This window comes from Thermobia domestica, chromosome 7, assembly GCF_964235325.1.
Source record: "Thermobia domestica chromosome 7, izTheDome1.hap1.1, whole genome shotgun sequence".
Classification (NCBI taxonomy): domain Eukaryota; kingdom Metazoa; phylum Arthropoda; class Insecta; order Zygentoma; family Lepismatidae; genus Thermobia; species Thermobia domestica.
Genome location: NC_137460.1, coordinates 124,529,139 through 124,817,496, shown reverse-complemented (window position 1 = coordinate 124,817,496; position 288,358 = coordinate 124,529,139). Strand labels below are relative to the sequence as shown.

Below are 288,358 nucleotides of genomic sequence, written 5' to 3'. Positions count from 1 at the left end.
GAAGAGGATGTGCAAGGTAGATTTTACGAACCAGAACTATTAAAGACAAAACATAAAGATGAATACTTGGTGGAAAAGGTGTTAAGAAAGAAAGGTGACAAAGTATATGTTAAATGGCTAGATTTTGATGATTCACATAATAGTTGGATAGATAAAAGTAATGTTGTAGTGTAAATATAAATGTTTGTCTTTTATGGTTATTATTCCATAAAAGGCTAGTTTGACAAACTTCGAAGTTCCTCGGATTCTATTAACTTCAGAAACTCATCTCACACAGTAAAAACTTGCTGGCAACGAAATAAACAATCTAATCTCAGGAACATATATGTATAAAAAGATATTTCTCGCTATTGCTTTATGGGTATCACAATACTTCCCAAGAACCTGATCAAGGTAGGAATTTTAACGAGCCTGTTTATGTTTATGGACAAGGGGGAGTTTTACTCCCCTTTACAGAACGTTTATGGGGACGATTCTACCAACAGCTCTATGTACACAATCAAAGGTGGAGAAAGGCTTGATAACTGGTTGAGAAATAAAGAATCAAAAGAACTAATAAATTATATTTCAAGGGCTCACATGCGAGCCGATCAAATTTTTCAAAAAATAACAGGTGGTAAAGGAGAATTAAAAAATCAAAAGAACTAATAGAATATTATGATAGAAAAAGCGCTTCCTCTAATCATAAAAGTCGCTCTACGTACTTCTGATGCCATTCAAAACAACGTCAAAGAAAAATATCAAAAAGAATTCATGGATCTGGGGGTCCACCAGCACTGGCCCCCTTTCAAACATACAAACTTCGGTTGTTATCCATCTCTTAAACTATTTGTCTTTGGATAGTTTTGAATGTAGAACCAAAGAGTACAGCCCATATTCGTTAATGAAGATTGTATGTGGTTGTGGATTAACGAGGGGCGGTGAATTGTCGCTCCTAACTTCTGAAAATTTTTTCTTATCTTCTTTGTCTACATGATCTTGGATGGCGTTTGCGGTATTCTCATAACCAAGTATGTCAGCAACGTCTTAAGGGTGTAACAATTTCGAAAGAGGTAATACTTGATATGATAAGATGGTGATAAGAATTTATTTGTGTGGGTAAAAACTCAGGAAATGATAAAATTAACATTTTTATATAATATATATGAGTACTATGGATAATTCTCTTAGTTTAAACGATATATGTTACGAACAAATTAAAGATGATTATTGGTACGGTTTGTTTGGCGACTTTAAAGTAATTATTGATAAGAAGACTGGTTACTTCAATGCTACTAAACTGTGTCAAGATGGAGGAAAGAGGTTTGATCATTGGTTAAGGAACAAAGAATCAAAGGAATTCATAAGATACTATGATCAAAAAATAAGCAACTCCTCATATATGGGGAATTGCTCTACATATCTAATTAAAAAAGGAGACCAAGAAACAACATCAATCATCTCAGGAACATATGTGTACAAAAGAATTTTCCTAGCTACTGCTTTTCGGATATCACATGACTTTTAGGAAAAATGTTCTGTAATCATCGAGGACTATTTCGTTTCTAATTTTAAGCAGATTCAAGAAGACAAAGAAGAGCTTCAAACAAGACTACAAGAAATAGAACAACAAATGAATCAGTTACGTATAAACAATGAGAAACAAGAAAAGGAAATAAATCGTCTTAAAACAATCCCAGCAGAACATACAGAAGATCCACAAAAAGTACATAAAATTATTATCATTAAAATGAATCTATCTCCTACTCAAATACAAAAGATATTAGAAAACTATGATACAGACAAAAGAGAGCAAGTAAAGATCTATGAGAGTTACAGATATTGGATTGGAAGAATTCAAGAGTGTAGTATAAAGACAAGATTACAATGTCTTCAAGAAAAATACCCCCATATGACTGTATTATCTAAAACCAAAGACCCAAACTCAATCAACCTTCTAAATAAAGTAAAAGAAAAGTATGATTGTATAATTTCGCATGGTTGCCATGTAGACCTAAAAAATGTTGATGGAGAAGAAGATGATGAGTTTATTATTGATTTGTTTTTAAGTATAAGATACAATTAACAACAAGTTGTGTGTTTAGATATTTGTAAAGGTTACGACTTTTGTGATATAATAATCATAAAAGTTAATTAAACAAAACCATCTGCTGTAACACCGAATGCTAAATTCAACATATCACCTAAATCAGGATTATTATGATATTTTCTTATTATAACTCTCCAATCTACGTAATGTCTAAATAAATATATAAACTCTGCAGAGAGGTGTTGATAAATTGAAATGTTTTGCCAATGAACTCTGTCTTTGAATTCTGCAATAAATCCTTCTGTTAAATTTTGAAACAATGAAATTGCTTCCCAATCTACTTTGTCAGCGTAATCTCTTATAAGGTTTTCTGATAATTGTTGAGTTCCAGATAAGCACCCCCAAGAAACTTTATCTGCATGTTCTCGTATAAAGGCTTCAGAGAGTGTGTTTCTATAAGATATACCATCAAAATCAACTTTATCAGCTAATTCTCTTATAAACTCTTCTGATAACTTTTTCCATAAACATATTTCACTCAAATTAACTTTCTCCTGATATTTGCGTATGAAGTCTTCTGTAATGTGATCATAGTTATATTCCTCCACGTAATTATCATAACCTATAGATAACCATTGTTCATCAGTCAGTGAATCTAATATCTCATCGGACAAATTCATAACGTTTGCATAGAGAATGTTTTGTATGAGAAATGAGTCCTTTTCTTTAGTGGCTTTCTTGAACAAATGATCTAACATACCTATGGACACGCCAAAAATTTATTTTGTCTTCATCATTATAACCACCAATATCTAAATGTTTACATACACAATCAAATATAGATTTATAAAATAATATTTCCTTAGCACTAGTCATGTTTGTTTTTATTCTTAGATTTTTTAAATTTATTTCATTTTTGTTGGTTTTCTATATATTAAATATGGAGAAAGATTTTGATTTATTACATGATAGACTTAAACTAATTCATCATGATCTTAAACTCTTAGCAGCACTATTAGAGAAGCAAATACTGTTAAAGGAAAAAGGATTATTAATAATGCAACAAAAAACATCTGATTTGAGTAGTGATGATGAATATAAATATGGTAGTGATGATTATGATGATGATGATGATGAGTAAGTTTACAAAAATGATTTAATTTTAATATGTGTATATGTAACTTTGATGGGTTATTCCCATGAAAGTCCTGTTCTAATACAACGCGTAATAATGTAAACAATGGCAGGAGTGTACAATGTTAGGTGTATGTTTGAAAGAGGTCCAGTGCCGGTGAACCTCAGATCCAGGATATATAGAGGTAAAAAATAGTACAAAAATGAATAGAAATAACCCGGCGAAGATAAAAATTGAGTTATAATAAGATTTTCTATAGAATAAATGATGAGTAATTATAATAGATTTACCGTAATAGAGTTAAGAAGACAATGTAAGGAGAAGGGAATCAGAAGATATTCCCGATTAAGAAAAGCAGAACTGATAGACCTTCTTAAACAGTATGATGATGAACAAAACAGAAGACAGAATAGGGATATATTCCCATTTATACAAGAAGTAATTGAAGAACCAAGAATCAAAGTTGAATCAATGCCAATCAATGTAAAACGTCAGAACATTGCATTAAAATCAAGATTAGAAACATGGAGATTTACAACAGATTACAAACCACAAGATCCACTTGAACAATATATTACTGCAACATCTAAAGCTATAATAAACAGATTACAAATTAGCTTAAGTAAACATAGCTAATTGAAAGTTAATCTTTATATAAGTTTTACATATAAAAAGGTGATGAAACTCAAAACTTCTATTTTAACACTGAAAATCAAGAAATATATCAATCAAGTAATTTAAAGGAAGGAATAGCTAAGATAAAATATAGATTAAGAACAAGAATGGATGAGTTCCAAGCTGGAGGTTCTGGCTGGGCTCTTATAAACATTAACTTTTTACAACTACCAATCGTCAAATATACACCATATAGGGGATCAACATACATAGAGTTACCTAAACAAATTCAAAACAAAAAAGCAGTAATTAATGTAAAGAATGAAGATGAGAAATGTTTCTTATATTCAATTTGTTCTGCACTATACCCAGTTAATAAAGATCCACAACGACCTTCCAAGTACAAGCAAGCTGCCAAATACTTAGAAGAAAAATTAAAAAATATTCATTTTCCTGTAAAACTATGCGATATTCCAAGAGCTGAAAAATTACTTAATATTTCTATAAATGTTTATGCATATGATAAAGAGTATTCAATCTATATACTACATCACACACAAAACAAGCAAGAAAATTATGTCAATTTATTATATATAAAAGAACAAAATGAAGATCAAGTTAAAAGGCACAATTGTTGGATTAAAGACCTAAGTAGATTAGTTGGTACTCAAATAACAAAAAAGAGAGCTTGAAAATATTTATGTGACAGGTGTTTGTTATACTTTTACTCTCAAAACGCTTTAAATAAACATGAGCAAGATTGTTCGTTAAATGAACCAGTAAAAATAATAATGCCTGAAGAAGGTAAATGTGTTGAATTTAAAAACTCTCAATACATAATGAAAATGCCATTTGTGATTTATGCTGATTTTGAACGCTTGTTACATAAAGTTATGGGTTGTAAAGAATGTTATCCAGATAACGAGCCATATACGAAAAAATATCAACAGCATAAGCCATCTGGATTTTGTTATTATGTAGTAAAGAGCGATGGAAGTAAAACTAATCCTGTTTTGTATAGAGGTAAGAACGCTGCTAAGAAATTTATAAGACTGTTAACAAAAGAAGCTAAACACATATCGAACATATACAAACAAAATAACGAATTACCATTAACAAAAAGTCAGAGAAAAGAGTTCAATGAATCTAAATGTTGTTATTACTGTAAGCAGGAGTATACTAAAGAAAATTATAAAGTTAAGCACCACGATCATATAACAGGAAAATTTGTAGCACCTCTATGTAATAACTGCAATTTAAAAGTCAAAGTATCAAAGTTTGTACCAGTGATCATACATAACTTGACAGGATATGACTCACACTTGTTTATAAAAGAGCTTGGATGTAATAAAGAAGAAATAGATCTAATACCCAATAACGAGGAAAGATGCATATCATTCAGTAAAAAGATTGGAACTATTAAATTGAAATTTGTAGATTCATTTAGATTTATGGCTTCTATTTTAGACAAATTGTCATCGAACTTGAAACGCGAACAAATGATACAAACCCAACACTTTTATCCTAATCAAGAACAGTTTCGACTTGTAATAAGAAAAGGTGTTTACCCATACGATTATATTAACAATTTGGATAAGTTTAGGGAAAGAAAATTACCGCTAAAGGAAGCATTCTCCAACAAGCTTATGAACACACATATAAGCGATGAAGATTATGAACATGCGAAGAAAGTATGGGAAACATTTGATATTAAGAATCTCGGACAATACCATGATTTATATTTGAAAACAGATGTATTATTGTTAGCAGATGTGTTTGAGAAATGTAGAGAAACATGTCTTAAAGCTTATGATCTTGATCCAGCTTGGTATATGACAGCACCAGGTTTAGCTTGGGATGCAATGTTAAAGATGACGAATATAAAATTAGAATTGTTGTGGGATGATGATATGGTATTAATGGTAGAGAAAGGTATAAGAGGTGGGATTAGTCAATGCTCAAAAAGATATGTAAAAGCAAACAATAAGGATATGGAAGATTATGATAAGAACAAAGAAGATTCTTACTTAATGTATCTAGATGCCAATAACTTGTATGGGTGGGCATTGAGTCAATATCTACCTTATAAAGGATTTAGATGGTTAAGTGAAAATGAGATTGAAGAAATAGATTTCACAAATATATCTGATGATTCGGATACTGGTTACATATTAGAAGTTGATCTTGAATATCCTAAAGAATTGCATGACTATCACAAAGACTATCCATTAGCTCCTCAAAACATATGCCCGCCTGTTTCAAAACAATCAAAGCTATTAACAACCCTATATGACAAAGAAAAATATGTAATTCATTATCGAAACCTAAAACAATGTCTTTCACTTGGATGAAAACTTAACAAGATACTCGAGTAATAGAGTTCGAACAATCAGATTGGTTAAAGAAATATATTGATTTAAACATACAGATGAGAACGAAAGCAGCAAATGATTTTGAAAAAGACTTCTATAAGCTCATGAATAATTCAGTATTTGGGAAAACTATGGAAAATATTAGGAAGAGAGTTAATATTAAACTTGTAAGTGATGAGAAAAAATACGAGAAGCTTGTAGCAAAACCAAATTATAAGAGTACTACAGTTTTTACAGAAAATTTAGTAGCAATTCACATGAACAAAATTAAAGTGCAATTAAACAAACCGATTTATGTTGGTATGTAGATTTGTCAAAATATTTAATGTACGATTTCCATTATAATGTGATGAAACCAAAATATCAAGACAAAATAGAAGTATGTTACACAGATACCGATAGTTATATATACCATATCCAAAGAGAAGATGTGTACGAGGACATGAAAAATTACATTGATTACTTCGACACGAGTGATTACCCTAAAGATAACAAATATAAAATACCACAAATCAATAAGAAAAAACTTGGTAAGATGAAGGATGAAATTAAAGGCACAATCATAGAAGAGTTTGTGGGTTTAAGAAGTAAGATGTGCAGTATAAAAGCACCTCAAATAGATTTAACAGATAAAGAATTTAAAGGTAAGTTCGATAAAGAAAAGTGTTGTAAGAAAGCTAAAGGTGTTAAGAAGAGTGTTGTGTATAAAGAACTTACATTTAACGAACATAAGGACTGTTTGATTAGCCAAAGGGAATATTATAAAAAGATGAATTTAATTAGAAGTTATAAGCACGATTTGTACAGTATAGAAGTGAATAAGTTAGCTTTAAGTTGTGTAGATGATAAGAGATGTGTTTTATAGGATGGGATCAATACCCTACCATGGGGACGTTATAAGTTAGAAGAGATGTACGTAGTTTTAGATGTAAGATTTTAGATTGTAAGTTTTTAGATGTAAGTTTTTATGATTTTAGATGTCATATTCAATCTCACTTTAGCATTATAATTATGGGAATACTTTGCGCCATGTAACTGAATAATTAGTTGGTTCCTTCTGCGCTGATCAAAAATATTGGGAGGAGGGAAATGTGCCAGAAGTAACCACCCCAAACTACTTACACAAACCAGTACATCGTCGTTTTAAAAGAGATTTCTATGTAGTGAGTAATATTGATGATCAGTAGGAAAGTGATATTAATGATCTTCAATCTCTTCATAAATTTAATAGTGGATGTCGTTATATTCTTACAGTGATAGGTGTGTTCAGTCGATATGGCTGGGCTGCGTCATTAAAATCTAAAAGTACAAATGATGTTCAAAAGCATTAAAAATTGTTTTGAAAGTGAAAAACAATTACACAACGAACAGATAAAGGGAGCGCGTTTACTAATATATCAATACAGAAGTATTTAGAGGAAAACAAAATAAAACATATTACAATTAAAAATCCTGATATAGAGACTAGTATTGTAGAGCGTTTTAACAGAAATTTAAATGAAAAAAAATGTGGAAGTATTTCACAAACTGTCAAACGTATAATTATTTTAATGTATTACCTCTTCTTGTGAAATCATACAAGAATTTTATGATTCAAGCATTAAGACGTTTTACATAGATAAAATCATACGTACAAGAAAAGTTAAGCATAAAAAAATATGCTTTTCATTATAAAGGATATCCTTCTTTCAATTTCTGGATACCTGCATCATCCGTAGAGAAGATTGAGAAGTACAATGGACCCTCACGAAGATTATTACGTTACGCTTCCCAGTAATAGAGTTATAGAATATTTTCCTGACAACACCTTAACATCATACACTACAAAACTTCATCAAATAATGCAATTCCGTGAAAAGTGGGAAGTGGCTATTGTTGAGATTAATTATCCTCATTCTATATTAAATATTAATGAAGAAAATAATAATTTTTTTTAGAAAACTGCAGAAAATGGTGAATGGAAATTTTTAACTAATCCTGTACTTTATTACACTGACATTTCAGAATTGATAATGTTAATTAATACGCACAACTGATTCACAAATTTACATATTTCCTACAGTCGTGAGAGTAATACCTGTTTTATACGACGTCTTCATAAAGACATAGATGTAGACGTTGCATTATCACCAAGTGTTAGTGCGATGTTGGGATTTCATCCAAACGTTGATTTAAAAGATAGCAAGAAGGACAAAGAAATCCAAATTTACGTTTAGGACTTCCATCTACAATGTATGTATATTGTGACATAATTCAATCCGTATTTGTTGGATATACAGTAGCACCAATATTGCGTATCATAAATATGAACCCTGTGAATCATACGTTGGGAAGTAGTGTTACAGAAAATTTTAATCCTCCACATTATGTGCCTATAGAGAAAATGCATTTTGAACATAGCAAAATAGATATAAGAGATAGTGATAAATATGAGATAAATTCAATATCAACAAATATGAATAATCCATATTGACAATATTATCAAAAACATGCTCTTTCCGGAACTGAAAAAGTTTATGTTGGATCACCTTATCAAGTTGGACATGGTATTGGAAATTTCCTTGGAGGATTATTTCGCAATGTCATGCCATCAGTAAAACAAGGAGCTAAACCAATAGAAAAGGAATTATTAAAATCTGGAGCAAATGTTATTAATGATGTCGTGACGGATAAACAATCTATTAACGTTTCTTTTTCATCAACGAATGGAAAAATCGAAAACCATAATAAAAGAAAAAAACTAAAAATAAAGAATAGAAAGAATAGTCAGAAGAAAACAAAGAATAGTCAGTCGTATAAGAAGAGGAAATTATCACACGATACATTTGATTAGATCATCACCATAATGGCTTTCTTACATCACAGCCCTGCGAGTGTGTACGTGAACTAGATATTTTTTCTACAAAACCAACGCATACCAGTATGTTGGATAATCATGTTGTTACGTACAAACTAATCAGTTTACTAGCTGATAATGCACCTATAGAATTTGTCTTGCCAGGAACAAGGGATGAATATATTGATCTACCACATAATCTTGTTTACATTGAAGCTCAAATCGTTAAGCGTGATGGATCAGCATTTCATGAAAGCGTTAAAGCTATGGGTCCTATTAATGGCTTTTTAAATTCTATGTTCAGTGAAGTGGAAGTGTATTTAAATAAAAAAAAATGATTTCATTTCCATCTCATAATCATCCATATCGATCATACATCGATAAACTGATCAATTATGATGATTCTGCTAAAAATACTAATCTTCAATGTGCATTCTGGTTTCAAGATACTGCTGGACATAAGTATGTAACATCTAGTGGTAATAGATGATTTAAACAACGTTATAAATTAACAAAAAATAGTGCAAAATTCGACATGCTTGGACATCTTCGTTGTGATATTTGAATCAGGATCAATTTTTAATCAAAGGAGTAGAGTTACGCATCAAGTTAATTGCTGCAAAGCCAAACTTTTGTCTCATCGTTTGCGATTCGTCTCTTGAGGCTAAACTGAATATTTTAGACACTGCTTTATATATAAAAATGATTAATGTTAGTACTGCAATAAAACTAGCAGATAACAAGCTTCTACAATCAACAAACGCCAAATATCCTCTCACAAGAGTACAAATGAAGTCATTCGTCATTCCAAAGGATCTTCAATCAAAAACAATTGATTATTTATTTATGGGAGTATTACCAACTCTATTGATTGTGGTGTTTACTCAAAATGATGCCTATAGACGAACGATAACTTCAAATCCATTTCATTTCAAACATTTTGGCATCAATTTCTTCTCATTATACATTGATGGAAAACCTCTACCTTCAAAAATTTTACTACTAAATTTCGAAAAGAACCTCCATGTTTCTTAATATCATACCATATTCTGTGGATCAGGTATTCACTTTTCCAATCATGACAACAATATTCCTCGCCTTGCCTTTTCTCAAGGATACACGATTTTTGTTTTCGACATTACGCAAGATGAAGAAGCCAGAGCTGTGTATCATTGAAATCTCATCAAACATGGATGTGTTCGTCTGGAAGTTCATTTTAAGAACCCTCTGCCAGCACCTGTCTCATGCATCACATATGGCGAGTTCCAATCTCTCTTAGAAGTGGATCATCAGAGGAACATCATCATAGACTTTTAAAGGTACCTTAATTAAACACTGTAACATATATGTTCATGTCTACATTTTTTGTACGTGATATCCTCTACACTAGGTTTATTGCATGAACTTCAAACAAGTTCTTTATTTCATAATCATTTCATACGTGTATATGCTTCGAATGAGTTAACAATGCATGTTCCACTACCTGCATTAGATCTCGGTAATAAAATCGGTACCCATTGGATTTCCGTAAATATTAATACTCATGGACGTGCCTGCTACTTCGATACAATTGGATTTCCTGCATATGTACTGCAACATATTCAATTTCTACGTAGAAATGTATTTTCTTATACAATTAATAATAAACAAAATCAAAGTATGAAATCGTTCCTATGTGGATATAATTCATACCTATTTCTTTTTTTAAAGCCAAAGGAAAGTCCTTGAATGTCATTATACCTTCTCATCAACTCCAGAGAAAAATGACCATAGACTGTTGTATTTACTACTACAGGTAATCATTTTCCTCTATACATATTCTCATGTCTTCATTATTATTATTATTATTATTATTATTATTATTATTATTATTATTATTATTATTATTATTATTATTATTAAGGGTGTTATTTCTTCTTCTTCGTTTGTTTTGGAACATTTTATTATAGTTAAAATAAACCTTAAATTCTTTGTATTACTGCAGGTAGTCATTTCTCCTTCTTTATTATTATTATAACGTGTTTTGTATACATATCATATCTTGTTTTATTTTTCATTATTATAGATAAAATAAATTTTAAGTTATGTTTTCATTTTTTTTCATTTCGGAGAGTGAAAAATCGTCACCGGGTGTATGGCAGCATCATTGTACAGTATGACTTCTATCTATGTTGCATCATCATCACCAGCGGCAGCGTCATATATGCGATCTGTGGAGTCATCAGCAAGTGGCAAACAGACCTCAAGAACTGTTTGTATTGTGTAAAAAAATTGTTTGTGCGAAAGTTAACAATCATTTCAAGTATTTGAGTTCATTATTATTATTATACGTAACACTTGAGGTATACAGGAAAAATATATTAGGATTTTCTTATCACAAAAAATTAGTACAATAATAAAAAAATCCTATCATAATGAAGTATATGAAATGAGCACAAAACAAATAAAACATTTCACTTTCACTATATTTTTTTATTTTTGAATTTAAAACTTCACTGTTCAGTATATATAATTTTTCTTATTCTTCTTTATGATCAGACGTCCACTTCGTTGATACCCTCAGAAGGTGAAGCATCGGATTTTCCCCACCATGGTTGTCTCTGTACACTACCAAATAAATCTGCATAATTGAATCTATGAGCTTTTGTCTGCAAAAAAAAAAAAACTTTCATTTCCAATTTTAATCTTTCACTGTCAATGTTCATATCACTGTTCTTGTTAAGAGATACACTTGGAAAACTGTTGTTTATGCCGTTAATAATACTCTGTTCATTTACACATTTATGGATTCCGGAAAGTCCTCAGGATGTAAGACACTTCGATTGTACATGATTGGGAATAGTATCTGTACACAAGTCAAAATAATCACGTAACACAACACTGCAAACTTCACTCTTTTTCACTGCATGTTCAATACACGGTAATATTTCCAAGAAATAAAGCCAACCACTTGAAGTTAAGTACACAGTGTTTCGGTGAGCATGAAGTGTTACTTTGTTCTCTAACATCTTAAATTTTCACCTACTAATTTTCGCACCACCAGTTCGTTTTTTTCTGCCAAGAGATTTTATAAATATAATTTCCACTTGGGAATTAAATAGTCCGAATAAACGGGATCAAATTTACCAGTTTAGCCCACTCTGCCAAATTTAACTCAACTCCAAACACAAGTCCTTTACCAACACGAATCACTGGCTCAAATCTATCACTATCCAGTCCAATACAAATTAATTTGGTTTTCATTGAATTAAGTCCATGTTCTACTTTTAACCAGTATTCTTTCATGGTATCCATAGTTGATGCACAAGCACACAAAGACATGTTACTCCAGTAGCTGGTCAACACAGAATAACGACACTATGCATACAGATGACTGCGCATGCATGAAGAGGAGGGGGTGAAGAAGGAAATTCACGTTTCATCTTGTTTCTACATGCCAGCATACACTTACGATGAATATACCAACTCAGTAAATTCAACATCCTGCATTTTACGTCCAGATACATTAACCTTCATTCCTTATATGTTAAACATATTTTACATTTCCACATTGTAAATACGTTAATAATGCACCATTTCAGTACAGCGTCCTGGTAAAATCACTTTCTCGTCTCCTACAAATGTTACACATGCCTCCCTACCATGTTGTAATTTTCTCACAGTTTACAATACGAAATGATACGCCAATCACCAAATCTCTCATTTTTGTAAAGGGTACCGTTGATTGCATATTAAGTTTATCTAATAAATTCAGTGAAGATGCCATCTTTAATTTGACGTTTCTTCCTTTGCAACAACTGCTAACGGAATGATCTAATCAAACACATATGATCTTATGATCTTAAGATCTTCCACTTATGGTCTTCGCAGGAGGGATGAGGTTTGGGGATTCAAGTCACTAGCCAATACACGACAAGAACACGAAAAAGGCAAGTTTTATCTTCATTCTACAGCCAGTAGACATCCAAGAGTATGATCATACGTATTCCAGCTTAGCAACAGTGCCCAGGGAACGTTCCGGTGGGAAAAAATTAGGTCAAGTTCAAATTTGCCGAAGTGAATTATTACTACTACAGGTCAGGGAACGTTGCCGGATTTTACCCCAGTGAGGTGAAAAGGAAAATGTAACCGTTTGTTTTATGTCCAATGGTTATACTTTGTAGGTTAAAGCAGTCACATTATTTAATGATAATGAATAGTTCTGAATTGATTTGTGGAAAGCTAATTTGAGAAAGTACAGAAATACACCCAACAGGAACACGATTCTGTAGGCCACAAATTCTTACAGATTTGGATCAAATCAAAATCCATTTGCAGTTTGATAAATGTATAGCCAGTGATTAGCGTAGTGAAAATATATTTGTTGCCGGCTGTTAAAACGTGAACCCATTAGTATAATGCTATTATGTGTTTTAATTTGTAGCTCACTCTCTGTCTCAGCTCTCTGACATGAGAAAAGTGTTAGATAATATGTAAAGCCGAATCTGTTCTCACGTCAGTACTACAAAAATTCTGAAGGTGATAAGCGAATATGTGACGTGTAGTATTGACTCAGTGTGTTTTTCGAAATAGAGGACGAAATAGAAGAACACCATAACAATACTATATTTAGGGAAAAACGAGTAATTTTGCGGATTAATTTGGAAGCGGCACGTAGGTGCAGTGTACAGCAATGTTTTCAGGGACTTTTTGACAACCTTATCACCAAAACGTAGGAACCACTTCTTCGGATGCACTACAACACAAGAAAAGCCATCACCGTACCATAAAGCGGTCCTTGGAGGACATTGACTAAGATTGACTCCTTCCACACAGATTGACAAATAGTGATAGAGATGGGATCTATTACATTGAAAAAATGCAAGAAGTGTTCTTTTGTGCTTAATGACAGAAACAAATTAGAACAATGTTACCTATATCTTCTATCTAGCGTCTCTCTATATAATTAATTGCTTTTGTGCATAACACTTTTAACTTGGAAGTTGGCATACATTTGCATTATAGTTCAGGAACATTATTTTTTCTTCAAATGAGCAAAATGTTTGAGTATTCCGATAGAAAGCATCTAGCCGTATTTTGATTTTTTACTAATGGAATAAATTAGAAATGGCTACTATTTTTCAGCTGGCAATATTCAGTGATCCGCATCTATATTTACAGCATAAATGCCTGCCAAGCTGGACCTCTATCACCTCAATCAGTCATTTCAGTCAGGTAAGGAAAAAACTGAATATAAAACCAAAACCAAAAACATGTGAATTTTTAGAACATCTTAGTTCGAGGAAAATATTGTAATATATATACAATATACACTAATATCAAAACCGCGACCGTAGCTCGAGTGGTACTCATTCCATGTTCGTGTCTCATATAACTTCGCAGTTGAAAGGGATTGTTAACTAAACTAAAATTTAATCAAATCAAACTAATACCAAAAGAAAGTAAACTCATTCTATTACTCAAATAGAGTTGGAATTTATTAGAAAATTCAATAAACTTACATGTTAATGGTGTTAGGTCCAACAAGACAAACCATAATTGCAAGTGGAGATGACACATTCCACGTAGAATCATCTGCTTCCATTTCGTATGTCGTTAAACTGTAATAGTACTTCTCCCACAGACTTTGCGTTGATGATATTGCAAGAACAAATACTCCAATAAACAAACACAACCAGAGAAATCTAGGAAAGAATCACAATTCAACGTAAGATAAATAAAATGTATATCGGTGATTCAGTGCATAAGGGAATGAAGTCCATTTTTTGGTCATTAAGACATATTTCATCTTTAAGGTGTCTATCTGAGGCTCTTTTCATGGATTAAAAGATTCATCACAATATATTGTAGTTGACTCTTGTAATGTAAAAAACAAGTGTTTACTCTGTATTCTATGTACTTAAAAGTCTTAACTAATATTATCTCCACGTCTTTAAATATTAGTGAATATCTAATTGACAGCGAAGAATATCAAAACCAAAGAAAGTGAGAGAGGTAGTATCTAAGAATTGCTTTTCTACAGGTGTGGAATAACAGTTCAATTAACTCAGAATTTGACCCATAAATTACTCGCAAATTACCATAAAACTACCCAAACAAATTAATGTAAATGGACTTGAGAACCGCAGATTCAAACGCAACTAGAATTATGGAGGTTAATGCTCCAATGCATAAAAGAAACTGTACAATTTCACAGGATGAAATAGCAGTTAATTAAGTGAATGGCAAAAGAGAGGAGAAAAGAGAAGAGATTTGACTACTAGAATATGAAATGAGCACTTTCCTTAATTATTCTTAGTTCACGGCGATACTGAAATTGTTTCAATTGGTGAGATAACTCTTTAAAGTTTTTGTGTAACTACCAGGCCGGATTCAATAGAGTCAACTCTGAACTTGACAATTGGCTATCTTATCCTATTATAGATGAATTAAATCAACTTAAAGAAATATTTTAATGGTGAAATAGGCTTCCATGTATGGGCGCCTTTTGTAATGAAGCTTTAGGTACACTACGCATCAAAAAATGGCGACAGTTAATTCCGTGCAGTTAGGCCACCCGATATGAACCTTCATATCCCATAATCGTGTCAGGTAAAGAGACCTCCTCTCTCTCCTCCTTTCTTCCCTCCTATATCGAAATTAGCTAACAACATGACCGCAATTCTAATTTCAAACTACACATGTACTACTTTCGATAAAATGAAATAACAAAATCGAGACAAAACAAGATTCATAAGTTCATGTTGGGAGAAATATAAACACACACAATGAAAAATTGAAAATGTATATAACACAGAGATTCAGAAATGAGGCAGAGAGAGAGAGAGAGAGAGAGAGAGAGAATAGGAGAGAAGAAAAAGAAATAGAAAAGGGAGAACAGATAAAACTGTGGAATTCAAACGTAGTAAGTGTTGGACATACAGACTTCTTTTATGTATGTGCAGTTTTTTTTATCAAGTTTTAGTTTAGTGTCGTCAGAGTAAGTGACATGTATTACCTTATGCCCTCTAGTGACAATACGTAAGTACAGTTGTAGTAGCGAGCGGGAGACTACGAATAGTCACAGACACACTCTGTTACAGTTCGTGTGACTGTTTAGTGTGAGTGCTGTGTGCTGGAAGTTGCTGTTCTGTAGGAAGCAGTCGTATGCAAATATCGTCGAGTGCGGTCAACATAGATCTTGTATTATCTGTCAGAAAAGTAAATGTACATCTATTTTTCGAGTGTGGCATTCCTGCGCTCCATCCGTGGAGACTATGAGAATTAAATCAATCAAATGTTTACTGAGGGACAAGAAGAAAAGTCTAATCTGAATAAGACATTGCAGAGGGGCACAAGCTGTGAATACAAATAGTGCATAGTGTAAATAAAGGGAAAACCGAAAGAGAAAGCCAGAAACAGGTGCTAAACGGAGAAAATAGAGCAAAAATTGTCGAAGTGGGAACATAGAACACAAATACAAAAAATATGCCGACAACTAAACCTTTACCACGCCATGATCTTGGTGTAGTGGTTAAGGTGCTGTCTTACAAATGCAAATGACGCCAGTTCGAATACCCGGCCAGGACATTTCTGAAAATTTCTGTTAATAATACATACAGCTCATGAGAGAAGGTAAAAGAGGTCGTATATAGTCTTTGGTAGCAATTATTATTGGTAATATTTAGTACTGATAATACTTTTTGTCTTTGCGTATTGCTTTTATTCTTGTCTTCATTTCAAAGGAGAAGAATATCCGAACAAATGCCACGAAAATTCCGCTTATTTTTAATGTAAATGCAATTTGCTGTTAGTAAAGAATAAAAAATTGAACGTTCCGACGTAGCTGCAAAAAGTAAAATATAACATGGAAGTGGAGGGGTTCGAACCCACACTCATGTTTATTAAAAATATTATCTCGAAATGCATTCCACCTCTCGACCACGTTTCTACGTTAGCAAATTAGAGGCTTGTGTTTAGGTTAGGCTGATCAATACGTTTTGCAAAGAGACCCGGTTTAGCTTTGACGCAGCACAGGTGCAAGAAGGGAGCAAAACACTTTTTCTCTCTCCCTCTGTGTGTCTATCTATCTATCTATCTATCTATCTATCTATATATATATAATGCAATTTGCAATTGCTATATATATAATGCAATTTGAGAATGCTATAACTACCCTAATTTTCAGCTGATTGAAACGAAACATGGCACAAGCATTAACTGTTGAAATATCTTGATGAGTTCGTTAACCAGAATAATCAGATGAAAATCTTCAAAATGGCGGCACTTCAAACTCATAAAAAGTTTCAAGGGATCCAAATTTCGCCCATGAATAGGTATTCAAAAAGTTTCAGTAACTTCTTCTCTTTTACTGAAATATTTGTGTGCAGGGACTTATCCTCTTTTATTGAAATATTGGACCTGATTAATCGCCTAAAGAAGGTTCACGCCTTTTGCTACTGTCAGGCTGTTTTTGGCAGGACGGGGGATATTTTCCTATCGGAACAAGATGATTATTAGTGATGATATGAAATTACACCTTGAAAGTGAAGTAAATTGTGAAACTTGACATTTGAAAGAATAATATAATAAATGTGCTTCCCCCTAACACGGAGAACTGTAAATCATGTATTTGTAGTTCGGGAGCGTTAAGGCGAGAAAAGTTATTTGATTTGCTTTTAGTAACACATTGCATTGCAAATAAAGGTAGGCAACATTAGTGGTAAGTAAAACAACAACAATAATAATAATAATAATAATAATAATAATAATAATAATAATAATAATAATAATAACAATAGGTGTTGTTAGTGGCAAGGCCAGATCTTCCTCAATTCTTCTTCAAACGTAATGATTGTAACGCCATATCTCCCTTACAATCAAAATATTAGCAATTTATATCGACAGAACGGGAAATTGTATAGTGATGGAAGCAATGTTGGACAGTATGTACTCATAGTACTCAGAAAAATAAGCGATTTCAATGCAAAATGAACGAAGATTCACTGTCATGGGGAGTCATGGAACCACGGCAGAGCCCTCTTTAGGCAAAATGTCGATAACTTATATCGAGAGAACAGGAGATAGTAGTGGGATGGGACCAACGTTGGAAACCGTGGACCCTTAAGCCGCATCGAAAAATATGGGGGGGCGCTAGCCAGCCTTACTTAATTCCACATAATAATATAAAATTATATTGTCGAAATACACACACGAGTTAGCTAGTAATATTTCATATTATTATTACCATTATTATTATTATTATTATTATTATTATTATTATTATTATTATTATTATTATTATTATTATTATTATTATTATTAATATCAACAGCGTCTTTTCATTACGTGTGCATTTCTGACATGAAACCAAAGAGATAGTCCATCATTCATAGAAAGAATAAGAATAGCCAGTTACTTGAACTGTGAAGGACGGCGAAAGAAAACGAAAAGAGTGATTAACTGTAGCGAAAAGAAACAATACTTACTCTCAAATGGATAAAAAATCAAGCCGATAGATTCGAACTCGCATGGACGGCGCAAAGAGCCAATGCTTTGTCCATTTTTTTTAGCTGACTCACCGAACGTGTTTCAGTAACTTACTTATTGCTAATTTTACTTGCTTCACTCGTTTAACTTGCTTTTTCTAATAACTTATAACAAATGGACACGAACACAGAAAAATCGAGGACAGTTAAAAATCATAAATGCTCTCTCGTCGGGAATCGAACTCGGAGCACCAGACACCAAAGGCACACTTGCTAGACATAAGACCAGGGAGGGAGCACCGGTCTCCCCCTATGTCATTAGGGATTTCTACCACTGTATTGCCAGCAATCGCTTCTGTGGGTTCTATATTATGATCACATGTTCCTTCTTTGCTGGTAAAGTAAACCTACATTCTATATAATACATGACATATTTAGACCTATATGCTCTACATATAATGTAATAAAAGGGCTTAGCTGGGAATAAAAAAGAAGAACATTCCTTGGACAAAACGGAAACTATTGGCATCAGAAATATTTATCTATGAGGCACGCGCAGTAGTATAATTCAGAATAGTTACTGCTTAGTTCAGTAAACGAAGAAAGGGGTATAAAAAGCAAATATGTCGCGATCAACGAGATCGACCAGAGTTGACAGAGGTGGTAGCAGGTGTGTAGTACTACAACAACTTGGTTTAATTGATAATTCGTTCATCATGCAGGTATCATGCAGTAGATCCTATCACAACTTTACGGCAGAGCAGCGAAAGACTTACTAACGCAATCATATAATAAGCTGTAGTAACATGATCATATAGACACAAATGGATGAAACTGTGAGTACTACAACTTGGATTTAACGAAAACCATTTAGACATTCAGTGGTTTGCAGGGTTGTATAAGACACAAAAGATAAGACACAAAACAATTCTTCGTACCTGAGCTCCAGTAGCTAGATACATGCAATTTCTGGTTAGATACGGAAACTCCTGTGGGATTTTAATACATGACGTATTGCAGAATACAAAATGATTTGCATTACTTGCTTGTTTGTAGACAGCTACATGCCAAGTCTTCTGAAAGGTTGTGTATAAACTAGGAATGGCCAATTCCGGAATTTCTACTTTCCGGATTCCCGAAAGTAAAACCGGACAAATTCCTGAATTCGGAAAATTTCGACTTTGGATTAATTCCGGAATTCGAAAAAATCTAGAATTTAGAAATTTCTGATTACGTTAACATTCCGGAATTCGAAAAAATCCGGATTTTTTTCGAAATTCGGAGTATTTCTTAATTCCGGAATTTTCTAAATTCCTGATTCTTTCCGAGTTCCGGAATTCTTCTGATGTCCGAAGTTTAACTAAATTCCATAATTTTCCGAAATCTGGAAAGTGAAAATTTGGCTTCCGAAAAATGAATTTATTTTGTTTAACCCATTAGTGCATAAAATTTTTCAGCTATGTTATTCCAGATTATTTGGTTGTTTTTCATGCAAGGGACTGCTTTGAATAGATTTTGATCAATATATATTTTTGTTACATCATAATAGGGTAGTTACATAATGTCCGATAAATCGGACGCTGTGCACGATATTCGCTTAAATTGTTAGGACTCGTTTTATAATGACTCTGTATTTCCTTAAAATGTTCTTACAACGAAAGACGGTAATATACATAATTTTGAATAACTAAGAGCGCATTAATATTATATATATATATATATATATATATATATATATATATATGGGCGGAACCAGTATATGATCAAGAGAGAGGCTCAACCATATTTTGCCGTTTTATCCAGTAAAGCACGATTGAAGCTAATTTTATCCAATGTATACCTGGGCGTCGAGGGGGGGGGCAATAGCCCCTATAGACCATCTTAAATCCCCCACATTATATATATATATATATATATATATATATATATATATATATATCAGCTAATAATTGTGACATCAAACACTATTCGAAGCTTTCTTGCACCCACTGGAAAACGTGAAGAATATCAATATTTATTTGCATATATTGTAATTGTAGACTGTTCCCATAATGCCCACCGACATCGATTTTACAAATTTTGAGAAATAACTTTCACTTTGAAAGTTTCATTTACAACTTTTTTTCCTTTTTCTTTTTTAATTGATTTTGGGAGTAATGGTGCATTCAATATAAATGTTCAACAAGATTCTCTCTCTCTCTCTCTCTGTCTGACTGTCTGTGTGTGTTTCTACTTTCCGGCGTTAACATGTGGATACTACCAGGTATACTTTCGTGTGTACATATGCTAGTGTGTGTATGTGTGTGGCGGGGGTATATGAAGTATTAATTGTGATCGCGTAGTGAAACTAATCGATATTAATACGTACATACGAGCGGCTGTTACTTCACACGATAACTTTGGACGAATGCGAATGATTCCTCTCGAGGGAGCTCCCCTAAATGGTAGACCCTCGCCATGTCCAATTCAATCACAAATTATCTCAATCGTTTGTACATCGATTGTACAGAAGTGTGCAGGCTAAATTTCGTTTTACACAATTAGGGGAACCGCCAGAACGAAAACAAAGTGGGGGCTATCTAATTGGTAGCTCCCCACCAACATGTCCAATTCAATTACAAATTGTCGCAATCGTTTGTACATCGCTTGTACAGAAATGTGAAGGCAAAAGTTTCGTTTGTACACAATTTGGGGCGCCGCCAGAACGAAATCAAAGTGGGGGCTGCCTAAGTGGTAGCCTTCTACCAACATGTCCAATTCAATCACACATTGTCGCAATCGTTTGTACATTGTTTGTACAGAAATGTGCAGGCCAAATTTCGGTTTACACAATTAGGGACGCCGACGAGGTATTGTTTCAACTCTGCTACGTAGTGGCTCCGTATTGACACTCCGCATGCAAATAAGTATGTAAGGCTACCATACGTCCCGGATTCTTGAAATTTGTCCCGATGTGCAGAAATTTTCCTTCTTGTTCTGTTTTTTTTTATTAATTACATATCAAAATTTCTGAAAAGATAATAAAATCATCTTATTCCTTTTTCTTTCGATTCCGACAATACTATAGGAACAATTTCGTTCTAATCTTTATTATTATTCCAATCGGTGCTTAACCGGATATAACATGCAATGTTTAAATCCTCCTAACTCGCAGTCTTATCACTAAAAGTAAGAATGTATACCTCGAGGTGGCAACAAATTCTTGTAACGTTGCAGACCAGCCCCGAAAACACAATCTTTTTCTGCTTCAGAAAAACAATTAGGCAAATTGCTTTCTTTTTGTTCGCATTTTAGGTTAATCAGACCATTGAAATTTGAAAACAACTTCGTAAATCTGGATCTTTTTCTTTATAGACATGTAGAGCATGTGAGGTGGTATGTGTAATAATATTGAAAATATAATTTTGCCTAAATATTGTATCTTCACTGATTGCGTTTATATTGTATAACAGCTTCTAGCTTCTATAATAATTTTTAGAACTATTGATTAAGTATGGACTATATTAATACATTATTTTAAGTTGTGTAATTAGTGCGATGCTGTAGTAAAATTTGAAAGATAAAATTAATACAAAATGCAATATTTACTACTAATTTGTAAGATGTTCCGTTTTTTTTGTTTTCAAAAAATATGGTTGCCTTAAAGTATGCTAAACCATACAAAATAAATTGTACTGTAAATTGTACCCCTCTGATAGTGCTCTCAAACGGGTAGGGTTACGGGTCGGGTCAGCTCGGGTCGAGTCGTCACATTTTTTACTTATTTTGAAATACTATAAGGAGCTTTGTTGTAGAATTCAATTCGATGTTGGTGAATGAATGATAATTGTGACTAATTGTAGGTGATATAGTAATAAAAATTTAATTTAACCCTATATTAATTAATTGGCATGGTAATTGTAATTAATATTTACTACAGACTTTTTTCTTTCTGCGTTTTTATGTCAAGTTAAATGTCACATTAAGTGAAATTGAAAAGAAATATCTAGTTAACGTTCCACGTTATGCACCAACGCTAAGAGAGACAGTGATGATGATAAATAATTGAAGTGGTTGAATGAAGAAAGTGGGAGGAAATGGGAGAACACCGAGAAAACCCATGCACACGGTGTTTGTCCACCAGAAAACTTAGTTGGTACGAGCTTGAATCAATACCCATGGACCTTCGAGTCAAACATCTGCCTTTGGGCAGGACACATTATTATTATTATTATTATTATTATTATTATTATTATTATTATTATTATTATTATTATTATTATTATTATTATTACTTTAAGAGTGACCAAGAAAGTTCCACCGCCTTTTCACCAACACCTTCGAACATTGATATGTAACCTAAGACGTACCAGGAATATGAAAAATAGTCTCCATCACCCTAGACGACCTTCTGCCAACGTTCTGGAAAGCTATGGATTCCATCGCAATCGAACTTGGTGGGTCGGAAGTGAAGAAGGTATCAAGTGCATATTGAACCTCTACTAGCGATTTGTACTGGCGATCTCTAAGGTGATTGTCCAAGGAATGAAACAGGTCATAATCTTACGGTACAATGTCCGTGGAGTATGGCGGATCCAATATTGTTTCGCATCCAAGGTGTAGAATGGTGTCTTGGGTCATCTTAGCCACGTGGGGCTTAGCGTTGCCTTGTAACAGGAGGACCTTTTTGGGATACAGAAGTGCTGGATCCAGAGAGTGACAGTACACAGTTGCATTGATGATCTGACCAGCTGGTAGCAGTTCCCGATGGACGATGCCGCGAGGAGTCCACAAAATGCACAGGAAAATTTTATTCTGGTGTAGTGCTGGCTTGGGTTGTTTTTGAAACGGATCATCGGATGCTAACCAACGATGACGGCGCCGTGGAGCTTCGTACAGGACCCACTTCCCATCACATGTCAACACCCTCTTCAGAAATTGCTCCTTCCTCAGACGAGACACCAAAGAAACACAGGTGTCTACTCGTGTTGCTTTCTGGCCCCAAGTCAAATCATGTAGGACCCATCAACCCAACTTGGAGTGCTTCCCAAGTTGATGTTGGTGGTGCAGAATGGTTTCTCCACTCACACTGGATTGCAGTACCACTTCCTCACATGTCTGTATTCTCCTCAATTGCTGCCTGAAGATCTTTATATTTAACATCTCTTTGTCTTCCGTCACGTGGTGCGTCTTGGAGTGTTTCGTCACCGTCCTTAAACCGTCCAACCGCTGCACTCTCCGCGTAGTCACGACACCCTCATCAAAGGTCTGTCATATCTTCCGCCCCGCGGAGCAGCAATTTGAGCTCGTACAGCTAACAAGCCCTTATGACGCTCTGTGAAGGTCCCATGTTCACTCTGTCCTTACGCACGTTATTGTGTATTTGAACAGGTAGTATGTTGGATATACTTATTAGTGTTGCTCACGAGACCAGGTTTGGGGCATTCTCGTCTCGAAAATGTCTCGTGAAGGTAGTCTCGTCTCGAAAAGTGCATATGTTTCTATTGAAAGAGCACTGTCTCATCTGGTACACCATCATGAAAATTCTGTCTCGTCTCGTCTCGTCCAACATCTGACCGTCGCCTTATCTCCATTCGCATTCAACTCACGGTTGCATCCAATTGAACACACACCTCCACAAAAAAGACAGAACTTTCTTGGTCACCTTCAGATTATTATTATTACTATTATTATTATTATTATTATTATTATTATTATTATTATTATTATTATTATTATTATTATTATTATTATTATTATTGCGGTAGTGATTTGACTTTCGAAGTTGATTTCCTAAATTTTAACCTTGGAAATTTGGATGTGGAGGAAAATAAAGAAGGTTAGCAGGGTACAGAGGAAAACGAGTCAGGAAATGCTGAAAAAATGCAAGAAACCAGAGCAATATTGGACGATATAAGGAAGCGAAAAAATGGGCGAATCACAAGTTTCGATCTTGCTAGGAATTGCATTCAGAGAAATGTAGTAAAGGGGGTGATATCAGGAGAGCAAGAGTGTGTAAGAAGGTTGCAATTGATAGATTGTAATAAGGAGGGTGGAACATTATGTTGTGTTATGAAGATATTAGCGGGAAATCGCAAAAATGGATGCCTCTTACATAGTTCCCGGAAACTGGCCTGTCATTAATGGCAGAACACTGAGGAGGAGCAGGAAGAGGAGGATAATTATACTACAAATAGAAAAGCCGAAACAATGGTTTATGCATACGAATTGGCCACCATTTCTTTCTGATGGCAGTTTTGTAAGATTCTAGTTCTCTCAAACTGGTTAGATGGAGTAGGTGGGGGGCACCTGACACCCGGTAGCTGAAAAATCGCCTTTTTTTCCATGGTCTCCTGAGAGCAAGGACTCAATTTTCCACTGTCTCACGATACGCTATGACCCACGCCCCGTCAACTCATGGTCTTTTACGACCTCCATGTTAGGGGTGAATTTGTTCCCTTTTATGAGCACTTTTAAGGGGGTGTACTCGTTCCCTTTTATGAGCACATTTTAGGGGGTGTACTCGTTCTCTTTTATGATCACTTTTCCAACCCCTACGAACATCAGACTACGTAACACACAGCAGAGCAGATAACAGATAAGAGTACGTAACATAACAAGGGTGTACTCGTTCCCTTTTATGAGCATATTTTTGAACCCCTATTTTAACATAGCAGATAATACATAACATAACAAGGGTGTACTCGTTCCCTTTTATGAGCATATTTTCCAACCCCTATTTTAACACATAGCAAAGCAGATAACACATAAGAGTACGTAACACACAGCAGAACAGATAACACAAAAGAGTACGTAACATAACAAGGGTGTACTCGTTCTCTTTTATGAGCATATTTTTCAACCCCTATAACACATAAGGCTACGTAACACACAACAGAACAGATAACACATAAGAGTACGTAACATAACAAGGATGTACTCGTTCTCTTTTATGAGCATATTTTCCAACCCTTATTATAACATAGCACAGATTACATAGCAGATCTAATACAAGAGTATGGCTTATTTTCCAACCCCTATTTTAACATAGCAGGAATTACACTGAGACTATGAACACACAGCAGAACAGATAATACATAGCACAGCTAATAAAAGAGCATGGCTTATTTTCCAACTCCTATTTTAACATAGCAGGAATTACACTGAGACTATGAACACACAGCATTTTAGGGGTGTACTCGTTCTCTTTTATGAGCATATTTTCCAACCCTTATTATAACATAGCACAGATTACATAGCAGATCTAATACAAGAGTATGGTTTATTTTCCAACCCTTATTTTACCATAACAGAGATTACGAAACATAGCGGACATAGCACAGGGGGTGTATTCATTTTCTCCACCCCTAATTGAACGTAGCAGAAATTACACTGAGACTACGAACACACAGCAGACCAGAGAATACATCAAATTCATTCCCTTTTATGAGTGCATTTTAAGGGGTGTACTCGTTCTCTTTTATAATTACTTTTGCAACCCCTATTTTAAGACAATGAATACCTATGTAACATAGCGATTCGATACGCTCTTTGAACCGATTTGGATGAAACTCAGCATATGGGGGATTTCGACCATGCTGAGTACGAATATTATACTTATTTTTACCTGGGTCCTATAGTTTATGTGGCATACGCCCTTTCTATGACAATTTGAACCGATTTGGATGAAACTCGGCATATGGGGGTTTTCAACCATGCTGATTACGAATATCATATTTATTTTTACCTAGGTTTATAGTTTATGTGGGATACGCCCTTTCTATGACAATTTTAACCGATTTGGATGAAACTCGGTACAGGGGAGTTTTCGGACATGCGGATTACGAATATCATACCTATTTCTACCTAGGTCTTATAGTTTATGTGGGATACGCCCTTCCTATGACAATTTTATCCAATTTGGATGAAACTCGGTATATGGGGGTTTTCGACCATGCTGAGTACGAATATCATACTTATTTTTACCTGAGTCCTATTGTTTATGTGGGATACGCCCTTTGTATGACAATTTTAACCGATTTGGATAAAACTCGGCATATGGGGGTTTTCGCACATGTTAATTACAAATATCATACCTATTTTTACTTGGGTCTTATAGTTTAAGTGGCATACGCCCTTTGTATGACAATTTTAACCGATTTGGATGAAACTCGGTATAAGGGGGTTTTCGGACATGCTGATTACGAATATCATACCTATTTTTACCTTGGTGTTATAGTTTGGGGGATACGCCCTTTGTATGACACTTAAAGCCCAATCACTCGTAAACGAAGCAACATATTGTGGTGGTGATTCCACATTTAGCAATTGGTCATCAACTACTGCAAGTTCCAAAATAATGATCATCGAGGTCAAAGGTCAACATACTTAAAACCTAATAACTCAAAACCAGAGCCACATATTGAGGTGGTGTTTCCACATTTATTAATCGGTCACCAACTACTACAAGTTCCAAAATACTGATCATCGAGGTCAAAGGTCAACATACTTAAAACCTAATAACACGAAAACTGAGCCATATATTGAGATGGTGTTTCCAAATCTAGTAATAGGTCATCAGGTACTACAAGTTCCAAAATACCGATCATCGAGGTCAAAGGTCAACATACTTAAAACCTAATAACACGAAAACTGAGCCACATATTGAGGTGCTGTTTCCACATTTAGTAATTGGTCATCAGGTACTACATGTTCCCAAAATACTGATCATCGAGGTCAAAGGTCAACATACTTAAAACCTAATAACACGAAAACAGGGCCACATATTGAGATGGTGTTTCCAAATCTAGTAATCGGTCATCAGGTACTACAAGTTCCATAATAATGACCATCGAGGTCAAAGGTCAACATACTTAAAACCTAATAACACGAAAACGGGGCCACATATTGAGATGGTGTTTCCAAGTCTGGTAATTGGTCATCAGGTACTACAAGTTCCATAATAATGACCATCGAGGTCAAAGGTCAACATACTTAAAGCCTAATAACACGAAAACGGAGCCACATATTGAGATGGTGTTTCCTAATCTAGTAATCGATCATCAGGTACTACATGTTCCAAAATACTGATCATCGAGGTCAAAGGTCAACATACTTAAAACCTAATAACACGAAAACAGGGCCACATATTGAGATGGTGTTTCCAAATCTAGTAACGGGTCACCATCAACCACAAGTTCCAAAATAATGACCATCGAGGTCAAAGGTCAACCTACTTAAAACCTAATAACACGAAAACGGACCCACATATTGAGATGGTGTTGCCACATTTAGTAATTGGTCATCAACTACTACAAGTTCCAAAATAATGACCATCGTGGTCAAAAGGTTAAAGTACTTAAAACCAAATCACTCGAAAACGGAGGCACATATTGAGGTGCGGTTTCCAAATCTAGTAATAGGTCATCAACTAGTACACGTTAAAAAACGTACTGATTTTCGAGGTCAAAGGTCAAACTCGAAAACGAAGCAACATATTGATGGGCGGTTTCCACATTTAGTAATCGGCCACCAACTACTACATGTCCTAAAGGTACTTACCACGGAGGTCAAAAATCAGACTAGTAAACGAAGCAACATATTGAGGTGGTGTTTCCACATTTAGTAATTGGTTACCAGCAACTACATGCCCCAAAAAGGTCAAATATTTAAACCAGAATAACTCGTAGATTGAGCGTCGGAAAATTTTTGTACCAAGGAGAAAATGTGAAGGAGGAATAAATTTGAGTGCCCTATTGAATTTTGTACAAACGAGAAATCTCATTTGCAACTAGCTTAGAATTTCTGTACCTGTTTGGGTTATTCAAAATAATGTGGATAGACTAAGAAAGCAAGATATGCCATTTTAACCAGCTGAGAATTTAAAGAAACAAAGCTGAACCTACTCAATTTTCTATCGACGAGAAATGCCATTTCAACTACCTCAGAATTTATGTGCCTTTTTGTGCTAAGGTCTATTTTAACTCTTCTTGACTAATTAGATAAACGAAGGAATATTGTACCAATGATAAATGCCATTTTTTCTAGACCATGTTCTAATATTTAAACAAACGAAGGGGTGAATTTGATTGAGCTATTCAATTTTGCACCAATGAGAAATAGCAGCGTATTTTAAATAAACAAACAATCGGATAAATTTAACCGGCTCAGAAGTGTACTATTTAAACAAACGAAGGTCTCTTGAGTGAGATTTCTAACTAACTCAGAATTTCATTTCATTTGAAATACTCAAATTTGGATGGAGTGTTTAGTTTTGTTCGAACCAGAAAAATTTGATTGGATTATTTCCTTATGTACCAACTGGAAAAAGGGAAGGGCCATTAATCAAATAAATGAAGGAATAAATTTGGGTAGAATATTTAGTTTTGTACCTAGCAAAATTAGAAAAAGAAGTGAAGAACGAATAAAATCTGGATGGACTATTTTCTTATGTACCAACAAACAAAATGGAGCACCAGCGACAAAAAAGAAACCGAAGAAGGAATAAATTTGGGTGACCTATTCAGTTTGCAGAATCAGCATTCTATACTTTTTTCTGCCATTCATTGGGGGTGTCCTATTTCTTTTCGTGCCAACGAGACCATTTTTAACCGACTTAGAATTTGTACCAAACAGAAAAGAGGAGCTACACGATTAAACAAAGCAATCAATTTTAACTAGCTCAGAATTTCTAGACCATGTTGTACTATTTAAACAAACGAAGAGATAAATGTGTGTGACCTATTCACTTTTGTACCAAGCAAAATAAGAAAAAGAAGTGAAGAACGAATAAAATTTGGATGGCCTATTTTTCATGTAACGACAAAAAGGAAACCGAAGGAGGAATAAATTTGGGTGACCTAATCAGTTTTGTACTAATCAGAAAAAAAGCGAAGAAGGTAAAATTTAAATAGCTCAGTATTTATGTACATTTTTGTACTACTAAAATAAACGAAGGAATAAATTTGGGTGTTCTACAGAAGAAAACGGGGAAGGGGCATTTTATTTAATTTTGTAGTACTCAAAATATACAAAGATATAAATTTGTGTGACCCATTCGGTTTTGTTGGCTTTTTTAGAAAGACTATTTTATCTTTTTGTGCTCTACAAATAAACGGAGGAAAAGCAAAGAGAGACCATTTTATGTGCCTTTTGTAACGAAGAAACAAATTTGAAGGAGGTTCATTTTAACTAATCCTGCTGCGAGTAGATCAATTAGTACATAGTAAAAAAATAAAACAATATGGCATTATTGCGCCTTTCATTTTCGAATACATACGGATTAAGCCACTATGGCAAAAAATACTACTCTCTCCTTATGCTTATTTGGAGCAGACTTAAGAGGACCAAGCATTAGAAACCCGCTAGTAGAGCGGCGATTCAGTAAACTCTACATCTAGTAAAAGAAAACGAACCGATAATTTTGAGACAGTTCCATATGGGTAAATACAGTATTAGTAGAAACGATAGTTTTTAATTAAGTAGAGATAAGGAGAGAGTGAAAAAAAATGGAAAATTAAAATTTAAATCATTCATTATTATTATTATTTTAGAGGTCAAAAGGAAGAATAAATGAATTTGAGTGGCATATGTACGGAATTTAGTTTTGTAAAGGGCAAAAAAATTTGAATGGAATATTTTATTTTGTACCAGCTGGGAATTTAGTGTTGTACCATTGTATCAATTTAAGTATTTTGTACTATTTATTACCACCGAGAAGGTGTAGAATATTTAGTTTTGTTGGCTTCTTTATTTTGTATTAACGACTAAAACCTTTTTGTGTGCATCACAATGGCCGAAGTTTTTCATTTCCCTGTGGTACAACGTAATGGTCGCCCCGCTTATTCTAGGTCTACAGTTAGATATTTTCGGTTGGATAATGGAATAAAGCCGTGTTTTGTTGAGCACAATGCCCACTATAACGATGTGGTAGACAATTATTTGATGGATAGATATTTGTTTAATAGTCGCTATAACAAATGGTATATGGTAGAATTTGTTAAGCATTTATCGCAGGTAGATATTAAGATAGACTTTTTGTCGTTGGTTACTCGTTTAACCGCGCACAGTTCTCTTTTCCAATCAGCTACCTTTTTTGCCATGAAAACTAAGGGTAATAGTTATACTGTGATAGCTTTCTTTCGCTATTGGGGGAACGCAGGACACTTTGGATGAGTTATTAAAGTTTTGGAATCATGTGTGCGAGTTCAGGCCAAGTATCCAGATTGCGGATTTACTTGGTTGCTTTACACGATGTGGTAAAACTGGACTTTTTGCGGTATCTCCTGATACCTATCTGTTGGACCTCGCGGTATTTGGAAGCATGGTGAAAAAGAATAACAAATGGTTTTTCTCACAATAAAGCTATACATACAGAATAATCCATTATGGCAAAAAAATACTACTTTCTCCTTATGCTTAGTTGGAGTAGACTTCGATAACAAGAACGATACATTGTGTAAGAATTTCCAATTAATAGCGGTATTGCACTGTCTGTAATAGTGCAGTTTATTTTTCGAGGGAGAGTAGGTTTTAAAGGTGTATTGTAGTCTACCAGCAATAATGATCTCTAAGAGAGTTATTAGGTAAAGATAACCATTACACAGCCATTCTGCGAACACATTTATAAGACCATATTCTGCTACTCAAACAAACGAAGGAATAAGCTCAGAATTTCTATACCTTTTTGTGTTATTCAAGTAAACGAAGGAATAAACCTATTCACTTTTATACCATTATAACACGCTCACTATTTTTATACCATTCTGTATTACTTTATTTCATTTTTGTAACAATCAGAAGAAAACAGCTCAGAATTTTATACCTTTGTGGAGTTACATTTTGTATATTTTTGTGTCATCCAGAGAACATTTTAAATTGCCTCTCCCGTCACTAAATGGGTATTGACGTGTGTTTAGCGAATTAGGTTTACAAAATACTATCGGCGACGCTAAAGTCCAAAGTTTCCCGGTCACTAACTAAATATTTGAGCATGAGATTTAACAAACCGGAGTTGCGTAATAATTGTGTAAAACAGACTACATAGCAATTAGCGTAATATCATGCATGGCCATTTTTGATCACCGCAGAAGAAGAGATTATATCAAAGTAAGAAAAGTTTTCAAAGTTCCATGTTGCTGCAGATATTTAAACAACGTTATGAATGGGTTACCTAACAGGTGTATTGCCTATTGCTCAACGATTCAATTATTTTTAAACTTTCTTTCCTCGTCTAAGTCCAAAAAGACAAATATATATTTTTGCATTTATGTATTTTATTATAACGGAATATAAGATTATGGAGTATATTTGGAAATAATAGAACATACATCATGACGTTATATTAACGAATTATTTTGCATTGCCTTGAAACATATTATTAAACACGGCGAATGCATAGAATGCTTTTATTGTAGGTATATAAGTAGATGTGTCACACTTGATTTGTTTTTGCGGAGAGTAGAAAAAATGACTAGCATGGAAATTGCTTATGTTTCACCTAGAGAAAAAGAAATTCAGCGTGAAAACGAGAAACCAATACTGTTAATACAGCCGTCTGACCCTGATTTGCCAGATGAATTACGTGATAAAGTGAGAATCATATATCCAACACAAGAAATAGAAGATGTGTATTATTTTAGACGCTATAATAGGTATAATGATGAAATACTCCCGGAAAGTGATGATGACAGTGTTTCAAATATTACCTGTTTTGAACTGGAAGCTAATGAGTGCGGATGTACTAGTGGAAGTATTAGTCATACATGTGTTATACAATTATTTAATGAGTATACACCAAATTCAGTATTATTATGTGAAGCATGTTCTAAACATAATGAGAATGAAAAAGATCACAACTGTTTGCTGCAGTATGATTACGAATTATTGCAAAAGGTGTGGACGATCATAATTAAATGAGAGAGAAAATCTATAAACTTTATTTAAAGAAGCATTTTAAAGGTTGTAATATTAAGAACACTTATACTGTGGAGAAAAAATTTAATCTGGTATATGAATACATTACAGAGTGTGATTATTATATTAACAAAATAGTAGAAATGTTTTTAGAGAAAGATAAACAATTATTTAATTCTGTAAATGAACACTGAGCCCACTGTAGCATATGCATTTGATTGTGTAAGAATAGAAGAACTTGAACTGTTAACTGGATCAATTTGTAGTACAGTAATATTAACAATTTAATAGATAACTAACATTGGACTCTGGCAACTGAATTGTCAGGGAGAGTCAATTTAATTTGTTCTCTGGATGACACAAAAATATACAAAATGTAACTCCACAAAGGTATAAAATTCTGAGCTGTTTTCTTCTGATTGTTACAAAAATCAAAATAGACCACCCAAATTGATTAGAGTAATACAAAAGCTATAAAAATAGTGAGCTTGTTATAATGGTATAAAAGTGAATAGGTTTATTCCTTCGTTTACTTGAATAACACAAAAAGGTATAGAAATTCTGAGCTTATTCCTTCGTTTGTTTGAGTAGCAGAATATGGTCTTATAAATGTGTTCGCAGAATGGCTGTGTAATGGTTATCTTTACCTAATAACTCTCTTAGAGATCATTATTGCTGGTAGACTACAATACACCTTTAAAACCTACTCTCCCTCGAAAAATAAACTGCACTATTACAGACAGTGCAATACCGCTATTAATTGGAAATTCTTACACAATGTATCGAAGTCTACTCCAACTAAGCATAAGGAGAAAGTAGTATTTTTTTGCCATAATGGGTTATTCTGTATGTATAGCTTTATTGTGAGAAAAAACATTTGTTATTCTTTTTCACCATGCTTCCAAATACCGCGAGGTCCAACAGATAGGTATCAGGAGATACCGCAAAAAGTCCAGTTTTACCACATCGTGTAAAGCAACCGAGTAAATCCGCAATCTGGATACTTGGCCTGAACTCGCACACATGATTCCAAAACTTTAATAACTCATCCAAAGTGTCCTGCGTTCCCCCATAGCGAAAGAAAGCTATCACAGTATAACTATTACCCTTAGTTTTCATGGCAAAAAAGGTAGCTGATTGGAAAAGAGAACTGTGCGCGGTTAAACGAGTAACCAACGACAAAAAGTCTATCTTAATATCTACCTGCGATAAATGCTTAACAAATTCTACCATATACCATTTGTTATAGCGACTATTAAACAAATATCTATCCATCAAATAATTGTCTACCACATCGTTATAGTGGGCATTGTGCTCAACAAAACACGGCTTTATTCCATTATCCAACCGAAAATATCTAACTGTAGACCTAGAATAAGCGGGGCGACCATTACGTTGTACCACAGGGAAATGAAAAACTTCGGCCATTGTGATGCACACAAAAAGGTTTTAGTCGTTAATACAAAATAAAGAAGCCAACAAAACTAAATATTCTACACCTTCTCGGTGGTAATAAATAGTACAAAATACTTAAATTGATACAATGGTACAACACTAAATTCCCAGCTGGTACAAAATAAAATATTCCATTCAAATTTTTTTGCCCTTTACAAAACTAAATTCCGTACATATGCCACTCAAATTCATTTATTCTTCCTTTTGACCTCTAAAATAATAATAATAATGAATGATTTAAATTTTAATTTTCCATTTTTTTTCACTCTCTCCTTATCTCTACTTAATTAAAAACTATCGTTTCTACTAATACTGTATTTACCCATATGGAACTGTCTCAAAATTATCGGTTCGTTTTCTTTTACTAGATGTAGAGTTTACTGAATCGCCGCTCTACTAGCGGGTTTCTAATGCTTGGTCCTCTTAAGTCTGCTCCAAATAAGCATAAGGAGAGAGTAGTATTTTTTGCCATAGTGGCTTAATCCGTATGTATTCGAAAATGAAAGGCGCAATAATGCCATATTGTTTTATTTTTTTACTATGTACTAATTGATCTACTCGCAGCAGGATTAGTTAAAATGAACCTCCTTCAAATTTGTTTCTTCGTTACAAAAGGCACATAAAATGGTCTCTCTTTGCTTTTCCTCCGTTTATTTGTAGAGCACAAAAAGATAAAATAGTCTTTCTAAAAAAGCCAACAAAACCGAATGGGTCACACAAATTTATATCTTTGTATATTTTGAGTACTACAAAATTAAATAAAATGCCCCTTCCCCGTTTTCTTCTGTAGAACACCCAAATTTATTCCTTCGTTTATTTTAGTAGTACAAAAATGTACATAAATACTGAGCTATTTAAATTTTACCTTCTTCGCTTTTTTTCTGATTAGTACAAAACTGATTAGGTCACCCAAATTTATTCCTCCTTCGGTTTCCTTTTTGTCGTTACATGAAAAATAGGCCATCCAAATTTTATTCGTTCTTCACTTCTTTTTCTTATTTTGCTTGGTACAAAAGTGAATAGGTCACACACATTTATCTCTTCGTTTGTTTAAATAGTACAACATGGTCTAGAAATTCTGAGCTAGTTAAAATTGATTGCTTTGTTTAATCGTGTAGCTCCTCTTTTCTGTTTGGTACAAATTCTAAGTCGGTTAAAAATGGTCTCGTTGGCACGAAAAGAAATAGGACACCCCCAATGAATGGCAGAAAAAAGTATAGAATGCTGATTCTGCAAACTGAATAGGTCACCCAAATTTATTCCTTCTTCGGTTTCTTTTTTGTCGCTGGTGCTCCATTTTGTTTGTTGGTACATAAGAAAATAGTCCATCCAGATTTTATTCGTTCTTCACTTCTTTTTCTAATTTTGCTAGGTACAAAACTAAATATTCTACCCAAATTTATTCCTTCATTTATTTGATTAATGGCCCTTCCCTTTTTCCAGTTGGTACATAAGGAAATAATCCAATCAAATTTTTCTGGTTCGAACAAAACTAAACACTCCATCCAAATTTGAGTATTTCAAATGAAATGAAATTCTGAGTTAGTTAGAAATCTCACTCAAGAGACCTTCGTTTGTTTAAATAGTACACTTCTGAGCCGGTTAAATTTATCCGATTGTTTGTTTATTTAAAATACGCTGCTATTTCTCATTGGTGCAAAATTGAATAGCTCAATCAAATTCACCCCTTCGTTTGTTTAAATATTAGAACATGGTCTAGAAAAAATGGCATTTATCATTGGTACAATATTCCTTCGTTTATCTAATTAGTCAAGAAGAGTTAAAATAGACCTTAGCACAAAAAGGCACATAAATTCTGAGGTAGTTGAAATGGCATTTCTCGTCGATAGAAAATTGAGTAGGTTCAGCTTTGTTTCTTTAAATTCTCAGCTGGTTAAAATGGCATATCTTGCTTTCTTAGTCTATCCACATTATTTTGAATAACCCAAACAGGTACAGAAATTCTAAGCTAGTTGCAAATGAGATTTCTCGTTTGTACAAAATTCAATAGGGCACTCAAATTTATTCCTCCTTCACATTTTCTCCTTGGTACAAAAATTTTCCGACGCTCAATCTACGAGTTATTCTGGTTTAAATATTTGACCTTTTTGGGGCATGTAGTTGCTGGTAACCAATTACTAAATGTGGAAACACCACCTCAATATGTTGCTTCGTTTACTAGTCTGATTTTTGACCTCCGTGGTAAGTACCTTTAGGACATGTAGTAGTTGGTGGCCGATTACTAAATGTGGAAACCGCCCATCAATATGTTGCTTCGTTTTCGAGTTTGACCTTTGACCTCGAAAGTCAGTACGTTTTTTAACGTGTACTAGTTGATGACCTATTACTAGATTTGGAAACCGCACCTCAATATGTGCCTCCGTTTTCGAGTGATTTGGTTTTAAGTACTTTAACCTATTGACCACGATGGTCATTATTTTGGAACTTGTAGTAGTTGATGACCAATTACTAAATGTGGCAACACCATCTCAATATGTGGGTCCGTTTTCGTGTTATTAGGTTTTAAGTAGGTTGACCTTTGACCTCGATGGTCATTATTTTGGAACTTGTGGTTGCTGGTGACCCGTTACTAGATTTGGAAACACCATCTCAATATGTGGCCCTGTTTTCGTGTTATTAGGTTTTAAGTATGTTGACCTTTGACCTCGATGATCAGTATTTTGGAACATGTAGTACCTGATGATCGATTACTAGATTAGGAAACACCATCTCAATATGTGGCTCCGTTTTCGTGTTATTAGGCTTTAAGTATGTTGACCTTTGACCTCGATGGTCATTATTATGGAACTTGTAGTACCTGATGACCAATTACCAGACTTGGAAACACCATCTCAATATGTGGCCCCGTTTTCGTGTTATTAGGTTTTAAGTATGTTGACCTTTGACCTCGATGGTCATTATTATGGAACTTGTAGTACCTGATGACCGATTACTAGATTTGGAAACACCATCTCAATATGTGGCCCTGTTTTCGTGTTATTAGGTTTTAAGTATGTTGACCTTTGACCTCGATGATCAGTATTTTGGGAACATGTAGTACCTGATGACCAATTACTAAATGTGGAAACAGCACCTCAATATGTGGCTCAGTTTTCGTGTTATTAGGTTTTAAGTATGTTGACCTTTGACCTCGATGATCGGTATTTTGGAACTTGTAGTACCTGATGACCTATTACTAGATTTGGAAACACCATCTCAATATATGGCTCAGTTTTCGTGTTATTAGGTTTTAAGTATGTTGACCTTTGACCTCGATGATCAGTATTTTGGAACTTGTAGTAGTTGGTGACCGATTAATAAATGTGGAAACACCACCTCAATATGTGGCTCTGGTTTTGAGTTATTAGGTTTTAAGTATGTTGACCTTTGACCTCGATGATCATTATTTTGGAACTTGCAGTAGTTGATGACCAATTGCTAAATGTGGAATCACCACCACAATATGTTGCTTCGTTTACGAGTGATTGGGCTTTAAGTGTCATACAAAGGGCGTATCCCCCAAACTATAACACCAAGGTAAAAATAGGTATGATATTCGTAATCAGCATGTCCGAAAACCCCCTTATACCGAGTTTCATCCAAATCGGTTAAAATTGTCATACAAAGGGCGTATGCCACTTAAACTATAAGACCCAAGTAAAAATAGGTATGATATTTGTAATTAACATGTGCGAAAACCCCCATATGCCGAGTTTTATCCAAATCGGTTAAAATTGTCATACAAAGGGCGTATCCCACATAAACAATAGGACTCAGGTAAAAATAAGTATGATATTCGTACTCAGCATGGTCGAAAACCCCCATATACCGAGTTTCATCCAAATTGGATAAAATTGTCATAGGAAGGGCGTATCCCACATAAACTATAAGACCTAGGTAAAAATAGGTATGATATTCGTAATCCGCATGTCCGAAAACTCCCCTGTACCGAGTTTCATCCAAATCGGTTAAAATTGTCATAGAAAGGGCGTATCCCACATAAACTATAAACCTAGGTAAAAATAAATATGATATTCGTAATCAGCATGGTTGAAAACCCCCATATGCCGAGTTTCATCCAAATCGGTTCAAATTGTCATAGAAAGGGCGTATGCCACATAAACTATAGGACCCAGGTAAAAATAAGTATAATATTCGTACTCAGCATGGTCGAAATCCCCCATATGCTGAGTTTCATCCAAATCGGTTCAAAGAGCGTATCGAATCGCTATGTTACATAGGTATTCATTGTCTTAAAATAGGGGTTGCAAAAGTAATTATAAAAGAGAACGAGTACACCCCTTAAAATGCACTCATAAAAGGGAATGAATTTGATGTATTCTCTGGTCTGCTGTGTGTTCGTAGTCTCAGTGTAATTTCTGCTACGTTCAATTAGGGGTGGAGAAAATGAATACACCCCCTGTGCTATGTCCGCTATGTTTCGTAATCTCTGTTATGGTAAAATAAGGGTTGGAAAATAAACCATACTCTTGTATTAGATCTGCTATGTAATCTGTGCTATGTTATAATAAGGGTTGGAAAATATGCTCATAAAAGAGAACGAGTACACCCCTAAAATGCTGTGTGTTCATAGTCTCAGTGTAATTCCTGCTATGTTAAAATAGGAGTTGGAAAATAAGCCATGCTCTTTTATTAGCTGTGCTATGTATTATCTGTTCTGCTGTGTGTTCATAGTCTCAGTGTAATTCCTGCTATGTTAAAATAGGGGTTGGAAAATAAGCCATACTCTTGTATTAGATCTGCTATGTAATCTGTGCTATGTTATAATAAGGGTTGGAAAATATGCTCATAAAAGAGAACGAGTACATCCTTGTTATGTTACGTACTCTTATGTGTTATCTGTTCTGTTGTGTGTTACGTAGCCTTATGTGTTATAGGGGTTGAAAAATATGCTCATAAAAGAGAACGAGTACACCCTTGTTATGTTACGTACTCTTTTGTGTTATCTGTTCTGCTGTGTGTTACGTACTCTTATGTGTTATCTGCTTTGCTATGTGTTAAAATAGGGGTTGGAAAATATGCTCATAAAAGGGAACGAGTACACCCTTGTTATGTTATGTATTATCTGCTATGTTAAAATAGGGGTTCAAAAATATGCTCATAAAAGGGAACGAGTACACCCTTGTTATGTTACGTACTCTTATCTGTTATCTGCTCTGCTGTGTGTTACGTAGTCTGATGTTCGTAGGGGTTGGAAAAGTGATCATAAAAGAGAACGAGTACACCCCCTAAAATGTGCTCATAAAAGGGAACGAGTACACCCCCTTAAAAGTGCTCATAAAAGGGAACAAATTCACCCCTAACATGGAGGTCGTAAAAGACCATGAGTTGACGGGGCGTGGGTCATAGCGTATCGTGAGACAGTGGAAAATTGAGTCCTTGCTCTCAGGAGACCATGGAAAAAAAGGCGATTTTTCAGCTACCGGGTGTCAGGTGCCCCCCACCTACTGATGGTAAGGTCAGGTCACTCGGGTCGGTTGTCGGGTTCGGTCACCTCGGGTCGGGTCACTCGGGTAACTTCGGGTCGGTCACTCAGGTCGAGTTGTCGGGTCGAGTCAGCTCGGGTAGAGTTGTCGGTTTGGGCCAATCGGGCCAGCTCGGGTCTGGTTGTCGGGTCGAGTCAATCGAGTCGCATTGTCGGGTCGGGTTATTCGGGTCGGGTCAGCCAACTCGGATCACGGGTCGGGTCGGGTCGGTATTCAACACATAATTTACACGAAAATTACAATATATCACGGTGTATATCTCATTGGACTTCCAATAAAACATTTTCAATGATGTATACACCATGTCGCCATTTTTGTATTTGGGAATTTCTAGAATGATTTTGGGGGAATTTGGTGGAGTCTAGATTCCTTTGCTTATGTGTGTGTGATACCTTACAGGATACAAGATACCGGGGAAGTGTGTAAATAAACCGGAAAATTTCATTTATGGATGTGGGAAGCTGACATTTAAATCGCAACGTCGATGTTTTACTCCACTTGTGAGGAAGTGTTATCAGTTATATTTTGGTTGCTGTGTAGGAGACCAAGATAAGAATTTCGTTCCTCACTACATTTGTTATACTTGCGTGAAACGTCTGACTCGGTGGGCAAATGGTGAATGAAACATGAACTTCGCAGCACAACGATCTGGAGGGAGCCAAAAGATCATTCTTTACACTGCTACGTTTGTATGACACAGATAAAAGAAATAACCAGTAAATTTAACCACACACTACAGTGCCCTAATTTGCCATCAGCAATTGGCCAGTTCCACACAGTGCAGAATTACCTGTACCAGTACCTCCTCCTCATCTTGCGGTAAATGAGGATTACGTACTTGAGGCAACTACTCAAGTTCCAAATGAATAAGATGAACCTAGTTATGTAGGAAGCACATTTACATTGGATTCCCATCTCACAACTCAGGGTGAACTAATTGACCTCGTACGGGATTTAAGACTCTCCAAGATACAGACATAACTTCTTGCTTCTATACTTAAAGGCAGGAATCTGCTCCATCGTGACACTAAAGTTTGTATTTTTCGAAATCTTCATACAGAGTTTCAAAACTATTATTCTCAAGACAATGACTAAGTGTATTGTAATAATGTCTGTGCTGTGATAGATACACATGGACATGCACATATAAGTACAGAGTGGAGATTGTTTATTGACTCTTCCAAAACTAGTTTTAAGGCTGTCCTTTTGCACAATGGCTACAAATTTCTTTTAGTGCCTTTGGCTTATGCAACTAATATAACAACTTTCCGAGTTCACAACCATTAACTGTTTGTGTATAGAGTACGTTTTCAGTTCTTGAAATGACTGTGCGCGCGAAGAACAAGGGTGATGATCGGACTACCGAATACGGCAGTCAGAAACACCCGGTTGCAATAATAAATGTAAAAAACAAATATTGAGCCTGGACAATGCCGTGATGATATATATATATATATATATATATATATATATATATATATATATATACAGATGGTAATCAGAAAAATGGAAACACCTGTAGTTGGCAACACGTCAGATATATGGGTTGGCAGTGGTGTCGTGGCGGACCGCTGGTAGTGGTGTGTGAGGTCGGTATCCATACTACATCAAGCACAATGGACAAGCAGTGTCCAGTGGCTGCAGCAGACCGAGGTAGTGTAAAGTGGGAGAAGTCTCAGATTTTCAAAGAGGGCAAATTGTTGGTGCGCGGTTATGTGGAGTGAGTGTGACGGCAGTGGCTACTATGTTAGGTGTGTCGCGTGGGACAGTATCGAAGGTGATGATGGCCTACACAACAAACGGGAAAACCACGTCGGGGAAGCGGATCAATGGGCAGAAGAAAATCATGAGTGACATGTCACACCGGGTATTAAAGCGCATTGTCACGCAGAACCGTCGTGCCACTGCGGAGCAAATGATGGAGGAACTCAATCAACACCTCCCCCACCCTGTTTCGACAATCACAGTCCGCCGCGAATTACATGACATGAACTTACGGGGTCGTGTTTCACGGACCAAACCGCTCATCAGGGACCATAACGCTTTCGCACTCCGCAAATGGTGCCACGACCATGCAATTTGGAGCGTTGAGGATTGGAAACGTGTGATATAGTCAGATGACTCATCCTTCACCCTATTCCCAACCACGGGCCGTGTTTATGTGTGGAGAGGGCCCAAAGAAGCTTATGATCTGTAGTGTCTCCGCCCAACTGTAAAACATGGCGGCGGCTCGATGATGCTGCTTGCCGCTATATCATGGTTTTCATTGGGTCCTGTGGTCACATTTAGCGGACGAATCACTGCCAACGATTATGTCGCAATTTTAGGACATCACTTGCATCCAATGGTCCTGATGTTGTTCCCGGACAATGATGCCATCTTCCAGGATGATAATGCATCCATTTACACAGCTGGCGTTGTTGCAGCGTGGTTTGAGGAACATCGGGATGAAGTTCAACACCTCCCCTGGCCCGACCAATCCCCAGATCTCAACATAATTGAACATCTGTGGTCCGTCTTGGAAACACAACTCCGGCGACGATTTCCACCTCCATCCTCTCTCACAGAACTGGCCGATGCTCTGCACGAGGAATGGTATAAAATTGCACTTTCTACCATTCACGACCTCTATACCTCCATCCCACGTCGCATCAAGGGTGTTCTGAAGGCGAAAGATGACCCGACACCACATTAATCTGGTAGGTTGGAATTTCGTTCAGGTGTTTCCATTTTTCTGATCACTATCTGTATATATATATTTACAGTTTGTATATTACGGGATTGTTCTCAAATCGTATACATTGTTTAATCTTGTATTACATTCTCATTTTACTGATAATACGCATGATTCAGGATGAACTAGTCTAAGGCACTTACGAACTTAGACTTTTCTGAACATTCATTATGAGCACATTTTCGTTCAGGTTTGCTTACTATTGGCCAATGATCATAACGATCATTGCGCTCATCTTGAAGGGCCTTGTTTATTGACTTTCCTTGTCAAAACACTGCTTCGTACTTGGTCAATAATGAAAGGGCCTTCTAAAACTGAGAAGTGAAACAATGCATTTCTTTGAATCAAGCTTATTTGCCAATAACCAAGAATTCACAACTGAAACAAGTAGGAAATATGCAAATATTGAACAGTGTCATTTTCGCTTCCTTGTTCTTGTTCAGTACGATATCACACTGATCTAGTAAATATACTCCTTCAATTCCTTTATTGTATATTGGTAGGCTGCTCCACGCTTATCCTTGACATCTTTTAGTAAGACCACCGAATTGTAGAACCAAACGATTTTTTTTCATAGCTCGTTCCCACCATAACTACATTGCTGTCGTTCAATTTAACTAGGATTTCCTTTTCTTTGCTACGATAGTCATATGCAACTCCTGGTTCTTTCTTCATTTCTTTGGTGTCCCATAGTTGGCGGTTGCGGATTCGTCCTTTCTGAATTGTACCTTGTGCACGAATACCCATATTACTCAAATGATTCATGATATCTATGGAAATAAAGTAATTAACAAAGAATATTTTATACCTAGCATTACGTGGAATGCTTGCTGAAGTTAGCAAAGATAATACGACACTCCCATCCAGTTCACACAGACAGTCTCTTTCTTTTTCTTTTCCTGTATTCAGTTGGTAACACATCATATAACCTGAACTTTTAAAAATGATCCAGTTTTTTGTATAATAAGCGAATGGGCTTTCCTCTTATAAATTTTTTTGCATAACTATCATACTTTTGTAAATTGAAATTATTTTCTCAAGACAACGTTTTTGTAACCAAGAAGAAAAGTTCCTTACATATGGTTTCAGCTTGTGTAAAGGATCCGCATTAGCGACTCGTTGTTCAAATGAAGTTACACTGTATATTACATTACATAAACATTTAATAATTAGAAGTAATTGGATTGTTCCTACACAATACTAGATATTCATTAAAAAATACAACACATTTAATATAAAGTGGTTCTGAAATTAACCATAGACTCAATACAAGCAAAATTCAAAATAAACAAATATATTACCTAGTCAAAAATTTAGCTTGTAGTTATTGCGAAATGCCACTCATGTACAGCGTTTGATAAATCGGACGCTTAAAATTTACATCTCATCTATCTCGTCCTAATGGAAATCATAACTAAATATATAGTTAGTAATAAATGTTGATATCTATACTTTAATTTTTATACAAAATTTAAAGCTTTATGATCACCTTTATGTTTATTTATATGTAAATCAAAGCCATACGTGAAACAGCATACTGAAGCCCGCCATGTTTTAGTCTTCTACAAATGAAGTACAGACAATCAATGTTATCGAGTCAACCACAGAAAACATAAGAAGAATAGATTGTAGAATCACGAACTACAAAGAATTAAATTCCTGAAGACATACAGTTTCTTCGAAAAATGAATAAAAGCACGCGTCCGATTTATCGGACGCTGTGCACTAATGGGTTAATATGAATCATGGCGGAAATAAGTCTTTGACCAGGTAATGGCGACTGCTTTCAAAGAAATGGAGAGTATGAGATCTCAATCTGTCATATCGGTAGTTTCGTGTGGAGAAAAAACAAACTTGTGAACCAACGGTTTAAGAAAACCTCAAGTTGTTAATGTAAACTTTGCCAACATCATAAAAGAAATACGAAAGCCATTTTGAATCGAAGAAATTTAAGATACAAGTTTGCAAGCGGAGACAAAGAACCCTAACGTAACCAGAATAAAGACGAATCGTTTACCGCGTAGTGATCTCGGTTGAGTGCTCAAGGTGCTTCTGCGAATCCACGTCTCATTTTTTTTTACTTTAGGATTTTTGATGGCGATTGATCGGCGATGACATACATTTTATGACATTCAGATATTTGAATACTCGGATGTTTCAATACTTGAACTATCAAATCTTCAATAAAAATAATAGTAATAATAATAAACAATAATAAAAGCGAGGAGCTAATTATCGCTCAAATCATACTATTACAAGCAGAAACGTTACATTTGGAAAGAATATTTTGGTTTGGTTTAATATTGCCCACGAGAAGAGGAATTTCTCATCTAGTTTCTAAAACAAACAAAATAACATGAGAATTAACATTTTACATTCGAGACGGGACAAGGCTAATTCAAAATTTTCGTCTCGCTTTGGAGATGAGAATCAAGACGAGACGAAAAACATCGTAAACATTTCACGTCTTGTATCGATTCCCGAAATGGTGTATGTCCGTAATTAATGTAACAATTGCTCTGTAGACTGAATCTCATAGGCTATTTCGTTACATTGTATTTCAAGGTTCATTGAATTATGGTATGTGTAGGTATTTTTGTAGCAAAGCTTTTATATTTACCTCTGCATATCCTAACAACTAGTATATTATATGCCTTACTGTTGCGTGATATTAAGTTATTTTATTACAGTTATTTTCCTTAAAACATACAGTAGAATACTTTCTATATGAAACTTCATTGGAACGCACTAGTTTACAATTTAGGTAGTTGCAGAGCTGTCTCGTGAAGGTACGGAACCCTTTTCCCAAAATCTCTACTTTTGCCAATTTTAGTTCTATTATTATTATTATTATTATTATTATTATTATTATTATTATTATTATTATTATTATTATTATTATTATTATTTTATCAACACCGTGTATAATCTTTAAAAGATATGCCGTTTGTATCTCAACACTAAAACCTAATTGACTGTCGATCCCGGTCATCGAGTAGTCTTCAGGAGGCAAGGACATAGGTCACGTTCTGGGTTTGAGTTCCGAAAGGGCAAGTAATTCGGACTCGAGCCAAAAATTGTTAAAAGTTATAGGCTTCAGCCAAACATGTTCAAAACAGCTGGGACCGGGTTCAGGTTCCTCAGCGGCTGGAGCGGCTCGGCTTATAGCTCATTCACTACCGAACCGAACCGAGAAGTGAGCCCAGCCAACAGCTCATCCAACCGAGCCGATTTGAGACATCGGCTTAGTTGAACTGAGTCGAACCGTGCCGATAGACTAGTTTCAACTTAGCTGGCCCGAACCGGTTCACATGAGCTGAGTAGGTGACCCATCTCAACCGAGAAAGCTCGAGCCATCGGCTCAATTGAGCCGAATCGATGGCTCGTTTCAACTGAGCCGACTCGAGCTGTTCGTTCAGTTGATACGAGCCGAGCTGGTCGATATCACTACCCGAGTTGGTCTTCTGCTTGGGCTCAAGAATTCGACCATGCAGATCTCAGCCTTGATTTTAAGAACTACAGTATATACTTATATTCGTGATTACGACATTTCAGGCTGACTCGTAATATTTAAAAAAAAACTTCTCCTCTCGTAATCTATACGAGACGAGATACACTAAAATTGCCCCACGAGATGCACTAAAATTACGAGACGAGATGAACCCCTGTCGTGAGCAACACTAAAAGTATTCCACATTATTTCTCATGGCTTTTGCTTTCCAGTTTAATCAGGCCATTATTTCAAAACAAGTTAAAACGAGCTGAACAAGCGAGCGAGCCATTATCAAACTCGACTCAACTTGAAACTCGACCTCGAAAAAAGCGACTTGGCTTGGAACTCAACTCAAGAAAATTACCTTTGACTCGACTCGAATTGAACTCGAGTCGAGTCGAATTTTGGCTCGACTCCTGCTCATCCTTATTCTTATTTGTATTTTATGTTTCCACTTCAACAATTTCTACTCTTTTTTCTCCGTTTACCTGCTGTTTATGGATTTCTCTGTCCGTGTCGTCCTTTATTTACACCATGCACTATTCTTATTCTCAGCTTGTGATCCGCTTGAATGTCTTATTCATTTTAGGCTTTTCTCCTTACCTTGACTACACGTGTGATTGATTTAATTCTCACCTTCCGCGCAGAACTGATGAAAAATTATTATTATTATTATTATTATTATTATTATTATTATTATTATTATTATTATTATTATTATTATTATTATTATTATTATACTATTGAAATTGCACGGCGAAATTACTGTATTATTCGATATCATTTCTGTAATTTCACTCCACTGTATGTTATTTAGTTTATTAAAGGGCCATAAATTGTCTCCAGATCATCGAATAAATTACTTTGGCATGCACTTTGGTGGCAATATCATTACAGGAACATTGCCGGTTCGTTCCAAACGTCAGGGCTGAACTTAGCAATATTTAGCTTATGATGTTGCACGAAAAGATAATGTAGGGGTGAAGTGCTGGACTTGTGAGTAATACAGCTAATCAATATAGCTTCAAATCCTTTTCAAGTTATTTTATTGTCAAAGCAATCGTAAAGATTCAAAGAGTGACTTCTCATACTAAATGAGCAATCCTTAAGAAAGTGGACGCAAACACTTGTATCATGATAGAGACGATTTACGCATGTTAATTGGGAAAGAGCAAGGAAATTAGTAGGACATTCAAAACACTTCGTTCATCTGGAGTATGCACTTTTTAATTTATCATTCTAAGGAAAAAAAACACTACACCATTTGTCATTGTTAACCTAACTTTGGCTAGCGCAATCGATGGAATATATTTTGAAGAAGTTTGTCTATTGTAAAGATTCACATGTGTGAAATTCGTAACATTTCGTTTTATCGATCACCGCCCTCTGATTCATACCCCTGATTAGATATACTTGCTTCCTCATTTTCATTGTGTCACTTCCCTAACAGATGTCAGTGGAATTTTTACCAAGTTTTCACTTAACATCTCAAACGGGTAATACGCTCTCTTTTAGTACCTCTCACGTGCTGTATGCATTATTTAAAAAATCACCTTACTTGTAGCGGATTCGAACTTACGTCCTTTATATTTTCAATCTAGCGTCTTAGCCACAACATTCCTGCGTTCTAACCATCTAGAATATGATAATTAAATAAATACAGAAAAAGAAAGTAGAAATTGTAGAAGTGGGAACATAAAATACAAAAGAGAACATATATTCCAACAACTAACATTTACCAAGCAACGATCTTCGTGTAGTGGTTAAGGCGCTAGGTTACATATCCTATTAACAGCGGTTCGAATTGCTTCAAGTAGTATATATTTTTTAGGTTTTAAAAATAATGCATAGAGCACATGAGAGGTGGTGAAAGAGGACTATTATCCATTTAATACGTTAAGTGAAAAAGAGTTTAAAATTTCGGTGAAATTTATTAGAGAAATAAAAAATTAAAACGAGGAAGCAGGTATATTTAATCAGGGGTAAGAATCAGAGTGTGGTAATCCCCAAAACTGTAATTTTTTTTCCGAATTTCGTACATGTGAGTCGCTACGATAGGCAAATTTCTTCAGAAATGTGCCCTTGCAGACAACATCTTCCCAGAAATGCCGTAAAATTTTTATGCAATTTTGCCCTTATGTCTATCATCACCTCTGAAACGGAAGAATGTTCCCGGAACTGAGAATGAGGTGCTTCCATTTAAACCAACGACTTGACAAATAGACTTTTACATAATGAGGATGAGGAATACAAACAAATATAAAACATCAAAGTGATAATTGCAAGCATTATCACCTAAAGTTCCGGAACCGTGACGCTCAGTGAAACATGAACCGATGTCGGGCGTCGAGAAATGATTTGATAATGAAATGAAAAAATAACAGAAAAGAAATTATTGTGATGCACTGGACACAACATGATTGTCTGTTTCTTCTCCTCATGTTAAAATGTCTCATTTTAATGATGCGAGACGAAGACTGTGTCTCGTCTCGTGGCTATCCCAGTGTTATCTCGTGCTTCCGAAACGAGACAAATTGTTATCAAGTCTCCTTTCCTCTAATTTTCTTTCTTAAACCTCATAATAATAGAAGTAAAATTGGAAGCCATGCGACTTCGAAATGTAACGAAGATTACAAGTTAGAATTGATAATCGGACAAGAGAGGGCTATTGAATGCTTTCGAGACGTTTGAAACGCGATGAGTCCAGACAAGGACATGTCACGTCTCGTGTTGGAAAACGAGACGAGACAGACGCTTTATCTCGTCTCGTCTCGGAAATAACAAAGCCTATATTGTCTCTCCCATGCTGAATTGGAAACCTCTCACCAGAACTGAAGTGGGTCTTGTGTCAAGTGAGACATGTGGGTCAAGATGTGTAAGCCGGTTAGTAGGTCGTAGGTCAACAGGATGTAACCCACTGCAATCCACCAACCACCGTGACCCACCATAAACCAGCAATCCACCATAACCTACAGACTCACTGCGACCCACCGACACACTCTGCTTAGGTCGTTGTATATAGCAACCTCTGAACAGTGGTGAGTATGTCTATATTTTACTTTTAGGGTCTCTACTTTTTTTCTTTTTTGGCATTTGTTTCTATTTACTTACCTGAGATAACTATATCTTACAAGGAAAAAGCAGACTTTGTTAAATGAACTTTCGCGAGGTAGTAGTGCATATTTAAAGTGTTATTATTACAAGCTGGGAGAACGAAATAGCCAGAAATAGCCTAGAAAATGCGTCGTAAAGTTTCGACTTGCCGTATATATGATACGACGCGCAAAAATTCCCAAGTGACGGTGTGGCAGAGTGTGGAGCATTCACGATTTACGCGAAAAAGATCGCTTATTTGATTTCCGCTCGAGTCACCTTGTTTTTGCTTTTACCAATAAACTAGTCATTTATAACTACAAGTAAAATATTAATTCACCATATGTGTATAATGCATGAAACAATAGGAATTTTTAAATCAGTTGTAATACTTTTCAATATTTCATGTGAACTTGATAAAAATATCACCTATTTTGTAATGTCGTTAAATGAAAAATTTTCTTGACGATTCGTGTCTATATCTGTGGACAGATTGCGAATTGCAAGCGGGATTGTTCGGAAATCCCCTTTGGCTATGGCATACAACCAGTATTCACTAGCGGATTTCCTTCTCATCCCCCTTGAATTTCGCACACTGTCCACAGATATAGACACAAAACTTCGGACACAACGACTGTGGTAACCACAATACAGGTAGTGATACCAATATATTTATGAAATAGGTTATAATTTGTATCTAGTTCACATAAAACATTGAAAAGTTTTAGAACTGATTTGAAAATTCCTATCGTTTAGAATATATGAACATATAGTAAATTAATATTTCACTTGTAGTTATAAATGACTACTTTATGGTGTAAAGCGAAAACAAATTGACTTGAGGGGGAATCGAACGCTGGACCCTTTACACGAGAGTCGTGAATGCTCCACACTCTGCCACACCGCGACTTGATCGTTTTAGGCATCGTACCATATATACGGCGAGTCGAAACTTTGAGATGCTTTTTCTAAGCTATTTCTGGCTATTGCGCTCTCCCAGTTTAAATGTGCACTACTACCTCGCGAAAGATGGCCAAAAAGTTGATTTAACAAAGTCTGCTTTGTCCTTGTTAGATACACTGAGGTAAAAAAATAGACACAAATGCAAAAGAAGAAGAAGAAGAAGAAGAAAATGGAGATCCTAAAAGTAAAATTTAGACAAATTCACCACTATTCAGAGGATGCTATAAGCAATGCACTAAGCAGACTGTGTCGGTGGGTCGTAGTGGGTATGTAGGTTATGGTGGGTCACGGCGGATGGCGGGTTGCAGTGGGTCACGTCCTGATGACCCACGGCCCACGATCTACTTCATCTCTGGTGAGAATCCAGCATGGGCGAGACAATATACGTTTTGTTAAATCCGAGACGAGATGAGAAAAGTGTCTGTCTCGTCTCGTTTTCCTAGACGAGACGTGACAGGTCATTGTCTGGACTCGTCGCGTTTTAAATTCTTAAAAACATTCCATAGCCCTCTCTTGTCCGATTATCAATACTAACTTGTAAACTTCGTTACATTTCAAAGCCGCATGGCTTTCAATGTTCCTTCTATTATTATGAGGTATACGAAAGAAAATTAGAGGAAAAGAGGCTAGATAGCAATTTGCCTCGTTTCGGAAACACGAGATGACACCGGGATAGCCACAAAACCAGTGGCGGATCTAGAAGGTAAAAACTGGGGGCTGCCTGAATATAGACTATGATAAGTATATCATGACCTTACTATAAATTTTCAAATCTATATAAAATAGCTTAAATAATTTTCGTCAATCTGAAAGTGGGGGGCCTAGGCCCCCCTCCCCAGAGCTAGATCCGCCACTGCACAAGACGAAACACAGGCTTTTTCTCGCCTCTCTGAAACGAGACATTTTCACATGACGAGACGAAACATGCAACCATGTTGTGTCTAGTGCATCGTAACCATTCCTTTTATAAAATTCTGTTTTCATCTCATTATCAAGTTATTTCTTTAAATCTGACCTCGGATCATCTTCCTTTCATTGACTGTCATTGTTTCCTTCCCTAACTTGTGTTCATAATTGTATTTTTTCTAAAAAATAAATCATTCTACTTTCTACGGTTTTCATACCACGGTCAGTCTACGGTTTTCCTTCTACAATTTGTGAAGTGGAATTAACATATGATAGATAATAATGGTGTTGTGAATGTTAGTTATGTGTCTAATTGTTTGAAACTAGTGTCTATTAAGACAATCGATATTATGTGGGGTTAATTGCATTCATCTATTACTACTTAACTGTCTATGTATGGTATATCTATAAGTGTATTGTTCTTTGTTTTCCTTCGTAGAACAAAGATGTTTGATGGCCCTGGATTAAGTGTAATGGAACTGTATAATAGTCTAGGCATGTAACTTTGATGGGGAAAAGGAAGTTAAAACTACAGCATGAAGTGTGGAAAGAGGGATCTTTCTTTTTTCTCTTGAAATGTCTGTAATGCATTGCTTGTTGTGTTCACTATAACATTATCTGTCCTTGCTGCTTCCTTCAGGCGTTATTCAGCGTGCTTCGGTGGGTAGCCTCTGCATAGCAAAACTCACGAGTGTAATATGCATAACTCACTGTGCAATAACTTCGCTTTGTCGTTAACAAATATAGTGCTTTTGCTGTGTTGAATATAAATAAAACTGGTTGTGGAAAAAATAACTGAATACGAATTCGCTAAAAGTCTACTTATATAATTTAATATTGTAGTCTCAATATGGTAACTCATCCAAAAGGTTGCAATTGTTTTCACAGGACACATTTGGGGAGAGGGGGAGTTGTGTAAGTCACAATATTTTGGCATTCGGGATATTAGTGATATGTTGTTCGGATCTTGGAACCTTAGGTGATAACGCTTGGAATTATTACTTTGCTGCTTTATGGCTGTTTGTATTCGGCATTCTGATTATGTAAGCATCTATTTGTCATCTCTTTGATTTGAATGGAAGCAGCACATACTCAGTTCCGGGAGCATCTCTCTCTCTCTCTCTCTCTCTCTCTCTCCCTCTCTCTCTCTCTCTCTGTAATAGGCACATTTCTGAAGAAGTTTTCCTATCGTAGAGACTCACATGTGCGAAATTCGGAAAAATTTCCAATTTTTCCGGTCAACACCCTCTGATGCAACCCCTGATTAAATATACTTGCTTCCTCATTTTCATTGTCTCACTTCTCTAATAACTTTTACCGAAACTTTTCACTCGTTTTCACTAAACATATTAAACGGGTAATTCGCTCTCTTTTACCAACTTTCGTGTGCAATATGCATTACTTAAAAAAAGGAAATACTTGGAGCAGATTCGAACCTCCGTTCTTTGGATTTGTAATCTAGCGTTTTAACCACTACACCAAGATCGTTGCTTGTTAAACGCTTAGTTGTTGGCATATTTGTTGTATTTGAATTTTATGTTCCCACTTCGACAATTTTTATTCTATTGTCTCTGTTTAGCAGCTGTTTCTGGCTTTCTCTTTCGGTATCGCCCTTTATTTATACCATGCACTATTCATATTCACAGCTTTTGCCTCTCTGCAATGTCTTATTCAGATTAGACTTTTCTTCTTGTCCCTCAGTAAACATTTGATTGATTTAATTCTCATACTCTCCATGGTTGGAAGCGCAGGAAACCCAGACTCAAAAAACAGGTGTACATTTACTTTTCTGACAGATAATACATAATACCTAACATTTATAAAAGTAATTTGTTTGTTGCGTGTTTGGAACAGTTTCCTTGAATTAAAATAAATAAATATTTGCATATTCAATTGTCACCATATTACATGAATACAGCGATAAAGTAAAGACATATTTATCATTGCTGTGTGTCTTTCGTAGTATCCCTAAAGATTACCACGAGAAAGCTATTTGCAAATGTACTAAAACACACACAACAAAGTTAGATTGAACGAACTGGGAGCTGGAAAAGTTTTATTATTTTAAACTTCTTCCCTTTAAGCAGATCATGTGAAAAAAGACTTGCTACAGTCATTTACTAAAGGCAGAACTATTTATGGAACAAATTTAATATATTATAGTTTCAGAAAAATTGGAAAAGAATTTGAATACCGGTCAAAATATTTTATAGAGAGGAAAACTCATGAACCTGAACATTACTATAAACAATTGTTAAATTTATTAAAATTGAGAATTATTAAATTAATACTCATCTTACACTAAATATTTCTGTTACCGATACTAGAGACTGTACATAAAATATATCAGGCAGAGGAATATTGCTGTCACGTTAGTTTTCCTTATATTTACTACAACCAAAGTACTATGAGATTTGGGATACTATGATTGATTAGAATATTATTCGAAAATATGTTCAGTAAATCTTTCTCACTCGCTTCACAATATATGTACCCCATATTAACTGAATCAAACACAAAGAATTCACTTTAAAATTCTACTCAAATTATTTTCGCACACATTTAGCTTATAAAAGAAATCAATTTTAACTATACGCCTTAATATTATTCAACAACAATTCAACCCCTATTTTTTCATTATTATAAATACTACCCCTGGCGTAATTGTGAGAATAGCGATTATATCAACAACAAATCCTACTGATCTTCTGACATAGTTTAGTGTTCGTAAGTAGTGTTGTCCACTAGCGTAAAAATAAGGTGTTCTCGCCTCGGTCCCAATTTTTCTTGACTCGTTTTGAAAATTTATGTACAAAATTTATACTCTGAGTTTATTTTAAAATTTCTTTCAGATGTTATCAGAAACTTTCGGTGTTAGAGGTCAGCGAGCAGTGCGATATAACAACATTTAAACCTAATTCGTTATCAAAGTATTTAGATAATGACTTTCATATACTTTGAACTGAATTTTAATCTTTGATAAGTCATCTCCATATGGTATGAGACTTGTGGGAACTAGTGTCGCCCACGGGAACGAATATTTTTTTCTTTTCATGAGCAACCTGATGCAGTTCAAAAGCTGATACCTAAAAGTGTCTGAAATCATTAAATACTATATACACCATGGTAATTGGAAATGGAATTCAAACTCATCTCCAATATACGATCATACACAACACAAAATGGAAAACTTTTTTAAAGATTGAGAAGTTGAAAGAACTTAACGAATTAGGTTTTGTATAGAATTTGTCCACACCTATTCTCTCTGAAACACAGGATGGTTATACTTAAAGTCTCATTTTCAAAAGACAGTAAAATAGAACCACTGGTCAGGATGACTTTGATTTGATTGAATTTGATGTGAATATACATTGGTAAATGGGAAACTGTATGATATATGAAAGAAACAAGTTCTATCACGATCGAAAAATCACGGTTGGGGAACGAGTTGCACATTGAACCAAATGTACTGTTCAATGTGCATGATTGTTTAGGTTTTGTGACGTATAGAAATGACTTGTAAGTCTTTCAACAAGACGCCCTAGCCGTGGCGGATGGAATTTCCACTAATGACTGTTCATTGACTTGAATATCGTTTTAATTAGCCAGCGACCAAAGGTTCTTTTCTTTACAACCTTTCGAAGGTGAGACTTCACATGTAATTCCCATGTATGATCACACTACAAGTAAAAATTCTCCTTAGGAAGTACTTATGATTCTCATGTTACTTTATCTTTGCCGTTCAGAAAGTTGTTTTATCTGCTTGAGTATTATGAAAGTATAATAAATATATATTAGTCATTTTATGCAGCAAAATATTACAAGAAAGATGTTAAAAGAATTCAATTTTTAACACTGGATGGTACTCCTAGCATGATTACCACTTTAACATGTTTTCAACAGCCTGAATTTCAACAGCAAGGCCACAGGAAAAATGGGCAGTGTTATTCTATTTTTAAATATATGAGGCTGGATAGTGTGAAAATCACACCATGGCTGTGTTACACAAGTGATTGAATGAGCGAAAGGAACGGCGCGGTGGTGGGCATTCTTTAGGAAATACATATTTACTATGAGCTGTCAGTAACATCTCAACTAGCTTGGTCAATGCACGCCATTATAATGATATTAATAAATATATTGGTCGTCAGTGGTCAACGAATTATTTCATTTGTTAAGAATAATGACCTCGCAAAGGTTGAAAACAACCTTAAAATCCTAAATATCAAATAGATACACACATACTGTAATTTCAAACTTGTTCATTTCCTTCAAAGGATATCAAAAATATATAGTAACTGACATTAAGATTTACTGTTAGTTTTTATTACTTCTGATGAGCAAAGTTTTAGGTGGTAACGGACAGAGTATTACCTTTTCTGCAATATTTTATGAAAGACTTCAAGCGCGTATGAATTTTCGGACATTTGCATGAATAGAAGGGCTGCCACTTGTTGTTTCTATGCTGACTATATTCCTCTTTCTTCCTTCATAACCACTTACGAATAATGTATGTCACTTTGTTATTGTTCATAGGACTAATGTTAATTTTAATTAACAAGGAATATTAAAAAGTTACTCTGAAAACACTTTTTCGCACGTGTATAGATAACAACAGCAATGAAATGTTACTAAAATGACTCCTGATCATGCAAACATAGTTGATATTACGACTACCATTTCAACACTTCTGCAAAGTGCGACGGAGTTAAATAGCACCAGATGTTTGTTAAAATTTAACACGCCGTGAATAATACAGAGCCATTGTGTTGTATTGTTAGCTATTTTTTCTTTGAGTGTTTCTTCATTTTAGAACTGACAAGAATCGCAGCGATACTTAGATTTATGGAAAGTATATTAGGAAAATACCAGGACTGGTCTGATGTGATACACATTAATTGGCATGTGTGTACAATGACTTGAAGCCCCATGGGCTTCAAAATTCCTTGGGGATCACTACACCACTCCCACCTCTTATACACTTTCATAGATCGCCTGAAGGTCGCCAACAGGAACACTGTAGAGGTATCTCTTCTAATCTGCTTGCACTGCCTCAATCGTAGCGAAACGCTGTTCTTCCAGGGCCCTGTTCATGAGGGGAACAGTAAGAGGTCATATGGAGGCTACTTCGACACTGTAAGGTAGCCTTGTCAGGCTGTTTCTGGCAAACATTTCGGATACAATAAACGACGTGTGACTGGAAGCATTGTCATGATGGAGTGTCCATTGATAGGCAATCTCCAGTCACACTTGGCGAAAGCAATCCTTCAAACGGTGTAGCATTGCAACGGAAATTTTACTTATGTTGGTCTATCGAGCATGTACAAACTTTCCTAGTGCTACATCTTTCGCTTCGGAAAACACAAAAAATATGGATTTGACGCGCGACTTGTCTATGCGAGCCACCTTTGGTTTCCAGATCGCTCTGTGTGCCACTCCACACTTTGTCGCTTTGTTTACAAGCTATACTCGAAGATCCACATTTCGTCACCAGCAATAACATTGTCCAAACCATTTGTATCCTCCTGCAAATGTCCACCCATTTCTGCAGCAACAGCCACACGCCGTGCCTTCTTAACGCCAGTCAATACTTTTGGTACAAGTTTCACGCACACTTTTCTCATTTTCAACGTTTCTTTGATTATCTCGTGTATTATCGTTTTCGGAAAATTTGCTGCACTGGCAATCAAGAACACACTGAGCTGACGTTCTGCGTTCAACTGTTCCCGCAATTTTGCCACAGTCTTCATTTCGGCTCTGTGAAGGTCGTTAAGGACGTTCATCATCTTCAACCGCTTTTATGACATCTTGGAACATGTTGTAGAACGCGAGAATCCTTGTTCGTGACATGACATAGTCATGACGAGCCTCACGGATCATAGTGCATACTTCCGTTGCGGTATTAGTCAGTCTGAAATATAACTTGATCGCATAACTCTGTTCCACAAGACGCTCCGTTTCAGCAAGACGACAGCAGACGCATGCACTTTCTACAATTACTTTCTGCTCACTCCAATGTCTCGAAACCTACTGACTAGGGTTATCTTCCTTCCCTGCCATCCTCCTTACTAAGTTCTGCCACCGCAATAGATATTTGTGCACATTCCAACCTCGGAAAGAACTAATCAAAATACTTCATCGACATAACCTCAGCTTAAATAGAATAGGCTGCATCTTCTGCGTTAATTCACTTTTCAATCCAGAAGTGATTTAAATTAACCATTTCCCTTTTCAAAATTGATCATCATAGAACAAAATGGTAATAGACAGTTTCATCGATTCGGATCTTAGGAGAACATATTATCATAACTCACAACACTGTATCAAAATCGGAATTTTTTTGAAACTTACTATTACGCTCGGTTTCAATACTAATTTCTATAGAGCGGAAACGTTAAGGAACATCCCGATAAGTTTTCTACAATCGATTCAGTTTTGACTAGAAGAGGTTCCTTCTTTTCAGTACAACTCTCTTCAAAGTGGAAGTATTTGAAATTTACCATTTCTGATTTTAAGATAGTGGAAACCAGGGTATTCACGAACACTTAAGCTTTGATTATAAATAACGCAAATAACTCTTTCGTTTTTGAAGCTAAAATTAATATATTTTGCGTAGAGAATACTTGGAGTTTTTCCTGTTTAGTAAAGTGCAGAGGAAAGTCAAATTTAACAGTTTTCAACAAATCAATGAGATGTTTTAAAAATGTATCTATGTTCTGGATTTCCCCAGTGGTCGGTGTAATGCCGAACATACTGTTTACTTTAAGAATGGATTTTAATATGGAATCTAAGCCTGAAGAGCTGGTTCTAACTTTGAGTTTCTTACTATATTGCAAACATTAGTAATATATGTAATGTTTTAGTTTTGAGTACTGGATTTGGATGTTTCAGTTTTAGTAAAGCTATACTCACTTTATTGTGTTGTGTTGTCTCGAGTTATAGCTAGACACAATATTAAAAATATTCGTCAAGTGGTTTATATCTACTCTCCGAATTCTTCTATGATTGGTGGGATGTCGTAAAGACTAAATAAGTTCGTTAATTGTAACAAATTAGTTTTTAATGAAGTAGAATTTTAACCTATACCGCACACGCGGGACGAAGGCTCGAAGCGAATAACTAGTTCGAATAATAGTAAATCTCTAAATTTGTATTTATATGGCAATAAAGAAATATATAACAAAACCATATACAAGAATATCTGCACTGTTATAATATTGATAATGTAAATATGAAAATCAATGTATGTAAACATGTTATAATTTATTTATGTTCATTTACACTCTTGAATAATATCAGGGTAAAATTAAAAATTTCTCACCAGATGTTCACTACACTGATGTATGTATCACTCTTCGGGCCGATCCATCCTCCTCCTTCTGGACCGTACTATGAGTAAAACTAATGTTTAAATAAAACGTACCTTAAGAGAAAGCAAGGAGCTCCTGCGATATGTTTTACTCCATCTAATGAAGAGTATTTACAATATTCTTTGATGACGTCACTTACAACATCATAAGCAGAGCAACTAAACTTTTTCCTGCCTTTTGAGTACCTGTTAGAAAAATAATATTTATTTGTCTGTGAATTTCAATTAAAAAATAATTAATAATATGAGATACAAGACACTTTGTACATGGAGTATAATTCTGTGACCTTACCAAAATATTTGGAAAGAGTCCATAATAGTTTCTAATTGTAATGTTAAGTAGCTCATTTGACAATATTTAGGACATATATCCATATTATATACGTTTCCCCTTCATTTAATCTGGAAAGAGTAGCAGAAAATAGTGATGTGCTGAACCAAATCTTTTCGCTAAAAAGCACGAAAGAATCAAACTGCTTTTCTGGTTTTCTCCAGCATCGATAAGAAAGCTGTTCGAAAGTGTCAGTTCATACTTTAGCTAATTTTCAAATTTGTTGCTATAATGTGCGCCACTGGAGCACTAATGCCAAATGAATTAATTTCTTCATTGAGTCCAAGTGCTATCTAACAAATGGCAGGAATACTGCATGTTGCTTCATTGTTGAACACAGGTTAGGTTTCAGATAAAGAGTATCAAGAATAAATATATCTGTGTAACATCTAGTGGTGGTTAATATTTAATTTCTTCTTTGAGTAGCTCGAAGCTACAATTCAGAATTAGAATTTTTGACATTCTGTAATTTCTTAATAGTTTGAGTCTAGTTAAAACTCTTGTTGCGTTTAGTAGTAGTGTCGTTACAGATTTTTCTGAGGAGGGACAATATTGTCCAGGGACATGTTTCCCGATTTTAACCCGGGAGAACTCGCATTATTATTATAAAGGCCGATAAGACCTATTCCAATAAAAATATTGTAACACGTAGAGAAAGGTTATTTTTCGTTAAAAAGAGTACAGATAAGATTTTTAAATTTATGGTATTGATATGGAAATATTTAATACATTTTTCCTGCGGAAAATTCCCACGAGAGTAAAATTGTGATCTATTTGAAGCGCCTCTGTGAAAGGAATAGACGTGTACCAGTTGTTGTTTGTTATATTATGTCCAATATTAGAAATGAGCTGGAACACCCTTTCAACTATTCACTTGACGCTTTTATCAACTTATAAGGGTATATATGGCTGCTTACCACTGTACAATTCCACGCTCTATGAGTAAAACATACGACAGTCTATCTGCACGAATAATTTCAAGCCATATGTTTCTGGCTTGTTTGGAATATATTGCCTATACTTGCATTACTCACGAAAGGCTTCTAAGGGTTCGTCAATATTTTACATTCACTTGGTGAGTAGTTTGCCTTGTACGTTTCCACACATCCGTCAAATAACTCCCTGATGGTCGCCAGGTTGCCAAACACTTGAATTCGTCAGAGTTTGTGATATCGTCAAAGTGTAAATGCTTGCAACAGAAATTGAAACCTGCTCAGGAACATGATCAGTTTGAACCTTTCTACTCCTGTTTCATCATTAGGTCATAGGCCTGAGGGCTCCGATTTGTACGTAACTTTGTGGGAGGGGGAAGTCATAATAAATACATAACAAAATTAAATACATATAAAAATACATACTAATAAAAATACATGGGGCCCTCATGAGCATTGGGGACCCGGACCCCCAAAATTGACGCCCTTGTCCTCAGATTGGTATAGTTACATTTCAAAAGAAGAGCCAAATAAAGAAAACCAATGAGAGCATTTAGCTGTCTCAAATCTAGATCTAGCATCTCGTTCTCTAGAAAATTCTTTTCTATGCACTTTAATCTAAATATTATAATAGTGTACTGTTTTCGGAAGAACATTATCTGGAAAAAATAAATTCCAGGATTTCAATGAAGTCTCAATACTTCGAGCTTGATGAATGGGTCCAGGTAAAAGTGTTACAATGTTTTACACAAGCAAGAGAAGACTGTACAATGTTGTAACGCGAGAACTCGTACTGGGTCGAAACGACCGAAAATAAACAATACAGCTCTCCTATTGTCGTAGAAAAAGTAAGCAATGTTTATTTGACAATGGGGTGGTAGGGGAGGGTGCAAAGAACAAAGCACATGTTTCTGTGGCGCATTTCCAAATAGTGGTACCAACGTAAACACACTTTCGGTCTTTTTTCCGCTATGCGAGTCCTCGCGGGTCGCATTTCAGTATACGATTTATTTTTAAAAAAGTGTTATCTACATTCAATGGGGAAATTGCTCCTTCTCCTCCCCATATGACCTCCTTAGTCTTTAATAGTGGTTGATCATTACACTTTTTGTAGTTTGCGATAACCTTAACACAACATAACCTTATATGACAGGTGGTTGAACGTATTATTCATACTCCAAGTAAAAAGAAAGAATATGCCCTGTATTGAAAATAAATAGTAAACGTTTGTTCTGATTTCTTTTTTCTCTTAATTAGTTAATTAAACTGCCATGCGTTAGATGTAGATGTTTTACGGCATTTTTAGTGTGCACTAAAATTTAGTTAAGTGGATTAACACCAAACTACATCTACACTTTGGGGGATTGAACGTAAAATCCCCAAAGCATTCACATGTATCTTGTGAGTTATAACTAGAACGATAATGGCGAATTACTAACAAATAATGTATCTAGCTACACTTATGAAACGATTGTACTTGTGGAACGATTGGAGTAGACAGCAATATAGGGCTCAACTTGATTGTTACGATCTATCTGATTGTTATGACACATGGCTTAACTATTATAGTTATCCCAATACAAAAAAAAAAGACTATGGAAAGTAGACAATTACTTATTCGCAGCGACGATTTTAGTTTAGTTTTCGTCTTCGTTACACACCGCATTCCAACTCCCTGTAGTAATTTATAGAACCAAAAGTGTTACTTTCACTTTTGGTATGTTTAACTTCTAAATCATATTACTATTTATAGCATTACGGTTGTCCCTTAACCTTAAACTCTAGCTCAATCACTAAAATAGCCTTAGTAGTTAATAAAGGTCATACATTTTAATCCAACGAAACAAGTACGTGCTTGTTCATATTTTTTACTAGCTGAACGCTCACCCTTCAAACGAGAAAAATAGATTTATGGATAATATTTGAAAGATTTATTTATATGCGTCCTTTCCTCTGTTAAGATCTAAATTTCAATCGAAATGAAGAGGTTACAAATTAGCACGACCCGTGCATTGAAAAATCATTTAAACACACATATCAATTTAGTTGAACTTGTTAAACTGAACTAATGTTGATATATGATATCTACTTCTTCCTTGATTACTCTCACTGTTTTTCGCGTTCTCTAATTCATTCACTGCATATTACTTTTACAATACTCATTATACATTATATCTTTTTCTCTCTCTTAGGTTTGTCCGTTGCCTTACTGCTTTTGTGTGGTTTATTTTGAAAGTTTACATTTAAAACAATGGTGAAAATTTTACGGCATTTGAAAATGAAAATCTGTAATATTTAATCGTAATATTTAATGAATTAATTATTTCGGGAATATTCCGTTATTTGAACATATTTTAATCCTCGCTACTCTCTTACCATACGCATTTTAATGAAATTTAAATGATTTTAAAATGCTCGACGTAGATATTAACCATCTTTAGGTAAATCGCTAAGCCATTGTACCATGATGCGATCAGAAATAAGATTACATCCATTTTTATTAGTGAAAAATTCAAATCTTTCCCACTTTATGAGATTAGAGTATAAACTTTTAGTAGGAATATTAACAAACCTTCTGTGTAAAAGACATGTTGTCTTACATGCGGAAGGCAAATGACAAGATAGATCAGAAGCTAATGAAGGTATAGTTTGGGATACTTGCTCTGTATCTACTCTGTTGAGCCTCTTGCGGAATGGTAATCCCAAATTGAATCTTCTTCTCCTCAAATGCATTCCTTGTCGTTGTCCTTGTAACATTTCCATTAATGTGTAAACAGCATGTAACACGAACAAATAAATTATCTCAATATTTGACATTATACTGTAGCCGAAGAATAGGCTGCCAATTCCTCCTAAAGACACTAAAATAGAGAAAAGTATAAATTTGATTATGGCGACTTGAAATTGAACTTATTTACATTTACATAAGTTATAACACATCAACATATAATTACTATTTGACATAATCACATAATTCACTGATTGTTTTTCCGCACAATCAAGAAAAATGTTTAAGGACACCATACTACAAATATACTTTTCTACATACATTGTTTTCCACGCTACACTCTTCATGCAACCGATCGAAGGGACTCTAGAACGCCCGAGGAAGCTCGTCTATTGGAATTTCGTTCAGTGCCGTCCTTATATTCTTTACTTATGTCGGTGTTGAGAGAATTGTGCAGTGTGCTGTGATCACAAAACTTGTGTTAATTGATATAAAAGCAAGACTGAAGAAGATACAGAAAGATGCTAGGCATATATGGATATAGGATTGTCTTAGTCGAATTAAAATGTTCGAGTGCTTTTCGCTTCAAGAATGATTGTTAGTTCCTAGTGGATGATCATCGTGCCGTAAATAGCGGAATAAAGGAAAGTGTGAACTATGTGTGCCCTTTGCTCCAAGGCAAAAATTACACACTCTAACAGTGGTTCACGCTAACTAACAAAGGATCATTGAAAAAATCATAGGTGAACTCAGGGCAGGCTCATACCAGTTTTTTTTCTTATTCGTGAGTTGTGGCTAAAAGAGAGTCAAAGTCCTTGTACATCGACCACATTCGTTTGACTTTGCCACCTACACAGTTCATCTACTTCTCTAGGCTTAAATCTCTCCTCAAAGAAGAGGCGTTGTGAGTGTGAGGATTTAAGCGAATATGACGGCAGTTTGAAGAGCATTCTAGTTTGGCTGGTTCTTCTCTTTCGTTCCAGAGAATCTACGACTGGTCTCGTGAGTGTGAAGTGCGGGAAAGAACATATGTAGAAATCTAGTGGTAATCAATCGTTCAGTATGATTTAGAGATAATCTCGGAACTTTATGACGATGTAAATATTCCTCACTGTACTACGAGTCATAAGCAACTTGACACTACCAATTGTGCAGTTCTCAATTCACTAAAATAGAACTAGTTGATTGATCTAAACACACTATGGTCCATGACAATAGATGATTCGTACATAATACATAATGAAAGTTATATTCTAAACATTTATTCATTTTTTGTTTGAAATCTAAGCAAGTTCATATTAAATAGAAAGTTATAGAAGGATAAAAGTGTGCTGGTTCTTCAAACAAGTGGCTGTATTAAAATATCACAATCTCAGATGAATGGACTTTTCTGTGTGGTGTAAAAGGAAACACTTCTCTAAGAGAAAAATGATGGATCTGATGCATTTTATAGAAGTGTATTGCTTCAGGGTTTCGTAAAATAACATCTAACAATTTTAGTATGAAGTGCGTTGTCAAAATATCTGTTACGCTTTGTAAATTATTCATTGTAGCTTTGAAACATTCAAGATTACTATTACAACTCCAACGGACCAAAGCCGTATATATATTTTAAAATTATATATTTGTGGTACAGTTGCTTCTATGTTACATTTTGCCTCCTTGGTTAGGTGGAGTTGTATTAGAAATCCTGATTCGTATAAAATGATGGAAGTAGGATGTGCACGAGCCGAGTAACGTGGAGATTTAAGAATGTCTCAAATCGTCTAGAGAAAACGCTGTCATGTCTCGTGTCTCGGCCAAATATATTAATTTTATCTACTCTTGTATCGAGTAGACGGGTTCTGTCTCGACTTGATTTCGACACAAAACAAAATTATGATTTACAATATATATATATATATATATATATATATATATATATATATATATATATATATATATATATATATATATATATATATATATAATTTAATATACGATATTTGCAATATTCTGATTAACTTGCAGTAAATTTCACATGCCATGACAAGAAAGAACTGACACTTAGGCAACAGATAGTTGAGTTAATGTGCCTTTATAATTCTGGCTTTAGATTTGTCCATGTTCGAGTGCAACATACATTTCATGCCTTGTGATGTTTTGATGCTCTGATGCTGATGAGTCGCACCCTATTTTTATGTACTTATCAAGCATTCCACAATTTACAATTAATACAATCCCCCCATTTCCGATAAATTTACTTTATATATGTCTTCTGAAATCGCACACATATGTTTTTACAAAAATATATATAAATGACAGATTTCTGAACACGAAACTAAATTTAATGTTCTTATATTACTTGCTTAATACCGGAGTAAGGCAGGAGATTCGAAGTACAAAAATCTAGAATATCTTTTCAATACTCTACGTTTTGATGTAAATAAATATGTGCTAACTAGCTCAAATTACTATCCATGGAATATTACAAATAAGTTTTGTTTAATTTAACGTCTTAGGTATTAGGACCAAGGCTAAGCGAGGTTGATGGCTGGTGAATGAGACGGATAAAAATAGTGGAGTGATGAAAGTGTAGTAAACTGCAAATACATAAGAAAAATTATTTTGATACCACAAAGCCCATTTGTCGAAGTTTGGATCAAAACAGGAATCCCATATCATTAACTAATTTGTATAGAAACATGTTGACTACATTTATCGTCTTGCTCGTAAGATACTACACTTAAGTTCTTGTAATAATTTTATGTATGAAATGTTTTCTTTAAATGATGATTTCGTACATTTATTATAGTAAACATATTGCGAAAACTTGCTGTGTATTCTCTCAATTCTCATGTATGATTACTATAAGAAGTCCACGTTGTCGAGACATATTCCAGCTTGATTCTAAAAACTAACTAACTAACTAACTCTAACTAAATATATGGCCTATTGAACCCAGAGGTTCAATGCCGCGTTCATAAAACCTCTCCACTGACATCCATCCTTAGCTAACTGCATCCAGTTTCTACTTTGCATTCCAATCTCTGCGACATCCATCTTAATATTGTCCTCCCATCTGCACCTAGATCTTCGTAATGGTCGTTTCCCGATTGGTCTTCCAGTCAAGACTTTGAAAGCGTTTCTACTTTCTTCCATTCTAGCTACATGACCCGCCCACCTAAGCCTCCTAGACTTGACGACCCTAACAATATTGGGTAAACCATATATATTATTTACTTTCTCGTTATGAAGTTTCCGCCATTCCACATTCCCGTTCCTCTTGGGTCGAAATATTCGTCTCAGGATTCTAATAAAACTAATAAATAATGTTACTGAAATTGAGCTATTTATAAGTTCCTTAGAATTCCGCAATAAGAAACTTAGTATGTTTCATTAACACAGTTTTCGAAACGTTGAAGATAAGTAAGTCTGTTGTTTAAAATTATATTTGGATCTTTTATATTAGTTGCTCTGTCAATTATCCTCCCATGCATTTTATTTTCAAAGTTAAGAGAAGTACTTACAAAAGTATTCTAGAATATGTTATTACAAAACACGTGCTAACATTACAGTTAAATTCGTAATTCAGCTACCATTCATAACAGACATTTTAGTTCTTCTGTACCCGTAAACAACATGTAGAATTATTTATTTTCTTGTATATTTTAAGATCATGTGCAAATAGAAGGCATTTTGAAATTTTTATGACCCAGGAGAAAAGTTTATAAGTAACAGGAGACATAATGGTTCCAACGTTAGCATTGTGGTATAAGAAATTTCACTTCAAAGAGAAATGAATTTGCTATTCTATATGTAACAAATTGCTTACGCCCATTAGGTATGAAGATACTAGCCTTAAAAAGTGATAGAACAACCCAAAATACGATAAATTATGAACTTTGAGTAAATTATATATTTCGTGAAAGGCTTTTGAAAAGTCTGTATAATTAACGTCTACAGAATGACCGTCGTTAAAAGAAACAAAGAGATATTGAGTGAAGGCGACTAAGTTTGCAGCCGTATTCCAGTTAGAATGAAACCCACGTTCATGAGTAGCAATAAATGGATTCACCCGTATAAATGACTTTGACAATGGATGTAATTTTACTTATCTTCCAAGTGTTGGGATAAATTTGAGTTTTTAAAAGTTTGTGTATGCAACTCAGGGGCATACAAAGTAAATATGAGTAATACAAAGACGGGACCTCACCATAAAATTTAGATTTATTCGATTTTAATATTTTCTATTGATTCCTTATCCTAATTTTCACTAATTGTAATAATATTTTAGGTGTATACATTACATGTTTGTTCACGTATGTCAGAACAAGATGGACTTGAACAATAAAACTTTTGTGCAAAATGTATCAGCAATATCTTATTTAACATGCGAGCTATCCACTTTATGCCTCATTTGATTTATTTTTTCTTTCTTTTCTTATTGTTAATACAGTTCCAGTAAACTTCGGGTTTCACTCAATAATCTCTTCTATCTTTTGTTTATACTATTTTTACGAGTTGCTAATTAGTCCTTTTAAATTCTTACATAGTTTCACAAATTTTGTGTCATTGTAGTAGTTTTTGCAAACTTGTTTCTCATCTAATAGGTCATTTATTTCGGAGTGAACTAACATGGATATGTCCTTTTATTATGTAGTTACGTTTTGGGTGTTTTATCAATGCCATATTCAATGCACGGTAAACTTAATTTAAAGCATCATAATGATTATCGGAAACACGTATTTTGTCTCTAATTTGAATTATGTATGTCCTTATACAAATTATAGAAATTTGATGTTCATTAATTGTAGAAAGTGATAGTGCTGCTCTCAACATTTGATATTTACATACTAATAAGAAACTCAAAAAATAATGCCGGCAGATGTAAGTCTTCTGTAACTAATGAATTGGATAAGTATTAAAGTTGTATAAACTTGTTACTTGTAAGTCTGATGTACTTCCATAATGCTCCTTATGTTATTAACTGACTGTAAATTAAACAATGATAAAAAAAAATGTTGCAAGAGCCTTACATATATGATCACATTCTATTAAATCATAGGCGTAATCTGATCTTGATGGTTTATTGAAATCCCTTATAATTATTTTATTAAGAGTCTGAAACTAAATTACATCTTCGAAACTTCTGAAGTAAAGTAATATATATCAATTTTGGACTTCGATGAAAAGTAAACAATACTCATAATATAAAACTAATTCATATTACTCTGTTTTACTATGACACAAACGTTTTGTATATACTATCTATTCATCTAGATTTCTTGTACTTGATATTTATTAGGAACTGATATTATCTAACCACTAGCCATTCTTTCAAATATATCTTGTCTAAGTACATATCTGCTACCAATAGAATCACTGTCGTATGCATAATTGTTTAATCAAATTTCGATCAATAATATCAAGTCACAGCTAGTTTCATTGATATTAGTATAAATCGTGCTAAATTTTGTATTTATACTTGTCACGCATTCTCATAATAAACTGAAATCTTGTATCGAGTAGACGGGTTCTGTCTCGACTTGGTTTCGACACAAAACAAAACTACGATTTACAATATATATATATATATATATATATAATTTAATGTACGATATTTGCAATATTCTGATTAACTTGCAGTAAATTTCACATGCCATGACAAGAAAGAACTGACATTTAGGCAACAGATAGTTGAGTTAATGTGCCTTTATAATTCTGGCTTTAGATTTGTCCATGTTCGAGTGCAACATACATTTCATGCCTTGTGATGTTTTGATGCTCTGATGCTGATGAGTCGCACCCTATTTTTATGTACTTATCAAGCATTCCACAATTTAAAATTAATACAATCCCCACCTCATTTCCGATAAATTTACTTTATATATGTCTTCTGAAATCGCACACATATGTTTTTACAAAAATATATATAAATGACAGATTTCTGAACACGGAACTAAAATTAATGTTCTTATATTACTTGCTTAATACCGGAGTAAGGCAGGAGGTTCGAAGTAGAAAATCTAGAATATCTTTTCAATACTCTACGTTTTGATGTAAATAAATATGTGCTAACTAGCTCAAATTACTATCCATGGAATATTACAAATAAGTTTTGTTTAATTTAACGTCTTAGGTATTAGGACCAAGGCTAAGCGAGGTTGATGGCTGGTGAATGAGACGGATAAAAATAGTGGAGTGATGAAAGTGTAGTAAACTGCAAATACATAAGAAAAATTATTTTGATACCACAAAGCCCATTTGTCGGAGTTTGGATCAAACCAGGAATCCCATATCATTAACTAATTTGTATAGAAACATGCTGACTACATTCATCGTCTTGCTCGTAAGATACTACACTTAAGCTCTTGTAATAATTTTATGTATGAAATGTTTTCTTTAAATGATGATTTCGTACATTTATTATAGTAAACATATTGCGAAAACTTGCTGTGTATTCTCTCAATTCTCATGTATGATTACTATAAGAAGTCCACATTGTCGAGACATATTCCAGCTTGATTCTAAAAACTAACTAACTAACTAACTCTAACTAAATATATGGCCTATTGAACCCAGAGGTTCAATGCCGCATTCATAAAACCTCTCCACTGACATCCATCCTTAGCTAACTGCATCCAGTTTCTACTTTGCATTCCAATCTCTGCGACATCCATCTTAATATTGTCCTCCCATCTGCACCTAGATCTTCATAATGGTCGTTTCCCGATTGGTCTACCAGTCAAGACTTTGAAAGCGTTTCTACTTTCTTCCATTCTAGCTACATGACCCGCCCACCTAAGCCTCCTAGACTTGACGACCCTAACAATATTGGGTAAACCATATATATTATTTACTTTCTCGTTATGAAGTTTCCGCCATTCCACATTCCCGTTCCTCTTGGGTCGAAATATTCGTCTCAGGATTCTAATAAAACTAATAAATAATGTTACTGAAATTGAGCTATTTATAAGTTCCTTAGAATTCCGCAATAAAAAAACTTAGTGTTTCATTAACACATTTTTCGAAAAGTTGAAGATAAGTAAGTCTGTTGTTTAAAATTATATTTGGATCTTTTATATTAGTTGCTCTGTCAATTATCCTCCCATGCATTTTATTTTCAAAGTTAAGAGAAGTACTTACAAAAGTATTCTAGAATATGTTATTACAAAACACGTGCTAACATTACAGTTAAATTCGTAATTCAGCTACCATTCATAACAGTCATTTAAGTTGTTCTGTACCTGTAAACAACATGTAGAATTATTTATTTTCTTGTATATTTTAAGATCATGTGCAAATAGAAGGCATTTTGACATTTTTATGACCCAGGAGAAAAGTTTATAAGTAACAGGAGACATAATGGTTCCAACGTTAGCATTGTGGTATAAGAAATTTCACTTCAAAGAGAAATGAATTTGCTATTCTATATGTAACAAATTGCTTACGCCCATTAGGTATGAAGATACTAGCCTTAAAAAGTGATAGAACAACCCAAAATACGATAAATTATGAACTTTGAGTAAATTATATATTTCGTGAAAGGCTTTTGAAAAGTCTGTATAATTAACGTCTACAGAATGACCGTCGTTAAAAGAAACAAAGAGATATTGAGTGAAGGCGACTAAGTATGCAGCCGTATTCCAGTTAGAATGAAACCCACGTTCATGAGTAGCAATAAATGGATTCACCCGTATAAATGACTTGGACAATGGATGTAATTTTAATTATCTTCCAAGTGTTTGGATACATTTGAGTTTTTAAAAGTTTGTGTATGCAACTCAGGGGCATACAAAGTAAATATGTGTAATACAAAGACTGGACCACACCATAAAATTTAGATTTATTCGATTTTAACATTTTTTATTGATTCCTTATCCTAATTTTCACTAATTGTAATAATATTTTAGGTGTATACATTACATGTTTGTTCACGTATGTCAGAACAAGATGGACTTGAACAATAAAACTTTTGTGCAAAATGTATCAGCAATTTCCTTATTTAACATGCGTGCTATCCACTTTATGCCTCATTTGATTTATTTTTTCTTTCTTTTCTTATTGTTAATACAGTTCCAGTAAACTTCGGGTTTCACTCAATAATCTCTTCTATCTTTTGATTATACTATTTTTACGAGTTGCTAATTAGTCCTTTTAAATTCTTACATAGTTTCACAAATTTTGTGTCATTGTAGTAGTTTTTGCAAACTTGTTTCTCATCTAATAGGTCATTTATTTCGGAGTGAACTAACATGGATATGTCCTTTTATTATGTAGTTACGTTTTGGGTGTTTTATCAATGCCATATTCAATGCACGGTAAACTTAATTTAAAGCATCATAATGATTATCGGAAACACGTATTTTGTCTCTAATTTGAATTATGTATGTCCTTATACAAATTATAGAAATTTGATGTTCATTAATTGTAGAAAGTGATAGTGCTGCTCTCAACATTTGATATTTACATACTAATAAGAAACTCAAAAAATAATGCCGGCAGATGTAAGTCTTCTGTAACTAATGAATTGGATAAGTATTAAAGTTGTATAAACTTGTTACTTGTAAGCCTGATGTACTTCCATAATGCTCCTTATGTTATTAACTGAATGTAAATTAAACAATGATAAAAAAAAATGTTGCAAGAGCCTTACATATATGATCACATTCTATTAAATCATAGGCGTAATCTGATCTTGATGGTTTATTGAAATCCCTTATAATTATTTTATTAAGAGTCTGAAACTAAATTACATCTTCGAAACTTCTGAAGTAAAGTAATATATATCAATTTTGGACCTCGATGAAAAGTAAACAATACTCATAATATAAAACTAATTCATATTACTCTGTTTTACTATGACACAAACGTTTTGTATATACTATCTATTCATCTAGATTTCTTGTACTTGATATTTATTAGGAACTGATATTATCTAACCATTAGCCATTCTTTCAAATATATCTTGTCTAAGTACATATCTGCTACCAATAGAATCACTGTCGTATGCATAATTGTTTAATCAAATTTCGATCAATAATATCAAGTCACAGCTAGTTTCATTGATATTAGTATAAATCGTGCTTAATTTTGTATTTATACTTGTCTCGCATTCTGATAATAAACTGAAATATACTTATCTGAATTACTCATATCTTTATGTCAGAGTTCTAATATCATTTATGGTTCTAAGCGTCCATACTATTGTATCATTTGCCCTATTTCTTAATTTTACATTTCCTGACCAATCCATAAGCCAAATTGAAAATTCTTTTTATTTCAATTTTCCATGCTTAACCAAAACAATTTCTCTTTGGATTGATAAACTCTGGTTAATACAAGAATGGCCTCCAGAGGAAAACCCAATATTTCTACAACTTAGACTAAGTTTCACATACCATTTATTAATATTTGTCCAGTCTTCTTACGAATTGTTTAATTGAAGAGCTTAGAGAATATAGGTGTTATGTTACATTTTACGAAACGTTGAATTCTGGCGGTTCATGCGCGTATTTTAAGTTACTCATGCTGCATAACATACCATTCACTAAATCCACATCCGAGTAAAGAAATTTGGAAATGATGTAAGGTGCATGTATATGTTGCCATACATACATTGTATATGTTGCCATACATATTTGTAAGGTGCATGTTGTCAATTTTACCAAAATGTACAATTTGTAACATATCACCTTTATCCTCTAAGCGCTTCAATTATATTCACGGAACTTATACTTGGATGTTAAGTTTTTCAATCTACGGCATGCGTTAATAATATTATCTTCAATATTAACGTCAAATGCCTAACTTTTTATGGTGGGCATGACGTTCCCATCAAGTGTGTCAAAACTTCTATAACGTTCCAGGGTACTGCGCCTACAATATTGGTCCAGATCGTCTAATTGTACTTCAAGATTTTCTACCCGTTTTGTGATTTCACATTTTCACTTTTCAGGTTGTCATTTGTTCTTTTGTCCTTGTAGTATTCCCTTTGAGTTCTCGAATGTTTAGAATTATCGACCAATTTTTCGTGGCATACACTGAAGGGATTTCCTATTCCCTCCCTCAGTAAGTTGTAACTTTGATTTGTTAAGATTATTTAATTCTTCCCTAATAAATAACAACAGATTATATACTTTACATAAAGGATACCGTGAATATAGAGAGGTTTCTCACTACCCATTCTATGTCCTCACACAATTACGCAATTAATGCACCGATAAGTGTGATCATTAGAAAGAAGGTATATTATACGTCCCTTCGTTATATCAATACAAGTACTATGATAAATGTTGTTACATCTTTTAAACAAAATGTTTTGATTGATTTCTTTTTCGTATTTTCCCAATTCCCAATTCGTGAATGAAAGAGAAATCATACTTTGAAGGAAAAAATATGGTCAAATGTGCCTCAAATATTTCAGTTAGATAGTATATGTATATATATATATATATATATATATATATATATATATATATATATATATATATAAATGCACACACACACACACACACACACACATATATATATATATATATATATGGATACATTTTCGAACATGGATGTGTATATGTATGTTTACGAATTAGTATATATGTATAGGTATGTATAATTAATTTGCTAACATTGGCAATGATTTATAGTACGAAACACAAAATTACTTAAGTTCTAACACGATGCATATATTTGTAAAATTCGATACAACACATTGCTGTCTTCCAACATTTTCAGGAACAGAGCTACAAACAATGTCGGTCATTTTCTTACATTTGCTACTCATACAATTACGGATTAATATGACAGTTTTTTTTAGATAATTTTCTATTTATAGATATGAAAATTGAATTATTATGGTTCACAGTACTTAGCGTTCATTACATATCGATGATATTATTCACTAATAAATATATACCAATTAAATAATGGAATTGACATTCACGTGAATAGACACCTCACTAAACCAGATACGTGGTTGGTAGTTCGTATTTTGAAGATTGAAGTTTGAGGCCATTATCGATCAAAAGGAGGCAAGTTCCAAATGGAAATATTTCAGATATGAAAAACAAACTATTTATATTCAATTTATGACCATACAACAAACGTTATTTTTGATCGTTTCTATAAACTACAAACAGAAAGATTAGTATTTACTTAGATTCTTAAAGTATAGACTCTCATTATTATATATGGACCAATAATCCCACAGAAAATGTATTTACAAAAACTTAGCACTAACAACTTTAGATCTAATTTATTTGGAATAATTAATTAGAATATAATAATAATAATTATTATTTTAAGTAATTAATGTATATGTATAATAAATATTCGACTACTCTGGTAGATGTTTTTCTTACCTAACAGCTCAATATCCCCGTACAATACATCCCGCAAATATCTCATCTTAGGAAATGTTGGCATGAAGTAATAAATTCCAGCCAAACTGTACCTATGGGATCAAAATAATTCATTTAATCAGAACAAAATTAAATCATAATTAGGAGGTCCCGTAATTGAGCACAATCTCTTTATATAACATTGTGGGCGGCAAATTCATTGCAGTACACGCAGTGGAAAATTTCAGTAAGATAGCTTTAAAAATTATCACAAATTTGTGATGCCCGTGCTGGGATACTAACGAAGGTTGTGTACAAGTGTACTAAAAGTTGCCAACATAATACAGTGCAACTTAATTAGTGTAGTAGACTGTAAGATGTAATTACTGACACATAGATAAAACGAAAAGTATTGACGAACCTGGGCGTAGATATGCCTTGGATCTATGACCACCAGATATTTTTCGGAAAACTACAAAGCAGCCATACTCGGCAACAAAATGTCGAATCGAAATCTGGTAAAAGATAATGTATATTATTTTTATTCGTAAATTTCATTAGCGTACAATTGGATGTAGCGCAGTGGCGGTACAAGGGTGGGTTCCAAAGAAACTGGAGTACTCTTTCGTGTATTTTATCATACGTATATCTGAAAAATACTAAGGAAAACAATGTAAGTATTTGTTCAACTTAGTATGTGTACACGAGACAGCTATGAAGAATAACAGTTCACAGTGATATTGTCGACTGTAGACCGAATTGCAAACATGACATCGGAGAAGCAAAATTTTTCCTGGTGCGGACAGGCACCTGAAATTTTGGAGACGACTGACGCAGCTTCTTTTTCTTAAGCATAATTTTTTCTGCTGTCGTGGCTGGTTGTACATGCGAAAGGAGTTTCATTCTCCCTCCCATAAATCAGGGGTTTGAGGTACGGTGAACAAAGTGGTCATAACGCAAGTCCTTCTCTCATAATCGAACTAACTGGAAAGTTTCATTGAGGAAGATCTGCATATTCCTGTCAAAATGTTGCTGATGAACTGTCTTGTTGGGGTCAAGATTGTTGTCTTATGTTAGGGCCACACGTTCTAACAATATTAGGTGATCATTACGTAAAAAAAAGATTCATACTCCCACACAGGCAAGTCGTTAATACCACACTACCTAGCAGGTCTCTACCACAAAATTTTCCATCATACTGCACCGCACGCTCAAACTAAGTCTCTGCTAGTAATCGTTTACTAGTGTTGCATCTGGAGTTTTACGCCTTACACATGGCTATTGCGATTTTTACTACGGTCTCTCGTTATTCCCAGCACGCTGTCTTCGAATTCAACTGTCCACATAAGTGCGATTTCCTCCGGTTTCACACAGGGACAAGTATGGAGACGTAGAACTAATAGAGGGAAAGTTACTCTCCTTTGTGGGCGACGGTAACGATATAAAGGCATCGCTTCTTGTCTATTTCCTCTTGCCTCTACATAAATGAGGTGCATATGTGCCAGCTCGTGAAACAGGGAAATCTGCAATTGTGAAGGTACGTACAGATTAACACAATCAATTTTACTTAAATGCCAACGTCTACACTTCTACATGACCGTGAATACCTAGACACAACCCTCTACTGTTGAACCCAACATTGTCTGTAATGTTATGCAGCAATTCCACAAGTAACAACTGAGCATGGGACTATGCATATCACTCACAAGTTGAGTAGATGCCTACTACAATACATCCACGCTAACTGACGTCATTCCACAACAAAGCTGCAAGACAGCTTGAGAGTGACTTGCAATTAGTGCACAATTGACGAACGCATTGTGCGACCAAAGCATTCTGCTCTTAATGAAAATAATATTAGCTACGTACATGTTACTAAGTGTATGCAAGAGTGCCAAATTCACTTTTCTCCGTGTAGTGTTCAATCTAGTTCCACGGTACATTAGAACGTCGGAAAAAGGATTTTCCTCATTTTTGGATTAATTTCAACGAACTTTCTTATAGAAAATTCCTCAAACAGTGACAAAATGAACATGTAAGTTGGCTACACTAGGACGCTATTTTGGTATGATCTATTTGCAGTAGCGATGTAATTTTTCGTATCTCAGGGTTAATGGGACAGTCTGCAAGCTCCAAGGGAGGGAAAAGCCGTGCGAAAGTATCCCAAGAAGATCCAACTAACTGATAAATCAAGTTAACTGTGAGAGGAAATTTCATTGTATCGTTATGTAATTTGTGCAACATCTCGTTTTCCGTCCATTTTTGTTGGTTCTGTGGACAGACATACATATTGCATGGAATTACATATTACGAGTTAGAAATATTTTAATGCAGCTTACTGCACAATATGTATTCTGGCAATATTTGGGAACCAACGTACCGTATATAGAAAATCTTGTACTTTCGTTCATCAGATATGATCCTTACAGTTTTGGATACTACATATTATGTTTTTTTTCATATGCCACCTTACTCTCCTAAGTACAGTCGTTTTAAAACTAATCTGTATTGAAATTATTATTTCCACATTCACACACTCATAACTAGGACGAGAAGAATTTCATTTATCATTCTTCATCATTGTCCTAGAAGATATAACTATGATGCGTTAAGAGTTCGTTTCATTAAAATTCTTCCGACAGGTTATTGTCTACGGAGAGAAATTAAATCAATCACACATTAATAGCACCTTTCGTTCGAATTCTATATGTTCTTCTAACTTGAACAATGTACCGGTATTTTTGATCCCTGTAATTTCAAACTTGATTATTGTTCATTTCGTTCATTCAACGTTCGATAAAATACTCAAAGGAATACTCCAGTTTCTTTGGGAATTACAGTTGCACTGCCACTGATCTATATTCGATTTAAAACTATTGAAGTCTACGACTAAAAATAATTGACATTCTCTTTTACCCGATTCCGACCCGACGTTTTGTTCTTGAGTTATTGCTCTTTTATCATTTTTCCGACAAATTTTCGGGTTATCAAGTCGCGGAAAGGAAGCGTTTTTACACCAAGGTTGGTGCATACTCTTGGTTTTATCTCGGTATCCGGAATCACATCCCAACGTTTGTTATATTAAGTTACATCCTGTTTATAAACGAGCGCCATTTTACGTATAAAGACCACCAAATTTGTTTAATAACGTAAGATCTAATCTGTTTAAACGTCTTTACTAGAGAAACACTTTTTAATTCTTCTAATATATATATATTTTAGTGCAACTAAATATATACCAATAAATTAATATATAGTTTAGAACAATAGACACTGATTATTCGAACACTGCTGTGAAAACAGAAGAACAATCAAATGCGGAAATAAAGATCTCAAAAAAATGGAAACTCTTAAGCTGCGCTATATTGATTGAACTTAGCTTGTGAAAGTTTTATTCAAAGAAATGAGTAGAAGTATTGTTTACCTCTTCTCTGCCAATAACAAGTGTGTGTATGTATGTATAATAAAAACTGTCATACAGAAGGGTTGAGTTAATTTTGAGTTTAACGTTCCTTTCAGCAGCGAGGCTATATGAATACTGAATATTGAATAACGTGGAATCCGAAGCACATGAGCTCTCGCCGAGAATTCAACCCGAGTCTCCCAGGTGTGGTATGCAAAATAATTTTTAAAAAGTTTATAATGTAATATTACGCATACTGCCTTTTATAAAGGTGCATTGTGCCTTTCACTGGTTCTTTACCAACAGGCAATTTATGAATTGGTTGTACTGGTATACAGAAAAATAAGTAACACACTTGACTATGTGATGTTTTGCAGGGTACACTGTACTCCTCATGGGTTCTTTGTCAACAGTAACAGTATGAATTTACGGTACAAAAGTATGCCATACAAAAGAATTAATAAAACCGTTTGTCTTTCAAATGGTTTCACAAGTGTGTCTCATGTAATGAGGGCACTGTATTTATGACGTTTCGTTTTTCATCAATAATGACTATAAGAATTTATTGTAAATTAACTTGTAACTATGTACAATGTGATGTTTCGTAGGGCCCACCAGGACATGTTCCACTGGGCCAACACGGGCCTGCAATTTGTAAAAGAGACACATTTCCATCTATTTTAAATTTACCATGAGTTGCTCTGGCTCAACCAGGTGAAAGTATAACATTCGAACATAGAACGTAAGACACATTAACGAATACCGACACCCGTGAGTTAAGGTGCACGTTGCACCCAAGACATTATTTGGGATATACCTATATATATATGCAACAATTATATATATGTATGTATGAATATAGATACAGATATGGTACAATCAAACAGAAGAACGTTAAGTTTCAGATGTAGATTATTAGATTTGAGGACAATTTGGGAGTTACGCCCAATTCCTTTGAGTATGGGTTAATTTAAGAGCCGTAATATAGTACTTTGAAATAAATCGATGCATTCTAAGTGAAAATTCGTTTTAACAATTTACAGTAGATGGGTTAAATTGTTGTTCTGATGATGGAAGAAGTTCTGTAAATAAAATTATAAATTTTGTTGCTATAGGTTTATCAAGTGCAGTAACCTTACTACGTCTTCTTGCTTTTTTCTATTGTCACACAAGAGCACAAGACACTAACAATTTTAGTTCACATCTTTCTTAGATTTCCTCACTAGTTTCGAACTTTTGGTTCTCGAGAAGACTATTATTTCTCCATCGACCACATTAATTGTAACTTGAAACATCCATACTAGTGAATATATGAATTATATTTCAGTACTTTTATATTATTTTATTGGTTTTAATTAAATATAAAACTCACAACAAGAGATTGTACTTTCATATGTCGAAACTAATATTTACGTAAAGTAATATATCAATACTTCTTAACATAATTATTGAAATACTTTTGCTTAACAGGTTGATTGTCAAGCCATTATCGTAATCATTGCCCCTGAGGACACATTACTTTCCTTACATTATCAGTTTCGTTTGAACTCAGAGTTGCCAAAAATGCAGCCTTTTGTTAGAAATGCAAATGGAGAGTACCATCTTTGGTACTCATGGCAACCGAGGTAAAACTTTCTCTTTTTCCATGATTACCAAATTTGGTACTCGGCATAATTACGTCATCCATTTGCAGAACTACCAAAGAATGAATCCCCAGAGAGGAACAAGGGGGAAAATTACATAAAATCAGCAGTATTGTTATTTCCAGGTGAGAGGGACAAATTCTCCCTTTGTCTCTCCCTGGGGATTCATTAATTTGCCGGATATGCAAGTTGATGGCGCATTTATGCCCGGGAACCGAATTTGGTACTGATGGGAAAAGAAGAAGTCTTTATCTCGTTTGCCATGAGTATCAAAAATGGTGTTTGTGTATATTTATATCATCATCTTTTATATCTCACCGAAGTCTGGATTTTCTTCAATTATGGTGTCAAACAAAAGTGAACAAGCAAACCTCCACATTATTAACCTCAATTGTAGCAGAAAACTCCTATACGATCAATCAATAGTGAAATACCTTTCTTAAAAATAAAGATATTTGGATGCTAAAGCTACCGTTTTAAAGGGTCACTTTTACTCTGTCCACGTACATGATAAAACACATTAAATTGAGTACTGGTATAGACTCACGTGAAAGAAAGGAAATCAAGATGTGAATACCAAATGTGGTACTCACGGCAACAATGGCAAGTAATATAAGTACCATCATTGGTACTCATGGCAGTCAACCTGTTAAAAATATTAAGGGAAATCTAATTAAAATTAAGTGACACATTGGTTAAATTTCTATTTTCTGATTTGATCATTAATTCAAGAACGCCAATGGCAAATCTATTGAAAATTAAATAAAGTAATAAGTTTGCGATCCCTATTTCATTTCTTTATCTAAGAAAATCAAAGCGGAAATTTAATCAAAATTATGTATGGAAATGTTTAGTTTTGCATTCCATGATTGTATCCCTCTGTTTAAGAACACAAAACATCTAATATCCAACACTGTCCAATGAAAAAATAAATTTGTATTTTAATATTAATTTAACTATTAAAATAAACTGAAGAAAATGGCCTTGTGAATACATATACATAGGTGTATAAAGTGTTTGTTTACCTTAAGAAGTGAGTTGGTCTTGGGTAATTTACGAAACGATCTACGTAGAACTAAAAGGCATCTCCAGTGACTTCCTACTTTCTTGACCGGTGAGTACCAGGATCGATAGGATATATAGAGAACCGGTAGGCTTTGTAGGTCACGAATGCATTTATCTCAATTTCGCAAAGTGAGATGTAATTGAACAGGAGTCAAAAAACCGATGGACGGTTCCGATAGTCTTCTAGTCGCTTGTCGGATCACCGGTCACTACTGAAGAGGATTCCGGAGGATATCGTTTGGCCTATTCTTATTTGCTGACCTTGGTACATAATTCTATGCCATACACTACCCATAAAATTTAGAGACCCAGCAGTACTCTTACAAGAAGTGACGAGAATCTGCCTGCAAGCACGGGTTCTTTACTTGTGGTGGTGTTTATCTGCGGTGACCGAGAGGCCCCTCAGGCAATGTGGTTATAAGAAGATCGACCAGAATGCTAGTTTCCGAATATGGACTCTCGATGTTGCATTTCAAGCTGTTACAATACCAGGTTCCAAAACAGCCAGACACTGTTGAAAGATCTAGGCTGTTTTGACACTTGCGTCAGCTAAGCTTGGTTTTTCAATGTGTGTGCGTGTGTATGTGTGTGTGTGTGTGTGTCAGGAGGAGACAAATTAAATTCTGCCTCTTGTACGGGCCAGCTTCACAACCTGATATCACAACCAGGCCTAAGAAAAGTTCCAACTAGAAGAAAGCAGAGCTCAGCTAACGCATGGGTAGAAACAGAGGAGAGCGCTCAACAGTGTATGCCCGTTTTGAGGTCTAGTATTTTAATAACTTCAAAGGTTTGCATATTCTGAAACCAGCGTTCCTGCCATTCCTTTTCGTAACCGCATTGTCCAAGGGCTCGTTGGCACTGAGGATACGCGCCCCCACAAAGAAAAAAATTCGTGCTTCTGGGCCGGTTTTCGTCATTTCTTGTGAGGATCCAACGGAATCTCTTTAGTTACAGGGTAGTCTGAAGAATAGAATGAGTCTTCAAAATCAGGAAATGAGGCTAGACCCAAAGATTACAACCGGCAACCAGTGCAGTGGCGCACGTTAACCCAATATGTGACGACAACACTTTCAGGACCATTAATAGTTTTTTTCACTTCTGTTCGAACACATCCCTTTTGGCGACATCATCAAGATCAACGTATTCGCGACCTACAGATCCTAACGGTTCTCTGCATTTCCATATCGACCCTGTTAAGAAAGTAGGGGGTTAACAATGCTTTGGGTGGAAATGCATCAAACTAAAACTAGATTTTTACATAAAGCCTAGTGAGTTGAACACGGCACTATACTTAGAACTGTCTGGTCTCTAAAAGGTGAAGAGTAATCATATTGACTCCTATTACGTTAGTTTCTGGTTGCTAGTCTAGAGTTCTTAGATTTATTAACATTTAATGCCTCAAGCTGCTGTGAAAGCTGAAAGTTATATCAATATCGGAAATTTAATTGAATCTTCTTGTAATAAGTATTCTGCTTGCGAGATTATAATTGAGACAAATCCATCTAGGACGTAAACAAAGCACAAAACCAGCTTGATGTATTAGATGTATTATTGTAGATAGATAAATGTATGTATTGTAGATGGTATATATATATATATATATATATATATATATATATATATATATATATATATATATATATTTCGGGATCCTGGCATTTTTGTCTATTTTTTAGACTTTCAGTCAAGCAGCTACTGCATCGTCACTATTTATCCTAGGATAATGGTTCATACCTCATTCTCTTTAGAATAGAGCAGGCGTTTAAATGGTATCAATTTCGTGGCCATACCATATATCAGGAGAGCGAAAATTGATGTCAAATGGAAAATTTTGATTGGAAAATTTTTTTGTCCAAGTTTGCCCCCCCCCCCCGTGTGAACGTAGAAACCTAAAAAATCTGATGAATAGTACTTGGTAAACTAAATGTGTGTACCAAATTTCAAGTTTCTATCTTGAATAGTAAGGGCGGGAGAAATTTTATCAAGAATTCCCACCATGCCCAAAACGACCGCAAAATACCATGATCTCAGGGAAAAAATTTCCTGAGACATCCCTAATTACCCTAGGGTCATGTTTCGCCCATCATTCTCTTCAGAACAGAACTGCCTTTCACACAGTATGACTCCCGTGTCTCTATCATGTATGTAAAGGAGGAAAATTCCCAAAAAATGTGATTTTTTGGGTCAAAAAATCCCTTTTTCAACTTTTACCCCTCTGGACCCCCCTGTTTTTACGCAGAAATCGGAAAAAAATTTCTTGTAAATACTACTCGGTGGGCTGAATGTTTATGCAAAATTTCAATTTTCTACGTGGAAAAATAAGCCCGCCAGAAAATATTGAACATAGGCTTAGAAAATGAGAAAAGAAATTTTTGACTTATTACCATGATCACCTCCTATGTCTGGACGCAGAACGGTCTAAAACAATACGTAATATCTTCTACAAGGTCTTTGGACTTGGAAAACAAAAAGAGAAATAACGCAATGTACCATGAAAAACGCGTATGGTACAAAATGTACCATAGGATCCGCATATATATATATATATATATATATATATATATATATATATATATATATATATATATATCGGGTGATTTCTTTAGTCCGAACCAGGCCTTTAAATCGAAAACGGTCCGAGATATGTAAAAACTGAAAAACACCTAGCCCATTAGTTGCAAAGGACAAGAGAGCGAAGTAAAAAGTTTCGTCCCAGTGTCCACCGCAGGGTCCCAGACGGGGCCAATCCTAATTGTCAAATGGAAAGAGGGGTTAAGTGGTATATAGCGTTAATGTATGCTTAAAGAGAATAATCACTTTAGCCCTAATTCTTTAATGTATCTTTAACTCACCAGGTTATTATAAAAATATCAACTAATAACTACTAACCATTTTTTAGTCCTTCGAAATCACCTGAATCGTGTCAGATATCGTTAATTTATTCTTCTGTTTATTCAAACATATTACATCTATAGCCGTCCATTTCATGTATCATGTCGATTATAATGTTTACCATGACAACATGTCAATAATAATGTTTTCTCTTTTAACTATATATATGTTTGATTATTGCGCCTCTAATCATATATCAATAAAATAGGTACAGATTGTCAATACCGTTGTATAAAATGTCGCCCAGAACGGGAATTCCGTAACAGTATCACAGTGAAGGAAAGAACCCAGGATAAAAAAATATTTACAAACATTCACCTTTTGAATAGCATTCGTATCGATTATTATTACATCAACCCTCGTATTAATTACTATTACATCAATATAAATAGTCTTCTCTTCTCTTCTTTCTCCATATATATATATTAATTCATTTATAACAACATTTTATTGTGTTACAAATCACATATCAGAAAAAAGTCGATTCATTAAAAATTGTTTATGGGTCTATTCAAAAATTATAGCTAACTAGTAGGTTATATTGAATTATCAGTTAAAGGTTCCTTTGGCATTGAGCGAATGACATATGTACACAAACAACATTAGTTATAATTAAGATCAGCATCATATCAAATGTCAATGAGATCAGAAGGCAATAATTACATTTAAAACTTCAATTTAAGATCAATGTCATGAATTTCAATTTAACACAATCATATCTCTTTTGAACACGTAAGGGAAAATAAAGATAAACATAACACTCAAAGTTAGTGCAAAGATAAAATAAATTAATCACGTCATAACATGTACCACATATATAAAGTTCAAATGAAGTACTCATAACACAACTCGCAACATCCAAGAAAATAGACTAAGAATTGTTATCCTAGCTTTAGCCATTTGTTTCATGTGATTTCCGAAGGTTGCCATACCTTCAGCTCATCAATATTGCGAAATACTATACATTTGCCTGTTTTAGCAAGCTTCCAAAATACCATGTCACCAACTTTCATCTGATATTTATTTTCCTGATCTTGTTCTACCTTTTCATCACGTCACTGAAACGTCTGATGAATCCCAGCTCTTGGTGGATCTACAATAACAAGTATCTTCTTTCCAGCTACTTTCTCCACTACGGTGGGCAAAATATCTTCAGCTCGTCCAACAAAATACTCGCTGTTTGTGATGACATTCTTTACAGCATTTCCTCTTGTATCTTCAACCGCCTGGCTCGACATTTCTATGCCAATAATTTGAGTACATTTCTTAGCAAGAGTAAATCCAATTCCTCCAGTGGCACAACACACATCTATCAAGGAAGTTTCTTCTTCAACTTCAACCATTTCCGTGATGGAAGTATAAAGCTGCTCGGCTCTCGAAGTATTCGCTTGAAAATAAGAATCTGGAGATACTCGGAAACTCATGTCACAGATAGTTTCTTTCACATATTCTTTCCGGAACAACAGCTGCAGCGGTGGAGATTTTTCACCTTCTTCCTTTTCAGTGAAGGTCTGGAAATAGAGCGGTGTTACATTCAAGCAGTTTCCTTCTCTGTTTTGGAAATAATCTTTCAAATCATCCTTAATATTTCCTATAGGTAAATGACTCAGAAAATCTGCAAGTCCTTCATTCTTCTATTTCCTTTCTTCTGCCAAACCTGCTAAATCCAGATTCCTTCTCAGCAGCAAATCCGTCAGTCGCGTAAGTGAGGATTTTATTTCTTCAACTGTTCTCCATAAGTAACATCCCACAAAGGTATTGTAGCCTGCTTTATTCTATCTTCTACAGGTAACACAACTTTCGCCTTTTTAGAATCCATATCATCAGACTTTTCCAATTTTCGCTTACGTTTATCAGTTTCGGCAACTTCGGCTGAAAGAACTCGCTTCTTCTAACTGTATCCATTCAAGGTCTTTACTGCCTTTTGTTGCTCTTCATCAGTTTTGAAGATCAAATAAATCCAAGGACTCGCTCTTTTCCGTGACCTAATAGTATGGCTTCCCAACTTCAATTCGTCTGTCAACAATTTCTTCAGTTCTCCTAACCTGTATAATCTCGGCAGACCTTTCACTTAAATTTTGAATACGCCTGTAGTAGTAGTAGTGATGGTCTCCTTGGCCGGAGATGATGGTTCTTTAGTTGTAGCATCTCCCATATCACCATTCACCTCAGGTTCAGTTGTTTCGTTTTCATCCTGTTCTTCAATATTTTTATTTCTTCCATCGACCTTCTTTTGACCTTCTTCCGGTTTTATTTTCATATTCACAACAGTACCATTCACTTTTTCAAACAATACTTTCAAGTTCTCTGCAAGAGATTTGTGTGGTGTCAATATTTGCTCGATCTTTTCGTGATTCGATTTTTTCATACGCTCCAGCTTCTCATCATTCGATTTTTGCATTTGATCTAGTTATACAGTTAACAATTGACTGGTCATGCTAAGAAGATTTTCCTGACCATATTCGGGTATGTTTTCCACTAGAGTACTTGGTACATCCATTACGTCAGGATTCTGTATATCACTAGTTCTTTGCATGTTCCTTCCACTTCTTAAAATGGTGAAACTTATAAAAAGGGGCAAATATACCTCGTCCCTATGCAAATGTACCTCGTCCGTACTTGTATTCAGAACTCTGTGGTAGAATCCCGGTTGTACGGCACGAGATAAAGCGAATAATCACTTTAGCCCTAATTCGTTAATGTATCTTTAAATCACCAGGTTATTATAATAAACATATCAACTAATAACTACTAACCATTTTTTTAGTCCTTCGAAATCACCTGAATCGTGTCAGATATCGTTAATTTATTCTTCTGTTTATACAAACATATTACATCTATAGCCGTCCATTTCGTGTATCATGTCGATAATAATGTTTACCATGACAACATGTCACTAATAATGTTTTCTCTTTTAACTATATATATGTTTGATTATTGCGCCTCTGATCATATATCAAGAAAATAGGTACAGATTGTCAATACGCGTATATACGTCAATTTACGTATGCTCTACCAATGTTTCCTGCATCTGCTTTGTAAGAGGTCTGGGGCTCTTCCCAGATCCTGACCTTGGTGTCCGCACAGGATATGTGTTTGGAAGCTATTTCTCGGTAGTTGTGATGTTGCTTCTTAGGGTTGCCTCTCCCCTCCAGAACTCCGGCACTATGGGATCAAAGAAATTGAACACTGCATCATCCCGAGTGGCTAGTGCAACGAACGAAATAATTCGGCTGTGTATATATATTCACAAACTACGCGATGATTTGCTTCCATGATGCACACCACAACTCTCCCGGGTACAGCAATTATAGGGAACATTCTCCTGGGACATGTTGTTTTGCACCATATGCTCGCATTCAGCCCAGAACCCAAAACTCGCATTCAGCCCAGTATAAATAGATCTGTATTCTGGAGTTGCCATGTGCTAACCAATGACGTATAAATCTTGCCAATCCCCGAGTGTCACGTTGCGACCCTCTCCGCATTATTGCGTTACTTCCGTTCGAGAAAACATTTCCCCCCAGTTCCCGACCTAGGTTTGAATGATGTCAGAGCCTGGTTTGTCTCTATACCTATCTTAAGCTCAATGTTCCTTAGTACCAACATGCGAATAATGGAATTGACGCACTGTTCCAGCCCTGTCCTTACCTGCGCTTTTCCTACCTACGCGTCGTGTAAAAGTAAAATTCGTGAGTCATTCATGTCGTGAAACGTATAACTTCAAATAAAATACCGAAATGAATAAACATACACATCTTTGATAACGATTACTGCAATTGGATTGTACTGTTTGCTGGTTTTTGTTTGTTGTACAAAACATACGCCTTTCGAGAGAAATAGTCGCAGACAACCTTGAATTGAAAGGCACAAACCTGAGGTACGCTGGAACACAGTTTATTCCACAGTACGTTGAGCAGGCTTTGCTGAAGGATCGTTAGTACGAATTGTAGTGAAGTACTTGTGCTGTGCAAAAGTAATACACGTTACTAATTGAGTTGTGTGTGTGTGTCAGAAGGCTTCCATTTCATTGTAGAATGTAGCAGGAACTACCCTAATAGAGTGTGTTAGTGCAGTCTCGGCTAAAGATAGCATTGTATTGGAGCAATGCCATATACGAACGGGGATGTATTTGACATGTTAATGGTGTTCGGTGAATGTAGGCAAAACTATAGAGCTGTAGCCCGAATTTGTAACGCAAGGTTCCCACAGCGACAATCAATTTCCCATAATGTACTTCGACGGTTAGAAACTCGTCTGAAACAAACAGGGCGCTTACCTCCTCAATATGGGGTCACAAACATGCTCAATTGTAGATGACAACGATGTCGTTATTGACGTTTTGGCTGCTGTCGAAGTACGTCCTAATGCATCCTCAAGAGATATTGATCGGGATCGCGGAATTAATCAAACAAGTGTACTGCGTATACGGTGGAAGCATAAACGCCACCCGTATCATATCTCCTTGTGCCAGGTGCTAACAGATGCCGACCGTAATAAGCGCCTTCAGTTTTCTAATTAGGCCCGTTAGAAATTTAGGACAAACCCAATGTTTTTCAGTATGTACGTGCTGTGGACAGACGAAGCAATATTTACAAGTGATTGTCATGACAACCTGCATAATGCGCATTATTGAGCTGCGGAGAATTCGCACTAGACACTACATATCGACCGACAAAGACGTTGGAGCATCAATGTGTGGGGTGGTATCATTGGAACACATGTAATTGGGCCCTGGTTTATTGATGGAAATTTAACGTCGGATCTGTTCCACCAATTGTTTACAGAACATCTACCGAAACTGCTGAAAAACATCCCACTTCATGTGCGGCGTAATATGTGGATGCAATTAGATGGTTGTCGAGCACATGCTGCTCGTATATGCAGAGGTGCATTAAATACTTTACTTCCGCACCGTTGGTTAGGAAAAGGATCCAACATTCCTTTCCTTCTTCGCTCTCCAGACCTTACGTGCATGGACTATTATTTCTGTGGTCGACTCAAGGTGCTTGTTTACACAAATAGACCAACTACACCAGAAGATATGAGGCAACGTATAATGACCGCATTTCGAAGCATAGAACTTGAAGCGGTGGGCTATTATTATTATCGCCGTCTGGACCGTTGTCTTGCTGTACATGGACGACAATTTCGGTAAAACGTGATGTAAAACGTGCTGCGTGTAGTGCGCATCTGTTACATAACGGACAGGAGCCGTCTCCAAGGTAAATATGATATATCCTTTGTACGTTATGGGATGGTAATTAATTCTTAGAACGTTAGACGTTTCAATATAATATGCTTACCTGCCCACCATAATGCTTCCATTTCCATACTGTGCATGTTACCAGTGTTGACTACGAGACGAGACAAGACAACACTTTTCAGTAGTGTTACGAAAGAGGACTGAACAGCTCTGTAGTATTGTACCTGGAAAATGTATGTTACCAAGGAAATATAGCTGTTCAAAATGTTCAGGGTCTTTCCTCCAGCACAATCAAACAACTGCTAATTTGGAGGTAGACCCTGTTTGGATACCTAGAACTGATAACCGTGATAGTTGTACTTTTGAAATAATGAGACACTTGGTTTTTAGTTTTTACGTCTGGCTGCCCGTTTCAGATTTATAGGGGTGGCCATATTGTTTTCAATTCAACTTTTGATGACATTTTGACCCGCCGCCATGTTGCATAGGTGATCGTAGAGAATCAGGACTTGTTGTAGCTTCTTTCCTTTTACAAGAACTTTCAGGCGATATGCAAATTGATCCCTCTTTTCATTTGACAATTTAGAGTTGGACTTCGTCTGGGATTCTGCGAGGGACCCTAGGGCGAAACTTTTAATTCGATCTGTTGTCCTTTGATCATCATGTGACACTTGTTTTTCAGTTTTTCCGTCTGGCTGCCTGTTTCAGATTTATAGGGTTGGCCATATTGTTTTCAGTGCAACTCTTGATGGCATTTTGACCCGCCGCCATGTTGCATAGGGTGATCGTAGAGAAGCGGGGCTTGTTGTAGCTTGTTTCTTTTTACAAGAGCTTTCGAGCGATATACGAATTGACCCCTCTTTCCATTTGACAATTTGGAGTTGGACCCCGTCTGGAACCCTGCGGGGGACCCTGGGACGAAACTTTTTACTTCCCTCTGTTGTCCTTTCCTATTAATGGGATACGTGTTTTTCAGTTTGTTCACATCTCGGACCGTTTTCGATTTAAAGGCCTGGTACGGACTAACGGAATCACCCGATAAATATATATATATATATATATATATATATATATATATATATATATATATATATATATATTACCATCAGAACCCGAAATTAGGTAAAACTAGCATTTCCTAGTTAAAACTAGTTTTCTCAAAGCCGTTTCGAAAGAACTAGTATTAACTAGTCAATACTACAATTTACTATGTTAGTTAGGTAATTCTGGAATTAACGAAAAAGACTATATAATGTGAATCGTATACAGTTTGTACTAAAACTAGTTAAAATTAGTTCTGACCAAAATGGATAAGTTAACAGTGTTTCTGCAAGTTCGGACTTGCTCCTACTGAGAAAGTATTGTTTTGTTTTCTCTGAGTCGGTTTGGAGTCTTTGTAAAGTGTGAAGATGCGTCTCTCTTCTCGTGGCTACGCGTGTGTTAGTGCTTCGGGAAGTGTGAAGTGATTATTCGTTGTAATGGGTCAGTCCGATAAAGAAACAATTTTGAAGGAAAGAGTCTTCAAAGAAATTATTAATTTGGAAAATGAAAAAGACAGTCACTATAATGCAATGACCAAGGACGTTTACAGTAAACTTTTAACTGAAGTTGAAGAGGCAAAATCTGCCGCAAAGAAAACACCTTTACAGTACAGACGTTTGAAACGGTTTAATGTTTTTGAAATTGGTGAAACAAAAAAACTGGTGTCGAATAGTGAGCCTGTGAAGTACTACTTAGCTGCCGAGGAGATCTTTGATGTTATTGAAGCATAACATGTTGCTGTGGGACACGGAGGTCGAGATAGAATGAAAGCTGAAACTTGTAGGAAATATGCCAACGTTACGACTCAAATGATAAATATTTTTCTGTCAATGTGAGAAACATGTCAACGGAAGAAAAGTATGAAAAAGAAGGACTTTGTTTCTAAGCTAATACTTCACACAGAAATGAATAGCCGATGTCAAGTGGACCTGATAGACATGCAAGCACACCCTGATCGTAAGTTCAAGTTTATCATGTTATACCAGGATCATCTGACGAAGTTTGTCTTACTGCGAGCGCTGCAAACCAAAAGAGCTGAAGAAGTAGCCTACCAACTGACAGACATATTTTTGACATTTGGTGCCCCCTGCATTTTACATTCTGATAATGGCAGAGAGTTTGTTAATTCTGTCATCAAGAAACTAACGGCACTCTGGCCTGAGTTAAAGTTAGTCAACGGAAAGCCCAGGCACAGCCAAAAACCAAGAGTCAGTAGAACGGGCAAATCAAGATATAGAAAATATGCTTGCCTCGTGGATGCATGCTAATAAAACAACAAACTTTTCAAATGGTCTCCGCTTTGTTCAGTTTATGAAAAATCGAGCTTATCATTCCGGAATAAAACAGTCTCCATACCTTGCGATGTTCGGCATTGAGCCAAGAGTAGGACTTACGGCTTCAGCACTGTCATCAGTGGTTCTCCAAAACATAAACGGTAAGAACGACCTCGTGAGTATTATTGAGGACATGAATGACCGCCTTCGTGAACATGAAAGATTTGATGAAGGAGAAAATGAGGCTGGTCCTAGTGCGGTTGATATCACACCATCCAGGAAAGAAGCACGTAAAAATTTGTAAAAGCAGGCCAAGAAAATGAAACGTATCTCTGATGCCACCCATCCACCTGTTGAAGTGGGAGATAATGTCATAGTACCAATCCCGGATGTGGACACAGCAAAGGCGGATTTTCGGAATGTCATTGGAGTTCTTCTAGAAAAAAATGAAGATCTGCACAAGATTGGAACCAAGGATGGAAAGTTGAATAAATTATATTGCAGGTAAGTTTTCTGTCTTTTATGTGCTCTTTATTGATGGAATTTGTATTAACGCCCTAAACAAGCTAAAGAGCTTCTAGCGACGGGACCTACAGGTTAAACTGGGATCCAAATCATTGCTCGGGTTTGTATCCGAGGTCTAATGCTCCCAGCGGGATTTAGAGCCCGCGACCTCGCCCGCAAAAGGCCTTAAGCATTTTCATTTAAGGCCTTTAAGCATCACTGGTAAACGCCGGGATGGGGTACGAGATAGCATATGGGATGGAAGTTGGTTAAGGCCTAGTTTTTAGGTACTATAACATTCTTTGATTGATATGAAAGGGATAAAAGCTGGAAATCCTCAGTCAGGATGGTAGGCCGTTGGCCCGCGAACTTGCGACCTTCCGAATGCCTACAACTTCTCACAATCTTCAAAAAACGGAAAAATTAATGGGGAGGAGCTTGGTCAACACTTTTAACCATAGATGTTAGTGTTTTATACGTATCTGTAATATTATTATTAACCGAAATAATGATGGATCCTTCACATCATTTTATGTCAAAATAATTTTCTTTTATAATGTCCATTATGTTTTTCCGGAACCGATTTAATAATGTGTAATCCATCTGTTGTTGTCTGCTGTGTACTCAACAGTAGATTGATAACATGTCACGAACTTGATCCCGGTAAAATACTGTTGTTTAGCTTGTGAAACCGGTACTCGTGAAATGTGCTTTAGTGCATAGGCGTTTTTATAGGAAATACGCAGATTAACTACCGGTGTTCCTCTGAAATACTAATTATGACGAGTGTGGAAATTGTGCGTTAAAATACATTATTATTTTGTTTTGAAAAGTCATTATTATTTTTTGTATAATTGATTCAGGATTCCCACACCATGTAATTAAACAAAATGTGTCTGTAGTAGGTCTGAATTCGACATTTTCCAAGAGCAGTTCCTGACACCACTCGAAGTACCAGATACTGAAATTTCGTTGATAACTGCAGCCAGGAAAGCAGCATAAACCCCACAAGGGTTCACACGTTGTGTGTGCAAGAAAGCATGTATTTCGAAAAGATGCTTGTGCAAGAAGAAAGGTTTTCTCTGCAATTCAAAATGCCATGATAGTTTACCTTGTGGTAACAAATAGAAACATTTCAGATGTTTTAGCAATAAAAACGTTTTTCTTTGTATTTCATAATAAATATACAATATTACGTCAGTAGATTGGCTTTGGCACCACCGAATTGAATAAGTAGTAGTGCAATAGTAGTGTATATTTTACCTTGTGCTAACATACAAAAGCATTTCAGATATTTCTGCAAAACGGAAGTCTTTTCTGTGTATTTCTTAATAAATAAGAGTTTCTATAGAATTGTATTTGAACAACAAGGATTCACATGTTATGCATGCAAGAGGGATTATATTTCGCAAGGTACTGCAAAAACGAAGGATTTCTATGATATTGTGAGTGCCATAATACTTTTTAGAAATATATAGAAATATTTATGATATTTGTGCAAAAGAAAAGTTATTTCTAAGTGTCTTAATAAATACATTTCTTCAGGTTTCACTAGTAATATTGTATTTTAATAAAAATAAATAGTAAACTACGCATTCTTAATAAGCGTTGTCAATTTTACAATTCACTAGTTAATACTGAGTTAATACGAAAGGCTGACGAAACTAGTTTTAACTAGGGTATTCTGGTTTCAACAGATTTCGGGTTTTGACAGTAACACATTTCAGTTAATAACACGTTTTAACTAGGAAATTCTAGTTTTACCTAATTTCGGGTTCTGACGGTAACATATATACATACATACATATATTGGGTGGGCCATTTTAATTAATCCACGGAAATATCTGAAAAATGATAAAACATAGAAGAGATGTTTCAAGTACACGTTATATATTGCTAAGGGGGAAACCCAATTCCCACAAAAGTACCCCTCCCTGCCCCCCAAAAAGGGGGTAACGGGGGGTAACTTTGAAATGTCAAATAGGAACATGGGTCGAGTAATACCTCGTTCGAAAGGTCTTGGAAAACTAAGTAACGCTGTACCAAAAGATGTTCCATATTGTGCACCGGTTTCAAAATGGCCGCCATAATAAGGTTCGGAAACTCCAGTAAACGTAGTGTGAAAACCATGGAAGGTAAATTAATGGAACATTTTCATTATTCTTAAACCCTAAACCCTAACCACTTAGGAAAAGTATTAACAATTTTAATTTGTAAAGAGATTAAACAAGGGAATAAATTAAGACAGTTATAGATTTTTAATGTCTCAGTCAGTACACTTAAGGAAGACCATTACTTATTTGTACTAATCAAAGCATCGTGACTCATTAATACTACATAAATGATGAAAATAACAGCAATTTGAGGAATCTTGTGACTCCAAGCAATTAATGGCTGTGATAAGTTGTCCACAAATAAAATCATCTCTGCATATCTTTGACTTGACAGATTTATGTCAGCTGCAGACGGTTTCACAGTAGATTTGCTTTTAAGTATATAAATTCATCTTTTAGTTTATATAGTTCCTAGACAAAGAAAAATGTTAATAATAATTACAATAATTATTTAGGAAAAAAATGATAGTTCTAGATGTTCATCTTTTTCTTTTACAAACATTCAGTGTTCTGCAGTCCTTATTAGATTGCTTTGTTTGCCTAGTTGGAAATTCAGCGCTACATCAGAGAACCAACTTAAATTGTAAAAAGAAGCGAAAGCATTAATTATAATGTAAGAATATCAAAATAGTACATTATTAACACTAAAGAAAAACATGTTTAATATGCTTTCATTTCACGTCCCTTGCCTAGTATGTAAGACACAGGGTTCCGACATCGATTCGCGGTGGGAGTGTAATAAAATTTGAAATCGTTTTGGTGGTTGGGAATTCATTTTAACTATAGATCCAAGTCTCATATAGACTAGGTACTGGAAGAAAACGATAAACTCTACGTAACCAAATGCTATGTTATTTAAATTAGTAGTGTGCAGTGAGGTGGAATTCTATTGTTGTGCAGTGCGATCCCCTAAATAGATTAATATCTGTAAGAAATGTGTTAACACTTGTTTTGTAAATATTAATATTATTGGCTTTACATATATAAATATTATTGCGAAGTTTGTTAATTGTATAAAAAAGTAAACTCTATTTAGTAGCATCACTTTAGATTTTGCTTGAGTTGCAGAGCAGAACTATTCAATATGAGTGGAAATTCACGTTATAATCGCTATATTTTGAATGTTGTCAACACTGTGGTGCCAGCAGTTGTTAGGAATCGATGCGTGATTGTTGAGAACGTGTTGCCGTTTAGTAATAACGCAGCATTGGAGTGGAGGGAAACGTGATGTTGCTGTGAGAGCGTTTTGGAAGCAGAGTCATAGTGTGAAAACTGCACAAAGGATATTTCTCAGTGATAAATAAAGAACTGGTTTTGTTACAGAACCAGTTTTGAACCGATAATTCAAAGAATCAACATCTAATTCCGTATAAACAATTCTTAAATTCTTTTTACCTCGAGTTGAAAACTTTGGTGTTTTTTTCTACTTGCCGGGAGTTTTCTGGTTTGTTGACACGTTAACGTTAATACAACTTATTTAAAATATGAAATGATAAACATTGACTTGATTATCTAAATAGCACACTTTATTTTTGAGGTCCATATTCATAATAAATTATTAAACTTTTATAGCTAATTAATGAGTTTTAATGTTTACAAAATACTACACGAATAAAGTAACTTCACTTACTTTACAAAATTGTTCGTAAGCATATGTATTTAAACGGGAAATTAAACTTATTTATTTATCTTACCACACCTACATATACAGTATTTTGAGCGACGCAATTGCAAACTTTAAAAATTGAAGATCTACTACACCAACAGTAAACTGTGTAACATAGTTATCAAAATGTAGTAGAAAACAATACTACAGGAGAAATTTAAAATGGGATTTCTACATGTAGTTGCAAAAGAATCGATCATGTCTTAAAGGTGGTGCATAAATAAATTTGAATATATAGTTGTAAGGTATGGTACTTACGGAAATATTCCTAACAAACGCAAATCATAATGTTCCTCGTCACATGCTGAATAGCATTTGGAATGCTTTTTATGCGGATATATACCTGTAACGTAAAATATGTACTAAAATGGAAATACATATAGATAATGTAGTTTTATGTTCCTATTTACGACATTATTAAATTTTTCATAAAATTCACAAATGACTCAAATGTCTACTACACCAATGTTATATTCGTTTGTTCGTGTACGTAGTTTTCTTTCAAGGTTTGTGAATGATATTTGAGGGTATTCACAGAGAAGGCCCCTTCTTCTGCTTGCAAACACGTCCGAACATTGTTTTCGCTCCCACATTGACTGTTTTTGCGAGCTCGATAGCCATTTCTAAATGATATAGAACTAACTAAATGCAACTTTAAACAAAAAGGAATAGAATCTAAATACAATGGAAATTAAATTCTACTTATGTACTTAAATTCTGATGTACTTAATGGAACTTAAATTCTACTTATGTACTTAAATTCTGATGTACTTAATGGAACTTAAATTCTACTTAAATTCTACTTACAGAAGAAAGTGAAACTATCAACTATCAACTCGTATATTCACCTATTCTTGATACGCTATCTAGGAAAAAGATTTATGATCAAGAAACGAATATGAAATATACATGTTATGTATTTGTTAGACAGAACGGGAACTCAATGAACGAAATCGTTTCTTTATCACCACAGCATTGGTGTTATTATTGTCAATACCGATTTCGACAATAATATGAAAAATGAACTTGCACCTCTGAGCCTCTTGCGCGCCTCTTTTATATTGGTATCGGAGGAAAGGTCTCAGTTACAGCTGAAAAGGTTGTTTCTTACTTCACTATGGACTAGTAATGATGCACGTTACCTCGTAAATATACCGTTATGACATGTTTAACGCGAAACATTTAAAATATATCTATTATGCTTGCTTTCCTTTATGATATTCGTTTGTCAATTGTGTTCATTTCAAATGGTATACACTTGTTTGGTACTATTTATTTACTAGGGTAATTAAGAAACATAAGTTGACAAGCTCATAAACTACCTTCAACTGCTCAGGCGTAAGCATCAGTAGGTGAGCCCGCTCCTTCCGTCTTTTCCTTCGGTTTTCTCAACACAATACATGCAGTTCACATTATAAGGAATTATGTTATCCGATTTTACAAAGGTTTGGAATTCTTTTGCAATAAAAATAAACATACTTTTACTTCTATTTCTCATCTACAATAACATCTATTTTTTAAATATGTTGCATGGTGAAACAATTTAAAGGCTATACATAGAGTAAAATTCTTTGTAAATTATAAATAACAGTACAAAACCGGTAGTTGTGTGCAAAATAATCTGACAAATGTGTAAATTACTGTATACAAAGAATTTTTTGCCTATTAAATATATGTGAAATATGAAGAAAGATATATCTAGGTATGTATGAAACATAAAGAAAGATTTAAAGTTTAGTTGTAAAACAAACTAGACGTCGTTATTCATCGTAATTCTCTAGTTAGAGGATTTTGATTAAGTATTATGTTCGGCAAATCTGTTAAGTAGCTGCCGCGTTGAGAAGAGTGTAATCAGCAAGTGTAGTCACAGATGAAGAGAGTCAATGGTCTTTGCCATTTTAATTAGGCTTAACAGAATAGCTCATAGTTATGTATAATGTCAAATACGTATACAGTACTATAAGTTCAAAGGTCAGTCACTCGAATTAGTCGAATTCTTCGGTTAAAATGAAAGAAAATATTGTACTTAAAATCAACAGGTTCATTTCAAATTTTCCTTCCGGGGACGGAGTTATCCAGCACTATAAAAGTTTTACATTTTTATTGTTGTGTTAGTATATAACTGATTAAAATATATGTATTTTTCAAAACTCAGAAGAGAGTCAATAGCCACCTCACCCTCAAATATGACTTCCCTCCTTGAAATTACAATAGTCATACCATTTGTTATTATCATTATTTAGTTTTGAGCGCGTATTTTAATGAAGTATAAGAACTACACTTAAAGTTTTTTTCTTTAAAATCTAGATAGCAAATTTTCATCTATATAATAATAAGAAAATGGTGAATTTTATCGCATAATAAAATGTATTATTTAGTTCTTTGTCTATTATTATACGTTTTCTTATTCTGACACCCCCTACCTGCCTTCTAAAATGTGTTCTGTGTTGTGATATAATGTATAATATAAGATGTTCATTTGTGAACAAGAAAAGTTACAGCCTTAATTCTACCAAATCTCCCACATTGAATCGCGCATCGGATTCTAATTGATTAGGTACATTTGAAAAGAATGAGTATATAATGGCTTCTTAGAACAGCAGTGGGTTGTCTTACCAGAGGGCATGCTAGTACAATTGTGTGTACAATATATCAGGCAGTTAGATATGAATTTTTGCTTCTGACTTGAATTCATTTTACACTCACACATAAATAACAACAAATAACTGAAAGCTTCAGAATGGCTAAAATGGTTGAAGAGGACTTACTGGTCACTGACCAGTTATGGGTCTAGGGTGAAATATTTGTGTGTTTAAAATTCTTGTTTCAAAACTGCATCGTTCTACATCCACCCTTGAACAAAATATGCAAATAATAATAATAGCAATAATAATAATAATAATAATAATAATAATAATAATAATAATAAACATAGAAATGGAACATGCTGAAACTAAATAAACTTCGAGTTATTATTATTATTGAAATTCTCCTTTCGCTACTGGTGAGCAAGAGCGTGGATTTTGTTAATTTTTTTCTTCCCTCAGACCGTAATTTTTATCCAACTGATTGTTTCTTTATATTTAACATCCCATTAGTTTACAGCGTATCCTAAAAGTTTGATCGGCGACGTTGAACAACATTTTTTGTACACATTATATAACACTTAATTTAAACTAGCAATCCTATGTTATCGCAGTTAACTATAATGGGAGTAACTTGTACTTCTTCTTACTCCATCTCCCACCGGAGAAAGGGTACAGGAACTCTCTTCTCAAAAGTCTATGTGCCAAAGTAGATTTCTAACTCGCCAGCCTTTAGAATGCTTTTTCAATATTTAAAGAAAATTATAATATTAAGAGTACTTATTTATTTATTTCCAATTTTCTAAGTGCGAATTAAATCTATAGCAAAAATTATCTTAAATGATATATGAAATATTGCTTAATCAGGAAAAATAAATTCTGGCAAAGAAAGAAGAATTGAAGAATCACATGAAATATTTCAATATGGCAACAACAAGAAATTTCGCAATTTCACTGTTCTTTGCTGTTTTCACAAAAGCTTACTAACATCTGAAAATATAACTAATCACACGAAAATTGTAAACTATGAATAAATGTGTACAGATGCCGGGACATTACGTCAAGAAGTGAAACTTGTGTCGCTTCACGACGTAATCTCATTGCAGCCGTACTTATTATATACAACGTCGACGCAATGATTCCATGGCACAGCTGACGCTTCTTACGGAGTCTGTTTTGACCACTGATGCAATATGGACACAGACAGTAAATGTTCGATCATGAAAGAGTATTTTCATCATTAAAAATAGCCAAATGCCACTACGAAGCAGGTTAGGTGAGTAGGCAGCATGGGAAATTACTTCGAGATTGTTGTCCGGAAGAAACTGCTGCGTCAAGCTCGAACGATGCGATGATGCGATGTTTTGGTGGGAGAGCTCATGTATGCATCATTTTGGCGGCCGTTTTTACGATATTGCTGGAAGGAGATTCTTCCTCAAGACATATTTGAAGAATGCACTTTTCACCGAAGTACCCTTTGGAACGTAATATGTAAGGACTAGTCCATCATTGTCGGAGAGCACGGTCACCATATTTTTTTTCAGCACTGGTGATTATCTGATTTTTTTTTTTTTTTTTTTTTTGTGGCGGTCAATATAGGTATTTCCATTGAGGACACTGGAGCCTCGTTTCAGGGTTCCAAATATACGTCCATGTTTCATACATTGTGACAATCGATGGAAAGGAAATCCCATGCATACCGTCATCACACGGTAGTATTTTCTGATAAGATGCTTCGCGCGCAGCTTCGAGATATTCTGTCAGTATTAGTGGCAACTACGTGGAGGACTTTATGCAGGAGTGTGTATAGATCCCATGGATTTTGGCCAAAATAAATGCCAATTTTGGAGGCGATCTATTACATCGTCATTCGGCGATCCTTCAAAAGAACTTTCTTCACTCGCATAATCATGAAGTCAGATCGGCTTGTGCGAGGGTGAGATTGTGTTGGCTTATGTCACAAGGTGTTTTGCGTTATTTGAACTCTCGGACCCATGAATAAATATTGGATATATCCATAAAACCATCATCGTATGTCTCAATCTACTGGCGATGAATTTCAAGCGGTGTCACACCACGCCAATGAAGGAAACGAAAAATCACGCGCCTTTCTTATCATGAATACAGTCCCCATTTTAGGAGTATCCTATCACAAAAAAGTGATCTGTCACTGTTACTGATAGAGTTCTTTATGTTGTACGTTGTTACCATCTCTGTACTCGCGTAGCAACGCATTGACAAGAAGTACTTGCGTATTTTAAAACAAACAACACGTTTTTTATCTATCTGTTACTAGATCTGAGGAAAAATGTAGCTGTTATAACTTGAATGCACATTCCGTAAACGGGAAAGGTGGAACGTTCGTAAGCATTAGAAGAAATGTATGATATATAACATAATCCACACCACTACGCTAGTACTACAATCCTCAATGGGCTATAAAAAGTTTTGTCTAATTTTTGTAAGAATTGTAATAAATCTAAATTTCTTGATGAGTTGTTGGCGGCATATTTAAAAATCATGTAATATTTAAAATTCACATCCGGATCAGCTTCTTCAATCTGATGTAATAGCACGTGATAAATTAAACTAGTATTAAAATGTCTTACTTTGTAGAATATATTTATGAAAGGTTGAATAATATATTAATAATGAGTGGTGTAGAGATGCCAAAAATACCGAGTTTTGGGGAAAAAGGTATTTATTTTATTAAAAAAATATATTTTTTGTCTGAAAAAGAAAAAGAAAAGTTTTATTTTTGGCTTTTATGATTTTCTGCTTCAAATATTAATTTTGTTTTCCAGTAGGGAATAAGAATAGAGTTTTCACAACATTAAGTAATTGTAGGTTGTATGTTTAATCCAGACCTGGCTATCTCGATTGGTTTTGAAACTGATACTTGAAGGTTACTAGCAAGTACACGTTATACAAGTAAGGGTATCAGAAGTGCTGGTTTCTTTGACAAATCGCATTATCATATACCTGAAAGTAGTACAATTATTCATAAGCGTTTTGTGGCTTAATAATAATAATAATAATAATAATAATAATAATAATAATAATAATAATAATAATAATAATAATAATAAATAAGGACCATAAACCAAGACATGAAAGTAAATAAAGTTTTGCTTTTGTACAAAATTTTTTTCTCAGTTGACATCTGATATTGTTTTATAATCTGAGTTCAGTTTAGAAAATTGAAGAAATAGACGTCTGTTTTGAGCATGTCACCATGTCTAAAGTAATTACTATAGTAGGGACATTATTTTAATTTTCTCCGCATGAAAGTTTATGAATCTCAATAATGTAAGTTAGTTTGGTTAACACACATCTCTCTCTCACACACACAGACACACACACACACACACATAGATATATATATATATATATATATATATATATATATAAAGATGTATATATATATATATATATATATATATATATATATATATATATATATATATATATATATATATATATATACTTAACCCTCGAGTAGTCGCGCCGCGGTCAAAAGCACCGCAGGGAAATTATTTTCGATCGTGTGTCCATTCTGTTTGTCCGACAGACTTCTACGTCTAGCTAATTTTCCCCCTCAGCTTCCCTAACATTCCTGCTCAATCACTCCGTTATCCATTGTTTAGTTTAACTATTAGTGATTGTTTAGTGATTCTGCGGTGCTTTCCACCGCGCGCGACTAACCGTGTAATGTTTTTTTTCAGTGTTTCGCTCTGCATGTGACCTTTGCTTTGGAGATGTTTTAAGCTTTATAAACATAAATATTATTTTAATGGACGGAAGAGAGGTCGACAGAGTTAACAAACAGATACCAAGTATGAAAAAAGAAAATTAGAAACGAACAGTTTAAAACAATGGAGGGAAATGTTAGGAATGGACTATTTGGATAAATCAGCCAAGATGATCTCGTGGAAGCTTGTCTGAGGAAGATCATAACAAATATAAATGGCCAGCGATTCCTCGAATGTAGTCAGAGCAGGAGAGGACGAAATAAGCGACGACGAAGTGTAGAACAGTGTAAATTTGAAGATAACCTAAAATAATTCAATGTAGTGCTCTATTGGTGAAGTTTCAAAATAACAGGACCGTAAAATAATTCAATGCAAATTTGATTTGATTTCAATTTAGCGCCCTTTTCAGTATCAAGGCTATGTAAGACGTGGACCTACTGCTTAACGAAGGATCCAAACCACATGAGGTCCCACCGGGAATCGAAGCCGGAAGTCCTACGCCAAAGGCGTGTATGCTAACCGCTTAGCTACCAGTGAGCTCTAATTCAATGTAGAATGCGCTGTGAAGCTTTGTTTTAGTGTTATGTTTATATAGTATATTTTTAACTAATTTACTATTGCTTTTCTAATTTTAGACGAACCAGAGTTGACAAAAACAAAAGATCGTCATCAGATTTAGAATTTTCAATAAAACCAGTGCGTACCTATCTATCTAAAGAAATATTAACGAAGAAAACATTTTATTTCAAAAGAGAAATAAAAAAAGTACATGTCTAATTGTAGGTTTCTATAAAACTTATTATTATAATAAAAATGTTATTCGCTCTTAATCAGAAAATATACAAAATTACGTTTCTAATACAAGAAAAATTTTTAGAACGATATTTGCAACACATTATGTTCGTGCGGTCATTTTGACCGCGCGCGACTATTCGCGTTACTTTTCCAGCGCGACTTCTCGAGGGTTAAACTTCTGTATAAAATGTGTCCTTATCTTCTAAAACATTAGTAACAGAAGCTGTACTTTATTTACAAATTGTAAATGATAAGTTCTTTCCATGAGATATGACTGTTATGAAGATCATTTTCCATAGTCGTTGTCAGATAACATTTTCGGAACAGCTATCGCCAATACTATTAAACTTTCTTTTAAGAAAACAATTTTGTCATTGAATAATTCAGTATTTCTGGAAACAATTTGCTGGGATCCCTGGGAGCAACGAACTACATTTTCCTATGAAATCAAATTATCGATTTCTGTTAGGCCTAATTTCTTTTTCTTTTTGTATACATATAATCTTCAGAATATAGTAACGAACACAATACCATACAATGGCAAACACAATACATTAAGAAAGGATTTTCTAAATAAAAAGAAAGATGCGGAAAAACTTCTTCTAAGGCTAGTTTAGTTCTACCCTACTTGCATATGTAGTTTCTGGATATTGTTATTATATTGCTAAGAAATTCAGAATGTAACAGCCAGATGAAAAATATCTGCACATACCTCTTCAAATAATATATAATCATACGTTAATTGAATAATTCAATAATAATATTGGAAAGTAGTTAAATATCTTACCTTGTGTTGTAGCAATACATGCTAGTCCTTTTGTTGTGCATGAGTTATAGTTTCCTATAGGAAGGCGTTAAGAAATTAAAGTAACGTGTTAGATCTAGAAAATAGACATACGTAATATTTCATATATTTATTGCTGAAACTGTTACTTAAACATTAAGCAACAGAAAGCTGCCAATGTATGAGCAGTCTCTGTTGTATATAGAGTTTCACAAAATTTCCTTATTAGGAAGTGTTCTGGAAGTCGTGTACTTTTCCTCTCAGTAACCTCTAGAGTCACGTCTCATATAGCCTCGCAACTGAACGGAGGCTAAAATTTAATAATCTATCTAACCAAAGTGAACCGTTAAAGTAAAGACGTCATATTTTCGATTTCATTATATATTTGCTAAAGTGTTTGCTATCAAAATGTTTGCTAAAGTACTAGAAATTGATGTAATAATTTTTTATATTCAGAATCTTCTAACTGACAGGGAAAATATGCGAATCGTGATAGCTAGATATTAATGAAAACTGATACATTGACTAAGCGTAAATTGCTAATCATTGTGATGATAGTCACTTGGTGGAAAAATGCCTTGCTTATCAGCTACGTATAATACTTATTCACCGGGTGAGGCTGTGCCGAGTTATACCCCAAAAACGCCAGAAAAAGACAGAGAATGAAAATTGTGTCCAGGTAACCTCATACCTAATGGAGGGGAGCATGTGAACAAGAACTGGGCAGTATTGTCACACAATCATTGTTGCCACGCCATCACAAACTTATAGTTTCTTTTTCATGTAGAAAATATATAGTATTTTTTGCATTAAAACAATTGGCATAAAACGTGCAATAAAATAAGCGAAATGTGCGTTACCAGTGTTGACAAAAAAGGGATATACGAAGCACTAAAGTTCAGAAATTACGGAGTTTGTACAGCGAAAATGAACAAATGTACAACAAGACTTTATAGGGAACAAATGTACAGTAGGGGGTAAACCACAGCATAAAAATGAGCTTCATGTGACATAATGCGGAACTATAAACAAGAAGTCTCTCTGTAACACAGCAATTCCAATTGCGTTTGTGAGGAATCGATATGTCGAGCCCGTCCCGATAGCTATAAACCTAACTGTTTTGGCTTAAGACACTGCATAAAATACTGCATCCCTTCCAAACTACAGAAACGACGACGCAGTGCCTCAAGACATTACAGAAAAGCTGTGACACGTAAAGTAAAAAAACTGTCAAGAGCAAGTGTGTTAGAATCGATTAGCAAAGATTAAGAACTGTGATACGTGTCAGTCAAGTGTACAGGAAGTGTTAAAATGTGAAACAACGATGAAGACTGAACACAATGCATTCAGTTTAAGAGTATTGCACAGGCGCAAAGTATTCTAACATATACACCAATACACAAAACAAAAAACCCATAGATAGTATGGCAAAATACATAAATTTCTCGCCCTAGCCGCACACTCGATATGAAGCATTAAGCACGTTATTCCCTGGATGCTGTGCGTGCTCGGGTTTACTCCCTACTGTACATTATTTCCCTTCGCAGCCTTGTTGGTGTTGTACCTTTGTTCGTTTCTCTGTACGAACTCCATAATTTCTCAAATTTAGACTCGTATCTCCTTATTTGACAACATTGATAACCTGCCGTTGGTTTATTTTCTTTCACTTTTTATGCCAAATGTTTTAATGCCATAAAATGGTATATGTTTTATTTGGAAAACTATTACTTTGTGTTGGAGTGGCAACATTGCTAGTGTGACAATACTGTCGTGTTCTTGGTCACGTGCCCACCTCCCATCGGTATCAGGTTACCTGCAAACATTTTCATGTTCTGGTTTTTTTTTTTTTCTGGCGTTTTTAGGGAATAACTCAGCACGGTCTTATCCAGTCACTGAGTGACATATAGGGAAGGTGGGCCATAATGAGACAAAAAGTAGTAAATCAGTAATATTTTGTTTAATGGTGTCTATACAATTAAGAACGTAAGTTATAGTGAGAATTTGGTTCATTGTGCACATAAAGCATGTATTTCCAAACAAATATCGGTTACAGTAAGGAAGTGACGATAAATCGAAAAATAGTCTCCGTTTTTCTCATTGTGGCCCATCATAATCCCATCATAGGCCACATGTCATGGGCCACAGTGAGACATAGTAAGGATTAGAAACAAAAACCAAGAATAACATGGTCTTAAAAATAGAAACAAAGCAACTTACGGTTTCACTTGCGAAACAACATAATTTTAAACTGTTACGGTTCGATATGCGCTTATATAGTTAACGGATGTTAAGCAAACCGAAGTTGTACTCGAATATCACAAAAGATTGCAATCTTTTTGTGGATCCTAAACGATTCGGTTTTGGGAATATCATTTTCACATCGGACAGATGAACTAATGCTACATCTGGAACATGCTACATCTGGAAAAGTAGTCTTCATAATTTACGCACTTTCTTAAAAAAACTAACTTGTAAATCATTATTATTGTCTTTGGCATGATAACCTTTGCGATGTAAAAAATGTTTCTAGGTCCCGTGAATTCAACCAACACAAAATCATCAACTTCTGGATCACGTTCAAGCTCTTGAAAACCACTAGGATCAACATGCGGCAATGTAGGGCTCGTATCAGGAAATTCTGTCGCCACTGTTTGATGAAATGTTAAGGTCACATTCATCGTCGCTATCAGAGGAAATGAAATCATATTCGTTTCTTTTCTTGTTGCAAGGAAATAAACCTTTACACACACCAGATGATTTCCGTTTCTGCAATTGTCTTTCTTCTAGCTTCTTTTCAATTTTCTGTTTCTCAGGCGTATCACTTGGAATTATGCTTGACGCTTTTCTTGAGACCCGTCGCAGCTCGTTTCCGTTTACCAGCTTTAGGGAATCCTTTGAAAAGGACTGGACCAATAAATTTGGAAGTGTTACTTTCAATAGGGCTATTGGTTTGTATGCCTATTTCTATACTTGCTCCTAAACACTAGGACCTGAAGAGTCTTCAACATTTTCAGCACAAACTACCATTGGGGGACTTTCACTGATTGCTGGAGCTGTTATATCATTTGAGTTATCACAAGGATCACGATCAGTCACATAACTGGTTAGAAAGTCATCAGCAGTGAATATTTCACTATCGAATGGAAAAATTTCCGTTTTCTTAAAGCCAGATTTGATGTTTGATGATGTCATAGAGCGTTCGTGAGCTACCCCAACACAGACAGCAATGTCGTAAATTGTCATTGGCAGTCCAGGGTAATGCAGCAACCACGAGTCGACAGCTGCATTATAATGAGCTTTAAGTGAATAAAACACACTCACATCCAACAGCTGTAGTTTATTGCTACAGTTTGGTGGTAAAATGACTACAATCACGCTATTTTCTTTAGCAACATTCAACGCCTGAATACTCAAATGACTCTCATGATTATCATATATAAGAATGGTTGGATTGTCCTTTGAAGAGCCACTGTGTTTAATGAAATATCTCATCACTTCAGGAAATACTTCATCTGTCATCCATCCAGAGTTAGTAACCAACCCCAGTGTTCCGGGAGGGGGACCGCGAATCATATGTGGCTTGAAGTTTTTTCGAAGGAAATTCATTGCTGGTGGCAATGTATTTCCCGATGCATTTATAATACAGCATGTTGTAACCAAGACACCTCGTTCTCCATTGGTATGCTTGCTCACTTGTTTCACGCCTTTTGGAACTAAAATCATTCTAGGCTTCTGCACTGTTGTAGTTGAGGTTTCATCTAAATTATAGATGCGAGTTCCATCACAAAACTTCTCAGACCGAGCGTACGCATTCTTTAAATTTTCAAATAACTTAGAACATTATGCTTATTGAATGAAGTTGCACGCGAGATACTGCAGCCCTCAGGCTGACGAATACTTAAGTGGGGATGACGTTTTAAAACCTTGCATCCAATCAATTCCCGCTTTTTTCTTGGTCTTCCCTGAAATCCTTAGTGGATTTGCCATAACACATTTTTGAGCACTGTATCATGAAGTCTGCTAAAGAGATTTCTTCTGCTTCACTGAACACTTGTCTGCTATTATATTTTGGCACCATCCGATTCTCATCTTTAGGGTTTAACTGCTGCTTTTTACCTTATCTTTGCAGAGTTTGAAATTTCACGCCGTACTCTTTGGCTGCTTGCCGCAGAGAAAATTACTGACCACCGACTCCAACCAACACTGCCTTTCTCATTGATTCTTCCGTAAATAATCCCTTGTTGGTTTTCCTCTTCCTTCCTCTCGACATCCTGGATCTGCAAAGAAACAAAGAAAGAAATACTTAAATCTATATAATAATACGAATTTATTATAAGTAAAAATGTTGAAAACTTCCAACAGTTTGGCTTCGTTTTATAGTTTTGTATTTTGGGATGTCTCATTGTGGCCCATACGTGCTTGTCTCATTCTGGCCCGATCTGTTTCTTAACACATATTCAGTCCGATCACCTGGAAGAAAATGCACTATATTAATAAAATTATATTGAGTTATAAAGAAACATGTATGCATTTAACATTCGAATTTAACTTACCTGTATTCTTAGAGGATTACCACAAAACGACGTACTGAATCATTTGCCGAAAAATTACTTTCGATGTGAATTTCTAACACATGTGTCGTTCTGCTTACACCATAACGTACAGCCATTTGCAATATGGACTTGTGGGTAGGTTTTGTATTTTTCAATTTACACTGTAGATAGCGACATAATTCATCCATGCACACTAGGGATAACTCAAACGTCTCACTGTGGCCCGTATCTCATTGTGGCACCCTCCCCTATATTATACGTATCGTGTAAGCAAGCCATTTCCTTACCGAATGACTATCAACAAGATGACTAACGTCTCACAATTAGTCAGATAACGAATTTACATAAATATCTAGCTCTCACAGTTAATACACGTCCGTTGTGAGTGATGCATCTTTAGTTCATCGACTCTATTCGTCTTTTTTTGGGGGGGGGAGGGGCTTTTAAAGATGACAATTCGCTTATTCTTACTTAAAATAGTTTCTCCTCTATGCTGGTCCTAAACAAAATGTTATGCACTACTTCTAGAACTTAAACTAAATTCATAATCATTAATTATTAGGTTAAAGATAGGCATATTTTACACAAATACACTTGAGAAGTGATAGTCCTTCCCCAATTAACCTATTCTTATCCTGAACCATATCTATCTATATATATACTAGCCTTTCAGTAGCTGACAACCTCCCCTTCGGACGCCCAGTGTTTGACCAACGGACTTGCACCTATCATGTCCCCAATATATATATATATATATATATATATATATATATATATATATATATATATATATAATTTTAAGGTATTTTGAGATATGACAATAGTGTTATAACAACTGCAGCTTCCACCCTTTTTCATACCACCTTTCTTTCTTCTGTTCTAAAGAAAAAACAGAAAAAAGAATATATGTATATATATATGTGTATATATGGCCGTATCCAGGATTGCCTGAGGGGGGTGCACAAATAGTTAGCAAATAATCAATAACACTGAAACTCTTCAAAGTTACATGCTTCGATATTGTTTATCTCTGAAAACTCTGATACGTAGAACGGGGAGGTTGGAGTCTTTTATAGAGGGTCGCAAATGATGTGCATTAAAGAATGCTCTCTCTTCCTGACTTATGTCTTCTTTCCGTATTTAAGAAAGGTTACATTGTTTTGCTTGGCAAATCTTTTTCCTTCAATGCTAAGAAAATCCACTTAAATTATTGCTTTTACAAAGCTCTGTTTTTATCCACTTAAATTATTGCTTTTACAAAGCTCTATTTTTCTTAAGTCCCAAAGGAAAAAATATCAGAAAATTTCAAAAAGTGTTGCTATTCTCACTCCTAACTTCACATTTTAGATAGTGTATATTTACAACGAAGGGGTGTGTACGGGTACCACTGCACCCCCTAAATCTCGCCCTATATATATCTATACTGAAAAAAATTTCGGCTTAAATTTACAGAGCGATAACCGTCAACTTTCGCTGCCAACCGATTATCCTTAATTTTGCGGATCACTGTTTTTTCATAAAAACGGCAGATCTTATAATTAGAAGGTAAATAATATTGACCGCGTTTAGAAAGAAATTTGGTTACTTATATTTTACGGTAAATTACCGTAATATTTAGGGGTCGTTTTTGTTTTTCTTTTTTTAAAAAGCACAGGTATGCTACTACCATAGAAGATTTACGGTAATTATCACACCGATTCCCTTTCTAGAGGTCTTTGCCGTTCCAGCATGCGCTCTTGCTAGATCCAGTAAAAAATCTTGCTGGGCAATATATATTGATCCAATTTTCATCGAAATGCTTGAAACTGTATCAGTACACACACTGCCTTGCAATAATGTTTGCTGGAAGGATGCAACTAGAGTGTACACTGCTATACTGCTCTTAAAGACGACTTAACTAAAGAAAACAAAAGTGAACGAATGAAGCATCGCACCTACGACACGCATAATATCCGTAAGAATAAAAGTTGAAATTAATTCTTTGTTTGTAATGTTGAACCCTTGTTCTGATATCATCTTGCACATATATTGTTTTTTTTTTCTTTTCAAAATTATCAATATTGTCATTTATTGAACAAAACACCAGAAGAGGGGTTCGATATTACATACAAAAAAAACTGTATTTCTTGAATCTTATAGCTGATGTTTTCGCTTTGAAGATGTAGTTGGAACAAACATGCATGTCCTTTTAAGGTATTCATAAATTGATATTCTGTTGCAGTGTTAAAACTAGCATTATTGCATTTATTTTCGCTATGAGTACCAGTAGACTAATAGACCTCAAATATTGTAATCAGTGATTCATTACATTAACCCCATTATTACGGTTTCAGATAACCAAGCAGGCACCTGACAACATATCTGAGAATGACCAGAAGTACTACAAAACAACTGTAAAACCATATGACTTCTCATAAAACTGTCTATAGTATCCAGTCCACTATCCGAAATTAAAAAATACCTGTTTGCATAATTATGTAACAGTGACATCAATGCTCAAAAAAAGTTACCCAATTTTCAGACTATCGAACTTTTGCATATTTATTAAACATTCAAATGTATTAACAAGACACCAGAACAGATTATAGGTACTCAGAACAAAATTAAAGATAAAAACAACATTTACAGATATATTTTTCAAACATAACAGTTCATTTATCTAGAAAAAGTAGTGAAAGCATCGGCGCCCGATGAAAAGTTTCTAGGGGATTCACCTCCCTGGTTAGTACATACCCTATTACATTTGATTTTCTTTATTTGTATTAAGAAATTTAATACGTTTTCATTAGCTGAGCACACATGAATGACAGTATACTTTTATTTGTGTACCATTAAAAATTCCAGTTGATGAAACTCAATTTATGTAATGCTGTACTAAGTACGGTAAACTACGAACCACTTTTCCTAAAGTTTTTTTTTTCAAGTATGTCAATATTGTGATTCTAATTTTAGCCTCACGAACACTCGTAGTTGGATATATCATAAGAACTTTAAATGTTACATCGAGCAGTTTCTTGGTTCCGCATCCTTGCACTTCAGAGCGATTTTCTTGCCTCGATAGGCAACTAAAGTTTTATTTGTAACCGAATTAAGTTCACATATTAACATGGTGCTATGCCATACATTACCTTGCTTAATGTTGAATTTTGAGGATATTTTCAACAATAGTACTGTATAATAACACCAGAAAAAAACACACACTAAACAAAAAGAGAAAGACACAAAGCAAAACAAACCACAACACATCTGAACATACGCACCATCAATCCTCGCTTCGAATATGTGCTTTTTCTCTCCAATGCGCATGCCCGACACAAGTATCTAAGAGGAAAACTGTCTCCTACCATTATTTAAAAAAAACGGTGAACTGTATAATTTTCGTAGTAGGAGGTACTTATTTTCACGGTTGTTTGTTACAGTGTATCTCTCTTTCTCTCTCTCTCTCTCTCTCTCTCTCTCTCTATATATATATATATATATATATATATATATATATATATATATATATATATATATGTGAAGGGTTTGTCCGGAAAGTAATAGGACTGAGTCGATTTAAAAAAATATTGAGCCAATCGTTACAATTCTTTAAAAACTTTCAAAATAGGCACCTTCTGCGTCGATGCAGCGCTCCCAGCGCGATTTCCTAGCATTAAAGGCGTCACGGAAGTCATTCTCCGGAATAGCCTTGAAAGCCGCGGTGCAAGCTGCTTGGATCCCCTCTGTCGTCTCAAAATGCTTGCCTTTCATCGGGCGTTTCAGGCGAGGAATCAAAAAGAAGTCCGGGGGACCACATCTGGTCTGTAGGGCGGCTGCGGAAGTGTTTGGATGCCTGCCTTGGTCAGGTAGCTGTTCACTAGAAAGGCGGTGTGAGCCGGGCGTTGTCGTGGTGCAGCTTCCAGTCGGCTCCGATGTCTGGTCGGACCCGATTGACCCTTCGCTTCAGTCTCTTGAGCACTTCCACGTAAACCTTGGTATTGACGGTTTGTCCAGGAAGAACAAATTCATGGTGGACGATGCCTTTGATGTCAAAAACACAATGAGCATCTTTTCACTTTGGATTTGCTCATTCCTCCCTTTTTGGGTGAGGAGACGCCTGTGTGTGCCACTTGGAAGATTGCCTCTTTGTCTCAGGATCATACTCAAAGATCCATGATTCGTCACCTGTGATTACGTTATTCAAAAATTGGGGTTGACTTTCACACTTATTCAAATTTTCTTGGCACAATTCCACTCGCCGCAATTTCTGGTCGTCAGTGGGCACTTTTGGCGACAATCTTCGCGCACTCCTTGCGCATGTTCAAATGCTCCGTCACAATTTCATGAACCACAGTTTTTGGTAAATTTAACATCTGGGCAATTAAACGAATACTTATTTGACGGTCTGAGTTCAAATTTCGCGCACACGAGTCACATTGTCGGTGTTTGTCGAAGTTGAAGGTCTTCCAGCGCGGTCTTCATCGGCGACCTCTTCCCGGCCCTCAGAAAAGGCCTTGTGCCACCGAAACATCCCACTTATATACATATATATATATGAATATAATATAAAATTTTAACAATTTATATATGAATTTTACTGAATTTACATTATAAATCTGCTGTAACGAAAGACGTAAATTATAAAAACATTTTCCAAAAGTTACAGAGAATTATCAGTTTTGTTCCTAGAATATGCATTATTGCAATAATAAAAGAGAGTCGTTTGGAATATTTGTCTGATTAATCTGAATTAAAATACACAGTTTTATTTAAAAATATCCATGTTTTTTTTTTCGTTTTTGTAAATAATCGACAGATATGAATTTTTAAAATATTGAATAATTTGCTAATGAATAGAGGTACGTAACTTCCACAACCAAGAAACAATAGATCTCTACTGTGGCATGACGTGCGAACGAAAAGTTTAAGACAACTGTTAAGAATATAAAATGATTTTAAGCCATTCAGTCTGTAATTATTACCTCTTGCCTTTTCGGAACTAACGGCTACCAGTAAAAGAAAATTCCAGATGTTTTATGTTAAGATTCTACGCTTGCTCTAATGTTTTCTTGTGGAGAGGTAAAAGAAATGTAAGAATTTTAAGAAAACAGTCTCGTACTGAGAGATATACGGTCCCAGAAGGAGCCTCATTTGGAGACCTCATCTTCCCTTATTATTATTATTATTATTATTATTATTATTATTATTATTATTATTAGTAGTAGTAGTAGTAGTAGTAGTAGTAGTAGTAGATGTAATAATAATAATAATAATAATAATAATAATAACATAAGTGAAGAGAGTGTTGTAAAACCTTTTAGATGGGAGCGGATTGCTTTTCTTCATAAAACTGTCAGTTTCATTTACGCGAAATAGTGGGGCCTCAAGGTGAGGACCTGGGCTTTTTTATGGTTTTGCAATAACTTTTCGAACGACTAACACAGGCCCCGGCATTGGCGCCCGTAGGTGAAGGGAGTATGAGGCTCGACCCCCTTAGAAAAGTTTTATTATGGTGCGTCTGGGACAAGCAGGACTATAAAAGTCAGTCTCATTTCGCCATTCATGAGGCCCCAAAACACATTTCGACAATATGTTGCTCGGGCCCTATTCTTCATATTATTGAAATATATTCTTACGATGCCACTAACACATTACCCGAAACAGGACTTTATAATGCTGTTAGTTTGATTCCAATAATGTAACTTCAAACCTACGTTCAATGCTAGGGATCATTGAACTCTGGAAACGTAACAAACTACAATATATATTTAGAGAGGGCGCCGGCGGGCATCGCTACCGTCCTACCCTAGCCAGTACCAGTCTGCAAGAAAATTAAGTGGGACATATATTATTAAACTATTCTAGTACGTTTTCGTATAGATTCGAAATATTACTTGTCTGGGGTGATTACATGTTACGTGAAACACTAAAATTCACTTTCGTAAGTTCTACATATTGTATGATATATATATGAGGCAGGTTTGTAGTCAGCCCCAAAATGTAGGGGAGGTGGCTGAAGTTAGAGTATATACAACCATATTAAAGTTTATTACCATATTATTGTTCATTTGCAAACCTACCGTGAAAATTTTACTAAGGCAGCAAATTATTAGGGGGACCCTGCTCCCCTAACTACCTTTGTATGGGCCTAATACGAGGTAGGCAGTCTCGCTTTGAAATAGCCTTTTTTCGGGGCACGGTGAGAACTATAGGGGTAATATGTCACACACCAAACGCAATCATCATGTTATTTTGCTATTGTAAAAGCAATCATCAACATTACTGATATAAAAGGTAAGTATTCACACAAACAGTTATCATTACATATGCAATAGTTGACAATCATCGAAAGGGTGACTATAAGAACGGGCTCTAAGCTTTTCATCCAGTTTTACAATATAGAGCTGGACAGGCACACTCACATTAGCATACTTTTACAGGCACACATACTTGTACGATAGTTATTTTGATATATTCTTAGAAGGTTAGAGATATAGAAATAGTCAGAGATTATAGTGTGGTTGAAGATATAGAAATTGAGAAGGATGCAGAATGAGCTGAAAAGAGACAATAAGAATTGAAGGAGTTGTGACAAGCGCAAATGAAGAAAGAAATATACTGAAGTTAATAACAGAAAGCAAAAGAACTTGGTTAGGACACTAAAGATGAATTTTCTTATGAGAGATATTTTGGAAGTATTATTTTCTGGAAGGAGAATGATGGAGAGGAAAAAGTGCCCGCTCCAGGACGATATGAAGATCGATAATTCTTATGCCTTAACCCTCGGAAGCCCAAGTTTCTGCGCGTTACATTTGGACTAGGAGGGGGGGTTGAAATGTCCACTGTAATTTTGTTTTGAATCGTGGTCTTATTGGTTTGAAAATGTGTTTTATTTAAAAGTGATTACAAATGCACCTTTTCCAATATACGTATATAAACAGGGTGTTAATGAATTATACCGAGAAACTCTAAGAGGTGATTCCTCATGTTGGTAATGAGGCTATGGAGTATGGATAACAAAGGTTATAGGAGTTAGTACATGCCTAGATTTAAAATGGTAGTAGCTAGAGAGGACACTGTGTGAACAAATGATTATAAAAAGATTTATTTCAATTACAGTAAGATGGATATTAGAATTTAAGAATCTTATGTATTTACCTCTCTTTGGTGTAATCTCTAATTAAGCAAGTAGATACCTCTAGGATCTGGATATGTATTGGATACTCTTATGTGTATATGAATGTTCGTGGAATAAATATATGATTGGTAAGCAGTTCATTTATGTTTGTTTGTGAAAAGAGCATTAAGGCCTAACAAGAAACATAAGTAGCTTTATCTGATTTGGAACATTCAAATATAGCTGGCATAGATCAAGCTTTGAAACTCCAGTATATTTAAGAGAGCATTTATTCTATCTTGCACCTTACATCAAAACAAGAAAAAAGATCATATGGATCTATGGAGAAAGTGCATAGTTCCAGAGCTTGGGCTGTCTAAAATTGCGAAAAAGCCAACAGGTCCTATTTCGAATTCCAGAAACTCTGGATGAAGCTCTTTAACAGCCTTAGGAAGTTACTCGTACGCAACCCAAAAATGCATATTTCATTAATTTTCAGTTGGTGTACAGAGTATTAAATACAGGATGAAATGTCCAGGCATACCATCATCCCAATTTTGAGACATGTTCTGACTTTATAATTGGTTGAAAGCAGGGGAAACGATAAGCCTTGATAGCAATGAACACAGAATCCTTTGGCGCCATGTCGGAAGTATTAAGAATCAGCAGCAGCACGGTTTATCGTGTTCCGAAAAACGCATGCTGTAATATTTGCTTTCACACTTACAAGTCGAGAAAACGTGAAATATAACGTGGCGAAATACATCGCATCACACATTATTCCGAGCACAAAAAATCATGGAACTGCTGGTTCCTAACATTTCCAGACTTCCCTTCGAAGCATTTGATGTCCATTGTTGCCAGGGCTGAGATTCTGCCTACTTTGGACCCCGCAATGAAATTAGAATATAACTAAAAGCTATTTCTAGTGGATATCTGAGATTTACACCCTGTAGAGAATACCCTGTATACCTATTGAAAATGGACTAAATATGCACTTTTGGATCGTGTATGCGTGGCTTCCTTTACGAGGATAAGGACCACCATCAACCGTTTCTGGAATTCGAATTAGGGCCTGTTTAAATTTAACTTTTTCTCGATTTTGGACAAGCCTAGCTCTGAAACTATGCACTTTTCGCCATAGGTCCATATGAACTTTTTCTCTTGTTTTGATGTAAGGAATGACCTCTATACCATAGGATATGATACGAAGCTTGACAACGTCCTAGGTATTTTGTAACTCCAATGGATGAACAGTGCTGCTAACACAATATAAAGTTACGTTGTTTCAAACGGCACTACTTAAGATAATTATGTATTTCAAATCAATATGTCAAGCGGAAATTTAACATAATAAAATTATTATTCAGTGTTGCAAACAGGATGTTATAGTATCACAAACATCCAAAGTTTGGAAGCACACATACTCAAATACAGTATAACACACATATAGTTCTCTATCACACATACTGTAAAACGAAGATGGACAGGATAATGCACATCGAAAGTATTTTAGCGTTGAACACCATGGTCATTTCATGACTTGTTTCGAATAAACGAGAGCTTAATAATTTGAATTATTTTTAACGTTTTTTTTGAAATCTGCTTAAATCGCATAATATTTAGTTACTTGTATCGTTTGGAATTGGCAAACTAATCATTTTGTCATTTACAGCACTTCGATGTCTCAAACCGTTTCGGCGATATGATAAACATTGATAAAGTTTGCAACACTGTTTCCATCATGTAATTCACAGAACTTATTGGAATTGCAGCTCCTAGTATCCATTGCAGTAATGCTGTAGAAGAGAAGGAAAACAAGCATCGTTTTAAATATTTTCCACAGATATCCCATATTCAGCAGTGTGTCGAACTTGTGGCTTCACTCTAGGGCGCTCACAAACACAGAGCGCTCACCTATAATATTTTTCTGTTTTTCGTACGGGAGTCGGCTGTTTCGAAACATGAACTAGGCCCGATTTACTTATCAACTTTCCAGATACTCGTGTTTCTTTGGTATTGTTCACAGTTGGATTATCACTACCGTCCTACGTTGTCGATTCCGAGTCTCTCTTATTGTGAACTTCAGCATCAAGCCGTAAATGTCCCCAATGTCAAATTCATGGCTCTCAGTGACCTTTACCACTTTTTCGAACCTATTTTCTTCTTCATCTTCAAACAAATCGTACAGTTTATCTGCTGTTCTTCTTTCTGACAAGTATTTATTCATTCTTTGGCTATATTACACATTGAAAATTTCACAAAAGTACTCAAAGCCTGCAAAACTGTTCTTAATACTGTTATTATCCTTTCAAAGCTAACGGCAAAGATCTAGACAGTAAATTGTCAACTACAGTATACATTTTCCAGCTAAATACTATAACTAAACAAAAACGGTCTTAAAATTCAAGGACCGCAGTTGGACCAAGGGGAATCATATTGTGTCTACCGCCGGATTTAAACTTTATGTTCATAAATACAATGGAGGAAAAATAATTTCCTCACGAAAAGTAATATTTTAAATACTTACTGAAACAAAAAGTATGATAGAAACGAGTTTCAAAAATGAAGATGAAAAAACTGAAATTTAAAAGTGTGGGTATTTTATAGCCCTCCATAGTATTTCGAGAGGTAAAAGAAGCTAAGGATGACAATAGAAATGGATGGACAAAGATTGGTTTCCTGCAAGTACCTATCAATGTGACCGAAGAGGAATGATGATAATAGTAAGGTTATAGTCATTCTTATAATTAAATGCGTAGGATTTATTGTCTTCATTAGAACACATAAGAACGTGATCTCTTTTGGAAAAAGAATTAGGATTAATTTTGAGTTATATTGATATTTTGGGAAATATATATAAATATGATAAGGAATTGTTCCTACTCACAAATTGTAGTTGAACATATATATGTATCGTATTGGACATGGGAATTGATTAAAACAAATTATTATTATTATTATTATTATTATTATTATTATTATTATTATTATTATTATTGTTTCTAGTAGTAGTAGTAGTAACAGTAAAAGCAGAAAAGGAAATAAATAGAAACTTAAGAAAAATTCCGTAATTCTTAGGAAACAATAACGTTTTTCTTGATCTGTCACATTTACGACACATACTAAAGATGTTCCTTATGCATTGTAACGACCCATATTTCTTATGGATCCTGAGCTCATGAAAAATGGACCCGTCCAAGATTGTTGGAAAAAAAAAAGAAATATATGTAAAATAATAATTTTATTATTATTCAAGTTGCTGTTGTTAATTAACAAAATTGAACTGTAAGTCTATATTTAATCCGATTTGGCATTATTCTTTTTGTTTATTAAAAAAAATAAGAATTTGCATATTGAACGTTTGAATTACTCAAAGGGTTAAACTGCTGAAGCAAGAAAATAATTGCGTGATTGGGGGCGTGGCTTCTCACTCGAGAAAGGCGACGTGTCAGCGATCTTCCCATTGCTCGTTGACTATTGCCTTGTTTGATCCGACAGGAAAGGAACGGATTGCCTTTCTGTCTCTTCGTTGTAGTATGAATGTGCCTCGTTGGTAGTGATTCTAAAGGGAGAGTTCACGAGTGTTTGGTTGTAAGTGCCAGCGAAGACAAAACGAAAGCATTACCAGTGCATATAATACGAGATGATATGTCTAGTTTTTGTGCTTAAATGTCGTGAAGTTAATTTGCTAAAAACGGCATTCTCTACGTTTTTTAATGTAATTTTTAATCGTAATAGTATGTTTGGTAATCAAAGTTATTTGAACTCGTAAAGTTATGTCTTTTCAATATTCTTTTCTTTAGCAGTTAAACCCTAGGTTAGCAAATATGTTGAATTGAAATCTGGTTCTACACATTTTTGTATTTGAGAAATAGTAGAGAATTTATATAGACAAAAACTGATTTAGATTATATCTTACGGATTTTGAACTATTTAGAACTTTATCATATCAGTAAAATTTTTGGTTTCGATTGAATTGAATTTATTCCTGGAACTATAAGTTTGTGAACTAACTGATTTTGGACGTTGTTTTAATTCTTGATTATCCAGAAAGCGAATGCAGAGTTGAAAATATTTTTTGAAAAAGGAATTCAAGATTTCTAGTAATTGCAGTAACGAAAAGAGTAGGATAATTATTATTGTTAAAAATTAAAGCTTGACTAGTTGTTAAAGAAATTTGAATTATTAAAAATTAAATTCTTTAGATTATTTTACATCAACGGAGTTGCCATATTATTATATTGTTCTTAATATGTATCTGTATTATTCTAACTCAATAGTACACATACACTGCCACACATTTCTTTCAATAAAGTTGTTATTGTATAATCATTTTTTTTGGTATTTATTTGATTAATTATGTATGCGGTTCCTATCTTTTGTTTGAACAATTGGAAATATGGGACCAAAAATCCGACTTAAAGAATTGAGTGAGGCGATCCGTCTTCAAATTCCTTCTATTAGCCTTGACAAACTTAGTTCGAATTGTTTTTAAATAATTTGTTATTATTATTATTATTATTATTATTACTATTTCTGAAAAGCTCTCGGTTCGAGTTATATCCGGTTTACATTGGCAAGGCAACAGTCCTTACTTTACATTAACAATTTATCAAACGTTCATTAGTCCAAAAAGGGTATTGTTGTGAGAGTTCGTGTTTTGAGATAAATTGTAAGAATATTTCTTTTGTATTTGGAATTTTCCTTCAACATTATCATTTTCCTACAACATTAGCATTTTACTCCAACATTAGCATTTTCTTCCAACACTGGCATTCCACCAAAAAATTAGAAAAAAATAAATTCACCACTCCTTTCACTGTTTTTACGTTTTTTTGTATACAAAGGTTATATTACTTTTGTTCTGTTTCAGTTTTAATTTTCTTATTTTGGTTGGATCGATTTCCATTTCTAAAGTCTTGGTAGTTTGATACTTTGTAGATTTGGTATTCATGTGCAGGATTAAATTAATTTTGTAATATCTTGTATAATTTATTTAGTATGTATATGGATGATAATTGTGATTACGTCAGCATTGACATTCCTGAATCTAACTAACTAACTAACTCTATGGCCTATGGAACTCGGAGGTTCAGTGCCGCGTTAGCTAAAGCTCTCCACTGACTTCTATCCTTAGCTAATTGGATCCAGTTTCTACTTTGTATTCCTATCTCTGCGAGATCCATCTTAATATTATCCTCCCATCTGCGCCTAGGTCTTCCTAATGGTCGTTTTCCTATGGGTCTACGAGTCAAGACTTTGAAAGCGTTTCTACTTTCTTCCATTCTAGCTACGTGACCTGCCCATCTAAGCCTCCTAGACTTGACGACCCTAACAATGTTGGGTAAACCGTATAAACTATGTAGTTCCTCGTTATGAAGCTTCCGCCATTCCCCATTCTCGTTCCTCTTGGGTCCGAATATTCTTCTCAGGATCCTGTTCTCAAATACTTTCAGTCTATGTTCTTCTCTCAGAGTAAGCGACCATGTTTCGCAACCATACGGAACAACAGGCATGATTATCGTTTTATATATTTTAAGCTTCAAATTCTTCGACAGAATTCGCGACGACAAGAGATTTTGAACCGAATAGTAACATGAATTCCCTGCTTTTACTCGATATTCCTGAATCAGTGTTTATAATTGTAGATGCAACTGGATATCATAGTATAGATGGAAATTCTAGTTTTAGTACCCTACATTTGAATCTCACTCCACCTGTTCAGGGTAATATGACTGTGAGATCTTTTCCTTCTCCTTTAGGTAACTTCCCCAATCAATCTTTGTTAAGCTCAGTAGGATCTAATAGTTTTAGTAGATTAGCTAGTCCTCCTAGCTGTAATAGCTTGGGGCATGAACAACGAGTTACCTTTTCGGAACCTCCTTTACTAAATACAAGTTCTAATACACCACCTAATATAAATCCGATTGAAAATCACCGAACGCATAATAGATATTTAGAGCTTCGGAATTATTATAAGAGAATTCCACATATTCTTAGCTCGACCCCTCGAGTAGGTAATAATAATAATTGTCCTAGAAAACCTAATTATTTTGCAGTTAGTAGGAATCCTGAATTAAGAAATAGAAATGGAATTTATGTTAATCCAACTATCTATGAGAAAAATATTCGTCCTGAATTAAACTTGGAAAATAAATTAATGATGAAACATACGTTTTTGAAATCATTGTCGTAATTAGAGAATAGATGTTCAGGAATTAAGAAAGCTTATGGAAATGAAAGTGAACAAATGTTTGAGATGTTATAAAAGATGAAGGAAATTTCACTTGATACTAGTTATTCAATTAGCATGATTCAGACTGTAATGATTACTGGTGTTGTGTTGGAATCTGTTACGTTGGCTTTAAATGAAAATCATCATTGGGAAACTTTTAAAAACAATATGGTGATGAGGTTTATTACTCCAAATAGCATTCATTTAATAATTGGAAACAAAGAATATCTGAGTTTATGAAGGAATATGTTAAATCTGTAGTGGTTTTGATGAATGTCTTAAATTTGGGTTTGGAAGAAAGAGACTTAGTTAGTATCATTTTGGTTAGGATGAATCCTAACTTAAGATTCAGAATGCTTAATTACTATTTACCAGCTAGTAGATTGGAACTTTTGGAAATAGAAGAAAAATTTGTGTTGAATACTCGTGAACAGTTTGAGTACAACAGATCAATGGGGGTTAATAAAGGAAAAAATGAAGTAGTTTTTAGTAATAATAGTACCTCAACGTTAGCTTATGTTAGTTTGAATGATCGAAAATTCTCCCAAGTACCAAATGTAAGATTTAGTATGTTTAGTCGAAAAGCGAACTGTGAATTCTCCTTCTGAATTAAATTTTATTAACTTACTAAGTAACTTACTAAGTAAAGTTACTTAATTAAGTAACTTTAAATGTGAACATATCTGATTTTTTTAAAACCGTGGTTTTTCGCGTGGGTGAAAATTTAACCTATGATTGTTTATTAGGGATGCTTTCCTTCGGACGACGTCGGCAGTAGTGAATTATAAAAATAACTTTATAAGTCTATGTGATGGGAAGAAAATGTTACGTATTAATTATCGTCGAAATTTCTTTGGCAGACCTTGATCTGGTGTTTAGGTCGACCAACAGAAATGTACCAGTGGAGAATATTTTATTAAGAAAGCAACATGTAATAATTCATCTGGTTTGGTTACATTATTTATTAGAGAAAGTTCCTATTCTTTCGGAATTAGCGAAATGGGAATTCAGGGTGAAATAGATCTTCATCAATAGAAAGATAAAATGTTTACTATTAATGCTCCGAGTTCTTCGCAACTGATGGATTTGCGAAACCTCATAGAATGTGACTTATCGAAGAATTATACTAACCCTGATGACTGTATTCGTCACATGGACCAAGGTGGTTTGTTCTAAACAGATCGATGATAATAATGAGTTTAAGAATAATCAACAAGACAGCTTAGGAATTTCTCCTGATTTGGCAGTGGTAACGTTAGGCGAGGATCGTAATGAGAACAAAGAGTTATGTCGAGATACGTCGTTTGAAATACTTCATTGTGAAGTTTTATCTGCAGCCATTCATGATGTAACTTCTAAGGCAACCTTACAGAATAGCTTGAGTAAGAAGACTAAGAAGAAAGGGAAGAAAGCGAAATAAGAAGAACATTTCTAGTAATAAACCACAAACGAGTAATTCGAAAGTGACAGTATCTTGCAATGAAAAAATATTGTGTGACTCCATCTAACGATTCTCCAAAAACTAATTTGTGCGATATTTCATCTAGTTCTTCTGAGGTTTCGGATGTGGATGTTGAACAGACACAGAAAATTCTGATTCTCTTTTAAGGTGGGATAGAAAGTATGTTTTCAAGATTATTAATAATAGTTCAACAATAGCCGATCTATCAAAACAGGTAGAGAACCAAATGAAAGTACAAGTTGAAAAACCAAAATTTAAGTGAAACCTGTAGTTATCGAAATTAAGATATCGATTAATTCATTGTTTCGATTAAAAAGGAATTTTCAGATGTCATAACAGAAAGGGTTGGCTGTATTGAAGGTTGTGTAGGCAAGATTTATTTGTCCGACAAACCCTTTAAAGAAAGTCGTTTTCCGATACCGAAAAATAAGGAAATAGTTTTCAATGAACAAGTACAAGATTTAATTCAAAAGGGAATATTAATTGAGGTCGATCATTCTAACTATGAGAGTAGTTGTTTCCTTGTAAAGAACAAAAATAATAGCTTTAGAATTGTTGGGAATTATGTCAAAGCTAACGAACTTATTGTGAATGACCCATTTACTTCTCCAAACATTGAAGAATGTCTGTCTAGCTTATCTGGAGAGAAATTACGCAGCCAAATTGACTTACGCTACGCGTACACCAGGTAATTTTGGACGATAACTCGAGAGAAATAACAACTATTGTTACTCCGAAGGGCTTGTAACAGTATGCGAAAGTTCCAGTAGGGATTAGGACAGGTAGCCATATATTATCTCGAGCTATTAAAAAAATAGGTGATTTGGAGACGTATGGAGTAAAATCTTACTTCGATAATGTCTTAATCTCTTCTGATACCATCGAAGAGCATAAAGCCACGATTCGTAAATTTTTCCAAAGGTTCAAGGATTTAAATGTCACTGTATCTCCGGATAAATGTATGATTTTATAATAAAATAAATTAATTTGGAATACATTATATCGGAAGATCAGATGGAGATTGACCCAGCTAGCATTTCCGCAATTAAAAATATTCCGGCTCCACATAATCGAAGAGGGCTAATGAAAATTCTTGGAATTTTTAGCTACTATGCTAAATTTGCTCCTGTATTGCAGGAACGTATGGGACCTCTTAGTGAATTGAAGTCGCCGAAGGTCAAATTTGTCTGGAATCTTGAACACTAAAAGATTATAGATAAATTGAAGAAAACACTGATAGAAAACGTTGTTCTCAAAATTCCTGATTTGAGAAAGCGTTTCGTTTTAAAAGTGGATGGATCTGGAAAAAGTATCGCTGCTTGTCTTTAACATGAAAATAGAAATGGGGAGCTTCAACCGGTTTGTTTTTTTAATAAAAAGCTATGTGGACAAGCGGACAAACATCGTAGTATCTCCGAAATAGAATTTACTTTTCTTTTTAAAGCTATGGCCAGATTTAGGTATTATTTGGTATCAGAATTCGATGTTCTTACTGATAACAAGGCGTTGACTTGGATTCGTAGCAATTACAAAAGACTATTAAAACACGGTCCTTTAGTTGAAACTCTGTGTCAGTTTTCATTTAAAATTAAGCATGTTTGATCAAGCGATAATTTAGTAGCCGATACCTTAACAAGGGTATATGATCCATTTGAATTTAGTATTATTGATAGTGGTGTTGTGTTAGTTGCTTTTAATAACAATTTGAGACTGGCACATAGATGAAACTTGCCATTAATACAAGAATCAATAGATGAACTGCAATAAGATGATCTTGATTTGAAGATTCTAATTGAAAAATTAATAAGAGGTGAAAATTTTCCTGGTATGTTCTTAATAAGAACATGTTGTTAAAAACGAAAAATCAGTTCACAATCCGTATAAAATTGTTATTCCTAAGGCATTGCATAGAGTGCTCATTGAATACTATCATGAGGATAAAATATTTGGCGGTTATTCTGGAACATATTAAACGGTTAAGAAGCTAATGAAAAGATTTACGTTTGGAAGTTTAAAAGAAGATGTGAAAGAATTTGTTCGTAGCTGCTGACGCAAGATAAAACTTGCGTGATTTGGGGATGGCTTCTCACTTGAGAAAGGCTACGTGTGAGCAAGCTTCCCATTGCTCGTTGACTATTTCCTTGTTTGATCCGACAGGAAAGGAACGGATTGCCTTTCTGTCTCTTCGCTCTAGTTTGAATGTGCCTTGGTAGGGATTCTAAAGGGAGAATTCAGAAGGGTTTGGTTGTAAGTGCCAGTGAAGACAAAAAAAAGTTTTACCAGTGCATATAATACGAGGTGATATGCCTAGTTTTGTGCTTAAATGTCGTGAAGTTAATTTGTTAAATTGGCATTCTCTAAAATTGAGAAAAAAGCCGGATCAAAGAGCCTTCTCGGGGGACCTATTTTGTGCCCGCTGAAGAATAAATTCAGAGTATCTAATTCTATATTAGATATTCTAATTGCTAACGTATTTTTGAATTATTTTTGCTTTTGTGACGTGGTTCAGTGAAGTGTTTATGCCCAGAGTGAAAATTTTCATTTACTTGCTCCTTAATTGGTTTGGTCAAATTTTTGGCAGTTTAAAGTGGGTTCACTTTTCCTTGTTGAATGGTTTCAGAGAAACCAACCTGCTGCATTTATTTCTCTTGTGCTTGGAAATCGGTTGCTTGTAGTTGGTTTCTTCTGTGAAAGATGGTCAAATAACGGGGTAACTTCCGTCTGGCATTGCACAACCAAATTAACTCGTATTAATGGTTAGGAAGGTCTGGACGAAGGAGCCCGGTTAAGTGTGTAAATACTACGTGATTAAAGGTAACAAAGCTCATTTTATTTGATTCATTCGAGTCGAAATTTTCATTTATAGATAATGTAGTTGTGTTCTGTTTAATTATATGTATGTGTGGTTGTGTATTCGCCTCTCACTGTTATGGTGAGTGAATCTTTCTTCCGCTCCAAATTCTTATCGTTTTAATGGTAATTTTCGTGGATTCCAATTTAACCGGATTTACGTGAGCCAGTATTTTGCCGTGAATGAAATTGAATCTTAACCTACGAAATTAGAATCCAATATTTCCTGCTAGTCTTTTCCAGGTGTAATTTTTTCACGTAATAGTATGTTGGTAACACTGTTCAACAACGAAAATGTAAATTGAACAAAATCAGCTAATTCTTATTGATTTTGTGGTGCTGATCACGAATTTGAAACTTATTTTCGAATATTAGCTCTACTTTTCGTTTTACAGGCATGTCTAATAATAACGCTTTAAAAATAAATATATTCGCTTCGTTTGGGGTAAAATGTTACACTGATCCGGCAACACTGGAGAAACTATATGAACGCTTAGTTTCATTGTGTTCCTTATCTTAGTAGTGTTATGCTATTGTTAGAAAAGACAGGTTTAGTGCAGTTACCAGTGTTTTGGGTGTGACGTTTGTGTAGTGCAAGACATAAAAATACAACTACAAGTACGCAAAAATACTGGTATTTCGAATGTATATTTTTAAATAGTTGTCGGAACTATTTCAAGTGACATTTTGAGGATTTCAATAAACAAAAATGCCGCGAAATTGTGTAAACAGTGCGAATAGCTTCTGCTACGTGTGTGGGGAAGTGACATTTTCCTCACAAAAGCAGACTATAACACCACTAATAAGAAAAGCCTATCAATATTACTTTGGTTGTAAAATTGGAGACCAAGATAAATCTTGGGCACCCCACATTGTGCCCAATCTAAGAAATTGGATTAATGGGAAAGGTCGCTCAATGCCTTTTGCAGTGCCCATGATTTGGAGGGAGCCAAGCGACCACATCAGAGACTGTCATTTTTCTCTGGTTCCTTCCGTCAAGAAGGGAATTTGCATGAAGAAGAAGCGGGCCTTGATCTATCCTAACATTCCTTCTGCAATGCGCCCTGTTCCACGTGGAGAAGGACTACCTGTTCCTGACCCACCTAAAGAATACGATCTTTTTTCTGATGATGATCAAGAAATTGAAGCTCCTCAATCAAGTACTTCGAATGACCCTACGTTTGTTGTAGAAGAACCTCCTTGTGAACCACATAGACTTACTCAAGAGGAACTAAGTGATCTAATCAGAGACTTGGACCTCTCAAAAAGTAAAGCCAAAATTTTAGCGTCACGCTTAAGGCAATGGAATTTATTGTAGGAAAAAGTAAATATTTCAGAGTATCGGGATAGGGAGAAAATGTTCACTTCATTTTTTACTATCGAAGACACACTTGTGGCAGGTACAGATGTAAATGGTCTCATGAGGGCACTTAAAATTAATTACGAACCTACGGAGTGAAAGCTCTATATAGATTCGTCCAAGTTGAGTTTAAAGGCAGTGCTTTTACATATTGGAAATGAACTTCCTTCAATTCCTGTAGGTTACGCAGTTCATATGAAGGAATCTTATGAAAACTTGAAACGTTTACTTCAAGCCATTGAATATTACAATTTTCAGTGGCTCATTTGTGGTGACCTTAAAGTAATAGCACTGTTGCTAGGTATGCAGTTAGGGTATACAAAGTATTGTTTCTTTCTATGTGAATGGGGCAGTAGAGATCGTGGATCTCATTACCGCAAAAGTGATTGGAGTACCAGAGAAATTCTTCAGCCGGGAGTGAAAAATGTGCAGCATGAACCACTGGTAGATCGTAACCGAATTTTGCTTCCCCCACTACGTATTAAATTAGGTCTTGAAAAGTTTTGTTAAGAGCATGAACCAAGAGGATGAGGCCTATAAGCACCTAAGAGGACAATTCCCTCGAGTAGGTGATGCCAAAGTTAAAGAGGGTGTTTTCATAGGGCCACATATTAGGCAACCATTCAAAGATCACAAGTTCAACGAAAATCTCCAAAATGAGGAGAAAGCTGCGTGGGAAAGCTTGAAGAGTGTTTGTTCACAGTTCTTGGGAAGACACCGAGCAACAAATTACAAACAACTGGTTGCTCGGTATTGTGCTACGAAAATCTTGGTTGCAATATGTCTCTGAAACTCCACTTTCTTCATTCACATCTAGACTTCTTTAGCGAAGATTGTGGAGCAGTAAGTGACGAACATGGTGAGCGTTTCCATCAAGATATTGCAGCCATGGAGAAGAGATATGAGGGAAAATAGAGTTCTAACATATTGGCCGACTACTGTTGGACTATTGTAAGGGATGCTTCAGATGTAAGCTACAAAAGGCAAGCCAAGCGAAGACGCTCAAAATAAAATAAACAATCCTGTACAAGGGTTCACTCGAAACTTTTGTCTACATTGCAGTGTAGTTCTTGCACAAAAAGGTATTTGTACATATTTTTCATGTTTTGATGTTAATACTGATTTTTCTTACGGAATTGTTAATGTTTAACTTGACCGCGGTTACTTTATTTTCTGTATCGCTGTGAAACTGGTATTTGCGCAATTTGGAAAAAAGAAGTACAAGGGTATAGAAAGCTATAGGTTAGGGTACTTCTTAACTCCCCAGCTTATCACATCACAGTGAAATAGATAAAAAAGTGAAATGTACGTTTTTACAAGGATTTTGCTTAAATGCTCTATAAATATTAATACATTTGTATATACAGCTACTGTTGTACAAGGGCGTTTTTTTCACAACCTGAGCTAAGAAAATTCTTTTATTATCATTTCCTTTCATATTATGCTTAAATGAATGTAAAAATCGCAATTTCAAAGAATTTACATACTTTCGATCAAAATTTGTTGAACGGTGTAATCGAAGTTATTTGGACTGGTATAGTTATGGCTTTTGAATATTCTTTTCTTCGGCAGATAAACCCTAGGCTAACAAATATGTTGAATTGAGATCTGGTTCAACTCATTTTTGTCTTTTGAGAAATAGTAGAGAACTTATATAGACAAAACTGAGTTAGATTATCTCTTGCCGTCTTTGAAATATTTAGAAATTAATCATGATATTAAAATTTTTGCTTTTGATTGAATTGACCTTTTTTTCGGAACTATAAATTTGTGAACTACCTGTTTTTCGACGTTGTTTTAATTCTTGATTATCCAGAAAGCGAATACAGAGTTGAAAATATTCTTTGAAAAAGGAATTCAAGATTTCTAGTAATTGCAGTAACGAAAAGAGTAGGATATTTATTATTGTTAAAAATTAAAGCTTGACATATAGTTGTTAAAGAAATTTGAATTATTAAAAATTAAATTCTTTAGAATATTTTACATCAACAGAGTTGCCATGTTATTATATTGTTCTTAATGTGTATCTGTATTGTTCTAACGCAATAGTACACATACACTGCCACACATTTCTTTGAATAAAATTGTTATTGTACAATCGAATTTTTTGTATTTATTTGATTAATTAAATATTTTTTTCCTATATTTTGTGTGAACACTTGGAAATATTGGATCAAAAATCCGACTTAGAGGATTGAGTGTGGCGATCTGATCCGTCCTGCACGTCCCTTCTATTAGGCTTGAAAAACTTAGTTCAAATTGACAGTTTTAAAAATAATTTATTATTATTATTATTATTATTATTATTATTATTATTATTATTATTATTATTATTATTATTATTATTATTATTTCTGAAAAGCTCCCGGTTCGAATTATATCCGGTCTGGCAGAATGGCTAGGGGCGTTACAGTATTCATCAATTGATTGCAAAATACAATACGTCTCCAGACAATACGAATCAAGATTGATACAGCTGACGATATCTTCTAGACGTGTTGTTGGTGTTTCTCCTTTCTATAGCGCGTATAGTGGAGAAAGTTGTGTGAGCTCTAAGACAGAAGGAAACTTACTATTTTGCATGTTATTATAATCTAAAGTTTCAATTTTGTAACTTTCAAAACCGGACCTTCATGAAATCAGAGGGAATCGATGCGAGGACCACCAAAGTGTGAAACCGATGTTTATATTACTCTTAGAAGAAATCGTTGTTAGAATTATAGTGTCTCGATATAAAGCGTATTTAGCGAATTGCACACTACATTATTTCAATGTTGTAATAATGACGAATTACTCTGATTTCGGTCATGATATAGTATTAAAGTGGTATGTATACAAAATAATAAAAATATTTCAAATTTTAATTGGAAAACAAAACAAAATAAAAACACGCAAGGCCATGAAGGAGAAAATCCTCTCTGAAGGGTTTCGAACCTGTAACTTTCACTTCTCCAGGCTGGAATATAGGATTTCACACCACTGGACTATTTTGTATGGCAAAAAACGGAACATAAATAAAAAATATGTTATAACGTGTCCATGAAACGCAAAAGTACTAAAGTAAACAATACTGAAGAGAAAATGAAAAACATTAGTGAGGTCTTGAGAACTTTAATTTATTCTTCCTCTCTTTAAGAGAGAGGAAGTGGAAGTGTAGAATCTCAAAGTAAATGAGCCGGGATAATTTGTTTTCGTAAAGAATTTATTTTTGAAAAGTAACAGCTGATATTTACTGAGTAAATGCTGGATGATCATTTTATATTCATAACGATTCCCTTTATCTCCTCATTCACATGTTATGCAACAGAAGATATTTATTGTTTCTTATTTGTGGAAATTTCACACCTCTTTTTATTAGCAGATTATTAAATATTTGAAAAATTCATATCGAATGATTATTTATGTAAACGTAAAGGATGTGAAAATTTTTCATAGAATTGGGAACACAACTGTTCATTTTACTGTAAGTGACTTATTGCAGTGAGTTTACTATGTACTATATCGAGAATATAATATTTTAACTTGCCAGTATTCTATGATTAATTGGGTATCAAATGTATTTAGAGTGGAAAATGTATTTTATCATATATGAAATTACTTTGCCGTGTACATTTCTAATTACGTTCTTATTTTTCTAGTTTGATTTCACTGATTACACTGAACTACAAGGTTTTTGTCACAAGGAATATGAATAGTGTTCTAAGCTATATTGAGGGTGATAAAGTCGAAAAATGAAATCCGTTTTGTCTCTCGTGCTCAGTTTTCTTGTAACATGTTACTCACTCGTTATTGAAATCGTTTAGAATCAATTCAAAAAACTGCATATGGATTATTCTGCCATGTCTGAATTTAAGTAAGTTGGGAATTTATTGATAGAAATAGACTTAAGAGAAATTGAGATAACATCGTAAAAACTGCAAGAAATTCCAATGCATGCTCCTAAGGTCAAGGGACATACTCCAGAAAATGTGTGACTTTTGGCTACATTTCCGGTAAGTAATTATTTCATAATGAATTGCGTTGTGATTCTTTCCAACTGCTTCGCAGCATTGAGAATGCTGATAGCGAGGAAACGAATATATGTTCTTCTAGCTTACACAGTAAGCTGTTCAACTTCTTGACGAGTGTCTCATTGAAACTTGCACAAGTGGAACAACATATTGAAAGATGGAAATAAACTTACTTTTACGATTCGGAACGTCGTCGAACAGGAACTAGAATGATCGTTCCCCACTGCCCCTGAAAGTGATGTACTTTGGTCATACATGAAAGAATGTGATACACTGGGACCTGCTTTTTCATTGCAAACTGAAGATGATAGCAGTTGATGGTGATTGGGATCTCTAGTACGTCATTGATGCGAATAGGTGTCAAATGGAACACGATACACGATCGTAAATTAAAAACAAACATGTTTACCCCGTGAAGAAAAGGGACACGCTGAAACCAGAACGCAAAAATGGCTTTCTATGATTAATTATAATGTCATTAGTAAGACTTTTATTTTTAATATTATTATTACTATTATTATTACTAGTAGTAGTAGTATTTGTAATATGATTAGCATTATTAATATGTGCAGTACGATTAGTAAAAATAATACCAAGGAGGAGAAGACAAGAAATAAGATATATAGTTTTGCCCGTTAACTAACGAAAGATTTAGGCCTGTCTTGAGTGTCCTGTAGCACTGCCATAATGGTTTTAAAATCCACATACCCCAGCCGGATTCGAATTCAGGACCCTTGAATCGCTGGCTTGACGCCTCAACCAACACAAACATGAGGTCGGCAATAAGACGAAGAAAACGAGAAAGAAATAATAATAATAATAATAATAATAATAATAATAATAATAATAATAATAATAATAATAATAATAATAATAATCCTATACTAGTGGTTCTCAACCTAATTCCGATCAAGAACCCCATATTATCACATCATTCTTGCCACCGATCCTCTTATAATTTCTGATTTGTAATAAGCTTGTGTCGGATTTTTAATATACCTATTGCGGAGTTCACACTAAATATATTTATTTCTATAATAGTAGAATTCATTTCTTGTATATAGTGAATGCAGTAACTTCCTTAAAAGCGAATGGATAAAAAACAAATTTGATCAGTTCACTCATATTAGAAATATCGAATCCGATCTGTCAAGTTTCCCGCTAACTGTAAATTAGCCCGGCCATATTGAATTCTCATATTCCAACTCATATCGTTAGTTTACGTTAATTTTGCAAAAATAACGATTTTATTCGACAAATAGAGGTTCCCGCCAAACTTTATTTGTAGAGTAAAATCATTATTTTTGCGAAACTACCGATAGTTTTAGTAAAACTAACGTAAACTAACAATACACTAACAACGTCATAGAAAAAAGTTTTGAAATTGATTTGCAGCTGGGGCACCATGAAGTCGGCCTGCCCATTTAATTCTCGAATAAATAGTTCTTTTGGGGTAATTAACGATAGTTTTAATAAAACTAACATAAATTAACAATGTGAGAAGGACATTTATGATAGTTCTTTATAGTCGGGTTAACTCTACATTTGGCAGGAACTTTATTTCTCGAATAAAATCGTTATTCTTGCAAGAGAAACGTTAATCTTAGCAAAACTTACATAAATACCGATAGACTAACGATACAAGTTGTAACTTATGAGAATTCAATATGTGCAAGGTAATTCACAGTTGGCGGGAAACTTTATTTCTAGAATGAAATCGATATTTTTGCGAACATAACGATGGTTTCAGCAAAACTAACGTAAACTAACGATAATCTAACGATGTGATCTGGAAAAATTTTGAAATTCGTTTATGGGTGGGAACTGTGAAGTTGGAGTGCCCATTTATGTATTTTTAAGTAAAAATTTTAATTTTTTCGGAACTAACGATAATTTAAGCAAAACTAATGTAAGCTAACAATAAACTAACGATGTAGACAAGATAAAGAAAAATTCGTTAGGTAGGTTGGACAACTTCACGGACGTGAAGTCCTTGGTTATTTAAGGGGCCGAACAATACATTTGCTGTCTTATTCTTCTCATTATTATTATTTTTACTAATCATATTGCTTATATTAATCTTACTATTACTACTACTACTACTACTACTACTACTACTACTACTACTACTACTACTACTACTACTACTACTACTAATAATAATAATAATAATAATAATAATAAAAGTCATACTAAACTCCTAGAATGTCATTTTTGCGTTGTGATTACAGCGTCTCTCTTTTCTCCACCGAATAAACGAGTTCATTTGGAACTTACGATCCTCTATCGTGTTCTATTCGAATCAATGACGTACTAGAGATCCCAATCACCACCGACTGTTGTCACGTTGAGTTTGAAATATTTGTGTTTGTGAAAAAACAGGTTCCAATGTATAACATTCTTGCGTGTATGACCAGAATACATAACTTTCAGAGGATATGGGAACGATCATTCTATATCTGGTTTGACGTCGTTACGAATCGTAAGAGTGAGTTTACAGGATGTCTCAAAAGTCCCTTAAAACCCCTATTAAAATCCAAATGGATGTACTTTCAGTGAATTTGATGTGATAGGTGATCTTGAGAATTAGAGGGACACTTTCTGGCGTAGGGTACGCGGACGGCCGCCATCTTGAATTTAACTTTTTTATTACAAACGCTACGAGGATCATGTGATACATGACCATATGGTAGAATTTCACAAAAGAAAACTAATCTGGAGTCAAAATGCATTTACCTTTATGTGGTAACCAGTTATCCACAATTACAGGTGTGACTTTCGTATTACATAATGTGCTCAACATGTTGTCCGTGCTGGGCAATGCACGTGTTCAGACGCTTCTACGAATTGCTATGGAAATGTATTAAGGTTCTGGGGATATTTGTTCACAGGCAGCCATGATACGTTGTTCCAGATGGCGAACATCACGAATTTTCACAGCATGCCCCATAGCCTTCACATGACACTACAGGTAGAAGTCAAGGGGCGTTAAGTCTGGTGATCGGGCATTCCATTCCAGTGGTCCACGTCGACCAATCCACGTCCCAAAAAATTGTTCATCCAGGAACTGACGCACCTGGATGCCATAATGGGGAGGTGCACCATCTTCTTAGAAGAACGTGGGGAAGGTACCATTCTCGGACATCACAGCCGGCATTGTGTTTTCCTGCAACAACGCGAGGTATCGGTCTGCATATAACGTTCCTGGAATAAAAAACGGACTGACCATCTTTGTTCCCCATATGATTGTCCATACCATAGTTTTCCTTGCACGGTCATTTTCGAGGGATCTTAACGATAGTGGATGATGTGGTTTCTTCTAACAATATCAACTCCATTATAGAGACTCTTGGCCATTCATACAATGCAAATATGTGGGGTCTGTTCATAAATTTTATTCAATTGAGTCTCAAAGCAGTTCTTAGCCATAATGGGAACAAATTTCCTTCTGTTCCGATTACTCCCGCAGTTAACCTTAAAGAGACTTAGGAGACTTTTAAATGGATTCTCTCTCGTATGAAATATGATGAATGCAAATGGAATATGTGGATATTTGAAGACAATTATTATTATGCTCTGCATGCAGCCGATTTACACAAAGTACTGCTACTTTCTATTCGAGTGGGACAGCAAGGACAAAAAATCACTATTGTGGGAAAAATTGCAAGCTCGCAATAAACTGCAGCTTGGACATATAAATGTGGCGAACACTCCTTCTGTGAACAATAAAAATGTTGATTTACCCTCACTGCACTTTAAATTGAGACTTATTAAAAACATTGTGAAAGGTATGGACAAAACTTCACATGCATCCATGTACGGTGAAAGAAGGTCCTAAAAATCAGTGATTTTAGAATAAAGGAAGGAATATTGATAGGACCGCAGATTATAGAATCAACAAATGATGAAAATTTTGTCTACTTGTTTAGTGATGTTGAGACACTTGTATGGCTGTCTTGTATAAATGTGCACAAGAACTTTTTAGGCAACCATAACGCAAATAATTATAGCTATATTGCACACGAACTAGTGAGATCATATCATGGTATGAAATGAAACATGTAACTTTAAACTGCATTTCCTGAACGACCATTTGGAATTATTCCCGGATACCCTTCGCTCCATTACTCACGAACAAGATAAACGCTTTCGCAAGGATATTTCTCAAATGGAAAAGCGTATCAAGGGAATTGGAGCACAGAAAGGTTGTCTGCCTATTGCTGGACCTTACGACGAGACTTTGTTGGAGCAAAGTTTTGCAGAGAGTGGGACAGAAAACATTTTTGTGTAAGTTTCTTAAGTTTCACTTACCTCTAAGCTGCTCATTCCTTTGATTCCATTCTTTATTAATACTGATTTTTAATATTGCTTCTATGTAAGAAACTATTGCTGCGAGACCATGTCTTTATGGCAAATACGTATGATACATAAGCTGCCATTCATTGTGCAGAAAAAAAAAACATTTGCACATGGAAACTTAAGCCGATAGAGAAATTCTTCATTTTGATCTGGATTCAGGGCCAAATTATCTTCCAGAAAGAGTTTCGTTTTATTCATGCGACAAAAATGTTATTTTCTTCGTTGAACCGCGTTTTCCTAGCGATTTTAAACCGGAAAGTTTTGTAAGTGTTTGTTCATCTCTGGTGCTTGGGGTCCCGGGTTCGATCCCAGTCCCAGCCAAATGAACATTGTGGTGGACAAACACCGTGTCCGTGAATTTTCTCGGAGTTCTCCCGTTTCCTCCCATTTTCTTCATTCCACCATTTCATTCATTACTCATCATCACCGTGTCCTTTAGCCCACCGGCATAATCGTTTAACGTAAAACTCAAAGATTTCATTTCATTTTTTTTTTTTACATCTGAGACTGAGTTTTGAACCTTCGACCTGCAAGTTTCAAAAGTATCTTTAAAAAGACTCAGTGACGCACCATGCTCGGGTACCGTGGGCACAAATACTTCTTGCTAGTAGTGCCTACATAAAGAACAGAGTTAAAATGCAATTCTTTGTGTACAATCTGTGGGAATTTTCATGGATCTAGGCTCACTTTTTCGGACTTAGTCTCACAAGTAGATTTAAGGTTTTTGTGAACAGAACTTTACAAGCATTTACATTTCAAGTAAATTCTGAGTCCTTTCCTTTTTACTTTTCTCTTTGACCAAGTTTTCTATTACATTATCGTACTAAATTATTTAATGGTGTTTACATTTACTTTAATCATTGTTATTATTATTGGACTCTTGCAACGTATCTATGTCTTGCTTATTACATTTTGGTAAAACGTGCGTCCCTAGGCCAGGGCCTAATTGTAAATATAGCGCTACCAGTGTATGAATTGATCATCTTTCTCTCACAAAATTTAAGATTTCTATTCGGGGGCCTCAGAACCAAACTCTAGAAATTGATAATGTACATTCAGAAACGTATTTGTTTAAATTTATTGAAACGAGCAAACTTTGACGTATGGCATACTAATTTGTCACTCAAGTCAATCTGTTTAATGTTAGTGTGATTCAGGGTTATTGCGATTTAAGTTCTAAATGTTCTTGCACATAAATGCAAAGTTATTTGGAAGCTAACCTTACTTTCCAAAAATTGGTACAACATGTCAAACGCTCACTCATGAATATACATCTTATTCCAAAGTATGTAGATACGCTGATAAATCAAATAACAAATAAGACTATACCAAAGTGGGCAAGCATGGAAGAATATATGTATATGTATTCAGAGCCACCAATAGGATTTGAGTCTAAACTCCGAAATCAAATTCACAGGATTAGTATTATTAGCTAGTTGTCCACATTCTCAAAAATACATCAATATAGATATTTTATCTATCCTTTATAATAATGTTCAATTGAATGTAATAATTCAAGAATTTGGGAGAAGTTAATGATACAAGGTCCATAATTTATTTTCTGTGTCTCCACGTTTGGTCCACGCGTCGGTTCAAATTACAGAAATCTAGTTTTTTATTCATTAAATACCTTCTTTCTCATTTATATAAAAACTAAATCTAAAAAAATTAGAAAAGTAGATGTAACTAGAAAAGTGTGATATTAATTTTCATACATTTCATAATATACATTTTAACTATAAATGCAAGAAAGAATCCCAGAATAGCGTTTATCAAATCAACAAATGTATATCAAGTAAAAGTAAATACTCCAGAATGTTATTCAGAAAATGTTTTAAATATAACAAAAGCATTATTAGATTTTGCAGTATACATTATACAGGGTGTTTCACATAAAACGTCCAGTTTCTATAAATCCGAAACGGCTGAGAATAAAAAGATGAAACAAAAACTAAGATAGGAAAATGTCATAGGGCGCATCACATGGTGTTGTCGTGGTGACCCACAGGGCCCTCCTTCAAGGGGCTCAGGGGCCAAATTCAAATTTTTAAATGGGAACATGTATTGAGTCATACCTCATTCAATAGTCCTTGAAATACGAAACAACTTTTGTAGGAAACAATTTTCGATTTGGGGCACCGTTTTCAAAATGGGCGCAAAAAGTCCTGTATCAGTTTGAAGTCGACACCTGGGCCCCATTCTTGGAGTTTCCTGAGGGTCACCACAACAACACCACTTGATATGCTTTATCATCGTTTCTATCTCAGTTTTTGTTTCATCTATCTATTCTCAGCCGTTTCTGATTTAGGCCTATAAGCACTGGACGTTTTATCTGATATAGGACTCACTTTTTGCGGCCATTTAAAAACGGTTGCCCAAATCGAAAATTGTTTCCTACACAAGTTGTTTTGTTTTTCAAGTACTATTGAATAAGGTATGATTCAATACATGTTCCTATTTGAAAATTTGAAGTTGGACCCTGGACCCCCTTGAAGGAGGGCCCTGTAGGTAACCACAACAACACCATGTGATGCGCCCTATGACATTTTTCTATCTCAGTTTTTGTTTCATCTTTTTATTCTCAGCCATTTCGGATTTATAAGCACTGGACGTTTTATCTGAAACACCCTGTATATGTCTAATGGAAAATTAATAAATATTACCTCCATTGTAGAATAATGGCGGAGAACATTGACATGCTCGCATAACATCTTCATATTGGGATTGTAGATTGCAAGCAACTGAATTGTAAATAGGGCTCACATCCAATTTATATTCCGTTCGAAAATAGCACTTACGTTGACGAGGTGATAGTCGTTTGAGATTAGAGGAACTAACAGTGGTAATTAGGCTAAACGCAAAGGTATATATTCCCTTAATTTTTTTCCTGAATAGGAAATGTTTTGTTATGTGTCCAGGATATGAAAAAGGAGAGATCAAGAATACCTGAGAAATAAGAAACACCAAAAAATAAATTAATATTAATTCAAAATTTGTATGTCATAACTCAAGAACTCATATTCCATATTATCTGGTATATACTAGTGATGGGCAGTGGGAATATTCCCGGTGGGAAGGAATTTAAAAAATGGGAATATTCCTGGGTTTTTTCCCTGGCCAATAAATTCCCGGGAAGGAATTTATTTCCATTTCTTTACTTTATCTTCCAACTTATAAGAACCATATATAAAGAGAATATCTATATTTATATTTACGTATAACATGATCTATATTTTTACCTGCGTAATTATATTAATAAATAATAGTTTTACCATTTGCTGCTGTGTGGAAGATTTTAACACTTCTTTTATTCCAGAAGATGATTACAAGTATCCACATCACAAAATATTTGTCTTCATAACAACCATTTTTCTTCATGACAATCATACTATATCCATGACAACCTAATCAACAAAATCTTTTCTTTTTCAATATATATATTCCTGCTCACTTATTGCGCCTCTGATCATATTCATAAAACAAGTACAGATTGATAAGATTATTACATCATTATGATATTGCGCCTCTGGTCATTGGTAACATCATTCTGGTCGTATCGTTATACATATGACTAATTACTTTATTTTAATATATTATGATTTTACTTCTAGGTTTTAAAGAATTTGGAGGTTAAAAAATTTAAAATTATTTGACGGTACTTTATGTAACTAATAATATAATTTTGAAGTTTTATTTCCATTTGTACTAAAAAGTAGGGTAATTGTTTAGTGTTGGAGTCCAAAACTAGCAAAAATTGGGATGATTTACGGAAGAAATCAGTTGATAGTGATGTTCAAGTAGTCAAGAAAGTATCGAACACATTTTTAAAGCAGTAGGGGATTTATACAAAACGGAAAGGAAGTGGAAGTGATTTATGTGTAAAAAGAAAGAAAATGTTGGTAACGAAGATAAAAGAAAACGTGCACTGCTGTGCTCTAACCCGCCTTCATTCGCTAACGCTCGCTCTGCAACGCTGTCTGAATTTAATATTGGTAACGTAATTTCACGTATGAAACCATAAAACAACCGCATCGGAATAGAATATCGCAAAAGAGTAGCTGCAAAAGCTGGCCCCCACTGCTAAAGAACAGCCAAAAGTAGCAAAGTACTAATTTACAAATGATAAAAAGGAACCGTTTTTTAAAGTAATTTAGAATTATGTAGAAATAGAGATGAAGTACTATTAATAAACCCTGAACCACCATTAGCAATAGACGTCGGTCTGTCTCCCCTCTCTGACTCGAATTTCTGAAGAGGTACTTGAACTTCTTTTACATGTGAATTAACGTTTGGATTTTCGAGAAATAGGTAGAATGAAAGGTCGTGTATGGCAATGTTACGTGCTAAAATATAAAGATAACTAAGGGTCTTGGAAATTTTGTGAACATAAATATGTATGCGTCAATGTTGATAAATTGTTGAGACATGTATCCTCTAGCATTTACCCCATCTAATTGGTTTATAACATTTATAAATTTAATGTGTTTGTAATATAACTAATACAGTCAAGTTGAGCAAATCCACTTACATATAAATTTAAACTGTTACTATATATTTTTCACACATATTTAATTGATAGTACATGTTGTAAATAAATATACATTTATGCGTACTCTTTAAATATAATAAAGTGTTAATAAAGTAACATAGTACCGTTCAGAATATATAGATTTTAAGAATCATCTGTGGACAACAGTAATAATATACTGTGATATAAAAATTAATTCAACTTTGAAATCATAATATCGTAATAGAATGCAATTTTCTTTCTGATTGTACAAAAAATTCCCGGATAAATTCCCATTTTTGGAATCTTCCCGGGAATATTCCCAGGGAATATTCCCGAAAAATATCTTCCCGGGAATTTACCCATCATTAGTATATACGGTTTCGAGTAAAGTATATGTTTATTTTGTACGTGTCATCATTATGATCAGAAAAGCTACGGAAGTAACATGTTATCACGTAACCCGTTTGAAAATACTGCTATTTGAACGAAAGTAATCACTGTGAAGGTGAAATAGGTTAATGTCTGTTTTTGTATGCCGAATTGTTTAGCATATCTTGTTTGTAATGATTATTTGAAATTTTGCTCTTGCGTGTTTTCCATTATAATTTCTTTTGTTCATATTCTCTTCTTCCATAGCCGCATTACGCCTGCTCACACCACATACTCCCCTACGTTCACCTGGTTTCTCATAGAGTATAGATACAATTCTTGCTTGTGGTGGACATGTAGCAATGGATAACAGCTTCTTTGCCCCATCAGTTTACATTCATGTAATCAATTTGTACAAAATTAGTTATTTTAAATAAGAACCTAGACTATCTTTGGGAATCGTGTACAGGAAGAGAAACGAAAGTCGATGCACAGACATATCAGTTTACAGACAGACACAGACAGCAAGAATGTAGTATCAAGAGTTTTTATTTAATTAATTATAAACATTTCCGGAAGATCATAGCTTATACATAGCCTATCATACGGAGACCTAATATTTTAATTGTTCTAATTGTAGTCTATTACATACCTTTTTTCAGTATACCTACTTTCTAATGCTTCGTGAGTTCATGCATTTGCATTGTTCGAGTTTAACGTGCCTTTAACTCCTACGTTACACGAGATAAGGAGCTAAACAAGCATTCTGAACTAAATGAGCTCCTGCTGTTGGAGCTCTATAAATTCATGCAAACCATTTCCTATACTGTAATATCTAATATAGCCTTAACTTTATAATTAGAGTTCTATGAACTGTCATTTGATATTTGATAATGATGTTAGAAGGATAAAATATTTATAGAGTTTTTTTCTTTGATGGAAACATAACACAGAGAGAATTCCCTGTTATAATGATGTTAGAAGGATAAAATATTTACAGAAATGTTTAATGCTCCTTGGATAGAAACATGACACAGAAAGACTTTCCCGTTATAATGATGTTAGAAGCATAAAATATTTAGATTTTTTTATGTTTTTTAAATAGAAACATGATAAAGAAAGAATTCAGTGTTATAATAATGTTAGAAGTAGAAAATATCTACAGAGTTGTGTGATGGGTTTTTGATGGAAACATGAAAGAGATTGAATTCCTTGTTACAAAATTTACTGAATGAGGTTATTGTTCCAACACATTGGATCTTGGAGAATGGTTCCTAATGGGTCTGTCAAAACACAGTCAATGAGAAATAGGTGAAAATGACAATGTAACTAATAAAAACGGACATAGGTTGGGAAACCCTTACACAGATTCTTCATAGCTATTGTTAGTATTGATCGTTATTATTTTCCATTTTTAAATACTCTCTTTGGTTTCCGACGTGAGTTAATGTGATTTTACTGTATTGTGTTCATATCTTATGTAGGAATACAAAAGTGAACTCTAGATCAAAACTCAATGAAAATGTTGAATGATTTTTGTAGTCTGTACCAAGTACAACATTAATATTCAAAGAAAAAATGAAACGCTGAAAGCAAAAATATGAACAGAACAAGAATACCGTACATAAGTACGTTTCACACTATCGATGAACAACAAAATTTATCCTGGGCAGTAAATCTTTAAAATAGTTAAACTCTGTATAGGGTAGATCAAATGGTAGTACTTATATATATATATATATATATATATATATACATCCGATAATGATTATGTAACCAAACACTATTCGAAGCTTTCTTGCACCCACTGGAAAACGTGAAGTATATTAATATTTATTGCATATATTGTTATTATAGACTGTTCCCATAATGCCCATCGACTTCGATTTTACAAAATTTGAGAAATAAATTTCACTTTTTATTTTGTGGTCAATTTGAAGGCATTTTGTTATACTCCCATTAAGAGACCCTTATACATCATATTACGAATCAATCATGTGTTATACGCAGCAGTGGGACCAATCTTTGAAAGTTTTATTTACAACTTTTACCTTTTTCTTTTTAATTGATTTTGTGAGTAATGGTGCATTCAGTATAAAGTTAAAACGAGAGTTTCTCTCTTTCTCTCTCTCTCTCTGTCTATATGAGTGTGTGGGTGTATTTCTAGTTTCCGGCGTAAGCGTGTGGATACTACCAGGTATACTTCCGTGTGTTCATGTGCTAGTGTGTGTGCGTGTGTGGCGGAGGTATATGAAATATTAATTGGGATCGGGTAGTGGAACTTATCGATATTAGTACGTACATACGTGCGGCCGTTACTTCACACGATAACTTTGGACGAATGCGATTTTTTTAAATTCTGCTTTCTGCAATAAATAAGTAGAATGATTCCTCTCGAGGGAGTTCCTTAATGGAGGTGATTCGCCAACTGGAAGTGATAGAAATGGGTCATTTCCGATTTTAACGTTGATCACTATAGAGCGGAAATGGTAAAAAATAGTAAGAAGCAGTTTTTGGCAATTGATAAAGAGTATCAAGAATAATTTTCAGCTTCATCCTTAACGTCCTGGTAAAACTGGAAGAGATAGAAATTAACCTAACTATGACTTCTGACTTCAAATTAATCTACATAGTGGGATAGGAAGAAGCTGTTTTAGGAATGAATATAGCCTTGTGGGAATAAATATCGTTTTCTCTCTTAAACTTCTAATCAAGTCGGAAGTAGCAAAACTCAACTACTTCCCATTTTAGTGTTGATTACAACATATTAAAATGATACTAAATAGCGAGAAGAGGTTTTCTGAAACCAGTTAAATGTCCCAAGAATATGTTCTACCTCGACTCTAATCTTTCTACTAAGACCTGAAATGATGGAAGTCAATCGCTTCCGGTTATAACATTGAGCGTTATAGAATGGATAGCGTGAAGGATTTTTTTAGGTAATTCATTAAGTGCTCCAAGAGTATATTCCATCTCGGCAGTAATCCGTCTACTCAAATAGGAAGTGAAATAAATATACTAGACCTTCTAGTTCCCAAACCACTGCAGAAATATAATATGATCCTCTAAGATATTATTATTAGGATCACGTTGTGGAACTTCTAATATCGTAATGTTAGTACGTACGTACGTACATACGCCCTTTACGCCCTTTACGTACATACGCCCTTCAAACGATAACATTTGAAAGAATGTGAAGTTTCTATTTATTTTCTTCTTCTTCTTCTTCTTCTTTTCTTTTTTTTTTACAATAAGTAGATAGTGTGATTTTCTCGAGGGAGTTCATTATTAAAGGTGATTCGACAAACAAAATGGTAGAAATGGGTTTTTTCAGGTTTTAACGTTGATCAATATAAAACAAAAACGGTAATGGATAGCGAAAAGCGGTTCTCGGCAATCGATTATACGTTTCATGGGAATCTCTCATCTTATTCTTAACAGCGAAAACGGTAAAAGATGGTAAGAAGCAGTTTTCGGCAATCGATAAAGCGTTCTAGAGTAACTTTTATCTTCGTCCTTAACACCCTAATAAAAAGAAAATGTGGAAATCACCTAGAACTTCATGTTTCAATTTAATTTACATAGAGCATAAACTATAAGATATAGGGAGAAGCAGTTTTATGGAATCAATTTAACGTTGTGGGAACAGGTAAATTATTATCTCTCTTAAACTCCAAGCCGGAAGAAGCAAAACCGAACTACTTTCTGTTTTAGTGTTGATCGCAATAGATTAGAAAATATAACAGATATGGAGAAGTGGTTTTGTATAATCATTTAGTGTCCCAAGAATATGCTTTATCTCGACTCTAACCTTTATACTAAAAGCAGAAGTGGCATATATCAATCACTTCCAGTTATAAGATGAGTGTTATAGATTGGAGAGCTAGAATGGATTTTATGTAATTCATTAAGTATCCTAAGAGTGTATTCCATCTCTACAGTAATCTGTATTAATACCAGAAGTGAAAGAAATATTATAAAAATTCCGGTATCCGCATTAATTGAGAACATCCTCTTTACGGTTTTTACTAGAGTTTATTTTTAAATTAGATACTAGCCGGATGTTTACTAAATTTCCTGAGCTACTAGCCCATTCCATAAGGAATAAGTACTGATATATTCTGTGGTTGAACTCGGCCAAGAATGCAGTGGACACGGATTGTATTTCATACCTTATTCCTCAATAAGTACTTAATTAGCCAGCATCATTTTCTTTATAACTATTGGCAGAATCGGAACAAAATTCGGTGGTGGACAGCCATCAACCTAATTAAGATCTCTACATTTGCTGGCCGAGCTTGGCCAAGTTTTGGGCTTGATTTGCGTGTGGTAATTTATTTCTCGGCAATCTCTTGCCAGATCCAATCTAAAGGATTTGCCATTACAGAAAGCCGCTAGTCCCTATTTATCGATTTTGCTTTATAGTGTTAAACGTAAAAACAGAAATGGTTTATTTCTAACACTTTTGGTTGGTAACGAAATGAGATAAAAGGTATTCTTGAAATGCTTAATCGATTGCCGAAAACCGTTTTTGTTTTATAGTGGTCAACGTTAAAGCTTGGAAATGGTTGATTTCTACCAGCTTTGGTTTATGTATCACTTTAATTAACTAGCTTCTCCGAAATAATAACTCTATCCATCGTTTGCAAAAAATAAAAATAAATAAATAAATAAATAAATAAATAAAAAATAAAATAAAATACAAAATTAAAAAATGCTTTTTTTCAAGACCAATCGTTCGCAGTAAATTAGTCGGAGCAGCTATCGTGGTCTATGATATGGTTATTATTATTATTATTATTATTATTATTATTATTATTATTATTATTATTATTATTATTATTATTATTATTATTATTATTAAGTATTCTACCTGTTGGCAGGTACTGGGGCTAATGGAAGATGTGAGTGTGATTGTGTGTGTTCTTAGGTTTTGATCTGGAAATTTTTCTTTCACCTTTCTCGATCTTCAGTTTCCTCTTTTAGTTCCCAATATTTAATTCCATTTTTCAAATCATCAACCAACTGCATTCTTCTTCTTACTATTCTTCTCTTACCTTTCATCTCTTACTTTCAGCTTTCTCAATGAGTTGAGAAGTGGCTAATACGTTTTAATCTGGTTTCTTATAATTATTACCAGACTGCAGTTTTTCTATCTATTTTTGAATTATTGTTATTATTATTATTATTATTATTATTATTATTATTATTATTATTATTATTATTATTATTATTGCGTCCATGTTCTGTTATTCTTTTAACTGTTAGAGGAAAGGTTCATTTTTTCTACAGTCTCACTTTATCTATAATGGTGCTTCGGTATTATACTTAATGTTTAGTTAACTAAAGAAGAAGCGGATCTAGTTGTGTAGAGAATCCATTTCATGTTAGCCTTCGGTGATCATTTAGTACTCTTCAGCGAGGTAATTTAGCAGAAGTACAATGATCTTATAGATTATTCGTTGTACTGTTATAAAGTAGGAAATGCTACAAGACTCTGTGTTTTCTAAATTAAAGTTTTGGGGTCCTCTAGGGCAATGGTTCCAACCTTTTTAACAAGCGCCCACATTCTTAAACCCTACATACTTCACGGCCATATCATTCGCGCATGCCTTTGACCCTCTCTGCAATTTTAGTTGCAGAATTGTATTCTCAAATCATCAGTAACAGCAACAAAAGTAATAACAATAATATTAATAATCTATACTGTATATAAGACAAGATAAGTGAACTACTCATTATCGACGAAGCCATAATACAATAATTAGCAAGGATACTCTTTTTGACGAATGCAAGGGATAAGGAAGGATTTTTGGAAATATGAATCCTTAGAGGCCTAAATAGGATACTATATCTTGCTAATCTCTGAAGTAAGGAAGATGAAACTAGGCATATAAACTAACCATTAAAAATAACTGAACATGTTTCTCACAGTTTTTAGAAAGTTCTGCATCTAAACAAGAAAAGAGTAATTCGTATAACATTAACTTTTCAACTATACTTTATTTCAGTTATTTTTAGAAAATGATAAATGTAAGAATTATTTATACTGGAGACGTGAAATTTCAAAATTGAACTCAATTAAAAACAAGCCAATACATGTTTAGCTTTTCCGAAAGTTCTGTCCTAAGAGGAGGATGTAGGATAGTGTCTACCTATTAAAATTTCTGCATTTGCTTAAGTTTAAAGTGTAAAATTTGGCTTTGACTAAACAATTGAACGTATGTTTCCGGAAATTCTCTTAGAGATGGAAAAAGAGACGATTTCTATAATATTAAAATTTACTACTGTTTATTCAGAAAATGACATGAAATGTGAAATTCTCTTAAATTGAAATGTGAAATTTGGTATATAAACTCTGAAATAATAAAAAATGGAATACGTATTTCAGAGTTTTCGAAATTATCCTTTTAACCAGAAGGAGGATGGAATTAATTTTCTTATTTCTCGACATTCAAATCGGCGTTTGCTGTATCATCATCTTAGAATGTTTGAGAAGAGTTACTGAACATATTTAGAACTACTCTAGACCATGGTTTCATTATATCACTTTCACTGCCTAAAAGAAGGGGTCAACGTCTAAATATTTGCTAAACATACAGGATCTTACAAATCTCTCATGTATGAAGATGAAATTTATTATAAAAACCAAGTAGACACACAACCCAGGGTTCTAGGAAATTCCACTACCGTCTCATCTCATGGAAATGATTGAGACATTTAGAACTAAGCTAGCACTTGGCTGAAGTCACTTTTTAACCATATCAGTTATATTAAAATTCGTATTCTAAGAGGGTGGAGTAGTTAATATATACGGCGAAAATTAAATATCTTCCAAGCCAATTAGATGAAACTAGGTAGATAAACTGTTTAATTACTGAAGTCACCATGTGGACATGCCACAAGCGTTTTTGAAAATTTTGCTTCCAAAAGAGGTTACAGGATAATTTCTAAAACTTTTAACTTCTCATTTTGTATTCACAAAATGACCGACATGGGAAAATGTTTGAAACGTCTGAAATGAATTTTTAAACATATTTAGCACGAGGGGCATTTCTATTGTATCAACTCACATTGAAAAAAAGAATCGTAAAAGCAGAAGAAAATTTAGATTTCTTGCAAAGAATAAATACTGCATCGTATGAAACACATTTTTGAACATGTTCAAGCTAGGGGTTTTATTTCACTTTCGTTCAAATAAGTTACGTAACGGGGAAAGGGTGATCAAATATAACTTTCAAATATTTCCCATAAATCTATTCTACCCGTACGAAGGACGGGCTTGCATATAATAATAATAAATTATAATAGCCATATTTTCACAAATTTTGTTTATTTCCAGCAAGACTCCTGCATATAATTGTATTGCCGTGAAATATTATATTTTACCAGTTTTATCCTTAATGAAACCACAGTTCTTACACAATAGTTATTTCGTGTTTAAATGCTATTTAATTCAGTGTCGTAATATTTGTAATTTTAAATTTAGTTCTGTCAGAGACTCGCACTCCTACAATAGGAGCAACTGCCCTAGGGACTACCTATAAACTGTGAATTTACACCTACATATGATTTGTGACGTGGGGTACCACTAAGAAATTTTTTTTGAAAATTCACGAAAAGAGGAGGAATTGGGGTGAGAGTTATTTTAATAAGATATTCTTATCTCAGAAACGTATATGACAGGGAAATTGAAATTTGATATTTGGATTTTAGTTTAAAATAATTTAACACGTGTTTCAGCATTTCTTTTATATCTTAGTAATAAAGGAGAAGGAAAAAGGTGAGAACAGGAATTATTACTGATATAATAGCATGTCGGTATCTCAGAATCTCTGGAAGTTACAAACATGAAATTTGACTTTTGGACTTCTCATTTAAAACAAAATCTTTTAAAGACAGTAAACAGGACCACCAATATTTTTCAATTAAAATTGAAACCAGAAGTTGTAGTAGGTATCTACCAATTAGTGTTATAGATTAGTGATTAGAGTGGAGATGGAATATATTCTAGTTACGCTTAATCGAATACAACAACCGGGTCTATTTATTGCCGTTTGTCATATACAGTGTTGTTCAAGAAAACTTTGCCATTCACCTCTTTTTGAAAAGGCCTGTAGTCGTACCTACAGTTAGAATTAAATCAAATAAATGTGTATTTTGTTTGGTTGATTAAGAAGTTTATTTAGAACCACAGCACTATAATTTCCTTTTGCGGTTACAAGAATATCTTTCATAGAAGGGTGAGTGGTCAAGATTTCTTGAACAAGACTGTACAACGATGAACGTTAAAAACAGAAGTGATTGATTTCTAATAATTACGTTTAATTACATCGTAAAAGAATATATGGTACCTACTTAAAGAACGCTAACTCATTTTTTTAAACACTCTTCTCGCTGTCTCTTATAGGTCATGTTCTAGGTATATTACATTGAAACTGGAAGTCATACTGGGTTACTAGGGTGTCTATTGGTCATGAAAGGGATTTTAAAAAGTCACGAAATCAGAAAACGGCCATGAAATTCAAGAAAAAGTCACGAATTTTTGCTTTTGGGTTAAGATTCATTTTATCTGTACAAATATAAGTACAGACTGGAAAATTGAGTTTTATAAAACGTCACAATTCACCACCAAAAACGTCTATGGTTTTAGACGGTAGCAAATCACAAGTAAATTACGCTTCTAGCACGAGCATCAAAATTTGGCCCAAGTCGCGCTCAACTTCGCTCTTGAGAATGTTACTAAATTTATGGTTTGTTAAAGAAAAATCATGAAATTTCATTTTGGAATTTTAGTAGACACTCTGTCAGCTCTTATTTTATTAGAATGTTATGGATAGACAAAATGTATTCTTGAGATGTTCAGTCGATTGTCGAGAACAGTTTCTCGCTATCTATTACAGCTTTTGCTCCACAGTAATGAAAAGTAAACCGAAAATTGTTGATTTCTTCCGCTTCTAGTTTTATCAAAGTGTTAAGGATAGAAATGAAAGGTGTTCTTGGAATCTTTTAGTCAATTTCCAAAAACTGCTTCTCGCTATATATAATACCGTTTTTTTCGGTTCAATGTTGAAGCGGGAAGTAGTTTATTTCTGCCACTTTCTATTTCAATACAGTATTAAAGATGGAGTTGAAAGGTATTCATGGGATGCTAAATCAACTGCTGGAAACCGTTCTTGTTATCTATTACCCTTTTTCGTTTACAGGATCAACGTTAAAAACAAAAATGGTTGATTTCTACTACTCCTGGTTTCTGATCCACAACCTTCTGGCTTATGATCCTCTACTAACGAACTCTTTGGAAATAATGACTCTAGTTATCAACTGCAAAGAACAGAAGTCAGATTCAGTTTCGTTCAAGAGTTTCTTGCGGAGTAAGGAACGGCATGGACCAAAGTACTAACTCTACAATATCATTATAAATCTTACTCGACAACCCCAGTAATTAGATACACATTTCAGCGTTTTTGATTGTGGTCTTGGCTACGTGCCAGCTCAGGGGCCTAGAGCTTCGAAATTCCCGAGCGTACTCAATGTGAGTTCCCAGAATTTTCACAGTACTATATTCACCCATCGTTTATTCAGTTCTCCTGCCTTGGTAAATCTGAAATAAACATTGAATTCTATCGTGCTCAGTATGAATTACATGTACTTTTGCAGTACTACTATTCACCTCTAGTGTAGTGAAATTCTTCCACGAGAAAATCTTAAATGAACACGGTCAGTAGCTACGTCCTCGACTAATATACATTATTTTTCGTATTTTTTCAACAGTTAACCAATTTAAAACTAAATTGTAATTCAAAATACTTATCGTATTTCTGTCGTAAACAAGATTATGTATTCAATTTCTTAAATACTTAGCTCCGCAGTAACCCGTTGTGCTTGGGAAACAAGCAAAAATAACATGATTGGCCTCTCACAAATGACAAAGAAAAAAAGCAACAGCAGCACAGCAGTGCCTTATCGCAGTCAGTGGTGACAACATAGTTTCGGTCGTCACTTACGCCAATAGACCTACAATCGGTGTACAAGAGCTATACAGTTACAATATACGTTGTGCCACAGTAGCGCTACAGGCGGAATGTGCACGAACAACAAATAAATACGTTTCTTACAAGTATCAGTCACTGTTGCATCTTCTTTATATTCTACACATCGATTTTTCTCCCACTTTTTGACTTTGACAAGCAGAAGTACCAGGTTTCAGACTTTACAACCATAAACTGTTTGTGTACAGAGTATGTTTTCAGTTCTTCGAATGACTGTGCGCGCGAAGAACAAGGGTGATTATCGGACGACCGTATACGGTAGCCACAAACACCCAGTTACAATTTTAAATGTAAAATACAAATGTAGAGCCTTGACAATGCCGTGAGGATGTATATATATGTATATATATATGTATATATATTCATTTTGTACTAGAAATAAAATATTTACCTTCGCGTTTTCCTGAAGATATGTTATAAAAATAGTTGGAGGCAGATCGCTACTTGCGAATGATGTATTAAGCACCATATTATTTGAGTAAACATAGTCATCACTGGAAAAGATAATATATTCATGTACTTTATTTTCTAATTTTAGTGTTATTTTAGTTCTACTTAATCAATAAATTGCTATCTCATAATTTTACTCGTTACATGAATGAACTTCGAAGTCTAAATTTTGTTCACATAACTTTACATAATAATTTATTAATAGTGTCTCAGTACACTTTGGTTTGAGTGAAGCTTATGTTAGTTTAGAAGCCTTCTATATGTGAATAGAAATATAAAGGCGATAAGTCAATTTTTAACCAAGTACAACTACTAGGACTGTGGTATATTTCAAATCTTTTTAGCATAAGGTTGTGTTGGGTTACGTACGCTAATGTGAGTTAGAAAAGAAAACGTTTTTACAGTTTGTCATATCGTTTATACGGGAAACTAAGAATAACCTCTTCTTAATATACGTGTACTTAACAAATGTACTTTTTAAATAGTACAACTTAAAAGAGTAACATAAATTTGTACCAACTGGCGTCTATACAAGAACTCTTACGTGATATGGATTAGTCTCATATAGATCGTTAATCGTAACAAGTGAAACATTTTATGAGAGAATGCAGGCGGAACTTGGATTCCTGTAAATAAAACGATTCACGGATGGCAAGTTATGTTCAGGTCCGCCGATTCAGCTAATCGCGGGAGATTTTAAACTTTATCTCTGTGTTACCCAAGTAACGTAGCTACACTTCCAACTGCTGGAATATGTGTACTATTATGTTTAAATAGATGTCCCTACCTGGAAAATACATCTAGACCATGGGATGCATATTGTAAGGATCCCACATCATGACAAGAGCACATGTCAACACAACACGTGCTATTGTTTGAAAACAGCATAGCAGACGAGAAGCCTACACGCAAAACTCCGAGGAACGCCGAAAGAAGACAGACCTCACTGAAGGACCAGAAGAGGACAGATAAAAGGCGGTCAACCGAGGGACCCAGCATTAGTCTACCATCTGATCACTTAACCTTTACCTTCCTCTGTCGCTGTGAAGTAGGAGCACCTCTTCCTTACCCTGTGTCGCACTGGACTACTGATCAAATGTTAAACTTATAATCCAAATCTAACCTACAACCTGCCAAACTGTTCTGGAAACTGCCATGAGTGGAAAGGGGACACGGAAAAAAAATTAGCATTCCTTCACTGGTCATTGAGGAAGACACATTGAATTAGAGACACTTGTATCCATCATTTGACTCTAACTGTAACGACATAACGTGGTGTAGACACCGGAGTTTTGTACGGGGCGCTCTTTTTCTTAACTTTTTACCTAAGACTGACGAGGTTAGTATCAAAATTCAACTAAATTTGACATAATCTCCATTCCTCTCTTCTTACCTTTACTGAGTGCGATTTATGCCGGAAAGTAGGTCAGATAAATCAACATACAGATCAGGAGAAAATAACACGAGTATAACAGAGGGTACATCTAATATATCCTTTAGCATGCCACATTTAACGAAGTATGCGGGCCACGTGCATGAGGACCCGGACAGGTTTTTCATGCTATTCGACCATATGGCAATCGTGCAATCGTGGTTAGCTGCTAAGAAGGACATTCTACCAATATATTTACAAGACACGGCACTTAATCTCGTGTTACAGCTTAAAAACCAAGATCAATTTATTACGGTGAACTATGACGAATTAAAATCTAAATTGGTAGCATAAAGGAAGCCAAAGGTCCCATCTTATAAATCGTCATCAGATACCTAACCCGCAGAGTATATTCTATGGCTTACCAACCGAACCAAAGACAATGTATCCTGGACAACAGCTATATCACCAAACCTAACCTGTGCAAATGCAACCTATTAAACAACCCATGAACAGCTATATACCTACATATCAACAACAAATCAATCCTTCCATAGCAATTTCTCAACCTAATCACCAAGAATTTGAAACCCCAAGTCAAGAGCCAAAGACCGCTCCCCACTTCTCTACCTTGGCCAATAAAATGCCGAAATTGTCACTGGTTATAGCCCAGACGAATTACATAAACCAACCGAAGAATAGAAGCCAGAGAAGCAGGACGAGAAATAACAATAATAACAAACAGAGACAAGCCCAGAATAATCAGCAGGCAACACCGACGGAAGATCAAATTTTGGTGTGCGCGATATTTTGGAAGCGGGGGCATGGTGCATCTGTTTGCAACTAGCGCCAAAAAAAAAAAGAAACGCATAAGGCAGCCTTTTGACAAGGGGGCTGAGAGTCATCATGACTCGGAACAGGGAATCCAAAGAGAAACTGGCAAAAATTACGAAATTTCCTGGAATAAAAGAACAATTAGGACAATTGGCAGAAAGGAGGGAAAATATTGCGTTAGAGACCGAAAGTAACAGATCACATTTAACAATCAAATTTAAATCAGGCCCTCAGAATGCGATAATTGACACAGGTAGTACGGTATCCCTCTGGCCAACCGAAGCCGTACCCCCTGGGACGAGTCTAATTCCGTTCCAGACAATATTAAAAAGAATCTCAGGAAATAATATTTGTTTGAACCAGATAGCATTGATATAATTTAAAATAAGTAAGCAACCATTACTCATTACTTTAGAGTAATTGACAAGACAATGCCAATGATTATAGGAATCGATTTTCGCCAACGTTCACATTCCACCATCGATTTAAACAAGAAACCAATCTCCTTCTTGAAACGTCCAAGAAAACCTTGTCGCTGTGGATTAGGAGCACCTCTCCCTTAACCTATGTCGCACTGGACTAGGGTTATCATCTTAAACTTATAATCCAAATCTAGCCTACATCCTGCCAAACTGCCATGAGTAGAAGGAGCATCGGGGAAAACATTTCATATTCCTTCACTGATCACTGAGGAAGAGACATTGAATTAGAGACACTTGCATTTATTATATTTTGTAATAAAACTTGGTGAAGGGAACAAATAACCTGGTCCATCATTTGACTCTACCTATAAAGACATTGACATATTTCCCCCAAAATTGCAACATTGTTATCAGCAGTGACGCGACCAGTAAGCGTCAACGCATAATCTACTGAAAATGGAGATATTGTAGCCCAGAGCATCACAGAGCCGCCATGTTTAGTAGTTGAGCAGAGTGTATCAGTCAGTTAAATGTATGTTATGGTCAGCTCCACACGTTGCAGCTGATATTTTTAATTTTGTAATATTTTTGTTCAGCTCAGGAGGATATTCTAAAATTTATAAGAGTATTTTTAATATAAATATCGTATTAAGATACTGAACTCACTAGAATTCTCGACTATGAAAGATAAAGATAAAAATTTGTAAAAGGGTTCCAGACCGAATATTTTATTCCTGTTATCATTGCCCTATTCTCATATTACTGGCCTAAATTGAGAAAGAAGTAACAACTTTTCTTTGTGTTTTTGTTTAGACGAGGAACTTGTTTTTCTCACAATCATCGGTTATCTTTTCTTGGTTATTTAAAATTCACCTCCTCATTTACATGGCTTTTTTGGTAATCTAAACCTATCTCCATACATATACAAAGGGCATTTAGTACGTTTTCCAAATTGAATATAATAGTTTTATTACTTGCAATAAGTTGATGAAACTGTAAGTAAACATACCCTGATCTTTGGTTTCAAAATTGAAATAATTTTATTTCTCTATTGTTAAGAGGTAAACCACAATGGAATCGGAAGTAGACATCAGGACCCGACAATGCTTGATATTTCAATTTCTGATCACAACCAGTAAGAAATCAGCAATATTAATATTCGTATGTGTTGCTTCCGCTTTTGTGGGGACCATACGTTTAACCGCAATAGTATTCAATCTACGTTGCAGTGGATTGAAAGTATATACTTTTCACATATGGTTAGAAAATTATGTCCTCCTTTTCTGTAGCCGCTGCGTTGCCATTTTCCTAGATTTGTTGGATCATGAAGCCCTGAATAAGGAGCAGCGTTTTTGTTTGTCACTGGATCTGATACACTTCATACCAGGAGACCATAGTTGCAAGGCCAAGCCTCACTCAGTAATGATGACACAGCAGAAAATCATGAAGCCTCCCAATATTCCTTGGTGACTTCCTTCAGATTTATTTCTGTTTGGTTGTATGAGGGTAAACTTGCAAGGAGAAACTTACGACACTTGCATTTTTTTTTCATTTCTCGAGTGAAACAATGCTTTGAAAGCCAAATATCTGAATGTTACCAAAGTGAGCCCCAGACATAGAAAGGACGTTGGACGAGATACATCTCAGCAGACTGAGGCTACGACGAGCGAAATGGTCCTGTAGCAAAAGAATCAATTTATGTTCATCCACTATTTCTTCCTCATATAGAAAATAACTTTATGTGAAAACTTATTGAACATTTTTTGCTCAAGTTTCAGCCTTTATTTCAATGTCATTATATTCAGTAGTATTTATATTGCTTTATTCGCTTGGATTAGAGGTTCCTTTTTTCCACACCAAGGCAAATTTTAGGGCAAATCCAGAATAGCATTATCTTATGTTATTGTCTTATTATATTATTATGTTATGCGAGACAAAATGTTCGCTACAGGATTCACTAATGATCATTTTCTTATTTGTGCATCCGTTACGAACAAACAGCTACTGTGCCTCGAGATGAGGAGCACTATGACTCTTCCGACCCTTTCACGAATTTCCACCCATTAGCGGGCCATGATGCATGAATGTGTCGCCATTGACCTGTGCTGTAACATGTTATGATATCCGATGAGCCCAACAAAGCACTGACAGCCCGATCAACTACATGTATGTCTATATCATCTCACTCACAGTAGATGTTTATTGTCATTATAGCTTGTCGGAGCTTCTGGTAGGGTTGCTCTATCCTCTATATTGCAGTTGCACACGATCCTCGAGGACAATCGGCGTTAGGTGAACCTGTAGCTAAGAGCTGTTTCCCTATTGTTATTTCGCTTCAACGATGTGGTTTTGTCGTCTGTTTTGTAGGTCGTCATCACTTTGGATACTGTGCTTCTCACACATTAATAGGAAAACACAACATTACCGACAGTCAACACTTTACTCTGTTTGGGAATCAGATTGCCCGTTTTGCTACCATCATTTGCACATACCAATTTGTACTGAGGTCCTTTGCTCTTCACGTAAACTGAGTGTGCTGTAACACACAACCATTAATATGTGATACCCGTCTGAACATTGATATCCGGCGTGTTATTAAATTTGAGCATTTTTATTAAACTAAGAAGTGTGCTAAGAAGTTACGGATGATTATGTAGTGCCAGAACCAAAAATGTATTGAATATTTGCGTAATTTCTTGGTCTAGCCTATAATGAAGATTACATCAATTTAAAAAATGTGAGACCTGGAAAGCCTTATCCAAAATTTGAAATGGACGTTACATTTCCTCAACCTTCTTTAGTTATTAGAAAAGCAGTTGTTTGAAAACGATTTGAACCATTTCAAGTCTTTATAGTTTTCTGTTGCTTCTGGGCAATACCTAAAAATGTACAAATTAATGCTAGAACTATCCACGTTTCACTGCTGAAAATTAAAATACAATAACTTATAAATAACCCAAGTTAGCTCTTTTTTTTATGCACACATTAATCCGGTAATTCAACTTCTCCCAGACCCATTTCAACATTTTTAAAACACAGTAATAGTAATGGGCTTATGCAATTCACTTGTGAATTCAGTACTTTGATTGTTGTACGAAACTCAAATTTGACATTCATAACAAATCGATTAATGTTAAATTGTAGAACGTAAAATCCTTTATTTGCACCATAATAAACATTTTCGGTCTTCTGAAGAGCTTCGTATCAAGATGTTCGTATATTAGACGTGGAAATAGTCACACGGGAATATCATAATATATCTAATATTTTATTACGCCTTGATCTTGAGACTTCTTGCTCTGTTCAGTTTATAGTTTGAGTGATGTTTATTTGGGAAAGACTCCTCGAATACCGAATATAAATGCCGCTTCTTAGTTTAAATGGATGTAGATTAAGATTAAGCAGGTTAAAGAAAATCACTGTTATGATTTCAAGAAGATTAAAAACTAGTAGAAACGAAAATGGACCAAGTAATATAGATATAACTTAGTAAACACATACATGCCACTACTACTTCATTCAAGTGCATGATGTTTGCGAAATTATCCTGTATAGGCAGAAATAAAGAGTACCTCATTAATATATCGCATAACACTAAGCAAACTATTTATACAAACAACAAGTTTTTAAAGTTAGTGGTGAAGTATACATAGTACGCCTTCTAACACATTGTTATAAACTATGCAGTACAAACTATGCAGTATAAACTATGCTCAACAATCAGATTTGAATATACACATTGACAATCTTGCAAATATTTGGTTAAAGTAAGAAAAATTACGTTTCGTGTTATAAATAGTCCACAAATGCACACTTATGCAATGAGTGTAAAAATCATGGAATAAATAGCACTGGTACATAAACGGTTATTCATGAGCCCCCATGTGAGTATATGGTTGCGTAAACGTCTTCGGTTGAAGGAACTCGTCGATTTTCTCGCATGAGCTGAAAGAATGTCAAACGGCAATCGCTCTTACCGAAAACGATTCTTCTACAAACAATTCCTGTAATTCTCTTGGATCTGGATGCCAAATAATTTGTAGATTTCATTGCTTTTACAATGGAGCTAATCGTATAGATCGTAAACCGTTAACTAATCAAAAATTTATAATCCTTTTTGAGAGCAAAAAATGCTGCATAATATTTCAGCTCGTGACCATTATATAAGTTATAATATGTTCTCCTTTTCTTTAGTAGGATATTCTCGACGCCTAAAGTGAAGGTAGGACACCAACTTCCCATAAAGTTTATCTTCTTGCGAAACGTACGGGAAAAATGAGTGATAATTTCTTATCTAATTATTCATCTTTTTAATTGTAAGTGACATCCTTGGAGATAGCTCATTATGTTAATAAAACCCAATAAATATCACTTAATCCAGAAGGTAGTAAGCATTTTGTGGATGAGATCGCATTAATGTAAAAAAAAATCAACATATATCAGTCGCACAAAATCCCGTCTAACACAATTTGACAGCTGATAGTTGAGGTTGCTACATGCATCAAAGCTGTTGGAAATGATTGATTCAGCTGTAAATTATTATGCAAGATGAATGAAATTTCTGCCAATATGTGCTACATTTTCAACTGTATTTAGATAAAAATGCAAATTTCCTAACGTAATTCTTCCCGGATTCTTTTCTGCTATGACGTATTATACCAATTCCATTCAAAGAGAAACTCGCTCAAATTCTACATACAAACTATTAGGAGCAGTAATCTTTCTTCAACGATTAATTTAGTTCCTTTTGTAGCTACGTACAGACATTCATATGATTCTAGGTCACTTTTATTTTATGCAATGTATTTTTACGCCTTTTATTTCTTTATCATTTAATTCTTATTTGCTCAGCTTCATGTTTCATGCTTTAAGTGCCTAAATATTCGCAACTTATTAACAAACCTATGAAGGAGTATCGACAGACCATTGGTACAGCTTTTACATCTGGTCCCAAAAGTGGAAAGTTTGATCCCAGGTCATGTACTTTAATAGTAGACAACAGAGAGAGATGGAGAAAGAGAGAGAGATAGAGATAAAATGACTATGAGAGAGGGAAACATATATCAGTACAGAGAGGGATACATTCACATACAAGCTTAGAAACAAATACTTCAGTATTCTGAAGAAAATATTGATTTTGTGAAGCATAAATAATTCAATTTCACAGTCAACTAATTTTTTAACAGTTATTTCTTGTATGGTTAATGAAGTGGGTGTTCAATGAAAATGAATAATTGTGAAACTAACTGTTGTTCTCCCCATCATCGGAAGTCGAACCCGGGACCACATATAAAATAATCAAACAATAGCGATTTTATAAAATTTAGCGGTTTTCCGAACGTTAAAGATTAACTTAATTTCTTTATTCACTACTCTTTTACTTCATTTTACTGTTTTTCCATTTACTATTTTTTGAATTAACATGCAAATGATCACTCAAACATCAATGATACTTAAGATTCCAAAGAATCTCCAACCGTGGATCAAACCCGGAATCACGTACACAAAAAGATACACACGCTAACCATTAAACTGAGATGGAGGGTTCTCAATAAACTATCGAAAAAGGCTTATGTAAATTCTAGACTAACAGAAATAAATTTTCTATAAGTTCCAATATTAGCTTCAGACCATGGAAACTTCAAAATCTTTTGATTTATAAAAATCATATTTTATATCTTCAGTATAATGTCTATATCACCGTTGTTGGATATACTCAAAATGTTCATGCCTGGAAAGTGTTGACTTATTAAGACAGTTAAACAGCATGGATTATCAAGTAGTCTCTTCCGTGGGTGATTATTAACGTTGTGGTTTTGTAATCAACAGATTTTTGTACGATTCCAGTTTCCAAGAGTTGTGCCTTTTTTAAATGATCTACACGTTGAGATCTTTCTCTCACTGCGCAATCGTCTCAAGGTTTAAGAAAAAGAATTTTCCACCTTAATTTGATAATTTCGGGTGTGATAGTCATAGGATTTACTGAGAAACTATTATTCTTATTCAGAAGATTGCAATTTTGTTTAGATTATATACACCCACTGATCATTTGTTTTTCCCGTTCTAAGCTTGCATTATTGAATAAATTCCTTTTTGTCCCTATTTGAATCTCTTTCAATATTGGCACTCATGAATTTACTGGCCTGGAATTAAACTTCCTATTCAAGAAAACAGATGTAAGCATCTAACATAGACCGCCGAAATTCCCTATGGGTTTGTTTGTCAGGCTACAAATATGTAGGTACTTCAAACAGGAAACATTGGCATACGATTCCTTGTGGAAATTTCGATCTCCGAGATGATTTTCATAGTGGACCAAAAATCACAGAAATATTGGATGATATTCTGGCAATAGCTTGCAAGATGTGCTTATAAACGGTCATGACGTCATTCACGACTAAACATACTTCTCCAGTATTAAATTGTTCGAAGAAAGCTGGCTGAAAAGTGTTCGTCATCTTGGTTTATCAACCCGCCTTATTTTGTTGAGTGCCAAGTTGCAGTGCATTAGACATGTTTTTCTCAAGCATTGTAGAAAAAAATTCATGTTTTTGGTATGTATTAAATAAATTAAATATTATCTTATGAAATGTTCGCATCATCATGAAATTTCCTTGTGAATAACATTAAATAAATGAAATCTGTATCGACATATGAACAAGCGTTCTTCAGATAATAGCGTAGAGCGATATTAAAACAGCGATAATAGCGTACAGCGATACAAACATATACACAGAATTAGATCTAATTTGAAACTCTGTTTCTCTGAAGTCTTTAAAAAGAAAAATGATCAAATTTAAGATAGGACTAACTCACTTCACAATCTTGGACAAAACGGAGTTATATGTAGCACAGGGTCCGTAAACAGTATTAAGAATATAACCACCATATTTTTCTTGAGTATTTGTATCAACGACCATTATCTTGGGTAGCTTCCTCACCTAGAAAGAAATAACCTTGGTAAATACCTTTGTTGCTAATATCATTACAAAACGTGCCTTTATGAAATGTGTTCAAGTATTTATAAGCCAATGATTTACAAGAGTAATTAGAAAATATATAAACATGTTACAAATTAATAATTATAACCTCGATTGTAACCACTGATTTGCTTTTCAAATGTTTTGTACATGTTTATAACGTTATATGAGATTCTGTTAAATTCTTTAATTTGTCATTTATTTGTGTACCATGTACTTCACATTGCACTTACCTTACGTCTGATCCAGAACTGGCATAGACAAGTACAGTTGCGAGAATAATGCTTTTGTAATTTTCGTTGAGATGGATAATGATACATATATATATATATATATATATATATATATATATATATATATATATATATATATAGTATTACTGTTACTAAATTAGCTCATAGCACACACATTTTTGGGAGTATATTAATTTCGTGTTACTTTTTCGTTTTTTTTCTTAAGGTAATAAAAATGAGGCAATTCAACAGATCTAATAATTACTAGCTAGGATAAAATATAAACAGAATTTTATTTTTTATTTAAATTCATTTATTGAATACCACAAGGCATTTACAATTTATTTTTCCATATAGTTTCCTCCTTTGTAAATGCATTTGTCCCATCGTATGGGCAACTTTTTGATGCCCTCATCGTATATAGAACAGGATCGTGTCACCAGCCGTTTGCGCACGAACATTTCCGCACTCTTGTCTTCTTCAAATCGTTGCCCTCATAGTGCTTCTTCAAGAGTTCCGAAAAATGGAAATCGCAGGGCGATAAGTCCAGACTGTAAGGAGGATGTTCTAGTGCAGTCCAGTGCATTTAGTGTAGCTTCAAGGTAGTTTGAGCTGCAGTATAGAGTCGTGCATTGTCACGCAGAGGTAGGATTTGTCGAACCAATTCGTCTCGTCTTTTGCGGCGATATTCAACTCTCGCCTTGTTCAACAGCTTGCAGTTGTATTCAGCATTAATGGTGCGTCACTCGTGTAAAAAGTCAATCAGCAAAATGCCTCGCCGATCAAAAAAAAAAAGTGTTGAAAGAACCTTTACCAGTTGACAGTCGAGTCTTGGCTTTCACTGGTGCTGCCACCTTTTCCTTCGCCACTCCTTGTTGGCATGTTTGGATTTAGGAGTGTAGTGGGGACCCATGTTTCGTCGCAGGTGACGATCCGACTCAAAGATACATCTCCTGCTTCCGCACACCTTGCTTTAGCCTTTGACAGACCTCCAAACGTCTTAACTTCAGATTTTTAGTCTAAAGATGCGGGTCCCAACTGGAACTCACTTAACGGAACTGTAGGTCGCTTTTGATGAATGATTGGCAACTACCGTGGTTCATTTCGAATTGTTCTGCAATTTCGGATATTGTTGCTGGCGAGAGTCGTCAATAATACTTTAACTTCACGAATATTTTTACTCGTAATGCTGGTTCGAGGATGGAGATCGTGTTGCTGATTTTCCACATGTTCTCGTTCTTCCTTGAACTTTCTATGCCAGGCATACACACGCGTCCTTGACCATGTTTGATTCCCGAACTGTGTAGTCAATCTCTAGCAAATTTCGGCAGCTGTAACTCCTTCATTAGCTGGAAATTTTATAATTATGCGTTGCGCAGGTGAGGGTTGCAGCTATTGCTCCGATATCATAAGCAGTACTGACGAAATTGCGGGAAATGTCTAAAAGCACGCTCTCTCCAATCCCAGCGGTCCCGCCTAAACAAAGCACAAGAGCGCGGCCAGTTCTTTTAACTGTTAATGTTCAGGGACAAAATCCAGTTTAGATTAGGTGCCCCCACGTATACGGCAAAATAATCACATAGTTGATATTTATTTATTCATATGTTCTACAATATAATGAAATATGAGAAATATTGTCAACTGGATGTCAACTAAATGATTCTTAACGTATGCTGTAATTTAATAGGAATCTTACCTATACATTATGTGTTGACAGTGTTGACCGTTACATTACACACATTCTTCATAGGAGCACTTTAGAATGATAAACATGTTAGTGAACACTGGATACTGGAACGAGAGAACAAATGATCGAATCTTCTCTCTTAACTCCGGTATAATTGTTCGGGGTTTTCGGAAAATTACTTTAATCAGTATACCCCATATACAGGCATTTTGAGCAGTAAGAACATGGAAGTTGGAATTATATGGAAAATCTATCCTACAAGAATTCAAGCGATTTCCAAATTCTCGTAGGCAGGAGAGCAAATGATTCACTTGCAGTCTGTGCAGTAAATCCATCTTGCTGCATCCATTGTTGTTGTATTGACATTCATTTGTGCGGCAGAAACCTCGTAAATCATGAAAGACTGGGTGAAAAATCTACTGTTGATAGATGTAGCCGTGAATGTATACATGGCTTTCGTCGTTGACCCATTAGGAGGCGATGAAATCTTTAAGTTCATAGCGTCCTTGACAATAAACACATTTTGCTCTGTTGTGAGTAACACTATCTTCGCGCCAACTTCACACTACGATAGTCCACAAAGAACTAAGCTTAGTTGTGGCGCTCAAAGTTCATCATGCATAGCACATGCGCGCCGTCAAACTTGAAATTAAGTACAATTTGTTTTGCCACATACCGTACTATGTATGCGGAATTTGAAAGAGTCTGATTAGCTGAAGTTGTTTCTTAACCAAAATTGCATTTAAAAGTAATGAGCAATGAAGTAAACTCTCAATATATATGAAACTCTTCACTAGGTAATTCAACCTGGAATACGGGATTTTCGAAGGCATAAACCTTTTCGAAGGTAGAAGATAGAAGGTTCTTGAATAGGATTCTGATATATTTTGTATGATCATGAATATTTCACAGGAACCTTATGATGGCAAATTTGTCGACTCCTGAAGAACAAGAACAAATGACGCTTCCAAATACTTGGAAGCTAGCTTGATTCAGTCACCGATCACTAAGAAGTCTATTATTTGTAATTATTTTTATCTTGAATTTATTGAACAAATTTTTATTGGTGTTTTGAAAATGAACTTAACCAATATAGCACTTTAGGAGGATATTTGCTTGTCGGTGTCCTGGAGAGCTTCAAATAGGTTGCAATACACTGTCTGGCATCATCTTCAAGAACAAATGACACCAAATGTATTAGGCCAAATGAAAATTTCAAGAAAGATACATGAGGAAAATATTGCAAGTGTAACGTAAAAATGAGATAGTGGGTATAGAGGCAGCTTAGCAGTAAGCCAGACACGTGTGTATCTTCTTGATTAACCTATGGTTTCTATGTAAAAGGAAACGTGTACTGCATTTAAATATGTGCTTAAATGATTGCGTATAATCTAATGATGTATATTTGGAGATTGCTGAAAACTTATATTTATTTTCAAGTAAAGTCTTAACAGAGCCCTCTGTCTATTGTGCAAATCTGGCAATTCTACATGTCGTCAAACTCAAAATTAAAGGTATAGCTTCTATAATCTGCACATTTACGATTTATTTTTTACATCTGTCATAACTTTATAAATCAGCTTATCTGTCGCGAAAACTCATTAAATCCATTAGCTATGAAGTTTAAAAGGAAAATCATTTATAGACAACTGCAAGGTATACGAGAATATAGTCCTTAATCGAATGAGAAACATAAGTTCAGTGTTTTTATATGATTTGACATATATCTTCTAAATATCAGGAAAAAATGTCGACAATTACACTCTTCGATTTATCAGTAAAATTCAAGAGCCGAATTGGGAAATACTAAGAAAAAAATATTTAAATGTAGTAAAGCTCAACATTCAATTTACGTGGATATAAAAACACATAATTTATATTTCAATTTTTATTGACTACTAACAAAAGCACCCGGCATGCATAGGAAGAATAAGGAATATTCAAACAATTTTGGTGACTCTAGGCGACTTTTTTATGTTAAAATCTGAACATAAACACGCAAAAATATATGTGCAGACGTTATTATTCTCAAAGTATAGATTAGTTTTGGACATTGTTATCTTACAAGGATGCCATAAGACTTGCAATTGGTACAAATGTATCGCTTGTAATATGCTAAAAGATTGAATCAGTTTAGAAGTCAAATTGTGTTTGCTTCTGCCCAGAGAAGTACATTCAGTTTTGACTTTCAAGAGTAATTGAACAGTCACAAATTTGATGGTTCAACAAAGGGTAATTCGACAATTTACTTTACGAATTTCAACAATGTTGTTACTGCGTAAATTTATTATGTGGAAGTTAAAAGAGTAGTTGATTACGAGAGCGCAACCATCTGATTTAATTAATTTCACTTGGGTACATATAATATGTAATCATTCAAGATCATATAGGAGGAACACCGCACATTCCAAAGTCCTGCGTCAGGCTATACAGCCAAATAAGACAACATTACCCAAATCTCTCAGTCTTGTGCAGTTCATTATCTTCAAGACTAAGTCAAAAGCATCCGGAGCTGCCCAGTAATTCCTCACGAATTGGCGTTATCGGAAGTGCAGAGGTGAGTTAATGAGTACAAGAAACTTCTGGAAATCCAGTGTGAACTTCATGTCGTGTAGAGTAAAATGACATGCACAAGGGATTTTTTTTTAGATTCTATAGTAAATAAGCACTAGTAGGTGTTGCATTGTGTAGACAAATCAAGACGCTTTGACCCGTGATCTAATATTCTTTTTCTGGTAGAATCAAGGAGAATAATAACTGCAAATTCATTTTGGACGGTCGAAACATGAATGTAATCTGTGCTCTGAATAGTTAGCGCGTGTAAGTACTATTGTGTAATACAACACACAAACGATGAATTTTTGAACAAGTTAGATCTTCTGCGACAGGGCAACGTAAAACCACATATCTAACAAATGGCGTGGAAGAATTTGTTGAAGTTGAATAATTGCACAACCGAGCATATTGTCAGGACCTAAAACATTCAGATTATTCCTTGTGTCGATCCCTGCTGCTCATTTCTACCATGTGCTGCGGTTCAACATAACAAGCATAGATAGTATCTGCATTGTAGCTGCACTTTGCCACATAATACAAGGGTGGTATTTCTGTAAATTCCCCCTTCATGTAGAGAGTGCGAATAGACGTCTGTAACAATTATCATATTGCGGAATTACTGAAGGTTTCTATCACAAATACAACTCATCCTCCTCGTTTTAACTTGATAGGAGTTGATTAAACATCAGCAAAGCACAGTGAATTTAATTCTTGTAATTCTTCTCTTATTTTGTGAAAAAGTATTATTATTGATGATTCCTCCGGTTCGAGTCTAGAATGCGGAAGTTATGATCCAAAACGACGAGTTTCAGTGAGTTAGCTCTTTTAAAACAAAGATTTTTTAAATACACAGGTAGCCTCGTCGGTTTCCTAATAGTTTGATCTCTGTTTCTATTCAATGTGAAAATATTGAAACACCAACGCATTACAGTGGATTGGATTCAACTCTAAATTGTAGGACTACCTCTTATATAGACTGTATGTTGAAAAGGAGTGATAAACTCAATAAAAAGTAATAAATAAATATACAAGAACAAGTTTATGAATGTTTCGGCAAACATTTCTTTCTCCATCTCTAACTGAAGCATGCATGTTAGAAAATTTCGTTTGTAATTATTATTTCTAGTTTTTTTTTCTTTACATCCGACAGTTGCAGAGCAAAGATCGAACCCAATAGACATGTTTGTGAATTCCCCCATTGGAAATATATAATTAGTGTATGGGAATATAAATGAAAACGAGAGAACAATGATTTTCTCTGAGAAATGTTTCCAAAACAGTACAATTCGTTAACATCATTTTGAAAGTTTCAATTGTTAGCTTTATGATTGAACTAGCAGTAATATAGTTCGAAATCTGCCATTATTTCAACAGAATGGGGCATAATCATGAATGAAAGGCATCTCAATATTCCATTCTGTGAGGGGTGATGATACAGGTGAGATTTATGCGATTATTTAACAGCATTTTTCGCAAAATTTATTAACTCTCGATTTCTTACTAACATCTATAGGATTCCATGTTTAAGACTGTCATTACGTCCTGAATACTATTTGTAGATCTCGTCAAAAAAAATGTGGTTCTTGTTTATGATGAAACTTTGTGCGACATATGTCTGTATTTACTAAGTACGGAAATCACTACATCAACTGTGTAACATTCATTTCAGTTTATTACTGTTCCAGTATTTCATGCTAGCTATTATACGTACAAAGTATAATTATATACAACAAGCATTACCAGATTTGGGTCTCCTTTGCTGTTTTATCGTGTGAGCAGTTAAAAATTGCTTTTCCGTTACAATTAGGAATGCCATGGAAACACATGCAAGGTATTTTGGTCATGTGCAAAGGAATTGTTTTCTATGGAACGAAAGATGCGCAAAATCACAAAATATATGCATACGACACACTATAAGACTTTGAGCTCTATAATTACTTTATAATGTTGAGTTCTACAAATACACTCTTTCCTTAATTAAATCTCTTTTCTAAAATCTAATTCAGACTTAAAATCTACTATATGAAATAAAAATGAAAATTTAATTAAATGAAAACAGGTTTTTCTACAAGAGATACTATGGGAATATCATTTTTTAAAGACTGGCCTATATCTTAATTTAGCATTTTCAAATAATACCATTAGTTTTTTCCGATTCCTTGTATTTTGTCTTATAAAAGAAACAATAGAAAAATAAACACACTGCTGAACAGGACTGCATTTATTTAATATAAAAACTCATTTACACGTGACGTTTCGATCTTCTAGCCAAGATCCTCATCAGACGTACACTGAGTGATACAAAAAATTACTCAAGTATATATACACAATTCATCTCCCTATCTGCTCTTTCATTGGCCAGTTCAAACAGCCAATCAGAAGCGTGGAAATCTATCTGAACTGACCAATGGGACAACATAACATTTTACCAGAAAGAAACAACAAGGAGCAAGCAACCATTGAATACATTAATTCATATACATTTTTCTGTATTTATCAATAATATTTCTCCATTCTTTATTAATGGTGATACCTTTGGTCCAATCCATTAAGTTTACATCCCCTTCCTTTTCTATCCACCAGGCCTCTTTCCACTTTCTCGGCCATAATCTTTTTCCCGTTCCAGTACAATAACTTCTTCCTAGTTCACATCATGTCCCTTTTCTTTTACATGTTTAAAGATTGCGTTAGTTTCTCTGCCATATTTCACATCACTTTTATGTTGTTTAATTCTTTCTTTCAATAATTTCCCCGTCTCACCAATTTATTTCATATCGCAATCCTTACAATTTATACAATAAATGACACCTTTCTGCTCTCTCTTTTCTTTTTTCTTCCCTTTGCTTTTGACCATGTCCAACAACGTTCTGCTACCTTTTCTATACACTTTGACCCCTTGCTTTCTTAACATCTTCTTTAAAATCTCGGTATCTTCTCCTAACCCTATAATGCCTTTCCATACCCCCTCAATGTCCTCCCCACTTTTACCTTTCCCGGAGACCACAGATGCTTTAACGATATCCCGTTTACTATAACCATTCTCATACAGCTTTCTTTTAAAGAGTTCCACATTCTCTTCTACATTTTTGTTACAAAAATGCGTACAAAAATGTTACAAGAGTGCATACCTTTGGTGCAAGTTTCCTAGGTTCGATTCCCAGAGGGAGATACTTCAAAAATTTGAACGCAGTATTTTGGTTCAGGATTCCTCTTTTTATTATGTATTATGTATCCTTATGTTTTATAGCGTAGGTGCTCGAAATGGATGCTAAGCTTCAATAAAGAGATTAAAATTAATAATAATTCGATTTTGATTGAAACTCACGTGGTTCCAATTTCACATTAAGCGGTGGTTTCACGGTTCATATAGACTCGGTAGTAACAAGGGTAATGGACGTCAAACTAAAGATTCACAAGTAATTCCTTTTACGTTTTGGTTAACAGTGATACTCTTGAAAAATACATATAACCTAAAGTATTTTAATTCTCGGAAAGAATTAATAATACAAATGCAGTTACATTTGAAAATATCAGGAAGTGCAATCATTACTGAACTATGAGTTCCAACATAGGCCTAACAATAATTTTATCCTTTCTGCGAAAGTAGAGTTTGAATCCGAAGAGGACAAAGGCTTCCAAGTATATACCAGAAAAGAACCTTGCTACCACGCGTGGCTTTAATTTCTAGCTTTCGCTTTTTAGACGCAGGCAATTCGGTCCCCAATGAAAGTTCATACGGTTCGAAACTAACGTTAAACTATAGATCTACGTTTCATTTATCTATGATGAAGCTGAACTCCCACATATTCATTTAACAACTTATACACCCATATGGACTTAACACCTTATACACCTTATACACATATTTAACAACTTATACACCTATATGGAGTTCGTGCTCTTTTTCTGGATATGTTCCAGGATGGAATAGATATTACAAATATTTCGTTTACAAAGTTTTCATTGAAACTGATCTGGAATTTCTAATATTATATTTCTACTACTCCTTCCCTTGTTGACAATTTCGTACATTTTACTTTCTATATTTTGACATGTAAAAAGTAGTATAGAAACTTTACTTACAGGAAAAATGACTCACGAGTTGTGTGAAAGTAAAGACATTTCTCACATTTTCTTAACTTCAGCACGTACTTGGGGTGATGGAGTCAGGACCATACACCCACCGTACATTGACTGCCGTAGGTACCAATTTTACAAAGGCTGAGTGAAACTTCGAACTACATTATAATTTGGGAAGAATGAAACAATTTCCGCCCCTTAAAAGGGTCGAACTTGAGCCCCATTACCGAATACGCTACCGCAACTTTTCACTTAAAAATACGTTACTTAGAAAGGAAACATAATTCATGTCTACATTTGAATTCAAAATGCAATGTTGCAACTTCAACCATTTAAGATGCATCCGGTATGTCATGATGCATCCGGAGCTGCGCTGTGCATCACATGTGGTTTACGTAGTACCCTGAGAACCGCAATTCTGTTCATCGAAAATAAATTTGAAATCTGTGTAATGTGCTACGATATTACTGGTTAGCCTACAGCCATAACCAGAGCTTCAAAAACTTAGTTGCGACCTTTAATATCTAAACAGCTCTTACTAGCATTTCCTATCATCCTTCTTTCGTTTATGGAACATCAGAGGAATTGAATCAGCTTGGAATTGGTGACTTTTAATTTTCCGAAAACTTCGTGCATTAAGTCTTCAATTGAAGATGTACATCATAAGACAACAAATGTTATAATATGCTCAAGGGTCTCGTTAAATTTATAGTGTGAATTAGCATCACCATGCATATATGCAAATATATCATGGACAGAAATATATTTATTGTAACTTTTGTAGACTAAAATAGATGTTATGGGCCTCAGAACAATCTTGCTCAAATTTCAGAGGTTCTCAACCATTCTCTCTTTCGTATTACGAAAGCAAATTAACTATTAATACCTCCGTATTTTGCATGTGTTACGTAAAGGGAATAACAGATGCCCCAAAGATTGTGAATTTGTGGCTTAACTAAATCACTTTAATCTGTATCTATGAATGAAACATTTCCGTATGACTGAGAGATGGTCATCCTTCCTCATTTTGCCCTCATGAGGGCCGCCCTCACCCTCACCTCATCCTCATTTTAGAAGTTGAGGGTGAGTGTGAGGGCGTCAATGGAGGGTAAGTGTGAGGGAAGGTGAGTATGAGGGCGTCAATAGATTGTGAGTGTGAGGGCGTCAATGAAGGGTGAGTGTGAGGGAGGATGTGGTGAGGGCGTCAATGGAGGGTAAGTGTGAGGGAGGTTGAGTGTGTGGGCGTCAATGGAGGGTGAGTGTGAGGAAGGGTGAAGGGGTCAGTTGAGGGTGAGGGTGAGGGAGGTGAGGGTGAGGGCGTCAATTGAGGGTGAGAGTAAGGGTTCATAAAATTAATTATTTTGCAATTTTTTAATTTGTAATTTTCTGGAAAATATGTTAGAAAATGTAATGTAGTTTTTTTCTTAGAATTAATCGTCGGTCGCAGAAAATCGTCATATCAATATTCCATCAGTTTCATACGCTTTTCATGCGCGAAAACGTTTCTCATAGCTTTATTACTTTTCTATATTTATATATTTTCACTTTATAGAAATAATAATTACGAAATATATAAAAATATCTACTGCAAATTTTTCGCTACAGAAAATTTCAAAGTTTAACGAAAGTAACCCATTAAACATACTAAAAGTTCTCAGGAAATAAAGTTATATATATATTCGTTCAGAAGAGAAACTAATAAATATTCATATATTCATTCATTCTGAAATTGCAACTAAAAAAAAGCGTTATTTCTTCTTCTAAGTAAGAGAAAAATATATATAAGAAAAGTACAAAGCTGCAAGCCGCAATAAATCAGTTTATATTTAATTATCAAATTAAAAGGTATTTCCTGTTTTTGGCTATATACCTACTTTCAGACCAGATATGGTGATCCTACCTCATTTTCCCCTCATGAGGGCCGCCCTCACCCTCATTTTAGCAGTTGAGGGTGAGGGCGATAAAGTAATTGAGAGTGAGTGTGATTGCGTCAATGGAGGGTGAGTGTGAGGAAAGGTGAGTGTGAATGCCTCAATGGAGGGTGTGCGTGAGGGAGGGTGAGGGGAGGGCGTCAATGCAGGATGAGTGTGAGGGAGGGTGGGTGTGAGGGCGCCAATGGAGGGTGAGTGTGAGGGAGGGTGAGGGGGCGTCAATGGAGGGTGAGTGTGATGGAGAATGAGGGTGAGGGGTGTCAATTGAGGGTGATGGTGAGAGATGGTTAGGAAAAATGACCATCTCTGGTATGACTTAGAACAAAATTGTAAGGCGATTTCGAAAGTTTAGCCCCAATAAATGTCACCCCAAAAATAATCTACACCTTATATACTTTTTCATAAGGAATAACATATGTTATATATTTGAATTATTAATAAGAAAAATTGCTGTAGATTTGGGTTTGATTCCCGACGGCGTTTTTCCCAGTGGTAAAATTTAAGTTTGGACTTCTCACATATCAAAGAATTACATTGCGAGCAAATTACATATCTTTGTAATTTCTCTAAGAAATGGTTATATAATATTATAGATTCATTAATGAAATGTTTATAGATGAAACATAAACAATCTTGCCTTAGCGTTTTCTGAAAAATATCATCTGAAGGGAAATTCGCCCGTAGAGTAATTTTTTCTTGTGTTTTTTAAATAAGAAATGGCATATCTTGTGTTGGGGAGAACTTTGCATTAGAAAATACTTTGCATTAGAAACATTTATTTACGAAATATGAACGAACCATTTTTGGGAAAATCATTCGAAAGTATTTCCCCAAGACTAAACTATTTCTTGTGAATCTTTTAGGGACAAATGATTTAAGCAAGATTGAAAAACTATTAATGAAATATTAGTTCATAAAATATGAACAAAATCGCCTGAATTGTTTTCGAGAAGGTCCTGAAAGAAAAGAAAAGAAAACAAAGCAACAAAACAGTCTGATATCTTTTCCCATGGAAAACTACTTACCACGAAATAGGGTTGTTAATAAAGTATTGATCCTTTCAACCGCTTTCAAGATATCTTATTTGAATTCTTCAGTAAACTACTTTTATTTATGAGGACAATGAGAGATTCGAATCTCGTCCTCTAAAGAATCTTAAATTTAAATACGGTATGAATACATTGAATAGAATGTCTTATAAGGTAACAAACATTTTTATGCGTACATCAGGATGAACGGATTGGTGAATATGTAACCGGCTGAAGTTCTGTTCGCTGTCCTCAGCTCGTGGTATTACCAATAAGTATACTCCTGATACTTTAACTTACCTGGACAGGATGACGAAGACCTCTCCAAGAAAGGTTACAAACTGTTTCCCAAAAAGCTCGTCGGTCTCAATAATGAGATGAGCATTAGGCGCCGAGAGGTTCGGGTGTCTCGTCTCGAAAACCTCACGGACGATCAGACGGTCATCCAGACCATAACGCACACAAACATCACTCATACAAACAACGAAAACACACTGGATTAATTGACACTATACTTATTTGTAGAACACTATTTTGAAAAAAAATAACGAAGAGAAATGAACACAACACTGGACACTAATAAATTTTGCCGCGGAAATTACGTTTTGCCATATTCGGGAAATATAGCCCTTTCTATATATATGATTATAATTCAGGTATCACTATAAATACTTTGCTCACACCATTAACACACTTGGAAGGTTAGCACTGGGGAAAAGTTGTCTGGATCGTCCCACGATGAATCCAGTTGTTACGCTGAACAGCCCTGCAGCGTAAAGGTGAATCTTCAGCAAACACACAAAAGAAGATCTCTATAATGGAATACAGATATTGGAGGGCGCGTATATAACATTTTAAACGCACAAGGTCTGAGGACCTGGGATTTCACTGATTGGGGCTAGCCGTAAGAAATCGTCCTTCACCGGCTAAATAGCTTGTGCCCCTTAACACAACTTATGTTTGAAGTTCAAAGCGAGATGCGTGGTTACATCTTCCAGACCTGGAGTCAAACTCCTCGAGCGTCCAAGCTCAAGCTACGGGTTGCAATGGTCAACGGAATAGTGTTGGCAGTTCATTTCAAAAATTACTCAGTTACTCACCTGTATGCACATACAAACAGAATACGGAAAACAATTTATGTTAATTTTAGTCAACTGCCTATAATGCACTAGACACGGCGATAACACTGGCGTGAGAAAGTACAGATAACGAACTACGAAAATTGTGAGGCTGGTGCCACTTTGGCTACTGGGACATCTGATCAGCCCATATTTCTCTAATCTATTATAATGTTTCCATAAGCGATTAAAGAAAGCACTTAAGTCAGTTCCCAATAACTGCAGAATATATACTGTGCATATAATAAGTCAGGGAGAAACACTGAAATGGTTAGTCACTAACTGAAATGTTCTCAGCAAAAGCAATGTTTAAATATATATATGAAAAAACGATGAAAGACTTCTTTGTCCAATTGTGTGGGAAAGAAGCAATTCCCACCAAAGAAAGAACTTATGTGCGTTGCAGAATAAAGTATAAATCGAAAATAATGATCACAGTCTTTACGAAATATACAGAGTGTCCACAAAAAATCCTTCTATAACCTGGTAGCGGTTATATATGGCGTCTGAAACGTGGAACGACCTGTCAAGTGCACACGTAGACAGGTTGAGAACCCTTGGCCGTATGACGAAGTATGAATAAAATTAGGTTTTTCACCAAAATTTTAAAATAAGTTAGTTGGCAACACTGTCATATGGTGTGAGACTTACGTGTATGAACGTTGAATGGTTTTTCACCTGAAAAAGGGCCATTTAAAATAGTTAAAGAACTTGTTCACTCACTACAACATGATGAGGTTCCTGCATGAGCAATGTCCAATCCAAGTGTTCCATGAAGTAATAAGATCCTCTTGAACAATTGGTGCAGTTGGGTTTCCTTATCTTCCGTTTCTTCACATGTTGAAACCATGCTGTCTTCCTGTGTGAGTATCCTCCAATCCTCCATGATTCTCCAACGATGAGTTGATGAGGGGTGAAGGGGAGATTTTTTTTTTTTAACACTGGTGTGAGAAACGAAGTACGGTTACAACACCTGTATGATAACTTTTTTTTTTAAGTTCGCAGAAAGCGTTTATAGGGCTATTAAAATTCTTACCTTTTTTTTAATACAAATACTTTTCGTAAAATGTTTAAGTGTTCCGTTTCGATCACTTTATTTGATATAATATGAAGTAAATACGTTATAGGGCTATTTAAATGCTTTTTTTTAAACACTAATAAATTCTTTTCATAAAATGTTTAAGTGTTCCGTTTCGATCACTTTATTTTGTGTAATATGAAATAAATATACACACACGATAACTATTCATGAAAACATCGACTTAAAGAATTATCAAATATCTCAATAAAAATTAGTAAATATACTGATATCTGTATTTAAAATATCAAAATGTGAATGAATAAGCAAATAGCAAAACATATTAAAGGTACTGAAATATTAAAATTATTATTAAAGTTTCGATATCACTATAATATATTTGAAAAATATCAAAATCATTGAAAAAGTAAAATGAATGGAAATGTAAACACATGATAAACTGACAATATATAAACAAAATAAGATTTTCACCTGTATGTCTTTTTTTTTACTGTGCCTCGTGTTGTTTGGCAGAAAAGAACGAAAAATCGTTTTTCAAAATAAAAAAAATAAACTTAAGTGTCAAAATTGACGTTCATAGTAATTCCAAGAAATAAGCATGATTCTGCATATCAAAGAAAAAGATCGTGATTTCGTTGACATGTATGAAGAAAATTCGGCACGCCATAAGATCAAATGCCATCTGCTCGTCGTGAAAATCGAGACTTTAATTCAATAATGCTCATTACAACAAATGGTTTCGTTCTGAAACAAAGTTATTATTAGCTTAGGCCTGGAATAATGGTCGTTGTTCACTTCCATAAACGTAAACATTGTAGGGTTACCAGAACATATGGGTATTATCTGCAAAAGAACTTATTAATGCAGCGTTGAAAACTATACGGTGTTGATCCAAGTTTTTCAAAGTTCTGAATCAAGGAAGTTGACTCACTAGTCCAAACATTCCTGAAAATAAATGGTCATTACACCATGAATTGACCAAAACCATAGGTGGGAAAAATGTGTAATACTACACGTACTTACACACACAATATGCCATCGACACCTGCGAGGCAAAAAAAACTAGAAACGAGGAAGGCCTGCAACCATAGGCACTTACAAAATGTTTCTGCACAAAACTGAAATATAAACATTAATATTCAGTAAAATACACGTATGTTCCCTGGAACATAACATACATCATCCACCTGGAAAAAATGTGTAAACACACAAAATACAAATGCTCTCGTAGCATCGTAAAGATATGTCTCTATAAGACAAAATACATGAGACCTATTAAAAGAAAAACATGAGATACAAACAAGAATATAGTCAACGACATTACAACTCTCTGGTCGGTCTGAAACATCAAGATTAAATTCCCTACAAAACGGTTATGTAATTTCACGACAGTTAAACTTTCTTAGGCATCCTCGCTACAAAATATTCAAAATGTTCTTATTGACACATTAAAATTCAAAGTCATCGAGCATATGAAATAATTAACAAAATAATTTTCAAAAATCGTTATGGCTTCACGCTGTTGGAAAGAAAATAGGTTTATTATTCGGGATCTATATCGAATTCGAATAGTTTCTAGGACATACTGGAACTAAAATACAATTTTCTCAAAATTAACATGAAAAATAAACATTACAACTCATTAGCATACAAGTACACAATATAGTTACGATTCATAAACGTTAAAATATTCGCTGAAATGTTACTAGACAATAACATACACTAAAAAAAATCTAACCTAAGAATACACATGGTTGGTTACGGGTTACTATAAAAGAAGAAGGGAAATGAAAACTATATTTTGAGATTGATGGCGAAAATACAGTTAGCTATGGAATATCCAATGGATTAGCCACATCCATTTTTGCAAGAGATCTGCAATTCCAGGAAATATTGCCTCCCTGAAAAAAAATATTTATATTTATCCCCATAAAATATCCTACCCGAAGAAGTTTCCCTACGGTCGTTCAGTGGTCTAGAGAAGACGAAAAAAAATGTTAATTAGAAATTACAAGAAAATATAGAAGTTAAACATATTTCCGCATATATATTAATATGAGGGGAAAAACGACCGTTCACCATCAGAATATCTGTTCATATAGTTCCTTCTACAATAAAAAGATTACTGCTTTCGTTCGGAGAATTATACTATTCACACGACATTCCTACACATTCTATTACCAACAAGGAAATGTCTGTTATCACTTGTTTAAGGCTTAGCCTACTTTCCGTTCTAAACTTTTCTCTTCGAACAAAATATATCATGTCACATCCTGGAAATTCAAATAAGTCAAAATCGGGTAAATGACATAAATGAGGTTCAATAAAATTACAGTAAACACTTCAAAATGAAAACGAAAATCTAAGATTAACACTGAAAAGAAATTTAACATTGATTATAAGTGTAAAATGCCATATTCTACGCATGAGATTACATACTAAGTTTCAATGACAAATATAGAAATATATACGTAACTAACAACTAAAAATTTTCTTATCCTGGGCATCTCGATACATTTTTTTTTCTAAAAGAAAATCAAAAAATAATTCTAAATAACATGAAATAGCATATTTAAGAATTTCAAAAGTGGGAAGGGATCCTAAAAAGGAATTTAAGATTTAAAATACAATAAAAATATATATTATAACGTCAAAACATCTTCCCACTAGCTAGGAATACGGAACTGCGCCACTAGTTCAAGATTGCTTTTGGATAAATGCAATCTCCCTACGTATGTGATACGTTAATTATTTACTAAAAGATCTAAATTCAAACATCTGAAATGAAAACAAGAAAAAATTAATGACATTAAACTAATAGTAAGTCAGTGATAAGGTTTGCAACACTCATACACAGCTGACTGAGGTGTGAAGTGCTACACGGAGCAAAGACAGAAAAAAGAAAAGAATTAATCAGCTGTATATCACCCGTTATTCGTAACCATAAACACAAGTGGTTCTACAGTCTGGCGACTGCCTTATCGAAACAAGAAAAAGAAAGAAAAACATGTTATCTACTCTTTGCCGAACAGTTATAAGCTGGAAGCAAAAATGAGTTTAAAAGAAATACGTAGTTCTTCTTTTCGTGTCCAGGTGTTTTGTCCACAACTAAAAGCAAAAAAGAAGAAAATGAATGAATGTCTATCACCTAACAGTTAAAAGAAAAATTGAAAGAAATGCGTTGCTTTCCTAAAAGAAAATTCGTATCAGTGTAAAAAGTTTTTTTTTTAAATGAAGTTAACCTCACTTAACATCTGTTTTAATTCCTGCTCTCTGTATAACTTCTACGTAATTGTAGTCCACCTGTAAGGTTAGGTGCGATTAATGGGATACACGTAGGCGCCCAATATGTGGAATTGAAGTAATAATGTAACCAAGGATCTCCTAAATAAAGAGATAGCAAACGGGTGGTTGATAAGTTATTAACCTGTAAAGGAGTTGAATTATTCTCATCGGACTTGTCGTTTTCGGAGTTTGACAAGTTGACTTCCCCACTAGGGGAAAAAGAGATTGGTTCTTGAATTTCATTAACAGGTGACAAATTAAGGTCATGCAAAAGATCTTCTGGTAGTTGGCGACGTGCCAAGGCCATCCAAATTTCACGGGTTTCAGGGGTAGGTTCCCATAACTTAGTCCTGTCTATCGAATGAAGTCCTAAATATTCACCTGAAGAAGGGTCAACAAGTTCAACAACACGGTCATTAATGACCTTAACACATAAAAGGGGTTCTCGGTACAAATCAAAAAATTTTGATATTTCACCTTTCAATAGGCTACTGATGTTACGCTGTTTGAGAAAAATCAAACTTCCTTGTTTTAAACGTCGTCGCTGTTGCTGACTGTCGTTCCATCGTGCGTTCCTTTTTTCAATGATGGCTTTTCGTCGGTGGTCTGCCATAAGTAATTTATTAGACCAACTAATCCCGTCTTCCTTATCGAAATCTTCAGATACTTGTAAACCAAAATGCTTAAAAATGGGACGAGAAAAATGAATATTAAGATACAAACTTGCTGCTGAAACAGCAAGACTTTCGACGATGGAGTAGCTATGTAACAGAACTGCTTGCGTCAGGTTCTCGGCCCATTTATTATGTGACTGACAACATAATAACCTAAGGGTAGATACAAGGATTTTGTTAGAGTGTTCTGTGATGTTACTCATGGGGTGATACGGTGTTGTATGATGGACTTTAATATTGTACTCTTGCATTTTAGATAGAAACTTTTTGCTATGAAACACTGCAGCGTTATCTGTCAGTACTGCCTGCACGATACCTAAATGTAGCATGTATATATCAAATAAACACTTGATGACTGAAGTAGCAGTGGCGTTCTTCAAGGGGTAAGCTGTACAATATTGAGTAAACACATCAACAGTAACTAGTGCGAAACGCGCACCATTTTTGCCTGATGGGTATGGGCCTAAAAATCAAGGGCTAATAAAGCTCTAGGTTCTGAATAAGGATTAGTAGACAAGAAAGGAGCTGGTGGGTGGTGATCGGATTTAAATTGCATACATTTCACGCAATCCTTTAAATGTTTCTTCACATCTGATCTCATTTTGCTCCAATAAAATGATTTTGAGATGATCCGAAGCGTTTTGTCTACTCCCGGGTGATCTAAATCATCATGGTAAGCTGTGAGAACGTTATTCACTAATGATCTGGGAATACAAATTTTATATGAGTCTGGAAAATGAAAATCTCTGTATAAAAGAATACCATTATCGAGTTTGAAAAATTTTTCCCAATTGCGTGAATTCCTTGGAAGCTCTTCTATCTTCTCGCCTGCTAAGAAAGAAATAATGGGGAGATAATCAGGATCTTCCTTTTGTGCATTCTGTAACTCTTCAACTGAAATATTTTTGATTTTGTCTTGAATAGCCTGTAAAAGATGAACACGTTTAGTTGGTAATTCTTTGGAAGGGAAGAGACGTGAAAGCGCATCTGCACAAAGGTTCTCGGAACCTTTCTGGAAACGTATATCGTACTCCAGCTGTTGTAATTCCAGGGACCATCTAAGAAGACGAGTGTTCCAAGGCTTGGCCTTATCTAACCAAGTGAGATTTTTATGATCTGTAATAAAAATAACATGGTGACCAATTAGCAATTGACGCCTTTTTCGGACCGCAAATACGATTGCAAGACATTCGATCTCACTCACACTATAGCGAGAATGCGCAGGTGTTAAAGTCCGACTAGCGAACTGGATTACCTTTTTCTGTCCATCACTGTACTGATATAGGACTGCACTGACTCCCAAGCGGGATGCATCCGATTCTAGGTAATAAGGTAAATTCAAGTCAGGGTGTGACAAGAGAACGTCTTTACAAATATCGTCTTTAACTTGTTGAAAAGATTGTTCGTGTTCTTCAAGCCATTGCCACCGTTTTCCCTTTTTGAGAAGCTGAAAAAGAGGTTGCATTTTTTCCGAGAAATGAGGAATAAAATTTCGTGACCAATTAAAGAGACCAATTACAGATTGTAAAGATTTAATATTGGTGGGTCTGGGTAAGTTACGAACCGCTGCAATGGTTTTTGGATCTTTTTTGATACCTTCGGGAGTAATCAAGAAACCTAGAAAAGATATTGAATTAGTGCAAAACGAACATTTTTCAATGTTAAGAGTAAGGTTGTGTTCTCTGAACTTATCAAAGATTTGTCTCAGCAATGCAAGATGTTCTTCGAAACTATCTGTAAAGCAAGCCAAATCGTCGATGTATCGTAAGATTTTAGCATGTAACTCTGGTCCCAATACTTTTTGGAGCATACTGTTTAAAACACTGCTACCATTTTTGTAACCGAAACATGTGACTCGATATTGGTAATGCTGGCCTTCGAAATTGAATGCTGTATATTCCTGGGACTTAGGAGTAAGCAAAGCTTGATTATAGCTACTTACAAGATCCAGGGAGCTAAGGAAAGGTTTACATTTTACTTTTAATAATAACTCCTGTATGCCCTCAGATTTTGTTTGGCGAAGTTCCACAAACCGGTTCGGCAAGCGAAGATCAACACATATTCTTGGTTTCCCGTTTTTCTTGGGAACTACAAGGATAGGATTGCTGTGAACAGAATTTGAATGACAAATTAATCCTAATTCTAATAACTTATGAATCTCATCTCGTACATCTTGGAGATACTTATGAGGGATGGGATATTGTTTACGTACTAGTGGCTTGTCAGTTTTCACCTCCATCTCATAAACGAAGTCTTTACAGAGACCTGGAAAATTGGTAAAAATATCCCTATATTGTGACAAAAGAGAGTATAATTGCTTTTTCTGTTGGTTGTTTAAATTAAAAGTGCGGTTAACAGCATCTCTAATCTGTTCGTCTGTAGCACATTGTTTTACAAAAGTGGCAGCTGAAATAGAAAAATTGTTATCTATCGTATCTCTCTCTTCATCTTCGGAGATTTCCTGAAAGTCAAAAGTTTCTGGTAAAAGATTAATAATGGTTTTCAAATTATTATATTCCATAGAAATCGTACCATCCGAAAGATTAATTTGGCTTCTCAAAGCAGTAAGTGCATCAAGTCCTAAAATAAGATCTTGATTAAGAGATTCTGTAACACAAACTTTTACATAAACAGAAATGTTATCAATTTGAATAGTGACTAATGTGTAACCTCTTACTTTTCTTCTGGTTGACCCACTGAAATCCACTAAAAGTACATCATCAGCTGGAGTGAGTTTGGGTGACGTCACCTTTGCGCTAATGCGTTTCCAAAGCGCTAAAGACATGAGGCACGTATCGGAGCCTGTGTCCGCCAGACATTCAACTTCAGTATTACAAACTAAAACTTTAAGTTTAGCAGAGATAGGGTTGGGTTGCGCATTAATATAATGGTCTAGACAGTCTGTGTCCGACTCACAGTCACTTCTAGCTAAATCCGGATTATTTACACTACAAATGTGAGTATGCGATACCAGAAAATGCTTAGTTGGACCTACAGTGGGATAGTATATGTTGGCCGGTACCCGGTCCTCAGTACCGCCTTCTAATTGTTTTCCGAGTGGCCAGAATTCCATTCATTACGTCGGTTTGAGTTGTTCCTATTGTTATGATTTTGCCTATTATTGTTATTTCTACTATTATTATTCCCCCTTTCATTATTGGTACTATTGTTTCGCCGATTCCTAGAATAATTGTTCTTTCGTTCAGGTCTAGTGTTAGAATTATCGCGCGAGTTGCGATTCCTGTTCCGTTCCTCACTATTTCTCTGATCACGTGATCTCGAGGGTCGGTTCCTATTACTTCTACTATGGTCACGTCGCGTACGACCTCGGTTCTGATTCCTATCAATTCTCATATTATTTACACGCTGATCCTGGTACCTTTGATTATTACTCTTATTATACGAAAAATTTCGTTGGTTACTTTGGAAACTGGAATTTTGATTACCATTATAATTATTACCCTGCTTGTATCTTTCCTCTCTACGACTTTGCTGAGCGTGTAAAGTTTCTAATTTTTGAATTGCGGCCAAAACTCCCTGATATTATTACATGAATGAAGAAAGAGTTCAGTTTTAAATCTATTAGGCAAAGTCTGTATTACATCTGTAAGTATGAGAAATTCAGGCAATTGCGGTGTCAATTCACGAAGTTTATTGAATTGATCTAGCGCTAAATCATGTACGGAACTATGTACCTTGGGATCGAACCTAGTACTCTTACAGGTTGATAGCCTGTGTTGTACTGTAGCTTTTCCCGCGAAAGCTTCAATAAGTGCTTATTTGATTTGCTCATAGTTAGTAAAGTCGTCTTTCCTGATATTGTACCAACTTAATGAAACTCCTTGCAACAAATGTGGAATGAGTTTAAACAGAGCTTTATCAGAAAGGTTGGCTAATTGAGCTGTAAGCTCTAGCTTTTGTAAATAATTGTGAATTGATCCACTAGAAGGATCACCCTGAAATTTAGGAAAACACTGAATTTCCTTGAAAATGACATCGTCTTTTAATTTCGTATTTTTTTCTCTGGCGATTAGTGAAAGTAACATTTTTGTCGCGCTTGCGCCTTCGGTCACATACAACCTTGATTTCTGAATCATCACTTGTGCTATCACTACTACTGGTGTTCTTACACTCCGAATAAGCCGAATCACTATAATGCCTAACTTGTCTAGGAGTATCTGTTTCTACTCGGGGTTCGAATTCTGACGCTCTATTTTCGGTACTTTCTACTCTCTGGGCGAGCTCTACCATATCACGCCTAATTTCTTTTATGTTCTTATCTATTGCCCGTATTTCGGCGCGACATTCTGCGTTAGATTCATTTTTTACCTTCATATTGTAATCTATCAGTTTCGCCTCTTCATATACCATTTTAATGTCTTTAACTTGCCTTTCTACGCGTTCAGAAATTTCCTCAATACGGTCATGCATCTCATCTAATTTATCGATTGTATCTATATGTAAACTAACGCAGCGTTCCTTATTAGCCTGACACACATCTCGGGCTGATTCCAACTGCCCTTGGAGGGATTGTGTGTAATCGTGCAAGCCTCCTAAATGATTCTGAATTTTACAAACTTTTGTTTCTATTTGTTCTACACGATGGCATGTTTCTTCAGTCTGTTGCCTAACTTCGACGCTGGTCTGTGTGGCGAGTTCGATTGCCTGTTTAGTACTATGACTTATTTCGTGAAGCTGGTCATGAATCTTCAATGTTATGCCATCGTATTTTTGTTCGAGTATTTCGTTCCTACGTTTACTTTCGGCCTCCACATCCCTAATACTTTGTTCTAATCTTTGGTTATTTTCGCGACATTCCCTTTGTACAGCGTCTAACTTCTGACCTAACTCACTCTTTAGTTCTTTTTCTAATCTATCAATATTCTCTTTATTTCTTTGTTCTAATCTAGCTAGGTTTTCTTTATTCTCAACACGGGACTCTTTACTTTCTTTCTCTAATCTAGCAAAATTCTCATCGTTTTTATCTACTTTTTGTTCTAATCTATCAAAATTCTCTTTATTTCTTTGTTCTAATCTAGCTAGGTTTTCTTTAAATTGAGCAAAATTCTTTTTATTGTCTCTCATCGATTCTTCGAGAAGTGAACTCATTCTAGTTATAATATCTACTTCCTGATGTTCCATTATGGACAAAAGTAAAATTTAAAACGTATGATTAGAATAAAATATATTATCACCAAAACATATGATTAAAATCACCTGAAAGAGATTTTTTTTCAGATTACTGGTACTAAGCTGAAAGAGAAATGATATATTAAAATATTAATCTTATATGTATATTCGAGCACCAACGGTCTCGATTCGGGTCCCTGTTCGGGCGCCATTTATCTGTAACCGGCTGAAGTTCTGTTCGCTGTCCTCGGCTCGTGGTATTACCAATAAGTATACTCCTGATACTTTAACTTACCTGGACAGGATGACGAAGACCTCTCCAAGAAAGGTTACAAACTGTTTCCCAAAAAGCTCGTCGGTCTCAATAATGAGATGAGCATTAGGCGCCGAGAGGTTCGGGTGTCTCGTCTCGAAAACCTCACGGACGATCAGACGGTCATCCAGACCATAACGCACACAAACATCACTCATACAAACAACGAAAACACACTGGATTAATTGACACTATACTTATTTATTAGAACACTATTTTGAAAAAAAAATAACGAAGAGAAATGAACACAACACTGGACACTAATAAATTTTGCCGCGGAAATTACGTTTTGCCCTATTCGGGAAATATAGCCCTTTCTATATATATGATTATAATTCAGGTATCACTATAAATACTTTGCTCACACCATTAACACACTTGGAAGGTTAGCACTGGGGAAAAGTTGTCTGGATCGTCCCACGATGAATCCAGTTGTTACGCTGAACAGCCCTGCAGCGTAAAGGTGAATCTTCAGCAAACACACAAAAGAAGATCTCTATAATGGAATACAGATATTGGAGGGCGCGTATATAACATTTTAAACGCACAAGGTCTGAGGACCTGGGATTTCACTGATTGGGGCTAGCCGTAAGAAATCGTCCTTCACCGGCTAAATAGCTTGTGCCCCTTAACACAACTTATGTTTGAAGTTCAAAGCGAGATGCGTGGTTACATCTTCCAGACCTGGAGTCAAACTCCTCGAGCGTCCAAGCTCAAGCTACGGGTTGCAATGGTCAACGGAATAGTGTTGGCAGTTCATTTCAAAAATTACTCAGTTACTCACCTGTATGCACATACAAACAGAATACGGAAAACAATTTATGTTAATTTTAGTCAACTGCCTATAATGCACTAGACACGGCGATAACACTGGCGTGAGAAAGTACAGATAACGAACTACGAAAATTGTGAGGCTGGTGCCACTTTGGCTACTGGGACATCTGGTCAGCCCATATTTCTCTAATCTATTATAATGTTTCCATAAGCGATTAAAGAAAGCACTTAAGTCAGTTCCCAATAACTGCAGAATATATACTGTGCATATAATAAGTCAGGGAGAAACACTGAAATGGTTAGTCACTAACTGAAATGTTCTCAGCAAAACCAATGTTTAAATATATATATGAAAAAACGATGAAAGACTTCTTTGTCCAATTGTGTGGGAAAGAAGCAATTCCCACCAAAGAAAGAACTTATGTGCGTTGCAGAATAAAGTATAAATCGAAAATAATGATCACAGTCTTTACGAAATATACAGAGTGTCCACAAAAAATCCTTCTATAACCTGGTAGCGGTTATAAATATTCAAAATAACTTTATCATTATGTAAAGAATTTGATAGGGGTACAGTCCTTTAAATCTTGAATTCGGTTTTCCTTTTTTCGATCCTCATATTTTCTTCTCTTCTATTGTCTCTCGAAAGTAAAAATTATGTATATTTTTTCGTGAAACCTACATGAGTATACCATTTATTTTCTTTAAATTAGCTTAAATCGCCACAATGTTTCATTAAGTATATAGATGAATTTCAAATAAATTATAAGCATTCATTTCTTACCTTATTTTGTATCTCAGTTGTATTAAAATTAGATAAGGTTTCATCATCTGTATATCGAAGAACATTCTTCAAAGTAGAAGCATTAAGATGAGCTATTTCAGTTACAAACTTTTTGTAATACAATTCCTTTTCATTACCGTCACCGAACAACCTTGAATAAATGATTCAATGTATTATGACATTTATAATATATTGATGGGCACTGTTAAACAAAACTAAACACTTTGCATTAATATTATTATTATTATTATTATTATAGTTTCTAATTACTCATCAAATATTTTACGTATACTATTTAAATTACAGTGAACTACATCATATGCGTTACCCAAGCAACGGATGAAGTATCATAGTCGAAACGAATCTCGAACAACAGATTTCCAAAATATTCCTCACAATAATTATCTTATTGGATGGCTTAATATAATTGTTGTGAATTTATGGCTCCAGCCCCATTTGCAAAACCTTAGTGAATATTCGCTGAGTTTGAAATTAAGCGAATCTGATATTTCAAAGACTTCAATAATTGTTGATATGCTATATCCTTTCTTCTAGAATGTGTATTGTATTAGTATAATAGCTGGAAAATATTTTCATACGGAATTTTTTAAGTACTTGTCTGCTTGAAAGAATTAAACAAAACATTTGACCACAAATTGATAAGAATGACATACTCGGATCCATTCTTATGCCCAAGCTTCCTTTCTCATCTGATTTGGTTTAACGTGTATTGCTTTATGTAATTATGATACTTTAAAAAAAATAAAACTTTATTTAGAGTACAAAATCTCATATATAATAGCAATCTCATGAAAAGCAAATAGAGAAATAAATATTGAATTATCTCTCTATATGACTAAATGAATGAACAATACAAAAGTTAAACTGTTTATACACAACCTTGAAATTTGAGCGATACACAAATTTATAACACAAGGTAACAGTAGGGAACGATTTTTGAAACTTCAGCGCGGAAGGGAGATATGGTAAAATTAAAGTAAGTTTTAAATTCTACTTGTAAGTTGTAATACTACTTATTATAGGAAAACTTAAATATTCTATAATTTTTTAAGGTTAGATACATGGGATTTTGTATTTAGACTTTTCTATTTTTACTCTTTTAATCCCACTGTTTCCAAATGTTAACAATTTATTTTTATCAATTTTTGCCTGTGGATTATTTGTCTATGGATTATTTGTTGTGGATTTATTTCGTCTTTTAGAATAAGGACCTGCTACCAGTCCATCTGCTACTACTAAAATGCTATAAATATATTAAATGAGGTCAGAATCAATAAGTGTAGAAGGAATTAAGAAATTCTGAAACAAAAATAATTTGGGTTTAAAAGGGTTACTAAACACATGTTTGTACATTTGAAAAATATATCGAAAAGTGTGTTAGACTGTGTCAATGGTTCCCATATCTCAGGTTGTTTTGTAGTTAATATGAAATGTAGTAAATTTAAATGAGTATTGAAAAACTACATTAATTGGGAAATAAGCATGGAATACATCTCATATAGGTAAATGAAGTGCGCTTTACAAGTATTCCAATTCTTAATCTGGTGTTGCACGACAATCAGTATCTGAGAAACAAACAAATGACAAGCAATTTAGTGAACTATCCATTTCAGCTGAGATTATTTCGAACCTTTATGAAGAAATACATTCATTACGAAAGTTGTCGAACTCTTAGAGCAAGGCATCCAGAAACTACAACGTCAAGATGTAACTCTACAATTTGGCCAAGAATCTTCAAGTAAAAACAAAACAGAAAATTTGGAGTGACATCGTAAGGGATACGGCCAAATGCTACAAGTGAACGTTATAACAATGTAAATTTACTAATTCTCCAGTTCGAATTAACATTATAGTGGAAATACTACTTCTCCTAAAAACACTTGTAGCCCATACACAATGCAAGTGCTAATCGCCAATGGAGTGTCAAATCTGACGAAAGAACCGACAATGTATGCATTTTTAACAAAAAGTTATTGGGTAAGAAGATATCTTATCGACAATACAGCTTAGTATTATTGTAAAAAAAATACTGATTCACTGAGTGAAGTGAGGAGGGTGTTAGTGAATAGCAAGTAACAATAAGCCACGGTAGTGTTCTTGATTCCAGATTATTGGAAAACGTGATATGAACGTAGGGATAATTGTTGAGCCTGGTGGGAAACTAAATAATTTTGCAAATTCGTAAATGGACCAGAAAGGATTCTCAAATATTGACACTGTTGTAATTATAGGGAGGCACAAATGATCTGTCATAAAATAAGTCTGAAGATGATATCCATGCTTCAAAGTCTATACTCAGAACTCTAACTTACACAAAAGTAATTGTAGTTAATTCACCAAACCGGCATGATGTATCAAAGAGTTCTTGTGTTAATTTAGACGCACACAGAACAAATAGCACCTTCAGTAATGTTTATAGTCGATTTAAAATTATACAAGTATTAGATGCAAGTAGACTTCAACGAGAATTTCCATGGTTTACATTTAAATTATCTTGGAAAGCGTCATGTATGTGAAAATTTGAACAATATGATCAAAGCTCAGAAGAGGAGTAGGGATCCCATTCCCCACTATCATCCTCTAAATTCTTTTAACAAAGAAAATGATACAGTATCATATGTACTCGTAAAAATGATTGAAAATATAAATGACGTAGCATACGAGAAGAAAACTCTGAACCCAAAGTATGAAATTCAATAATAAAAATCTATCGGAATATACAAGGCATCCAGAAAAGAACTCCAGTATTTTGAGGTACTTTGAGGTATTTTGAAGTACAGAATTTTAACCTCAACAACTAACTTTGCTCGTATCTCACACTAGCAGGGAAGGAGTATATATATCTTTGTTCACAATAGCTTAGACGTATCTTAAATGAATATTACGAAATTCACTTGTGAATTTGAATTTCAAGATGTAGCTTTCAATTTGCCAAGTAGTAACCTTCATATTACATGCATTTATTGGTCTCCATCTGACATATTTACTGTTTTCCTGAAAAGACTCCAATGACTATTGGATTTTATAAGAAGAGACTTTGAAAAATGGTAGTGATATAAATGAAAATTTGTAGTGGAAGCAGAAAAGAAATCCGACCAAGTGGATGTACAGTGCGTCATAATAAGAGTGCACTAGATCAGTCCATCATGTCTATGAACCAATTTTGCTATAACCTCGGAGGATTTGAGGTTTCTCTAATCGTGATGCCAATTCACTAAAAATCACATTAGACAATATCACTCTTCCCATGTCTAAAGTAAATACAGTCAAAAAGAGCATTTTCTCTGGTCACAACATAAACTATTTTAATTTCTTACTCTCTCACAAGTCTAGGAATGGTGTATACAAAACTTCCAACACTGAATATATGTTTAGATAATTTTTGAATACTTTACTATTTTAATATTGCATTTCCTAAAGTTACTCGTTAGATCCGAATGTATTCCAATAAACCGTGGTTAACTAGAGGTATTAAATTTTCTAAGAGTAACATGTTTAGATATGATAGATTACTTAACACAAACTGTCATTTGAAAACTTTGAGTTGGACCCCACCTGGGACTCTACGGGGCCCTGGGGTAAGATGTTTTACTTTAAATTGTTGTACTTTGAAAATAATGCCACACGTGCTTTCCTGTTTTCACATTTTCTCATCATTTCCAATTTATAAGGCTGGAAATGGACTTTTCAATTAAGTCGTTGTTTACAATTTTACCCACCGACATTTTGAATACGGTTGTAGTATGGATTCGAGAATTGTTTTATCCTCTTTGATTTCACAACAGCTTTCAAAAGATTTGCTAATTAATCCCGCGAGCCATTTGAATCTTTTGAGTTGGACCTCGATAATACCCTAGAGTGGAACCTGGAACAAATTTTTAACCCGAAAAGTGTGCTCTTGAAAATGATGAGACACGTGTTCGCAGAACTTTCCATATACCCAACCGTTTAGGAACAAATGACCCTGTTCAAACTATTCTGCCACTTAATAGCTTTCACATTACAAAATACGAATACTCACGATATCCTGACAGACGGCACGTATAACTTTATGCTTCATCTGGTTATAAGTAATAAAATTCAAACGAAATTGTTTCACTCGAATCTTAGCGGTGACTGTTATTAAAGTTTGCTTCGTTTTATTGTCGATATTCTCTGTTACTTAGTAAATGTATCTCTTGAAATATGATATTTGTGATCAGTGTTAAAAACGACAAAATGAATTCATCTCCATAAAAATTGCAATATCCACGACATAAGAAATTATTGCCCAGTAATCAGTCTCTCTCCAACGTTTTCAATAATGTTTTGAATATATGGTGAAGTCGCGACTCTGCAATGTTTTCAAGTCGTATAATTTACTATCACAATCATTACATGTCCTCCAAGATAAGAAAAGTATAGAAAGAGTAGTGCTCCATTTAATGTCTAACGTGGCTTTTGAAATAAAAATCGTAAGTGTGTTAATGGCCTATTCATTGCCCTATCCAAAGCTTTTGATGCCATTAATCATGCTATTTTTTGAGTAAGTTTGTATGTGTATGGCATTAGAGGTGTAGCATACATTTTTTCATTCTTTTTTGTCCAGTAGGCAACAAGCGGTATACATATCAAAATTGGTTACAGATATTCAGACAAGCTTTCGTTATCAAGTGTAATCAACGGTGTCCTCCAAGATTCCTTTTTGGATCCTATTTCCTTCCAACAATATATAAATAATATGTTAGAATATATGTATTCAACAAAATGTATTATGTACGCTGATGACATCAGTATGATTATGTAACGAAATTCAATACAGGAAATTGAGAGAAAATCTCTCATTTTTACCGACAGTCTGATAGCGTGATTAGCAGAAAACAGATTAATTATAAATGATTATTAATCGATTGTCTTACATTTTCATTTTATATGAAAACAGCGTATATCACCTAGAATAAAAATATGTTATCATTTCCTCAAGGACAAACGTTCAGGTATAATCATAAATGACGACCACTCATGGTCTGCTTACATCTCCACTTTAAAAAGAAAGCAAGTTAGTGTGTGTTTTAGCTTATATAAACTCAAAGTACTGTGTCGAGAGAAGCACGCCTTAGCTTTTACCAAGTTTAATTCACTAATTAGCTTCGGAAAATTCATACTAAAATTGCACAAAATAGTTTAAGCATATCCCGATTGCAAAAGAAAACAATTGGAATATTTTTTCGGACAACCCATATAGTCATTATGTAGAAAGATTTTTATGGAAGCAAAAATGTTAACACTTCCCAGCTTGTATATCTAAAAACCTATTATTTTTACTGTGAGAAACAGGCTTCTCTTTACCTTTAAGAAAAATGTTCATAGCCCAATACAAGACATGAGACTGACATATTTATGATGCACCAAACGTATGCTAATATAAGCAAGACTGTGTATGTATTATGTTGCATAATAATCTTCTTATGTACTTAAGGAATATGACGAATGTAACGCTTTTAGTAAGAAGTTATTTAACCTACTTAGTGTAAAGTGCTATTATATTATTAAGAAGTATTTAAATGATTCACTAAATGAAGAATTGGCAACAGAAACTTATCATCAGTACATATCAGATGTAGTTTCCTAATTAACATTAAATTGTCATATTTATATACTTAGTAATATCTTCTATTTTAAGGTTATATATTTTCGGAAGCTGCATAAGTGTAATGTTACGAAAACTTTCTGCTACCTTATATTTTTTATGTATTTCATTGACAACTGTAATCTCTAAATGAGAATTTCTCATGGACTCTAAGGTTAACAAACAGGCAAATAAATGAAATGAAATACCTGGCTTAGAGCGAAAGAAAGCGTTAGTAAGTAAAAGGGGTGGTAATTGCAATTATTATATTATGATGTCCACATTCGTGAATTCTTCAAGGATAGAGATATGAAATGTGGTATTAATACTTTTGATTAAGAAGAACAAAATTCGTTTGTCAGTGGTCTTTCGACATTTGACACAGAAAAGGGGAAAAATGTGAGGATAGTCATTAACATTCCCATTCGAATGTTCGAATTTGTTGAGAGATTTCAATTTCAGAAGAATTGTATGAGAATGGCAAGAAAGAACTATGTGGATGATACTGAATGAAGATAAGAAGAAATAATAATAATAGTCAATATCTGTAGAAGAAAATTAAATTTTCCTATAAAATAAAACAAATAGAAATAATATTTAAAATATTGTTTGATATTTAATGTATATCTTATGTTTTCTTATCATTTCATCGCAGGATACGTTTAGAAAACATTGAAAGTTTAAAAATGCACTAAGGAAGTCTTTCTTACGGTTAAGTAAGTGTAAGACAATTAAAATTATTCTAAAATTATTGGGAGGAATATCCAATGCTTTTAGTTTTATTTTCATACTTATATCTCAATTTAACCATACATAAAATTTTCTTTCTTTTCGATTTGAAAACGTTTTGGCTTAAGAAGATTCCTCTACTGTTATTTTAAGCATACAAGTATATTATGTCTCACAAAAAGACAAAGCGGTAGAGTTCGAAACTATGTCAACTAAATATCGAAACTTGAAGTAGTGCACTTACAACTTCCGGTTGCAATAAAGAGATATTACCTGTTTCCTATACAATGCATTTACACCAAAAAGCCATTGCTCGCTGTCAATTACCGATTTTGTTCTATGAGGGTCCATATAAAATTAGAAGTAGTAATAAATTTCTACCTCTTCCGGTGATAGTAGATAAATGCGGGTGAAAATGATAATTTTTCCTTTTCACACATTAATCGATTTCAAAAGATCAGTTATCGCTTTCTGTTATTTGTTTTGTTGTATGGTGATCGGCTTTCAGGCTGGAAGTAGAAATTTTTCTACTTCTAATTTGCATATTAGAACCCGTGCCAAACTTTGATGAAATAGTTGGAAACAAATTTTTAGACGTTGAATCGATTTCAAGAAAGCTTTTCTCGATATATCTTACAATTTTTGTTACGTTCATATCGTCAGACAGCCGTTCTACAAGACTTCTGGTACTTGTGCAGAGTATAGTAGTAAGTTACAAATTAAAGAAAAAGCACAAATGAAAGTAAAAAAAAAGTTTCGTCTTGGATAAACTTAAAAGCACGAGCACAAAACTATAGCGTACTTCATTAATGTTGTTGTTTCCTTGGTATTATTATATTTTGTTAATGTTTAGTTAGCCGTCCTTGGCTTCTCACTGAGGGGGTGAGAACTAAACTATTATACCACAGAGCAATCAATTGTAAATGACTATTTTTTAAATTCTACTGTAAGAAATATGCAACCATTTTGGTAATTTAGACCCTCTTATTTAGGGTATATGATCACTGATCTCTCTTCTGTTTCTAACATTCATTGATCCTATACGTACCTTTTAATAGTTTTCTTCCAGGCTGGTGCCAAGAACTTTGGAGGGCATAGGAAGTTAGCTGGTAATGGAACTTTCCACTCGTTGTAAGTTCTCTCTATAGTGACCACAACTGGATCTTCTTGGAATTTATGCCATGATTGGAGTATTAGGAAACACGTGGCAGCAGCACATGATACAAAAAGTATGACCCAAATTAACCTAGAAATTTAGAAATTGAATAAATATTATTAGATATTTATTCAAATGCCGCGAAACGTTACGTGTAAATTGGGTTAATTTCTCAAGCGTTTCACCAACTGCAAATGATGTAGACGCCTAGAAATGGAATTATAGCACTCAGGGCGTGATATTTATGCTGTGGATGAACATCTAACAGTAATGCGCATATTACTTGTAAACAATCATTGCTATTTTCTTTTGAACTATTTCCTAATAAAACCTTTTTTGAATATCGGCATGTAAGTTTACAATAACGAAACGTCTTTATTTTACACACTTCCTGAAAAAAACAAATATCTAATAATAAAGAATAAAGAATTCTTCAAATATTTAGAGTTCTCAACTCTACACTTCAGAGTGGAAGAAGGTTTATTAAAATCTATCAGATTTTCATTACGCAAAGAAGTCTTATGTTCTTCTCTTGAATCATTATCACTAGTGTTTTCTTGCTCGAAGATGGCAACACTGTTACTCTTTGAACATGATGGGAGAACATCATGTTCGGATGTTAACTTATGTTCATTCACATCTCTGGATTGTTTTAGTTCCAAGTGTTGACGTGGCTTTCCATTGACACTAAGAAAATGATTAAGTCTGGCAACACTGTGTACCGAACCTAAGGTATGGTCTAAGTCCCCAACCTTCGAAGAAGTTCGATGAATAAAAGAAGACAGAAAATTGTTTGTACCTTTCTCAGCTAGTGTTGTATTTACTATAGAACTGACAACACTACTGTCACTCTGGACTGGAACTCCAGAGGTACCATCTCTTCTCGCTCATAAACCTATTACATCTGTGCCTCCCATTGATTGATGATCACCATGTCCACTTCTGGAAGATGTTCTCGGTTTATCTAATGTAGGATGCTGTCTTCTCATCTGTTGATGGTTGGATGCTGGATGGGCCACTAATGAAGTTAGATCACTATCGATGTGAAGATGCACCGATACTGAATGCATCATGACTATGCAAGATTCTTTTCTCCTTTCCATGAGACACTCTTGATTCTCTATCTGATGTGGCAACCCTGTACTCCATAGACCTATCAACGCGACCACAATAAAGATTAGAGGGATGAGGAATATTTTTATTAAAGGGATTTGAGGATTGAAGATCTCTGGAAGCAAGATGTGTCTGATGTCCATTCAGCTCCATCTCCCTCGTAGGAGTGCACTCAGAGGAACCTACCTTGACGGTGACCCTTGCATCATCTTCCTTCCCTAAACACACATACTTATCTTGAATATAACTCAGAATTGAAAAATAAATTTGTAATGTTAAAATTGTCACTAAATGTTATTTGTTCCGCACTTTGTGAAACATTGTCGAAGTCATGGGAATTACCCGAAGATGATCTTTCCTTACACTCATATTGAAAAGGTACATTCACTTTTTCCATTCCAAGATATAACTGATTGTTTTCAATATCTACTCGCGCCTTTAACATTTTCAATTCATTTATACCTATCAAAAATATACGTTTAAGTTTAAGTACCAAATAAAATTTGAGTCTATATACATTCTCATATAATCTCACTGGTATCCACTCCACACTGTCTAACTTGATTTTCGTGTTTCCTACACCAACACCAATAATTTTTTCTGTGAATATCTTGACCGGTCTTTTCAAATATCTATTCCATTATAAAAAGCTCTCCTTATTTACTAGCGAAGCGGAAGCACAACTATCGATGGCGCCACAGTTCTACGCACCTAAAATGTAACTTGTTATAAAATCCGCCACTAGTTTTCTTGAGTGCGATGTCAAGACACAATTTGCATTATGTTTTTGGCTTATATTGCTCTCTTCACTAAATTTTGACTCTATTCTCAAGGATTGAGATCGAACAGAGAGCCTGTCAGTTTTGAAGCTAGAACTTTGCCCACTCGCATATTTCTGTCTATCATTACTCTTAGTTGTAGCTCTATTAACACTAACGAATCTACGTCGTAGATCACACTGAGCTAGTGGATGCAGACCTAAACATACAAAACACCGAGGTGTTGTTTTCTTTCCTCGAATTGTAAAGTACGATCATTCACGCCTAGCACATTCCAACGCATTATACATGTCAACATTACGCTGGCGAACGCTGTATTTCTTTAATTCCTGCATAAATAATGGTAAAGATGAGGGTATATTATATGCAAAAACCTCGTGTCTGACTACTGGGTTCAAGCCCCGCAACCATATATATCTCTCAATATATCGTCCTGCATACCGCCATAACAAATCGTAAAACTATCCATCACTTTGTTTACTATTCCAACACACTTTCTCTAGTCTCTTGTAAACAGTAAATATGTTTATCATAAATATGTATCTGGCCTATAGGCGTGAACAAATTTGTAAAAATATCATTTGCTATATATATCCAATCATTTGATAACCCTATTTCTCTTAATAATTCAGTATGAAAACCGCCACGAGTTTTCCCAATAGATGCCGTAAGTACTGCTTCTATCGGATATATGCCTTTCTTGACAATCCGATAAACCGATAACAAAAATTTAAAAATTAATATGTCGTTACTCCCGTCACATACTGATATGGATCTACATATATCTGCGAAGTTGTTACTAGTTATATCTACTGTTAACTTATCAATATTGGTAGAAAAAGGTACTCCAATATTTATAAGTCTACTATTTTCCAAAACTGGTGCACTGTCCACGTAGTCACGGGACCCTCACTAAATGTCTGGCATATCTTCTACCCTACAGCAGTGACGTTTGACCCGAGTTTGAACTTCTAAAACATACACGCCATTTTGACGCTCTGTGGAGATCCCATTTTCACTGCCCATACTTAAGTTCATGGTGTTATTAAACTGCCACAACCAAGTAGTGTGTTGGATATACCCAGGCAACAATGACCTTTTCTTTATCTCGATTTGTATTAAGCCCATAGGGTACGGAACGTTTGGACACAGCCCATGCGACAGAACTTTCTTGGTTTACTACATAAGAAAATAAAATTCAATATTAATGTAATAATACTAATTTCCCATACTGAAATGCACATGAAAAGTCACTGTTTTCTTTATAAACATAAAATAATATAAAACATTGAGTTTACCTTTCAATAAGATATCGTCTGGGTTTTACAATTTCGCCTAAGCCGTGCAACGCACTTTCCGAAAACACTTTCGTAAGAAAAATCCAAAAGACTTTTAGACATCCCATTGCCGCTTGTTTCCTTTCAACCTGTGGAGAAGTAAATTATTTTTACTGCTTATAATAACCATGTTTACTTAAATACATTATTATTGTTCCCTGACTTTTCCGTTTTTATGTATTTCAATTGATGATTTGTTGTTTAGCGTCATTTGCAGCGTAACATCTGTATGATATGTGAATTTACAATACATCATAAGAGCTCCCACCGGGAGTTATACCCGGGTTTCTAGCACCAAAGTAGGATACGGTAACTGTATACCCTAAAGAGAACACGTCTGACATATTTTCTAAAATAATATCAACTGTAGAAATTAAAATATAGAAGGTTATTAAAGGGAAATATATTAATATAATAATAAGGGACCGGGCCATAACAATATAAGTTAAAAGCTATTTTTCCGACCCTACAATGTTTATAACTCGTTAACAGAGTTAACATTTGAGGAACTTTAATCATTTTATACAGTTAGAGAAACTTTGAAAAGCTTTGGGGAACATTTCAAGCGCGAGTCCCTTCCACCTGTAAGATGAATAGTAGTAAAGTGAATCTTTAATAACAGAATGTCACTTGGTATCCAAATATATCAATAAAAGAACAAAATCACGCTAATCAAGTAATCAAACGATCAAGTACATAAACAACAGAACAAAATTAAACCAGTTATTTGTGGTTACTAATGGTTATAATGTTTTCTTTCAGGCATAATTATTCATGATTCTATTGTATTTTCAGATGAATAACCAGGCCCTTTTATCATGTATACAATCATGTTAGTAGAATGTACAATTATTATTCATTTGAAATCAGAAACCACAATTTATCATCGTCAAGACAATGTATAAGTTACATTTAACTTTTCTTATCTTTCTCTTTCTTTCACTTCATTCAGCAAGTCATTTAATTTCTAGGAACGAACGCTTTATCTTTTCTTAATTCATATGACTGTCCATTGTATCCCTTTGTCCACACTTCTATCAGCACCTTATTCCTGGTCAATATATATTGTGTGTACTTTTTAACAATAGCGCAAGGGATGGTCCATCGACCAGGTAATGACCTGAGAGACGTTGAACAAAATTGTGAGAGATGCCTTCTTAAGACAGAGTTGAAACAGGATTTTGGATCGGAGAACATGTAGTAACGCGGAATCACTGAGACGAGTCTAAGAAATTCGCACCTTGCTCTAGGCTTTAGAGAGAATTATTCATTTATCACGTCGACTTTGATTTACGGTTATGTTTCGTAAATTTTACAAGTATTGAAATTTTTGCTAAACCTCATCGTCGTAGAAAGAGCCGTATTGATACACGTAACCCTTCGGAATTTAACTTGTACCTCACTTATTATCAGTAACGGAAAGAGAGGAGACAACAGAATGTTAGGACAATGTCCCACCGAAGGAACCATGAAAACGGGACCAGAAGCACTTCTAAGTAAGTGAAAATAGATTTTCTATGCCAAAAGCTTATTTTTTTCTCTATCATTCTTTCCCCTGAACTTTACGATCTGTTTCTATCTTACATTCGTTCAGTTCTGTTACTGCAAAGTTGTCTTCGAAAACGGTTTAAGGTTTTTGTTTCTTGATCTAAGAGTTTTGATGAATATATGTTATTACTACTTGCGTATACGTTTTCTTCTTTTGAGTTATGTGTCTTCTATTTACAGTACTTACTTCGATTATTTGTGATTCTTAGATATGTATTTGTAGATATATTCTGCGAAAATGTTGACTTTGGGAAACATGTTTCAAACTCGACTTACATGGCCGCATTCTATTGTACGTTCTTATTTCGGGTAAGTACAGAGAGGATATCCTCTTTTAGCATTTCGTGTGAAAATCTGTAATTTTCGAGTTCAATGCAATTAAGAAACGACATTTGCTCGCATATCTGCTAAGGAACGGCGCACTTCCATAATGTTTAGTTTTAACCAATATATATTAATTTTTAGTATTTTCATACACTGACATTAAGAGTAGGATACGTACTTTATTCTGTAACTTTATTATTAAAAATGAAACAAAACAGATCATCAGATCCGAGGAACAAAAAAAGGAAGGTCTTAACATTCCTTATGTTTATGAAAATTAGTTCTAATATTTAGTTTTGATAAAACCATGCTTTTTCAGCAGCAGATTAATGTTTTGCTAGAACGGTTACTGGCACATACTTCAAAACTGCTTCAGTAAATTATTTACGTTTCTTGCATTGTGTGAGCTTTTGCATAGGAAGAGTCTGCTGAATTAATGTTTATTTAGTAAACACTAACTAACTAACTAAATATATGGCCTATGGGACCCGGAGGTTCAATGCCGCGTTCACAAAAGCTCTCCACTGACTTCTATCTTTAGCTAACTGCATCCAGTTTCTAAGAAAACACTAGTCAACACAAATACTAAATATCAAATATTGCAGTTTAGTACTCCTGAATTTACTTCAAAGATAGCTCGCCTTTCCTTGCTCGATGAATTAAATTCTGATGGTTCATTTTCTCTCTCTTAGAAGTAGGGAAATTAAGCACTGCCACTTTTGCAAGTGAATGAAACAGTGTCCGAGAAAGAATGTAGTATTCTAAGCTAGGTACTTTCGTAAGCGGCTGAACAAAATAAATCTGAATCCCAACCTTTATCTTCTCACGCATTTGCATATAAGAATGAAATGTAAAATAAAATTTGTCACACTTAAGAATGAGATCTCAAAGTATTCTTACCTTTCTTCTCGTATAAGCGAAACTATTGTAATCAAAATCGGAGTACATCTCAAATGTACAAATTTCATTCACTGCCCTTCCAAAACATTAGAGTCCAATGTGATTTAATCCACATTAAGATAAAGTAATCGTGAGGTAGACAAAATTGTTCTGAAAACAATGGGAGACATATGTCTAGGACGAAAGCAATTACTATGCCTATTATTAAAATTAGAAGTTTACCTTATATTAAAATTAATATTGTACAAAAAGAGTATAATGCTTTGTTGAACTCGAGAAGCAAAATTTCAATTTATATGAGAGAGATTCTTTCTCCCAGTATACGGTTTATTAATAGACCGCAATTACAAGTAGTATTTAAGGCAAGAGTGTTATGATTGAGATTCAATTATGTTCTTGTTGAAACATTTGAAAAAATTAAAAAAAGTTTTTTTCATTTAATACATGTTTCAAGACAAATGTTCCAGTATAAGGAAGATAAATTCATTCAGAAAGAATATTTAAGTTACACCGATCACACTGCACGGAATAATAGTGTAAATATACATCTTACTACACGAATGCACTTTACACGAATGTTTTCTTCATTACATAAAAGACTTAATCAATGAAAAGAAAAGACATTGTTTTACCCTTAAATTCTTTCACCTTTCTTCCGGTTTTCTAATAACATTTCCACCAATTTCCATTAATACCCTTCATCACTTAGTGTGTACTTTTAAATATGTTTAGTAAAATTTCTTTCTTGTTAAGCGTCCAATAAAATGTGCTTGTTCATAAACATGAAAATAATATCTATCAAACTAAGACTTAGTAATGTGCTCCACCAATAGTTTCCGACGATTTCAGATGTACATTCATACAATCAAGTTCCTAATTATGATAAACTCCAAGTCTATATTAGAATGTCCATTATTTAAGGTCTTTTGTGTTGCGATACGCACACACCAAAAATTATTCTATGTGACCGTAAACACGCACTAGTGAAACAGTATATCTTTACGAGAAGGATAACCCTTGCAGTTCTTATAACACAATCATGAAATGATGTTTCCACATTAACACATAAGTGACCCAAAATTCTCCACTGGTATTTTGAAAAGTATTTTTTGAGGGGAAAAATACACTGTAAAAACAAAACTATTAAAATCAAATCAATCCCTCCTTTACAGACATTCACTCCTTCCTTCTGGAGTCTTTCAAATCAATCCAGTTAAGTCTTTCTCCTTAAAACACATTGTATACCCCCCCCCAAAAAAACAGTGCTAATCACGCGTCAATATATAATACAAAGAAAATGCAACAATGGTGTGAAGAAATAGACTCCAAAGTTACTTGACGGTTAAAACCAGGAAAACCAATATATGCGATTCTCCATTATGACGGAATATTGCCGTGGAAACATAAGTTGCCAAGGGAACGCAATGGGATAAAATATATTTTAGAATTTCCAACTGTTATAACGGAGAAAGCATAGGACACAGAGAAACAAAACTTTCAACGAAGCCACTATATAAGGAGGACATCTGCCCGTATATTAACAAACATCACCAGATGAACAGTGTTGGCTACCTAAGGGAAAATTACGTTTTTGTAAATAGAATGACATAAATTGCATATTGCCGTTGGAAGCAAAAATGAAAATAAAAACAAAAGAGATTGTAAACGCAGATAAGTGCTGCAAACGTTTCGAAAAAAAATGTGAAACATATGTTAAATGCAAACACCGTTGGTGCACACAAGGAGTGAGGTACTAACGTTTTGAACAGCTTAAAGTAAATATTGACAAGAACTGTTTACACTAATTATAAATCTAGGAGGGTTCGTTGAGCAGTGTTCCTATCAACAGAAGAGAAAAACTGAGTTTGGAAAAAGTACAATAAGTCGGAAAAGGTAACTTGTCCAGTATGGTTTATGACATATAATGCAACACGGTAGAGCATTGAGGTGCATACCGGGTTTTGTGAGATCGATAAGTCACCTCACATATATTAATGACCAATATATTTGGTATCTTGTTAAAGCTGAGAACTAAGGTTAGTAAAAGATGGCAACGTTGCACAGTATATTGGAATCCTAACGACTTGGTTAAAATTTGAAAACCGCGCGCAGTTTGCATAGGTTTACATACTCGTGAGTTTTGATGGTCATGGTGATGGTGATGACGATGTCAAAAGAGAAAAATTAAGAATGGCTTATCCGATTTGGCTGTTCTGACAAAATATGTTCGTAATGCTCCAAATGGTCCGAAAATTGAGATTTTTATTTTTGTGAGGTCTCTAGTAATGTTTTCGATGTCGCAATATTATAAACTTCATTATGCCGAACCAATACCTTGGGTAAAGTGTGCGTAAATGACCATTTGGAGAATTTTGCAGCTACTAGTAACAGGATCTGGGTGTAGTAACAGCAACCAGTACCGAGTTGGGCCTTAAAGTGATAATGCTATAAGCAATTGCAGATAATTATGGAAGAACAAACTAGAACTAGAGACTAGAACATATTCTTGTTAATATTTCTATATATATATATATATATATATATATATATATATATATATATATATATATTGAGAAAATTGAAAAAAAGAGATTAATTTAAAATACATTGAACTGTAGAGCAGAGGCGCGTTCTTATAATTCGTGTTTGATATCAAATAAACAGATGATCTCGAAGAAAACATAGAAAGTATAGGACATTCACAACGTTGCCCACGTCATGATGGATTTTTTATTTTCAATGCTTCTATCTTGGAATCTTGATTTGTTGGTGTCCCTTGTAGGAGGTGATTTCGTGTTACGATACACACACCTGCGAAACGTATTCTAGGTGTGTGTAACGTGCCTGTAAACACTCATTATTGAAATAGCATCTCGCTACCAGAACGTTAACGAGTGGAGACTTGCCAGTGAATATGCCGAAATCAATGTCGTATCAAGTTTGCTGTTTGAAGGCGCTACAATTCGAAGCATTTTGCCTGTAAACAGCATACTTGTGCTTGCTGTTCTCAACTGTGTGAACTACAGTAGTAGCATTGAACAGAAAGATGTCAGTTAAGGACAAAAGGTTCTGTTATGTCCTACATGCGGCATGAGAATAACGTTGACGATATTGTCATTAATAGGTCCATCATCCAACGATGTCGGTTAAAACTGAGGAAGAAATGTGCCGATGCTATTAAATCTGCATTTAACGATCATGTTCCTCAATGTTAGAGATCCAAGAGAGGAATGACTGCTAATAGTAGCAACATATGGAGAAAACGAACAGTTAATTGGAGTTCTGAAACTACCAAGCTCGTCGGAAAGGAATCAGGCGCATACCATATGAGATGCACTCAGAGACTGGGAACTGGAACAAGAGCAGCAAATATGGGTCTATCAATGGTGCTGTTATACTCCTTGAACAATGGGGGACAAATATTCATAATTGTTTCCTTGTCGCCGCCACTGTAGGAACTAGCTTTAACAAGTGTCTTTGAAAGTAAACTGCCTTATGTCACAAACAGTCAAGATATTCCACTGTTTAAGCAATTGAGAGAAATAGAAATAGACAAGAAGTGATTATCGTGAACTTATAGAATTAGACATAATATTTTGGGGTGGAGATTTTGAATGACAATTCAAAATCCATCCGATAGGTGCAATGCATCAACTCGCTGGATGGCACGCCCACTTTATTCACTGAAAATGATTTTTCTCAGACACGATCTACACTTACGTGCGAAGGAACAACAAGCATTGAGAGACATTCGTCTATTTATTGTAACAAAGTACTTGAAACAATGGCTGAAGTGCCAAAGAGCAGAGAAAACTCCTCATCAAGATTTTGTTGTTTCTGGAGTCGCTAAAATCGTACAAAATCGTCGATCCAACCATTTCTGGAGCAACTTTAACAAAAATTACTCGGCATCTGTGGTATTTGAAGGAGAAGGTTTCTGTGCTTTCGCTATTGGACGAAGGTGTCAACGTTGAAACTAAAATTATACTGGTGAAAAATCTTGACAATGAGAGTCACAATGCGGTGAAAGGATGTCTTGCTACCTGGTGATAACAATGAAACACTCTTTGGTAAGTACGTTTGTTTGTTATCATTATTATTATGTATCTGCGTGACTAAACTTACGACTTGTCTGTATTTATATTATTTTCAGAGAAAACAGTGAAATACTGTATCAACGAAAACCAAAGAGTTGTTTGTTTGATCGGGCTTCAAGGTGGACTTTCCTTAGGACTCTCGTTTTACATAGAAATCACATGTTTCATTTTAAAGTGTTAAGAAAGTTGAAAATTCTTTAACAGCAGTGAATAATACACCTGAGCGAGCTGTTAAATTGATGCAGGACGTTTGTGGATTGAAAATTGTAAGAGAGGATCAGAAAATATATGTTTTAAGTTGCGTTCAATATCATCGACACGTATACCCATATTCCAAGAAAAAGAAAATAAACAACATGAGCATGGGATACATTATTGCTATGTTTGCTTCGAATTTGCTGTTTATTTGATAAAGGGCGTTAATTTTACGGACGCGTCTGTGCACTGCAGATCACCATATTTAAAATTAATCTCGTATTTTATTTTGTCGCAACATACGCTGATATTGGCAAAGTACATAATTAAGTTCTAGTCTCATTGAATTGCATGCACATAAGATATTCTATTTTCAGCAAGTTATTGCTCCTTTCAAGTCCCATTCAAGAATGATATGCGATGGACATTTCTATTGAATTTTTTTATTGCTCTAGAAAACTCAGAACTATCTCATTACGGAGAACATTTCCTTTCACACATGCAGTGATTCTAACTAGTCGAAATTTGCGATTAAATTTCGGTCTGCTGCTCGTGCACTTAAAGTAACGACCACCATGTTTATAGATCATACGTCGGTACAGGGAAAAATGGCTGCGCAGCTTACTACGGAAGCAGCTTAGTTAAAGATACGATGCATATTTTTCAAATGTGTACGAAGTTGCTAATTACACAAAGAATAAGAAATGTAACAGAATTAAGGACTTCTTCAAAAATAAAGCTATGAGTATATATATTTATTACCAATTATTAGAATATACTTGAATATCTTAAAGGACAAAGTTGAAGTGTACTAATTTGCAATATTACCGAAATTGTTTGTAGTCTTGGGCAGTGGCGTATTCAGAAGAGCTTCCAGGCTTAAGCCCCCCGAAATCTTACTATAGTAAAGTAAATGAAATATTTTTCATTATTTAGACATTTCCAGGCAAAGCCCTTACAAAAGTTAGCAAAGCCACTCCCGAAACAAAATCTTAAATACGCCACTGGAAAAGAAGATTTAATATTCTCATGTTTGGGTCACGAACCGACCTTGAAGGGAATTGTATTCATTACTTAAAAAGTCAACAACATGAAATCATAGTTTTTTGATAGTAGACTACTAATTTGTTGCATGCAAGTTCGTCGTGGATTCGATAGTTATGTCTGCAGGGGGAGCCCAAAGTAATTATCACATGAAAAGAACATTTCCTCAAGTGAAAATAACATAATTCTTTGCTGAGTTCAAAACAAGGATGCAGAAACTCAGGCTTAAAATAATATTTATGATTGTTGTTAGCATTCATCGGTGATATTATCGAACTACTTTACATGTTAGGAATATTATTTCACTATAATGTTTTTGTGCTTACTGTCGTTTTCTTTTTATCCCATGGATCCACATTTATAGATCGACTGAAGTGTTTTGAACACAAAGAGTTAAAATTTAAACCAAAATAAACAGATATTGTAACACAGTAATGAAAACAAAGTAGTTACAATTGACTTATTACGGAATGAAATAAAATGGATTTCTACATTTACGTTCCACGAATATGCCCTGTAGGCAAACGGAAACGTCAGAATCGCAAGAAACCCACAGACACGATTTTGTGCCCTACAAACTCATATGGCCTGACTTCGAACCGGGAAACCCTCACCCTAGAGGTCAGCGCTGTGTCCTTTGATAATGAATGTTTCTGACACGTCATGACGAGTAATAAACTGAATACTCTGATCCAGTGACAGAAGCAGTATAAGAGAAATTAACCTACACTGACGAAACTTAACAAAACACCGAACTGCTCAACATTTGGTTTGACACACGCACACACATATCTATATTTATCTATCTATCTATCTATCTATCTATCTATCTATCTATCTATCTATCTATCTATCTATCTATCTATCTATATATCTATCTATCTATCTATCTATCTAATTATCTATTTATTTATGTATCTATTTATATATGGAGACCCAGGTTCGATTCCCGGCGGGAGCTCATGTGGTTCGGATTCCACTTTAATCAGTAGGTCCACGTCTCATATAGCCTCGCTGCTGAACGGGACGCTAAAATAAAATCACCTCACCTCATCTATATATATAAATTTCTTATTTTTTACTGGTAGACCTTGGAACACAAAACGAAATACTTTCACGATATAATCTGTTGGAAATGTATCGCGACATACCAAAGATTAGTCATCTCAGAGCTGACGAAAGAAAGAATAGAAATATGATCGTATCCTTATAATTCTATTTTGTGTGAGGTTATTGATAAAAAAGGTTGAAATCCCAAAGTAACAACACACGTAATAAATAAGGAACTTCCGTTAATATTCTTCTCCTTTAGGCTTGGAAAGTCCTGAGCGTGAGGTAGTCAAGGCAATTCGTAATACGCGTTTAGCTTCTAAATAAGATAAATCCAAAATAAAATTACGTAGGAACATGTACGAAATTTTATTACTATGACGTCAAGGCCTGAGAATAGAGTCCTAGGTAACAAGAAGAAAATTTGAGCACCTATCTTGTGTATGATGATCTTTCGGTAGCCCAACTATCTGCCTATCTCTTCTTGAACTTCAAACCACCCTGACCACAAAAGGATCTATTTTTCTTGTACGAGCAGAACTATGGTAGAAACGTAAAGCGCTATATAATGAGATCCTTACAACATTAAGATAAGAATCGTTTTAGCAATGCTGTAGATGACCAATTGCTAATATTCACAGAAAGAAGTAGTAAAATTGTAAGGATATAATTGCATACGAATATATTGCATAAGAGGTTAAGAGCCTTTGGATGCAGGAAGTGCTTATTTGTAGCCTTAGTATAATAAGATAAAGATTCACGACAAATTTTCATACTAAACAAAAGCTATAACCTATTGGGGTAGATATTCTCAATCTGCACGTAATTTAAATTGACCTAACATAGTACTTAAACTCCTAAGGCCATATGCAGAGTCCTTCTGACGCGTGATTAGTGCCATACTAAAGAGTTACACTAGAATATGTTTCAGAAAGTAGCCATTCCTTTAGTATGATGCTAATCATACTTCAAAACGACTCTGCATAAGGCTCCTCATGTTTTTGGTATAATACAACAATAAAATAATCCTGCTAAATGTACAAGTATCTAAAGTAGTAGAAAAATGATCGATTTGGAACATATTCGCTCAATTTAAGAGCCCATGAGAAATCGAACACCTTGAACCGTCCACTCACGGTCTTTTACGACCTCCATTTTAGGGGTGTATTTGTTCCCTTTTATGAGCACTTTTAGGGGATGTACTCGTTCTCATTTATGAGTACATTTTAAGGGGTGGACTCGTTTCCTTTTATGATCACTTTTCCCACCCCCTTATTTTACCATAGCAGAGAATACATGGAGACTACGAACAATAGTAGAGCAGATAATACTTAAGACTACGTAACATAGCAGGGATGTATTCGTTTCCTTTTATGATCACTTTTTCAACCCATATTTGAACATAGCAGATAATACATAAGACTACGTAACATAGCTGGGATGTATTCGTTCCAACCCTTATTTTAACACAGCAGAAATTACATAAGACTACGAACACCCTGAACCGTCCAGCCAAGGTCTTTTACGACCTCCAGTTTAGGGGGAGTACTCGTTTCCTTTTGTGAGAATTTTTTAGGGATGTATTCGTTCTCTATTTTAACATAACAGAAAAAGCAGACAATGAGAACATTATAGCAAAGATTACAATGGAACACCCAGAACCGCCCACCCACAGTATTTTAGGACCTCCATTTTAGGGGTGGATGTAGCAGTACCAGAGATAGTCATTTTAGGGGTGTATTCATTCTCTTTGATGACCACTTTTTTCACCCCTAAGAAAAGACTACGAACATAGCAAATTCGTTCCACCCCTAATTGAACATAGCAGAAAATACATAACAGGGGTGTATTTGTTCCACATTATCTACCCCTTATTATGTTGATGGCTCTTTTACAACCTCCATTTTAGGGGTGAACTTGTTCCCTATTATTTTTCAACTCCTATTTTAACATAACCGAGATTATTTCCTTTACGGGGAGACAATATTTATTAGCTTTCTATCAACTGTTTAAAGATTGAAAAGGAATGCAGACTTCCGTGGTTTGTTATAAGTTACATATTAACTTCCACCATATGTGTATAATTCTCATTACATCATTAATCCGGATTTTAAAACATTGTGCTAGTGAGTACAGCCTGGAGAGTACAATCGTGTTTTTATTTTAAATTTTTATTTTCGATGAAAAAGTGCTGACATAATTTCTAAATCGTAGTATAGTTATTAGACTCGAAATTATGACGTTTTTCCTCTTCTTTTTCTTCAACAGACAATACTGATTTCATAGTTTGTGTTGATCGCTCGCGGTATGAATTAGGGATTGGAGACGTATGGCTGCTAGTTGTTTTCTATTTTCATTCAGCGATAGTATGTTTAAAAAAGGGAAACCCCCGACCGTGGCCGGTGAAATCATCCCTATTGCGCAATATTACGCAATGCAATCACAAAAGTTTGTGTTGATCGCTCGCGATCTGTTTTGCCATTAAGCGATAGGATTTACAAAAAGGGGAAACCCCAACCGTAACCGGTGACATCATCCCTATTGCACAATATTGCGCAATACAATTACAAAGGTATAAAAGAATGACCGAGAAGTTCTTTTTTAATCAGTTGTTTGTTGGTGTTTAAAGAGCAAACTTCTTATAAGTGAAGTTCTGATTTAGAAGTTGCATTTTTTTCTTAAATGTCGTTAACTTTGTATCAGTGTGCTTTCCCTCAGTTCTCTATAGGTAAGACATCTTATGACGATAATATCATGTTATAAAAACTCACTTCTGAGCGTATTATAGTAACGTTGTGCTACCTTATAAAAACACACTTCTGGACGTATTATAGTCATGGCAACATTAGGTATGAAAAAGGTTAAACCGAATACTACCAATTTACCAACTGATACTCTATTTAGTAATAATTTGAAAAAAATCATTTTAAAATATGATAGTGTTTTAAATGAGGATAGTGGTTGCTTTTTAAATAATAAAAGAAGAGGCTGTTTAGATACATTAAAACAGGAACAAGATAATACATTTTTAAGTAAATTTATCTTTCGCTACAACTTCTGTAAAACCAATAGATTTAGAAACATGTCGGTTCTTTGAAAATAGTGGTAACGAAATCATTTTACCGAGTACAGATGTGAATGTTACAATTGAAAAACTATTTAATAAAATTTTAGTTGAACAGGAAACCAGAGCAATTAAGAAATCAGGGTGGTTTCTATGTTCTCAACCTAACCATCTCTTAGAAATTAAAATCAGTAAATACGATCCATTGGCGGCATCATCTTATATAAAATTACTTCAATGGTTTCCATCTAAAATTATGTTATAAATATTGAAAATAACGATAATAGATGTTTTATGTATTGTATTCTAGCTGCATTGCATCTTGTAAACAATAATCCACATCGTGTAAATAATTACGTACAATATATTGATACTTTATTACCGTTATTTGCAAAAACGAATATAAAATTCCCCGTTGAAGTAGCAAACATAAACACATTTGAAAATATGTATAATTCAGTATTTACAAAGGAACAAATTTCTATTAATATATATGGTATTAATTATGATAATGAAACAATTTTCCCGTTACGTATAAGCGAAAACACATCTGTAGGTAAATATATTGATTTATTGTATTTAAACTCTCATTATTGTTTAATTACAAATTTAAATGGTTTAGTTAGACATCAATTAGGTACTCATCAAGCATTTATTTGTAGACGATGTTTAGTATCTTTTTATAACAAATCAAAATTAGATGAACATGAGAAATTGTGTAAAGAACACACTCCAACCAAAATCAACATGCCGAAACAAGGAGATGTTTTAAAATTTCTTAAACTAAAATTATTATTACAAAATGATGTCATAATTGTTGCAGATTTCGAAAGTTTACTGAAACCAATAAATAAACAAATTGGATCCAATACGAAAAAAATTCAGAAACATATACCGTGCAGCTTTAGTTATATTGTGTGTTGGAGTAACCACTATATAAAATCAGACCTAGTGATTTATCGTGGTGAAAATGTATCGATTAATTTTATGTCTGCTATGGAGAAGGAATTAAGAAAATAATAAATATATTAGATCAACAAAAACAAATAATACCATTTATTAACTCTTAGCTACAGGAGTATAATCTATCTACTAGATGCTCTGTTTGCGATAGTAATTATATGAGTGAAAATAGAAAAGTGAAACACCATAATAATTTAACTGGAAAATATACTGCCACGGTGTATATTAACTGTAATTAGCAAATTAAATGACAGAGTAATTTTATTCCTGTATTCTTTCATAACTTATCTGCATATGATGCACATTTATTCGTAAAAGAACTAGGTTGCACACCTGGCAATATATCTGTAATTGTTGAAAGCACTGAGAAGTACATCACATTCTCCAAACATTTTAATTTTAACGGTAGACCTATTGAGTTACGTTTTGTGGACTTATATAAATTTCTTCCATAGAGTTTCGAAAATTTGGTGTCAAAATTAAAACCTGAGCCATTCATATATACAAAGCAAAACTTTTCACACTATAAGTTTCCTTTAATTCTCCTTAAGGGGATTTATCCTTATGAACACATAACAAATTCAGATAAATTTAAAGGAACTGAATTACCTGAAAAAGAGGCGTTTAATAGCAAATTGAACGGAACACAAATTTCCAAGACCGATTATCAATATGCACAACAGATTTGGCATACGTTTAATTGTCAAAATTTAGGGAACTACCATGATCCGTACTTAAAATGTGATGTACTTCTCACAGCAGATGTATTGGAAAAGTTTCGAAAGACTTGTTTAAATGCTTTTAGTATTGACCCAATTAATTGTTTTACTGCGCCTGGTTTGGCATGGGAAGCCATGCTATATAAAGCAAAAGTTGAACTTGAACTCTTGTCAGATATTAATATGTATATGTTTGTAGAAAAATCGATTCGTGGAGTCATCACACAAGCTGTATTAAGGTATGCCAAAGCTAATAATCACTACGTACATGATTTTGATGCGCAAAAAGAAAAATCCTATTTACAGTATATTGACATGAACAATCTATACGGAATATCAATGATTAATTATTTACCATATGGTGGTTTTGGTGGCAAGAGAAAATTAACGATTGGCAACACAAGAATAAAATTATTAATTGGTCCACTGATACTGAATGTTTTTTTTCTAGAAGTGGACTTAGAGTATCCAAATTATTCACACGAATACCACTCTGATTTTCCGTGTGCTCCTACGAACCTAAATTCCACCGAATGGTAAATACTCAAAATTACTATTAACACTTAAATCGAAATCGAATTATATCTTGCATTATAGAGTGTTACAATTTTATCTAAAGCAAGGTTTAATATTGGTAAAAGTAAATAAAATATTATGGTTTCGTCAATCTAAATGGCTTGCATCTTATATAGAATAAAATACTAAGCGTCGTGCAAATTCTACAAATGAATTTGAGAAAGGTTTTTATAAATTACTAAATAATTCCGTATTCGGAAAGACTATGGAGAATGTACGAAAACGCATTGATATAAAATTAAATAATAATGACAAAAGTGTAAAAAATTAGCACAGCAAGATCAGTTACAAAATTGTGTAAAATTAAAAGACAATCTTGCATTATTCCATATGCTAAAAAATCTGTAACTCTAAATAAACCGATCTACGTAGGAGCCACAGTTTTAGAATTATCAAAATTAGCAATGTATGAATTCCATTATAATGTAATGAAACCTCGATATAAAGATAACATTAGTATTACTTACATGGTAACTGACTTTCATTTCCTACATTAAAACCGACGACATATATAAAGATATAAAAGACATGATTATTTTGATACCTTAAATTTTTCTCAACCATATTCGTATGATATTCCATGGAAAAATAAAAAAGCTTTAGGTAAAATGAAAGATGAATTAGGTTGACTTCCTATTATTGAATATGTTGGGTTACAAGCAAATAATTATGCAATAAAAACTATTGAAATTAAAGAATTTAAAATGTAAAGGATCAAGAAAAATGTAGTTAAAGAACAAATTACTTTTGACGATTATAAATCATGTCTATTTCAAAACGAAACGATTCATAAAACTCAATTTGAATTTAAAAGTAAACATTACAAGTTAACAACAAATCAGGTAACAAAGTTACCCTTAGATCCGCATGCCGATAAAAGAAAAATTTAAAATTGTAACATATACACTGTTCCTTGGGGGTATCATAATAAAGATTTAACATTGGGATTTGTATATTGTATATATTACTGTCATAGTATTGGTAAACAAAAATATGTCACAATCAGTTTGAGAACAAATAGTTGCAGAATTACATAAAGGTGCAAGACGAAACTATCTTCGAATGCCCGTTATAAGGAAAGGAATTCATGATCTATGGCAAGCTGATTTACTTGAAATGAATAGTGGAAAATTGAAAGGTCTAGCAAACATTAATCGAAATTTCAAATATTTATTAACTGTGATAGACACATTCTCTAAATATGCTTGGGCTATTCCTGTCAAAAATACTGGGAAAGAAATTACACAAGCATTTATAACAGTACTGAGAAAAGCAAACAAAAGCCCAAAATTTTTACAAACTGATAGGGGTAGAGAATTTTATAATTCAGAGTTTCAGAAGGAGATGAACCAAAATAACATTAAACATTATTCCACGTACAGTGATGTGAAGGCAAGTATTATTGAAAGATTTAATAGAACATTACGTAATTTAATCTGGAAACAATTTACACTTCAGGGAAATTATAAATGGATTGGCATTCTGCAGGAATTACTAAATAAATATAATAATACTATTCATTCCACTATTAAAATAAAACCTATCGACGCTATTAAAAACAAAATGAAAAACGTGTATTGACAAACATCTATTGCAAAAAGTTTTCTGTGATAAAAAGAAAAAGTAAATTTAAGGTAGGTGAATATGTAAGAATTAGTAAACTTAAGCGTCCTGGTTTTGATAGAGGTTTTACACGCAATTGGAGTTCAGAAATTTTTCGAATTGCTAAAGTTTTCTTCAATAATCCTCCAACATATCACTTAGTAGACTCAAAAAATGAACCTATTGAAGGAAGATTTTACGGGCACGAATTACAATTTACGAAATTTCCAAAAACATATTTAATTGAAAAAGTTTGGCGAAAGAAAAATAACAAGGCCTATGTTAAATGGTTAGGTCTGCCAAAAAGTGAAAATTCTTGGATTGATTTAAAGCATACTCTATTGTAAAAAAAGAAAAGACAAGAATTTATAGGTGAAGCATGTCGTCAGGAGCATTTCTTGTAGATTTTATAATTTCAAAATTTGAATTTTATATTTTATATTTTAGCAACACTGTAAACTTTCGTTGGTTAGTTAAATTCTCATCATCATCACGAGGTCTATCAGTGTAACAAGCAAAAGGTATATTAAATCAACCTTGTTCTTCAAACGCTGTGTTTTTATGTAAAGGAGAAAATAAAGAAAAATGATTAAAAACGTTATTTAAAATAAATGTGATATACCTGTAATAGAGAGAAAAAATATGGAGTGGAAAATTCCTTTTACATGTATGGTAGCAGGTCGTACAGGCTGTGGAAAATCATATTTTGTTAAAACATTTCTTCACCATTAAAGTAAGTTACTTAAAACTATTGTATGGTGTTATGGTGAATGGCAGCCGTTGTATGATACTCTTTCAGGCTGCAGGTTTAAAGAAGTTTTACCTCAAAATAATGAATTTGAAGCACACGGGAACCACATCTTTTAATTATTGATGATTTAATGCGTGAGTGTGATCATCGGATTGTAGATATTTTTACTGAGGGTAGCCATCATAGAAATATAAGCGTATTATTTATAACACAGAATATTTTTCTTCAACAAAATCGAATGCAGGATATTTCGTTAAATTGTCATTATAATGCATGTTTTAAAAATTCTAAGGACCAAGCTCAAATTAATTATCTGGCAGGACAATTGTATCCAGGTAATGCAAAATTTATTCAAGAAGCATATCAAGATGCAACTCGAATTGCACATGGCTATTTACTTTTTGATTTAAAAGAAAATACTCCTGATGAGCAGCGAGTTCGAACAAAAATTTTTCCAACAGATTCTTTTAATTACGTTTATGTGCCTGTAAAAATAACTGCAATGTGGTTTACATTCTAACAACTATTTGTGCTGTAATAGCTGTAAAAATGATTAGTAAGGAAAATGCACATTTGTTAAAACTTTTAGCAAAGTCAAAACCGAAAGCACGTAAGGCAATTTTACAAAATGCAGATCCTGACTTAATTCGCTCTATTTGAGAATGTTATTATAACGTATTACAGGGAAAGGTTCCATTAAATAAAACAGAGATAAATAAATTAAAAAGAATATGAAAAGGAACTGAGATATTTGGTGAAAAAGGTCCGTCATTAAAACAAAAGAGAAAACGAATAATTGTACAAAAAGGTGGATTTCTTACTGCATTGCTTGCTCTTATTTTAGGAGGTATATTATCAAGTTTAAGTAATTATCAAAACATATTAAAAACTTACTTTTAATCTCGTCGGAAAAATTACATCATTATCAAACGATATCTAATCTTGATGATGAAATGAAAGAAACTTTAAATAATAGAAGTTCAAATGCAGAAGAAAAATGGGTACGATATAGAGAGGTCTTAGGAAAATATTTAAATATAATTCAAAAACCAGCAGCAGTTACCACAGCAACAACAACAACTACTACTACTAATATTGATAAAGAGGAGGAGGAAAAAGAAGAAGAAGACGAGGAGGAGGAGTATGAAATAATATCTACTCTCCCCGAAATTTGTAAACGTAAAGCAAGACCTTTATTACATAAATTGAAACAAAATCCTAATATTCAATGGGATGTTAATGGAAATGGAAATATTAATAATAAATTAATTCCAGGTGCAAATATAGTGGATTTGGTATCCGATTTTGTTAGATGTAAGAAAAATATTTCAGTTGCCGGTTGGAAACCTTTTGCTACATTATTAGCAAAAGCCAATATACCCTTAGAGTACATCGGTAATCTTCAACGAATAGAATATATTAGAAAACTCACACAAGTAGAAAGTGGGAAAGAGGACGATGATGATGATGAGAACGAAGAGGATGATGCTTCATCACGTAAACGTTAAGCTATCAACAAATGACGTACTTATAAGCAATAATACTAATATTCTATTGTAATCTATTGATATATTTGAGTATATAGAAAGAAATATGAATGTCCCGTATTTTCGTTATTACAGCAATGAAGCAGGAGGTGGTTACAATGTATATAAAGGTATAGCATATCAAGTAGGTTATGGCATTGGTAGTTTTCTAGGAGGTTTATTCCGCACTGTATTTCCTTTATTAAAACAAGGTGCAAAGACTGTTGGTAAAGAGTTGATACGTACAGGAATTAATGTAGCAGGAGATGCATTAGATAATAATAGACTTATTGAAGAGTCTTTATAAAATGGGTGGTAAGAAGCTACAACAAATTTAAAAAACAAAGCTCAAAATAAATCAAATCAGGTGTTGGTTGATCTGGAAGAAAAAGAAAGTTCATTTTACATCAACAGGTTCTGGTGTGAAGCGGATAAAAAGATCCAAAGATATTTTTGATTGATTGATTATGGAGCAAAGTGATAGCTTTTATCTCACACTACCTAGCAATAGTTCTATGGAATATTTTCCTCAGAATACTCTTGCTTGTTATACTACTAAATTATATCATCCTATTGTACTGGAGAAGGGAGTGTGGGAAACAGCTGTTTTGGAAGTACATTATACAAGTTCATTTCAGAATGTTTCTAAATAAACTATTAATATTTATTACCGTTTCATGAATACAAAAAGATGGTAAATAACTAAAATCTTACCAGGACACTATTATCATGTTGATGAAATTCTATCTCAAATTAATCATAAAAGTGATATATTAAATATACAATTAAAAGTTAAAGCACCAGTAAAACGAATTGAGGTTAATATAGTAAGAAAAGATCAAGAGAAGCATATAGAAATGCGCCTCTTCTCTGAACTAGCCAGAATACTAGGGTTTGATCATATACAACAGGAACATATTGCAGTTGTGCATCATGCTCGTTATCCACCTGATTTACAAAAATCGCTACCTACACTTATGTATGTTTACAGTGATATTGTAGAACCACAAATGGTAAGTGATACTATAGCTCCATTGTTACGTATTATAAATACGATTATTACAGAGTATGGTATTAATAATGTACATATTTTTGACAATCCCCATTATGTCACCGTGCAACGTAAACAATTTGATCGAATTATTATTGATTTGAGAGATAGTACACGTAATCCACCTCCCTTCCAATATATGGGAGACCCGGGTTCGATTCCCGGCGGGAGCTCATGTGGTTCGGATTCCACGTTTATCAGTAGGTCCACGTCTCATGTAGCCTCGCTGCTGAAAGGGACGCTAAACTAAAATCAACTCAACTCCTTTCCAATATGGCAGTGTATGTGTAAAATTACATTTTCGTAGATGTAATACGGTATTGTAAATATTAACTTGTGTGAATATTAATATTAAGAAAAAAGACAAAAATTCAGTGTGAATGTATGAAATCAGAATTAGATTTATTTGCTGGTTTGCCCAATCAAACTAGTATTATAGGTAATAAAATAGTCCCATATAAGCCTGTGGCTTCAATATCTGTTAATGCACCAATAAATTTGTTGTCCCCGATCATGGGGATAATTATGTTGATCTAAGTTGTACAATGTTATATATTAAAGGTATAATTACTAAATCATATGATTCCATTTTAACTTCTGCCGATACGAAAATTGGTCCTGTAAATGATTTTCTCAATGCAATGTTCAGTGCAGTCCAATTATATTTTAATAATCAACTTATTTCCTACTCTTCACATACGTATCCATATTGATCATATATTGAAGAACTACTAAATTATAATGCTAATGCTAAAATAACGCATCTTCAAACATCAATGTGGTTTAAAGATACTGCAGGCCATATGGACAGTGTGGCCGATGGTAATTTAGGATTTAAACGTTTTCTTCTCACTACTTTAAGTCAGTCATTTGAATTTGGCTTATATTCATGCTGATATATTTAATCAGGAGAAATTTTTACTGAATGGTGTATAACTGCGTATTAAACTAATTCCAGCTAAACCTACATTTTGTCTAATGGATGACGCAGATGCTGATGGAAAGGTCGTAATAACTTATGCAACATTGCTTGTGAAAAAGGTTGATGTATCACCAGCTGTTAAAATAGCACAAAATAAAGTATTACAAAATCCTAAATTTAGAATAAAGCATCCTGTAACAAAAGTGCAGGTGAAGACAGAAACTTTAAAACAATGAATTATGGATAGTACACTTCCAGATCTGTTTTCAGGCATAGTGCCTAAACGTATTATTATTGGTTTTGTTACTAATGCTGCTTTCAATGGTACTTATGAAACCAATCCATTCCATTTTCAACATTTTAGTATGTCGTTTTTTACACTGTGTGTTGATGGAACGCCTGTACCATCCAAACAACTACAACCTAATTGTGATAATAACCTATATATACAAGCATGTTCTACGTTATTTACAGGTTCAGGTATTTATTATTCTAATCAATGTAATGATATTTCACTTGCCGAATATCCTAATAGTTATACTCAACTGATGTTTGATTTAACTCCCGATTCTAGCACTAGTGCTGCACTTCATACTAGTCCACAACGGCAAGGAAGTATACGTTTAGAAGTTCATTTTAAAGAAGCCCTGCCATCTCCTGTAACAGCAATTATTTATGTTGAATTCTCTTCAGAATTAGAAATTGATTTCCAGAGAAAAATATATATTAGTTAATTTAAAAAAATGTTAAATACAATTGAACTTTATGAGGCACTACAACAAAATTTCTCTAAATATTATTTTATTGGTGTTTGTGCACAGATGAGCTACCGCTGTTTATTCATACATTTCCAGCCACCATAATTATAAACACTGATTCTAGTGATGACTCTGGAGAATATTGGGTTGCTGTTTATAAATCTAATATGTGTGTGGGAGAGTATTTCGATAGCTATGGTATACTTCACTATATACAACATATAAGGTTTTTAAAATGAAACTGTCTGTATTATACATGGAATAATAGACGTATTCAAGGTGATTTATCTTAATTTTGTGGACATTACTGTTTTCTATATCTAGCATGTCGTGCATCTGGTTATTCACTACGCGATTTCTTAAACAAATTCTCACTCACCACTATTGATGCTAATGATTTTATTCTTTATTCATTTATGAGAGTATGATAATGATGATGGTCACTGGCCTGAGATTAAGTTCTGCGTAAACCAGACTTGTTAAATGATGTTATTTTTTTAAACACTGGTTGTATGGTTTAAACACAGAGATTATTTTCTTTTACGGGGGTAGCAACCCCCAAGCCCTGGGTGAGAATTGAGGAGGGTTGGGGGTTGCTACCTCCGTAAAAGAAAATAATCTCTGTTATGTTCAAATAGGAGTTGAAAAATAATAGGGAACAAGTTAACCCCTAAAATGGAGGTCGTAAAAGAGCCATCAACATAATAAGGGTTAGATAATGTGCAACGAATACACCCCTGTTATGTATTCTCTGCTATGTTCATTTAGGGGTGGAACGGATTTGTTATGTTCGTAACACGTTTTCTTAGGGGTGGAAAAAGTGGTCATCAAAGAGAATGAATACACCCCTAAAATGACTATCTCTGGTACTGCTACATCCACCCCTAAAATGGAGGTCTTAAAAGACCGCGGATGGGCGCTTCAGGGTGTTCGATTGTAATCGTAGCTATAATGTGCTCATTGTCTGCTATTTCTGTTATGTTAAAATAGAGAACGAATACATCCCTAAAAATTCTCACAAAAGGAAACAAGTACACCCCCTAAACTGGAGATCGTAAAAGACCTTGGCTGGACGGTTCAGGGTGTTCGTAGTCTTATGTCATTTCAGTTATGTTAAAATAAGGGTTGGAACGAATACATCCCTGCTATGTTACGTAGTCTTATGTATTATCTGCTGTGTTCAAATATGGGTTGAAAAAGTGATCATAAAAGGAAACGAATACACCCCTGCTATGTTACGTAGTCTGAAGTATTATCTGCTCTACTATTGTTCGTAGTCTCCATGTATTCTCTGCTATGGTAAAATAAGGGGTGGGAAAAGTGATCATAAAAGGAAACGAGTCCACCCCTTAAAATGTACTCATAAAAGAGAACGAGTACACCCCCTAAAAAGTGCTCATAAAAGGGAGCAAATACACCCTTAAAATTGAGGTTGTAAAAGATCTTGGGTGAACGGTTCAAGATGTTCGATTTCCCATGTGTTCCTGAATTGAGCGAATATGTTCCAGATCGATCATTTCTCTACTACTATTTAAAATATGTGTAATGACTGAATATTACAAATAATCTTTAATGTATTTTAAACTATGAACTCGGGTGATATTAACACATTAAATTTTAAAATCAAAATTTCACAATTAGTAGTTCTCATCCCACTATAAACAAAAAACTGTGTTTCACATAGCTATGCTGCTGATGTAGACCAAACTAAGTAAATTCATTTTATGAGTTTGCAACAAACTTGTGTTGCAGGATAAATTAGGCTCTAACTCAGCTTTCATAAAATATGTTTAGTTGTGTACGCTCAGCATGAGAATGATTACCAAGCCAAGCTCGAAATGCTATAGTCAATAACGCATAACTACGTTAAATAAATGCAGGGTGTGTCCTAAAGAATAAACTAACAGAAAACCTCATATTTTCACTACCACGAATCCGAGATGAAAGAACGAAAAACTACATGACAAGATGCAATCTTGAATTTTACCTAATGTTCGTTAGAGGGATGTATTCGTTTAAAAGTCATCTGCGGCTTACTCAGAATTTCAGATTTTAGGGGCGTAATGGAAATTTAAAAACCTTTTGCTGAGTAAAGTCCTACATAAAAGAAATTATGTCCTTACTCCGAATAAATAGTCAGGTCTGTAGTGTGACGCTAATCATACTTCAAAACGACTCTGCAAAAGGCTCCTAATGTTTTTGGTATAATACAACAAGAAAATAATCCTGCTTAAGTGTACAAGTATCTAAAATATGTGTAACGATAGAATATTACAAATGATCTTTAATGCATTTTACATTAGGAACTCGGGTGATATTAACACGTTACATTTGTATCAGGGTTGTTTTCTTGAAACCAAATGTTTAAAACAAATGATTAAAACTCGTTTAATCAATTGTTTAATTGATTTCGTTTAAACAAATTTCGTATATTTTTAAACATTTTCTTTTAAACACGTGTATTTTCAAAAATTGTCTTGAACATGTGTTTATTTTTATTTTATTTTATTTTTGTAAAAAAATCTTCCAGAGAAAGAAAATTTCCAAAAGTGCTCCCTATTCAAAAGTTTATTTTCTTCCCATGTGAATGTTTGATTTCCAGTGAGTACAGCAGGTCAGTGTGGTGATCTACAATTTATATTGTCTCTTTTTTTTCGTTATTTTTACCGTATAATTTCCAACCCTCTGCTCACAGATATCACAACATTTTAACATTTCCTCATGAGATCTTTAACAGTATTTTTCTCTCATAAAATAAAACAATGATTTCATACATATAAAGTAAATAAAATAAAATGAAGTCGATTTGACAAAGTGCATTTTTTACTCGTAGACTAATCTATTTACTTGAAATTAAAACAGAACGATCTTATTCACAAAAAAGTCCAGTGCAAAAATGCATGCAAATTAAGGAAGTTGTTAACCGTAGGTCGAAGGTTGGAATCCACTGTAAGAAGTATATATATATATATATATATATATATATATATATATATATATATATATATATATATATATATATATATATATATATACTCATGTGCAAAACTTAAGAGTAATGCTATTTACATGATTTCTTGCACTCCGAGAATGGTGAATCAGCCATATACTTTTGGAAAGTGGAATTGCAAATGTATACAGTCCGAAAACACTGGAAGAGAAGACACAGGATGGGCAACAGAATCGAAAATACTTGGGCATGGGAAAATTGGGAAATAGACGAATGTGGTTTTCGTGGATTAAGCGTAAGATACAGGACATTAATAGTGTCTGTGATCGCCCATTACTGCAACACATGAACCGAAATGTGATTCCATTCTGAGAATGAGGTTATCAAGAAGTGGCTGGGGTGTTTCGATATTCTTGTGCAAGTGCCTCCCGAAGCTCAGGAATGGATCTTGGAGCCATTTGACGACTTGCAATTCGCCAGCAAAGCACGTTACACGCACATTCCACGGCAGCCGAACATGTTCATCTGCGTGTGCATCTGGGCCATTCGAATCGCCTGATATTCTGGTGCTCAAGGTACTCATCTACTATGCAGCACGATGGGGATGTGCGTTATCATCCATTAGAATGAAATCAGGACTCACTGCGTCCCGAATCAGACGAACGTATTGGTCCAAGATGTCATCCCGATACATTGCACCAGTGACGGTACACCGAGGAAAGACATGCATTGGTGTACGGGACCCCAGAATGATCCAACCCCATTCCATAATTCCGCAGCCCCTGTACTGGTCTATAGCAGTCATGTTAGCTTCAAAGAACCGTGTCCTTGGTTCTCGCCAGATGAACACACGTCGAGAATCACTGTTGAGACTGTACTTAGATTCATCTGTGAGCAGGGAATGACACCACTGTTCCGAGGTTAATGCGTGATGTACCCTGAACCAATTCAACCGCGCACTTCTTTTCTGTGGGGTTAATAGAACACAACTTCCTAGTTTTCTGCCATACAAGTGTCCCTCAGCTAACCGTCTGTACACTGTAAATCGTGACACTGGCGTTCCAGTAGCAGCTGCAAGGTCTTTAGAGAGATCTGAGGCGGTGCTCTGTCTGTTGCGCCTGGCAGTTAGAAGTACGTAACGGCCTTCCTGGTCACGTGCTATTTGTACGACCTACGCCGAACTTTCGAGAGACGTTTTCATCCTTTTGGAATCGTTGCCAGATCCTCGAGATGGCTCTTTTTGGAACACCCAATTCACGAGATGCGTCCATCTGGTTCTGACCCTTCTCGAGTCGCCCGATGATTCTTCCACGCCTAACATCATCAATATGGTCTCTTTCCGCCATTCTCCTACATGTACACTGACACTATGTCAAATAATACAGCTTTGACTCACAAGTCTCTACCGTCTCGAACACAAGTGCTTGCGTGTTGAAACAGCGCTCATCACCAACCATCCTTCAATGGGTATATACAGTATAACCAAGCGGCAATGTCGGGAGTTACACGTTTGAAGCAGTCAGGTATGGGTAATAGGATAAAGTATAGGCATTTACCATACTTTCCAAAACTGTTGTCAATATATTTTCACATTATTAAGTTTTGCATATGAGTATATACAGGGTGTCCGGTGAGGAAAGTCAAAGGTTTTAAAAGGTGATAAAGGAGGTCATTCTAAACAAAAAAGCTTATGTGAGCAGAGGGTCTATTCACTCTCGTTCTGGAGATAATAGTGGGGGTACGTTTTCGCATCTTGCACTTCCCGATTTTCGTTTGAATCATTCTAGCACACCCTGTAGTTGCGGTTATGTTACATATTATAGCTCATTTGAAAGCTAATGAAACAGGTTTCCAGGTGGTATACATGTTGTCCCAGTATTGAATAGAAGAGGGAAGTAAAGGTGGGAAATTTTACGAATTTTCCTATAAAATTCCCTTTTTGCACTGTTCTTGAGTGGAAACATTATCGCTAGAGGAATAGTATCTTATTAGGCGAAAATGATATAGTATACCAAAGTGTCAAGGTGAGGCGACAAAGTTTTAGCTTCATTAGAAGCCTAATAAAGGCATTCTTCCTAACTCTTACTCTAATAATATAAATGACAATAGTTACGAATATTAATAAACAAATGTTTTAATGCAAGATTGGATATACAATACTATTCCCTAACATACGGGAGTTCCATGTTTCTATGCGAGAACACTAATTACAGTTCTGAACAACATGTGGCAGTGAAACAAAACCAACTTGAATTAAAACTTTCGTGAAACATACTACACCAAAATGTCCAATGCAATAGGCTTGTCAAAATCATAAATAATTACTTCTAATACATAAACAATAATTACTTCTAATGCATACAGATAAGGACATAGCCCTAGTAGCGACAACCTTCAACGTAATTATTTTACTCGTGCAGCATACTTTCGAAGATATCACCATCCTTCTCAATGCACTGTGCAGTGCGCGACAGTACATGTAGTGTTGGTCGATGGATGCCTTCTCGGCGTTGTTTGATGGTGTTGAATGCTTCTAGAATGATCTGAATTAGCTCTTCTCTTGAATTGGTCTTTCATATGTATACAAGGTTCGACAACCACCCTTACAATCACAAATCCGAAGATGTAAGATCCAGGGAACGGGACGGCCAGTGAATGATCGGCCTCCGTTCTCCGCGACCCATTTCCGATGTGGAAACTTGAAGTCAAAATATTGGCATACAGATTCTGTTTGCATGAGAGGGAGCGCCGTCGTGCTGGGAGTACATGGACGCCCGAGTTTGAAGACGCACATCTTCCAATAGTACTGGTAATTCATGGCGCAGATAATACAAATAATATCCACTGGTCAAACGCTGTGCAGAAGAAAGATACCAATGATCTGATCACAGATAATCCCGCCCAAACATTTACAGAAAATCGTTCCTGATATTGTCTTACTGTGATTGCCCTTTGATTTTTGTCACTCTAACCATGCCAGTTCTGGGCCTTGTTTATCCCATTCCTGGTGAAAGTGGGCTCATCGGTGAATAAGATGAATGGCAAAACATTAGGATGCTCCTGTAACCATTGGGAGAAAATAACATATAGTTCACTGTCTCCTGGATGGAGGTGTTGCAGTCTTTGGAAATGGAACGGATAAAGTCCTTCTTCTCGCAGTGTATCATATGCATACGTACGCGGAAGTGCAAGTTGATTAGAAAGACTCCTAATGCAGACGGTTGGACTTCGCTGTACAGCCTGTATGACGTTGTCTTCTTGTTGAGGGGCGTATTTTGAAGCTCGTTAAGATGTCAGTTTCACGCTGGGAATCCCGCCAATTTTCCACAGTTTAGTATACACGTGTCTAAAGATCCGTGCAGTAGAGACTCTGCTTCAAGGAACTCTTCGGTGGTATTTTTTCACCGCACCTTTGTCGTTACTACCGGAAAACTTGTTGATGCACATCATATATGAACGTTCAGCGGGGTTTATTGGATCGGCATTCTATTACAACACTGTCAAACTTCTTTCACAGTCTACACACAACCACTTTCCAATTCTTCACGTTACTGAAACTCCTGCTATCACTAGCACACACGACAGACAAAACAAGTAATGAACGGCCTTTTGAAGTTAATGATTTTTTTTTGAGAGGAAGATTTTAGCTTGAACAAGGAATGGGTTTTCTTTTAGGATTTTTTTTGGTGTAGTATTTATTTATTTGTAGGGCATAATTCATTCCATTGGTATTAATCATTAATTATTTGCATATGGAACTGCCACTAGAGGGTTACGCCCTCTCTCTCGGCATGTGATGTGCTGTAAACAAGTGCAAACATAAATAATATTAGTTGTACAATGTGATATAAAGAAAACTATACATACAAAATGAAACAAGTACTATCAAAAGTGCTTAATAGAACAATATGCATGAACACATATAATAAACATTAAGATACTGAGCATTGCGAAAGATATAACATGAGAAAAGTTATAAGCAAGGAATAAGCGAGAAAAATAATGAAAAGATACACTGAAAGGATATATAATATTATATGTTGAATATAATTAGATTTTTATAAATATATTAGCATGATTGATGAGATGAAAGTGCATTATACGCCACAACACAATGAAATGGTTAATATAAACGAATGCATGTTAGGCTTCTGTCTTGGGGCGGCTCAAGACTGATGTAGACATGGGGAGCCCAGATTATTGTTGAGGAAGAACTGTGCAGCTATGGAAAAAGATGAGGGATGACTTGATGAATGATTTGACGTTGAAAGAATCTGCGATGAAAGTGATCCATAGGAAGGTTGTTTACGTGAAGTGTGATCAAGATGCTTAACGGTGTATAACAATATTTGAAAGTGGAATCCTGCTCTGAGTCTATGAATATTGTGTCCAGAAAAATATCTTTGTGAGATTCTAGGCATTTGGCTATGTATCGTTTACGTAAGAGTGAGATATGTTCTACAAGTGGTGGAAAGTCTATTCGATTGTATAGTTCTTGGTTAGGATATGGTAATTTGATGCGGTATGCTAAGCGCACTGCATGGCGCTCCATAATTTCGAGCCTATTGTAGAATCTAGACTGTGCTGGGGACCAAGCAATATGTCCAAATGTAAGTATGCTACGCATGAACGCTTTATAAGTGTTAATAAGCAGCCTTGAATTTAGCCCCCAATGCTGTCCTACGAGCCTGCGAAGCAATTGTAGCCTGTTTTTTGCTTTGAGCATAAGTTTCTTGAAATGAGTAGTCCATTGTAGTTTGTTATCGTATGTTATTCCTAAATACGTCACTGAGTTAGTCGGTTTTAATCGGTGTGTTCCAACAGTGATATCAAGCAGGTTAGGGTTGCGGTGAACTTTACTGCGGCATTTAGGTGGTATGATGACAAGTGTTTGAGTTTTCTCCTCATTTACAGTAAGTTTCCATTTCGTACACCACGCAAGAAATTGATTAACTGTGAGTTGTAAGCTTCTATTAATGTGTTGTATACTTCTTCCGAGAGTTAGGAAAGCAGTATCATCAGCGTATTGGAATAAATAAGTTGGAGGAGCAGGTACTGGCACGTCTGATGCGTACAAAATGTATAGAAGAGGAGACAAGCTGGACCCTTGAGGTACTCCTGTGTATGGAAAGATGGGATGGGAGATGGTATTGTTGATACATACATATGCGATTCGATTCAGTATGAATGAGAAAATTACTCTAACATATGTCAGTGGTAGTCCAAATTTAAGCAATTTGTAAAATAGACCGTAATGCAAAATTCGATCGAATGCTTTCTCTAGATCCATTAAAATTAAACAAGATGGGAGCGATCTATTATACTGGTTAACGAGAGTGGTCGTCAAACGAAGCAACTGGTCATTAATACTGTATGATGGTCGAAAACCGGTCTGGAAAATTGGAAGGAGTTGACGATCATGCAGATATTGATGTAAGCGTTTTACAAGAATTTTTTCCAGTACTTTCCCCAGTGTCGCAGTCAGTTGTATTGGCCTATACGAACTGGCAGAATGTGGTGGCTTGTTCGGTTTTAGAAACATACAAACTTTAGAGACTTTCCATTCACCTGGGTAATATCCCGTACGGAGAATAAAAGTATAAATAGCTGCGAGAAGAATAAAAAACTTTACTGAGCATTCTTTGATAAGTCGGTAGGATATTTTATCAAAACCAGGCGCTGTGTTGCGTTTTACATTGATACTCGTCTGTATTTCGTCATGGGTGATAGAAAATGTTAACGGTTGATTCTCATCTAAGGTGTGAGTAGTTGATGGCTGTAATAGGTGAGCGATGGTAGTTTCTGAGAGTCTGGGACTATCGTCATGTTGACCGACGGGCGGAGTGAACACAGTTTGTAAATGGGAGGCAAATGCGTCGGCTTTATCCTGATCTGAATGCAAAGGATCGTTGTTTTGGAACAGTGGATATATTGTTGTTGTTTGCTGTCCGGTCAACTGATGAAACTTTTTCCAATATCGTGTGGGATGAATTTCTTCATTCAACTGACTGCATGTTTTGTGCCACGTCAAGCGTTTATTTGCGACAATATAATTGTGCACAGTTCTTTGCCATCTACGTGCCTGTGTTAGATATTCAGGATTATGAGTGCGCTCATATTGTCTATAATACTGCCGAGATTTTCTTACTAAGTGCAAATATTGCGGAGGCAAAACAGGCTGATATGTTTTACCGTGATAAGTGGGAATGTTGTCATGTGCGCTTGTAGCAATGACCTTCGTGAGTGTGCTTATGGTTGTGTTTAGACTCTCCTCTGTATCCGGTGGTAGTACAGTTTCTAATGCAGCGTCAATATCCGAGCGATATTTATGCCAGTTAGTTTTGTCATACAAATATATGGTACGTTCGGCTGCTGTCGGAGAAACATTTTTACGTACATCGTTGACCGTGATTTTCACCGGTAAATGGTCGCTACCTATGCAATCCAAGACTTCGATATGACACCTGTCTATGAGTGAAGTGGTAGAAAGAACAACATCCGGTGTGGTTTGGCTACTTGGTCTGGTGTGCTTCGGAAGGGGATATATGTGACCATGTAAGAAAAGTGCTATATGGTCTGCAAACTGAGTCTTTTCCCTCTCGGAACGGCTATGGGTATTGATGTCTGCCAGTATCAGAAGATGCTTATATGTTTGAAACAAATGTGTGAAATACTCGAGTGGTATCACGTGTCCGGGACGTGCATATATTGTTGCTATCGTAATTGCTATGTTAGGTAGATAGATAGTTGCTGTAAGATGAACAGGAAGTCGGTAGGGAACTCGAATCTGATGCTGTCGGTAAGATAATTTATTATTTATGCCAATTGCCAGTCTACCTAGCGCTCGTACATTATCTTGTGAAAAGTCATAGCGCATGAGTTGATACCGTGGAAATCGTGATGGCATTGTTGGTTTTAAAGCAGTTTCATTCAAAGCGAAAACATCAATATTTTCTTCTAAGAGCAGGTGTTCAAAAAGGGCTTTATGTTGCGGCAATGACCGTATGTTCATAAATAAGAAGGCCAAACCCATGATAATGTAGTAAGCTACCGGCTTAAACAGCAGTTTCTCTCGGAGATATGTGAAAGTGTACATAATTCCCTGAATATGTGGCATACAGATTGATATGAAAAATGCTCGTGGCGGCAGCAATGACATGTTCAAGAATGAACTGTCTTTGAAAAGGAAAAATATTTTGTAGAACAAGCGTGAAATATCGAAGAAAATTTTTAACTGTAAGACCGGAAGTGATTGATTGGTCGGCTTGGACTGGTGGCTCAGTTGTACGCAATGGCACTGTGAGTTCAGGACGATCTGCTGGTGGGGCTGGCTTAGCTTTACATTTGTAGCTGTATGTAGGGTGTGACCCAGGACATACAGAGCAGTGAGCAGGCTTTTGGTGATTTGGACAGTCTTTAGTCTCGTGCTGTTCAGCACAGTAACCACACTTAGGGATGTTAGGACATTTTGCTGTCAAGTGCGAGTTGTAAGTCTGACATCGTTCGCATCGAATAGGCAGGGGTGAATTAGTACGTGATGGTTCGACTCTGTGCCTTTTCTTAAAGATGTACGCTCCCTCTTGAAGGAGGGTATCAATAGACGATTTGTTGGAGGTTAGCACACGAACCATGTATGTAGGTCCCGTTTGATTTCTGATGCGAATACATTTGTCGACAGGAATGCCTTCAGCTTGAAGCTCTTCCATTACTTCTGCATCAGTGATTTCCGGTAGAACACCACGGATAACAACAGATAACATTAGAGTCTTTGGTGGCGGAGGTGTTTGCTTAATTTTACTGGTAAGCTGTTTCAACTTGGCATTTTTTCCAAAGATTTCATAGCTAGCCTTGTTTCGTAATGTTGTTCCAAAGTTCTCATCCTCTGATCGGATAATGACACCATTCTTGGTGAAGACTATTTGCTTGATGCTAGCTCTTGGAAGGTACTTAACTATTTGGTTGAAAATAAGCCGAGAATTGTTATATTTGAGATCGAAATCCGTCAATAGAAATGAATAAACTGGTAAACGTGGAAGAATTAGGTTTTTAGTTCCTGGATTGTTTTCAGAAGTTGCATTAGAAGAACATTGCATAGGTTCCTCAATGCTGGTAGATGGAGCAACATAGTGCGGTGATTTAGAGCGAGAGCGCTTTTCAACGGATCCGATACTGCTTTCAGAAAGCTGTCTACTACGGCGCTGTTGACGGGGATCCCTCCCCTTATCCCCCGGAGGTGGCGGGTCTGGGCCCTTAACTACCGGAGGCAAACGATGCATGGTCTCTCGGACCAGTAATATCCCAAAGAAATGCAATAATATGCTCTCGAGTGGCTTGAATCACGATTAGAAATTCAAACTATGATCGAGTTATCCTGATGACAGAGATGATAAATAAGTCTCACCCTCCAGTACTGAGAAGCACTGTCAATCCCAGTGAGAGCGTATGCGTGCTGGTCTCGATTGTGCGTATGCAACACAATGTCACAGAAGGCACGTTAACACTTCCCAGCTAGGCTAGGCTTGGTTCAAAAATCAGCTTGTGACGTATGGTACGTCAAGCTGCTAAGTATGTAGTTAATGTTTTTTTTTGCCTGCTAGCAATTGCTAGCAACTACCCGAAGAGGGTTATGCCCTCTGTAGGGGAAGAGAGGTAGATGTACTATTGCAATATATTGGAAAACAATAGATGGGCTATGGGTAGTTAAAGAAGCATTTTTATTAACAAGTAATTCAGGTCATTATGGTTTTAATAACCATAATCATTAGTTTGGTTTAAGGTTTAGATATGAAAGAGCATCTGAATGGATGAGAGCTTATGGAAAGCAGGTGGATGAGAGCAGATGAGAATGAGGTGCAGTTAACATTACAACACACAGGGTTTGTTAGTATGACAAATGCGTGTTATCTTCTCGCCTAGGGGCGACGCTAGGCATTAATGAAGACAAGGGTGCCCTGTTAGAACGGTAGGTATTACTGTGCATATGATGGCCAGATATGAGGGAGATGAGCATCTGAAGAATATGGTTAGTAGTAACGACTGTCTGGGTGGTCAGGTGGAATAGTGTAGCGGTAGAGAGTAAGCAGTAATGAAAGCGGAGGAATGAAAACAGCAGAGGGGGACAGATTACGGGCGTGTTCTTCAAATGTTTGCTGTAAAAGTGGATGGTTTTACTGCAGACGCCGGGTAATATATTTTGTGCGAAGTGTTTCCAGATGATAGAGGATGTGTGGAATCGTGAGGCGATCATAGAGGTCCCGAGTTGGACTGGGCAACTTAATTCGAAAAGCAATGCGCAAGGCATGTCGTTCAGAATTCGTAGTTTCTCATAGTATGATGGTGGTGCAGATAACCAGGCGGTAAAACCGTAAACAAGTATAGGTCGCAGATAAACTTTATAGGTGTTCAGGATAGTAGTCGCAGAGAGGCCCCAGGTTGTTCCAGTAAGACTTTTCAGCAAATTCAGACGACCATATGCCTTTTTTGCGATAGCTTGCAAATGGGCCGACCATGTAAGGCGGTGATCGAAAGTAAGACCAAGATATTTGACAGTACGAGAAGGTTTGAGAGGTACATTTTGAACAGTAAGATTCAAGAGACGAGGATTACGGTGTATACGAGAGCGGTATTTCGGTGATAGGAATACAATAGCTTGCGTTTTCGTTGGATTTATTTTCAAGCGCCAGTGAGAGCACCAATCGACAAAGGTATTGATAGCAGCTTGTAAGGTCAAATTAAGTTGGTGGATAGTTTTACCAGTGGCGAGCAGTGCAGTATCGTCCGCATACTGAAAGAATTTTACTGTAGCTGGAACAGCAGGAAAGTCGGCAACATATAGAATGTACAGTAAGGGTGACAAAGCCGATCCTTGTGGAACTCCAGAATGAAGAAAAATTGGAAAGGAGTAACTGAAATTAATATAGACGTAGGCCAGACGACAAGTGAGAAAATTAAAAATGAAGCGAAGATAGGCAATAGGCAATCTGAGCTGCTTCAGTTTAAAATAAGAGCTGGATGCCAGACCTTATCGAATGCCTTTTCCAAGTCAAACAGGACTAAGCAAGATGGATGTCCTGTGTTAAAATGGTTGTATATGGAATTAGTAAGGCGAAGTAGTTGGTCGTTGATGCTGAAAGAGGGTCTAAAACCAGCTTGTTGAAGAGGAAGGCTGTTGTGTAGTGCCAGATAGCAGTGAAGACGTTTGACAATGATACGCTCCAGAATTTTGCAAAATGTTGATGTTAATTGAATGGGACGGTAAGAGCTGACAGTGTGAGCAGGTTTGCCTGGTTTGAGAAACATGAGAGTTTTGGATGTTTTCCAGTCGGCAGGGACATAGCCAGTACGAAGAATAAATGTGTATATAAGAGAAAGCAAATATAAAACAATATAGGGGCTTTCTCGAACGTGCCTGTATGTAATAGAGTCTATACCAGGAGCTGTGTTACGTCTATGAGCAACAACAGAAGTAATATCAGATATCAAGACTGGCTCAGTAAGAGGATTGTTCTCGGGAAGAGTATGTTGTATATTTGGTTGTAAATGTGGAGAGTCCAGATTGAGCCTGTCGACGGGATGAGGACGATGAGGTAAATCAGGTGGAAGTGGTGTAAATATTTCCTGAAGGTACTGTGCAAACGCATTAGCCTTGTCGGTATCGGTATGAAGAGGCGTATTATTGTCAATAAGAGGGTAAGTTGTTCGAGTATTTTGCCCAGTGAGTTGCCGAAAACGCTTCCAATATTGCGTTGGATGAGAAAGAGAGCCGAGATGGTTGCAAGTTTTGATCCAGCTTCGTAGTTTGTAAGATCGGAGATAGTTGTGAACGGTGCGTTGAAGTTGTCGGTGGTGATGCAAGGAGTCTAGGTTGCCAGTAGCGACGAAATCTCTATAAAATTAACGAGAACGTTTTATCAACAGCAGGTATTGTGGAGGCAAAGATGGTCGAAAGGCAGAAGTAGTAGATGTAGGAATGTACTTGGCAGTAGCATTTCGCATGACAGTAGTCAGAGATTTGAGACAATGATAGAGGTCTGATTCGGTACTTGGTGGCGATAGCTCAGAAAGATTTTCTGTGAGATGCGATCTATATGCAGTCCAATTTACCTTATCATAACGATAGGTAGTTCGTGGAGGTATATCCTGAGAAGTAGCAGAACGAGTTGTAATAAGGAGTTTTATAGGAGCATGATCGCTGCCAATGAGATCAAGTACCTCAACAGAGCTACGATGAGATATGTTGCTCGACACAATAACTATATCCGGGTAGTCTGGCTAGAAGGCCTGGTAGGTTTCGGCAGTGGTAGTGTCACACCGGTAGTACGGCTAGTGATATAATTGAGAAACTGGTCTCGCTGAATCGCCGGACGGCTATGTAAATTCACGTCTGCCATGATTACATAGGTGCGAAAATTATTAGAGATGTATTGGAAGAAACTGAATGGAATATCATGACCAGGACGGATATACAAAGTTGCAACTGTTACATAGAGGTCTTTATAGTATAAAGATGTGATAAGATGTTCAGGAATATTTTGTAAGACGGGTGAATGACTGCGAAATGGGATGGAAGGAGAAAACCCAATTGCTACTCCTCCGTTGGCTCGCCTGGCTGCTATGGTGCTATCCTGCCGTAACATTTGAAATCGAGGTATGCGACATGTCATGTTGTGTGAGAGATGGGTCTCATTAAGCAGAAAGGCATGGATCTTTTCTTCAAGCAAAAGCGCTTCAAAGAGAGGCTTGTGCTGTGACAGAGAACGTATGTTCAAAAACAAGAAGGAGAGCGCCATGGTGAAATGAAGAGAGACATGGTGGCTTTTAAACATCGGTTTCCAGTACATTGGAATGATAGTAAACATTATTGCCAGAGTATGTGGGAGAGATGGTAACGTTGAAAATTGCCTTGGCTGCGTACTAAATTTGTTGAGCGATGTGGTTACGTAAGAATGGGTGGATGTTTTGTAAAGACAGATTAAGAAATGTTAAAAGCTGATGGACAGTTACAGGCTGTTGAAGAGCGGGATTTGTAGGTGGTTGGATTTGTTCAGGTATGCGCAGTGGCACTACTGTCTCTGGTTTTGATGGCTCAGGAGCTGGTTTGGATCGGCATTTGTAACTATATGTTGGGTGTGAATTTTCTTGACATGTGGAGCACGTCGGAGGTGATTTCAAATTAGTACAACTACGTGTAGGATGTGGGCCCGAACAGTAACCACACTTAAATGGGTTTCTACACTGAGATGTAGAGTGTTGTCCATAGAATTGACAGCGCTCACAGCGTAGACGTAATGGAGAAGAAGTCCTGGATGGTTGTACACGATGGCGCTATTTGTAGATATATGCACCACGAGTTAGCAGGTCATCAATGGTCTGCTGTGAATTGGTAAGTATGCGCACCATGTAAGCCGGACCATGGTCGCCTTTGATCCGGATGCATTTGACGATCAGGTAGCCCTCTAACTTGAGTTCTTCGAGGATCTCATCGTCCGTATAACTCGGATCTACCCCGCGAATAACAACAGAAAGAGTAGGTGATTTCTTCGGCGGAGGTGGCTGTTTGGTACGTTGGTCAGTGAGCTTGGTCATTGTAGATTTCTTTCCGAAAATCTCGAAACTGAACTTGTTCCGGATGGTACGGAGAAATTCTGGATCAGGTGTTTTGATTATCATTCCGTTCCTGGTCTTTATGATCTGACTGATATTGGCACGGGGCATGTACTTAGTGATCTGAACAAAAAGAAGTTTCGTATTCGTGAATTTAGGATCAAAGTTTTGAAGTAAATAAGAATATATAATTGGTCGACCCGGTGGAGGCAGATTAGGAAATTGGTTATTGTCGTGGATGTCGATATTCATTGAAGATTCGGAACTAGCGTCACTGATCTTATGCTGTCTTTTAGCAGGCGGAAGTTTTGTTGATGCTACTGGGGAACGGGAGCGAGCTGAAGAACCCTGGCTGGCAGAAATCCGCTCCAATGAATGACATCTCCGTCTCACGGTTGTCCCGGAAGAGCAGAAGGGTTGCGGTACCACTAGTGGTAAACCAGAGTGTTGGCCACTCACTGGTTGAGATGCCATAAGGCACGTCTGAGCTTGTGATAGTCTCCGTCCTGTAGTGAGTTGAAGTGAAAGTGAAAATGATGATGAAGAAGAAGAAGAAATGATATATGAATGATGAAGCTAAGCTTCCAAAAATCTTGTACACTTGTGTGCACGGTAAGGCAGTCTCCACTTGGGTGAAACCCTTAGTCTCTCTCACTCTCTTGCCCGTAACTAAGACTTGCCGTGCTTGCGTCCACAAGCACGTAATAATCCTAGCCTAGACTTGACACTGCAAGCAATGCCTCCAGTGAGAAAGCTGGATACTACAGAAGATCTTGTAGTTAATGATTTTCTTTTAATGCTAGCACGAGGCTAGCTACCTCTGAGAGGGCTACACCCTCTTTCAGGAGAAGATGTGACGGAAAAGTAGGATTGGCTTAAGGGTGGCTGGTCTAAGTGAAGGTAAATTATTTATTTATTTACTTTATTAACTTTCTTAAAGCATTGTATAAGCCATTATGATCTTTGCGATCATAATCATTAGGATGTGAAGAGGAAAACTACATAAATATATAACTTAATAAACACATAGAAATTACATAATACAAAATGATAAAACAAAAAATATATATCAAAAAAATGAATGATAGGAACACAGATACATATAATAGAAAATAGAAAAATATGAAGATATCTGTATGGAAATGCAGGCATAGATCCTGGGTGACAAATGAATATGGTGGCAGAGAAAAGGACGTACATAAGCTTCAATGATATTATGTTATTATGTTAAATCGTGATAAAAGGATGAGCGTGAAAGATGAGATGAGGTGCAAGCACAGGACAACACAAGGGAAAATGTTAGGAAGACGAATGCAGTTATCTTCTGCCTAGGGGCGACGCTAGGCTAATGAAGACAGGAGGAGCCCTGTTAGTTACAAGCGGGTTTACTGTGCACTATATGAAGGAAAAACATGAGGTAGATGAGCATGCAGACGATAATCCTTCAGAAGCGTGAGGTCCAGGTGATCAGGGGGAAGCGAGTAACAATAAAGAGTATACAGTAAATGTAACGGTGTGTAATAATATCGGGGTCGGGAGGGATGGAGTGCGAGATGGTGCATAGTGGCAAAAAGAAGAGGATGATGTCCAGTGTAACGTGTGGTGATAAATCTGTGACGGAGTGTCTCCAGGTGAAATTTGAGAATAGGAAATGTGATGAGTGAATACAGGTCACGAGTAGGACTAGGTAGAAATATGCGAAAGGCAAGACGGAACGCATGCCGTTCGAAAATATCAAGTTGCTTATAATAGGATAGTGGAGACGAGATCCAAGCGGGAAAACCATATGTGATGACTGGTCGGAGAAAAACTTTGTAAGTATTAAGAACTAGACTTGGAGATAGGCCCCAGGTAGTACCGGTGAGACGTTTCAATAAATTAAGTCTGTTTCGTACTTTGGTGGTCACTGATTTGAGATGTGGGGTCCAAGTCAGACGGTGGTCAAAAACTATCCCAAGATAGGTTACTGTTTTTGAAGGCCGGAGGGGAACCTGGTTAACTGTAAGGGAAAGTAAAGAAGGATTTCGATGAACTTTGGTGCGTTTGCGTGGCGGAATAAAAACTATAGTTTGGGTTTTGGCAGCATTTATTGTTAAATTCCATTTGCGACACCAGGCTATAAAGCGATTAATAGCTTCCTGAAGACAGACTTTGATTTGTTGGATAGTTCGGCAGAGTGCCAGAAAAGCTGTGTCGTCCGCATATTGTAACAGGTGAACATTAAGAGGTAATTCGGGAAAATCTGCGACAAAGAGAACATACAATAAAGGTGATAAGGCAGATCCTTGTGGCACACCGCACAGTAGAAAAATAGGATGAGAGAGTGCATCATTGATATCGACATATGACAAACGGCAGACGAGAAAATGATAGATGAGGCGGATGATTGTGATAGGAAGTTTGAGTTTAATGAGTTTATAGATAAGTGCCAAATGCCAAACTTTATCAAAGGCTTTTTCAAATCAAAGAGAACCATACATGACGGTTGAACGGAGTTATAATGATTGGTAATAAGTGTAGAAAGGCGGAGTAATTGGTCGTTTATTGAATAGGAAGGTCGAAAACCAGCCTGATGAGAGGGAATTATGTTTCGATCTGTTAGGTATGGATGTAAGCGTTTGACAAGAATGCGTTCGAAAATCTTGCTGAAAGTGGAGGTTAACTGAATCGGTCTGTAGGATGAAGTGTCGGATGGTGGTTTATTCGGTTTTGGAAACATAAGAGTTTTTGATACCTTCCAATCTATCGGGAAAAAGCCAGTGCGAAGTATGAAGGTGTATATCAGTGATAGAAGTAGGAGTAGTGTGATGGGGCTTTCTTTAATATGGCGATAGGTGATACGATCGAATCCTGGAGCTGTGTTGCGTTTTCGCCGGACAACAGAAGTAATTTCTTCGACTGTAATCGGAGCAGTGAGAACATGTTCAGGAAGTCTATGAGTCACAGCAGGTTGAAGAGATTTAGATTGAGTATTTACTTCCTCAGCAGGGTGAGGGTGGAACATATGATCAGGTGGAGACGGTGTAAATATATCTTGAAGATAATTGGCGAAAGCGTTCGCTTTATCCTGGTCGGAATGAATGGCTGTATTATCCAGTAGAAGGGGGTAAGGAGTCTTAGTGATTTTTCCACAGAGTGCATTAAAGCGTTTCCAGTAGAGCGTGGGATGCGATGTTTCAGAAAGATGATTACATGTTTTGATCCATTGGCGTTGCTTATAAGCTGTAATATAGTTGCGAACAGTTCTCTGGAGTTGATGGTGAAGACGTAAAGTATCAGGGTTTCGAGTGTGCAGGTATTCCCGAGAACACTGACGAGAACGACGGATCATAGCGAGATAGTGAGGTGGTAGTTTAGGTCGATAAGGTACTGATTCGGTTTGTGGAATTTATAGAGCTGAAGCTTGCTGAATAGCATTGGTTATAGTGGTGACCTGCGTCGAAAGCTCGTCAGGAGTGGTTGGTGAACGATAATGGTCGATGGTAGAAGAGATGTAAGTGCGATAATTGGCCCAATCTGCTTTATCATAGCGTGGTGTGAGATGAGGTGATGATGCTGCTTGTGAAGGGACGAGACCAGTATGATATGTGATTTTAATGGGAGCGTGATCACTACCTAGTAAGTCTAAGACTGCCACGGTACAACGTGTAACTATTGTATTGGATGTAATTGCAATATCGGGTGTGGTATTGGAAACTGGACGTGTGGGCGAAGGAAGGTTGAGAAGAATTCCTGAAGTCTGAGATGCTATATGATCTTGAAATTGGGTGCGTTCATGAGCAGAGCGACTATGAAAATTTACGTCTGCGAGGATGATAAAATGTTTGAAGTTATTAGAGATGTGAGTGAAAAAATCTAACGGAATTGGAGTGCCGGGTCTGACGTAGATGGTAGCGAAAGTAAGAGCGATGGATTTAAAATACAAAGTAGCTACGATATGCTCTGGTAAGGCTAGTGCAGGGCAGCTATGCTGTCTGAATGGTAGATTATGGCGAAAGCCCATAGCAACTCCACCGTTCACTCTTAACGCTGGTGTCATGTTATCATGGCGAAGCAACGTGTAGTTAGGAAATCTGCATTGCATGGACTGAGTCAAAAAAGTTTCATTCAGAAGAAAAGCAGTGATGTGTTCTTCTTGTAGGAGTGCTTGAAAAAGAGTTTTATTCTTAGTGATTGAACGAATATTGAGAAACAGAAAGCTGATATCCATGACGACCAAGATATTAAACAGATGTTTCGAGTGATGTAGTATGGAAGTGAACATAATTGTTTGAGTAAGTGGCATACAGAGCTACATGAAAAGTGGCTTTAGCGGCAAGAGTGAGTTGCTGAAGGATGTGTGGACGATGGAAAGAATGAATATTCTGCAGGGTTAATGTGAGAAATTCTAACAGTTTACCAACGGTGACTGGATCATTTACTGAAGTTTCTGTGTTGGTGGAGGTGGAGGTAGACTGAGTACGTAATGGGACTACTAACTCTGGGTGTGTTTGGTCTGGTGATGGTTTGCGTTTACATTTATAACTATATGTAGGGTGGCGTTCCGCGCACGCAGAACATTGAGGTGGAAGGTTCATATTGGGGCAAACACGAGTTAAATGGGGGCCAGAGCAATACCCACATACAGTGGGGTTTGTGCAGTGCGCTGTTGCATGATTGTTGTATGTTTGACATTTTTCGCATCGCAATGGCAATGGCGCAGACGAGCGAGAGGGTTCAACGCGATGTTTGCGCTTGTAAATGAAGGCACCATGAGTAAGCAGATGGTCGATCGTCTCTTGAGATATGGTTAGGATTCGCACCATGTAAGTAGGCCCAGTGTTATTACGAATGAGAATAATTTTATCAATGGTGTGCCCCTCGTTGCGCAATTCCTCGTGTATTTCATCATCAGAATATGATGGATCGACTCCCCTGATGACTACAGATAACATCGGAGAACGTTTTGGAGGAGGTGGTATCTTACGACGAGTAGCGTTCAAGGAGACAAGCGTAGCATTTTTTCCGAAAATCTCGAACGAGGCTTTATTACGAACTGTAGATAAGAAGTTAGGATCGGACGATTTGAAGATAAATCCATTGCGGGTTTTTACAACTTCAGTGAGTGGAATGCTTGGCAGGTATTTTCGGAGTTGAAGGATGATGAATTTTTCGTTGGTGAATTTAGCGTCAAAGTTTTGAAGCAAAAAGCAGTGAGGTGAAGAAGAAACAGGATGAACAGACGTTGAGGATCGGCGTGCGGTCGGTGAAACATCGGCTTCCATGTCAGATGATTCTGAAACATCGATATGTTGCTTCTTAGCAGGAGGCGAGTTTTTGACCCTATCAGAGTAGCTGGGTTGGCTCCGTGGAGATCGAGATCGAGATCTAGAACAGGCTGATGTAGTGGAGGCGGTTGAGCGTTCAGAAGCTCGTCTTTGTCTCTCGGCATAGTCCTTCCGCTTCTCCACCTTCGTGGAGATAGCAGGTGGGCTAACGAAGACTGGTGGTAAGCCTCCATGTCGACTTTCTGAAGATGCTCCACTGCCTGAGCCTGGGTCTGCCATCGCAAATAACGAGCTATTGCCACGAGAGGTGAACTTCACTCGAGAAGATGGATGATGATATGTGTTGATGAGTAGGTGGGACAACCCGTTCGGATAGTTGTCCACGGGGAGCAGGTCCCCTGCCTCGATCTGTAGAACCGGCTGCCCTTGGCTTGATCAGTCTGACAGACGGTTCGCGCAAAAGAGACAGGCAAAAGCTCAGGATCAGGAAAAGGAAGGTTATTTGCAAAACTCGTCACTGTTCTCTCAGTGGCGCTTCAGAGCAAGCTCTGGGAAAGTATCGTGTCTGTAGTTAATGATTTTTTTTGTCCGCTAGCAAAAGCTAGCTACTGCCCGAAGAGGGTTATGCCCTCTGTAGGGGAAGAGATTCAGAAATATTATGGCAGTCAGAACAACATACAGATGGGATATGGGTGGTTAAAGGAAATACTTTATTGATAATCAATTAATAGGTCATTATGGCCTTTAACCATAATCATTGTTAAGGTGCAATAGGTACAGATAGAGGAGAAGCATCAAGTTTGGATGAAAGATGAAATGAAGTGCAGTTCACATCACAACACAGAGGTTCGGTTAGTAAGACGAATGTGTTTTATCTTCTCGCCTAGGGGCGACGCTAGGCATTAATGAAGACAGGGGTGCCCTGTTAAAACAGTAGGTGTTACGGTGCAGATGATGGCCAGATATGAGGGAGATGAGCATCTGAAGAGTATGGTGAGTAATATTGGCTGTCAGGATGGTCAGGAGGAATGGTGTAACGGTACAGAGTAAGCAGTAATGAAAGCGGAGGAATGAGAGTAGCAGAAGGGGAGAGCTTACGGGTGTGTTCTTCAAATGTTTGCTGGAGAAGTGGATGATTCGATTGCAGACGGCGGGTAATATATTTGGTGCGAAGTGTTTCCAGATGGTATAAAATATGCGGAAATGTGAGTCGAGCATAGAGGTCCCGGGTTGGACTGGGCAGCTTAATGCGAAAAGCTATACGCAAGGCATGTCGTTCAAGAACGCGTAGTTTCTCATAATATGATGGTGGTGCAGATAACCAGGCTGTTAGACCGTAGACAAGTATAGGGCGCAGAAAAACTTTATAGGTATTCAGGATAGTAGTCGCAGAGAGTCCCCAGGTTGTTCCAGCAAGACTTTTCAACAGATTTAGACGACCATACGCCTTTTTTGAAATATCTTGTAGATGTGCCGACCACTTAAGGTGGTGATCGAAAGTAAGGCCAAGATATTTAACAGTACGAGAAGGCTTGAGTGGTACATCTTGAACAGTGAGATTTGAGAGCCTGGGGTTACGGTGTATACGGGAACGACATGTTGGAGATTGGAATACAATAGCTTGAGTTTTCGTCGGATTTATTTTCAAGCGCCAGTGAGAGCACCAATCGACAAAGGTATTGATTGCTTCTTGTAAAGCCAAATTGAGTTGGTGGATAGTGTTACCAGTGGCGAATAAAGCAGTGTCGTCTGCATATTGAAATAGCTGTACTGTGGCTGGAACAGCAGGAAAGTCGGCAACATATAGAATGTACAGTAATGGTGACAAAGCCGATCCTTGTGGAACCCCAGAATGTAGAAAAATTGGAAATGAGGAGCTGCAATTTATGTAGACGTACGCCAGGCGACAGGTGAGAAAATTGAAAATGAAGCGAAGATATGGAAGAGGTAATCTGAGCTGTTTGAGTTTATATAGAAGAGCAGGATGCCAAACCTTGTCAAATGCCTTTTCTAAGTCAAACAGAACCAAGCAAGATGGATGTCCTGTATTAAAATGATTGTAGATGGAATTTGTAAGGCGTAATAATTGGTCGTTGATGCTGAAGGAGGGTCTGAAACCAGCTTGTGCGAGAGGAAGACTGTTGTGAAGTGCCAGATAGCAATGAAGACGCTTGACAAGGATAAGCTCCAAAATTTTACAGAAAGTTGATGTTAGCTGAATAGGCCGGTAAGAGCTGGCATTGTGGGCCGGTTTGCCTGGTTTGAGAAACATAAGGGTTTTGGACGTCTTCCAGTCAGCTGGGATATAGCCGGTGCGAAGAATAAATGTATAGATGAGAGAGAGCAAATATAAAACAGTGTAGGGACTTTCTTGAACGTGCCTATATGTGATAGAGTCCATGCCTGGAGCAGTGTTGCGCCTATGAGAAAGGACAGAAGTGATGTCAGAAATTTGAACTGGCTCAGTAAGAGGATTGTTCTCAGGAAGAGTGTGTTGAATATTTGGTTGTAAATGCGGAGATTCAAGGTTTAGTTTGTCGACGGGATGACGACGAGGAGGCAAATCAGGTGTGAGTGGTGTAAATATGCCTTGAAGATAGTGTGCAAAAGCATTTGCCTTATCAGTATCGGTATGAAGAGGCGTATTGTTGTCTATCAGAGGGTAAGTTGTTCGTGTAGTATGACCAGTGAGTTGCCGGAAACGCTTCCAATACTGCGTTGGATGAGAAAGAGAACCAAGATGGTTGCAAGTTTTTATCCAGCATCGTAGTTTGTAAGCTCTAAGGTAGTTATGAACGGTACGTTGTAGTTGTCGGTGATGATGCAAGGAGTCTAGGTTGCCAGTAGCAACGAAATCCCTATAAAATTGACGAGAACGTCTAATCAGCGGCAGATATTGAGGAGGCAAGGATGGCCGAAATATAGAAGCAGTAGACTTAGGAACATATTTGTCGGTAGCGTTTTGCATGACAGTAACCAGAGAGTCGAGAGAATGGTAAAGTTCTGACTCAGTAGTAGGTGACGATAGATCAGAAAGATGGTCCGTGAGATGCGATCTATATGCAGGCCAATTTGCTTTATCATAGCGATAGCGGTAAGTAGTTCGGTTATGTGTATCGTGAGAAGTATTGGCTGAGCGAGTTGTAATAAGTAGTTTGATGGGAGCATGATCGCTACCAATGAGATCAAGGACCTCAACACTGCTACGATGATATAGGTTATTCGACACAATAACGATATCCGGGGTAGTCTGACTAGAAGGTCTGGTATGTTTTGGTAGTGGCAGAGTCACGCCAGTAGTATGGCTAGAGATGTAATTAAGGAACTGATCTCGCTGATTGGCTGGTCGGCTATGTAAATTCACGTCTGCCATGATTATGTAGGTGCGAAAGTTATTCGAGATGTATTGGAAGAAATTAAGAGGAATATCATGGCCAGGACGGATATACACAGTAGCAACGGTCACGTAAAGTTCCTTATAGTATAAAGATGTGACAAGATGTTCACGAAGATTTGGAAAAGCTGGTGAATGACTGCGGAATGGAATGGAAGGAGAAAATCCAATCGCTACTCCCCCGTTAGCTCGCCTTGCTGCTATCGTGCTATCCTGTCGTAGCAATTGAAATCGAGGTACGAGGCATGTCAGTTTGTGTGTGAGATGAGTCTCATTTAGGAGAAATGCATGGATCTTTTCTTCGAGCAGAAGCGCTTCAAAAAGCGGCTTGTGTTGTGGTAGAGAACGTATGTTCAAAAACAAGAAAGAGAGCGCCATAGTGCAATGAAGAAAGATAAGATGGCTTTCAAACTTCGGTTTCCAATACATTTGAATGATAATAGACATTATTACCAGAATATGTAGGACGGATGTTGGCGTGGAAAATTGCCTTGGCTGCATACTGAATTTGTTGAGCGATGTGGTTACGTAAGAACGGATGAATATTTTGTAAAGAGAGAGTGAGAAATGTTAAGAGCTGATGAACAGTTACAGGCTGTTGAAGTGCTGGATTTGTAGGTGGTTGGATTTGTTCAGGTATGCGCAGTGGCACTACTGTTTCTGGTTTTGATGGCTCAGGAGCTGGTTTGGATCGGCATTTGTAACTATATGTCGGATGTGAATTTTCTTGACATGTGGAACACGTCGGAGGTGATTTTAAATTTGTACAACTGCGTGTAGGGTGTGGACCTGAACAGTAGCCACACTTAAATGGATTTTTGCACTGAGAAGTAGAGTGCTGACCATAAACCTGACAGCGCTCACAGCGAAGAGGTAATGGGGAAGAGGTGCGAGACGGTTCTACACGATGGCGCTGTTTGTAGATATAGGCACCGCGAGTAAGCAAGTCATCAATAGTCTGCTGTGAGTTAGTAAGGACGCGCACCATGTATGTCGGACCATGGTCGCCTTTGATCCTGATACATTTGATGATAGTGTAGCCTTCTAACTTGAGTTCTTCAAATATCTCATCATCAGTATAGCTCGGATCTACACCACGAATAACAACAGATAGAGTGGGCGATTTTCTCGGTGGTGGTGGCTGTTTGGTGCGTTGGTCACTCAGCTTGGTCATGGTAGATTTTACTCCAAAAATTTCGAAACTGAATTTATTCCGGATTGTACGGAGAAATTCCGGATCCGGTGTTTTGATTATCATCCCGTTCCTGGTATTTATCATCTGATTGATATTGGCACGAGGCATGTACTTCGTGATCTGAACAAAAAGAAGTTTCGTTTTAAGGAATTTCGGATCAAAGTTTTGAAGTAAATAAGAATAAAGAGCTGGTCGACCCGGTGGAGGCAGATTAGGAAATTGGTTACTGTCGTGAATGTCAATATGCATTGAGGATTCGGAACTAGCGTCACTAATCTTATGCTGTCTTTTAGCAGGCGGAAGTTTTGTTGATGCCACTGGGGAACGGGAGCGAGCTGAAGAACCCTGGCTGGCAGAAATCCGCTCCAATGAATGACATCTTCGTCTTATCGATGTCCCGGAAGAGCAGGAGGGTTGCTGTATCACTGGTGGTAAACCAGAGTGTTGGCCACTCACTGGTTGAAATGCCATAAAGCATGCCTGAGCTCGTGATAGTCTCCGTCCTGTAGTGGGTTGAAGTGAAAGTGAAAATGATGATGAAGAAGAAGAAGAAATGATATATGAATGATGAAGCTAAGCTTCCAAAAATCTTGTACACTTGTGTGCACGGTAAGGCAGTCTCCACTTGGGTGAAACCCTTAGTCTCTCTCACTCTCTTGCCCGTAACTAAGACTTGCCGTGCTTGCGTCCACAAGCACGTAATAATCCTAGCCTAGACTTGACACTGCAAGCAATGCCTCCAGTGAGAAAGCTGGATACTACAGAAGATGTAGTTAATCACGGTCACGGTCACGGTAATGTTGTAGTTTTGTATAGAGTATCGGGCCAAAGCCCCTGACTCCATGAGTCTCTCTCACTCTCTTGCCCGTAACTAAGACTTGCCGTGCTTGCGTCCACAAGCTCGTAATAATCCTAGCCTAGACTTGACACTGCAAGCAATGCCTCCAGTGAGAAAGCTGGATACTACAGAAGATGTAGTTAATCACGGTCACGGTCACGGTAATGTTGTAGTTTTGTATAGAGTATCGGGCCAAAGCCCCTGACTCCATGAGTAGGACTGTATAAAAATATATAAAGATATGTTGGTAGTTAGTTGGAAATTACTATTGTTTTGTTATGGATGGAAGTCTACGTCTGCAACTGTCGCAGAGTAGCTGATTATGAGTGCATTACGAGTTCTGGAAAGATATTAAAGACGTGGCGTACGATGGACGTTCCGGAGAGTGCATTCAGTGCCGATGTTAGCTATGGCGGGATTAATATGTCTGGGTAAAGTACGCCAGAACTTACTGTGCAAATACCGTAGAACTTCTCTAACAGTGGATAGCTCTAAATCTTCCAGAATCTGACTGTTTCGTGTGTATCTGTCGTGACCAGTGATTATACGACCAGCCCGAGTTTGTACACTTTCGAGTGTTTGTATATGACTTGGTGAAGCATGTTGCCAGGCAGGGCATGCATAAGAGATTGTAGATAGGACTATCATCTTGAAGATGTGAACTCGAACCTCATGGGAAAGTGAACTGCAGCGAAAGATGGGGTATAACGCTGAAATTTTTCGTAAGGCCCTTTGTTTGATGTCCCTGATGTGAGCGGCGAACGTTAAACCACGGTCTAAGGTTACACCCAAATATTTGGCTTGCAGAGCGTGAGGAATACGAGCATTCTCATAGATTAAATTTCGTGGAACACGGATGCGTCTCTTACTGTGAATGACAGCACAGCTTTTGCCTGCATTGATGTTAATCCTCCAACGTCTTGCCAATTCCTGAAAACTGGTTAGTTGTCTTTGCATGTAGATGTAACATTGCGCAAGTGAGCTGCTGGTCGTGAAAAAGGCAGTATCATCAGCATATGTTGCGAAAAAGCAATGCGGTAAGGTCGGGAGATCTGCCGTGTATAGATTATATAAGAGCGGTGAAAGTACAGCGCCCTGTGGAACACCTGCTTTGATAGATCTAGACGTGGATTTGACACCGTCAACAGACACATGAAATTTTCTGCCAATGACATATGAATGAAGTAAGAGTAGAAGACGACCCGGAAAACCTTGAGTGTATATCTTATATAATAGTCCTGATAACCAGACTTTATCAAAGGCTTTTGAGACATCTAGGTAGACTCCAAGAGTGTGATGTTTCCTGTTAAAAGCCGCTGTTAAGTGGTCCACCACTCGTACGAGATGGGTAGTAGTGCTATGTTGGGCACGAAACCCAAACTGATGGAAAGGTAGGAGTTCTCTATTAAGTACATGTTGTTTCAGCCTCGAAAGTAACACACGTTCAAAGAGTTTACTCAAGTGCGACAGAAGACTTATCGGTCTATAGCTTTCCGGGAGCAGTGGATTCTTTCCAGGTTTGAGAATGGTGATGACACGAGCTTCCTTCCAGGTCTTGGGGTAGTAACATAATTGAAATAGAGCGTTAAATAAATAGGTTAAAAAGACCAGCAGTTTTCTAGTTGGATGTTTTAGGATCTCAGATCGAATCCCATCAGGCCCAGATGCTGTCTTTCCTGGCAGACATTTTAGGTGTCTTTCTATTTCCCGAGGTGTTACTATGGTGATGTCATGTGTTGGGTTTTGTGTCCTTATGCTATATAGTGTGGTTCGGATGTGCTGTTTGAGGTAGGGATCGAGGCGTGCTCTGTTAGGCTGGAACTGTTCTTCCAGAGAGTCAGCGAAAATGTTCGCTTGCGACTGAGGATCTTGTGTCAGTCCTTGAGGTCCTTGTATGACTCTTGCTTTGGAAGCATTTGTAGCACGTTGGAATGATTTGCAGTATGTCCAAATTTTACGGTCATTTACTGTGACATTTTGAAAAGTGTTTTCCCAATATTGTTGATTTTGTCGCGTTGTCAGTAACTTGAGCTTTGTATGCAGTTTGTTCCAGAGCGTTTTGTATGCTGGATGTAGTGTATGCTGCCATCGACGTCTAGCCCAACGTTTTAGATGAATATAGAGTTGTAGGTGGAAACTGTCACATTGCCCGGTTTGCGTTGGAGAGATTATGGAGATGGAGCTCGCTGCCTCTGCTGTGCGAAGTGCTAACATGATGTGAGAGACCGCTTGGTCGATGTCCTCAATGGTGGCGGGCCGATCTCGTAGATCGATCATAGTGTTCAGTTCTTGTTTGAAAAGATGCCAATCAGTTTCTATTTGCTTGAAGATAGGGGCAGAATGAGCGATGCTGCGGTGCGAGACGTGAAAAATGACTGGATCGTGGTCAGAATCTAAATCCGAAATGACGTAAGGATGAACATTAAATGATACATCTTTGCAAAGAGCGACGTCAAGAACATCGGGTTGTCCGCCGAATTTTGGATAATGAGTTGGGTCAGGTGGAGCACTAATGATGAAGTTGGAGGTAAGTAGATATTCATGTAAATCATCTCCAGCAGTGTTTGGAGTAATCGAGTTCCATTCTCCATGTTTAGCATTGAGATCTCCAGCTAAGATGACTTTTGGCCCTAGGTTAGCAATGACATCGAAGTCTGTGGGCTCTAGTTGTGTGGCCGGGGACCTGTACCCGGTAACCAATATTAATGGAACGCCTGGAGTTATTAGCTCAACACCAAGTGCCTCCAAAGTTAGTAAGGGTGGTATTGTAATTGACCTGACGGGGAATGCCTTTTTGATTATGAAGAGTAATCCTCCCTTCTGTCTGCCCACTCTATCCTGTCGATACACAATGTAATTGGGTAGTCGCCAAGTAGTGATACGAGCAGTGAAGTGTGTTTCTTGTATAAACATGACATCAACTCTGTGGTGTGTGAGAAATCTAATCAGCATATGTTTCTGCCCCTCGAGACCATCTGCATTCCATGTAGCGAGGACAAGTGTGTGATGTAGGACGCTGGAGTTAGAAACAGCCATCGTCAACCATTTCCGCTATTGTTTCGATGACTGCTGCAGCCTTGGAAGCTGAGTCTGCAGCTTGTCAAAAACGTGTAATACCACGTTTGATATGGGTTATGATTTTGCGGAAATTTAAGCCCTTGAGGAATGAAGGAACGGACTTTATGTCTAGATCTTCTTTAGGGCTTTCCTGTTGTTGAGTAGAAGCTGAATTGGTGTGGGATGAAGTGGAAGCTTCAGCGTCGTCACCATCTGTAGCCACAGGTTGGACATTGACAATAGTGGGAATAGAAAGATCCTCATCTGATGTGGTTTGGGTATTTTTCTTGGTTTTATCTGGGTGTTTCTTCGGTTGCTGTGCTGGCAATTTAAGAGCCTCAGAATAGGACTTGAATACCGGACAGCCGGGTGATCTCCCTGACAATTCGCACAAGTGGCAGGTGTGGATGTATCTGATTTACTGCAAGTCTGTGTGAAATGCAGTTGCCCACATTTGAGACATGGCGGGTGGGCTTGACAGGTATCTTGCGAATGCCCCAACCGTTGGCATCTGTAACATTGCAGCACTAACGGAGGCTTATAGGGTTCGATTTGGACCTTGTAATGTAGCAATGTGTTAATTGCATAGATCTCTTTAACAGCTGCAGTTCTCTCCAAAGCAACCAAGAACAGTGGCATCAGTATTTTCTTGTCATCCGTCTTGCTCTTGCGAGACATTTGATGGATGCTTGTCGGTTTGTAGCCCAATCTTATAAATTCTTCTTTCAGGTCATCCAATTCGGTGTCAATAGGTAGTTTTCGAACAACTACCTTAATAGGCCTTTCAGTTTTTGCTACTCCTGTGGCATATTCAGTGTTCGTTTGTTCACAATAAGTCTTGATAGTTATATAATCGTCTTTGTTAGCCGCTTGAAGTCGAATGCGCTCTTTGTTGGGCTGTGCTAAGGGAGGCTCCTTCAATGCTCGTGACAGGGTCTTTATAAATGGATATGTGTTGGTAATTCCGTATATGAAGATTGGAGGCGGCTTGGAAATGGAGGCCTTGTTCGTCACTGCAGTGTTATTGATGGGTCTACCATTCTCTGTTTGTTCGGAAGACAAAGCATCGAACTTGTTACTGGTGGGAAGTGGAGGATATTCTTGAGTGCTGTTAATTTGTTTTTCTGCTCTGTTGAGATTGTCCAAAGACGACCTACGTCGCTTTAGTGTCCCTACGACAGTGAAGTCCATATCTTCGGTGTTATTTGACGTTGATGGTTGCGAAGCACTTGTCTGCTTATGTGTAGGAGCTTTCAATTTTGACTTCGGTGGAACGTTTGTTTGCTTGGGTTTACCCAATGGCAGAAGAAAGTCTTCAGGTTTATAAGTTGCTCGTATTATTTTGCCCCTGATACTAGGATTCTGGTTTGATTGTGCCTTTTTCTCAGATTTGACCGGTGTCTTCTGAGAGGCCATCTTGATAGTTAACGTAGGAGATGGCGCCAGCTTACCACAAAGGGTTAGTGACGGTCCCTGTGTATATTCTTGTTTTAGAGCAAAGCTCTAATTTTAGAGATTATTAAGGTGCTCTTTCCTCCAAAGAGGAAGCACTAACGTAATCGTTCGCCGGTGTAAGTGCCAAAGTCGTCAACTATTTTCTTCCTTCAATTATCTCTACCTCCGAAGAGGAAGTACCAAAATAAATCGTTAAGCCAAGAGAAATAGCAAGGTCGTCAACAGAAAAGATCAATTTGGTGCGTAACCTCCATGGAGGTATTAAATATAATTCGCGGTTGTTTCGTCGGCCTCAAAGAGGCAAGTAATCCAACCGTATATACGAAGATCGCGACTAAAATAAACCAATGGGGATGGAATGCCTAAGTGACTTGGTTATTTTTCTTCGCCAGCTACGAATACCCTATTTTTTACCTGGTTAGAGATTCCAGGTGGCCAGTTCGTAGTTAATGATTTTTTTTGTCCAGCTAGCGCACGCTAGCTCCTACCCGAAGAGGGTTACGCCCTCTGTAGGGGAAGAGATGCAAGAAAATGTAGTACGATGTGCAGGAATCAGTGGTGGGGATATGGGTAGATCCAAAACTTTATTGCACATACTGTAACGGTCTTTATGGAATTTAACCATAAACATGAGGTAAGGTAGGTACATACTTCAGTGAAGGAAGTAATAACTGGTAATGATATTATGTGAGATGATGAAATGAAGTGCGAAAGACATCACAACACACAGGTTCTGTTAGTGGAACAAATGCAGGTTATCTTCTCGCCTAGGGGCGACGCTAGGCATTAATGAAGACACAGGAGCCCTGTTAGTACAGAAGGTGTTACTGTGCGTATGATGGCCATATGTGAGGTAGATGAGCGGCTGTAGCGTATGGCTCGTAGTAGACGGCGTCAGGGTGGTCTGGGGGCAGAGTGTAACGGTACAAAGTGAATAGTAATGAGAGCGGAGGGTACAGAGCAGCAACGGAGGAGGCACTTCGAGCGTGGTCGGCAAAAGTTTGCTGAAGGAGTGGATGATTGTTGTGCAAGCGCTGGGTGATATATTTAGTACGTAGTGTTTCTAGATGATATAAGATGTGCGGAAATGTAAGTCTATTGTAGAGATCTTGAGTGGGACTAGGCAATTTGATACGAAAAGCGATTCGCAAGGCATGACGTTCCAGGATGAGTAATTTCTCGTAGTATGAGGTCGGAGCAGATATCCAAGCTGTAAATCCGTACGTGAGAATAGGGCGGAGAAAAACTTTGTATGTGTTCAGAATTGTATGAGTATGGAGTCCCCAGGTAGTTCCAGCAAGACTTTTCAGAAGATTGAGGCGAGAGTACGCCTTCTTGGAGATATCTTTCAGATGTGCTGTCCAGGTTAGATGGTGATCTAAGGTTACTCCTAGATATTTGACACTGCGAGTAGGTTTTAAAGGTACATCTTGTACAGTGAGGTTCAAGAGTGTTGGGTTGCGATGTACACGGGAGCGACGCTTCGGAGCAAGAAATACAATAGATTGAGTTTTTGCTGGGTTTATTTTCAGTCTCCAGTGGGAGCACCAATCAACAAAGGCATTGATAGCATCCTGGAGAGCCAAATTGAGCTGATGAAATGTTTTTCCCGTGGCAAAAAGTGCAGTGTCATCGGCATACTGAAAGAGCTTAACAGAATCTGGGATTGGTGGGAAATCAGAAACGAATAGGATATATAGTAAGGGCGACAAAGCCAATCCTTGGGGAACTCCAGAATGAAGAAAAATAGGAAATGAAAAACTAGTGTTGATACAGACGTAAGCCAGTCGACAGCTAAGAAAATTAAAGATGAATCGAAGATAAGCAATAGGCAGGCGAAGCTGTTTGAGTTTATAGATGAGAGCGGGATGCCAGACCTTGTCGAATGCCTTCTCGAGATCAAACAGGACCAAGCAGGATGGATTGCCTGTGTTAAAATGATTAGATATGGAATTTGAGAGGCGAAGCAATTGGTCATTAATACTAAAAGAAGGTCTGAAACCAGCTTGTTCGAGTGGAATGACGTCATGATGTGCCAAGTATGAATGAAGACGTTTTACAATGATCCGTTCCAATATTTTACTGAAGGTCGATGTTAGTTGAATAGGACGGTATGAGCTAACAGAAGCAACAGGTTTATGTGGTTTGAGAAACATAAGAGTTTTCGAAGTTTTCCAGTCAGCAGGTACAAAGCCAGTGCGAAGAATAAAGGTAAAGATGTGACAAAGCAGATATAAGACTACGTACGGACTTTCTTTAATATGTCTATATGTAATAGAATCCATGCCAGGGGCTGTGTTACGTCTGTGAGCTACAACTGAAGTGACGTCAGAGATAGAGATAGGTGCAGTAAGTGGATTGTTGTCGGGCAGAGTGTGATTAACATTAGGCTGGAGATAAGGAGAATCCAGATTGAGTTTGTCGACTGGATGCGAACGATGGGGATAGTCAGGTGCAAGAGGTGTAAAGATGTCCTGGAGATACCTTGCAAACGCATTTGCCTTATCTGTATCGGTATGCAGCGGAGTATTCTTGTCGATAAGAGGATATGTTGTGCGAGTATTGCGACCTGTAAGTTGCCGGAATCGTTTCCAGTATTGAGTGGGGTGTGAAAGTGAACCGAGATTGTTGCAAGCTTTGACCCAGCATCGCAATTTGTAAGCTTTAAGGTAATTATGCACCGTTCGTTGCAACTGCCGGTAATGATGAAGAGAGTCAAGGTTGCCAGTGGCAGCATAATCTCTATAAAACTGTCGAGACCGTTTGATCAGTGGTAAGTAGTGAGGCGGTAAAGAGGGGCGAAAAGTCGAAACTGTTGACTTAGGAATGTATTTGTCTGTGGCGTTGTGCATAGTATTGACCAGAGCATCCAGAGTTTCAGAAAGTTCTGATTCTGCAGTTGGTGGAGGTAAATGATGAAGATGATCCTGAAGATACGATCTGTAGGCAGTCCAATTTGCTTTATCGTAACGATAGATAGTACGGTGAGGAGAAGGCTGAGAAGTGGTAGTTACACGGGTCTGAATGTCTAGTTTGATTGGAGCATGATCGCTACCAATAAGATCAAGAACGTTAACACAGCTACGATGTGATATGTTGCTCGAAACAATAGCTATATCTGGAGTAGTCTGACTCGTGGGACGAGTCGGTTTTGGAAGTGGCAGAGTCACTCCAGTAGTATGACTGGTGATGTAATTGAGGAAACGGTCCCGTTGCGTATGTGTCCGGCTATGTAGATTCACATCTGCCATAATTATGTAGGTTCGGAAGGTATTTGAGATATACTGAAAGAAGCTGAACGGAATATCGTGCCCAGGACGGATGTATATGGTTGCTACAGTCACATACAATTCCTTGTAGTATAATGATGTGATAAGGTATTCAGGAAGATTGTGCAGAGCCGGAGAATGATTCCGAAATGGAATAGAAGGTGAAAACCCAATCGCTACTCCCACATTGGCTCGCATAGCAGGTAAAGTGCTATCTTGACGTAACAATTGGAAGCGAGGTATGCGGCATGACAATCGGGATGTGAGATGTGTCTCATTAAGGATAAAGGCATGAATTTGTTCTTCGAGTAAAAGTGCTTCGAAGAGCAGCTTATGCTTTGGTAAAGAACGGATATTTAAGAACAAGAAAGAAAGCGCCATAATGCAGTGAATGATAATATGGATGGCTAGAGGATAGCTCTTAAACCTCGGTTTCGAGTGCATTTGAGTGATAATAGACATTATTGCCGGAATATGTTGGGCAGATATTGGCGTGGAAAATTGCTTTAGCCGCGGTTTGAATTTGTTGGGCGATGTGATCTCGAAGGAATGGATGGATATTCTGTAGCGAGAAAGTAAGGAAGGTGAGAAGCTGATGGACAGTTACAGGTTGTTGTAAGACTCGATTGGCGGGTGGTTGGATTTGTTCCGGTATGCGTAATGGTGCCACAGTTTCTGGTTTTGTTGGTTCCGGAGCTGGTTTAGATCGGCATTTGTAACTGTATGTCGGGTGAGAATGATCCTGACACGTGGAGCAGGTTGGAGGTGATTGTAAATTTGTACAGCTTCTTGTAGGATGTGGGCCGGAACAGTAACCACATTTGAACGGATTTCTACATTGGGAAGTAGAGTGTTGACCATATACCTGACACCGTTCACAGCGAAGGGGTAAAGGAGCGGAGGTGCGTGACGGTTCAACACGATGGCGTTGTTTATAGATATAGGCGCCACGGGTGAGTAACTCATCGATAGTCTGTTGAGAGTTTGTGAGAACCCGCACCATGTATGTCAACCCATGATCGTTTTTGATTCTGATACATTTTATGATACTGTGCCCTTCCAGTTTAAGTTCTTCAAAGACCTCCTCGTCACTATAGCTCGGATCTACCCCTCGTAGAACGACAGACAATGTTGGTGATTTCCTCGGAGGTGGTGGCTGTTTCGGGCGTTGGTCGCTAAGCTTTGTCATGGTTGATTTGGAGCCAAAAATCTCAAAGCTGCACTTGTTCCGTGTCGTACGGAAAAATTCCGGGTCAGGCGTCTTAATAATCATGCCATTCCTAGTCTTGACGATTTGAGTGATGTTCGCCTGAGGCAAGTATATTGTGATCTGTACTAAAAGTAGCTTTGGATTTGAAAATTTTGGATCAAAGTTCTGAAGCAGGAAAGAATGGATGGTTGGTCGACTAGGAGGAGGCAGGTTTGGAAACTGACGGTCATCCTGAATGTCAATGATCATGGATGCCTCAGAGCTGGCATCGCTTAGCTTGTGTTGACGTTTAGCGGGTGGTAGTTTTGTGGATGCAACTGGAGAACGTTGACGAGCTGATGAACCCTGACTGCTAGAAATCCTTTCCAGAGAATGGCAACGTCGTCTAAGCGGTTTCCCGGATGAGCAAGAAGGTTCCGGTGCTATAGGGGGTAAGCCAGAATGTTGTCCAATGACCGGTTGAGACGCCATAAGTCACGGTGTAGATAATGAGTGAAACAGTGTGACGAAATGAAAAGATGAAATGAATGAATGATGAAGCCAAGCTTCCAAAAATATGTACACTAATGTGTACGGTAACGCAGTCTCCACTCGAGTGAAACCCTTAATCCCTCCTACTCTCTCGCCCGTTGCTGAGACTTGCCGTACTTGCGTCCACAAATACGTAATAATCACAGCCTGGACTTGACACTGAGAAAACAATACCTCCAAGGAAAAAGCTGGAAACCAGCGAAGTGATCCTGTAGTTAATGTTTTTTTTTTGCCTGCTAGCAATTGCTAGCAACTACCCGAAGAGGGTTACGCCCTCTGTAGGGGAAGAGAGGTAGATGTACTATTGCAATATATTGGAAAACAATAGATGGGCTATGGGTAGTTAAAGAAGCATTTTTATTAACAAGCAATTCAGGTCATTATGGTTTTAATAACCATAATCATTAGGTTGGTTTAAGGTTTAGATGTGAAAGAGCATCTGAATGGATGAGAGCTTATGGAAAGCAGGTGGATGAGAGCAGATGAGAATGAGGTGCAGTTAACATTACAACACACAGGTTTTGTTAGTATGACAAATGCGTGTTATCTTCTCGCCTAGGGGCGACGCTAGGCATTAATGAAGACAAGGGTGCCCTGTTAGAACGGTAGGTATTACTGTGCATATGATGGCCAGATATGAGGGAGATGAGCATCTGAAGAATATGGTTCGTAGTAACGACTGTCTGGGTGGTCAGGTGGAATAGTGTAGCGGTAGAGAGTAAGCAGTAATGAAAGCGGAGGAATGAAAACAGCAGAGGGGGACAGATTACGGGCGTGTTCTTCAAATGTTTGCTGTAAAAGTGGATGGTTGGACTGCAGACGCCGGGTAATATATTTTGTGCGAAGTGTTTCCAGATGATAGAGGATGTGTGGAAACGTGAGGCGATCATAGAGGTCCCGAGTTGGACTGGGCAACTTAATTCGAAAAGCAATGCACAAGGCATGTCGTTCAAGAATTCGTAGTTTCTCATAGTATGATGGTGGTGCAGATAACCAGGCGGTAAAACCGTAAACAAGTATAGGTCGCAGAAAAACTTTATAGGTGTTCAGGATCGTAGTCGCAGAGAGACCCCAGGTTGTTCCAGTAAGACTTTTCAGCAAATTGAGACGACCATATGCCTTTTTTGCGATAGCTTGCAAATGGGCCGACCATGTAAGGCGGTGATCGAAAGTAAGACCAAGATATTTGACAGTACGAGAAGGTTTGAGAGGTACATTTTGAACAGTAAGATTCAAGAGACTAGGATTACGGTGTATACGAGAGCGGTATTTCGGTGATAGGAATACAATAGCTTGCGTTTTCGTTGGATTTATTTTCAAGCGCCAGTGAGAGCACCAATCGACAAAGGTATTGATAGCAGCTTGTAAGGCCAAATTAAGTTGGTGGATAGTTTTACCAGTGGCGAGCAGTGCAGTATCGTCTGCATACTGAAAGAATTTTACTGTAGCTGGAACAGCAGGAAAGTCGGCAACATATAGAATGTACAGTAATGGTGACAAAGCCGATCCTTGTGGAACTCCAGAATGAAGAAAAATTGGAAAGGAGTAACTGAAATTAATATAGACGTAGGCCAGGCGACAAGTGAGAAAATTAAAAATGAAGCGAAGATAGGCAATAGGCAATCTGAGCTGCTTCAGTTTATAAATAAGAGCTGGATGCCAGACCTTATCAAATGCCTTTTCCAAGTCAAACAGGACTAAGCAAGATGGATGTCCTGTGTTAAAATGGTTGTATATGGAATTAGTAAGGCGAAGTAGTTGGTCGTTGATGCTGAAAGAGGGTCTAAAACCAGCTTGTTGAAGAGGAAGGCTGTTGTGTAGTGCCAGATAGCAGTGAAGACGTTTGACAATGATACGCTCCAGAATTTTGCAAAATGTTGATGTTAATTGAATGGGACGATAAGAGCTGACAGTGTGAGCAGGTTTGCCTGGTTTGAGAAACATGAGAGTTTTCCAGTCGACAGGGACATAGCCAGTACGAAGAATAAATGTGTATATAAGAGAAAGCAAATATAAAACAATATAGGGGCTTTCTCGAACGTGCCTGTATGTAATAGAGTCTATACCAGGAGCTGTGTTACGTCTATGAGCAACAACAGAAGTAATGTCAGATATCAAGACTGGCTCAGTAAGAGGATTGTTCTCGGGAAGAGTATGTTGAATATTTGGTTGTAAATGTGGAGAGTCCAGATTGAGCCTGTCGACGGGATGAGGACGATGAGGTAAATCAGGTGTCAGTGGTGTAAATATTTCCTGAAGGTACTGTGCAAACGCATTAGCCTTGTCGATATCGGTATGAAGAGGCGTATTATTGTCAATAAGAGGGTAAGTTGTTCGAGTATTTTGCCCAGTGAGTTGCCGAAAACGCTTCCAATATTGCGTTGGATGAGAAAGGGAGCCGAGATGGTTGCAAGTTTTGATCCAGCTCCGTAGTTTGTAAGCTCTGAGATAGTTGTGAACGGTGCGTTGAAGTTGTCGGTGGTGATGCAAGGAGTCTAGGTTGCCAGTAGCGACGAAATCTCTATAAAATTAACGAGAACGTTTTATCAACAGCAGGTATTGTGGAGGCAAAGATGGTCGAAAGGCAGAAGTAGTAGATGTAGGAATGTACTTGGCAGTAGCATTTCGCATGACAGTAGTCAGAGATTCGAGACAATGATAAAGGTCTGATTCGGTACTTGGTGGCGATAGCTCAGAAAGATTTTCTGTGAGATGCGATCTGTATGCAGTCCAATTTGCCTTATCATAACGATAGGTAGTTCGTGGAGGTATATCCTGAGAAGTAGCGGAACGAGTTGTAATAAGGAGTTTTATAGGAGCATGATCGCTGCCAATGAGATCAAGTACCTCAACAGAGCTACGATGAGATATGTTGCTCGACACAATAACTATATCCGGGGTAGTCTGGCTAGAAGGCCTGGTAGGTTTCGGTAGTGGTAGTGTCACACCGGTAGTATGGCTAGTGATATAATTGAGAAACTGGTCTCGCTGAGTCGCCGGACGGCTATGTAAATTCACGTCTGCCATGATTACATAGGTGCGAAAATTATTAGAGATGTATTGGAAGAAACTGAATGGAATATCATGACCAGGACGGATATACAAAGTTGCAACTGTTACATAGAGGTCTTTATAGTATAAAGATGTGATAAGATGTTCAGGAATATTTTGTAAGACGGGTGAATGACTGCGAAATGGGATGGAAGGAGAAAACCCTATCGCTACTCCTCCGTTGGCTCGCCTGGCTGCTATGGTGCTATCCTGCCGTAACATTTGAAATCGAGGTATGCGACATGTCATGTTGTGTGAGAGATGAGTCTCATTAAGCAGAAATGCATGGATCTTTTCTTCAAGCAAAAGCGCTTCAAAGAGCGGCTTGTGCTGTGACAGAGAACGTATGTTCAAAAACAAGAAGGAGAGCGCCATGGTGAAATGAAGAGAGACATGGTGGCTTTTAAACCTCGGTTTCCAGTACATTGGAATGATAGTAAACATTATTGCCAGAGTATGTGGGAGAGATGGTAACGTTGAAAATTGCCTTGGCTGCGTACTGAATTTGTTGAGCGATGTGGTTACGTAAGAATGGGTGGATGTTTTGTAAAGACAGAGTAAGAAATGTTAAAAGCTGATGGATAGTTACAGGCTGTTGAAGAGCGGGATTTGTAGGTGGTTGGATTTGTTCAGGTATGCGCAGTGGCACTACTGTCTCTGGTTTTGATGGCTCAGGAGCTGGTTTGGATCGGCATTTGTAACTATATGTTGGGTGTGAATTTTCTTGACATGTGGAGCACGTCGGAGGTGATTTCAAATTAGTACAACTACGTGTAGGATGTGGGCCCGAACAGTAACCACACTTAAAAGGGTTTCTACACTGAGATGTAGAGTGTTGTCCATAGACCTGACAGCGCTCACAGCGTAGAGGTAATGGAGAAGAAGTCCTGGATGGTTCTACACGATGGCGCTGTTTGTAGATATATGCACCACGAGTTAGCAGGTCATCAATGGTCTGCTGTGAATTGGTAAGTATGCGCACCATGTACGTCGGACCATGGTCGCCTTTGATCCGGATGCATTTGATGATCAGGTAGCCCTCTAACTTGAGTTCTTCGAGGATCTCATCGTCCGTATAACTCGGATCTACCCCGCGAATAACAACAGAAAGAGTAGGTGATTTCTTCGGCGGAGGTGGCTGTTTGGGACGTTGGTCAGTGAGCTTGGTCATTGTAGATTTCTTTCCGAAAATCTCGAAACTGAACTTGTTCCGGATGGTACGGAGAAATTCTGGATCAGGTGTTTTGATTATCATTCCGTTCCTGGTCTTAATGATCTGACTGATATTGGCACGAGGCATGTACTTAGTGATCTGAACAAAAAGAAGTTTCGTATTCGTGAATTTCGGATCAAAGTTTTGAAGTAAATAAGAATATATAACTGGTCGACCCGGTGGAGGCAGATTAGGAAATTGGTTATTGTCGTGGATGTCGATATTCATTGAAGATTCGGAACTAGCGTCACTGATCTTATGCTGTCTTTTAGCAGGCGGAAGTTTTGTTGATGCTACTGGGGAACGGGAGCGAGCTGAAGAACCCTGGCTGGCAGAAATCCGCTCCAATGAATGACATCTCCGTCTTACGGTGGTCCCGGAAGAGCAGGATGGTTGCGGTACCACTGGTGGTAAACCAGAGTGTTGGCCACTCACGGGTTGAGATGCCATAAGGCACGTCTGAGCTTCTGATAGTCTCCGTCCTGTAGTGAGTTGAAGTGAAAGTGAAAATGATGATGATGATGATGATGATGATGATGATGATGAAGAAGAAGAAGAAGAAATGATATATGAATGATGAAGCTAAGCTTCCAAAAATCTTGTACACTTGTGTGCACGGTAAGGCAGTCTCCACTTGGGTGAAACCCTTAGTCTCTCTCACTCTCTTGCCCGTAACTAAGACTTGCCGTGCTTGCGTCCACAAGCACGTAATAATCCTAGCCTAGACTTGACACTGCAAGCAATGCCTCCAGTGAGAAAGCTGGATACTACAGAAGATGTAGTTAATGAGTTATGGAGCGCGGCTTACAGCAGAAAAAATCCGAAAACATTGCGAGAGAATTGGACATAACAGTGACAACGTCTCTGTTGGGTTACAGGGGACAAGCAAAATGATTGTGTGCATTAGAAGTAATTATTTATGATTTCGACAACCCTATTGCAATGAATATTCTGGTGTAGTATGTTGTACAAATTTTAAATTCAAGATGGTTTTCCTTTGCTGCCATCTGTTGTTCGGAACTGTAATTAGTGTTCTCGCATAGAAATGTGGCGCTCCCGTATGTTAGGGAATAGTATTGTATTTCCAATCTTGCATAAAGACATTTGTTTATTAATATTAATAACCGTAGTCATCTATGGAAAGTTGGAACATATTTATGTTATTAGAGTAAGGAGTTAGGAAGAATGCTTTTATTAGGCATATAATAAAGCTAAAAACTTCACACCTCACCCGCATCTTTGGTATACAATATCATTTCGCCTAATAAGATACTATTCCTCTAGCGACAGTGTTTCCACTCAAGAACGGTGCAAAAGGGGAATTTTATAGGGAAATTCGTAAAATTTCCCACCTTTACTTCCCTCTCATATTCAATACTGGGACAACATGTATACCATTTGGAAGCCTGTTTCATTAGCTAACGAGGTAAAATATCTACCATAACTCCAACTACAGGGTGTTCTAGAATTCATAAGAAAATCCGGAAATGCAAGAGGCAAAAAGTCCCCCCACTTAGGGATGCGCATGAGTCGATTCGGGTCGAGATTTAAGCCTGTCTCGACTCATCTCGAGAAAATGTTGTCTCGACTCGAATTCGAGTCGGGACGTCTCGAAATTCGAGTCGAGACAAAATATACGATTTAAAATATACGTACACATCAACCAGACCATTATGACTACCTACCTAATTGCCAATATGTCGACCTTTGGCATGGATAACAACGGCGACACGTCTTGGCATCCACGCAATGATCCTTGGTAGGTCGCTGGAGAGAGTTGGCAACACATATCTACACACAGGTCACCTAATTCCCGTAAATTCCGGGGAGGGGGGCGATGTGCCCTGACGTCACGTTCAATCACATCCCAGATGTGTTTGATTGGGTTCACATCGAGGGAGTTGGGGGGGGGGCAGAACATCACTTGGAACTCGCTTCTGCGCTCCTCGAACCACTCCTTCACACTCCTAGCCTTGTGACATTGTGCATTATCTTGTCGAAAAATGCTATTACCGTTGGGAAACAGGGTCGTCCTGAAGGGGTGTGCGTAGCCTGCAAGTAGTGTGGGATACGCCTCGGCCGTCATGGTGTCTTGCTCGAGCTCCACTAGACACATAAATGCTCACGTTAATGTTCCCCAGATAATAATTAGGCCACAGCCATCTTGTTTCCGTCCCGCAGTACAGGTGTCAAGGAGCTGTTCCCTTGGAATACGACGGATTCGCACCCTCCCAAGGTCAGGATGAAGAAGTTATCGGGATTCATCAGACAATGCAACGCTCTGGCACTATACCAAGGCCCAGTGGCGATGGTCACGTATTCATTTCAGTCGTAGTTGCCGATACCGTGGTGTTAATATTCGCAAATGAATGGGTCGTCGGCTGCGGAGGCCCATTGTTAGGAGTGTTCGGTGCACTGTGTGTTCAGACTAGTGTTGTGAAGCCTCGGAAAAAACGAAAATTTTGGGTAAAAAGCCAGTTTTTTACGGTTTTCCTGAACTTGAAGAAACGGAAAATTAGAGTAAAATTGAAATTTTCGAATATTGTATTATATAAAACTTTCAAAATTAAATCAATTTTGTATTTACTAGTTTAGAGTTAAGATAATTGAGTACTTATGTTTCTTGTATTAGAATAGGGAAATTTTGTGCAGAACTCATCCAAACACTTCAAACTTAGCACCGTGATAGAACGAAGTTATGGCTACAAAAGAAACTAAAATATAATCCTATTAGTATAGACGCATTGATATTATCCTGAGCAATCTTATGAAGTTTCCCCTTGATGGCTGGGAAGTGTTAAAATAACAGGGCCAGAATCATTTTAGTTAAATATGTTAAATCAAACATGTATTTTATAGAGATGTCTTCCTCGTTCTATGTAAAATTTCCGGAAATTTTGAATCCATTAGAAAAAATCATTTGTCCGAAAATATTGGCAAAAACAGGAAAATAAAATTTAAAAACTATTTCTTGGCCTGATGCTAGTCATCTTATTTGCTGTATCATGTCTGCAGCATATACAGTAGGAAGTCGAAAATCCGAACTAATTGGGACCACAGGTAGTTCGGATTTTGGAAAATGACCAAGAAAATGCCATTTAGGCGTACATATACTGTACGGTATGTTCTATCGATACAGTGGTTATTCAGTACATACAGTGATTACAATACCGTACGAAAGGCTACTTACATTTAATGTTTCTGAAGAACTTGCTCGTACACTAAATTACATTGATCTTGGAAGTCACACTTAAAACTTACAGGACTAAGAGAAAATAAAAAATAAAAATATATATGATAAACAATTACGTATGAATGACATTTTGTAAAAACACTGACTTGTAAAAACGTTTTGTAAAAACGTCGACGGACACACTATTGTTTGTTTATCGCTAGCGTTATATTAAGATAAATAGATTCTAGGGACCGCGTTCGGATTTTTGACATTCGGATTGTCGACGTCCTACTGTATATACAATGTATTTCGCTAACGGAAAAATACTTAAAGCAAGATTTAATTCTACTTTTTAGTTTTCTGATTTCTGGTAAAATCCCTCTTTATTCTTTGTATATTTTTCGAATAACTTAAAAAGAGAGATGATCTTATTTACACATACACACATATATTGCACAAGTGAGTAAATTTGAGCAGCGAGAAATATATTAAAGCGTTGAGTATGTGAAACTTCCGTTCATTATTATTACAGGCTAGCAAATTACCCGTTTTTCGCACGGGGAGAATACGTTTCATTTTGGACACAATGGCCACTAAAACTGTCAGTAATGAACTTATGGAGGCCCAACACTTTGAATTCGACATTAATATCTGTAATTTTCAATTATCTTTACATGTCACCATTCGCCCTTAGTAGGGATGCACGCGAGACGCGAGAAGTCTCGTCTCGTCTCGTGTCTCGTACTAGACGATAGTGAAAATTTTATGCAAGACGCGAGACGAGACTAAATCATGCGAGACGAGACGCTAGACGATACTCGGTTAAGTCTCGCACGAGAAGTCTCGCGAGACTTCTGGCAGTCTCGCAACATTTATGAATTACATTTAATTGTATATTTAATAATTTGCATTTATTGAGTTTTCTAAGTTGAGCGTTAATGCCTCCAGGATCAAAAAAGTGATATGGGCAATAGACATTTTATGAGTTTTATTATTATTCAAGGTTCATTTTCAGAATTAAACCTTCTTTAGTTTCTAAAAAAGAAACGCTTTCTAAATTGGAAATTTATGGCAGCGTCGATTTAGAACTTTATTTTGCGACACAAAAACATACACGCGAGCGCGCAGGAATACATGAACTTTTTTTGGACTGAAAAGCAAATAAGACTCCGTATTGCTGCAAAATGTGATTTTTCTGTTGTTTCTGTCTTTTTCACATTACTACCAGCGATTATTGTTGGGGGATGGCGGGGAAATCCACTCTCGTTAAAGTTTATCCTCGGCCCGGAAATCGGATTTGCCCTCGCAGAAATAACATTATATTTTTACATGGAATAAGTATTTTCTTTATATATGTTTATCAAAAACATCCCCCTCTAGTTCGGAAGTTTAATTTGAACACAGGTTTGGTAGGATGGCCCTATACGTTTGGTGGGAGATGGTAGGAATGGCCTTATATATGTCAGTAATTTTATTTTCTAGATGTGGCAACACTATATAAGTTGAAAGCAAAAGTTGATAAAATGCGATAATCCAACATTGCTAAAAGCGCGAACGAACCGAAAAACTTTGGTCGTATTGCGTTGTGAGGAGTTCTTGTGTTGTCTACAAGCGGTTTTGATGTTATAAAAACGTCTTGATAATGGGAAATCATCCTTCAAGGAAACGACCAAAATGTGTAAATGTTGATAGTGGCGACGATATTTTAGAAGAGCCAAATATTGCTGTTCTAAGCTGGAAAACAATGTTGTATCCAGCAACAATTTATGCTTGTTTTGCTGTAAAATATGCTATTAATTTGACAAAAATTAATTGTACAGAAATCAAATTCCAGGACAACTTTTCTTTTAATTTGGAGCGGAGGGGACACAAGTTCGAATACCGTGTTGAACTTTAGGTTCCCTGTCCTTAGGATGTTATAAACATTCATCACATGGCTAATCACCATGGATTCACCTTGCCAAGGAACTTTTAGGTCAAATACCTACCTTCGGACAGAATATCACATCATCATTCATTAACAGCCATAAAATAAGACATTGCAAAATTTTGACCCAGAATATATGCGAGACTGCGAGACCATGCGAGAAAGTCTCGCGCGAGACGCCAGATGAGACTCAAAATTTAATGTGTGACGCGAGACGAGACATCAGATTTGCGAGACAAGACGAGACGCGAGACGAGACCAACATTTGAGGCTGCGAGACGAGACTTATCAATTTCTCGTCAAGCATGCATCCCTACCCCTTAGAGTACTAATCGGACTGAATTTGATTTACACGACCGGAAGTGTCACTGTTCATTTCAGCGATCCAGAAAACTATCGATTCGACACTAATATCTGTCATTTCCTCCTCTCCCCTTCCCTCAAGTGGCAACATCAAAGAAAAATAATAAAAACCATCCCGAACCACATCTATGTTGAAAATTGTATCGAGATCGGTGAAATTTCCAAAAAATTTTAAGCCATTAATAAAAAATAATTTATTCGAAAATATTAGCAAAAACTGGAAAAAATAATTTAAAAACTATTTCTTCGTCTGATGCTAAGAATCTTACTTGCTGTAACTTGTTTGGAGCATTATACAATCTATTTTGCTAGCAGGAAAAATACGTAAAGCAACAGGTTTTAATTTTATTTATTAGTTTTCTGGTAAAATCCTCCCGCTTTGTTATTTGTGTTTCTCGAATAACTCAAAAAGAGATATGATCTTATTTACACATACACACATATACTGCACAAGTGAGTAAATTTGAGCAGCGAGAAATATATTAGTGTTGAACATGTGAAATGTCCGTTCGTTATGATTACAGACTAGCCGAATAGCTTCCACGTGGAGAATACGTTTCATTTTGGACATAAATGGCACCAAAACTGTCACCAATGAACTAATCAAGCCCCAAAACCATTATATTCTACACTAATGTCGGTAATTTTAAATTACATTTACCTGTTCCCGTCCCCTCTTAGGAGTACTAATGGGACTGAATTTGTGGATTTGAACGGCATCTTCTGTTCATCTCAGGGACACGAAAAGTATGGATTCGACCGCCATTTTCGATAATGTATATATCTATATCAGATTCCTTTCTTCCTCTCTCTCTCTCTCCCGATATATATATATATATATATATATATATATATATATATATATATATATATATATATATATATATCTTTGGTGTTTTCTCAATAATAAAGTTAGTTGACGGTACTCGGGACCTCACGTCCACAATCGTTATAAAGTTGGAAAGTTGTCTGCATACCTTTCAGGGTAATAATAATAATAATAATAATAATAATAATAATAATAATAATAATAATAATAAGCACAATATATTTCACAATTAGCTCCCAATGTTCACACTTCAAACCCTATACTTCAGAGTAGAACAACATTTTCATAAAAGATAATTGAAATATAAGCACTACGCAGCAAATTTTTCGGAAGAAAAATGAAGTGATATCTTTAAGTTTTACGTCGCACGGTTATGCTGGTTAGGCTAAAGGAGACGGTGATATTGAGAACAAAATGGTGGAATGAAGAGAGTGGAAGGAAACGGGAAAATCCCGAGAAAACACAAAAGCGCGGTGTTTGTCCACCACAATGTCCATACGGCGCTAGCTGGGATCGAACCAGGGACACAAGCATCGGAGGTGAACACTCTACCACCGAGACAGCGCGCCCTCTATTTATTTCGGAAGGGTGAAATGTATTCAGGGGATTCAAGTTCAATCTGAGGATAAATTATATTAAATTTGCCCGTAGAATTAGACTAAATTTGCACAAAAATCAGGATTTCGGGGGTCCAAACTTCGAAATTCCACTCTCTGCGTTCGTCCCTGTTGAAATATCTACGTTTTATAGCCTGTTCCAGAGAGCAACGTAGATTACGAAAAGACAGCATAATATTTTAAAACATGGTTCATAGGATAAGAAATGTAGTCACATGGTCCTTGGCAATTTTTAAAAAGCGACTATATTTTTTGTCATAGCTGGGGATAACTACTCGACGTTCCTCTACACACTACACACTTACACGTACGTTTATGATTCAATTAAAATTTTCATAATTCGAAAATATTTACAGCTTTCTTGTCTGCCACACCACGCAAGAAATCACACGACCAGCTAAATGAAAGATACTTCATTGCTGAAAATTCATTCCACGACGTTTTAGTGTCCCCGTAACCGAAGCCGCTTGCTAAATGTTCAGATTCACAGGATCTCTTGAGCCGCTGTGGCCGGAACTTCAATTTTTTCCACCTGTAATTGAACACAAACTAGAGAGCGCGACGAGTGGAAGTTGCTTCTCAATGGGAAGAAGAAGAAAAAACTAAGATTTTAGACAGAAACCTTGGTTTACTAAATTGCTTTTCTCAACGGGTCTACAAATAACAAAAGTGAGCTGACTTCGATATCCAAAGAAGTTTTTGCCAAAGTATACAAAGAAACAATAGCACAATAGTTTCGATAACATCTGTGGGGTTTTTCGGTAGGCTACACATCCCGTGAGAAGCTAAATCCTAAATTGTAAAACTGGTAGGAGGAAATGTTGGTTCGGACTGCACCCGTGGGAAAAACAAAAGACTCGTATCCGGCTAGTATAGATAATTGAATACTGCATCTTGAATGCACATTCCCATTTACTGAATGCCCATTTGTGAAACAGAGAGGGAGTCTGACTTTTGCACACCATCCACTTTTGCCTTATTGATTTATTTATTTCAGGAATACAACCCTCAACTTTCCATCTCTAATGGCCATAGAAAAATTTGTAGGGAGACATCAGTCCTTTCAGAAAAAAAAAAATCTGGTCTGTTCAGAGCCTTTGATGATTTTATTACTGTGCGAAAAAGGAATGAACAAAGGGAAGCTCGAGGACATACCAGCAAGGGAAAGATCCCTGAATATTATTAACTGGCTTCAAGAAGGAATAAAGATTCTCAGCTCTTTCTCCTGAAAGAAGAAGGGAAAACTCAAACAAAAAAACTGATTTTCAATAAACCTATACATTTACTATTTGGAAAATATTTAAAGTTTCTTGTCAACCCATTTTTAAGACAGAAAAGGAAATATTCCGCTACCATTAAAAGGTGTCAGTATATCGTACCGTTGCGTTCCCATCAGAAAAATCGACATATATATATATATATATATATATATATATATATATATATATATATATACTCCCTTCCGCCAAATTGTAAGGTTGAATTTGGATTTAAACGGCCGTAAGTGTCACTGTTCATCTTATCGACCCCAATAACTATCGACTCAACACTCATATCGATCATTTTCAATAATTTTTATATATCTCCTCCCTCCTCCAAGTTGTGGGGCTGAATTTTTATTTAAATAGCATCGGAAGTATCATTGTTCATTTCAGCTACCCCGAAAATTGTGTATTCGACACTAATATGTCATTTTCCCCTCTCTCCTTCCCTCAACTTGCACTTTCAAAGTGAAATAATAAAAACCATCCCCAACCTCGTCTATGTTGAAAACTTTATCGAGGTCGGTCTGATGATTCAAGAGTTATTAAGTTAGAAACGTAGCCACTTTCATTTTGATTGTAATAGATAATCTGTCGCACTAGAAAACATGTATTTGTTTACATACAGGATTTTATACATAAAGTTTATATAAGTGTCTATATTAAAATAATACATAATAGTAATTATATGTTTTAGTGCATGCGTATTAGCGAAATTTGCCTACTGCTCTTTCTCTTAAGAAGTAATTTGGTTAAAATTAACAAAACTTCACCAGACCAAGGAGCATATTGAGAACTCAGTTTTATTCAAGAGACCTATTTGTTGCACCAGAACAGTTTATGTTGATAGGCTTGTATGTAACTGTAATTAATGCATGCAACTGTATGTAACTGTAACTGTAACTTCTGTAATTAATGCACATCCACGAATAAAGGACATAACAGAAATAAGTGCAGACTATTCATTTTCAACTAGCTGAACCTACGCTCTCTACATAGTGCATCATTCACATATGAGCATGAATCTCCTTGTCATTCCTCATTACTGTACATGTCCCTTTACAAATACAAGTGAAGAAAGCCTTCATAAAAATCGGCAAGAGGTATCATAAAGGGGAAATTTTTCGACTATTTTTTAAATATCTCGCACCGTTTGCGAGATTTGAGTCAACTTGTGATTGAAATTTCTAATTCATATATGACCAGTGTTTTCTTTCTTTTTGCTTGCATTATGTAACAATTAAATAAATTACACACACAATTAATTATGTCAGTTATATACGGAGTTCATTAAAAAAACTCTCCAAACAATGAAGACTCTTCTTAGACTGGAGAAGTGGTTATCCTTCGTTTCCTTATCATTTGGCCATTATCACGAAACAAACACCTAAGACATATACAACCCCTAAACACACCTATGCGATGTTGGAATATATAACTCGTAGGGTATGAAGCTTTACTTTTTAAAAATTCGGTACTTCCAGTGTACTCCTAAAAATTTAATAAAGAACTAATGGCCATGTATTTTTAAATATTCATTAGAACTGGACAATTTACACAAAATTTGGAATCGAGCAATGAAAACGGCACGTTTCTAGCTCTTGTGGGTTCAATATCTCATTGTCAAAAGGCTGGAGACAAACATATAAACTTTACTGTGCGGACAAACATATACGCGTAAATCTAGTATTTTAATACAGATAATAATTGGAATACTTTTATTTTCAAGTGCTATATTTTAATATGCACAATATTGAAATTTTTGAATATATTTTTCACGCGTTTGAAAAAACAATGATATCATTACTAGTTAAATTAACCTAATACAAACATTTTTAATTTTTCTCTCAATGTTTCCAATTTTTTCATAAATAAATAAAAAAGTATTTTTTACCAACAGGTTCAAAATTTCCGGAAATTTTACAACACTAGTTCAGACACTAGTCGGTACTTGGCCCAGCATTAAACTCTGATGTTAGTTCCGACGCAGTTCGCTGCCTGTCCTGTTTTACCAGTCTGCTCAGCCTACAACGTCCGACATATGTAATGAGGTGAAGGGCGCCTAACACCTCGACGTTTGGACGTCGTTTCCCCTTGGCCGCCACTTGTTGAAGACACTCACCACAGCACTCCTCGATCACCTGACAAGCCTTGCAGTTTCCAAAATTCTCGTGTCGAGTGTTTCTGAATAAGTACTTTCTTCAAAATAATATTAAAAATTATAGAAAGGTTTTCGAGACATTCGAGTCGAGCCGAGATTTTTAAGACCTGTCTCGACTTGACTCGGGTCTCGAAAATTCGAGTCGGGAAATGCGTTTGTCTCGACTCGTTTCGAGTTTTACAAAGTGTGTCTCGACTCGAATCTCGACTCGAAATTCGAAACATGTCTCGACTCGTGCGCATCCCTACCCCCACTCCTATCTCCGGAACGAAAAGGAATAGACCCTATGTTCAAATAAACATTTTTGCTTAGAAATGTTTATGAAATAAGATAACAGATACTCGTGGTTATTTGTACGGATTCACACGGGTAAGACGAGAGCTAGAACTTTCTCTTAGTTTTAATGCTGAGACAACCAAATCCATTGAACAAATGAAAGGTTGCCGATTTTGTTGCAAATGAACGTAAAACGTGCTAAATCACAGCGTTTGCACAACTATGGAAAGATTTTTTTAATAATCGTATTACAGTGTATTTTTAAATATTACAATTCTATTCTTACATTAAAGTTACTTTTCTTTATTGTTACTAAACTTTCTTTGATCTGAAAATGTAATATAAAGCTTATGAGTGGAAACTATAATTTAATAAAATCATGTTTTTCTATAGAAATGATTATTGAAACGAAGAAACCTTTAAACGAATGAGATATACTACAATATATGTAGTTTAACAATACAAATTATTAATACATACACATTTTTTACTTTACCTTATGCACGAAGGTATACATAATACATTCTTTTATGAAGAAGGCTCACGCGCTTGCAGATTACAATCGTGAGAAGTTATTAAATAATAATCATATATATTTGGAGCCAAGCCTTTCCAATAGTTGGTAGCTTGTTCGCGCGCCTTTGCTGTACAAAGGTTATAGTTTAACTCCTGGCATGACAGCTTTAAAACTTAAACGTATTACGTATTTGATGGTTTGAATTCTAGACAAATCTGTTGATCTACATTTATTATATCGATCTTCTTAACCTAGATCTTTCTTATGTCGATCGATTCTACTACTATATGTCGATCTTTTAAATCTAATGTTTAAGAATTACTTATCATGATTTAGGATGTAGAGTATATTGCGGTTCAATTATATTATATTGTGTTTTTGGGCTTTCCCTTAAACAAACAAAAGTATCTGGGTGAGCGCCGGCAGGAGCAGATGCTAGTTATGATCACTAGTTACATTGCAAGTTCTTTAAAGAACATACAATTTTGACTTGGGATTCAATATATTTTAATTTCTTTCCAGACAATTTACAATCGTACTCAAAGACAAGTCATTTTGCAAACGTACTCAAGAGTGTCAATTTCTAACTTCATGCTTCTCACGCAGTTCAATAATTCTCCTCAGAATATTTTCAATAATCTTGTGTCTCATGCTGCAGCCATTCTTATAACAAAAGTCTGCAACTTTCATTTGAAACTGAAGGCAAGTTCCACAGATTTAATTATAGTAGGTACAGATATTCTGGAATGGTTATTCCAAAATCATATAAAAAGGTAAAGGATAATATTAAATAAAAGAATTGGTAAGAACTATCGGTATGATATTTTGGATGAACAACAAGTACCTAACCGTATATTAATATTAAAAATAATAACCAATAAAACTGGTGAAAACCACGTAAAATAAATATATAAGTATTACTACACAAGCAAAGAGACATACATCTATGAACAAAGAAAAGTATTCTTCGTATTAATGTGCAATATATTTAATCGCTACCTTCAATTCAGTAATTCCATTTCAAAATGGATTAGCGATGAAGAATCTGCTTAATGAAGTTAGTAGCTATGGTTCAGAACAAATATATGATGAAAACATACACTACTTTTATTAAATTGGAAGATATTGGTAAATTCAACAATTGGGGAAGTGTGAAGGTATGACCTTACACTTTCATAACCTCGATGTCGAGAGATGATCATGAGGGCACTGGTCAGTATCACATTCAGACCACCTTTGCCCTCTACAACTCACTTCACAAAGGCTGGTCAGTGTCGAGAGGAGATGATGTGACTACTCGTCAGCTCGATTTCTGACCGCCTTTGCCCTGCAAAATTAACTTGGAAAGGGTGGTTGGAAAAACCTCAGAGCCGCATTACAGCCCAGGGTAACATTGGGTCTCATCAGGAATCAAAACTGGTTAATATGATTCTTTTGGCACAACAATGAAAGCTACGTACTAGTGTAAGATTAGACTTTTTCTTTCTTTCTATAAGAATTGTGAAAAATTATTTAAAATTTTGCAGATTTTTAAATATTCAAATTTATATTCTAATGACGCATTGTAAAAACGAGGAGTATATGCCCATAGCAATTGATTTCCTTTAAAAAATTTGTTTCAACTTAACGGTATGCGACACCTTCAAAGTAATAAATTAATAATAATAATAATAATAATAATAATAATAATAATAATAATAATAATAATAATAATAATAATAATAATAATAATAATAATAATAATAATAATAATAATAATAATAAACATGCACTTTACATTACAATTTAATGACAAATGCTCTCCATGTGAAATAGATTATAAGTATGAGCTTCCCCATATACTCTTCTTTTTGAGCACCGGGCGAAGTTTCTGGGCGAAGTTCCCGCCGTAATTCACAATGGTAGCCTGCGTGGTTCGAATCTCACATCTCTCGATTCCCTCTCCATCCACGTTTAACATAGCTTCAATGCTCAAAAAATAATTAAACTTCATAAATAAAGAAAATATTAGAATGCTTACTTAATTATGATATCGGTAATCTTAGCATTGAAGTAAAACCCTAAAGTTCACTTCAAAAGCTAATAAAAACTTGACGTGACACATTTGCTTTTTTGGGTAAATTCATAATTACAAGACTTTCCACCCAACATATTTCATACTTCATGAACTACAACGTAACTTTCTACTGTTTAAAGAAAAAGAAATTTCTATTTTCAAGAAAAAACAATGCTAATCAATTAATGCAAAACGAAAAGCATATTAACCTGCTTTATTATATTTATAAACATACTATCGTTTTAGACGTTGCATTCTAAGCTTTAAATTTCATTGTCTTCTTTGTACTCTACATAATCTATATCTAAAAGTAGCAAAATGTTGCTTTACTGCAAACACGAAAGCATACGACAGTTTTGAACTATTTATATACGATAGTTAAACTAAAGAAGAAATTTAGGGTGTAATACACAACTTTGTATACTAGCATTAGAAACGGAATATCGTAGGATCTGGATTACACTAGTTATCAGTTCCAATTTAACGCTTTTAGAGACCCAAGCCAACAGCGTAGCTGTAAGCTATGCAGAATTAAAAAGAGTGTAACGTTGCAAGAAGCCTGTGTTATAAAGTGTCGATTAAATTCGGAAAATATACAGATGTGTCATTCTACTAATAACATAGATTAAGATAAAGAATGTGGTTTTCTTTCAGTGAGCAAAGCACTCAAGAAGAATGTAGAGGAGAATAAATTAAAATGTGTAAACTTCGCATTACAATTTGATCAGATACAATTTTAGTGCTATCGGCAATGTTATTTGGAATGTGCTGTGGGATAATATTGACTCAAGAGGTAAAAATTAAACTATATTATTGGAGTTCATGATTATAATTTACTGCCCTTTTCACTACTGAGGCTGTACGAGACAAGGTATGTTTCTTAAGTTGGAACTGGGTTAAATTATTAGGGTTAGATAAACCACAGTAAGCTTGGTAACCAATACATAATGGGATTGAACCCATTGATGAAGGGATTAATGTCAAGGCAAGCAGTATGTAGGCTACGATAATTCTACCGTCAAGAATGAGGAGAAAAAATAATGAAGAAAATACTAGCTGTAAAATGACACTGTTTACACATCGATACATGGCCGAGATACCGAGACCAAGATCGACGCAATCATCCGCGGATCAACACGAGACGGAGACTGAGACGACAATTTTCGACTCGAGAAGAGACAGTTAATAAGATGTTATTTGTATACTGAGACGAAACGGAGACTGTACTTAATCTCGTCTCTTGTGGTCTCGTCTCAATACCATTCCTAAAACACAAAACACCTAACTACGAACGGACTACCGAAAATACAATACTTCTACCCAAAAGAATGAAGTGAAAAATAAAGACGAAATTATAGATTGCAAGAGTATGCTAATTGTACATTTTTCATTTTACATAATTTATCGAGACTATCGAGACGACATAGAAAACTGGCCATCTGTCTAAATTGAGACCGGGGTCTGTATAAATATCTGTTGAAAGACACGAGACTGAGACAGAAACGCAGACCAGAAAATAGAACTCGAGACGAGATAGATACATGCCTAGACCACTGTTTGTCAACTGGTACTACTGAGAAGATAATCTCTTCTCGTCTCGTCTCGTCTTGATACCATCAATAATTATCGATTTATTACTTCGATTTTTGGTCAGAATATGCTATTGGATATACGACTGTGCCAATGAAATGAAATTGCTCATCATGTTTGTATATCATGCCCTGTAATGCAAATCATGCGAATTGGTACTCATTCCCATCATTTCCTACTGGTGTTCCAGTTCTCACAAAGAACGTTGTACAAGAAAATAGTAGTATCTATCACTCTTACCACAGCTCTCCCAACACGCATCTGGCCAGAATAGTAATGATAACTACCGAACATATTTCATGATAAACATTCCTAATGAAATTTAGTTGCTATGGATATAAAATGCAATAGCAGAAAACAAATACAAATTCAAATATTTACTACATGCTGAATATAGTTCAAAGAAACTGGTGCAAATGATAAAAATGTCTTCATTTATATGATATCTGTGTATTCATCTGGAAGTTTTCATTCCATTTTACGACGGATTATTATTCATTTTATTTTATTTTCGACATTTATTATTTACATAAAACTGAGAAGATGTTTATTTAACTATAGAAGGGACCATGTTCATAGATCTAGATCAAATAATATAAACAATATTTAGTTTTCAGTGTTCGTGTTTGGCCATTTGAATTTGTATTTTCTGTTTGTTTTCTTCTTTCTTATTTATCTTCTGTTCGTATCTACCAACATGAGTCCCAATACTCGATTATCTTTGTGTCATTATATATTTGTCATTGAATCCTCATCACGAGGAGTTCACTACTTACCTTCTCTAAATTGAGCCCACAAGGAATATTTCAGGGTAAAGACCAACAGCCTTAGCCAGAAACTCATAAATGGGGAGTGACTCTCAGACACAAGCATATATATATGAATCTTTGAAAGTTTCATTTACAACTTTTCTCTTTTTCCTTTTTAATTGATTTTGTGATTAATAGACATTCAGTATAAAGGTACAACATGATTTTCTCTCTCTCTCTCTCTCTCTCTCTCTCTGTCTGTGTCTGTGTGTTTCTAGTTTCCGTCGGAAACGTGAGGATACTATCAGGTATACTTTCGTGTGTACATATGCTAGTGCGCGTGTGTGGCGGGGGTATATGAAGTATTAATTAGGACTCGCGTAGTGGAACTTATCGATATTAGTAGGTACATACGAGCGGTCGTTACTTCACACAATAACTTTGGACAAATACGATTTTTTTAAATTTTGCTTTTTGCAATAACTAAGTAGATTGATTCCACTTGAGGGAGTTCCTTAATGGAATTGATTCGCCAATAGGATGTGGTAGAAATGGGTCATTTCCGATTTTAACGTTGATAACTATAGAGCTTAGAAAATTTGGACGATTACTGTATTTGGATTTCATCATAGACTTTGAGTCTACGTCTCACATAACCTCCATGCAGAAAGGGAATCCTAAATTTGATTAATTGACTAACTCGAAACCGATTAGAGTACAAAACTCAAGGTTTCGGCAGAAAACTAGCACAAAATTTGGATTAGAGAAAGTATCAAGTATCCAGTTGGAAGGGGGGGAAAGAATGCAAACACGGACATTAAACAATAAAAAACACTATTTAATGGCAGTCAGTGATGATTATAGAGGTGCCCCTTGCTCCTAGAGCTTCGAAATTCCATCTATGGCATTTCCCGAGCGTGCACAATCTGAGTTACTATAATTTTCACAATACTATATTCAGCCATCGTTTATTCAATTCCCCCGCCCTTTAAAATCTGAAATGAACATTGGCTCCTATGGTGCTCACTATAAATTACATGTATTTTTGCAGTACTGGTTTTCACGTCCATTTAGATGGCCTCTTCATTCTAGACTCAATCAAAAATGGTCTCAATCGTTTGTACATCGCTACTACAGCAATGTGCACGCGAAATGTTCGTTTCTACACAGTTAGTGGCACAGCCAGAACGAAAACAAAGTGGGGGGCTGTCCATATAGTAGCCACCACCAACCATGTCAAATTCAACCACAAATCGTCGCAATCGTTTGTACCTCGATTGTACATAAATAAGCAGGCGAAATTTCCGATTGTACAAAATTATGGGCGCGGCCAGGACGAAAACAAGGGGGGTTGTCCAAATGGAAGCCCCCAGCATGGAAAATTCAATCACAAATCGTCGCAATTGTTTGTACATCGTTTGTACAGAAATGCGCAGGCAAAATTTTCGTTTGTACACATTTAGAGGTGCCGCCAGGACGAAAACAAAATGGGGTCGGTCCAAATGGTAGCCCCTCCACCATTTTTAATTTAATCACAAATTGTCGCAATCATTTGTAGATCGTTTGCACAGAAATTTGAAGGTGAAATTTTCGTTTGTACACAATTAAGGGCGCCGCCAGAACAAAAAAAGTAGGGGCTGTCTAATTGGTAGCCTCCCCCCATATCCAATTCAATCACAAATTGTCGCAATCGTTTGTACAGAATTTTACGAGCAAAATTATGGTTTGTACATAATTAGGGACGCCGCCAGAACGAAAGAAAAGTAGGAGGGGCTGTCTAAATGGAAGCCCGCCACAATGTCCAATTCAATCAGAAATTGTCGCAATCGTTTGTAGGTCGTTTGTACAGAAATGTGCAGGCAAAATTTTCGTTTCTACACAATTAGGGGTGCCGTCAGAACGAAAACAAAGTGGGGGCTGTCTAAGTGATAGTCCCCCCACCATGTCCAATTCAATCACAAATTGTCGCAACCGTTTGTACATCGTTTGTACAGAAGCGTACGAAAGAGATTTTCGTTTGTACACAATTAGGGCTGCCGCGAGAACGAAAAGAAACTGGGAGGGGCTGTCTAAATGAAAGCCCTCCAACCTGTCCAATTCAATCACAAATAGTCGCAATCGAATGTACGTCGTTTCTACAGAAATGTGCAGGCGAAATTTTCGTTTAAATACAATTAAGGGCACATCCAGAACGAAAACAATGTTGGGCTGTCTAATTGGTAGCCCCCACACAATGTCGAATTCAAGCACAAATTGCCGCAATTGTTTGTACATCGTTCGTGGAGAAAAGTACAGGCAAAATTTTCTTTTGTACATAATTAGGGGCGCGGCTAGAACGAAAACAAAGTGGGGCTGTCTAAGTGGTAGCCCCCACCATGTGCAATTCAATCACCAATAGTCGCAACCGTTTGTACGTCGTTTGTACAGAAATTTGCAGGCAAAATTTTTGTTTGTACATAATTAGGGGCACCGCAGAAAGGAAAACAAAGTGGGCTCTCTTTAAGTGGTAGCCTCCCACCATGTCTAATTCAATCACAAATTCTCGCAATCGTCTGTACATTGTTTCTACAGAAATGTACAGACCAAATTTACGTTTGGACACAATTAAGGGTGCCGCCTGAGCGGAAAGAAAGTGGGAAGGGTTTTTTAATTGATAGGCCCCGCCATGTCGAATTCAAGCTCAAAATTAATGCAATCGTTTGTGCAACGTTCGTACAGAAATGTGAAGGCGAAATTTTTGGTTGTACAAAGCTAGGGCCGCAGCCAGAACAAAAATAAAGTGAGAGTCTTTCTAAATTGTAGCCTCCAAAATGTCCAGTTCAATCACAAGTTGTCGCAATCGTTTGTACATTGTTTGTATAGAAATGCACAGGCGAAAGTTTCCTTTGTACACAATTTGTGGCGCGCCAGAACGAAAACAAAGTGGGAGCTCTCTAAGTGGTAGCCCCCACCATGTTCAATTCAATCACCAATAGTCGTAATCGTTTGTACGTGATTTGTACAGAAATGTGCAGGCCAAATTTTCATTTGTACATAATTAGGGGCGCCGCCAGAACGAAAACAAAGTGGGGGCTGTCTAAATGAAAACCCCCACCATGTCCAATTGAATCACAAATAGTCGCAATCGTTTGTAAATCGTTCGTACACAAGTGTACGAGAGAAATTTTCGTTTGTACACAATTAGGGGTGTCGCCAGAACGAAAACAAAGTTGGGTCTGTGTAAGTGGCAGCCTCCCACCATGTCCACTTCAATCACAAATTGTCGCAATCGTTTATACATCATTTGTACATAAATGCGCAGGCGAAATTTTCTTTTGTACACAATTAGGGGCGCCGCCAGAGCGAAAAATGGGGGATGTCTGAGTGGTAGCCCCTACCATGTCCAATTCAATCACAAATTGTCGCAATCATTTGTACATCCTTTGTGCAGAAATGTACATCCGATATTATCGTTTATACACGATTAGAGGCGCCGCCAGTACGAAAACAAAGTGGGGTTATATAATGGTAGCCCCTCACCATGTCCAATTCAATCACAAATTATTTCAATCGTTTGTTCAGAAATTGTGCATGCAAAATTTTCGTTTGTGCACAACTAGGAGCGCCGCCAGAACGGAAACAAAGTGGGGGATGGCTGACTAAATTGTAGCCCCCAACGTGTCCAATTCAATCAGAAATTGTCGTAATCGTAAGTACATCGTGTGCACAGAAATGTGCAATCGACATTTTTGTTTGTTCACGATTAGGGGCGCAGCCATAAAGAAAACAAAGTAGGGGCTGTCTAAATGGTAGTCCCGCCACCATGTCCAATTCAATCACTAATTTTCGTAATCGTTTAACATCGTTTGCACAGAAATGCGCAGGCGAAATTTTGGTTTGTACACAATTATAGGAGCCGCCAGAACGAGAAAAAATTGGGGCTGTATAAATGGTAGCCCCCACCATGTCCAATTCAATCACACATTGTCGCAATCTTTTGTACATCGTTTGTACAGAAATTGTGCATGCAAAATTTTCGTTTGTGCACAATTAAGAGCGCCGCCAGAACGAAAACAAAGTGGAGGCTGTCTAAATGGTAGCACCCACCATGTCCAATTCAATCAGAAATTGTCGTAATCGTAAGTACATCGTTTGTACACTAATGTACTGGCGAAATGTTCATTAGTGCATAATTAGGGGCCCAGCCACAACGACAAAAATGTGAGGGACTCTCTAAATGGTAGAAACATTAAAAAATTTCACATACTATGGAGTGTTTTTCTAAGAAAACTTTGTACACACTATTCTGTCGATTGGTATGTTCACATTATCTTGTGATTATCTACATTGATCTTATTCTAACGATGATGAAATATTTTTTTTGTTTTTATATTTTTATTTATACTTACAATCGTTATTGCTGAGTTAGTTTATCACTCCTCGGCTCTTATTCATTATTTCTTAAGTGAGCTGAATCCTTATTAAAAGAATGCATTCTTTTTCTTTTGTAACTTGCGCAGAAACCGTTATTTTCATCTCGTACAGGAAATCGATAAGTGGAAGATATAACAAATTCAGAAAGTAAACTGTTAAAGGGAAAGTTATAACACAGTATCTTGTTTTGTTTGACCGTCTTCATTAAATTTATTTTCAGAATCTATAGAATGCATGGTGAAGTACTTTGGTGCATTCAGGATTCTGATTTACGAGTAGGGCTGCTAACTGGCCTGGCCGGGAATTTTGCTGTGATATTCATTAAGACCGGTGATCGGTACAAACTTCTTATTAGCCCCCTTCTGACTGATATTTTCGAATCTTCATTCCAGTATATAACATTGAACATCGAAATTTTTCAACAGTGCCTTTACAAACACAAATTTCCGTTGTATTATACATTATGGATATTTTTAATCTATGGCAGCTTTTTATTTATTTAACATACGAAATTTGATAAAACAGATTTTTTGTAAAATAATTTTATACATTTATTGAGAGGAGAAAATGACTTTTTAAAGCAACTTCCTTTGTCTGAAGTGTAAGTTTATAGAGTAAATTTCATTTTTTGAATCAACAATTGCTACGTAAAGATTAATATCCAGTATTATTAAAATGTTTCGATAACTTTAAAGAAATGGCAATTGCTGGTAAATACAAAACGATCAAGATTGTCTTCAGTTTCTCATTTCTACAGAGAATTTTGAGGGTTTGCCGGTAATTTTGTTTTCCTGAGTTGGCAACCTATTTACAAGGTTTTGTTTCAACTCTGCTACGTAGTGGCTCCGTACTGAGACTCCGCATGCAAATAAGTATGTAATTCTACCATACGTCCCGGTTTCATAAAATTTGTCCCGGTGTGCAGAAATTTTCCTTCTTGTCCTGTTTTTCTATTAATTACATATCAAAAGTTTCTGAAAAGATATTTATATCAACTTATTCCTTTTGCTTTCGATTCCGACAATACTATAGGAACAATTTCATTCTAATCTTTATTATTATTCCAAACGCTGCTTCCCCGGATATAACATGCAATGTTAAAATCCTCCTAACTGGTATTCTTGTCACCAAAAGTAAGAATATATAACCCGAGATGGCAACAAATTCTTCTGACTTTGCAGACCAGTCCCGAAAACACATTTTTTTTCTGCTTCAGAAAAACTATTATGCAAATTACTTTCTTTTAGTTCGCATTTTAGGTTACCAAAAATAAATCAGTCCATTGAAATTTGGAAACAACTTCATAGATTTGGATTTTTTTCTTTATAGACATGTAGAGCATGTGAGGTGGTATGTGTAATAATATTGAAAATACAAATTTTGCCTAAATATTGTATGTTCACTGATTGCGTTTATATTGTATAACAGCTAGTTTCTAGCACCAACGCTAAGAGAGACAGTGATGATGAGAAATAATAGAAGTGGTTAAATGAAGAAAATGAGAGGAAATGGAAGAACACCGAGGAAACAGATGCACACGGTGTTTTTCTACTAGAAAACTTATTTTGTACCAGTTGGAATCAATACCCATGGACCTTCGAGTCAAACATCTGTCTTTGAGCAGTACACATTATTATTATTATTATTATTATTATTATTATTATTATTATTATTATTATTATTATCAATTTGAAAATGACCAAGAAAGTTCTGCCGCCTTTTCACCAACACCTTCGCACATTGATATGTAACCTAAGACGTACCTGGAATATCAAAAATAGTCTCCATCAGCATCAACGACCTTATGCCAACATTCTGGAAGGCTATGGATTCCATCGCAGTCAAACTTGGTGGAACGTGAAGCGAAGAAAGTATCAAGTGCATATTGAACCTCTACTAGCGATTTCAACTGGCGTTCTCCAAGGTGATTGTCCGTGTGAGGCTTAGCGTTGCCTTGTAACAGGTGAACCCCTTTGCGATTCAGAAGTGCTGAATCCAGAGAGTGAAAGTACACAGTTGCATTGATGCTCTGACCAGCTGGTAGCAGTTCCCGATGGACGATACCGCGAGAAGTCCACAAAATGCACAGGAGAACCTTATTCTGGTGCAGATCTGGCTTTGGCTGTTTTTGGACCGGTTCGTGGGATGCTAACCAACGATGACCGGGGAGTGGAGCTTCGTACAGGACCCACTTCCATTAACATTCGTTACTAGAAAATCATGTTGTCTTCAGAACTTCAATTTTTATTTTGATTTTCGAAGTTGATAGCCTAAATTTCGAAGTTGATTGCCAATGGAAATTTGGATGTGGAGGAAACTAGAGAAGGTTAGCTGACTAGAGAGGAAAACGAATTAAAAAATGCTGAAAAAATTCAAGAGACGAGATCAATATTGGACGATATAAGGAAACGAAAAAATGGACGGACGAAGTTTTGCTCTTGCTAAGGGATTGCATCCTGAGAGATGTACTAAAGGGGTTTATTAGGAGAGCGAGAGTGCGTAAGAAGGTTTATATTTTATTTCAAATCCAATGACATATAAACCGTGGTTATATTGTAATTTTCTAGGAAGTTATATTAATTTTTCTGCACTAATGAATATGATAAAATGAACAGTATACATAGCATTTTTTTAATATAAATATGTGTATTTCTTTAGAAAGAATAATGCTGTTCTTATGAAACTTAGAAAGCTTACTAAGTATAAATCAAGCTAACACACAATATAATTTGTGCGTTTATATACCTAAGGTACCCGAGCTACAGGTATGAAAATAGTAAAAAAAATGAAGTTTGAGGGGAAATTTCCCGAAAATCCTTCTGTCACGGGAAAACTGAGGATGCTAGAGAAAAACCTATTGCAGATTCGAATTCTACGTTTAAAGTTCTATTAGAATCAGATATTTTCTTTCGTGTGCCATAGAAAAAGAATTTTTTGTCGACTAGTGTAATAGGTACCATTTTCAATCTCAGCAACTATTGTTCAAACCGGTTAACGTTGATTAGACAGCCCATAGTTTATTTTTGTTTGGCGACGCCCCATTTATGTACAAACAAAAATTTCGCCATCACATTTCTGTATAAACGATGTACAAACGATTACCACTATTTGTGATTAAATTGGACATATTGGGTGCTACCATTTAGGCAGCCCCTACTTTGTTTTCGTTCTGGAGACGCCCTTAATTTTGTACAAACGAAAATTTTCCTGCACATTTCTGTACAAACGATGCACAAACGATTACGACTATTTGTGACTAAATTAGACATGGTAGGGGCTACCATTTAGACAGAACCCCACTTTGTTTTCGTACTGGTGGTGCTCCTAATTGTGTACAAACGAGAATTTCGCCTGCGCATTTCTGTACGAACCATGTACAGACGATTGCGACAATTTGTGATTGAATTGGAGATTGTGGGGTGCTACCACTTAGACAGCCTACTTTGCTTTCGTTCTGGCAGCGCCCCTAATTGTGTACAAACGAAAATTTTGCCTGCACATTTCTGTACAAACGATGTACAAACCATTGCGACAATTTGTGATTGAATTGGAAATGGTAGAGGGGCTACCATTCAGAGAGCCCCCACTTTGTTCTGGCTGTGCCTCTAATTGTGTACAAACTAAAATATCGCCCGCACATCTCTGTACAAACTATGTACAAACGATTGCGACAATTTGTGATTGAATTGGACATGGTTGGGGGCTACCATTTAGTCAGCCATCATCCACTTTGTTTTCGTTCTGGCGGCGCCCCTAATTTTGAACAAACGAAAATTTGGCCTGCACATTTCTGTACAAACGATTGAGACCATTTCCTATTGTGTCGGAAAAGGTGGGGGGGCTGTCTAAATGGACGTCTGCTTTTCACTTCTAGTGTAATGAAATTTATCCACGAGAAAATCAGTAATCAACATTGTCAGTAGCTACTTCCTCGACTAATATACATTTATAAGTACAGCTTTATTTTCGTATTTTTTTCAACATTTAACGAATTTAAAACCTATTATAATTCAAAGTAATTATCATATTTCTATCGTAAACAAGCATATGTAGTCAACTTCTTAAATAGTTCGCTCCGCAGGACCCGTTTAGCGCGTGCAACAACTAAAAACAACATATTTGGCGTCTCACAAATGACAAAGTAGAAAAAAAGCAAAAGCAGCACAACAGTACATAATCGCAGTCAGAGCTGACAACATAGTTTCGGTCGTCACTTACGCCAATAGACCTACAAGCGGTGGACAAGAGTTATACAGTTACAATATACGTTGTGCCACAATAGCGCTACGGGCGGAATGTGCACGAACTACAAATGAATATGTTTCTTACAAGTATCAGTCGCTGTTGCACCTTCTTTACATTCTACACATCCTTTTTTCTCCCACTTTTTGACCTTGACAAGCAGAAGTACCAGGCTTACCGAGTTCACAACCATAAACTGTTTGTGTACAGAGTAAGGTTTTCAGTTCTTCGAATGACTTTGCGCGCGAAGAACAAGGGTGATGATCGGAAAACCGTATACGGCAGCAGGAAACAAACGGTTGCAATTTTAAATGTAAAATACAAATATAGAGCCTTGACAATGCCGCGAGGATGTATATATATATATATATATATATATATATATATATATATATATATATATCAGGGCCGGCGCGAGCGGGGTGGAGCCGTGCCACCGCCCAGGGTGGCAAAATTTGAAACGGAAAGAATACTATGAAAATATAATGCTTCATAATAGGCCCACATGGAAAAATAAAACTGTGTTCACCTGAGAATATAATTACTTCACTCATATTCAGGAAAATACTCACTCAGCAAATTCAGAGAATTCCCCCTCATTTCAGTTATCAAACCACTAGCCACAATTCAATATTTCTCTTGCAGCGACGTTGATAAGATTTTCAGCTAAGGTGGATAGGATTATCAAGATGTCTTTTATATCTTTCTATATTCAGCAATTTTCTAACACTCCACTCCAAGAACGCAAAAGGTACACTCCCACTTGAGTCATGCCGTTCTAGCTTTTCCTTTCCAAGACTGTACTCTTATTTGCTCACTCATTATCTGGTATGACTTTTTACTCCACGTAAACATAGTAAGTCAAAGTCCCCAAAGCATTCATTCTCATGTGTTCGATGCAGTCGGGTTTCTTGAAAATATATCTGAGTACTTTTAGAGGAGCAGAAATGATGCAAAGTCAATCTTACTTAGTTAATGCGATAGAGTTGGCATCACCATTTGATATGGCTGATCCACGGATAGATAATATGGTGCAAGCTCGAAGTCGAAAGAAGAGACAGTGTCAGTACAAGGCAGAGAATGAAACTATTGAAGATCTACAAACAAGGTACAAGATCGATTTTTATTACAAAGATTAGACGTGGTTTTGTTAACTTTAAGGTAAAGGTTTGAGCAACTTAAACATCACAGCGAGTATTTCGAGTTTCTTTACGATATAAGTACTCTTAAAGATATGCCACCTGAACCTTTGTCTGTAAAGTGTACTAAACTTGCCAGCATTTTAACACACGAAAAATCGAAAGATATTAACTCCAGTGATTTAAAAAATGAATTAAAAGTGTTTTTCGCTATAATTAAGCCTAAAGCTATGTAAGTTCAACAAATGAAACTAAAATTAATTAAGAAACATATTGACTTTACTCCCAATGTCAGTATTACACTTAGGATTTTGTTAACCTTACCGGTAACAGTGGCTAGTGGACAAAGAAGTTTTTCTAAACTTAAGCTTATTAAAAACTATCTACGTTCTACCATGTCTGAAATATGCTTTAGTGGCATAGCAATGATATTCATAGAACACGAACTGACTTAAATATTGGAGGACGCGAATGTGATAAAAAAAACGCTTTATCAAAGCAAGAAAAGATTCTTTGAATTAAGGTATGTTGAATTTATGAATCTCTATTATGTTTTAGTACATTATAAGGTTTAGTCTAATCACTTAGTTTTGCCGTTATATCTGATTCACTACATTATCTTCATGCTCCATACTCTATTGGAAACACTTTTTATATAAAATAAGCTTAAAAATTAAAATTCTTAGTCGTGACTGTAGTATATTTTTTTTTTAAATTTTCTGTATGCGGTGCTGTATATTACAGATGCTGTATAGCTGAGATAAGTGGGAACATGCACGTTTTCAAAAATCTGGTAAAAAAATATGAAAACAGTTCCTCCAAATTTGAGGAGTGTGGACATAGTGCCAATCGTCTGGTAGAGTGGTTTTATCTAATATGAAGAGTGTAAAAGAATACCCCTATGCCAAAAATGGGTCCATGTTTTAGCATCCGATCAACTTTCGTAGATCTTTAAACGTTGGGCTATGCTGATATAATTGTTACAGAAGCACCCGGGGAAAACATTGTACGGTTAAGAAGAGATGATAAGGTACTTATAAAAATTGAATGTACTGTGTTATGTTTGTCAGTATATGTACAATTGAGGTGTCCCCATTTACCCCACATTTTTTACAGTGGGGTAAGTGGGGACGCAAATTTTTTACCTGTAGGGTAAATGAGTACACGGACACAGATGCAGGTATTTCCGATAATAAATCGAAGATGATGAAGACAGTGCATTGTCTGGCTTACAGCACGTATTTTAAAGACAGATTAGTATTATGCAGCTGATTACGTGAAAAATGGGTCTATTGGCTGAGTCAAAGTCAGCAAAAATATGTATGAAATGAAGTTCCTTGAACGAATTGGCATGCAATCCCGTTTCCCACTTCGAGAAGATATAGATATTGTACACAAAAGGACTATTTTCTATGGCCCTGCTAAGTTTGACAATATGCCTTTCGTACTTAAGTTCTCTATTGTAGCTGTTAGTGATAAAAACTATCGTTTCTTTAAGGCAAAACTGTAGACTACAAATTTAGTTCATGTAGTCAATGCTTTGTGTAAACTTTATTACTATAAGTGGATTTGTATTAGATGCCTTACAATTCCCAGTAATTGTTATCACTCTTTAAGGCAACGACCTATGAATCTACATAGGCGTCAAGGTGTAGCCTACATTTATTCTCATTTATCCCTTTTCAGAACTGTTCGGCACCAGTAGATTTGTTAGCATTCAGTATTTGGTTGGTCTTTACTCCAGAGACGTACCTCATCGGGAGCTCTTGTTTTCTTTTTTCTTTTTTTTATGTACTAGACTAAAGCTTATTTTGTTTGTCTCCACTTGCCCCGTACCAAATATCAAGCCTCAGGGGAAACTGTAATCACATATTTTTCATTATTGTAGTGTTTCTGTGATAAGTAAATGATGTCCAGCAAATATTTCTAATATAAGAGTTTTCTGAACAAAATAAAACATATTTTTGAAATATTGACATTCTTTGTTTTTTCTACATTTGCCACAGTGCCATTTTCAAAATATTGTATCTCTGGCTAGAACTGCAGCAGAAATGTGAAACTTGGACCTATCAGCAGTAGACAACAGGTACTCTTCCCCCAGTTTCCGGCTTCTTTCCTTGTGTTAACATACAGCAGGGAACAGGGTTGTCCCCACTTACCACGAAAAGCGGGGTAAGTGGAAATAGTAACTGATTTTTAATAAACATGTTATGGTGGAACAAGTATTTACATTGCTTCCGAACGGACAATATGCTTATCAAGTGTACAAACCATAGTTAATATGATCATACTTTCAGTTTGATAATCCGAAAAGTATTACTGGTACAGTAGTTGAAAGATGAACATTGCAAAACGTGTCCCCCACTTACCTCAACTACCCCTATACAGCAAAAACAAGCATACTGAATGTTGTGTCATGTATAGAGTCGTTTAAATATTACGTAAGCATTCGGGAGAGGTAGTTCATTTTTTTGGTTTACTTTTTCATTTCATACATGTTTTTAAATGAGGCATCGTAGCACTTGAATGCCTTCTGTCAAAATAAGGCTTGCGGATTAAAGGAGCGGCATAAGAAAGTACCGCCCATGGCGGCAAAACTGCTAGCGCCGGCTCTGATATATATATACAGCGTGTTTCAAAACAACACCGACAACGTTTAGCAGGCGATTGCTGACACCAAGATAAGACAAAACGTATAGACCAACCTGGGTATAGAAATGCTTTGTTTTGGAGTTATAGGCCCGTAGCTCCAATATTATGGGATCTACCGTAGTGGGGTAAAATCTTCTCTTAAATACGTACTAATATGTGCGTTATCCGAAAATACATGTTTCAGAGTCCTAAAGTACACTCGTAACAACTTTTATGGAGGCAGTTTCGCTAGAGACATATAATTTGAAGAGCTCACCAACTACCTCTATAAAAATTATAGCGGAAGATCCGTAGCATTCTGAAACATTGATATTTCGATAGGACACATACTAGTTTCTAAATAAAACCTTCAATCCACTACGGTAGGTCCCATAGTTTTGGAACTATGGACATTTGAAGTTCATTTTTTAATGTCTTCGCCCTTTAAACTTTATTTTATGTTTTCGGCAGCATACACTTCGAAAAGAAGCATTTGAGCACCCAGGTTGGTCTACACTTTTCGTTTTATCTTGGCGTCAGGAATTGCCTCCTAAACATTATCGGTGTTGTTTTGAAATATTATATACTGTACATGATGGCACAACCCCTGTGCCATGGCCTCGACCTTCGAAAGTTGCTTTATATGTCTCTAGTAAAGCTTTTTAGACCGGGTTTTTTGAATTCATTCAAATATGGAAGCATCATAGAACATATTTTATGGACATTTTTCAGCCTCGCGTGCTCTGTCTGGGGGCTGTGGACGATGGGTTTAAAAAAGAGTATATTTGAGAAGTTTTTTTTTTTCAAAAAATCAATGACACATTACTTTGTACCCTAGAATCATGGCTTGTACCTTGTTGGTTTTGCTATGAGACAGGCTTTTTAAATGTACCACTCAAATTTAACTATCGTGTACCAGAAGCGGGAAAATCTCGTCCAAAATGAAAAACGGGATTTTTTTAAAGAAAAATTTCCCTTTTCTCCAGTTTTCTCTTCACAGGTACACGATATCAAAATTTGAGTGGTACCATTTGAGGTATGACTCATGTTTCCGGAGTCAATAGACTGTGTCAAAAAATCTCGATTTCCTTATTTTTTTTCATTTTTTAAACATTTTTCGTCAATTATTTTATTAAAGTATCTACAGTATTATTACTATTTATTCTAAAGTCATGATACGTAACTCGTTTTTTTCTTTTGACATGAAACAGTATTTCAAAGGAACCACTCGCTTGGGTCTCTGTGGGTTCACACAGGGGTCTGCCAGAGGGGCCCAAAATCGTAGAAAAAGGGACTTTTGACAAAAATTTTCCTTTTTCGCGAATTTTGTCCACTGTGGTACATGCTAGAGACATGCGAGTGGTACTGTTTGAAAGACAGGTTTTGGCCAAACACAAATGTGTATCAATCATGTCTCTACGATAATTAGGTATGAGTCAGGAAATGACGACCGAAACTATGTTGCCAGCGCTGACTGCGATAAGGCACTGTTGTGCTGCTTTAGCTTTTTTTTTCTACTTTGCCATTTGTGAGATGCCGAACGTGTTTTTTCTTGTTGCATGCGCTGAACGGGTTGGTGCGGAGCGAACTATTTAAGAAGTTGAATACATATTCTTGTTTACGATAGAAATGTGATAAGTACTTTGAATTATAACACGGTTTTAAGTTTGTTATCCGTTGAAATAAAATACGAAAATAAAGCTGTACTTGTAAATGTATATTAGTCGGAGACGTAGCTACTGACAGTTTTGATTACAGATATTCTCGTGGAAGAATTTCAATACACTAGAGCTGAAACCGAGACGTCCATTTAGACAGAACCCTCCCCCCACCTTTTCAGACCCAATCGGAAATGGTTTCAATCGTTTGTACAGAAATGTGCAAGCGAAATTTTCGTTTGTAAACAATTACTGGCGCGCCAAAACGATAACAAAATATAGGCTGCCTAATTGGTAGCACTTCCCCACGTCCGATTCAAAAGAAAATTTTCTTAATTGTTTGTACATCATTTGTACAGTAATGAGCAGGCGAAAGTTTTGTTTCTAGGCTATCAGGTGCGTCGACAGAACGAAAAGAAAGCTGCTGTCTATCTGCTAGCCCACCATGTTCGATTGTAATACAAATTGTTGCCATTCTTTATACATCGTTTGTGCAGAAATGTGCAGGTAAAAATTTCGTTTGTAGTAAAAAATATACGGATGTGAGTATTTTTAATATTTGACCTAGAATTGATGAAAAGGGATGGGAATTGTAATTATTGAAATTATCTATATATCTCGGGATTGCTCAAAGTTAGAGAAATGAAAGTTGTTATTTCGACTTCTCATTTCAAATGTTAAACCAGTGTATTGTGTTTTAACGTTTTTTGATGCTTAAACTAGTAAGTAAGAAAGTGGGTGGGGCTACAGCTATGTATTACAGTTTTGGCTTTTTAGCGATCAACTTTAAGCGGTTTGAATAACGGTTGCTGAGATTGAAAATGGTACCTATTACAGTAGTCGAAAAAAAAAGTTCTTTTTTTCTGGCACACGGAGGAAAATACCTGATTCTAATAAAACTTTTCAAGTAGAATTCGAATCTGCAATCGGTTTTTCTCCATCATCCTCATTTTTCACGTGACAGAGGGAATTTTGGGAAAATTCTTCTTAAATTTCCTGTTTTTTTTCTTTTTACAATTTTCATACTTGTAGCTCGGGTACCTTAGGTATATAAATGCACAAATTATATTGAGTGTTAGCTTGATTTATACTTAGTAAGCCCTCTAAGTTTCATAAGAATAGCATTATTCTTTCTAGAGAAATAAACATATTTATATAAAAAAATATGCTATGTGTACTGTTCATATTACCATATTCATTAGTGCAGGCAAAATCACATATAACTTCCACGAAAATTACAATATAACCACAGTTTATATCTCATTGGATTTGAAATAAAACGTATTTTCAATTATGTATACACCGTGTCACCATTTTAGATCTACTTAATAAATAATACAAATAAGTGAGTGGTATCTTCTTAATAAATCAACACTTACTTACCTCAACTAATATGTTAGTTGTCGACTTTCTTCTGTTTTTGGCTTCTGGAACATCTCTTGTGAGTGCCCAACAGTAATCAGCTAGCATTTTTGAACTCCACTCTCACTGGTATCTCTTCTCGATCGAGTAAATGCCCTGATGAAAACGTTCCCCATACTCATAACTAACAGCACCAAGGTTTTCAGGATAGAAATGCAGATGGGAGTCTAGAAAGTGAACTTTAAGGGATATGTTGCAGGCCATTTCTTTGAACGATTGCAGGTATTCACTCACAATTTCACGGTAATTTGAGGCTTTCTTGTTTCCTATTAAATTCTGTTAAACATTTAAATGAACACCAAGCTGCTTTCTCAACCAGAGTTAAGAGATCCTCAAATTTTTGGTCAAGAATCAAACATCTTATTTAGGGGTATACAAAAATCCGTAGCGTAACTAACCCGAGGAGTTTTTTGTATTGAGGTAACACATCCTACATTACTTTTGTCCATTGCCCTAACAAAGTTTTTGAAGAGCCCGAACTTTATGTGAAGAGGAGGTATAATTATCTAATCAGGGCTGACCAGTGTGGAATAAAAAGCATTGCTCTGTCCAGGAGTTAATACATGCGTTGGCCATTCCTTCTTGATGTAATGTTCCGCTTTGTTCCTGCTGCCACATTCGCAGAGGAATCAACATTTCGTGTAACCGAGCTGCAAACCCATTAACAAAGAAATTACTTTTAAATCACAACAAACGGTCCACTTGTATTTCTCATACTGAATTCTCACTAACACTGTTTCGATGTTTTCATAGGTTTCCGTCATATTAGTTGCATATGCCAAAGGCACTGAAGGAAATTTGTTGCTATTGTACAAAACGACAGCCTTAAAACTAGTTTTGGAAGAGTCAATAAACAATCTACACTCTGTATTTATATGTGCATGTCCGAGTGTATCCATCACAGCACAGACATTATACAATACACTAAATCATTTTCTTGAGAATAATAGTTTTGAAACTCTGTATGAAGGTTTCGAAAAATACACACTTTAGTGTCACGATGGAGCAGATTTCAACCTTTAAGTCTTCAAGCAAGAAGTTCTGTCTATATCTTGGAAGTTCTAAATCCCGCACGAAATCATTTAGTTCACCCTGAGTTATCAGATGGGGATCCAATGTAGATGTGATTCCTACATAAGTAGGATCATCTTCTTCATTTGGAACTGCAGTACTTGCCTGAAGTACGTAATCCTCATTTACCGTAAGATGAGGAGGAGGTACTTGTACAGATAATTCTGCACTGTGTAGAACTGGCCTAATTGCTGATGGCAATTAAGGGTACTGTACTGTGTAGTTAGATTTACTGGTTATTCCTTTTATCTGTGTCATACAAAAGTAGCAGTCTGAAGAATTATATTTTTTTCCCCTCCAGATCATCGGTACTGCGAAGTTCATGTCTCTTTCACCATTTGCCCACCCAGTCAGACGTTTCACGCAAGTACAACAAATGTTGTGAGGGGCGAAATTCTTATCTTGGTCTCCTACACCGCAACCAAAATATAACTGATAACTCTTCCTCACAAGTGGAGTAAAACATCGACGTTATGATTTAAATGTCAGCTCCCCACATACATAACAGAATTTGTCCGGTTTATTTACACACTTCCTCGGCATCTTGTATCCTGTAAGGTATCACACACACATATACACAGGAATCTACACTCTATCAAATTCCCACAAAATCCCTATAGAAATTCCCTCATACAAAAATGGCGACATTGTGTACACATCATCAAAAATATGTTTTAATGGAAGTCCAATGAGATATAAACCGTGATATATTGTAATTTTGGTGGGAATTATATGTGTTGAGGACGACCCGACCCGACCCGTGATGTGACTCGATTGACTTGACCCGACAATCCGACCCAATTGACTCGACCCGACAACCAGACCAGAGCTGGCGCCATTGATCCGACCCGACAACTCAACCCGAGATGACCCCAGTGACCCGACCAGAAGTGACCCGAGTGACTCTACCCGAGGAGACCTAACCCGACAACGGACCCGAGT

General features: G+C 35.9%; 1 protein-coding gene across 1 annotated transcript; it reads right to left on the bottom strand.

The window, feature by feature from the left end:
• Positions 1-246,511: 246,511 nt before the first annotated feature.
• LOC145689325 (uncharacterized) lies at positions 246,512-249,694 on the bottom strand. The gene is made up of 2 exons (XM_081763469.1): positions 248,292-249,694; positions 246,512-246,551 (listed from the first exon to the last, which is right to left on the bottom strand). Exons 1-2 carry the CDS (start codon positions 249,692-249,694, stop codon positions 246,512-246,514), a joined length of 1,443 nt encoding a protein of 480 aa, XP_081619595.1.
• Positions 249,695-288,358: the final 38,664 nt, after the last annotated feature.

Bases quoted from the DNA above. Each gene is read 5' to 3' on its own strand.
- LOC145689325 (XM_081763469.1), bottom strand. From the start codon at position 249,694: ATGGCGCTTTCTTTCTTGTTCTTAAATATCCGTTCTTTACCAAAGCAT. The intron at 246,552-248,291 runs GTACGTAGTCTT...CTTCCCCTACAG, and splicing joins AGACATATTAAAGAAAGTCC to AGGGCGTAACCCTCTTCGGG.